This window comes from Caretta caretta, chromosome 3 (assembly GCF_965140235.1).
Source record: "Caretta caretta isolate rCarCar2 chromosome 3, rCarCar1.hap1, whole genome shotgun sequence".
In the NCBI taxonomy this organism is placed as follows: Eukaryota; Metazoa; Chordata; order Testudines; family Cheloniidae; genus Caretta; species Caretta caretta.
This window is the reverse complement of record NC_134208.1, coordinates 106,868,190-107,101,328: the sequence shown is the minus strand read 5'-3', so window position 1 is coordinate 107,101,328 and position 233,139 is coordinate 106,868,190. Positions and strand designations below refer to the sequence as shown.

Genomic DNA, 233,139 nt, shown 5'->3' with positions numbered 1-233,139 from the left:
GTAGCCACACTCAACTTGTTGATGTCCAGCTGAACACTGTTGCTGATGTCCCCCAGGTTGTGCTTGCCAGTTTCTGGACAAGGTTTTTAACCCTTGTCTTCTTCTTGGCAGCTACTTTCTTCATATGGTCATAGAGGTTTAGCATGTGATCCAGCTTCAGTCTGAGATAGGTTGGAGTAGGGTCTGTTGCAGAAGGGTAGGCTGCGTGTTGCTGCAGAAGGTCACTTTCAGGGTGCACTTAGCATTCCTGTTATCAAGATGGAATGCAGTGACTGTTTTTTTGTGAGGATTTGGCTTGAGCCTCCATTTCTGGAAATATTCCTCCATGGTGTTTAGGTCCCCATTCAGGCTGGACTCCGGAGGATGATACGTTCCACGAGTTTGTAGGAGTGATATTGGCCTATAGCTTCCTGGGTTGTCGGTCAGCTTGCCTGATTTGAGTATGGCAATAACTATCGCCTCCCACCATCCATGCATCCGGATTCCATAATTTTGGTGTACAGTTTTGCCAGCCACTGGACTTCCATGGGGCTTAGTTGATGAAGAAATTCTGGAGGTTTACCATTTCCACTGTCCGCCTTCCCTTTATTCATTGCAGCTAAACCTTCTTTCACTTCATCTATACTGATGGCAATGGGGTCTTGTGGAGGGATTGAGATCATGGTCCTATGTAGTTGATGATGGATCTCCCACTTGGTGTTTTTGTCGCGTGGTCCTTTTGTGCTCTCCACCAATATGGAGACTATGAAGTTGAGCCAGACTTTTGAGGTCATACATTTCCCATCTTGTTACAGTTCCTTAACATATTCCAAATCATCCTGTACATTTTTCCTGTCCCTTCATGTTCCAGTTAATTGGCTGCCACCTTTAGTATATTACACTCTTACAAAGGCCGATTACAAAAAGTTTAAAAGGTTTAAAAAAAAAAAGTTTAAAAAGTTTAAAAAAGTTTCTTTGCCCATAGATATCCACATTTTAGATGTTTTAGCTGTTCTGCAGTTTTCAGGGCAGATGGACTCTTCCACCAGTACCTATTTTTCAATAACTTGTGCTATTATTTGCTATCTGGCACTATCTACCTTAGTCCAGAGCTTTGAAACCTCTGAATTACACTCCTTCCTGCCTCTAAGAATTTCACAAAGAAATCACTAGCAGAGCAGAGAAAGTGTGGCCAACTTGAGGGAATAAGGGGAATACCAGGACAGCTAAATCATGATCCAACTGATATCAAGAGCAAACTTCCACTTACTTTAATGAGACCAGGATTTGGCCCCTATGTCTTTTGAGTGATTTCTCAGAACAGTGAAATGAATCTAGTCTGAAAGAAGAGCAAGGGCTGGGAAAAAATCACTGGTACAGACTATAATACATCAGCAAACCAATGCTGCCTAATAAGAGGTTAAGGGACTGATTTTTTTTAACCCACAGAAATGATGAAGTTTCAAGTTAAAGATGCCATTCTGACCTCAGAAATCTGTCCCCAGAAGCATGCTACCCCATTTTGCTTTAATGATGAACTAAGGAAAGAGTGACATGGTAAAGGGCCACTCTGGACACAACAATATAATGGTTTAAATATCACTTTTGCAAACACCCTGCTTTGCAGGCTCAAATCCTGGCAAGCCTTTCATCCTCCTGAGGTAGAAAATGGAGTGCTATTCAGTTTATAGGGTAAGGCTTTTTTGTATCAGATCATAGAAAATGTGTTCCTCACTCCCCTATATGGACACTAAGTAATCCATGGCATTTTTTGTAACCTTAGAGATTTGCCCTGTCATATTGGACAACATTTTCTCTCCCACCACTAGTATGCTGTGTACCAACTGGCTACCCCTCCAGAAATGTCTGCATTTTGGTGGTGTTTGCTAGGATGTAGTTTGTGAAGCACTTCACAAAGACAGGTACTAAATATATGTAAAGCACTATTATTAAGAGTAGATACCCAAGGGATAGGATTAGTTGTTATTTAATGACCTAAGAAGGGATAAATAGTTAAGTAGAAAAATTTGCTGAACATAAAAATTATGTAGGTTAATGAAGAGCAGGGAGGTTGTGAGCACCTCCAGAAGGACTCAACAGAGCGATGTAACTGGCATAATGACATTTGACATAGGTGAATGCACTGGCAGGAACACTTGAAAATATCTCTCTAAACTGATGCATTTTTGAATTAGTGGTAACATCACCAGAAAAAGATCCAAGCATTGTGGTGGACAACTCAGTGAAAAGATCTCAATATTCAAAAAGAAAAAAAATGCCATAGGTAAATGACCAGCACAAATAATGGCCCCACATTGAGCTAATATGTAAAGACAGTAAACAGGATGACTTGGTAATTATAGGCCTATCAGTGGCCAACATGGGACTTGATTAATAAAAAACTAAAGGAGGGTAATATAATTCATGCCAATCAATATAGGTTTATGGAAATAGATCTTGTCAAACTAACTTAATTTTTTTATGAGATTCAAAGTTTGGTTGATAAAGATAATCATTTTGATCTAATATGGTTAGATATCTGTATGGCATTTGACATGGTACTGCACAAAATTTTGATTATAAATTAAGAATGATATAAAATGAACATGGCACACATTAAATGGATTAAAAGCTGGCTAACTGAGGGGTCTCAAAATATAATTGTAAATGGGGAATCATCATCAGGGGGATGTTTCTAATGAGGTCTTGCCAGGATTGGTTCTTGGCCCTTTGCTATTTAACATTTTTTTTTTATTAATAACCTGGAAGAAAACATAAAATTATCACAGATAAAGTTGCAGATGACACAGAAATTGGGTAATGGTAAATAACAAAGAGGACAGGTCCCTGATATAGAGCATTCTGGATTGCCTGGTAAGGTGGGCACAAGCAAACAATATGCATTTGATCATGGCTAAATATAAGTGTATACATCTAGGAACAAAGATTGTAGGCCATACTTAGGTTGGAGGACTCTATCCTGGGAAAGAGTGACTGAAAAAGATTTGTGGGGAGTGTGGATAATCAGCTGAATGTAGGATGCAGACAAGAGCCCTGAGAATGATTAAAGGGTTAGAAAACATGCCTTTTAGAGAGAGACTCAAGGAGCTCAGTCTATCTAGCTTAACAAAGAGAAAGTTAAGGAGTGACTTGATTACAATCTTTAAGTGCACACATGGGATATAATACAATTCAATGGCAAGAAGTTGAAGCTAGACAAATTCAGACTGGAAATAAGGTGTACATTTTTAACAGTGAGAGTAATTAACCATTGGAACAATTTACCAAAGGTTTTGGTGGATTCTCCGTCACTGGCAATTTTAAAATCAATATAGGATGTTTTCTAAAAGATCTCTGCTAGGAATTATTTTGGAGAAGTTCCATAGCCTGTGTTATGTCAGGAGGTCAGACTCACTAGATGATCACAATGGTCCCTTCTGGCCTTGGAATTTATGAATGTATGTATGGAACCCTTGCATATAAGTCTCGGGAGATTTCCTGGTGGCAAGTCACAGCCTTCTATGAAAAGTCAGAGAACTATTGACAAGCTGTCTGTTGATTGGGGAGTAGAAAGCAGGGATTGGTCCCTGTGTTGGGCAGAGAAAAGGTTAATTTGCAGACAAGCCTTAAGCAGGAGAAACGGCTAGCAGCTCAGCTCTCTGTGTCTTTGAAACTGTCAACTTATTTTGCCTAGTTGTCTTTGCCTACTGCCTTTGCCTAACAGCCTTTAGAGACAGAAACACTAACTTCATAATGCTTTTCTCTTGGTATTGGACACGAAGTGTAACACAGAGACACAGCCAGTAGTTTCATACAAACCTCTACTGTAAGCCGCTCAAGACCACGCTGCCCGTGCGCTGCAACTGGATCCAGCCAGTTTACTTTCTTGCATGTACCACTACCAAGCCTCTTAAAGACACAGTCACTACATCCATCCTTTTAAATCAATTAACTATACAATAATAAATCAATTACACATACCTATATAAATTAACTAATAATGCGGGCTGGAGTCAGAGGTGACCAGTGCATGATTCACTGTGGAAAGCGGTCTGGGTCCACAACCCTCTTAAAGCACATACTCCCACTGTCATGATAGCAAACAACAATAGTACCACGGGATGTTGATTGGGTCATCACAGTCTCTGCCTTGAACAGCTCAGTGTCTCCAGTGACCCCTCCCTCAGAGGTTCTTCCTGGGTCCTAGTTTCTTGGTCCGATGTGACACTGGATTGGTCCTGCTCAGGTTCTGCAGGTGTCATTCTGCAAGCCTTCAAGTGGGGCCTGTTCTGGTGGTGGTGATTTCCTGCATGAGCTGGCCTGTTCACAGATTCTCTCCACAATAGCAAACAACCATCCAGCACTTGTCTTTATCTTGACTGGGTCTCCCTGCCTGAACTCTTTAAGCAGTATGACATGTTCAGTCAGTTACGCCTTCCAGTGTTTCACCAAGACCAAATGTGGGTCTGTCCCTAATTTTCTCTGTCTTCTTGAGCAATGACTTCGCAATCCATCTTGCTCATTTGGCCATTTCACTGGACTGGAGATATCACATTTAAAGCATTCCTGCTTTTGCCCAGCTGCTTTTTGTAACATTTTGTATTTCTCCTTCTCCTTTTCTTCTGGGCCATTTAGGTGTCCTCACCTCCTCTTCCCACTTAGAGTCCAATTTATTTCTATTGCATTTCTTTGACATCTTTTCGTATGTTTAGTCTCCCTATTTGTCTTAAAATGTTTACTTCTAACATTTATTTATTTAGTCTACATAGGGCTCAATCCATATCAGAGAACTCAGTTTTCTGGTTGATTTATTTAATGCTGGGAATTCTGAGGGAATTGGCTGATGTGATTGCAGAGCCATTGGCCATTATCTTTGAAAGCTCGTGGCGATCGGGGTAGGTCCTGGACGACTGGAAAAAGGCAAATATAGTGCCCATCTTTAAAAAAGGGAAGAAGGAGAACCCAGGAAACTACAGACTGGTCAACCTCACCTCGGTCCCTGGAAAAATCATGGAGCAGATCCTCAAGGAAACCATTTTGAAGCACTTGGAGGAGAGGAAGGTGATCAGGAACAGTCAACATGGATTCACCCAGGGGAAGTCATGCCTGACCAACCTGATTGCCTTCTATGATGAGAAAACTGGCTCTGTGGATATGGGGAAAGCAGTGGATGTGATATATCTTGACTTTAGCAAAGCTTTTGATATGGTCTCCCACAGTATTCTTGCCAGCAAGTTAAAAAAGTATGGATTGGATGAATGGACTATAAGGTGGATAGAAAGCTGGCTAGATTGTCAGGCTCAACGGGTAGTGATCAACAGCTCAATGTCTAGTTGGCAGCCGGTATCAAGCGGAGTGCCCCAGGGGTCGGTCCTGGAGCCGGTTCTGTTCAACATCTTTATTAATGATCTGCCTGAAGGGGGGTTCCAAAGAGGATAGAGCTTGGCTGTTGTCAGTGGTGGCAGATGACAGAACAAGGAGCAATGGTCTCAAGTTGCAGTGGGGAAGGTCTAGGTTGGATATTAGGAAACACTGTTTCACTAGAAGGGTAGTGAAGCACTGGAATGGGTTACCTAGGGTGGTGGTGGAATCGCCATCCTTAGAGATTTTTAAGGCCCAGCTTGACAAAGCCCTGGCTGGGATGATTTAGTTGGTGTTGGTGTTGGTCCTGCTTTGAGCAGGGGGTTGGACTAGATGACCTCCTGAGGTCTCTTTCAACCCTAACCTTCTATGATTCTAATGAGTACAGGATTTTGGCCTTCTGTCTTCAAAATGAAAATTCCAGGGGAAACGTGCCATTTTTCCTTACCTCTAACACATGGATACCTTTCAGCTGCTGCTGCTGCTACATTTGTCATTGAATATGCAGTAAAAGAGGTCATGACTCACAGGGCATTAGTAGGAACTTGCAAGTTTCCATTTTAAAAGGAAAGTACACTTGCGCAATACCACAAATGTCTGCAAAACTCTTGGCAGTTTTCTTTACATGTAAATGTCAATCATGAGCATGGCACCTCCATCTAAAATAACATTTTCTTTATTCTAAACAATGACTAGTTCATATTAAGTCATTTCTAAAGTTGATTTTAAGAAGCCAAAAATTCTAGTGTACTCTCCCCCCCCCCCCTGTACATAACTTAAAACCCCAGCAGCAAACTCATTCTTAAAGATTACAGCTATCACACATCCATATGCAGGGTAGGTAGGAGCATTCTACTCTCAAATGAGCTATTTAAAAGCTGCATAAGGAGTTAAATTATATGCAGTATTTTTGAAGAAGTCAGTTGGAAGCCCATCTGCCACAAGATTCTTCCCATTTCTTTATACTTTTTTTGATGAGACAGAATTTTTTTTTTATCAGAACTAGACATGTTTACATTATTGATTTCCTGCTTTGATAATTCAAAGAGGAAGAGGTTGGCAAAACAGTTAATCATATGTAACTTGATTTATCTATTCCTCTGCTGCAAATGCTGGTAAATCCTGGAAATATTGTCTAAAAAATTGGATTTGACAGTAGCTGATATAGAATTCCTTTTGTTTGCATTTATTTTTTGTTTGTTTGATTGAACAAGTGTTCCCAAACAATTCACTCCTACTCTGAACCTTTGAAACTGCAAGTTTTAGCCTGAAACTTCAGGTGGGTGGTTTAGAAAATAGCTAGCTATACTGACCAAAAATATTGGTATGTGAACATACTTGAAAGAGAGTCAGTAGCCTTTCTCTAGGTCTACTAACAAGATTTTCTAAGAAGATAAGAAATGTAGTTTGTATTTAAAGATATTGACTCAAATTTGTCCCTCATGGTAAATTATGTAGTTTATTTACATAAACATTAAAACAAAAATCCAGCGTAGTACCTCACAAAAAATACATCCAGGCAGTCAGATGATACAGAAATTCGGGGCACACAATGCTGCCCCAAAGCACAGAGACTAGAAAATCAAAGCAGGGGTGATGTTCTGAAAACATTCTCTGTTTTCAATAAATTAATTAGAACAATGTTATTTTATTTAGAATCTGCTCGCACAGAAAGCAAGGTATGTCCCACACTAAAAGCAGTACTGCTGCAGAGAGTAAGGGAATGCCAAGGAGAGAGCTTGTGAAGCATTTTAGGATCTTCCTGGTTGAAAAACTTTACAAGAATATAAGGCATTATAACTCGTCAATCTAGGTACTTTTATGGCCCTCTTTATCATAATGTCTGAGCACCATGCTGGCTGAAAGTAGGTTTTTGTAGTAGTGTTTCTTTGAGGTGATTTTGGAAGACAGAGAGAATTCAAGATTATAATAAAGTGTAAAGTACAACCTAAAATGACATTGTAGGAGAAATCCCCCAAACCCTACAATTTTATTGGACCACTTGAAAGGCATGGTCAAAGGCCAAGTTCAAGTTGATAAAATTAAAATGTATATATAAATTAAAATAAAATATTCGTCTTTAGGAGCAAAGAAGATTTAACTTGAAAATTCTATTTTATTTAATTCTATTTGCGTCCAGAGCAGCACCGTTACACACAGAGTAGAGTGTAAAATGACAGTCTTGTTCTATAAATGCAAAATATATGCATCTGAGGCATTAGACTAATGAAATTAGCACTAAACCATAGTTACTACTTCTCTCTATCTGTTTTTTATATACTCCCCTCCAGTGTTTCCTCTAATTTTTTACATCCCTGTGTGGAATGAATTTTGTTATGTGCATCAATATAGAGGTGATATGTGACACATCACCTTCATATTGGTGCACATATCAAAATTCATGTGGTGGGGGTGGGGCCAAGGGGTTCAGAGTGTGGGAGGGGGCTCAGGACTGGGGCAGAGGGCTGGTGTGCAGGCTCTGGGGTGGGGCTGGGGATGAGGGGTTTGGGATGCGGGAGGGGGCTCAGGGCTGGGGCAGAGAGTTGGGGTTGGGGAGGATGAGGGCTCTGGCTGAGGGTGTGGGCTCTGGGGTGGGGTTGGGCCTGAGGGGTTTGGGGTGCGGGAGGTGGCCCAGGACTGGGGCAAAAGGTTGGGTGCAGGGGGTGAGGGCTCTGGCTAGGGGTGAAAGCTCTGGGCTTGGGCCGGGAATGCAGGGTTTGGGCTCTGGGGTGGGGCTGGTGATGAGGGGTTTGGGGGTGCAGGCTGCCCCAGGGCTGCAGTGGGGAAAGAGGACTCTCCGCAGCCCTCTCTCACCACAGCAGCTTGGGGCAGTGGGAGAGGTGCCTCTCCCCGGCTGTGGCAGCTCTGGCAGCCCTAGGCCGGGCCGAGGAAGGGGCGCTTCTTCCCCAGCCATGGCAAGTCTGGGACAGGTCCGTGTTGGGGCAGAGGGAAGGGCACCTCTCCCCTAGCCATGGCAGGTCCACTTTGGTCCATTCTATACTGGGGCCGGTAGGGAGAGGCATCTCTCCCCGCTGCAGCCCTGAGCCCCTGCATGGGGCTTAATAGGCAGCTGTGCAGCCATGCAGCTTAGAGGGAATTTAGGGTATTATGTAAGTGCCGTGAGGTGGGAGGGTCTCAGAGCCCAGGCTTCACCCCAAACGCAAACATCTACACTGTAATTAAACAGCATCTTAGCCTGAGCCCTGCAAGCCCTAGACAGTAGAACCGTGCGTGGATATTCGCATCTGATCCGTGATCTGCTGATACCCGCATCCGTGGATGCGGATATCTGCGGATATAAAGCAAATATCTGTGGATTTGCAGGGCTCTACTAGTCAGCTCACGGGCCAGCTATGTGTGTTTAATTGTAGTGTAGACATACTGTTAGTAAACAACTCCGTTGCTGACGCACAAGATGGGTTGGGATCAGCTCACTCCCTCTTAGCTGTGTTGGTTCTGCAGGGCTGACGTAATTTCTTCTAAAAGTGATTTACATAATTTCCTTCCAAAAGTCAGGAAAATAAAAGGTATGTTTCCCACAGCATCCTTAACTGTCCCTTATGTGTATATTTTGCAACAGGATGTTCTGGTATATGATACCACAAAACACTATGGACCAGACTGTAGCCTTCCTTCCTGCCCACATATAAGAGTGAGGGGACATAAGGCAACGCCTTTATCCCCTGCACTGGCTACCCGTACCTTGAGTAGCCATGCTGAAGGGAGAGCAGCTTCCATGGGTTTGCTAAATGCCTCTCCATCCATGTGGGTAGGAAGGGGCAGGAAATGAGCAGAGTCAAAACTCTATCCCAGTCAGGAAATGTATAGAACATTGTGCCAGATATAGGGATGGCACAGGGTACGTCATCATCCACCCTCCTTCCCCCACTCCACCCTTTCAGAACAGGGTATGATCCAGAGCACAGATTGCAAATATGAGTCACAATCTGCTTCCTGGTCTACTTCCAGAGCAGCACAATTATACACAGGGTAGACTGCAAAATGGCAATCTTGCTCTCAGTATGCAAAATATGTGTATCTAAAGTGTTAAATTAGGGCTAATCCATACTATGCCCATTGTTACATGGGTGCACTACAATAACGATATAATTGGCTCTAGATAAACTCCCCTTTTTGTATTCTCTTCCTGGAAATTTCCAAGCCTGGATACACAAATTTTCTCAATACATTTCCTTTTGATAAAACTGTGTGCCAGGAAAGTATCTGGCCATAATTAATGCAATGGTTTATTTCTATAAGTAAGGCCTACTAGATCAGTTTACTGTATTTAGTTGTGTTATGCATTGAATTTGGGATTCCTCCTTATTTTTATGCCTATCAAATTACTTCTGGTACTTCTGGACAGCATTGTTGTCTGTTTTAGAGTAACAGCCGTGTTAGTCTGTATTCGTAGATTTTGTGCAACTTAATAAAAAAAATTAATAGTGGTTAATGGAGTTCAAAATGAAGGTCTGGAGAAGGATACTTTTGTATCAGACAAGAAGTAGTTAGCAATTCTATTATGATTTTCAAACAATAATAAAAAAGAAACTAAATATTTAATCTGTCAGTTGCCACAAATTCTTGAGTCATTTTTTCTTTAATATAGACAATTGGTATAGACAATTAGAGAATTTTCAATTAATTATATTTTTGCAAAGGCCCAAAGTGCTATCTTAACAAGTCTGCTCACAGCCTGTAAGAAGATCTTTTCTTTCTTTATCCTACCTCATCCTCAGGGGCATAGGGCATCCACAGTTTCCACCATTTATTTCAGCCTTGTGCTTGGCTGTTCAGGCTTCTGAGTATCATGTTGATAGATCTGGCTTCTGTCTCTGTTGTTCTGCATAATGTTTCTCTCGGTCACCCTCCTTTTCTCTGTCCAGGTGGTGTCCATACTATCATTTGCCATGGTAGTTGTGTTGGTGACATCCTTAAAGAGTGTCCTAAATATGTCCATCATCTTCTTACTCTATTTGATGCTTTAGATTGATTTGCTCTTAGAATCTCTGACATTGCAAGAAACTCTTTCCAATGGACTAAAGATTTTCCACAGACAATTACGTAGGAATGAATTGATCTTATCAATTTCTGTGGATGTACAATAATTGTTGCATGTAAAGCAATGAAGTGACCTTCATATTACTTTTGGTGAGTTCACTTTTTAAAACTGGATTTAATTTTAAAAGTTCCATTGAAAAAGCACACTCTGTCACTGAAATCCACTTTCTATTGCTGAATGATTTGTGTGCAGGGAATTATTCTTCTGTTATAAATAATTATTATATATGAAGCTCTGGTTTGGTATTTGTTTGTTCAAGCTTCCATTTTTTAAATTAATCCCCGAGAGATGCATAGGTTTTGCTAAAAGAAAAGGAGTACTTGTGGCACCTCAGAGACTAACCAATTTATTTGAGCATAAGCTTTCGTGAGCTACGGCGCTGTAACCAATTGCTATTACTAATTTGAACACTAGCATCAGTTTACACATCTATTGTTGGAGAATTGTAAAAAACTACTTAAAGTTTACGTTAACAAAAAAATAAACAGTCCAGCAAAACAATTGTTGTCCATTATTAATGGTGCCCAAATGAGCTTGAGGAGCAATAATCAGATGTATAATTACACCAATTCACTAAAGTATGGCTTAAATTTCAGCATGTGCATAATTGCTTTGCTGAATCAAGGCCAATCCTCCTCCCAGCCCCCATTGTTACTAAGATGGTAATGATTACAAATTCAGAATCTTGATGATATCTATGATAAACAAAAATGTTTTTGCATAAGATATAGCTGCCACATTATGTAGAAGGATAGCTTCACTCACCTTCATCATTTGCTGTTCTTCCACCTTCCCTTCTTTTACGAACAGATGAGCCTTATGTGCAAATTAGGCTTCTGTTGCTTTAGCTAGCAAAAGCAACCATCAAAATTACTACTGCTGCAGTATCTACATAGATTAATGAGGATTAATGTCTAGTCCTGTGTGCTGGGATATTGATTTGCATTCCCTCATCTAGCTGTTCCCCACTTTTTGATTTATAAGAGCATCTTTTCCCCTTTCTTTTCATAAGACGAGGACTAAAAAGCTTTTGTTAATTGGGAAAAAAAAGTTCATCATCTCTCATTATATTCTTTACTAATCCTTTCAATTTATGCATTATATATTTACTATAGTTATTGCTTAATTTATGCCTTTTCAGAAAAAAAATGCCAGTCTTCTCTGTGGTTGCCCTGTTTATAGTCTCAGACTGTGAGACCGCTGACCAGGTGCAAGGACAATGGCTGTCTATTAATTTCTCCACACCAGTTGTTACCCTCATCATGCACAAAGTCTGGGTCCTGCTGATGAGAGCCCTGTTATGGCTGCTGCTCTGTTGTGAATTTTATTTTAAGAGCAGTTCATTCTGATAGTAAAGTGTATCCATGGGTCAGCATGTATTATAAAAAATCATAGATCAGGCTTCAAATCCATCACAGAGTAACTCATAAGTCTATTCCTACAACAGAAACAGGTCCATATTAAAAAAATATAAAAGCTTACCCATCATTATTATAAACTATTAATCTTATACAACTCTCTGTAGGACTCACTGCTTGTGGGCCCTTGAGACTGCAAGTCTTGAAACAAATAAGCAGGTTTCGTTCAGCTTACACAGAGCTTCCCTTCCATCTTGTAACAAAACAAAGAAAGAAAACGTAAAAAATGAACATCAAACATATAGGAGAAAACAAGATGTTCAGCACTCTGGGGAGATTGCAATTGATTTGCCCTATACTGTATCACATCAGTAGTTCTCTGTGCTGACTTTCAAAAAACCTACTAGGGTCTGCTCATTCTCTCCCAGGGGTTTTCCCTCTATGCGCGGCTAGTGCTGAAGTCTGTCTGGTTTGTGGGTTTTTTTGTGCAGGCGCGGAGATACTTCTATTCGGCAAGGCTAGCTCTTCCAGCAGTTAAGACCATGCTATAGACATCTAGAGCCAAATTTTCCCCTCCTGTGCAGCATGATGGACTTCAGTGCCGTTGCACTGGTGTAACTGGAAGCAGAATGTAGTGCTAGTTTGTAGGGATGATGCAAAGGTTCAGGTTTCTGTGAAGCCTCAGTACGTGTAGCTTGTTGGGCTGATACCGAGGCATAAGTCTCTGTGAACATTACTAGCTCAGCAGCCATCGTGCGAGATCACGAGGTCGACTGCTTTAGAGTGCTGGATGGAATCCAAAGCAGGGTTCAGAGGCCTTTACAAAGTTACTGGCTAAGCATGAGTGATTAAAGATCAATATGAGAAGGGGGGCTCACCAGTTCTGGTGGTTGTGTGTCTCCATGGGGATTGCTGTCATGTGGTAAAGTGACATTGCATCGGCTTGTGTGATGGGATGGGAGGTAGCAATGGGAAGACCGAGAGAAAGAATTGAATGAATCTGAAGAGTCCATCTCCCCAAGCAGGCCCACTGCTAGTCAAACAAAAGTGTGTGTGAGAAAGTGTTTACGTGCACAGGGTTGGGAGCTCTACAAGGTGGTGGCAGTGGGGGCTTTCAGCTGCCAGCTGGGGGGGAGAGAGAATTATTTCCCCTGGGTTTTGGCAAAGGGAGGGGAAGCCACTGACAGTCACCCTTTTCTCTTAGGGGAGGAGGCACCAGATCCTACCTCTTTCCGCTTGGAGGGCAAGGGAAGGGATCTTCCTGACTTTAAAAAAAAAAAAAAGGAAGAAGAAAGACGGGGAGCTTCCATCTTAAAGAATTCTTCTCTTTCCATCAGGTGCCAATGCTTGTACACCTACTCAAGGTAAGGCTGGCAGCACCACCCACTCCCCACAGAGGTCCTAGCTCCTCCCGTTGCTCTCACTTCAGATTCGCCTGCCTGATGATTTAACTGGGAATTGGTCCTGCTTCGAGCAGGGGGTTGGACTAGATGACCTTCTGGGGTCCCTTCCAACCCTTATATTCTATGATTCTATGATACAGCCCCACTTAGAATCACAGAATCACAGAATCTCAGGCTTGGAAGGGACCCCTGGAGGTCGTCCAGTCCAACCCCCTGCTCGAAGCAGGACCAATCCCCAGTTAAATCATCCCAGCCAGGGCTTTGTCAAGCCTGACCTTAAAAACCTCTAAGGAAGGAGATTCTACCACCTCCCTAGGTAATGCATTCCAGTGTTTCACCACCCTCCTAGTGAAAAAGTTTTTCCTAATATCCAACCTAAACCTCCCCCACTGCAACTTGAGTTCACACTTCACTAGTTAGTAAAGAGGCAGGAGGAGGGGGAGCTCTGAGGGACATACTTTAATCCCTGGATGATCATTACTTTTTAATCTACTTCGTATTGCAGCTGGACCTTTTATGAGTGATACACTCTTCTGGTTTGGCCCTGTGCGCGGAAGAGGAAAGAAAGGGTAGTGAAGAGCAGAGAGTGTATATAGTATTGGAGGGCATAAAGTAATGGATGTTTTGTCTGTTTTTTAGCCAAAAAAATGACTAAAGTTTGCTAGTGTAGAGGGAGGTAGAACCTCTAACTCAGCAGTACTCACATTGACTCCACCACATTTTTCGTTCCATGACAGTAAAAGCAGCGAGAAATACCTTTGTATCTGAATATACAAAATAATAAAGTATCCTTTCTGTTCTCATCAAACTGGCTTTTACATCCTCTGGATCCAAATGTAAATCTCTGCCAAACAGAGGAGTTTAAGAGTGTTAATCTTGTGGCTCATTTTACACAGGGTAGAGTGATTTGAAGTCATTGGGGAGCAATAATATTTTCAGAGAAGAGTCCTCGGTTGGGGCTGAAGTTTGCAGCACTGCTAAAAATATATAAACCACTTCTACTACAGCAGAAGGTAGTGATTTGAAAAAATCAGATTTAGGAATGGAAAAGACACATTCTTGAAAAATCCAAACCCACTTGACTGTGTTTGGCCCAATCCTGTAGTCCTCACTGAGGCAAAGCTGTTGCCTGTATTCAACAAACATTGATGGCAGTTTTCCCAAGTACAAAGCCCAGGATTGAGCCCTTTGTATTGGAAAACTTCCAACAAAACTAACCCTCTTAGGATCTGCATATATTTGGAAACACCAAGCCTCATTCTCCACTGGCTTGTACCTTACGTAGCCACTTGCACCTGTGCAATCAATCAGGAGCACTGTCACTCTTTACAGAGCATGGGGTATGCACCGATGAGTTCTTTGATAGCTGCTGAGTCCAGTGTGCAAGTGACAGGCCCATCCACAGCAGATTCTTTCTTCCTCTGACTCCAGTCATCTCAAAGCTTGATGCAGTCCACTTCGCTCCATCTACAAGCTGACCACCAACCAGAGCAGCATTCTGCACTCCTTTCCCAATCATCCACAGAGTCCAAAGGATACTAAGGCATCTTTGCAAGCATCCTGAAATCTATGCAGCAGTCTGACTCTCCTTCTAGACCCTCCGCGAGCTTCAGAGTACAGCACACTCTTTGCTGTGCACCTGTGCAAAGTGGGTGTAAAACATTCTATTTTTGATTTGGTAGCATTGTATATCTTGCATAGGTATAAGTGACTATGTGAAGTGCAAGGCAGTGGAGAGCGAGGGCTGTTTTCTGCAGGGGAAGAGGAGTCTGAAGATCAATTCACTTGCCTCCTTGAGCTTGCCAGCCAACCAGGCTATCTCAAGTACCCAAGGTGGCAGATTGGTTCCCAGGCAGCAGTGGAGTTGGTACAAACTGGAAGTGAGAAAGGAGCCAGCATAGTTGCAGAGGAGTGGTGTGTGTGAGTCTGTGGAGATGTCCTTTTTGAAGAAAATGCCTAGAGAAGCTAGCCTGGATGGTAAAAACGGCCGTCTATCACTTAAATAAAAACCAACCAAAATGAAAAACAAAGAAGCCAGATAGACTTGAACTATCAAAAGATGAAACCTGACTCGGAAGCTGAGTCAACGTTGAGTTTTCCTTAACATGTCTCACCCCTGCACTAGCCTCGTGGAGCTCCACCACGAGTAGCAACAGTGGAGCTTTAGGACAGACAAAACATTGGCATCTTCGCCATCCTGACATCTGGTCCTGCTCAGAGCCTGTCTAGACAAGAGAGTAGAAAAATGCTGCATGCACATTAGCTATGCTAAAGTTACCACTGGTAGTAAGCTACTGGCAGGAAAAATTTAGAAAAAGCTCTCTGTAGAGCCCAGGAATTACTTCTTAGCTTGACTGTCACTAGGTATCTCCCTTAAGTCTGGATCAGACTTCTAGCGCTTGGCCATTCCCCTTTGTACCAGAAGCCGTTTGCTTCAGTCACAGAAAGAAAAACGTGCACAACCATTTCTGAATAATTTTCCCCATCCTTTCCCATGATCTGGGTAAAGACTAAGGCTTAATTGAAAGAGTAAACTGGAAAGAAATAATATGGGAAGCTGGTGATGACTCCTATATTTAGGTTGCCTAATACTTGCTATCATAAAAGATTCTTGCAAAGTTTTGTATTTAGATTTTACTTATTTATTTTATAGGAATTCCAACACCTCCATTATTTGCAGCAGGTCTTTGAAATTTGGCAGGAGAAAAGCCCTGGCAGAAGAGAAGTCCTTTTCTCTGTCCCATGAAATTCCATTCAGGTTTGGATGAATTGAAAATTTGGTTTGAAAATTGTCATTTCCCTTCTGCTATTTGTATCAGCAGCAAAATTTTGGCAGCCTGCCAAAATAAATGAACAGAAACATTCTAAGGAGCTAGACCCAGGTCACTGCTAAGGCGGCAGCAGCAGCAGGCACTGTGCAGGGAATCCCAGGATCAGGCAGACTGGAAGGAAGGAAGAGAGAGCTGGCTGGGCATCTTCCCACAACTCCTCACTCTGGATCCAGCACGAAACCCTAGTGGCCCATTCCCCTCCCTCTGGGGGCACTACAGGGATAGGAGTTCGCTCCCACTTGCCAGGGTTATCTGCATATATCTCACTTAATCATTTCCCTGTCATTGTGGGGGTCTCAAGCACTGGTGTATCTCAGTCCCTCCTGTTTTCTGCCTGTGACACATAATAGTCTGGTCCTGTGAGCTGTAATACTTTGGTCTCATTTTGTTTGTTGGGTTGGTATGTAGGTGCTGGGTGAGGTTGATGGCCTGTGCTATACAGGAGGTCAGACCAGATGATCTAGTGCTGAGGTAGGCAACCTATGGCATGTGAGCTGATTTTCAGTGGCACTCACGCTGCCCGGGTCCTGGCCACCGGACTGGGGGCTCTGCATTTTAATTTAATTTTAAATTAAGCTTCTTAAACATTTTAAAAGCCTTATTTACTTTACATACAACAATAGTTTAGTTTTATATTAAAGACTTATAGAAAGAGACCTTCTAAAAATGTTAAAATGTATTACTGGCACGTGAAACCTTAAATTACAGTGAATAAATGGAGACTCGACACACCACTTCTGAAAGGTTTCCGATCCCTGATCTAGCGGTTCTTCTGGCCTTACATTCTATGATTCTAAATTACATTTATTTCTTCATTTAAAAGGGACATGGTCAGGGTAAAAAATATGTTATCACACTAACTTCCTTACCTACCTTAATAGTAACACCTTAGGTTAGAATAAATCAACAAGAACAAATACAGTCTAATTTACTTTGCACTATTTATACTGTTTCCTTTCAGCCCTTCTTCACTCTGTTTAAAGGAGGTCAGTTTTACTTTCATTTCTAGAGAGTTTTGAGGTCAGTGTCACTCTCTGGATTTCAAGCACCAGCACAATTTGGCAATGCTAGGTTGCAAGCACTATAATGGAATGTTTAAATCCAAATTAAAACCCTGCTTTTACTGACTTTTAAAAAATGGAATGAAAGCATATTGGGTGAAACCCTGGCCCCATTGAAATCAGTGATATTATGGTATTGAAATCCTTTTTAACAATTTGTTTTCCTCACCTGCATACCATTATAACTTTAAAACTAAATTATTATTAGTTTTAGTGGTCTCAACAAAATCATATACTATATCATATACATATAAATCTATATACATAGACTATTGTCTAACCAAAGGTAAAAGAACTTTATTAGGGCACACATCTGTTAATGGAGTCTCAACTGTGTTAAAATATTCTTTTTCATGATGATGCAGTGTATTCTCGCAGTGTTTGACTAATAACCAAACACTGTTTTTCTGCAAACTGTTAAATGTGTTTTATATCTATAACAAAACATTTCTGAGAAGTCCAATTACTGTGGTTTCTGATTATTTATCTAGTTAGTACTGTGCAGTTATAAACAAGTGCTGGTTGGGGTTGTTGAAATGGGAGATAGTCCCTATCAATAAACAGCATGGCACTGGCTGGTGGGATTCCGGGGTTCCATTCTCAGCTTTACCATAATACAGGTTGTGCAAGCCCTTTAACATCTCTGTCTCAATTTTCCCATCTCAAATAGGGGAATACTTACCTACCACACAGAGGTTTAGAGACATAATTGTTTTTATAGTGCTTTCTGTCAGTCCAATTATCAATCTTAAGAACACCAAGTACCATAGTAGCTAGGCACTTTGGGTGAGAGCCATGGAGGAACTGAAGCACCTAAGCCCAACTGGCTCCAAATGGCAGGTTCCCGTTCATGGACTGCAAGCAGAGACAGGCACCTCCCTGCAGCCTGGACTTAGGTGCCTACCATCATGAAAGAGATAGTGCTTAGCATATCCCTCTCATCATCATGACCCATTGGCTAACTTAGGCGGCTTCCCTAGGTTTTGTGGATCACATTCTTAGGTGCCTATCTCTCCCCATTCATTGTATGGGGACCCTAGGCACCTAACTCGGGCTTTGGGGATGGCTGGGGTATTCCTGTGAGTTTCCAGGTGCCTAAAAGTTAGGTGCTGTGACACACCGCATTGCAATACCTACGTCCCTTTGTGGATCCCACCTGTTGGACCTAATTCTGCGAGGTGTTGAATTCCTAAGAGGCACTGAATGCCTTCATCTCTCATTGCCTTCAAAACATCGTCTTTTCAGGCCAAACTAACCTTCCAAGACAAAGTTATAGTGGGGTCTAAAATAAACCTTTGCAAAGGAATCTGTTTGCAGCCTTAGCTATGGAGAGTGGCTGGTGCCTCTCCATAATTCAAATGAAAACACTTTTGAATTTATATAGCACCTTTCATCTAAGCATTGCAAAAGGCCCAACCGTGCAAGAAACTGACTGTGCGCCTCCACCCAACTTGCTTTCAAAAGGCCAGTAAATACTTTCTGTTATATGTGCCTGTTTACATGTGTTCATAACTTACTGAACCTTCTTCCTCTGGGAAGATCTCAAATTAGTTTCACCCTGATGGAAAAAGAAACATGCAGGGTAACAGGATGCCATCACCTGCCAAAAAATGGTAAATCCAATCCAGAATCTTGAAAAAATATGGTGTGTGTGTATATAAATAAAGATACAGGGGAAGAGTCAGTGCTGTGCCTCTCAGGAGGTACAGCACAGAGGCATAAACCAGCATGGGAGGGCAAAGCATGGCTTTAAGACTCCTTTGTGCCACCAGAATCTGGGCAGCTCTGGGTACCTGCACAGACCCTTGACCACATGAGATCAGCGCCAGATGGAGCAGGATCATGAACTTGAGAGTTCTGTATTGTGAAAATGCTGTACTGGGAAGCATTTAGGTCTAATTTTAAGCCTTTCTCTGAAAGGAAGTTTGATACAGATTTGATCTGACAAGACTTCAAGTGTGTGCTTGTAGATCAAGCTCTCCTCTCTCCCCAGGTATAAGCCTGATATTTAACCTCTCAGGTGCTTTGGCAAAGATAAGTATAATTTGTGGTGACATCTAGGCTACACTGTGAGAGAATACTCCCTCAGGAAATATACAGAAAGTACCTGCCAGAAGACAAGATTCAGTGGCTTAAATATGCATTATACTGTGTTAGGTGACTAAAATGATACTCAAAGTGGTGAAACTAAACAGAACTGCCACTATTGGGAATAATTCATTAGAACAGTTTTCCAATGGTAGCTTTAAATAACCAGATCTTAAAGTTCATTGGCTTTCTGAAAATGTTGTCTTTGCAATTATTCAAGGCGAAAGCATATCCCGTTTTTAAAACTAATCTTGCAAATATTCACTCCAAGGATCCTTCAAATTCACTGTTGTAATAGCGCTACTTTTTAACTTGCCTTTAGTTTGATTTTCAGGCCATCCATCCTTAAATAAAAATTCTGGAGACTTCTTGCCTTTGAAATAGAAACCTTCAGAAGATCAAGCTTTGGGAGCAGAGGGGCAATTAGGCCTTGACCAGAATCAGAAATGTTGTGCTTTCAACGTTATCTGTGTTAGCAGCATGTTTGACCTCTAGTGGTGGCACTTCTCATTAATTGTTTTGTCTGCCTCCTTTATGCTAGATGTGATGTCTCTGAACAAACGCCCCACCGGACAGCCTAACATAGGTTTAATGGACAAGTTTCTGACTACAGCTGGACTGGCAATGTCAGGCAGCAGGGGAACCAGAGAGTATTCTTGGCACTCAGTGCCTCGCCTCAGCATTTGATATTTAGCGTCACAACCTTGTGGTACTTCCTTTGAACAAAAATGTCTTCTTAACTACTATATTTCAAAGGTATTCAGGCCTTAGAAGCATTTTGTCGGGATCATCAAATTCATATTCTTTGACCCAGGCCACCCACATACAAGTGTGTTGCAAATGGCTGTCAGAGTTCTGATGACACATTTTCCAGTTCTGGATTGTTCTGTTTCAGCTTACTTTGTTCATTTACTTCTTTCTGTTGCTTGACTGTGACTGAGTGCAAAGTGAATATTGTGATAAAGATCTATTGCAGAACCAACATGTTCCAGACTTGCCTTTCCCCCTGCCCAAAAAAGGACATGACACACTATTCTAGACAAGGAAACGTACAGCTTATTTGCAGTGTCATGCTTCTTATAGTGCTATTTTCAGCCATGGAGTTTTCACTTCCCAGGTGAGACTGCAGCACAGGTAGATATACCCATTCTAACTTTACGCATGCTAGCCATTTCTCTGACCTGTTTTCCATCGCTATGTCTGACACTGTTGTAGCCAAATCCACTACCCAGTGCATTCATTCACAGATCTGATGATATTTACTTGTGGCAAGAGGATCCACAGAATCGGTCTCGCACTTATTAAATATTCTGCCAATATTTGAACCTTCATTCCATGGATGCAGACGGCTACAGTAGATTCAGCTAAGACTCTACACAAACATTGACTGCTGAGATCTTTAGTTATGTTCTGTGGTATGCACTTAAAGCAATATTTTTGGTTATACAGCATTGTCATACCATAAATTCTAAGCTTTCAGGAACAGAGAGTTAAAACGAATCCTCACTTCCCCATCAGTAGATACACTACATGCTCACAGTACTGTCTCAACTGATTGTTATAGACTTGCTCTTGATTTCTGGAGTGAAGTTTCTCAGTGCCCTTGTGGTTAACTGGAACTTTCAAGGTTATTTCCATGCTTCCCATAGCATTGTCTTCCCTATCCTGAAAATGAGGCAACCCTGCATAATATCATTTGAACTTTCTAGGACACCCATGAGATCCACTGGAACAAGTTTTCTTTGTGTATCCACCATGCACAATACTCCCAGAAGCCTTGGATCCTCTTATCAGCATAGAAAAGGTTGAGCTCCATAATATGTGGAAGTGAAAAGAGCACATATGGTATGTGCAATCTAGCATGTGGAACCATAAAATGAAAACACTGCTTTAATTGTGAATATCTGAGTGAACTTCATTTTGTCCTCTTTGGGAAAGTATGCTCCAAATCTACAGGAAGATATGACATCTATGGAACACAACAAAAAATTTCAGCAATTTCAAAACACTTTGATACTATAAATTGTATTGGTATCACGTGGAATAGAGCCACTGAAGTTTGCATATATTAAGGAGTTAGCAATGGAAATGATACTCATTTAAAGCTTTGTAAAGATTCCCTAATGGCTTGTGAATTTCCTGTGCCTAAAATAAAAGTAGCCTCCCACTCTTCAGGCACTTTGTAACCTGGATCAGTTTTCCTTGTATCTGAGTTACTTACCAATCTTTTACAGCTCTCTGAAGATCTGGCTGCAGACAAGGAACAGAATAGTAGACAGTCTTCTGGACTCCCTGTTGCCTGTCCCCCACACCACCACTCCTAGGTATATTAATCCCTTTAAAAATTATTAGTAAGATGGCTGTCTACCTAATAGAAGCTCTCCTTTTTCTCTCCTGCTTGGTCTAAAGTTTACTTTCAGTTACTGATTTGGGACAGGACAAAGGAATAGGAGAAGCTAGTGACTTCTGTGAAAAAGTGTTAGTCACAGACTCAGACTTGGAGTCCTTCCTTTCGTGGATACTCTAATTTTGAACGAAGTGTTTGGGGAACTCAAGTAGATAAGGCTCTTCATCCATTCCCTCCTAGATCTAAAAGTTAAGGTGGGGATGGATGGAGTGAACCTAATGGAACTAAAGGCTTTCTGTAAACAACACATTCATTGAACAAACTATATTTCTTAACACTTTTCAGACAGACTTAAGAACAGACATACAAATTTCTCTCTTCTCTTGAATTCCACCAGAGAAATCAAGACAAAAGTGCAAGTACCACTAAAGCCAAACCCCAGGAAGCGAGTTTGGAAGTAACTCTGGGCCTGTGGGCCGGATTCATACCTTTGCCAGGACTAACTTGCACAGGGACCTAGGGGAAGATGAATACCATTCCCCCCGTTCTCTGCTGGGGATAAAGATGCAGGCTATGAAAGGTAGCTGGGGATACCTTAAATTGTGCTTCCCACTGTCACAACTCTTATGGGGCTAGAAGCAATGGGGAATTGTTGGGCTGTAGGTCCACTTCAGCCGTGCCTCCTCCTACTCAGAGGACGGTAGTGGGTTACAGAGGTGGTGCAGAAGTGGCAGAGTTGGGGAAGGGGTGGATCTGAACTAGGAGGGTTCAGTGTGGTGGGGGAGATGAACTAGTGTGACTGCAACGCAGGGTGAATTATTCCTATTGTGTGCTTTGCTGCTGATGGAGTAAGGACCCAGTCCATTCACACAGACCACTCTGAAGCCAGCCTATATACACATCTGACTCTTTAGAACACTTTTATTTCCACTAAAAAAAACCAAAAAAACTAACTTTGCTTTATTTTTACCTTTCTCACCAGCTAAATTTCCTGTTAAATTCACGGTGATCCATGCTGACAACTTCACTTCTTGTTTTAGTTACACAAAAGGAATCAAATAGCATGAAGATTCCATGAAATTCGTAGACAAGACTGAAGATGAACAAGTTGAACTCCTCTAATGATCAATATTGTTAATCTTTATGATCGGGGAAATCAAGCCCATTTCCTGATTTAAACAAATTCTGCAGTTCGCCTCTCCTGCTCTCGCCTTCTCCCCATGGAATTTGGAAATAAAAGGTGGCATTATAGTGCAAAACTATTTCCATTTCTCTAGCTCACTTTAAGTAACAAGGTTAAATGATTGAACTGAGAGTAATTCTATTTGCTTTCTACAGATGAAAGGAAACAACAACAATTATATAAATTTAGGCATGTTTTATTTTATACTTTCACAGCAGATTTTGGTTTGTAAACACAGATAAGTTACCAGTTCTGTCTCTTCTTTCATGGTGACAATAACTGAGAGATGCATTTTTAAAATGTATTACCTGAGTTAAAAAGAGAGATTTTGTGTCTTTTACCTTACAATCATTTACAGTAATGTTCACAGAAGGAATACAAAAAGAAATATTTTCCAAAATAAGACATCTCCTTTTTGCTATAAAGTTATAGAAAAATACATCAAAACACGCTAGGATGATTTGCCTTGATCTGAAATGTCTGCATATCATTTACCTGAAACAAATTAACTAATGCACAGGAGAAGTGCAAACTGCATTAGTCCTGCAGTAACAAAATATCGACATTGTCATGAACACCTTGTAAAAGTAACTCTCCTGGGTAAGTAACAATCTTCCTTCGTTTTGCAGCCTTAAGAGTGCCCACTAGGGCCTCAAAGAGGTTGGCACATTTTTCATCAGCAAAGAGCACACCAAACTTCACACTCAGCTTTCCATCAGCATCTAAATCAGAGATAGGAGTGTTACAACACATGCAGATTGTCCTTCAGTTGGAGGAATATTTGGAGGTATTGATATGAAATACAGTCAAAACACGACAGGAGACTTGGATTGTATTTCCAGCTCAGTGAATGATCTTTTGTGCGACCTTGGCCAAGCCACTTCACCACTCTGATACTTACCTTTCTTTGTAAAGTGGAGATCTATGGATGAAAAGCACTATAAGACATTATTATTGAAGCTGTAGAAATTGATTTGTTTTAAAATAGTTTCTTATGCTGGTTAACATTTAAAGTCCAAATTGAAAAGCTAATGTGTCCCTCTTTGCCTCACAAAAATAGCTCTCTTGAAGTGGTACAAATTAATTTCAAAACAATCACTCAGTCTACATTCTCTCTAACAAGCAGATAATGTTATGTAATAAACAAAATTTAATTAACAGGTTTTTTTATTAAAATAAATAGAAATAAACAGAGTTACACTTTCATAAAGCTGGAATAACAAATTATTAAACCAGATCCTAGTTCAGAGGTGGGCAAACTTTTTGGACCGAGGGCCACATCGGGGTTGCCAAACTGTATGGAGGGCCAGGTAGGGAAGGCTGTGACTCCCCAAACAGCCTGGCTCCCCTGCCCCCTCCCATTTCCTGCCCCCTGACTGCCCCCCTCAGAATCCCCAACCCATGCAACTCCCCCTGCTCCTTGTCCCCGACCTCTCCCTCCCGGGACTCCCCTCCCTATCCAACCCCCCCACCCCTTGTCCCCTGACTACCCCCTCCCAGGACCCCACCCCCCATCCAACCCCCCCTTCTCCCTGTCCCCGACTGGCCCACAGGACCTCCTGCCCCTTATCCAACACCCCCCCCCATCCCCTTACTGGCCGGAGCCAGCCATGCTCCCCAGCAGGAGCTCGCAGACACGCCGCCCAGAGTGCTGGTGGCGTAGCTACGGGGGAAGGGGGGACAGCAGGGAAGGGGCCTTCCCGGCCGCGAGCTCAAGGGCCGGACAGGACGGGCCCGTAGTTTGCCCACCTCTGTCCTAGTTGCACACATTTCTTATTTTATCATTATAGACACTTTTTTTAAAAGGTAGAGCTCTAAGAATGTTAAATGTGATATATTGTAGTGAAAAGAATAGTCTTTGTTCTAAGCAAGTTCATGGAATTTGGAAATGATTTTCAAAGACGTTGAACAACCACCTACAATAGCACTCTTCCCTTGCACCACAGAATCATAGGACTGGAAGGAACCTTGAGAGGTCATCTAGTCTAGTCCCCTGCATTCGTGGCAGGACTAAGTATTATCTAGACCAGTGGTTCTCAACCAGGAGTCCGGGGCCCCCTAGGGGGCCATGGGCAGGTTTCAAGGGAGCTGCCAAGCAGGGCCAGTGTTAGACTCATTGGGGCCCAGGGCAGAAAGCCAAAGCCCCACCAAATGGGGTGGAAGTCCAGGGCCTGAGCCCCGCCACATAAGAACGACCATAATGGGTCTGACCAAAAGTCCATCCAGCCCAGTATCCTGTCTACCGACAGTGGCCAATGCCAGGTGCCCCAGAGGGAGTGAACCTAACAGGCAATGATCAAGTGATCTCTCTCCTGCCTTCCATTTCCACCCTCTGAAAAACAGAGGCTAGGGACACCATTCCTTACCCATCCTGGCTAATAGCCATTAATGGACTTAACCTCCATGAATTTATCCAGTTTTCTTTCAAACCCTGTTATAGTCCTAGCCTTCACAACCTCCTCAGGCAAGGAGTTCCACAGGTTGACTGTGCACTGTGTGAAGAAGAACTTCCTTTTATTTGTTTTAAACCTGCTACCTATTAATTTCATTTGGTGGCCCCTAGTTCTTATATTATGGGAACAAGTAAATAACTTTTCCTTTTTCACTTCTCCACACCACTCATGATTTTATATACCTCTATCATATCCCCCCTTTGTCTCCTTTTTTCCAAGCTGAAAAGTCCTAGCCTCTTTAATCTCTCCTCTTATGGGACCCGTTCCAAACCTCAAATCATTTTAGTTGCTCTTCTCTGAACCTTTTCTAATGCCAGTATATCTTTTTTGAGATGAAGAGACCACATCTGTACGCAGTATTCAAGATGTGGGCATACCATGGATTTATATAAGGGCAATAAGATAGTCTCCGTCTTATTCTCTATCCCTTTTTTAATGATTTCAAACATCCTGTTCGCTTTTTTGACTGCTGCTGCACACTGCGTGGATGTCTTCAGAGAACTATCCATGATGACTCCAAGATCTCTTTCCTGATTAGTTGTAGCTAAATTAGCCCCCATCATATTGTATGTATAGTTGGGGTTATTTTTTCCAATGTGCATTACTTTACGTTTATCCACATTAAATTTCATTTGCCATTTTGTTACCCAATCACTTAGTTTTGTGGGATCTTTTTGAAGTTCTTCACAGTCTGATTTGGTCTTAACTATCTTGAGCAGTTTAGGATCATCTGCAAACTTTGCCACCTCACTGTTTACCCCTTTCTCCAGATCATTTATGAATAAGTTGAATAGGACTGGTCCTAGAACTGACCCTTGGGGAACACCACTAGTTACCCCTCTCCATTCTGAAAATTTACCATATATTCCTACCCTTTGTTCCCTGTCTTTTAACCAGTTCTCAATCCATGAAAGGATCTTCCCTCTTAGCCCATGACACCTTAATTTACATAAGAGCCTTTGATGAGGGACCTTGTAAAAGGCTTTCTGGAAATCTAAATATACTATGTTCACTGGATCCCCCTTGTCTACATGGTTGTTGGCCCCTTCAAAGAACTCTAATAGATTAGTGAGACATGATTTCCCTTTACAGAAACCATGTTGCCTTTTGCCCAACAATCTAGGTGTCTGACAATTTTATTCTTTACTATTGTTTCAACTAATTTGCCTGGTACGGACATTAGGCTTACCAGTCTGTAACTGCCGGGATCACCTCTAGAGCCCTTTTTAAATATTGGCTTTACATTACCTATCTTCCAGTCATTGGGTACAGAAGGTGGTACATTGGGTACAGTCATTGGGTACAGGTTACAAACCATAGTTAATAGTTCCGCAATTTCACATTTGAGTTCCTTCAGAACTCTTGAGTGAATGCCATCTGGTCCCGCTGACTTGTTACTGTTCAGTTTCTCCATTAATTCCAAAACCTCCTATAGTGACACTTCAATCTGTGACAATTCCTCAGATTTGTCACCTACAAAGGACGGCTCAGGTTTGGGAATCTCCCTAACATACTCAGCCGTGAAGACTGAAGCAAAGAATTCATTTAGTTTCTCCGCAATTATTTTATCGTCTTTAAGTGCTCCTTTTGTATCTCGATTGTCCAGGGGTCCCACTGGTTGTTTAGCAGGCTTCCTGCTTCTGATGTACTTAAAAATATTTTGTTATTACCTTTTGAGTTTTTGGCTAGCTGTTCTTCAAACTCCTTTTTGGCTTTTCTAATTACATCTTTACACTTAATTTGGCAGTGTTTATGCTCCTTTCTATTTATCTCACTAGAATCTGACTTCCACTTTTTAAAAGGTGCCTTTTTATCTCTCACTGCCAAACTTAGCTTCACAGGGGCCCCTGTGGCATGGGGCCCCCCACAATTGTCCTGCTTGCTACCCACTAATACTGGCCCTGGCTTTTATATGCAGAAAATCAGTTGTTGTGGCACAGGTGGGCTGTGGAGTTTTTATAGCATGTTGGTGGGGGCCTCAGAAAGAAAAAGGTTGAGAACCCCTAATCTAGACCACCCCGCTCTTAAAAATCCCCAATGATGGAGATTCCACCACCTCCCTAGGCAATTTATTCCAGTGCTTAACCACCCTCACAGTCAGGAAGTTTTTCCTAATGTCCAACCTAAACCACCGTTGTTGCAATTTAAGGCCATTGCTGCTTGTCCTATCCTCAGAGGTTAACAAGAACAATTTTTCTCCCTTCTCCTTGTGACAACCTTCTATGTACTTGAAAACTGTTATCATGTCCCCTCTCAGTCTCTTCTCCAGACTAAACAAACCCAATTTTTTCCAATCTTCCCTCATAGGTCATGTTTTCTAGACCTTTAATCATTTTTGTTGCTCGTCAAATTTTCTCCAGTTTGTCCACATCTCTCCTGAAATGTGGTGCCCAGACCTGGACACAGTCAGGGGTGAAAGTAAGGGGGTACGGGCCGGTACAGCGTACTGGTAAAAGGTAGCCGCCAGTACCGGCCCGGACCGCTGACTTTAAAGCGCTAGAGCAGCAGTGCTTTAAGAACTCTGCTTAAGGTGATGCCGCAGCAACGCTTTAACGTCGCTGCCCCTTTTGCATCCCCGATCGGCAGCTCTGCCAGGTCCCTACCAGCAGGGCCGCCAACTCGGGGGGGGGCCCGCAAAAGGGGCAGCGACGACCCGGCAGGGCCACCGATGGGGGGCACAAAAACGGCAGCGATGTTAAAAAAAGGGCCGCTGACAGTGGGGGGCAGGGGGGCAAAAGAAGTAGCTGCCCCAGGGCTGCGATTTGAAAGGGCTCGGAGCCCCGGGCCCTTTAAATCGCCGCTGGAGCCCTGGGCGGCGCGGGCCAGGGAGCGCAGATGGAAGGGCTGGGGGACGCTGCCCCCCAGCCCTGCCCCTTCTGCCCGAGGCCATGCCCCTTCTGGGGAGAGAGGAAGGGAGGAGGTAGAGCAGCCCCGTACTGGTAAGAGCTGCATTTTACTTTCACCCCTGGACACAGTACTCCAGTTGAAGCCTAATCAGCGTGGAATAGAGTGGAAGAATTACTTCACGTGTCTTGCTTAAAACACTCCTGCTAACACATCCCAGAATGATGTTTGCGTTTTTTGCAAGTGTTTCACTGTTGGCTCATATTTAGCTTGGGATCTATTATGACCTCCAGATCCCTTTCCGCAGTACTCCTTTCTAGGCAATAATGACCAAGGGTAAAATCCTGGCCCCACTGAAGTCAATGGGAGTTTTGCCATTGATTTTAATGGAGCCAGGATTTCATTCCAAGGCCCCCAACCTGCATTGACTTATGCATGTACTTAACTTCATGCATAAGAGTAGTCCCTGTTATGCAATGTGGGTAGTGCCATTGAAGTCAAAGTTAAACATATATGTAAGTCTTCGTAGAACTGGGACCCAAGCCTTATTGGTTGATGAGTGATGTGAAGTTCACAAGTTGACATAGTAAGGCTAGACCTGTGTGATCAGTGAGATTACAGTACTTACTTTTGGTCCCCAGCCGCCGAATCTCCTCAACTAAGAGGTTAATTTCATGTTCCACATTCATTGTTGTCTACAAATAGAGTAAATGTATATTTAGATAGATATAAGGTATTAAGACCAATCCCTGCAATTTCTTTTAACTCATCTGATCTGATCCTTGTTTATATATCTCCAGTGTTGTCAACTCTCATACTTTTATCATGACTCTGACAATATTGATGTTTCACTCAAAGCCCCAGATTTTGGAGACGTGATTATGTGACAAGCAGGTTTCAATTTTTAAAAGGGTAAGTTTCTAGTCCTCATGGTTTCAGAGGAAAGCTTGAAAATGTGACACAAATGCACTCTGTAGGCTAGAAGCAAACAAAAAAGAACCCCAAATGTATTCATTTTTTAAAATCTCATATTTAGGGAGTGAGTCCTGATTTTTGAACATCTTGGCTTGACAATACTATATATCTTTGTAAGCTGGTGACTATTTCACCAGCCCAGGAAAGAGCCAGTGCCACACCTGAGTCCATTTCAGGCCCTTGCCTCCAGGCACAATTTATTATTCAAACACCAACCACAAAACAAAGCAATTCATCTGACCAACTTCAGTCCCCAGAAGCTTTGCTGTTGCCTGTCTCAGCCAGCAGCCCTTGAAAGAGAACACATCCTTTCCTTAAGTCCCCTGCTAGATCATGTGACAGGCAGGTAGCCCTTAAAACTTTCCTGACTGTTTTTCCCTGTCCGTCTTCCCTGCTTCCTGCCAATCATTCATCTTTCTGCCTGCAATATGGCATCAGTGGGAGTCTCAGCACCTTACTTTGGGCCCACAGTCATGCATTTGTAACCTCTAAGCAGGTATTAGCATGGCATTCTAAAGTGAAATGCATGGCAAAGACTGAATAGCTGTGTCTAAAAGGGGTTCTCCCCCTAAAATTTCCCACGATTACTATAGCTAGTGCAGCTCCACCAGTGGGAGCAACCTTGGGAGCACTCTAGAAAAGGCTCCAGGCAGCCACTGGTGTTTTCAGCACCACAGGCCAGATCCTCAAATAGTATAAATTAGTGTTGTTCCATTGAAGTCAATGGAGCTAAGCCAATTTACTTGAGTTGAGGATCTACCCCAAACTAACCTAATCCTGCTCAGAGCAGGTTTACACAACACAAAAAGGGTTAAAAGGCCAGTGATCACTGATACTTTATTTACACTGGTACTCCCACCTTACTATTGCCAGTGAACTGAACTGGTTTTAGCAGTGCTGGGAAATTTTAGACAAATGCCCTGTCACAATGATGCCAATATTTACTTTCACTCACCGTGATCCCAAAGAACTATTAAAAGACAAAATTTGCCCCTGAATATGTTTTGTAAGACTCTCTTGGCCCACTAAATGCAACTTCCTTTGCCGTGAAATATGGCAACAGTCAATGCTATACAATAGTTTAGGGCAGGAAGTGAAGGAGAACTTATTTGGTAAAAAGACTGTAATTACCCAAATTGTTATTTGGCCAAAATACCAGGGTAAATAACCCTGTGCTTTTGAAAAATGTCATGGGATTTATAATGTGCACAAGTTTTCAGGGTCTCTTGCGCCTCATTTAAAAGGCAGTGGCAATACGACCTTGCACCATGCTGATACATTACTTGATGCTGATGCAGAGGGAAGAGGACCACTTACTAAATTGACATTTCTTGGGGCACCTAGCATTTTCTAGAGGGTTCCCACTGACAAATTAAGCAGGTTTGACCCTGCTTAGTTTGTAAGAGTTGAAAAGATCATAGTGCAGTGTAGTATGATGTACATCAACAAGCAAATACAAAGAAACCTGACTGGGTAAGTGCGATAAGGGTTATTTTGAGATGCAAACTGCACATCTCACTAGAATGTGATGCCTTGAATGGGTCCACTGGACATGGCCAGTTCATGGAAGATAGATTGGGACCATTGACTCTCTGCCAAGAATGGCATTTATATTCTGAAACCCCAGAACTTCTATGAGAAATGCTTAACCCTTTTGACTGGGTTTTATCAAATAGAGGGCAGTGATGGTCAGAATAGGTTTTATTATTTTATTGTTTAACAGATTTGTTCCATGTGTTTATTAAGAGTAAGATCAGCTCTCTTTTGACCTGACAACAGTAAGTTTTTCCTACAGTACTTTTAAACTCCTGTGAGCCCAGCAAAGCAAATTCCACTATGGAAGCATGGGCTGCATTCTTCTCTCTCTCTGTCATGCACCAAAAGAATCTTTAACTTAGTCCCATTTTCAGATCTTTTATTACACATGCAAGAGCCAGGGACAAAATGTGACTTTCTGATCCCAGATTCAGTTTGCAAACTTGGCATCTAGAAAAAATAATCTTTGTTCATGTAAAGTGAGCAAGTCTAGCATGGAGTCATTGAGACAATAAACATGGGAGGCACCCCATTATGCTAGTTTTTCAGTGTTATATAATTCCTTCCTCTTGCGTTAAAAGTTTATTAGAAAAGCCAGCTCCACAAACTTTGTGGCTTTATAGGAAAATAGGCTGCTCACATGTGCATGGTTTAGGGGATTTGGCACACACAACCTCATCGAACCTACATTACCTCCCTAAAGCATGATAACATGATTGATCATGAATATGCAAGTGGATATTAGCAAGTGCTGAACAATATTCCAACAGCAGATGCTGCAGTGCTACCACCTCTTCAAAACGTGTTTAAAACTAAATGGCAACATGATATCAAAGTTCTAATTATATTAGGTGATGGAGCAAATGAATTCTTCAAACTTGAAGTTCCATTTTTTTTTAATTTAAAGTGATGGCAAAGTGCTTTGCATTGTACAAGACACAGAAGACAACCCCAAGTCCTAAGGAGCTTACAGTCTAAGAGCTGATCCTTCAAACACTACCAAGTGTAGTGCTTGCTACTGTAAGTAGTATCATTGACTTATATTTGAAAATGACTGTTTAAAATTAATTTAGAATCCCCCACCACCACCATCAGTTTAGGAAAGAACATCTTGGAGCCTAAGTCTGAACTACTTCTTTATGTAAAATTCCCATGAAAAGTCAAAGGAGATTGTATAAGGCATGCTTAACTGGAAGAATCGACACAAAGATATTATTTTAAGCAATAATACCCTGGTCTACACTGGGGGAGGGGAGCGGGGGGGTGTCGATCTAAGTTACGCAACTTCAGCTACGTAAATAACGTAGCTGAAGTTGACATACTTAGATCAACTTACCATGGTGTCTTCACCACAGTGAGTCGACTGCTGCTGCTCCCCCGTCAACTCTGCCTGCGCCTCTCGCGGCGGTGGAGTACAGGAGTCGACGGGAGAGCGCTCGGGGGTCGATTTATCGCGTCTAGACTAGATGCCATAAATCGACCCCCGCTGGATTGATCACTGCCTGCCAATCCGGCAGGTAGCGTAGACATACCCTTAGATATTATTCACTTTACTTTCGAATAAATCCTTCATGCCAAATGTCAAAGCGAATGTCAACTCTAACATTCATTATACTAGTGCTGTTTGTGGCATCCAACATGATTTTCACCAGGTATTAGGAAAACTAAATTTCACTTTTCATCCTGGAAATTTGCCTGGCAGAAGAGTGTAATATTATTTTGCCTGCATACCTGGAAATATGTTGTCAGTGCCTCTCTGTGCCTCAGTTTTCCCATCTGTAAAATGGGGATAATGATACTTACCTCCTTGTATAGTTCTTTGAGATCTACTGATGAAAAACACTGTAGAAAAACTAGGTTTTTTTATTGTAATAATTTGTACATCATTTTTATCGCCAAAAATATGTCTAAAGTATCTGATGTTACTAGCTACTCAGTGTAATGCTATGCTAGATTAAAAGCCTGAACCTGTTCCCACTGAAGTGGAAATTTCCACTAAACTTTCCATTAACTTTAGCAGAATCAGGATTGGACCTACATGGTCAGACTTTATGATGTTTGTATTGTACTGAGATATGCTGGTGTAAGGTTTATGACTACTGCTTATCTAGTCCTAAAACTATTACAATTCAATGGCAAAAATGTATGTTAATTCAAAGTTAAGATTGCTTAGTGGTAGGTCATCCCCTGGCAGAACGCTCAATTGAGCAAACTCAAATTTCTGAAAACTAGGAAATGCACATTAAGGTTGCCAATGCAACCTTAACCTCTTTCCACACTGCCCCGATATGCCCTGTTAACACCCATACATTTACTCTGCTAACCCCATAGTTGCTGAAATGTTTGCATTTTGTTTAACTCAACATTGTGCAAGAGGACAACTTACCACCAACTGAAGGACAGCTGTGTTACAGTGGAATGGTGTTCCTGGTCGTGTTTCAGATGGTGGGGTTTGTGGTAGGACACATGAGAGAAATCAAAGGCGGAATTTCTGTTCCAAAATACTGACAGTTTTAGGTTTGTGAGAAAGATCCTCTGAACCTTTTCCAACAGATGTACCCCAGAGGTGTCAGAACTTGTATTTTTCATTGCTATACCATACACCTTTTCTGGTCAGCCACAAACCCTCCCATTTCCTATTTAATGTTCTTTCAACACATCTTCCATTATTGTTGCTGTAGCAATTGTTTTCAGAGAAAATTATTACAGCTCCTGGACAGAACTCTTTGATGCAATCCAAATCTGCTCACTTACATTTTATGAGGCGTGCACCAGGAATAAGGCCCAGATCATTTCCACCAGAGTGAATCATCATAATGTCTGGTAGATCACCACCTCTTACGTCACTGGTTAGATGCTGCAGAGTGAGCAAAAGATGATGCCAGTTCAGGACACCTCTCTCCATCTAATCTACCTGTAATCAGCAATCTTCATGTCTTGATGTACTCCTTGCTCTCCCACAAACTTTTGCCACCTCTTTGATCCACCCAGAATCCACATATTGGCAAGCCTGGCAGCACACATGTTTCTATAAATTCTTTTCCCTCAGTAGTCAAGGTACCTGTGGTGTCAGTTCCAAACCTCCACACTATGTATCTTTGAAAACACCATATTAATTTGCCCCAAGATCAGGAAGTAGCCACTTGCCCTTGGGGAGTGTCTGTGTGGGGATGGGTAAGTAAAACAGATTTTCTCAAACAACCAATCCAAAGCTTGTCTACCACCCATCCTCATTTCCTGTCCCCTCCAGAGCCACAACCCCGCTCCCTGTGGCTAATCCCTCATCCCCTCATAGCCCCCCCCAAAGTAGTCTAGCTCTTCCTCACCTGATATAATAAAATTTCTGGTTATTCTGGCTACTGCCTATTCTGCTGTGTTCACAGTAAACTTCCCCATAGAATAAATGCACATTATAAGAAAGAGAACTTGTAGCAAGCAACATGAAGTATTACATCTGATGGTATACATGAGGTGCATACACATATAAAGGATCAGATACTGCCTTGGGTAAACTCGACAGACTGAAACCATTTTGACCCACATCCCATCAATAATTTGACCTCTAGCTCTAAGCAAAGAGACCCCACGTAGAAACTTTTTGAAAAATGGCTATTTTTTCAGGCCTTATATCTTTGCAACCCATAGCTCAAATGACCCCTACCCTGCACCCTACTGAGGCACCAAATGTCAAAGAAATACAGCTAAGCCTGCCACTTTTTAGAGGACTTAGAAAGATCACCTGTTAAACTGAAGTCATGATGCAACCTCAATTAGAGTGGCACTACCGCAGCACTATAATAATGAGAAGTCCCTGCCCCAAAGAGCTTATAGTCAAATGGAATTGGTGGATGTGTGAAGGGTTTGTACATGGGTTGAGGTGCACAGATCTAGCTGTGGGGAGCAGGGGGGGTTGGGATGCATTGGCAGAGCTGTGGGGTGCAGGAAGTTTGGGGTGCATTGGCAGAGCTATGGGGTGCAGGGATGGGGTGCGCAGGCAGAGCTGCGGGGGGCAAGGACTCCCTCACCTCTCTTCCCTCCTCTACCATGCATCCCCCTAAGCCCACTCCTTTTGCTGCAGCCCCAAACCACTCTCCTCATGTTTTTCCAATCCTCCATCCCCTAATACCACTCCCCTCTCCTCTACTTTTCCCCCCAAAATACTTTTATTATATTCCCTCCACCCCCAAATAAAATTGCCACCCATGACTGACAAGTTGCAGCAAACTCCGGCCACTCAGTGCAAAACTCCTTTTGTCTTAGGTAGGGGCTTGTCATTAATTTATGCCTAGTTATATTAATTGAAGGCTGAGTTCACCACTATCAATCTCAATGAGGCATGTCATTCATCCAGTCTTTAGTAGCTCTCAGTTTAACAGTACAAGGCAGCAGAGGGAAACTGGGCTTTTGAGGGGGTGTACAGAGGCCTGTAAGTAAGGAACCCCTCAGTCAAATGACCCCAAATTTGCATCACTAATGCTACCCAGCACCCCCCTGAGGCACACCAAGTTTCCAAGCAAGCTGATTAACCAATCAGATTTTAGAGCATTACTAAGTGTTGAGCTTTAAAGCATATAAAACAACAGGAATGGAAATTGGTCGAGTAATTTTTCTTATTGGTGTAGGCCTACTGTAAAAAATGTACATGACATAACATTCTCAATTTAGGTCCCCCAAAGATTTAGTGGGTGCCGTGCACTACCTTGGGTAAAACTTGACAGACTGAGACCATCTTGACCCACATCACATCAGCAGTTTGATCCCTAGCACTGTGCAAAAGACCAAACAAAAAACCCAAACACACCACCTGGAAACTTTTTGAAACATTGCTATTTATTTCAAGACTTATATCTTTGGAACACCAAGCTCGAATGACCCTAAATTTGGATCATTAGCCCTACCCTGCACCTTCTTGAGACACACCAAATTTCAAAGGAATCTGACTCAGCATGTCAATTATAGAGGACTTAGAAAGATCCATTTTTTTTAACAGAAATCATGATGCAACCTTAACTATAGTACTTGTGGCACCTTAGAGACTAACCAATTTATTTGAGCATGAGCTTTCGTGAGCTACAGCTCACTTCATCAGATGCATACCGTGGAAACTGCAGCAGACTTTATATATACACAGAGAATATGAAACAATACCTCCTCCCATATTCTGTGTATATATAAAGTCTGCTGCAGTTTCCACGGTATGCATCTGATGAAGTGAGCTGTAGCTCACGAAAGCTCATGCTCAAATAAATTGGTTAGTCTCTAAGGTGCCACAAGTACTCCTTTTCTTTTTGCGAATACAGACTAACACAGCTGTTCCTCTGAAACTTAACTATAGTGGCACTGCAGCACCATGATAATGCCCAAGTCCCAATGCTGCTTGAAGATCTGCTAGCATGAACCGTATTTCCTCATTGAATCCTGCTGAAGTCAATAGAAGTCATGAGTGCAGGGACCTTGCTAAAAGATTGTGTTAAGGATCAGAGTGGAAGATGTCCATTTCAAGACACCAGCCCTCTGAGCAAAAATTTTAAACATAACAATTAAAAAGAAGGCATACCGAGTGAGAATGCAGTAAAAAGACTTCTTTTTCTGAGCAACCTGTCTGCTGCCCTTTAAACTCAAGGCTGTGAGATGTGACAACTCGCATGAGGCGGAGATTTCTTTTGAGTGATGTTGTAAATGGTTTATTGAAACAAGCAGAAAAGCTCTTCTCCCAAAGGAGCTGCTTCAAAAACTGCTAGAAACTCTCTCCAAATGAGTAAGACTTGGCAGGGAACTCTCTGATGGTCTTGCAAATTTGTCAATTTAGTTTTAAACAAACCTGCCTTTGGTCCCTGTTTGTGTTTAAAGGGCCGTAAGCACATTCCTTTGCATTAGCTTAGTGCTCAGTAAATAATAGGTCTGCAATTGGAGAATGACTAACTTCCTTCCTGATATATACCACACACCCTATTTGGTCATGGTGCCTCGCTTGGAGTAGCATAGGGCTTATCGAGTATGGGCTCTAACCACACTTCATCCCGTGCGCTTTGCCTTCCTGCTGCCTCCAGATCCCGCTCTGTCCTCCTGTGCATAATTACCAACAACCCGCGTTGCTCTCCCGCCGAGCAAGGCGGCACGTAGCAGAAAGGCGATGCGGCAGCCTGTGGGAGGCCCGTGGGCGCCGGGCGTGGAGAGTGTGAACTGCTGGGGCCGTGGCGAGCCCCTGCAGCAGGAGCAGCGCCCCGAAGTGCAGACCCGGAGGGAGGATCTCCCCACCCGGCGCAGGGGACGCGCCGCACATTCCTTTGCCCCCTTCTGGGCAGAGCCTCGTGGCCTGTGAGCCCCGACGCTGCGGACTGGGTCTGCCCTACACTGCCCCGCTCCTCCATCCACGGCGCGGCGGAGGACTGCGGCCTCCCCGGAGCTGGGACGCAGCGTGCGGCAGGCACAGCAGGGGGCTCCCACCCCAGCCACGTGCAGTGCGGTGTCACATAGGTCCCGGTGCGGAAGCGCTGCCCGCAGGGTGCAGCCAGCAGCCCCTTTCCCTGCCGCGGGCTCCCCCGCTCCAACCCCGGGAACAGAGACCTCCGCCCCTGCCCCGGGAGCGGACTCCCCGGCTGCGGCTCTGCAGTCATTCCGCGGCCGCGTGCGGGGAAGGCTCGGTGTGCAAAGGCCAGCCCCCTTCCCCTCCTCCCCGGGCACGGTGCCCCCCGCGGCTTGGGGAGCCAGCCGGGGCAGGTTCCACTCACCCGCTTATCTGCCCGCCCGGCGGCTTTTCTTGCAGGAATCAGAAGGGAGCCCCCGTGGAGCGGCCAGAGGTGCCGAGTGCAGGAGGAGGAAGTGGCGGCGGGAGGCAGAGAGAGCTGCAACAAGTATATTTCAAACGCTGGGAGAAAGTGCCGCCCACGGGAATGGGGAAGCCTATGAGAATGGGCGGGGGGATTCAACACAGAGTCTGCCTTTGTACAGCCCCAGCTCAAGAGGTCATGCAGGGGCTATTGCTCCCCCCAGCAGCCTCTCTCCCTGATCTTTTTGTTGTCTGCTGCACGAGATCCCCTCCCCCATCTGAAGGTGACTTCCGGGAGGTTTAAGCACAGTGCTGCCTGGAGGCCTGGTCTGGGACTTGTAAGACAAACTAAATCATCCATCCCCATGCCCGTTTAACATCAGACTTTCAAGCAGCAGCTTACAAAACCAAGTGGGGGGGGGGGGGGAGGGATCAGGATACAATGACACAAAAGGGATAGGATGATTTAAATCACTTTTTTTCTTGACCGGCATTTATTCTGTAATATATTTTTCTATGTTGCCTTGGTGCAGGATTGCCTTTACCTCACCACTACACTTGCACCATCACTGGACCCCATAACACACAGTCGTTAGGCTGCCACAGAGCTTTCAGGCAGAGGCTGCTAGGTGAATTAACTCACCCATTGAATGGGACCCCGGAAACATCAACTCTGTGTAGGCAAGTGTAACTGGAGAGTCTCTAAGCTCTCCAATTGTAAAGGGATTTTTTTTTTATGTTAGGATTTTTTATTAACTTGCTATCCACTATTTTTGTGGATGAAGAAGCAATTTTTGACTAGAGCCAGTCAGGAAAATAATGTACTATTTTCTGCACAAACTCAAGGAACTTTGCATTCATCAGCTGATAGATAAGCTCTAACAAAATGAAATATTATTATTTATATAGTACCCAAAAGTGTGCTGTGCTTTACAGACATAAGAACCCAAGTCAATGCCCCCAAAGAATTTACAGTCTACTTAAGCAATCTACAGGCAAAGAAGAAGGGATACAATGCAAGATTTCCTCTCTCTCCCATGATGTGCTATCAAAAATATAACTTTTTTCCCTTTTCTTCATTTTTTTTGGAGAAATAAAGGTTTGTTTTGTGTGTAGTCCTCCAACAGAGAAAAATTTATTGGGTTTGGACCAAAAGCCACAGATGGTTGTCCGTGCCTCTCTTTATCTATCAGTTCTAATGGATATGCTTCATAGATTTTAGGGCCAGTTAGGACCAATATGATCATCTAGTCTGACCTTCTGTATAATGTTGGCCATAGAACCTCACCTAGCAATTTCTGCACGTTTTAATCACGTGTATTTTTAGTAAAAGTCATGGACAGGCCATGGGCAGCATGTGTGCTCTGGGGGGCCTGGGACCCCCGGTGGTGCTTGGGGGGGCAGGCGGGGTGCACATCCCAAGACCCCTGCTGCTGCTCGGTGGAGGGGTTTGGCAGGGCTGGTAAGCTCCCTATCTGATTCCGCATGGCTCTCCAGAAGCGACAACATATCCCTCCCTCAGATCCTAGGCGGAGGAGTGGCCAGGAGGGTTCTGCACGCTGTCCCTGCCCTGAGCACCCAATCCGCAGCTCCCATTGGCTGGGAACTGCAGCCAGCGGGAGCTGCAGGGGCGGTGCCTGCAAGCAGGGGCGGTGCGCAAAGCCACCTGGCCACACCTCTGCCTAGGAGCTGAGAGAGGAACATCTCGCCGCTTCCAGGGAGCCCCCCTAGGTAAGTGCCACCCAGAGGCCTCACTCACCTTAACACTTGAACCCCCTGCCTCAGCCCGGAGCCCCCTCCCACACCCAAAATCCTGCTGCTGCTGGGGCTGGAGGCGTGGTGGCCCGTGGTGCAGCTACCCCAGGAACTGCCCGAGCTGCTCAGGTGGCCCCCGGGCCAGCTGCACCGGCCATTGCAGAAATCACGGAGGTCCCAAAAAGTCACCCAAACCCATGACTTTCCAGGACTTCCATGACAGACTCACAGCCTTAGTCATAATTTCTGTTTGAACTGTAACATCTTTTAAACAGATACCCAGGCTTGCTTTCAAGGCTTCAAGTAACAGACAATCTGCCACATCCCATCCAAGATAGGTCTCTAACATAATGGAAAAGTAGAACATTTCCACAGAGAACAAAGAAGACTTACTGGCTGCAGATCTGAGAAACAGACTGACAGCAAGTCAGTGATGTCTCAGAGATGTGATGGGGGCAAGCAAGAACCTAGAGACTGTTGCAGTTGGAAATAGAGAATTATATTGTTGCTTGGGAGAATAGCATTTATAAATGGGTTTTCAGCTGAGAAATCAGAACAAGAATATTCTGAAGATGTAGTAGCATCTTGAAATAGAAATTTTATATGAGCCTTTAAAGTGATTGCTCCTCTGTCACTGCTACATTAGCCTGGATTGCAACCCCAATAACCTGACCATAGGTTGGGGGTTGGATTTTATCCCACTCTTCTACCATGCTGGAGACTGGCACAAAGCCAATCACTCTGGCTTTATGCTAGTTCCAGAAGGTCATCTTCTTTCTTTTTGCTCCTGCACCCTCAGGCGCATAGGGCATCCAACAATTTCTCGCTTTTATTTCAGTCCTATGATGGTCTGTAAGGCTTCTGATTGTCTTATTGATGGATTTGGCTTCTTTCTCTGTTGTGCTGCATAATGTTGTTCTACGTCACCCTCTTTGTCTCTTTTCAGGTGGTGACCCTATTATCACATGTTGTGGAAGTCATGTTGGTGGCATCCTTAAAGTGTGTCCTAAATATTTCCACTGTCTTCTTACTTACATAAGTTACATAAGAATGGCCATTCTGGGTCAGACCAAAGGTCCATCTAGTCCAGTATCCTGTCTTCCGACGGTGGCCAATGCCAGGCGCTTCAGAGGGAATGAACAGAACAGGTAGTCTCGTCATCAAGTGATCCATCCCCTGTCACCCATTCCCAGTTGCTGGCAAACAGAGGCTAAGGACACCATCCCTGCCCATCCTGGCTAATAGCCATTGATGGACCTATGCTCCATGAATTTATCTAGTTCTTTTTTGAAGATCCTTTTTCTGAAGATGCTTTTTGAAGATTACTGATGCTTTAAGCTTCTTTCCTTGCCTTGGAATTTCTGATGTTTCAAGAAACTCTTTCTAATTAATTCTGCAAAAAGAAAAGCAGTACTTGTGGCACCTTAGAGATTAACCAATGTATTTGAGCATAAGCTTTCGTGAGCTACAGCTCACTTCATCGGATGCATCTCACGAAAGCTTATGCTCAAATACATTGGTTAGTCTCTAAGGTGCCACAAGTACTCCTTTTCTTTTTGTGAATACAGACTAACACGGCTGTTACTCTGAAACCTGTAATTAATTCTGAAGATCTTTCACACGCATTTACTGGACCTCTTCTCTATTATAGGACAAACTGTTTTTTTATTTCAAATGTGGCTTTTTGTTTGTTTGTTTAACTTCAAGGCCCAACATGGATGCTGAATTCTTGATATTTATGGGGTGACTGCTGTACTTTGGGTCCCTCTAAGCACACTTTATAGGACTATTGAAGTGGATAACGAAAGACATGGAGGGAAGAGGCTGACAGTAGTGGCCCCATTTCCTACTTTAAAATCATCATGTAAAGGATAGTGAGCATGGCTGACCAACCTCAGGAAAACAGAGAAACCAGAAATAGAAAAGCTAGTTACTGTCCACCATTGTGGACACTGATTTCTGCCAACATTTACATGAGTAATCCCACTGAGTTACATGGGATCACTCACACAGTTACTCAAGTCACTTGTATGTTTGAAGGATTAGTTTATAAAGTAGGTTTCTCTTTAGGAAGTTGCCCCAGTGCAGCCCTGCCCTTGCCCATATCCACATCCACATCCCATTATATGCTTCTGGGGAATTCATCCCTGCTTCTCCCTAAATTTAGCAGTATAACTCTTTTAACGTTGGATTAGAAAAGAAGGAGGAGTCTTCCTCAGGTACCCCTTAAAATCTGATGTACATTACTAAGGCAACTTGCCTTTGGTCTAACCTAAGCATAAATCTCTCTCAGGAATGAAGAAAGTGTTCCACTTGAGTGCAGACTGCAAGATTGGCCCATAATGTTAGTAATACAGTAGAGAGCTAAAAGAGCTTCAGGATGACCCTAAAGGTATGCTTGGTGGGCGTCACTTGAAATCTATAAAACTGAAATTGAAGCCTGTCTAATTGTGCATGAAAGCAGAGTTGGTAGAGAATGTTTTTGCATGGGTGGTCTTTATATGTAGCAGGGCATGGGGAATTATGTGTTTTTCAGGAAGTGTTGATATTATGGATGCTGATTGTGGAGTAGTGTTTGGGGACAAGAGTGCATGAAGGAAGGGCGTAGTGAGATGTTTCAGTTACTGCCTGTATCTATCTAAGGTACTTATATGACTCTCTCTACTGTAATATCTCAGCATCTCAAATACTTTAATGTATTCATCCTCACATCACCTCTATGAGGTAGAGAAGTGCTATCATTCCCATTTGCAGATGGGGACCTGAGGCACAGAGAGACCAAGTGACTTGCCCAAGGTCATATCACAATTCTGCAGTAGACCAAGGAAGTGAACCATACTCTTTTGAGTCACCAGCTAGCACCCTAACCGCAGGCTGAGACTTCTTCTCTACCTCATACACTCAGCCCTCTTTATTAAGCAAGTGCCTCCTCCACCCAGGTATCACTTGTACTTCTTCAGAAAATTGACAAGTCTTGCTCTGCATACAGTTGTCAACTAATGGTAATAGTGATGACAGTTACATTAATAGTGATGACAGTTACATCACCTCAAATTCTGCTCTGAATTTAATATTTGTATTTATTAGTTTGACATAAATTGCCTTCTTAGTGCTCAAGCATTAATTATGACTCATGACAGAAGTGCCTCAAATCTTTGTCTGAAGGAAATCTTTTTGAAATACAACAGAACTCTGGCTGGGTGTTTGTTAAGACTGATGTATTTAACATGTGAAACCTTGTTATGGCAAAAGTCATTACATTTAATTTTTGTCAGAAAATATCAAGCCCAGCTACTGGCCATGGGAGCATATTTCACAGCCACCCAGCAGACCTATGAGTGGAAGGAGACATGAGAAGATTTCTGTCACTGGATTTATTGGAGTTGGTTGCTGTTCAAGTGCATTGATTTTGAGAAGTGCTAAACACCCACAACTCCCACTGAAGTTGTGATACTGAACACCTCCAGAATCAAGCCTTAATTCAACAAGTGTGTTATAATTGCTGTTTTAACATACATGACACTGCATCATCTCAATCAAACATATCTCTGTGATCCTCTGTGTTCTTTGATCACAGTTGTAAACCAACAAAGATACAACTGGTAGTATCAAGTAACTTAAAGTGATGTTAATACTTAGGTTGAACTGTCTACACTTACCACCCATTCCACTGGTTAACCAATGATTCTTTATGCAAGTAAATTCGTAAACTTCAGTAGTAATGAATCCTCCCAGTGGATTTCCAATCGGTACATTTACAAGCCTTTTGTGGGGGAAGATGCTCTCTTTCCATACTCTGACTGCTCCTCACTTTTTCCATCACAATTGCAAGCAGAGTACCTCACCAAGACAAATACAGCTTCTACTTCATTCATTTGTTACTTAAGGAACACACATGCTTCATTACTCGGAGCTGAAATTCATACAAAAACTAACCGGCACTGACTGTTCTTCCAGCAGGTTGGATGTAAGGAAACAGAACAATTCCACTTCCTTCAAAATCTCTTTATAAAACCGAGAGAAAAATAGGTTTAGACCCATTGTTCTTAGGGCATCCTGGCTCCTTTCTACTATGCCTCATTTGGAAAAGCAAAGCCTTACAACTCTTAATAAGGTTGATTACATGACAAGCACATCTAATTAGGTTAATGTATTTGGATATCTCTTTGTAGAAGTGGCACTAACAGTACAAAGGCTGCATCACAATGAACTTGCATTTGATTGATTGAAAACTATACAATGCTTTAATGTTGCAGACCTCTAACCTGGTCATGTGACAATGCAGTTGCTGCCTCAGTTTCCCTTTCAGATAAAGATGGCTCTCCAACTAAAATGAGCTCCACCCTTTCCAGGGTAATTCTGTCCACAAAAATTCAACAAAATAAACAATCTTCTTGGGGGGTTTCTTCTTCCCAGGTGTTTCTTCCAAGGGAACCAACTCATCCTGGTGGTGGTACAAGGACCAAACATAAACAACAAAACGTTCTGAGCTATGAAAAGTATCTGCCCTGTTTTTGGCTACTTGGGTTTCAGACTTGTTGCCAGTCTTACAACAAACTCCCACCCAAATACAGTGGGGAATGGATACAGGGAGCTTGTACCTTTCCTCTGCTAGAATCTTCAGCTCTGGGCTTCCAAAAAGAAGCAGATGTTCACCCCTGTCTTTCAGCAAGCTCTGCTTTATTGCCCATCCATTCAAAATCCCTCCAAAATAATTGAAATAGCCCTACCCAGGGCTTCCCTTTTCCCATGTCTCAGCTCTGCATAAGACACCTTTAGCAGCAGTCACTGGCCAGACTCCTTCCAAGGCCCATCCTACGGAGACCCACCACCACATCTTTCTCTCTGTGTTGTGACAGGAAAATAGAGGTTTCAGAGGAACAGCCATGTTAGTCTGTATTCGCAAAAAGAAAAGGAGTACTTGTGGCACCTTAGAGACTAACCAATTTATTTGAGCATGAGCTTTCGTGAGCTACAGCTCACTTCATCAGATGTAGTGAGCTGTAGCTCACGAAAGCTCATGCTCAAATAAATTGGTTAGTCTCTAAGGTGCCACAAGTACTCCTTTTCTTTTTTAGGAAAATAGAGGTTTATATAGTCTGATCTCTTTCTCATCATGCCTTTTAGTCACCCACAGTTCCCAGGCTTCCTTTCAAACTGTAAGTCCCACATTTTCTTGCTGCCAAGGCAAGAGTAATGCAGGCCCAGAGGCCTGCTTTAGAATCAATATGCTGCATATGACTTGTGACATATGGCTAGAAAGGGTTAAACATCCTGTAAAATAAATAACCCTCAAAAGACATGTGGGGAGATAATGTTTGTGTTTTTGTAAATTTACATATGTATAAGTAGGGTCCAAAATGTAATCAACAGTCCCTGTCTATGCTGTATTCTGATTATTCAGAGATCAAAAGAACATCCCAGCATTTAAATGACCTTGTAAACATGGGATATCTCTGTATTCATCTCTCTTTGAGATATATAGCAAATAATCTGTGAATGGTGGTGGAACAATCAGATTGTCTTATGTTAATTCTATAGCTAAGTACCAATGATGGACCTCCTTCAAAGTCATGCCAATTACCTTTTGAACTCCCACTTGTCAAAAAGAACATGGAATTGGATAAAAGATCCTTGGGTCCTGATTCTGTTATCTCAGATCTGCTTAAGCTTCATCGAGGGAAGTTTGAGTCACAAGACTGAGGTCCCAGCTATGCTGGTATGCCCTGAATATGATATTGGAACATTGGACTATAACCTATGAACTAGTTCTTAAAGAACTCTTTGCATCGTCAAAGCTCACCATCTCTGCTATGAATCTGAACCTCTAGGAATTGAACTCATGTCTGAATATATATTGATCTTTTAACCATACTCTCTCTCTTTCTTTTGTTTTTTTAAATAAATTTTAGTTTCATTAATAAGAATTGGCTGTAGTGTGCATTTCGGTAAGATCTGGAATATTCAGTAACCTGGGAGGTAATGTGTGCGATCCTTTGGGATTGGTAGAACCTTTTCTTCTATATGATGAAATAAGATTTTCAGAAATCATCATATTTGACTTATTTCAGAGGAACAGCCGTGTTAGTCTGTATTCGCAAAAAGAAAAGGAGTACTTGTGGCACCTTAGAGACTAACCAATTTATTTGAGCATGAGCTTTCGTGAGCTACAGCTCACTTCATCAGACTTAGTTACCTGGATGGAGTCCTGAGGCTGGATCACTTTAAGGGAACTGTGTTGTTAACCAGTAAGGTAATAAAGAAGCTGTTTTATGCTGGCTTGGTAAATCTAAGTATTGCAATATCCACCAGCTTTGTGGGGATTGTCTGCCCCATTCTTTGCAATTCACCCTAATTGAGTGACTACAGCTAACCCGCACTGGGACCCCAGTCACATCAGTGGCATATTAATGCCTAGGCCGACAAGGCCTAGGCCTAGGGAGGCAAATTTGCAGGGGCAGCAAATTTATAATAGCAGCCAGAGGCTGCTTCCCCCGGCGCCGGTTCGCACCCTCCACCCCCGCCCCAACTCCACCCCTTCCCCGCCCCCATTCCCTGCCCCCTCCCAGCCCCTATTGGTCCCCTTCCCCAAATCCCCGCCCGGCCCTGCCTCCTCTCCTGAGCATGCCGCATTCTCCCCTTCCCCCCCCTCCTTCGCGAAGCTGTTTCGTGCACAAGCACTGGCAGGGAGCGGGAAGAAGCAGGACCCGGCGGCACGCTCAGGGGAGGAGGCAGAGCGGAAGTAAGCTGGGGTGGAGGGGACAGCAATTATTTCAGGGCCTAGGGGTGGCAAAATCTTTAATCCGCCGCTAGGTCACATAACTATAATTATTTCACCTATTATTGAATAAATAACAGATACTCATTCCAAAACTACAGCCTTTCCAACCAGTGATGTACATCTGCAGTATAATCACTTATTGAGTCAGTTACTCTACCTCTTTTAGGACTAAACAGTTCCTAGCCTGTAAGCAGGTGAAGTGGAGAGCAGAGAGAAGGGTCTCCCTTCCTCCCATTTTTACACCCTACTCATGGGCAAGGAACACTTGTAGTCCATACACTCAGGGTAGTGCAGGGCTACTCTCTCTGTGTAGTCAGGAGTACAAATTTTTTCAAAGGGCTAGGCTGGAGGTGAGGCCATGTATCCTCCTCATCAGCCCATGAAGTTCATCAAGTGCAGGGAAGGGCACAGGTTGAACCTTTAAAAGGGACGGAACAGTGTGCATAACATCCTGCCAAACTCAAGCCTTTCAGAAATGCAGCAGAGATCTCTACCATTTAACCTAACCTCTTAAGTCCACTTAACTGGGTGTTATCTTCTACTGGGCAAGCCACTGGATGAGCCCTGTGCTAACATGGGTTATGAATGTGCACTTCCACTTTACACAATAGACTAGTGGATGATTGTGCCAGTCCGTCCCAGAGTTCCCCCTGGGAGATGTGCTTCTACGATCTAACTCTTACTCAACAGTTGTTCATGGGTAATTACTTAATAAATATAAATAATTCATGTTAGAACTGATTAAAACAACAAATTTACTGATCAATCAAATAGTAATAATCTCCTGATTAAATATTAGCTTTTCTTATACTGAACTATACATATTTTTCACATATGTTTGAACTTAAAATAAAAGCAAAATTAAAAAACTACAACTTTGAGCAATCCTTTCCAAATGTTTGTTGATTGTGATCTGCATAATGGAAAGAGCATCTACAGATCTAAGGCATTCTAATGGATAATAATTTCAAGTTGTTAAGGAAGCCCATCAGCATTAGAACTGGGCTTGTGTTCGCATTTAAAGTGACAGAAAATTAGTTGGCAAACAAACCCAGTTTAGAGAAATTGTCTGACAACAGCATGTGATGTCATGGTGGGCTTTGTGATTTTGGACTTGAAACACATTAGGAGAACTTCCTGGAAGAAGAAGCATCCAAAAGTCCTACAGATGACACAAGTAGTTTAGTGATACACAAGCTGTCAAAGTTTCACAGTCTTATGTAAATATGCCTCTCTGTGGCCAGCCCCCAGCACCCCTCTGCCAGTTGGTCTCAGTCTAGACCACTGCATAGGCTCAAGCGGAAAAGCAAGCCTACTGGTGGGTGCTTTTGGGAGATGGGAACCCCAAGTTGTGGGCCAACTAGAGAAGATATCTAGGCCAGAAATCCAGCCTCTAGCCTTAGCCGTTGGTTGTTTGGTAGCACCTTCATGGAAACCTGCAAGCCCTCAAAGTATGAAAGAGGCATCTCCTTTAAAAAGCCCATTTTCAGAAATTGTGAAAACCCAGAGAGAAAACATGACTCCTGCACCACGCCCATGAGAACTACAGAGTTCATTATAGCTCCAATGGTAGTTAGGTACCTGCAGAGAGAGCACTACATCAGTGACTATCTCTGAGGAGAAGGAGGAGAGCCCTCTGGCTCAGTCATTTCTGGAGACTCCAGAACCAGACTGGGAGACCCAAGTAATTGTGAGGCCATCTGATGAGCGTGATGCCCACCCATTGTTTGAACACATGGAGGGGGAGGCTTCATACAAGGCTGGGGAGTCTCCTTTGAACAATCAGAACCATGGAGCCAAGTCACAGGCAAATAGGTCATAAAATATTGAGGGGGCTGGCATGCTGAGGTGTAGGAACCAACCAGGGCTGAATAATCTAAAATGAGGGGTTCTTTTCAGAAAGTCTCTCAGCAGCTGAACGAGGCCTTTCTACAGAGCTCAGAGGACTTGGATGGTGTTAGATCAGAGAACAAAGATGAAACAGGCCCAGATTGGTTTTGCTTAATACCGAGACAAAGTGTTCAAGAGACTATCAACGGTGAAGATAAGAATGGCTATTTGGCTTTAAGGAGGGCACTAGGCATAGATCTGTCTAACCCTGCATCGTGACATGAGCACAAAGGAATTATACAGTCTATTCTGTGTTTCTGTGTTTACGGTATCCTTATGCATTGTCAGGGAGAGACTTTTTGAAGATTGTGAAGGTTGTATTACAGATACATCAGGCCAGCAGCATCACAACTGTGCGAATTGAATTTCCAGAGATATAAACTGCAAACTCAGGGCCCTTTCTGTGGATCTATTTTTGGAAAGCTTATTAACTGTTGTTATTGCCTTAGCTTATGTAACATAATGTCTACGTTTAGCCCAAGAAAATTTAGCTCAAGGGGTGGCCTTGGGAAATGCTATGCAAAGTGCTCAGGAATCTGATGGTGTTTTAAACAAAATTACCAAACCAAAGGTGAGCTGCTTTATGGTTTATATTGTCCACCTGCTCTGGACAAGAAATTACAAAACCACACTTAAAAAAAGACCGTTTGTAAGAAAACTAAGAAGGATTAAGTCACAGTATGATGAGGGGAAAAACAGATGATGTAAAATGTAATAAAAACTTGGTATCTAAATAAATATATATTGAAAAGGCCTTTGTGTCTATCTGTGGTTCTGTTACAAGGCCTGATTGGGCTTTAAATAAAATGGAGTAGAGGATGCTGAAGTGACCCCACTGTTACCCACACATTCTACGGCACCCACCTTTACCCAGTTCCCAGGGCACAAGGCATAACCCAATTCATTTAAGTACCCCCTCTTACCCAGTTCCCAGGGCTCAGGGTATACTCTTCTGCAGGTTTGCGTGGGAACTTTTACAGTGAAAGAGATATACAGTTATATCCTTAACCTCTATTTATTAACAATCACCAAGCAGAAAGCACACGCTAAGCATGCAATGCTATGCTCACCAATCCTGATCAGACAGGTGGACTTTGCCTGGCCATGCAAGGTCGGTCTCGTCTAGGTTCTGGTTGCTGCATGTTACGATTGTGCATAGGATTCTAGCAGCTCTGCTCTTGGGCTATGTCTTGGAGGAGAGTTCTTCTTCTTCCAGGTCTTTCCTTCTTGTTTTTCTTTTCCTTTTCCTTTCTCAGCTGGTCTCCTTGGGCTTCAGTTTATATAGTGAAACTTGAGTCCTGCTTAGCTGTACTTGAACCAATCATTTCACTAAAATATTACAAAATAATTCTTTGACCAATCCTAACATATTGTGAAACAATTCCTTACCCAATCATACACCAACACCTTAGTTGAGAGAAACAATCCAAGAATCAGACAGAAACCATACAGATAAACAATAGAGAAGTGGGGACTATAAAGACAAAACAATAAAGAAGTAGAGATTTCGCAACCACAACTGTTGATAAGTGATTCCTTGCCAGACAGAATGCTATCAAACAAAGTTGTTTTTTAACATCTTAAGATCTATTTCTTTATCTGGTGATGGTGGGTTCTATTAGGACATGATCACCGTCTTAACAGCTTGATATTACGTTGTTTTAATGTAATTTAGATGGAATGTGAAAATGTGACTTCCTGTTTCTTGGCTCCTGGCTGCTGCTCTCCAAATATGGCTGCAGAAAAAGGCCTCAGACCTTACACCACTAGCATAGGTGTAGTTTGACTTCTATATTTGAGGGGGAGGGTGGCTCCAGTCAGGCCAACAGGGCCGCACATGGGAGGTGGGGGGAGATGACAAAATCCATGCCTGCACTTTCAAGGGCTTGTATGTGTTTTATATAAAACAGATTGCAAGAACCCTGCTATTGTGTCTTTAAGAAGAGAGACCTATTTCACAGCAAAATGTGGATTGCTTATAGTAGAATCCAATGGAACTTAAAAGCCTTGTGTTTAAAATAAAGCAAAAACTATTATATATCCTTATAAAACCTGCAGGTTTGAGCCATATGTTTGAGAACAATAGTACTTATTCAAAACCATTGATCTGAATTGGGGTCTTTGGTTTAACTAGTTCTGTTGCCTTCAATGATCGTGTAAAAACGATGGAACAGATGTAATCATCCACCCAAGTTTCCTTAACACTCCATCAGGATTAACAATGGTTCTTTTGGGGTTGGAAAAATTATTCATAATTAGATTTGATAAGAGTTCACCCACAGACAGGGGCTGAACCTTGAGTAATAAATAAAAACCTTGAAGAGGATTTAAAACAACATTAGTCAAGCCACCTCTGACCATTCAAAAAGTAATCTACAATTTAAAAATAGTTTGTTTTTAAAATTAAGCATAAATCTAACCCAGCAATACATAAAGAGTGCCCAGTCTTAAAAAGGGCAGAATTCCAAACAAAATGTAAAACACTAAGATAAACACACATACACACACACACACATATGTAAATTAATAAAAGGAAATAAAAAGACACTTATTCCCCAATACCCTTAAATCCACATTCTTACCACTAAATTGTTTTCCCCACAACAGAGAAGTGTAAGGTGGGGGATAAGTGTTGGCTGCTGGAGACAGTCAGGGCTCTTACCTGGAGTCTGGCAGAGGAAATCAGAAGGAGAAACAGACAGAGCTTGAACAACCGGGTTCACTACAGTTTGGATGGGCTGGGTCTAACCAGAAAGGAATATGCTTTAACCTTCATTCCTCTAGTCTAGATTACCCTAAGGACTTCCTAAACTGTATTCCATTAAATGAATAAAGCCTACTGGTCTGACAAAACAAAACAAAACCAGTTGTGCACCCCTGGTCTTACCCCCAACACGAGCCCCTCTCAAACTGTGTGCACAACCCTACTTATATTCAAACCCCTTTTATACCCTTTCCTCTGTGCAGTCTTGACACCCATGCCTAATCACGTTTGTTTAGAACTACAGGTTTTTTCACATTGTTTAAAGCCACATAAATTTTGCCCTCTGAAGATAGAGGGTACAACTCTGGATGAAACTGAAAGCTAAGACAAAAGCATCTATCAAAGCATGGTAATCCTCACAAAGCATCATAATCCTCACAAACAGCTTTAACAAATTTGTCACAATCCCTGAAGAGAGATCATATTTCACCAACAGTATCAGTTCAGAAGAGAACGGCGTTGTGGTGTGGGAACTTTCAATCCTTATTTTTTATTCACAATCCCTAAAGCACATGCTCTGGGTTTGTAAATCTTTGTGGGCATGATGTGATGTCCATCACTGAGGAGCTAGAGCTGTTGTTTTTTTACTGGATTCTTTTGTTTTGTCCTTTGGCTTGATGTATCTGATAGTTGGCCTGTGATGACTTTCTGATTGAGTTCTTCTGTTGCTTTTTCATGGTGTCGTTAGGGGTCTCAGAGTGGATTCCCCATTCTTTGGATGTTCTGGTGTTGGTGGTTTCATTGGAGTTTTGAATATGTCATCATCAGGACAAACAATGAGGAGTCCTTGTGGCACCTTAGAGACTTCATCATCAGGAGAGTTGCTCAGGTCTGATTAGGGAAAAAATGTTCCAATTTATATCAAGTATCTGCTTTACACAATTCACCAAAAGCTTAAATCCATGTCTCTTTCTCACCCACACGCTTATTTTTTTGCTTAGAAACAAAACTGTACAAACAACAAAACAAATAATCAAAACGTAGTTACTAGCATTCAGCTGTCAGTCAGCTGATAATGCTGGATGATTTTCCTCTTCTGATGGCTTTTTTTTTTCTTTTGAGCATATTAGCACTCTGGTCTAAGAATCTCTCTTGGTTTGACAGTACTATGGGTGACAACATTATTATAAAAATATTAAATGGTCTTAACAGATTTTAAAATAAAATAGTAGGGTTTTTGCTGTTTAAAAATCATATAAAAGGCATTGCTTTACCAAATCCATTTCATACACACACACATGTACACATTTTAGGTTATTTCTACAAATAGTATTTGTTTGTCTAATATACAGACAGACCTTTTTAACACCAGCATATATTTCAGCAAGCACCCACCATGAAAAGCATGCAAACAATTCCCCCACACACAATTTTTCCCCACAAAGATAGAAAAATCTCCCTTAGTTTACACTATTATCCCTAAAATTAGATAAAGCTCTAGCGTTTTATACTAGACAAAATACAGTAAAACAAAAACGTAATATCAAAACATTGACCAGCCTATGCAAGACAACACATAAACATATACAATTCCTTTCTGGGAAAAACGCAGACACAGAATAAAGATTAAACATGTAAAACTAAAATATGAATACAAAACTAGGTAATAAACAACTTGTTAATCCTTAAAACAAACAAACAAACAAACAAAAACACCCCCTCACCCTTCCCACACACACGGAGAGCAAGTCTACACTACAGCGCTATATTGGCACAGATGCAGCTACACCGCTTTAGCGCATCTGGTGAAAACGCGCTACGCCCAGTGGTGCTGGAAGAGGCGGGCCCAGAGGGCCTGGCCCGTTCACTTTGCACCAGGGCGGAGTCCAACCCCTTCCCTTCCTCTCCCTCCCCCCAAGCCCCACCCTCTGGCCAGGCTGTTGGAGCCACACAGACCCTCAACCTGCCAGTGGTGCAGGGGACCCGAGAGGAGCCCCCATCATGGCCCAGGGCACATGGAGGTGGAGGGTCCATGACTCTGCTGGAAACCAGAGCTGGGACATGATAAGAGCCATCCAGGGAGCCTGGGCCACTGTGGGGAGCCCTGCACTCTCCACCTCCCTGGGCAGTGCGCCCCAGGAGGCTAGGACATGGGCCGAGGGCTGCAGAGGAAGGCAAAAAAAAACTCCAGGGTCTCTGCTAATCTGACCAAAGGAAAAATTCCTTCCAGAACCCAAATATAGCAATCAGTTAGACCCTGAGCATGTGGGCAAGACCCACCAGCCAGACACCTGGGAAAGAATTCTCTGTAGTATCTCAAAGCTCTCCCCATTTAGTGTCCCATCTCCAGCAGTTGGGGACTTTTGCTACTGGTAGTGGCCTATGCTATCATAGGCAGTCCCATAATACCATCCCCTACATAAACTTGTCAAGCTCAGTCTTGAAGCCAGTTAGCCTTTTTCCCCCCACTGCTCCCCTTGGAAGGCTGAAGCAGAACTTCACTCCCCTGATGGTTAGCAACCTTCGCCTAATTTCGAGCCTAAACTTGTTAATGGCCAGTTTATATACATTTCTTCTGGGATCCACATTGGAGCTTAACTTAAATATCTCCTCTCCCTCTCGAGTATTTATCCCTCTGATGTATTTATAGAGAACAATCATATCTCTCCTCAGCCTTCTTTTGGTTAGGCTAAACAAGCCAAACTCTTTGAGTCTCCTCTCATAAAGTACATTTTCCATTCATCGGATCATCCTAGTAGCCCTTCTCTGCATCTGTTCCAGTTTGAATTCATCTTTCTTAAACATGGTAAACCTGAATTTCACACTGAATTCCAAATGAGGTTTCACCAGTGCCTTGTATAATGGTACTAACACCTCCGTCTCTACTGGAAATACCTCGCCTGATACACTCCAGGACCATTAGCCTTTTTCATGCCGCATGACATTGATAGCTCATAGTCATCCTGTGATCAACCAATTCACCCAGGTCTTTGTCCTCCTCTGTCACTTCAAACTGATAAGTCACCAGTTTACAGCAAAAATTCTTGTTGTTAGTCCCTAAATGCATGACCTTGCATTTTGCACTATTAAATTTCATCCCATTTCTATTACTCCAGTTTACAAGGTCATTCAGTTCTTCTTGTATGATATTTCGGTCCTCTTCTGTATTAGCAATACATCCCAACTTTGTGTCATCTGCAGATTTTATTAGCACACTCTCACTTTTTGTGCCAAGGTCTGTAATAAAAATGTTAAATAAGATTGGTCCCAAAACCAGTCCCTGAAGAACTCCACCAGTAACCTCTCTCCAGCCTGACAGTTCACCTTTCAGTATGACCCGTTGTAGTCACCCCTTTAACCAGTTCCTTATCCACCTTTCAGTTCTTTTTATTAATCCCCATCTTCTCCAATTTAAATAATAATTTCCCATGTGGAACTGTATCAAATGCCTTACTGAAATACAGGTAAATTAGATCCACTGCATTTCCTTTGTCTAAAAAATCAAGTTATTTTCTCAAAGAAGGAGATCAGGTTGGTCTGGCACAATCTACCTTTTGTAAAATCATGTTGTATTCTATCCCAATTACTGTCCACCTCTATGTCCTTAACTACTTTCTCAGGGCTTGGAGCTTCAGCCTTGTGGGAGGTGCCAGGGCTCGGGGCTTTAGCCCCATGGGGCATGCTGGGGCTCAGCACTTCAGCCCCACAGGGAGGCACTGAGGCTCGGGGCTTCAGCCCCATGTGGAGGTGCTGGGGCTCTGGGCTTCTGCCCTATGGAGCGTGCCCGGGATCAGGGCTTTAGCCCCTCCCCTGGGGCCTCCCAGAGCTCAGGGCTTCTGTCCCACGGGAGGCACTGCGGGTCTTGAGAATTTGATTATTTACCGGAGCTCTACTCCGGACATCTCTAGTTGAATTTAAGCCCTGCTAATGTCCAGCCTAAACCACCCTTGCTGCAATTTAAGCCCATTGCTGCTTGTCCTATCCTCAGAGGTTAAAGAGAACAAATATTCTCCCTCCTTGTAACAACTTTTTATGTCCTTAAAAACTGTTATCATGTCCCCTCTCAGTCTTCTCTTCTCCAGACTAAACAAACTCTTTTTTTTTTCAATCTTCCCTCATAGGTCATGTTTTCTAGACCTTTAATCATTTTTGTTGCTCTTCTCTGGACTTTCTCCAATGTGTGCACATCTTTCCTGAAATGTGGAGCCCAGAACTGGACACAGTACTCCAATTGAGGCCTAATCAGCGTGGAGTAGAGCAGAAGAATTACTTCTCGTGTCTTGCTTACAACACTCCTGCTAATACATCCCAGAATGATGTTATACTGTTGACTCATATTTAGATTGTGATCCACTATGACCCCCAGATGCCTTTCTGCAGTGCTCCTTCCTAGGCAGTCATTTCCCATTTTGTATGTGTGCAACTGACTGTTCCTTCCTAAGTGGAGTACTTTGCATTGTCCTGACTGAATTTCATCCTATTTATTTCAGACCATGTCTCCAGTTTGTCCAGATCCTCCAAAACACTTATACCATTATCTAAATCATTGATGAAGATATTGAACAGAACCAGACCCAGGACTGATCCCTGCAGGACCCCACTTAATATGCCTGTCCAATGAACCACTGATAACTACTGTCTGGGAATAGTTTTCCAACCAGTTATGAACCCACCTTATAGTAGCCCCATCTAGGGGCTTGTCTACACTAGAAGCGCTACAGCAGCACAGCTGCATCGGTGCAACTGCGCCACTGCAGTACATCTGGTGAAGATGCTTTATGTCATAGTTGTGTTTATTAACTAGCATTTCCAGTTCTTCCTGCTTATTCCTCACACTTCTCACATTATTATACAGACATCTAAAATATTAATTTGAACGCCCACCCCCATGTTCTCCCTTACCCCTGCTATAATGGCCTGTGCTCCCCCCAGATACCCACCCTTCTCTGAGGTCTCCTCATTTTTTACTTACCTGTCTCCTGTCTTACTTACTTTGTCTCCTGCCCTGATTGAACTGAGTTTAAAGCACTCCTCACGAGGTTAGCCAGTCTGTATCCAAATATGCTCTTCCCCTTCCTTGATAGATGCATCCCATCTCTGCTTAGCAGTCCTTCTTCCCAGAACAACATCCCAGGGTCAAGGATGGTTTGCAGGTTTCTGGGGTGGTGCTATGAAACAGCCAACAGCTAAGTGCTAAAGGTCGGATTTCCGGCCTTGATACCCTCTCAGGTTGGCCTGGAGCTCGGGCGCTCTACTGCTTACAAGGGCTCAGTGATTAGCTCACTCTCCCACTCAGGCCTAGATGGAGGCCTAGACTGAGACCAGTTGGTGGAAGGTGCTGGAGGCTGGATGGTCATGGGGATGACTCACCCCCCAGAAGTAAAAACAAACACATATGGTGCATGCCTTCGTGGGGGAAAGTCTCAGGAGATATCAAGGATAGTGATTTCCGGCTCCACCTCACTGATTGGTCAAGGGGAGAAGCAGCATAATTAGTGGAAGTCCAGCCTGTTCCCCACAGCATATGCTCAAAGGGCAGGACCTATATCATACCCTTTAATGCTGGTTGGTCAGGGGGTAGGACCTATGTCATACCTCTTAGTGCTGAGTGGTCATAAAGTGGTGCTAAGAGGAGTGTGAGCAGGTTTTGGCAGATGGGGTGAGAAAACTTGATGTGTGTGGGATGTGAACAAATTGCATAACAGTGTGAGTTTTTGACAGCTTGTTTATCCCATATCTACTGACACTCTGCACCAAGTAGAGTTGCACCTCCTCATTCTTAATTTGACCTATACTGAGAAGTCATTTTCCTTATTCTGGGATCTGGAGGGAGAGTTTTTGAGAAGGTTAAGGACTGGGTCATGGGTGAACCAGTTTACTCTGCAATAAACTCACCATGGAGAGTCAGAGTAGGAATGGAAGATGTCAAGAGGAGAGCAGTTTCCTCTGGTAGCTATTTAGATCTTGTTAGTGATATACTTACATTTTTATATAAATTCAAGTTTTTATGTCTTCCTCTGTGTGTGTATATCTATCCATCTGTCTTGTGTGTGTGTATATATATTTCTAATATGTTCATCTTACGAAAAATATGAATGATTTTGAGCATTATGAGCTCTGTCCCTTTTCTTAGAAGGCATACAATGTATTGAATCACAGGGCAACAATTATATAGAAGCCTCTTTAATTCAGAGACCCTTGGCACTATGTAGAATTAGCAGTTAAGTCTGTACCCATTGTATTGAATACAATCGCTCTGAACCTCCGCACAATTGGAATAGAACAGGGTGTTTTAAAAAGTGAAGAAATTGAATTTAGAACATTGTATTATATATTTCAGTTCTGATTCAATAGTAATTACATTTAAACAATAACCACTTTACTTTACACTACAAAGACACAATTGTCATTAATTTTTATTATATAGCTCCGGCTTAAGAGGAAGCTCTAATAGTAGGAGTTTTGCGTCCAAAATTATTTACACCATAACAGGAAAATAAGTCCTTTCTCCTCTTAAGTAGCCTAGGGAGTACGAAAGAACATTTAATTTCTGGATATACAGTGTACATCTTACTGTTGTAGTAAGAAAATGGATATGCCTTGAAGAAATAGATCTGGCAGTGCAATGAAGACACTGCTATGTCTTAGTACCAAATTCTGGTCCCAGTTACACGAATGTAGATCAAAATTTACTCCTTTGATTTCAATTAAGTTACTCTAGTTTCACACTGATGTAACTGACAGCAGAATTTGGCCCTTACCTTTCATTGGTCAGATCTCTTGTCAGAATTTTCTTCAGAAGCTTTTAGATATTAGAACTAGAGTATATATTTGAGACTTAACATGTATAACTTCAGTATAACTAAATATTATGGGTCAGACCCACAGCTGGGATAAACTGGCATAGCTCTATTGAAGTCTGAGGAGTCATGCCAGTTTACTCCAGCTGACCGCCTGGCCCATAATGCATAAGAAACCTAAACATTATAACTTGATATTTGTAATTTTTTTCTAGCTTGCTCTTCCTTTGGAGCCTCATGTGGCAATGCCTTTTCACAGATGTTGCAGTAGCTGGAAAAAGTAAATCCCAGCAGCTGAAATATCTACTCTCATAGGTCAAAAGAAACTTTCATACTCTAGGAGCTATATCCTGATGTCTTACTCAGTTGTCATTCAGGCAAAACTCTCATTGTAGCCAATTGAGTAAAACATTCAGGATATGAACATCAAGCTCGATATAAAGATCTACCTTTTTGACAAAACAAATGCTATGTACTGTTTTCAAATCAGCTTTCAACATGCAACGTTTGTTAGGTAATACTAGCCTTTAAGAGTGATTCTGTTCTGAAAATTGACTGTACAAATAGCTCTAGGGGTTCTAGTTGTATGTTGATGACTTCCACATCAAATTTGTGCAATTTACATGTAACATAATATTGTTTTGCTAACACTACTCTATAAACTCAAGCTGAGATACAAAAGTCTAGCTGTTCTTTTCTTTTCTGGCTCATGAATTAGCACTAATAATAAAGATTTTTGTATGCCAAATTTTGCTCACAGTTATACATATACAACCTCACTGTCCCCAAATGACAAATGGGTTGTACAGGTGTAACTGATGGCAGAATTTAGCCCCAGAGTTGGAACTTGTATAACAATTTTGTTAATGATTTGGGAGTCGGAATAGAATCCAGTTCATTCTCACATAACTCTGTTGGCTCTCCAGTACCAACAAGTATAAAAAGTAGTCAATATTTTTTTGTCCATTAATTTAGCTGATATAACTCTGAATGCAAATGAATTCAGGAAATATATCTGTTGAGTAGGAAGGTGCAAGTTTTACACATTTTTCAGAGGAAAAGCACACTTTGCTTTATTGTACTCAGGAACATCCTAAGCACTCTATGCTAAAGACTAAGTCCTGAAAGAAAATCAGGTGACTTACTCCTTCAGCTCTTAAATGTATTTTCTAATCTCCCTTTTTATTTGTTTGCCACCTTAAAGACCTTGAGATGACTCCAGTCATACTATGATTCTTTAAGCTAGTCTAATTTCACAATGGTATTTTCCTAAGAATGTAACTTTTTTCTCTATCTAGGCTGGGGTGGCTATATGGGAGGCTGGAGAGAGTAGGGGGTGGTTGGGACTTGATACTCACATAAACAAGGCCTTCTGAATAGTGAGCTAAAATGAAAGTAGAACCTCCTCTTTCCCTCTCACCTTGATTCAGAGACAGGCAGCCATAGCAACCAAGGCCCTGTCTACACTGGCAAGTTTCTGCGCAGTAAAGCAGCTTTCTGCGCTGTAACTCCCGAGATGTACACACTGCCAAGCCACTTAGTGCACAGAAACTGTGCAGTTATAATGCTTTAAAAAACCACCCCAACAAGAGGCATAGAGATTTCTGCGCCGGGGCTACAGTGCAGTGGTGCCAGTGTAGACATCCTGGTCGATTACGGCACGGTGACTGGCCTCCGGGAGGTGTCCCACAATGCCTGTTCTCACCTCTCTGGACACCGGTTTGAACTCTACTGCCCTGCCCACAGGTGACCAACCGTCATCTCCACCCCGTAAATTCCTTTGCAAATTTGAAAGTCCCCTTCCTGTTTGCTCGGTGATGCGTGCAGTGGTCTCAGCGCATCTTTCCAGGTGACCATGCCTGCTCCCCGCACCAGGCGATCCCACGCTTGGAGCAATGCGGAGCTGCTGGACCACATCAGCATTTGGGGAGAGGAGGCTGTGCAGTCCCAGCTGCGCTCCAGCCATAGGAATTATGATACCTACAGACAGATTTCATGATGCATGAAAGAAAGGGGCCATGACTGGAACACATTGCAATGTAGGGTAAAAGTGAAGGAACTGTGGAACACCTACCACAAGGCGCACGAGTAAAACCACCACTCCGGTGCTCCGCCCACAAGCTGCCAGTTCTACAAAGAGCTGGACGCGATACTCGGTGGTGACTCGACCTCCACTGCGAAGGCCCCTGTGGATACTTCGTTGGCTCGTGTGCCAGTTGAGAGTGGACCGAGCTAGGAGGAGGAAATCTTGGACGAGGCTGTGGAAGGGGAGGGGGACCCAGAGGCAGAGGATGACTCAGAAGTCAGAGATGCATGCAGCCAGGAACTCTTTTCTACCCTGGAGGAGGCTAGCCAGTCACAGCAGTCGGATCCTGGCAAAGCGCGGACAGGAGAGGAGACCCCTCGTAAGTGGATCTGATTTTGGGAATCGCTGAAGCGAGTTGTTGGAGGCAGGAGGGTTGCAGAAGGCAGGGTTGTCTCCCTCCGCATGCCTACTCTGAGCGGCGGTACAGGCTGTTGATTGACTCCCTCACTTCATGGGAATCTCCTTCAGAGATCTCCAGGAAACTCTCGTGGAGATACTGGGCAATCCGCTGCCACAGGTTCTTCGGCAGAGCTGCTTTGTTTCTTGCCCCGTTAATGCTAACTTTCCTGCGCCACTGTGCCATCACGGGGGGTGGGGACCATTGCTGCACACAGGTGAGCTGCATAGGGGCCAGGGCAGAAGCCACAGGCTTGGAGAAGACCCTCCCTTGATTCAGCAGAGAGATATCTTCCATTATGATCACATCCTGTGGAAAGTGTGGGGACAGGAATGATTATCAGGCCCCCCATACAGTGCTGGCTCATGTACAGCAGGGTCCGGGAAGAGTGATTTATCCTGCCACTGCATCTACTCACCATTTTGGGGTCTTGTGGCACATGTGTGCTTGCCTGGGGTCAGCCAGTTAGTGACAGGTGTGTGAGTACTGGCTGTGTTTTAAAGCACTGAATCAATGTTGTCTGTGTTGCAAACAATACTGCTTCTGTAAAATGTTGCATTTAAACTTCACAGAGATGACCTTGGGAGCCCAGCCTCCCTCTTTGTTATCGGCGGCAGAACGGCTGCGCAGAATTAGAAAGCAGCCAAGAAAAATGGAGGACTTTCTGGTTGAGGTTATGATGCTCTCCGCCACTGAGAAACAGGAATTGAAGGAGTGGTGGGACAGCAAGAAGAGGAACTGAAAGGAGAACACGGCACACCAGAAAGAAACCACAGAGTGGCTCTTAAACATTATGGAGCGCCGAGCAGACATGCTCCAGGCGCTACTAGCTCTTCAAATTGAGCAGCTCCATGCCCGCCCTCCCCTGCAGCTGCTGTTGCAAAACTCTTTTCCATGCGCTCCCCACACACCGCCAACACACTCTTAGCAACCTCCTGGCTCCACTCTCTACCCACAGCATTCCACTGTGGACTCCCACTACGCACTGCACTCAACACCCATCACTCTGCAGTTTGGCCCTGTTGAAGTACAGTACCCGCTGCACTGTACTCCAAACGAGAAGGTTGGGTATGATCCCTGGACATATATAAACCTTTAGCTGTCCCGGGACCCCCCTCATTTTGGGACCTTCCCTTCCCCCATCCCCCTCCCTGCTGGTGTATTTTTCCGTTTGACTCTCTCCTCTGGTTGTTGTCTTTTAATAAAAGAATTGTGTTGGTTTGAAGGCAATCTTTATTCTACTAATTGAAAGCAAAAAGAGCACTGCAAAGCAACATACAATTATGTTAAGCCCCCTTCTTGCATCACATGCACCAATCACCCCCTAGCATTACAAGCAGTGCAATCCCAAGCAATAGTGGCTTTCAGCTTCAAATTGCTGCCTCAGGCCATCCCTGATCCTTATGGCCTCGTGCTGTGACCCTCTAATAGCCCTGGTCTCTGGCTGTTCAAACTCAGCCTCCAAGTGCTGAGCCTCTGCGGTCCAGCCCTGAGTGAAGGTTTCACCCTTCCCTTCACAAATATTATGGAGCGTACAGCACATGGCTATAAGCATAGGAATATTGTCATCAGCGAGATCCAGGTTCCCACACAAGCATCACCAGGGGGCTTTTAAACTGCCAAATGCACACTCAACAGTCATTCTGCACTTGCTCAGCCTGTTGTTGAACTGCTCCTTGCTGCTGTCAAGTTGCCTCGTGTATGGCTTCATTAGCCATGGCATTAAGGGGTAGGCAGGGTTTCTCAGGATCACAATGGGCATTTTGACTTCTCCTACGGTGATCTTCTGGTCCGGGAAGAAAGTTCCTGCTTGCAGCATCTAGAACAGGCCAGTGTTCCGAAAGATGCATGCATCATGCACCTTTCCAGACCAGCCTGCTTTAATCATAGAATATCAGGGTTGGAAGGGACCTCAGGAGGTCATCTAGTCCAACCCCCTGCTCAAAGCAGGACCAATCCCCAATTAAATCATCCCAGCCAGGGCTTTGTCAAGCCTGACCTTAAAAACTTCTAAGGAAGGAGATTCCACCACCTCCCTAGGTAACGCATTCCAGTGTTTCACCACCCTCCTAGTGAAAAAGGTTTTCCTAATATCCAACCTAAATGTCCCCCACTGCAACTTGAGACCATTACTCCTTGTTCTGTCATCTGCTACCACTGAGAACAGTCTAGAGCCATCCTCTTTGGAACCCCCTTTCAGGTAGTTGAAAGCAGCTATCAAATCCCCCCTTATTCTTCTCTTCCGTAGACTAAACATCCCCAGTTCCCTCAGCCTCTCCTCATAACTCATGTGTTCCAGTCCCCTAATCATTTTTGTTGCCCTCCGCTGGACTCTTTCCAATTTTTCCACATCCTTCTTGTAGTGTGGGGCCCAAAACTGGACACAGTACTCCAGATGAGGCCTCACCAGTGTCGAATAGAGGGGAATGATCACGTCCTTCGATCTGCTGGCAATACCCCTACTTATACATACCAAAATGTCATTGGCCTTCTTGGAAACAAGGGCACACTGTTGACTCATATCCAGCTTCTCGTCCACTGTAACCCCTAGGTCCTTTTCTGCAGAACTGCTGCCAAGCCATTCGGTCCCTAGGCTGTAGTGGTGCACTGGATTCTTCCATCCTAAGTGCAGGACTCTGCACTTGTCCTTGTTGAACCTCATCAGATTTCTTTTGGCCCAATCCTCCAACTGTCTAGGTCCCTCTGTATCCTATCCCTACCCTCCAGTGTATCTACCTCTCCTCTCAGTTTAGTGTCATCTGCAAACTTGCTGAGGGTGCAATCCACACCATCCTCCAGATCATTTATGAAGATATTGAACAAAACCGGCCCCAGGACCGACCCTTGGGACATTCCACTTGATACCGGCTGCCAACTAGACATGGAGCCATTGATCACTACCCAGTGAGGTAAGGCTATTTTCATGAAGCTTTAGGTAAAAATCCCAATTGTGATAAAGCATTAGGGTGGTAAAAGTTTGATTTTGGATAAACATTGAAGGGTATGGAACCTTGGTGTAGACATCTATCTTAACATTGGGATTCTGTGAAACGCCCACGGTGATCCACTAGCACCTGGAGAACCACTGAGAAATACCCCTTGCTATTAATGTACTCGGTGACTAGGTGGTCTGGTGCCAGAATTGGAATGTGGGTGCCATCTATCGCCCCTCCACAGTTAGGGAAGCCCATTTGTGCAAAGCCATCCACAATGTCACGCATGTTGCCCAGAGTCACGGTCTTCTGGAGCAGGATGCGATTAATGGCCCTGCACACTTCCATCAACACGAGTCCAACGGTCAACTTTCCCACTCTGAAATGGTTAGTGACCGATCGGTAGCAGTCTGGAGTAGCCAGCTTCCACAGTGCAATCGCCACGCACTTCTCCAAAGACAGGGCAGCTCTCATTCTCGTGTCCTTGCGCAGCAGGGCCACGGCGAGCTCATCACACAGTGCCATGAATGTGGCTTTCCTTCTCCAAAAGTTCTGCATCTGCGGCTCGTCATCCCAGACGTGCATGACGATGTGATCCCACCTCTCAGTGCTTGTTTCCCGAGCCCAAAAGTGGCATTCCACTGCAGTCAGCACCTCTGTGAATGTCACAAGCAATCTCGTGTCGTAGCTAGTACGTGTGGCGAGATCAATGTCGCACTCCTCTTGCCGTTGTAGTTTAAGGAATAACTCCACTGTCATTCGTGTTGGTCAGAGCAAGCAGCATACTGGTCAACAGTTCAGGATCCATTCCTGAAGGCTGAAGAGGCAGGGTGCGCAGTACACAAACTGTTGAAAGATGGCGCCAAATGCGAACAGAAGCATAGGGATTGCTGGGACATGAAGCATTGCATCACAGGGCATTGGGACAGGACCCAGGATGCCACGCAACTCCCTCCGCCTTCCCACAAGTCTTAGTGGCAAAAGAGAAAGAGGTACTCTGAGGGATAGCTGACCAGAGTGCACCGCTCCTAATATCATTGCAAGTGCCACAAGTGTAAACACGCTATTGCGCAGGCAGCTGAGAGTGTGAACACACAACAGCGGTTTACCTTCAGTGTTCTCTGAGCGGCACTGTAACTGCCGGCGCTGTAAGTTTACCAGTGTAGACGTGCCCCAAATGTGAAAGACATATTTGGACTTTGATAGAAAAGATCAGTAAAATCACTAGTTCTTGTTTAGAACACCACTTACACAATTATGTTATAACTTTTCTTATTACTTTCTCAATAAATAAACCAATTACCCTTCTTCCAAAATTACACAAGTGTTACAGAAATAACTGTAGTTTACATATTTAGATGCCAAGCTTAAAAAGATGTGCCTAACTTTGACAGTATTCCCATTAACTAAAATTGTAATACTGATGTGTTTAAAATTATGCATGTGCTTCAGAGTTGGTGAGATTAGGGCCTTAGTTACCTAGGGTTTTGGACCCTGGAATATTTTAAGATATAGTGGTCATATATAAAGACCCATTGTGCATCCTGATGTTTTCATTACAGGAATGTAAAATCTTCCCCAATAAATCTATGCATAGAGATCTATTGATTTTTTTCTGCTTTGATTAAAACAGTTACATATGAGGAAAAATTAAGAGTTAAGTGGATATAATTTAGCTAAGTGCCCATGAAGACGGGTCTACAAAGATTTGAAGAATGTAAATATCAAAGATGGAGAGGAATTATATAGGGCAATACATTAATATATAAATGATATATGAAGATTTTACAGATGTAGGGACTGCAAATATATGTAAAGTGACTGCATTTTACCTGAACACTTTTATTTTACACAAATACTTTCGACAGGAGTCCAGGATTTTTTGAAAATTAGAAAAAGGGCTTGTTTGATTCACAAAACTTGACAGCATGATCATAATGACTTTGCATCTGGGAATAAAATATTCTGCCACCTACTGTTCCTTCTTTTTGGAAGGATTAGTCGTAGCAAAAGTCCAGCTCTTCATTCAGAGCTACTGGAATTTTTCTAAACCTTTTCTGCACATCTCTAGTCTTAACCCACTTGTCTTTCCATGGAAGGTCAAGGACAAAAGAAGTTTCTGTAGCCCTGATGAGTTATAGTAGACACTATAGTAGTGCACTTGGCAGAGTTTGAAAAATCTGTTCCACAGTGTTATGTATGCAAAAGGAATTTAGAAAATTAATTATAAATAAACTTTTGGTATATAATATGTCAGTTATATTTTCAGAAATAAGCCTCAACATGTACAACTGGCTTTTTGAAACCCACATTGATTTACCTTTTCACAGCAGTAGGAAGGTACTTGAGACTGCAAGGTTTTAATTGACAATCCCTTTAAATGAATAAAACATTACAACATACTTGTTATATTTGGTTCCAGTGGACAAATGCATTTCTAGTTTCCCAATAAGTTGTCCAATACTCCTTTTCTAACAAAATTATGTTTTATAGATGAATAATTTGTCTGTAGGATCCTAAGAGGTCTGCACACGCCTTCCTTCCATCAGTGGTCCCTAGACTTGGCCCTCCCATAATGATTTTCTGACTTTGATCTTCTGTTTTTTGTTTTAGTTTTGTGCTCAGTGTTGATTAACAGACAAGGGCTCTTCAGGCTGATTTCACGCTCAGCACAAGGTTTAATCAATAGCGGGGTGCTGGAACAATTTGTATAGTGGGGGTGCTGAGAGCCATTCAGCCAAACTGTAAAGCCTGTATATGATGGAAACCACTGCAAGCCAGGGGGTGCAGGAGCACCCCCAGCACCCGTAGTTCCCACACCTGTGATCAATAGTTACCTTGCTTAGTGCTGCTCTGCAAAGGTCTGACTCAGCCCCCACCCCCGCTTACTTATGGGGCAAGTCACTGATATAAGGGACGGTCGGTCCAGGGATGGTTCCTTAAAAACAGGGATGCCTAAAACCGTTGCCTAAAACAGGGGTCACCACCGCGAGCCACACAACTCAGCCGCCGCTCAACGCGCCGGACCCGCCTCCTGCCGTAGGCAGCACCGGGGAGCAGCCCAGGCACCGGGGCGGGCACCAAGCCTCAGCCCGCCACGCAGACGGGGGGCGCTGCAGGCGCCTCGGTCCTGTCACCTTCCGGCACACGAAGGGTGCCGGCCTGACCTCACATCCGGGTCTGGGGGAGGGGCGTGTTTTGCTCAGTAGACTCCTTCTCCCTCCTCCCTCATCTCCGGGGCTCAGTAAATGGCGGCGGCTTCGCTGGGGGAGGAGGAGGAGGAGGAGGCGGGGCCGAGGCCGAGAAACTTTATAGCCACGCCCACCCCGCGGGCCCCGCGCTTCCGGTGCGGCCCCCACAGCGCGAGCGCAGCGGCCGAGCCTCGCAGGGACAGCGGCGCGCGCGCGCGGGGCCCGAGAGGAAGCGGCTCGCGGGATTCGCCCCTCCTCCCCCCCCCCGGCCGGGCGGCGGTTGCCCGGCGGGCGGCGCGCGATGGAGGGCCTGACGCTGAGCGAGGCGGAGCAGCGCTATTACTGCGACCTCTTCTCCTACTGCGACACCGAGAGTACCAAGAAGGTGGCGCCCAACGGGCGGGTGCTGGAGCTGTTCCGCGCCGCGCAGCTGCCCAGCGAGGTGGTGCTCCAGGTACCGGCCGCTACCCTCCCGCACCAGCGGGCCCGCGGGCTGGCACCGCCTCCCCCGGACCGCCGCCCTTTGCCCCCGCTGCGGGCGGGGATCCTCCCCCGGCCCCTCCCGCCTCCGGGCGCTGAGCAGCCCCCCTGGTGCGGGGGGGAGATTCTGCCTCCCGCAACCGCCCTGTCATCCCCGCAACCGGGGGCGCCTGGCCCCGCCCAGTGGCTGCCGCCCTGAAGGCACCGGGGGGCTTCCCTCAAGGGCTCCCCCCGCCGCGCGTGCTGGGCATCCCCCTGCGTCGCCCCGAGCCTGTTCTTCCCCCTGCAGCGGGGGCTCTGCGCTGGGGGCACGTCCTGGGGTTAACGTTACAGGCTGGGGTGGGGGATGTGACCTGCCCGAGGGCAGTCGCCGTGCTCCCGAGATATGATGTGGGCATGGCAATTTCAGCGCCATCGACTCCTGTTGTGCTTGGGCTTGTGCCCGGGCAGTGCTGGGAGCCGGGTAATTAGGCTTATCCAACTCGGCGCGGGGGGTGGGGGGATTTCTGCGCGTGTAGTCTTGGGATCGTACTGTTAGTATGGGGTTAATATATATTTCAGAGGTCTCAACTTGCTGGGTTGGGGAGGTTAAGTTGCTGAGCTCCTGGGGTAACATTGGCCACTGGCGGGGAAGTATGTCACTTGCAAAAGTATGTCACTTTACAGTGGACTTGCTTTACAGTGAAGTCCATCCAAAGCAAGTGCTGGGAAGTACTAGGAAACAGGAAATCTGTATTTTATTCCTGATGATGCTACAGGCTCAGTAACCTTGTTCAAATAATTAAATAACTCTGTGCTTGTTTCCTAATTTGCAAAAATAGAGTACCTGCATATCTTTGTAAAGTGCATTGGCATCTACTCGTAAAAAATGCCATTTTAAAACTATGTAGTACTGGCCAGGTTGTGCTAAGGCAGTAGATTCCCACTAGCAGTGCATGGAAGCAAAATTCCAGCAATACTTCTGTGACCAGTGGGAACTGGGATTCATCTGAGCGCTTGTGGCACCTTAGAGACTAACCAATTTATTTGATTATAAGCTTTCGTGAGCTACAGCTCCCTTCATACATCCGATGAAGTGAGCTGTAGCTCACGAAAGCTTATGCTCAAATAAATTGGTTAATTTCTAAGGTGCCACAAGTACTCCTTTTCTTTTTATGGATACAGACTAACACGGCTGCTTCTCTGAAATCTGAGAGCTGTGTTACACAGTTACAAGTAGTGCTACCAGTGTAGCTAAAGAGATAATTTAGCATAGTTCGCCTAGCATAGTTCCTAGAAAAGAATCCACAGGGGAACTGTAGTTGCAACAGCTGTGTGTCATGACTTGTTGCTAGCATCCACCATAATGCGTTCATGGCCTTGACATTTGTGAAGTTCTTTGAGTTCTTTGAAAGATGTTTTAAGCAGAGCAAAGTATTCTTTCCAGAAAGCCATACCACCTCATAGGCTCATTGTTGCCTCAGCGAAGAGTCAGAGTGCATTACTGTAGCCCAAGACCAACAAGGACATGCATGTCAACTTTCTGCAACTCAAAAGTGGGTTTAATTTCAGAAGCTTGTGCACACTTAATCAGGAGGCATTGGTGTTGCTTTTTAGACACACACAAGCAAGTGGTTAGAGTAGATTAAAGGAGTTTAAAATGAACCAGATCATGTGCTCCAGCTCAGTAGAAGAGGGTGATAAGTTGTGGGTGGTGTAAAAATTGTGGTGAGGATTAAATGCCAAAATTAATTTAAATTACTAGGAAATCTGGTTGTCTGATTATTTATTTATTGATTTGAAGTCCTTATCTTTCTTTCATGATCTACACTTTTTAAATCTCAAAACTAAAAGAAAACTCATTTTAAAAAATATTTTATAATGAGATCTTGAGGGCCACCCACTATTAGTATTTGTATTCTGAATTAGATTTCCACATTCCTTAAACTCATCACAATAACACAATTCGATATGTTTTTATTTTGTTTAGTGTCTCTTCCATGTTGTGTATATATATATATATATATAAAATAGTACAGTGCTAGCACTGTTTACTTGATGCAATAGCTTAGTGGAGTAGTGTTCAGGCTTGACAAAGCCCTGGCTGGGATGATTTAACTGGGAATTGGTCCTGCTTCGAGCAGGGGGTTGGACTAGATGACCTTCAGGGGTCCCTTCCAACCCTGATATTCTATGATTCTAATCTTGTGCTTTCTACAGAAGTGGTCACAGATTCAAATCCTACCTACCCTGTCTCAGAGGAGGTGAATATTCTCTTTCAGAGTAATATTCTCTTTCAGAGCAATGCGTGTTGGGAGAGAGAAATGTAAACTACTTATATATCTTACACGGTTGCAAATGAACTGCATCAACTCATGAAAGGGAACCTGGGTGTCATTGTAGACAGCTCCGTGAAGATGTCTTATCAATTGGCAGCTGCAGTTTTGAACCAAACAAATTTAGGGTTCATAAGGAAAGAGATGATAAATAATACAAAAGATGTAAAATGCCCTTGTAAATCAATAATGTGGCTTCATCTGGAATGCTGTGTGCAGTACTGGTCACCCTGTCTCAAAAATATTGAAGAACTAGGGGAAGTTCAGAAATGAGCAATGAATGATCAAGGACATGGAAAAAACTCTCATATGAAGACTGAAAAGACTAGGGTTTAGTTTAGAAAAGTATATAAAATAAAGAATGGGAACGTCTATTCTCATTTCATAATCCAAGAAGAGAACACTCAAAACCAAAGGTAAATTTGTTCACACCACATTTAACTTAACCGTGGAACTCAATGCCACAGGAAGTGATTGAAGCAAAGAACTTAATGAGATTGAAGAAAAGGGAATAGGCATTTGTATGGATATCAAGAATAATCAGAGCTAACATAACACAAATTTGTGGAAAGGTTGTTGAACCTCATTCTTCAGGGTATAATTCAGTCTGTAGCTATGGGAGGTCAGGATGAGACCTAGTGTGGGTGGCAGATTATCCCACATCTGCCTACTGTGGGGTTCTTCCACTTTCCTCTGAGACACCTGGTGCTGGACACTGAGGAAGGAGACAATAGAATAGATTTGGTGGACCTCAGGCCTGATCCAGTAGGATAATTCCCATGTTCCTATAGAATGTAACATTTAGTACTAAACAACCAAAATGTGAGTATATTTTATAGATTTTGAGTTTATTTAGCCCAGTCAAATAGCCCCAAATTTAAGAGTGCTGGGTCTATGTATACATGTGGATTTCCATTATAACCTTTTCTCTTCACAAGTTCTTAATCAGAGGCACTAGAAATCTTAAGGTGTCTTTTGTTAAAATCAGTACAGGCTTGATTAAAAATCAGAATCTCTGACTTCGTGGGAATTTTTGTTTCGCTTGTCCTTCCTTGGGCCTAAAAGTTATTCATTGTGCCACAAGCCAGATGGTTGGGAGCAAGGCTCTCACAATCTTCTCTGAGAAGCTCCACATTTCTGTTGGATTTTATTCTATAACAGAGAAGGCTAATAATGCGCAGCTGCTGATGCACCCCAAAAAAATTTCACTTCTGCTTCTAAGTCTCACCCCTCAATTATGAATTAAATAAACCAAGATACAAAAATATTTGTAGTGAAGCAGTTACAGTTGCTACACACACATGCTTGACAAACCCTTAAGAGCAAGAAAATGAAAAGATGAGCCACCTAATGGTTTAACCCTTTACTCCTCCACCCACAAAAACACACAGCTTACCATTACCGCAACTGAGAGACCATGCACCACAACCTTAACTCTGCTAATGTAAGCCTTTCATTAATCCATTTAACTGCCATTCTGCAGGCAGTTCTTCTTTACTAAACTAGCATTGGGACAAAAAATAATCTGGTTAAAGGTTGTGCACAGAAGTGCAAATGGGGGAAAGGTGTGACAGCCTCAGCTGTTTCATAATGAAGTCTTTTGTGTATTTTTAAATTAGGATTCAGAGTCAAGCAGTTGAGATTGAGTTGTTGATACCTTTCCAGGCCCATATGCATGTAAATAGTGTTCAAAATGCAGCAGTTCATTGTTTGGGGCACACAGTGGAGAGGCCACACATGTTTAACTTGTGCACTAGTCCACAGAATGGATAACTTGACCATGAACTACTTGTATTGAGGAGTACCAAAACCCAGTCTGCCTTTACTATTGCAGTCCTAGTGACTGTACCAGTTGGAGATAGGATGACCACATGTCCTGATTTTATAGGGACAGTCCCGATATTCTGGACTTTTTCTTATGTAGGCTCCTATTTAGCCCCCACCTTCTGTCCTGGTTTTTCACACTTTCTATCTGATTTCCCTAGTTGGAGACCATGATACCCTTCCCTTCTCTGCAGTGTGCTTTTTGAAATTGAACTCCTTGATTTTGCATGGATGAGGATTTTGCCACTTCTTTAGTCAATCTGCAATTTTAATTAGACAATGCTATATTTGCTTTCATTTGAAAACCTAGTTTGAAACCATAAGAACTAGAAATAATTTTCTATGTTGACAATTTAAACTCTGACTATATTAGATGCCAAAAAATTATGGAGACTCCCTGCATCCATTGATTGTGCAGAAGTTATGGATATTTAATTTCCGTACTCAAACATTCTCAATCACAATTGCCTTTTAAAACAAATATGAATTTTTTCCTTCAAATTAAAGGCTTCAATCTAACAAAGAATCTAAATGTAAAAAAATCAAGTGCAGAAGGAAAACCTGTCCATCAGAATAAATATTTGTATTTTCACTTAGTTTGGATAAATCAGGCTATATTTTAACACCCGTTTAGAATAGTTAGGGTAGTAAATTGGCATTGAATTATCAAGTGAAGTCCTGTTAACAGAAGCGTGACATGCTAATTTTTAGAATAAAAGTACACCGATGAATTAAATTGAAAAAGTACAGAAGCACATGTAAGTTTTAGCCTGTGTAATAAATTAGAACATGAAATAGGAGAATTTTCTCAAAAGTAATTTAAAATCAGTTCTTGGTGAATCTCATTAGTGTAGTATTGAAATTATTCATTAAATTAGGCCTCCAGGATTTTCCCTTTTTCTTTTACTTTGTTAGGCTTATTGGTTACTATTGCATTGGTTTAGGGCTTATATTTGATAGCAGATATTTTTTTTGGACAAAATATCTCATGGATATGGAAGTAAATGTTTAGAAGACTTGAGTACTGGATTTGTATAACTCTTGCTAAAGTTGCATAATCACAGAACATTTTATGCACTTGTGCTGTATTTTGCTCTTATCTGGTATGAGCCTAGAACTTTCTTGTAACAGTTTACTTAACTGCACTGTGAATAATTTCTGTGCTTGACATTCTTCTGAAATTACTATATCATGAAAGCAGGATCCTATGTTGCAAAATAATCTTATGGGGGGGGGGAATTAAATAAGCATTTTCCCTGTCTACTGCTCTTTTCAGAGCACCTGTCATTTAATAAAAATCAGTGCTGATGTTTCAGACTGAAGTTAAATGACTTTTACTTTTGCATTAGAGACTGTATGAAAAATGAGTGGATTATACAGTTACTCCAGGATCTACTTTTTACAACTACAGTTGCACTGGATAACCTTTAAGAAAGTGATTAAAATGCTAGCTGATATTATTTTAAGGTTGTCTCTTGGTGGCCGGAGTGGGGAACCTTTTTTCATTGTCCAGCGAGTCTTATTTATAAGTGACAGTACTCTATTATTATTCTTTTATTCAAGTAATATGGTTAAAAAATAGAGTTGCCAGTCTAATAAACTAATTGTCTCTAGTCTTTCAATTTCCAAAAGCTTTGAAACCCCTTTGTTTTCTATCCTTATTTGCTGTTGGCTATTATGGTAACAGAATAGTTTCCATAATTAAATTACCTTGAAATTAATAGGGGAATTATTGTGCTCCATAGGAGAAACCCATCAGTTCAAATACAGTAGCAATAAGTCAAGTTAAAAATGCAGATCAGCTTTCAGAGTAGATTATAGATTGGACGTGTATGTGGGGAACAAGTTAAGAAAACCAAAATATCAGTAATGTGGTGGTGATCTTAGTTTCACAGTTATTACAGTGTTTTCATTCTCTGCTGCTTTAGGTTTCAATTTAGGTTGGTAGTGAGAACTTGCTGTTAGTTTAAAAATTGGCATTAGCTATTAGTAAAATCTTGTTACACACTTTAAAATCTGACATACTGTCAAAGTTGAGTTCCCAGATCTGTCCTTTTAAAGTCTCATCTATATGGATATAAAATACCCTATTTCAAAAGCAATTAAAAAAATCAGCTAAGCATACATTTTTCTAATGTAGATGAGGACTTACTGTGAAAATCTACTCTTAAAGGTAAATTATCAGCTCATGAAAGCAGAAGCTATAAAAGATGAATTGCAAATGAAAGCTGAGTTAAAATGTAAATTGCCCCAAATAAACAGTGTGGTGAGCGTGCGCTTAAGTACAAACTTATTTTATGTAACTTTTTTAAAGGTTAACCTGAAGATGGGAGACAAGTGGCTGTCTCATTTTAGTGATTGATTTTACAAGAAAACAGGTCTGAACATTTTTTTTAATATTGGGAATGCGCATCTACTAGGCCCTGATCTTACTTCTACTGAAGTCAGTGGGAGCTTTGACATTCTCTTCAGTAAGAGCAGGTTCAGGCTAATAGCTTCCATCATTATAGTATCTGGGCTCTTTACCTGTTTTTTCATTGTTATGTTAGAAGTCTCCTTTCAGAGCTTTCTCTGAGGTAGGAGTGTAGAATCCTTTCTGCCTTCTCCCTGCCACCACTGCGGCGCCCCTTGCCCCCAAAAGCCCAAGCTTTTGCAGCTGTTTGTCAGGATCTTGGGTGTCTTTTTAATGTAGTTAATTCTGTTCTAAATAGTCTGAATAAAGAGAGAGAATGTGCCCTCTGAATTCAACAGGTTTCCCTAGTGTATGTACTGTCACACCCCTACTATTTCTATAAATAAGACTTGAATTTTTAATTAGAGGAATCTTAAACTTTTAGGGTTCCTTTATGCACCTCCTAGTTTAAGAAAAGAGAAACCCATTATTTTTCTTTATAAGCCACCTTTAGATGAAATTGTTTAAACTTTTTCTTCTAAAGATTCACAACAGTGTAGTACATGAGGGCATTCATTCAGTATCCAGATTTGTAGTTCAGTTTTTATTTTTGTTTTTCAATTAACCTTCAGTTATTTAATCTGAAGTTAGGCAACCCAAACCCACAAATCTTTAACCTTGGATACCTTGTACTTGTTTCATAGGCCTACATGAGGCATGTGCTTATGTGCACTTTGTGCTTTACCACTTTCCTTAATAGGAAGTGGCAAGAAATAAATGCATCACAAGCTTATTTGTAAGTACAAAAAATGTGTAGTCACTGTGTATACAGTTAGCAACTCCCAATTTGCAAAAGATATATGCAAAGTTATGAATTTGTCTAAAATGCATTGTTGCAATGGAATATTTTTCTTTTGTTTCCTTTAACTTATCTCCCCTGAGCTGATTGATAGGCTTGTTTCTTTTCTCTGCAACAATAAGGCATTTACACAGTCTCTTTTCTACTAGTACCAAATTGGCTCTTATGGTTTGTAACCTGAGATCTGAGTTCTGACTTTTATATCTGGAACTGTGGCAAACTTACTCAATTACTACTCGTGTTAGCATTGGAAAAATCCTATTGTGGACTGTTCAGTGGTGTTTGAAGCCCAGTCAATTAGATTTACTCTGGACAAGGTCAGAAAACATGTTGATCTAAGATATCAGCAGTGTCTGGTCTACATAAACATTCCCACTGCTTTTAGCAATGGTAGGAAATTTTGGCTAAAATTTTCCTAGTGTAGACAAGGCTTATACTAGACTTGATCTTGTCTGGGCAGCCTACTAGTGTAACATTTGCCAACCCTTAAACCTGATCCAAAATTATCATGCTTTATAATAACTCACATGATGAGCTTCCCCTCATAAAGACTTATGCCAACACAAAACTGAACTAATGTTCACTATCAATCCTCAACCCTATTTGAAAATAGCTTAAAAAAGACATGAAGAGAGGGACAGGGATAATTTAATACCCACCCTAAATACTAGCATCTGGACCAGAATTTTAGAAATGTATCAAATGTTCACATTTTGGTGTTAATCAAAGCTGTCAAAACTTGGACTAAGTATACGAAGTGGTTGATTATGTATTCATTCTAATCTTGTGATTTCTTTGTGTGTGTGTGTAATAGGGTGCATGGATGGCCAGGTAGTTTAGTGGTTGGTGCACTTGACTTCAAGGTCAAGATGCCTCAGTCTTTCAGACAGTGGTGGTAGGAGAACCCGGGATCTCTCACTCCACCAGGTCCCAGCCTAGGGCCCTGTGTGAGTTGACCTCTGAACAGGAGACTCTCCGAGCAGGGAGTCTAAATCCACTGCCCTGGGCTACTACCGACTAGTGTTCCTTCAGTTTGGGACCTGGCACTTATAGTTCAATTTGCTGGGGTGGATTGCTGCCCAGAGCTCCCTCCTGTGGATGTTGGGTGGTACCCTGCTGCAGTCCCAGGCTCCTTCAGGCAGGACAGCAGTAAGTTTGGTGCAGCCAAACCCCACAATGTCTCTGGACTGCAGCCACCCAGTTATGTCATTTGCTGAAGGCTCCTAGGTCTCCTCTGCAGTCTCCCTTGGCTGAAGCCTGGGAGACGGAATGTGTTCCCTAGTGGCTGCCTTGGGTGGCAGTCATCCTTCCTATCAGGTAGGGCAGTAACTAGCTGCAGGTATAATGGGGCGGGGCTAACTGCTTAATCCCTTCCATGCTCATGGGCAGTTTCTCTGCTTTCTCAGTGTGAAAGCACCCTTTTTTCCCCTCTCTAAGCCGGAAAGAGAATTCCTTTCTGTATCCGATATTTAGCGTACCTAACAATAACCCCAACATAAACAGTTATCAGTTTAAAGGTATCTTTTCAGTCTGAAGTCCTAAATAATCTTAGTTTGTTACTATACACTCCTGAACCCTTTGCCAATCTGTTTTACAATCCGATTTTATTAGCTTTTGAAATCTTTCTCTGGATAAAACTTGCATAAACAAGGAAAACAATGAAACTATCTGATACCTAAAACATAGGTGCTATGGAAGGCCATAAAAGTACTTCCCATGTGAATTACTCCTGCATGTAGGGTTCCTATTGGACCTCAGGAAGTCTTCTACTCTTCTTCCTCTGCCTAAATTCAGAGTTAAGCCATAGCACAAAGAACCCCTTCTCCTCTACACAGCCACACATTCACTGTGAACAGCTTACATGTTTCCTCTAATGGGGATCACATCTGGACAGATTTCCCACTCATTCTGCTCATTGCCCCTGAGGGTTAGAGGGATGTCATTACTTGTGAAATCAGCAGTGCTTGTCACACTGTGGCTCACTAGGGATATATCTACTGCCATTTAAAACCCCATGCCAGCTGGCTGAGGCTAAGAGGCTCCTCAATTGTGGTGTAGACATTTGAGCTTGGGCTTCAGCCCAGGCTATCAGGCTCTGCAAGGTGGGAGGATTCCCACCACAGCCTGAGTCTGAGCATCTGTACCTCAGTTAAACAGCCCCTTAGCCCAAGCACTGCAAGCCCAAGTCAGCTTACACAGACCAGCCAGTGTCTAATTGCAGTGTAATGGCTAGTCTACACTGGCAATGCTAAAGCGCTGCTGGGAGACCCTCCCCCCCAGCTGGGTCCTAGAGTCCAGGCTCCAGCCTAAGTCTGACCGTCTGCACCACAGTTAAACTGATTCCTAGCCCAAGCCCTGTGAGCCTGAGTCAGCTGGCAGAGGCCAGCTATGGGTTTTTAGTTGCATTGGAGATAGACATACCCTGAGGTGCCAGACTCCCAGCCTGGCTCCTCAGTAGCTTCCCCTGCCAGTGAACCACTTGCAATTCAGTCTGACAAGTTCCATTCTAATGAAGTAAGGCAGTTTTCAAACCAGCAAGACTGGTTTTCTAAAATGCCTTAATTGTCTAAGAATTAATGTTAATAGCCCTGTCCTGTTCTCCCCCCCTCCCCCCCAAATTAAAATGTAAAATATCTAACTCTGAAAGCTAGTATCCAAGGAGCAGGGATAAGTAAAAATGCAGTTCATCAACAGGTCAGTTAAGCTGTTAGTTATCAAAAATCTGTTAACAAAGTTCCAATAAAGACCAGGTGTGAAGACTTTCAAGCCTTCAAAATCTTAACAGAGGCAGAAAAGCAATACACAGCCAGGTCAGTGACATTATTTAATTCTATATCTTCATTTTGAGTCTGAGAGGAAAATAAATTAAGGCAGGGCACCAGCTTGGAGTAGCAGGCTTATGGGCTTCAACTGATTTCCTCTCTGGGGCTCAAACTGGTCACAATTCTTGGAGTAAACAGTAGCAGCCATGATATTTATAAATGCAGCCAGGGTGCGATCTCTAATTTTTTCACCTACTGTTTTTCTACCTACTTCATTACTTCCTTTTGCAATTACTGTGCGATAGTAATATTACAACATTACTTAATTGCTGTCAGGACTTGTTATCCAAAAATGAATTGGTCAAGCAAGAAAAACACCACACTATTGTATTTTAAAACAAAACCCAAAATTCTTGTGTCAATACTTGTATTAGTACATTAAAATATTTATTGGGATATGTTTAAGTTTGAAAATAGCTAATCACTCAAACACTGGGAGTTTAAGCTTCTTTATGGATATATTTCAGAGTAGCAGCCGTGTTAGTCTGTATCCATAAAAAGAAAAGGAGTACTTGTGGCACCTTAGAGACTAACAAATTTATCTGAGCATAAGCTTTCGTGAGCTACAGCTCACTTCATCGGATGCATGCAGTGGATCTGATGAAGTGAGCAGTAGCTCACAAAAGCTTATGCTCAAATAAATTTGTTAGTCTCTCTAAGGTGCCACAAGTACTCCTTTTCTTTTTATGGGTATAGACTTCCTGGAATTTAAGCCATCAGGCTTCCATTTTTCTGCTAATATGTAGGTAGTACAAGAAGAAAGATCAGGAAGAAATTCAGTTCCTATTGCAATGAACAGAAAGCCTTGGATTTTGAACCGATATTTTAAAACAAATTTAAACTTTTTTAGTTTTGACTTTTCTTTAGGTTGCAAGGCCCAGCACTCCAAAATTAGGAAAAGCCAAATGTGCAACCTCGTACATCCAGTCTGTGCGCTGAATAATATAGAGCCTAAGGGGGAGAGGGGTTATTAGGTGATCATGTAATTGGACTGTCATGCATATGCACTAGAGCGCATGTGCACATGAGATGGGATGGTGGGACAACATGGACTGTTCAGTTGTGGTTGGGGAGCCAAACGTGCCCTTGCCCCCTGCCTCCCTCTGACCAGAGCTGCTTCAGTAGCTCTCAGGGATTTCCAGCGCAGTGTCTGTTGCTGCTGCCTTGGTAGCAATGTGAGCATAGATCTTTAGAATGTTCATGCTCAGCTATTTTGACAGGCTGCCAACATTTTCCAGAGAGAAGCAAGTGAGAAAGGAAATGGTATTTTTTAACCGTTTATAACTCTGCTCAGCGAATGGAATTTCATGGGGCAAAGCCTCAAGGCTAGAGAAGTCTTTTCCCTCCCAAACTCTAAAGGCCTGATGCAAATAAAGGAAGTGTTAAAGCCTCTCACAGAGAATACAAAGAATCTTTTAAAATGGAAACTAAGCAACTTACATGTAGGGGACACTGCCAGCTCCCTCTAAAATTGTTGTCAGTCAGGGCCCACTAACGTCCGTTGCATATGGCTAGCCCCTCTCCTGCATCTTCAACTCAGTACTCTTTAAGGTTGCCCTCCACCCAACTTCTGGAGTGGCTTGATCCTAGGGTATTAATGGCTTGTGTAGAGTGAGTTTTAATCTTTAATACTCAAAGAAGAAAAAGCTGTTGGTATCTCCACTCCCTGGGAGTGCATGCCAACTCAGCATGAGAGCGGATAGGGGAACCAACGCTTTGGAAAGTGGTGGCTCTCAGGGCTGCCTGTATGCTCCTTCAAATTGAATTTTCAGTCATGAGGTTACATAAAGAGCAGTGGTCCTGATCTGGTTCCAGTTCCTTTTGACAGCTGTGCAGAGAGGACTTTGAGATCCAAGGCTCTTTCCTTTCCTTGATGCTGCTTTCTGCATTTCAGCTGGTTAAAGTTATGTGTAGTTTTGTCTGTCTGTCCAGTTACCAGAACATTTCTTTGAAGAAATTCAGATGTCAGTAATCTATATGATCTCACCTTTCAGACAGAATAAGTGTTTTCTTGAAATTAGACTAAAGGCCATCTGAACTTACAAAACTCATCAAACTTGACTTTAAAAAAAATCATCAGAACAACTCTCAGTCCCTACTGACCAGACTTTCAGGGATCACTCCTCCGATCTTACATCTTCCTGGCAAGGGTAACTTGTGTGATTTATAAGTCAGTTAGATAAATGTAATTAATAAAGCTGTCATGATCACAACATTCATTTGCTGACATTATATTCCTGTCCCCAACCCTTGTCTTTTAGATTGAGATCATTCCTGACCCAGATTTACAATGCATATGTGTACAGTGGCTAGCACAGAGGCTATCAAAAAACAAATATTAACAGTTACCTAATATGTTGTGTAAATATATTTATGTAATACATTGCAGTATGATATAAACTTGTCATGAGATTCTGCAATTAATCATGCAATCTATCTGCTCATCTACTCTCTGCCCACTAAGCTGTCTCTTCGATAACTACTGCTAGCACTCAAACCTGCTTAACTTCAAATAGCTGACAAACAAAATAAATAAATAAATAAAACAAAACTGCAGAGAAACATTCCGTTACCTCCAGTTGTGGAATTTTGCTTCCAGAATTATTGTCTCAAGGCCCAGGATGCAAGAGGATTCAGTCCTGCAACAGTGATATTTAAGTTACATCTCATTACCCTGCTGAACTAGAAATGGGAGCTTTGTTAATGAAAATGGGAGACTTCAGGTTTTCGTGAAGGGCGCGGTGTGTGTTTTTATCCATAGAAGGCCCAGAGATACCTGATCTTTCAGTTTGTTGATATTTTATGTAACAAAAGATTAGGCTCTTTTATGGTTCCCTCCTGGTAATGTACAGTTGGGTAGAGGATAACTCAAGAGTTGGAAAGATTGCTTTAGAGAAGAGATTTAAAACATACTCCAGAGAAACCTGTTAATACTTCTTGAAACATTTGTGAACGAACGTTTCTGATGTGACAGTGCGGTCCAAAGTATGTTCAGCCTTTGTTTGTGATAAGGTGGATATCTGTCTTGTGGCTTTCCTGCTCATGAGTCTTGCAGTCCCAAACATATGTTGATAAAACTCTTACGTGGCATCACACAAATATCTATATCCTGTTCTTGGGTTTCTCAGTGCTTTCTGTATACTGGCTGTCTTTATACCATAAGATCGTCAGGGTGGGAGCATGTCTCTCAACCTACCAGTGTCCCAACATGGGGCATACTGTGGATCAAAGACACAAAATGAGAGGATCAGAAATATCATTCTTGACAGAGATTTAAAATGCTGTGAAATTAATTCCCTTTAGTATAAATAACTCTAATCTCCTAATTCTTTATTTCTGAGGTAGATAATTCTAAACATTTAAAGTGAGGGGATGCCACATTTCTTTGGAATGTAGGTAAATTTTAGACTGAAGTGTCTGTGACACTTTCCTCAACCTTTCTCTTTTTCCAGCTATTTCAGAGCTATTTTTGTTCTGGATAGATTGTCAGTACAGATTTCTTTATTTAAAAGAACAAAGAAGAAATTATATCAGTGGGCACAGGTGTCATCTGAACATACCTGGGGTGGGAGTTTCCTCAAGACCAGTTGAAAAAGTCTGGCAATTTGTAAGTTCAGCTTTAGAGATCAACTACTGTAAGTGACTCTGTGCCTGGCATAAGCAGTGTCTTGGCCCCCCGTCCTAACTGTCTGATTGAACCCAGTGCCAAGGTCATAGCAGTGTTGTCACAGCACCGAAATCCTGAAACCCCCTCAAGTCCACCTCATCTAGTGCTGTTAGTGGGTTGTTAATGGGTTACAGATTGTTTGAATAGACACACTGAATTTATGGCCCATTACATATACTTATTGTCTAGCAAAGTTATGAATTTAAGCTCCCAGACTCATCTTTTGAAAGTGTTGTGCAGGTTTCCTTTGAGGATGAGGACTGATAGGTCAGATATAGAGTGATTGTTTTGTGAAAAGTTTCAGAGTAGCAGCTGTGTTAGTCTGTATTCGCAAAAAGAAAAGGAGTACTTGTGGCACCTTAGAGACTAACAGATTTATTTGCGCGTAAGCTTTCATGCATCTGATGAAGTGAGCTGTAGCTCATGAAAGCTTATGCTCAAATAAATGTTAAGTCTCTAAGGTGCCACAAGTACTCCTTTTCTTCATGGGGAAATAGTTTTACTTTGTGTAATGACCCATCCATTCCCAGTCTCTATTGAAGCCTATGTTAATTGTACACAGTTTGCAAATTAATTCCAATTTAGCAGTGTCTCGTTGGAGTTTGTTTTTGAAGTTTTTTTGTTGAAGAATTGCAACTTTTAGGTCTGTAATCAAGTGACCAAAGAGATTGAAGTGTTCTCCAACTGGTTTTTGAATGTAATAATTCTTGAAGTCTGATTTGTGTCATTTATTCTTTAATGTAGAGACTGTCCGGTTTGGCCAATGTACATGGCAGAGGGGCATTGCTGGCACATGATGGCATATATCACATTGGTAGATGTGTAGGTGAACGAGCCTCTGATAATGTGGCTGATGTGATTAGGCCCTATGATGATGTCCCCTGAATAGATGTGGACACAGTTGGCAGTGGGCTTTTTTGCAAGGATAGGTTCCTGAGTTAGTGTTTTTGTTGTGTGGTTGCTGGTGAGTATTTGCTTCAGGTTGGGGGGGCTGTCTGTAAGCAAGGACTGGCCTGTCTCCCAAGATCTGAGAGAGTGATGGGTCGTCCTTCAGGATAGCTTCACATCAGCCACACTATCAGAGGCTCGTTCACCTGCACATCACATGTTGTGAAAGGCATGTGCAGGACCCATAGATCTTGAACGGTGTGTTTGTGGAGAGTGTTGATCATTGTAGTAGTGGAGATATGTCTGCAGGCTTGTGCATCTGTTGTTCTGGCAGGATTTGGTGCTGTTTTGAGTCAATGAGTCGTGTTCTGTGGGGAGCTTGATTCTGATGATGAGGTTGGGGGTTTGTTGAAAGGCGAGAAGAGGGGTTTCAGGAAAGATTTATTTCAGGGTGGGTTCCCTATCAAATATGGGTTGTAGTTGTTTGATACCCTGTATGGGTTCCAGCATGGGGTGGTAGGTGACTACTTGGGTGTGTGTGGTCAGAGGGGTTTTATTTGCGGGGCCTGTTCAATGATGTGATCTACTTCTTTGGAGGAGGATCCTTGCTTTGAAGGCAGTTTTGTGTATGTTATGGTGTATATCTCAGACTTTCTCCTCGGAGCCTATTCTGTGAGATCTAAGTGCCATCCATCTGAGTAGATAACAGATAACCCGCATCTTAGCTGCGTGCTCCCCCTCCCTCCCCAAGCTTGAGTAGTGTTAACAGGCCACTTTGCCTTGAAATATATGCTAGCTACTTATGCTGAATAATCTGTTCCACCTTGTATTTAGCTGTGACACTCTGAGTACATTTCCCAGACCTGAAGACACAGAGCTTGCACAGAGCTCTTTTATCTCACCAATGGAAGTTGGTCCAATAAAAGATATTACCTAACCCACCTTGTCTCAAGGTAATGTATGTTCATCAAGGAATTCCTTTCTCACGTCTTTACAGTAATATTTCCAGATGGTGGTGTGGGAAGTTCACCTCGTTCATCCTTTTCAAGTTCTGTGGACTGTAAGGGATGAAAGCTCCCCAGGAGAGTTCTGGAGCTGAAAGCTTTGTTTAGCCTGCAAGACTTTCTCCCTCTGAGCAAGACCAAAACTCATCTGCCAGAGAAAAAATATGTCCAGACAGATTCATTGAACAGAATTTTTGTACAACACCTAAAATCTGTCTTAGGCCTCAGTGTGGCATTGTGTTATGTAAGGTCCCAACTGAGGCTTAGGTCCCATGAGATTCCCCCATTGTCTCCAGTTCTATTTCTTAGTCAAACAAAATGACACGTTGACAACTCCCATTTCTTGGTCTGGAATCAGGAGTTCCTTTTAAGTTTTCTCTCTGGTTCTGTTGGTTCAGGAGGTCTTCTACAGGTCAGTTGGTATGCAGCCAAGTTGTAACCATTAGTCCTAATTTGGTCCTAGCACCTCTGTTTTAGCACCATTTTCCAGTTTATTGAAGCTTTGTCTTCAGGTTGGGATAAGTATCCACCAAGACTGAATTTTCTTGGCTTATGCATTGCTGAGCTGTTTGAGAACACTTCTCACATATCTAGTGGATCCTGTTGAGAAGCAGGAGCTTCGCCAGTGGGGGGGAATGGTAGGGGGAATAGCTTTTAAAGTTGCTATCTGTTACATTTTGAACATTAAGTTTGTTTGAGACTTACCAGCTATATGGGCTGTGATTTCAGCTTCCACGCTCAGATGCTTAGGGCAACAGCCCTTGCATTATCTAGCTTATGAATGGGCTGTTTGAGGTAGCTTCTTGGTTACATTTTTGGGCCCAAATTGAAGAGTAGTACCCAAGGTGATAGGTTTTTAAATTCAGAAAGGTAATGTTAGAAGAAAAAGTTGGGAGGGGCAACCCTAACTTGTATTTGAAAATTGTACTTGAATCACTTAAATACTCTTGCAAGTGTAGCTTGGGTGAACTACTGTTGACAAATCAGCATGCATTTTTTGTTCTTACAGCTCAGGGGAGCACACCCTGCAGTTTGAAAACCTCTAAGGGGGTGGGGAGGAATGTTCTGAGAGGGGAGCCATGACACCAGGTGGCTTGGGCCAGCTCTGCACCTCCTTCACCCCCTGATTCACCTCAGCAGGCCACCAAGCCTGTGGATCAGTATCAACACTTCTGCGCCCAGAGACTGTCACACATGTCTTCCCCCATCCTGAAAACCAAGGGGGAAGGGGCAAGTATTGCGGGGCACAACTAAACATTGTAACTCGAAGGGGGGGTGGGGTGGAGGGGCGGCCCAGCTCAAAAAGTTTGAAAAATGCTGTTCTATCTTGTTTTTTAATCTCCCTCTGTTGGTTCTGTTCTTGTGAACCAGCAGAGCGTTGAAATTACAAGATGTCTGTGTGCTGAACGCTTACGAAACAGGAAATATAAATTTTAATTCCCTGCTTGCTCACAAGAATGGGGAGTTCACATTAGGTACAAGTTTACATATGAACAACCATACTGGGTCAGACCAAAGGTCCATCTAGCCCAGTATTCTATCTTCTGACAGTGGCCAATGTCAGGCGCTTCACAGGGAATGAACAGATAATCCAGTGATCCATCCCCTGTTGCCCATTCCCAGCTTCTGCTTAACAGAGGCAAGGGACACGATCCCTGCCCATCTTTGCTACTAGCCACTGATAGACCTATCCTCCATTAATTTATCTAGTTCTTTTTTGAACCCTGTTATAGTCGTGGCCTTCACAACATCCTCTGATAAAGATCGCCACAGGTTGTCATGGTTTCTTCCCCACTCTGAGCTCTAGGGTACAGATGTGGGGACCTGAATGAAAACCCCCTTAAGCTTATTTTTACCAGTTTAGGTTAAAACTTCCCCAAGGTACAAACTATTTTACCTTTTGCCCCTGGACTTTATTGTTGCTGCCACCAAGCGTCTAACAAATATATAACAGGGAAAGAGCCCGCTTGGAAACGTCTTTTCCCCCCAAAATCCTCCCAAACCCTACACCCCTTTTCCTGGGGAAGGCTTGATAAAATCCTCACCAATTTGCATAGGTGAACCCTTGGATCTTAAGAACAATGAAAAAGCAATTAGGTTCTTAAAAGAAGAATTTTAATTGAAGAAAAAGTAAAAGAATCACTTTTGTAAAATCAGGATGGTAAATACCTTACAGGGTAATCAGAATCAAAACATAGAGAATCCCTCTAGGCAAAACCTTAAGTTACAAAAAGACACAAAAACAGGAATATACATTCCATTCAGCACAACTTATTTTATCAGCCATTTAAATAAAACAGAATCTAATGCATATCTAACTAGATTGCTTACTGACTTTTTACAGGAGTTCTGACCTGCATTCCTGCTCTGGTCCCGGCAAAAGCAACAACAGACAGAGAGAACCTTTGTTTCTCCCCCCTTCCACTGAATGCATCCGATGAAGTGAGCTGTAGCTCTTGAAAGCTTATGCTCAAATAAATTTGTTAGTCTCTAAAGTGCCACTAGTGCTCCTTTTCTTTTTGCAAATACAGACTAACACGGCTGCTACTCTGAAACCTGACACAGGTTGACTGTGCGTTGTGTGAAGAAATACTTCCTTTTATTTGTTTTAAACCTGCTGCATATTAATTTCATTTGTTGACCCCTAGTTCTTGTGAGAAGGAGTAAATAACACTTCCTTATTTACTTTTTCCACACAAGTCACGATTTTATAAACTGCAGTCATATCCTCCCTTAGTCGTCTCTTTTCCAAGCTGAACAGTCCCAGTCTTATTAATCTCTCCTCCTACGGAAGCTGTTCCATACCCCTAATCATTGTTGTTGCCATTTTCTGTACCTTTTCCCAAAATATCTTTTTTGAGATGGGGAGACCACATCTGCAGGCAGTATTCAAGATGTGGGCATACCATGGATTTATGTAGAGGCAATATGATATTTTCTGTCATCTATCCCTTTCTTAATGATTCCCAACATTGTTAGCTTTTTTGACTGCCGCTCACACATTGAGTGGATGTTTTCAGAGAACTATCCACAATGACTGCAAGATCTTCCTTGCATGGTAACAGCTAATTTAGAACCCATCGTTTTATGTGTGTAGCTGGGATTGTGTTTTCCAGTGTGCATTACTTCGCATTTATCAACCTTAAATTTCATGTGCCATTTTGTTGCCCAGTCACCCAGTTTTATGAGATCCCTTTGTAACTCTTCGCAGTCTGCTTTGGACTTAACTATCTTGAGTAGTTTTGTATCATCTACAAATGTTGCCACCTCACTGTTTACCCCAGATCATTTATGAATATGTTGAATAGGGCTGGTCCCAGTACAGACCCCTGGGGGACACCACTATTTACCTCTCTCCATTCTGAAAACTGATAATTTATTCCTACCCTGTGTTTCCAATCTTTTAACCAGTTACCAGTCCATGAGAGGACCTTCCCTCTTATCCCATGACAGCTTACTTTGCTTAAGAGCCTTTTGGTGAGGGACCTTGTCAAAGGCTTTTGGAAAATCTGAGTACACTATATCCATTATAAGTTTGTCCAAGTATGTCCAGGATGTCTCCAAATAACTTGATTCTACAAGACAAAGTAGCTATCTAGAGTAACTTGTTAATAAGATTAAGATTCTGTCATGGGTATTTTTAGTAAAAGTCACGGGAAATAAACAAAAATTTATGGAAGCCTGCAACCTATCCAGACTTTTACTAAAAATACCCGGGGGTGGGGGCAACTAACAGTTGGATCGCTGCGAGGAGCTGTCCCTCAGCAGCTGCTCCTGCCAGGGGCTGACCACCCTTGCTCCAGACCAAACCCCGGCTGCTGCTTCAACCTGAGGACCAGTGCTCCTGGGGCTGGCTGCTGGCCACTCTGGAAGAAGTCACTGACTTCCCAGAAAGTCATGGAATCTGTGACTAAATTGTATTCTTACTCATCAACTGTCTCCATACATTTGATCTACAATATTGAAAATATGCAGGTTTACAAAAGAAGCATCTGTCCTATTGTGCATTTTATATATAGATGCACTTTAATGCACTGAGAGAATAATTGATTGACAAATGTCTTAATGCTCACTTAGCCATTACTTAAAGCACAAGTATCCAGCCTGTGCCGCTTGAGAGTGATGGTTAAGAAGAAAATGTATTTGATTAAAATTAAAAATCTGTTCCCTGAATCATGCCTTGCGACTTTTAAGCGTTGGAATCGGGCTCTTTGCTGTGTGGGGCGATATTGGGGCATTGCCTCCCACACCTTCCACTAAAACCTGTGAACAACTCTGATTGTGAGCTAGAAGTGCAGCTGCTGTTCCTTCTTTCCTGAAGCTGCTCAGTACTTCCTCCCCTGAAATGCAGCAGTCCAGTGAGGGAAGAGTAGTTCTAACTGTGGGAGTCCCAGGAAGAGCAGGGTAGGAATTTCAGACAGTTCCCAAGCTTAGAGCACCTAGTAAAGGATGGCTCCCCTCTCTCACTCAACCATCTGGAGAAGGAAAAAAAAGCTGGGGAGGGGGAAGAGAAGCTGAGAAGTAACACTGAGTTACAACTTTCTAATTTTCAAACCCTGCCCTGGAGCAGGCCAAAATAACCAAGGGGTCATGCATCAGCTGAATATAGCTTGAGCCCTGCATATTCTTCTTCCATAATAGGTTGAGCCACTCTTTTCCAGTATATGTTCATGGAAATTTCTTGTGTTCTGACTGGACATGTTGTGCATTGGTAGCTAAAATGATAAATTAGAAATGTGCACTTGCTATGTTTGACAATTTATAAAGGGATCTGGCAACGAACTTATCTATTAAGGTTGTCTAACACTCTTTTATAAAAGACTTGACTTTGTTAGAAGCTTTTAACTTCTCAACTGAAATTCAGCAAGGGGAGTGCAGCCAGCGATGTGACTCTAGTTTGTGCCATGGAATTCTGTTTAGGTTTGGCTGAATTACAAGATTTTGAAAATCATAATTTTCCATCTCTGCCTTGCATTTAGCATAAATGGTAGGATGCTAACATCCTTGAACCATTTTAAGGTCGGGCCCCAGCTATTACTACTACAGCAGCACACCTCCATAAGTAGAGACAGCCCAGCTGCTGATGGAACAGCTGTAGCAGCTGGCTGAACTGCTTCATGATTATACCCTGGATCCTGAACATGGTCCCAGCTTTCAGTCTCCCACTGGAGGTACCACATGGCATGAGATGAGAACCCCTGAAGCAGATTTCAAATACAAATAATGAATGGGAACCAGGAAGACCTAAGTTTCAGGCTTGCTTCTTCCACTGGCTAATAACAGTTCTGTACCTTTCACAACTCTTCTTATGAAACAATGTCTCATGACTAGGGTCAGTGTTTTCCAGCAACTAAAACAGTAATTTCAGATTTTCAAATATGTATATTTCAAAAAATTTCAGATATAAGTTATATTAATACTAAAAAAAATACATGTATAGACAAACGTGAGCAATATGTAATCCTTTACAGCACAAAAATGCTGGGCATTGAGGGCTAGAGCCAGCTGTGAATGGGAGGTGGGGGACAGATGCTAGGCACTGAGGGCTAGCTCCAGGCCAGCTGTGTGCTAGGGGGAGACGGCAGGAGCCAACTATGAGTTGGGGAGAGGCGCTGTGGACACTGCTGAGAGCAGATGTGAGTGCTGTTTGCTCTGCAACATGGTGAAGGAGCCAGGTGCCCTGCCCTTCCAGAGGAAGCTCCATGGTGGTTTTGCCAAGCCCAAGCCTGTGTGAGGAGGGGAGAAGTTGGCAGCGAGTCTCATCAGCAGCCAGCCGCCCTGCCCTTCCAGAGGAAGCTCCATGGTGGTTTTGCCAAGCCCAAGCCTGCGTGAGGAGGGGAGAAGTTGGCAGCGAGTCTCATCAGCAGCCAGCCCCCAGCCTCTGCCCTGTAGCCTGTGGAGGAATCGTGTGTCTCCTAGCAGAAATCTGGGGGATGTGACCCTGCATTCCCTACCCACATGTCACCTCTGCCCATGTGCCACCGCCATCCCCCTCCCTCTTTGAATGGTGACTTTGGAAATTAAGTCATTTTGGGGGGAAAAATGTGATAATAGCAGCAATTTCCAGAAAACAGGGACCCTACTCATGACCCACTATTGTCAAAAAATTCCATGCAAAGAAATTAAGACAAGACTAGTTAATGTAAAGCATTGCCATTGACAAATTTACCACCTTAAGAGTTCTGTATTATGTCTGTACTTAAAGGTGGCTGCTGTTTCTGATAGAATATCTGGCATTTTGATTTGCCTCTCATAAATACTAATATTTGTTCTCTTACAGATTATGGAACTTTGTGGTGCAACAAGACTTGGATATTTTGGAAGAAGTCAGTTCTATATTGCTTTGAAACTTGTTGCTGTGGCCCAGTCAGGTCTCCCTCTAAGAGTGGAAAGTTTAAATACAGGTAAATCTAGAAATTAATGCTTAAACACTATTGAGCAGGTTAGTGAAATTTATTGCAGTTGGCTCACAGATTATAATAGATTAATCCGGTGGACTATTGTGTTATGGTCTCAGTTACTCTGGTATATTGTTCACTTATACATACTGAAAAAAGTGTGAAGGGAAGTTTGGGATAAACCAAAATTTAAAGTATCTTTATATAGATACAACTGGATTTTAGCTAGTAAAAGGGATAAAATTAATCTAGGGACATGGAGTCCTCAAAACAGTTCAACTGTGCTAAGTATTAAATTAATTTAAAACAAAGTGTTATTGCAAGGTATGCAGAGTGAAAGAGAACCTTTCTGTGTACGCCAATTCCCACGGTGGTGTAACTGGTCTATTTGTCAGGGTTGAGTGGTGAAAGTAGCAGATAATGTAATGGGATTAAAGTTAAATATACTAGTGTTGACACAGCTAGCTATTCAAAATTATCTGTAGGGGCACTTGCTGGGGATGGCACGTTCAACTTCCAACTCCAAATAGGTAGCTACAGAATTCATTTCCATCAGGTCTCCAGACTCTCCATCTGAACTTGTAAATCATCCAGCAAGAATTCAGCAACTACCCCCAAAGGAATCAAAAGCTTATTCATTTCATAAAGTAAAGTTGCAGTCTCATACTTCAGGAGGATTCATTTCAACTTCCAGGAGACAGGATTCCCTGAAAGCAAAGAGAAGATCTCCCTTCCTGCTACAAAAATGATATAAAAGACCTGACAGAGCTCAAGACTCAGAATTGAGAGTCACTTCAACCTCCTGGTGCTGTCTAAATAAAATTAGATGTGACTGACTAGATGAGACTGCAGTTTGAATCAAGTAGGTGAGAGTGCTGATATAGTGAATCTGCAGACCAAAATCAAGCAGTTGGAATCAGGAGCAAGATGTAATCCTAAAAAATTGGTATGGAGAATCTTGAAAGAAGGAACAATGAGAATGGAGCCCATGAGAACTTGAAGAAAGGTAATCTTGCAGAATATCACTTAGATTTTTTTTTCTAGTTTTCTCAGATTTAAAGTAAGGCTGATCTTTGTTCCCCAACCTCTTTCAGGGATAGGGACAATGCCATATTCCATAGCCACAGAATCAATGAATTCATGGAGTCTTGATTGAGACGAATGAGAGATCGTCTACTCCAGAGCTATTGCATACTCAGCTGGCATCTGACTTGACTCATGTGACTGAGGGTTTTTCAACCAGGGGGACTACAGCAAACTTTCTTATGATGATGTCTTAAGATAAGATTCTGTGGTGAAAACCTGATGGGGTAAGAGGGGTGAAGTGGTGTGAATGGGCACGGTAAGTGCTGTGTATAGCAAGGTCTGGACTCTCCATATGCAGGCATTGCAGTAGATGACTGTCAGGCTGCCTTCTGAGGATCTTCTCACTAGCCCTGGCATAGGTGGTGTGCTGGAAGAGGCATGTTAGGGGTGGGGTCAGAGTGCTGCCACCAGTGATGTGGTGATTTTAAGCAGTGCTGTAGCCCGTACGGCAATCTCTCATGCTGTCCTAACTTAAACATCCCCAGAGCTGTCCTGTACTAACCTGGGGGCTGCAGAATAGCTGAGGTTCTGGGAAGGTGCAGCAGTGGCGTAATGCCACCATAGCTGTATCTCCTTGAGTTGAGAGTTCTGTGTTGATCTTGGACTGGAACACAGTGTTTATAACTGGGGGACTTCCCTGACAAATTCCGTGGCTGTAGGATCCATGTGGCCTTAATAGAATCCATATATGCTCCTAATTAATGGCAGGCAAAATTATTCTTTTTGGTAACGATATACATAAACTTGTTCAGGTGAACCTGAAACCAAAATTTGTTGGGATGAAATATTTGACAAAATAATTGCTATTCTCGTTAAACTCAGATTGGTTTTAACAGTAAATATGTGAATAATAGTGTGCCTGCACAAAAATATATGTACAATTACTGCACATGCTCTTGTATGTAGTGGAAAGGAGCAGTATTAGAAGTAGCAGATGGTAAGTCCATGCACCAGTTTTTCTATGCCTAAGATGCTGGCTTGGTCATTCCACTATTAACTGTAATTTTCCTCCTTTAGCTGTTCCTCTGGTTGTCCCAATTAAGTGGCCTTTCAAGAACATAAATCTCTTGCATTTATTAAGAACACCACTGATGTTGTTAGCAGGGAATTTTGGAAAAATAAACCATTCAACTCTGTTAGTACATGGTAAAATAAAATTTGTTACATGATGCTAATGCTGAGATGAATGTACCAGACTAAAACCTGACAAAGGAGATTAGATACCTGACTTCTTTTTAGTTTTCAGATAACTTGAATTGTTTTGGTTGTTTCTGTGAAATGCTTTTTTAGTATTAAATGAGATGTTGATTGAAAGGAGACTTCCAGTGAAAAAGACACTTACAATAGCAAGAAATAAAGAAGAAATATACAACCTCTCCTTTTTGGGAGAAAACAAACTAAAGATTGTGTCCAAGGGGATTATTTCCAAAACACCCAAAAAAGCTAATGTAAATTAATAAACTGCCTTTGCAGCTCTCGAATAGACTATATTGCACTGGTTCATACATGTCAGAAACACTGTAAATATTTTTAATTGTTTAGGAGTTGTTTGAACCAGTTAGAGAAGGTCTTGAAAAACTTATCCAACCCAATAACTCACCAGTGTGAAAAATAGTTGTGCTGTCAACCATCTCCACACCATGGTTATCTGCTGACCTGTGCTGAGTCTACACGAGAAAATTAAGTTGGCTTAACTATGTCTCTCAGCCCTGGTCTACACTACAGGGTTAGGTCAAATTTAGCCACATTAGGTCAATTTTTAAATGAATGCATCTACACAACCAACCCCTTTCCGTCGACCTAAAGGGTTCATAAAATCGACTTCTGTAGTCTTCCCCGACGAGGGGAGTAGTGCTAAAATCGACCTTGCTGGGTCGAATTTGGGGTAGTGCAGACGCAATTCAGTGGTATTGGCCTCCCGAAGCTATCCCAGAGTGCTCCAATGTGACCACTCTGGACAGCGCTTTGAACTCCGATGCGCTAGCCGGGTACACAGGAAAAGCGCCAGGAAATTTTGAATTTCATTTTCTGTTTGGTCAGAGTGGCGAGCACAGCAGCACAAGTGACCATTCAGTCCCCCCCCCCAGAATCACAAACGAGCTCCAGCATGGACCGAAAGGGAGACCCTGGATCTGATTGCTGTATGGGGAGAAGAATGTGTGCAGGCCGAACTTCAATCAAAAAGAAGAAATGTTAATATATATGCCAAAATCGCACAGGGCATGGCGGAGAGAGGCTACAACAGGGACACACAGCAGTGCTGCATGAAAGTGGAACTCAGGCAAGCCTACCAAAAGACAAAGGAGGCAAACGGTCGCTCTGGGTCAGAGCCCCATAAATGCTGTTTCTATGATCAGCTGCATGGCATTTTAGGGGGGGACCCTACCACTACCCCACCACTGTCCGTGGACACCTGCAAGGGGGAGTCTCATGCAACAGAGAGGGGGATTTTGTGGAGGAGGAAGAGGAGGAGAATGTGCAGCAGGCAAGCGGTGAATCCGTTCTCCCTGGCAGCCAGGACCTTCTTCATCACCCTGGAGCCAATACCCTCCCAAGGTGGGATTCCCGACCCTGAAGTTGGAGAAGGCAGCTCTGGTGAGTGCACACTTGTAACTACAGTACAGGGTTTAAAAGCAATAGTGTTTAATGTTTGATTTGCCCTGAAGAATTGGGATGCATTTGCGGCTAGTACAGCTACTGGAAAAGTCTGTTAACATGTCTGGGGATGGAGCGGGAATCCTCCAGGGACATCTCCATGAAGCTCTCCTGGAGGTACTCTGAAAGTCTTTGCAGAAAGTTTCTGGGGAGGGCTGCCTTATTTCGTCCTCCACAGTAGGAAACTTTACAATGCCAAGCCAGTAGCAAGTGGTCTGGAATCATTGCAGCACAAAGCATGGCAGCGAATGGTCCTGGGTTTTGGTTGCATTCAAGCAATATTTGGTCTTTATCTTTCTGTGATACCATTCATGGTCACCTGGTTGAAATGGGAATTTTTGTAAGGGAAAAGTAAAAGGACCCCATTCATGCTGGGTTGTTTGTGCTTGGCTAAAAGGAATCATCCCAGAGAATAGCTACATGGTGGGGAGGGGGAGATGTGTGCTGCACATCCACCTGAAAACCGCAGCCCCTCCTTCTAAATGTGAAACCCAACCGGCATTGCTTGCTGTGGGAAAGGATGGCGCTGCAGTTTGAAACCATTCCCACATGTTATGAAGGCGTAAGAAGCCAACCCCGCTTACCAAAAGGCTTACCGTGGCTGCCTGGAAACAGAATTCTTTTGCCCAGCCATTTGTGATGTGTCACCATACTGCCAGGCACTCAATATAAAAGGCAAAATACAACCTTGTACCTAAAGCACAAGTACTGTCTGCTGTGAATTGCTTGATTCACTGTGAAAGTCTCCCTTTTGTTCTCAGAAATGTATCATCTTAAATTTTACTCTCCCTTTTTATCTCCCCCAGGTGCAAATGTCTATGCTCCCCCTATCATCTTCGTCCCCTGAGGTTATCGCAGATGAGAGGTGAAAAAAGCGCACTCGCAATGACATGTTTTCTGAGCTCATGCAGACCTCCCGCGCTGATATGACACAGCTTAATGCACGGAGGCATTCAGTGGCAGAGGCCAGGAAAGCATTAAGTGAGCGCGAAGAGCAGAGGCAGGAGGTGATGCTGAGGCTAATGGGGGAGCAAACGGACATGATGAAGCATCTGTTGGAGCTGCAGGAAAGCCAACAAGAGCACAGACCCCCTCTGCATCCATTGTATAACCACCTTCCCTCCTCCAAGTTCCATATCCTCCTCACCCAGATGCCCAAGAACGAGGGGGGGAGGCTCCAGGCACCCAGCCACTCCACTCCAGAGAATGGCCCAAGCAACAGAAGGCTGTCATTCACAGTTTTGATTTGTAGTGTTGCTACAATAAGCAATGTGCCCTTATCCTTCCCTCCTCCCGCACCCCACCCCACCCGAGCTACCTTGTCAGTTATCTCACTTTTTTTAATTAATAAAGAGAGAATGCATGGTTTCAAAACAATAGTGACTTTATTTCCTTTGCCAGCTGTGACCAAAGAGGGGAGGATGGCTGGTTTACAAGGAATTAAAATCAACAAAGGGGGTGGGTTTGCAGCAAGGAGAAACACACACAACTGTCACAGCATAGCCTGACCAGTCATGAAACTGGTTTTCAAAGCCTCTCTGATGCACAGTGCGCCTAGCTGTGCTTTTCTAATCGCCCTAGTTTCTGGCTGCTCAAAATTGGTTGCCAAGCAATTTGCCTCAACTTCCCACCCCACCATAAATATCTCTCCCTTACTCTCTCAGATATTATGGAGCATACAGCAAGCAGCTATAACAATGCGAATGTTGGTTGGGCTGAGGTCTAACCTAGTCAGCAAACAGCGCCAGCAGGCTTTTAAACGTCCAAAGGCACATTCTACCACCATTCTGCACTTTCTCAGCCTATAGTTGAACCGCTCCTTACTACTGTCCAGGCTGCCTGTGTACAGCTTCATGAGCCATGGGAGCAAGGGGTAGGATGGGTCCCCAAAGATAACTATTGGCATTTCAACATCCCCAACAGTAATTTTCTGGTCTGGGAAGTAAGTCCCTTCTTGCAACTGGTCGAACAGCTCGGAGTTCCTAAAGATGTGAGCATCATGCATCTTTCCAAACCATCCCACACTGATGTTGTTGAAATGTCCCTTGTGATCCACCAGTGCTAGCAGCACCATTGAGAAGTACCCCTTGCGGTTTACATACTGGTTGGCAAGGTGGTCCGGTGCCAAGATAGAGATATGTGTTCCGTCTGTCACCCCACCACAGTTAGGAAACCCCATTGCAGAAAAGCCATCCACTATGACCTGCACATTTCCCAGAGTCACTACCTTTGATAGCAGAACCTCAGTGATTGCGTTGGCTACTTGGATCACAGCAGTCCCCATAGTAGACTTGCCCACTCCAAATTGATTCCCAACTGACCAGTAGTCAGGCGTTGCAAGCTTCCACAGGGCTATTGCCACTCATTTCTCAACTGTCAGGGAAGCTCTCATCTTGGTATTCCTGGCTTCAGGGCAGGGGAAAGCAACTCACAAAGTTCAAGGAAAGTGGCCTTACGCATGTGGAAGTTTCGCACCCACAGTGAATCATCCCATACCCGCAACACTTTGCAGTCCCACCAATCTGTGCTTCTTTGCTGGGCTGAGAATCGGCGTTCCACTGTATCAACCAGCCCCACTGCAGCCATGATGTCCCAATTGCCACATCCCGTGCTTTCAGGAATGTCTGTGTCCATGTCCTCATCACAATTGTCCTCGTGCTGGCGTCTCTTAGCCCAGTTCTGCACATACTCCAGGATAATGCGCGAGGTGTTTACAATGCTCACAACAGAGGTGAACTGAGCGGATTCCATGATTGCCGTGGTATGGCACAGGTAACCCAGGAAAAAAGGTGCGAAACGATTGTCTGCCATTGCTTTCACGGATGGAGGGAGGGGCGACTGATGACATGTACCCAAAACCACCCTCGACAATGTTTTTGCCCCATCAGGCACTGGGAGCTTAACCCAGAATTCCAATGGGCAGCAGAGACTGTGGGAACTGTGAGATAGCTACCCACAGTGCACCACTCTGTAAATCGATGCTAGCCACGGTAGTGAGGACACTCCGCCGACTTAATGTGCTTAGTGGGGACATATACAATCGACTATAAAATCAATTTCTAAAAATCGAGTTCTATAAAATTGACCTAATTTTGTAGTGTAGACATACCCTCTGGAGGGTGAAATCCAACCTAACCCCAGTGTAGACAGTGCTAGGTCAATGGGGGAATTCTTCCTTTGCTGTAAATAATGCTTAGCTTCTCAGAAAGGTAGATTCCCGTCACTGACAGAAGAAGCCTTTTCATTGACGTAGATAGTACCTATGCTGAAGTGCTGCAGGTGAGCCACTACAGTGTTTTAAGCATAGACATACACTAAGTGCTGGGACTGATGTTCCCTCAATGTTTTCTCTCTGCAAAACCAATAACTCTTAGAACTTATGTCCTCTGAAGACATTCTCCTCCACTTTTATCTCCTTACTCCCACCCACCTTCTTCATCCTCTTTTACTAACTATCCTTCCTTATTCTCATTTATTTTTTAACATTCTCTTCTTTTCCTCATTTTCCCCCTTTCACTTTCTCTCTCATTCATCTTTCTCTGCTCCTCTATGCAGCCTCTCTCTAGCTGAAGGGAATATTGAGCCCACTCCTCTTCCCCCCACCCCCTTTTACACGAACTGCTGAATGGGAGGAGAGCCCTATTCCACCATCCAGCAGTCCCTTTTCCTTACTTTGCCTGCTGGTCAGCCCCACCTCTGTGTGCTGCACCAGACTATCCTGGTTTGTCCACTTCCTATTTAATACGTCCATTTGGCCTGTGTGAGTGGGTTTTTCAAGTCTTGAGCTACAGTTGATGCAAGTGTGGAGTACTTAGTGTTAGCATCTACCAAGCATAATTCTTGTCTCAGCTGATTGATTAGTTCAGAGAGAGATTGAAAAAGACTTATAGTTAAGCACTTGTGGACATGTAATATATGGCTCTGAAGTATTTGTATAAAATGACAATACTTGTATTGCTTTAATTACTATGCTGGAAATAGCAAAGTAAATTTTGGGTTGCTACTTAATTTGGAAAGACATTTTCATGGATAACTGCCTAATTGGGAATTATAAAATGAGCAGATAGTCACTGTGAATTCATGTCACTTGTTTGTTCTGTTACCGTGGTGTGGGAAACGGTCTCCTGCAAAAATAAAAATTAATTAGGCAGGACAGGATAGAGATTAGTCATTTAGCTATTAGAGGGGCTTCTAGATGAGCATGCAAACCCTAAGTATTGCAACATCAAAGAACAAAGTCATCTTACACTGAATTTCTTTGCTCTTGTGGATGAAGGCAAGGTGAGGGTGGGAGGAAGTTCGAAGAGAAGTATTTGAAGCTTAAAATGGTATTTTTTTTCAGTGTGGGTCACACCCCACCTTAGCACTGAGGTCAACATGTTGTTCTTAGTATGCTGAGTGCACACATAGGTGAGAATGTGAAAGGTTTTGCTTGAACTCTGGTGTCCCTGTTAGCATATTATGCTACTTACTAAACTGTTGGGTTGTTCCTTGGTTATATTTAACAAAATTATTAAAGTATTTTGTATTCAAAGGGTAATATTCAAATATAGATTGAACATTAAACATTCAAAACAAAAATTAGTCTACACAATAACTAACAAATTGTATGAAGAATTTAGTTTACTTTTAATGACAATAGTACCAGTGTATTTAATTTTTATTTAATAAAATAGCTATAAGAACCAGCAAAATTAATCCACATAACGTTAATTCCCTCATATTATTAGTTGTGATTGCAAATGTGTGTAAGTTCTTAAAAGTTTTTTTTTACAAGTATGCTATACAACAAATTGCATAATTTGACTTCACTGGACTAGGAAGACCATTTACACATCAGGATTCAGAGGGATGGCAGAGCTATTTAACAAGATTATTTCTCACTCAGCCTAGTAACAAAATTTATTCCAAGGGGAGACTGAGTAAAGCTGTGTACCTCTTAGCTTGGTAAAGTTGCATGTGTAGACTTCAAAAATGGGTTTATAATGAAATTACTGCTAAATCTGACTGTAACTGAACATCCCTTGGTAGTATCATAGTAAAATAGCTTACTAGCGACTTATGTAGAAAAGATTCATCAAGATTAAAGTGGATGAGTAATAAATGTGTTTATGCAATACTTAGCTAAGTCTTGAGAAATAAAGGCTGAATTATGGTTTCTACTGTGAAGATAAAAAAGGCACCACTTTACTGTCTGTATGCATTGTTGTATCTAAATGCTTTAGTGAAGTTTTTAACTTCTAGATCTATAGATGAAGCACCCTAAGTGCAAAGACTTTTAAGAACTTTTCAGGCATGCCTGGAACTTATAATGGATGAGCTGTAGCTCACGAAAGCTCATGCTCAAATAAATTGGTTAGTCTGTAAGGTGCTACAAGTACTCCTTTTCTTTTTGCGAATACAGACTAACACGGCTGTTACTCTGAAACCTAAATTTGTACAGTAAGCAAAACTGTAATAGAAAGTATAATTAACAAGCCTATATATTTATGGAAGAATGAGCTGAATTCTTTCTTGCATATCAGTAGAATAAACTAAGTCACAACTAAGTCACAGAACCAAACTGTCATCTTGCATGCACGGAACCCTATAGAAAATTGTGTGGTTCCATAGGTGTAACAGGATTTGTGATGTAGAATTTTACAGAATTTAGCAGGAGCCAAAAAAAAGAAATCTCAGGTTGCATTTGCTTGTAAATTGCACCAAACTCAGTATGTAAGTCATGGAGAGACAACAGATATGAAATTCCATGGTATCTTTTAGAATAGAACTACATTTTAAGCTAGTCATTTTTAAGTATTCTTTTTTGTATAATAAAAAATACCCTATACTATTAATATATATCATTGTTTTAACAGTAAAGGACCTCCCTCTGCCCAGATTTGTTGTTCCAAAGAACGAACAGGAATCGAGACACACAGCCTTGTATTCTTCAGATGCAGATAACTCAACCCCATATTCAGGCGTAATTCCTCCCCCACCTGGCCGTGTTCAAGTAAAAAAAGGCTCTGTGAGCCATGATGCAGTCCAGCAACGTACATCAGCAGATCAACAGGTAACTAAAACTTAAGTGAATTTTATTCGTGGTGTGGTGTCAGCATAGTGGTGTGCGTCCCACTAGCGTTACTACACTATTGTTTTGGATTAGCTTCTTTAAAACAAATTCATGCAAGTGTTACTAAATATATGCAAAAAGAAAAGTAGTACTTGTGGCACCTTAGAGACTAACAAACTTATTTGAGCATAAGCTTTCGTGAGCTACAGCTCGTTTCATGGGATGCAACTGAAAGCTTATGCTCAAATAAATTTGTTAGTCTCTAAGGTGCCACAAGTATGCCTTTTCTTTTTGCGAATACAGACTAACACGGCTGCTACTCTGAAACTAAATATATGAAAACTTAATTATTATTTATTTCAGTTACGCAGTGCTTGTAAGTGTTTGTGGTGTGAGACAGGTTTTCTGCTCAGATCTGCTTAAAATCTAAGTTTGGAAATATTACCAATGATAACTGATGAAGTATTGAATGGGAAGGGAGAATGAGGGTTATGGCTTATTGTGAGGGGTCACATGATAGTTTGGTTTGGTTTATGTAGGTTCGTTCTCTAAAAAAAAACAAAACCAATATATAGTGTTTAAGTTCATAATTGATACTACAACTCCTAATCATTTCAAATCAAGCTAAGCTTTTAAAGATTTAAAATCTGTTGCCTGGATCCCAAATGGTGGCATTTAATGTCATTTCACAGGTGTTGCAGGTGCACTTCCAAAATTGCTACACTTCTAGTTAAAGTATATATTTATACACACCCAAGCAATCAGGCTTCACACATGTCCAGTTTTTGACTATGAACAAATTTGTAATGTATTAAACATAAATTATCTAGATATAAATTTATTGTCTCAAAGACAAGTCAGCAGTTCTTTTTGGACGTGGTGGTGGGGATGGTAAAAATTCCCCTCCTCGTTCCCTTAAAAATGCGACACTATTTAAGAAACAGGTGTTCTAACCTTTCCTTGGAACGTATTTATCTGTATCTTACTATTCAGTAGTTTAGCACTCTGCTTTATAGATTAAATCAACAGATGAGAACCAGAACATTGCTAACATCATAAATACTAATCAGATTCTACAGTTAAATGTGTTACTTAATTAATTAATCTTATTTCAACATCAACAGTGTTTTGTTTTTGAGGGAATGAGTGTAAACCTTCAGTGACCTAAGCACTTTATTCCACTTCAGTAAAAGCAAGCATGCGTGAATTCTTGGTGAAGATCACTCTGCAAGAATGTAACTAGAGCTCCTGATTCTTTTGCATAAGAACAAAAAAGACACTGGTGTGCATTAAAGTGAGATTTTTTCATTAGTATGTTGATGATTTTTAGAACACCACCAGTAAACATGACCAACGTTTACTCACTAGTTTCTTTAATTCTCCTACTAAGGGATAAGCTGAGTAAAGAGGAGAAATGACAAGAGAATACACCTATGACTTAATTGTGCTTTCTGACAATTCCTTGTTTAGGGACTTCCTGGCTTGTTGAGTTTTTGGGACTTTATCTCTTCTCCATGCTTAGAAGATAGAATGCACTTCCTAAATAAAAGCCAGGAAGGGTGTCATATGGAGTGCAACTATTGAAAATTGGTTTTAGGCCCATACTCCTGTGCATACGCTAACTCTCCCATTTTTCCCATTTTCCTCCCCATTGTATGCTTTCTCCTGGGCTCCATCAGGGGAGTTGACACCCACAGAAAGTAGGGATGAGACATGCTACCTAGAAACTTGGGGGGTATGTTGGCAATAGAGCAGCTTAGTCTGTGTGCAGCAGTGCGGCTTTCAAAGTGGGAGCAGCGTGTGGTAAAAGGAGCAGGGCAAGCAGCACTGGCATTGCAGAAGATAGTTTGGCCGTTATGATCCTAGCTTTCCTGGAGCTCTGGACAGATAGGTGTGAAGCAGCCCCCTAGAGTGCGTCTCCCATTAAAGAATGAAAAGAATCTCAGATCTTCTCCTGCATGTTGCTCCTGTGGATGGGTATAACATTCTTAATGGACCTAACCTGGCATTTTTCTAGGTTTGGCTGAGATAGCATTTGTGTCCACCACACCGGTTATGGTGTCTGGTTTCTTTATTTCCTCTTTAATGGCAGCTGCAGTTTCTGATCTAAGACTTATCAAGTTGCCAGTTATTTTAAAATCATAAACCCAAGAGTTTTTTGTGCCTTCAAGTCCTAGTGCAAGGAACTTAATGTCTAGTAAAATTATATTTACTGGCTTTCAAAGTATGCCTATCTCTCTTAAAATATGCACGTTAAGTATTGTATTGTCATGACATGTACACATGAACATACCATATGATCAAGAAACTCAACTTGTACAACTCTTAACATATGTGGAAGCTCTGCCGCAGATAAAGGACAATATATGGATTACTGTTGTATGCTCTATGTCCCAAATAATAAAGGATTCTCCTTTGTGAAACTGTTTCTGCAAATCCCTACAACAAATTTGCATTAGAAGACAGTGTAACATTAGGATCTTGCACACCAATTGTGGTTCCAAACAGTGGTTATAAATGAGGCTATTCTTTTCCCAGCACTGCTTTGGAACATCCATTCCAAGTTTCTTCTCTCTTTCTGGTGGTCTAGATAGTTTCTAGTAACTGTGTCACTATATTACCCTAGCTACAAATGTTTTTCTGTTAGTATAGTTGGTGCGTGATTGGGAGATGCATAGGTGCTTCATCTTTAGAAGGTACACCTTTTACATTGTGGTAAAATACTGACAGCTGATTAACATGTTTAGTATCCCTGCTGTTTGTAGAGGAATATCTTTAAAGGGCATTCAGCCTTGTGCAGTATTCACTCAGCTTGAGGAGGGAGTAGAGCCAAATGATAAAAGGTTGTTCTTTTGGTGAAGGCCTCAAGGGCTTGTTCCTAAAAATCCCAGAGGCTGAAACCTATAGATTTTTCTACAGATCTGATCCCTACAGGTTCCCTGCAGTGGATCAGTATGAAGAACTCTCATTAGAATATTAACAGTCCTTTGTTTCATTGATGGACATCCTTATTGAACAAGGAACAAAGCAGGGAGATGATCTGAGGAAGGGGAAAGTGGCTTCTTAGAAGAGAAACAGTCCTAGTACTTAAAGCTGTTTTCAGTGACTTGTTGGGATTCCCTATTTGATTTGCATCTATTTCGGTGTAATCTCTCTAAAATCAGACTAGTAAATGTTGCCCTCAGGTGGATTGGTTTTGAAGGTTCCTGGAGCTTGGTACTGAAGATGCTGTCTGATCTGGTACACCATTGGAAGTTATATGTGGTCTCTGGAGGGCTTTAGGTTTGTAATATGATATTGGACATTCTCTTGATTTAGAGAGAGTCATTCTGGGGTTGGGTGCCCTATTCAAAAGTACTAGTCTTATTTCTATAAAAATCTAGTTGTGCCTTTGAACCTGTTAGTATTGGGATAAGTTGGCTGCTCTGTAAATCTGCATTCCAGATGTGGCTTTTCAAGTTTGAATATCAGGCTGTGATCTGAAGGGCAGATGCATAGCTCTTTGAGACTTCCCTCCTTGGTTCTGATTTCGCCCATTAAGATTTGAGTAGCTGTCTAGGCATTGTCTGGCTGGTTGGAGACAGTTTTTCCTCATGATCCTTTTTATCAATTTAATTTCTGTGGGGCAAGTGACTTATGTGGCCTCAGTATCTTCTTACTCAGTTTTCAGAGTAGCAGCCGTGTTAGTCTGTATTTGCAAAAAGAAAAGGAGTACTTGTGGCACCTTAGAGACTAACCAATTTATTTGAACATAAGCTGTAGCTCACGAAAGCTTATGCTCAGATAGATTTGTTAGTCTCTAAGGTGCCACAAGTACTCCTTTTCTTCTTACTCAGAGTTCTTTTCGTGTCTTGTCAAAGGTACAGGGACATGTTGAGTCACTTAATTTGTCTCCAAAGTCCAGACAGATAGCACAGACTCCTAATCTTCTGGAAGCTAGTCTGCCTCAGTTGATACTTTTGGAGGAGGAAGGGGAGGGATAGGTGACTGGAGAGCTTCATGAAACTTCTGAGCATTCTGTAGATCACTCTCTGGTGTGTTTTCTTCATAATGAGATCATTTCAGGAAATGAAGGAACATCTACTTGGGTTTTGGAGACTAACAATGGCTTTGCTAAGTAATGGAGCTGGTCAAAACTTCTTGGCATTTCAATAAAAACTAATTGCATAACAAAAAAGCACTTTTCTAATAGCTTTAACTAATGAAAGGCTATTGAGTCTACTCTGAAGGTCTGGCCATAGGCACTGATGTTCTAATGTGCTGGGGGGTGCTCCACTCCAGGCCCCGCCCCCACACCACCCCTTCTGCTCAAGGCCCCTCTTCGCCCTGCCTCACCTCTTCCTGCCCCATTTAGTCCCCTCCCCCGAGCACACCCTGCCCTCGCTCCTCCCCAGCGCCTCCTGCATGCTGTGGAACAGCTGATCTGTGGCAGGCGGGAGGTGCTGATCGGCGGGACTACCAGTGGGTGCTAAGCACCCACCATGTTTTTTTCTGTGGGTGCTCCAGCCCTGGAGTCGGCACCTATGGGCAATACCCTATCACTGTTGTGACTGCCTAGAGGTGGATAGATCAGATTCAGCAATCCCAGATAAGGGGGCTGGGGTTAGCTGGCCAGCAGGGGGCTGGGGTTGGTCTCTGCTGCAGGAGAACCAATTCAAGACCTGCGTGCAGGGGGTTAACGGTTAGGGTGGCTTAATGGTAGGATTAATACTTAACAGTTTACTGTTTAATATTTTACATCTCTAGTTCATTCTCATTTGGTTGGTAATAACAATGAAAGCATGTTGATTTTCAGCCAGCCCTGGGTGTTAAATTGAACACTGCTTGTTAGCTGTTTGGATTTATCGATACACATTAATTTAAGCAATTATGTAGCTTAAAGTACTTCTATTTAGATTTTTACTTTTTAAATGTTTTAATGTGATGAATGCCATGCTTTATTTACTAGATTTTTGTATTTGATTTGTGTCAAACTGTATGCAGATGGAAATTTGAAATTCAATTAAAGGTATGAAAGCAGCATTTTAAAATTGTTTATTAGTAGGGCTGTCAATTGCAGTTAACTGAAGCAATTAACACAAAACAAATTAGATTTTAAAAGCGTGATTAATCGCAGTTTTAATTGCACTGTTAATAGAATACCAATTTAAATTGGTATTCTAAATATTTTGGGATGTTTTCCACAGTTTCAAATATATTGATTTCAGTTACAACACAAAATACAAAGTGTACAGTGCTCACTTTATTACTTTTTATTACAAATATTTGCACTGTAAAAAATAGTATTTTTCAATTCACTTCCGTACAAGTACTGTAGTGCAATCTCTTTATTGTGAAAGTGCAACTTACAAATGTAGAATTTTTTTACATAACTGCACTCATAAACAAAACATGTAAAATTTTAGTCTACAAGTCCACTCAGTTCTACTTTTTGTTCAGCTAAGACAAATAAGTATGTTTACATTTACGGGAGATAATGCTACCCACTTATTTACAATGTCACCTGAAAGTGAGAACAGGTGTTCACATGACGCTGTTGTAGCAGGCGTTGCAAGGTATTTTACATGCCGGATATGCTAAACATTTGTATGCCTTCATGCTTTGACCAACATTCCAGAGGACATGCTTCCATGCTGATGATGCTAATTTAAAAAAAAAAAAATGTTAATTAAATTTGTGACTGAACTCCTTGGGGGAGAATTGTATGTCTTCTGCTCTGTGGTTTTACCCACATTCTACCATGTATTTCATGTTATGGCAGTCTCAGATGACGACCAAGCATATGTTAGATTTAAGAACTCTTTCACTGCAGATATGACGAAACCAAGGGAGGTACCAATATGAGATTTCTAAAGACAGCTACAGCACTCGATCCAAGGTTTAAGAAACTGAAGTGCCGTCCACAATCTGAGAGGGACAAGGCATGGAAAACATGCTGTCAAAGTCTTAGAGCAACACTCAGAACTACAGAACCTGAATCACCAAAAAAGAAAATCCACCTTCTGTGGGTGGCGTCTGACTAAGATGATGAAAATGAAGGTGCACAGCTTTGGGTCATTATCAAGTAGAACACAGCTGTTCTCGCTTTCAGGTGACATTGTAAATAAGAAGTGGGCAGCAAACATTATCACCAGTAAATGTAAACAAACTTGTTTGTCGTAGCACAGTGGCTCTCAACCTTTCAAGACTACTGTACCCCTTTCAGGAGTCTGATTTGTCTTGTGTATCCCCAAGTTTTACCTCACTTAAACTACTTGCTTACAAAATCAGACCTAAAAATACAAAGGTGTTACAGCACACTATTACTAAAAAATTGCTTACTTTCTCATTTTTGTCATATAATTATAAAATAAATCAATTGGAATATAAATATTGTACTTGCATTTCAATGTATAGTACATAGAGCAGTATAAAGTCATTGAATGAAATCTTAATTTGTACTATCTTTGCTAGTGCTTTTTATGTAGCATGTTGTAAAACTAGGCAAATAGCTAAATGTACCCCCTGGAAGACCTCTGCATACCCTCTGGGATAGGCGTACCCCTGGTTGAGAACCGTTTTAGCAATTGGCTGAACAAAAGGTAGGACTGAGTGGACTTGTAGGCTCTGAAATTTTAAGTGTTTTGTTTTTGAGTAGTTATTTTTTTAAAAAAATTACATTTATAAGTTGCACTTTCCAGATAGAGATTTCACTGCAATACTTCCATGAAAATGAATTGAAAAATACAATTATCTTTTTTACAGTACAAATATTTGTAATCAAAACTAATATAAAGTGAGCACTGTATACTTTGTATTCTGTGTGGTAATTGAAATATATTTGAAAATGTAGGGGAAAAATCCAAAAATATTTATAATTTTAAATTGGTGGTGGTGTTAAACAGTGCGCTTAAAACTGTGATTAATTGCAATTATTTTTGTAATTGTTTGAGAGCCCGATTTTAGTTAAATAAAATTACCTTAAACATTATGGGTGCATAAGAAAAACAAGTTTATCAAAACAAATTTTGCCTTCAAAACTGATTTATTAAACAAAGGAACTATTAAAGGTAGTGAATTGAGTGATTGTTTCTGGTCACCCTGGGCCAGATTTTCAAAGGCATTTGGGTGCTTAGTAGGATTTTTAAAAGTGCCAAAGCAGGTTAGGTGCCTAACTCCAGTTGAAATCTATGGGAGTACGAACCTAAGCAGGATCGGTGCTTTTGAAAAGCATAATTAAGCATGTATTTGCATCTTTAAGACCCTAAATACCTTTGACAATCTGGCTCCATTCCTTCGGTTTTAGAATTCAATCTCATCCTTTCCCAGGAAAACAAGTTTTCTCGCTTTTTCAACTCCCGGTTGATTTCTTAGCTTTGAATGAAGTAATCCACATGTAGAAAATACTCTGCACTTCCAGCTAAACTGAAACCAAAAGCTTTTCTGTAGAAGAAACTAAAAGTATGTATGTTTGGAAAAGAATAAAGACTAAAAATAATAAGATACTGCAGTGCAGTACATAAGATTGTGATATATTTAAAGCTTGAGGAGGCCTAAGAAGTTACATTCCCCCAAAAATTCTGTAATTAAAAAGGCAGCACCATTTAATTAACTGATACAGCATATTTTTATGTAATTTTCATAATTTATAAGTTTAGGCCTTAATGTAGGTTCTTGTTTGAGCAGTGTCCCTATGGATGCTCCACTTCAGGTGTGCATGTGCCCCGCGCACCCCACCTTTGATTGGAGATTTTTATTATCAGTGTCTCTGTCCCACGAATGTGCTGCTGATCATCGTGCCCAGCAGTAAGACTATATCAGGCTGAATGGGCAACCTGCCCTCAGTTCCTTCTGAACTGCATCGACCTGCCACAGTATTTATCATGTCTGCATGTGCGTTCCTCATGCAGAGTTTGTTCTACTTAGGGCTTGTCTACACGTAGTATTGCGACAATGCAGCTGTGCTGTTGCAGCTCTTAGTGAAGATGCTATCTATGCCAACGGGAGAGCTGCTCCCTTCAGCATAGGTACTCCACCTACCCAAGAGGTGGCACTATGTCAATGGGAGAAGGCTTCCCGTAGACATAACTCCCACTGTAGACAGTGCTATGTTGACATAACTACGTTGTTCGGGGGTGTGGATTTTCCACATCTCTGAGCAACGTAGTTATACTGACATAAGTTTGTAGTGTTGACCAGGGCTTAGTTTGTTAGTTGTAGGTAGTTACTGGTTGCTGAAAAGATTTTTATTTCCTCCACGGAAATCTGCCTGTGACAGGCATTTCCAGTCCACCAAGGTTTAAATATTATCTCGTGTAAAAAGGCTGTCCTAGTCCGTGAAGCGCACTGTGTTTGCTGACTGGGAAAGTCACACATCCCACGGAAGTGTAACTTCTGTTTTGGCCCTCAAATCCAGGGCACGAAATAACCAGGAACTCAAGCTGCAGCTGTTAATAGATTGTTAAATCTAGGGTGCTCCACTACCTGCCCTCCTTCCTCTCTGCTTCAAGGCTTCCTTCTGAGGCTCGGCGTTAGAGAAGGAACTGAGGGTAGTTTGCCCATGTAGCCTCGGTGCAGTGCATGAGGATATCAGCAGTGCATGTGCAGAATGAATGGATACTACTAGTGAAAATCTTCGATCACAGGTGCATGGGGCACATGTGCACCTAAAGTGGAGAACCCAGATAGGGACACATCTTGAAGAACCACAGTTACTGCTTTGTCATAATTTCAAGTTTAATTAACAGGTTTATTTTTAAAAAGAAAAATGGACTTAATATAAATTTTAAAAAAAATCAAATTTAAATTAATCTGATTTTAAAAATTCATCTGTTTTTATCCACTCTACCTAGACCTCACTTAGATGGTGAGGGAGGTTCCATAGTTTATATCTCAAGAGGTCCACAAGTTCTTCTCTGGGCAGGATGAAACCTTATAAGAATTCTGTCATTTGTGGGATTTTGGAGGAGGGGGAAAGGAAGCCCAAAAAGGGGGGTAATCCTTGCCCCAATTATCCAACTAGGAAAAGAGCCTACTGTATATATACATCTGTTACACATCAGGCCAAGAAGCCCACACAAGGTGGATAAGGCCCTAATGGCTAGGGAAATTGTGCTCAACCTTTTTTGACCTGTAACTGAATATCTTTTTGCTGAAAATTTCCATAATTTGTGGTGGGGTTCTTCAGGAGGTGGTCCTTCAGAGATTTACCACCTAAGGCCTCCTTCTGAACTTAACTTTAAAAAACAAACTAATAAAAAACAACAAAATTTCATTGTGTAGAAGGAAGCTCACTTACCAGTAACTGAACTGGAGTTTTCTAAGTACGCTGTCTCTGTAGATTCCCACTGACTATCCTTCCTTCCATGTTTCTTTGGAAGTTTTTTTTTGTAGCTCATAGTGAAGATAAAACTGAGATATTTAAATGTCAGGCCTCCCTTGCAACCAAATTGCAAACCATAACTGCCAAATACACAGGGCCTGCCTGTAACCCAGTGGACATGGAAACCAAAGGAAAAGGGATGAGAAAACAGTTTGTAACAAGCAGTATAGAAATTAATGAATCATGGCCCTAAAGGTTTTGTTTTAGAATCTGTTGTGAAATTATCACGTGTAGATTGAAACCTGTGTTGAGGAATGGGAAGCGTTTGGGATTCTTGCACTATCAATTGTATAACTGTAGAGTATTAAACTCTCACAGCATACTGGTTTATGCATTTTTGGCAAGATGAAAAAGGTAGTGTCTGAGACTAGGATAGTCTAATTCACCCACAAACAATAGGGCTCAGTCTAGTCTAGACATTCAGTCTTGAAGTTGGGCAACCAAACATCAGGTTTAACGGTTGACAAACTATTTCTTAGATGCATGTCCTGTTTTAATTTCTGGGTAAAATTTTCTTGGATATTTTTCTTTCTGAAGCTGACCCCAGCTGCTTTAGCATTATAGCTTATATATCTATTCAACATTAATCTTGCTGCCTTAAGGGTAAACTGTAGAGCAAAAGAAAACTTGTGACTTTTATTGCCCATTTAATATATAAAGTGCCTCAGTGTGCAGTTGTCTTATACTGAAATCAGGTACTGATGTTTTTTAAGCTCTTTGCTCTCTGATTCACCTTTCTTTGATGTCATTATAGTGTTATTTATGTTTATAGATCAAAAAGGAGTAGTGAACAGCACACTCTTTTTTTGTTTACCAGTTCACCTTTAAACTGGCTACATGGGAGGTTGGACCTTGTCTGTAGCTGTATGGGCTAGTTAATATGGAAACACTATTCTTAATTAATAAAAATCTTCCTCGTTTCTTGAAGCATTATTTAAAGGGGCATTTCAGTTTTTTCTGTGCTGTTTTTTAAGATATCAGGGAGTCAATAACTTCTGTCTTATACTGTTCCCTGCAACAGGTTGTGTGCTGTTTTAAACTACTGTAGTCATAAGTACAGGTGACACAATTCGTATACAAGGCACCTGTTGGATTTATTAACAAAGGCCTTTTAGATAGTTTGGTTAGAGTTCTAAGATTTTTTTAATGGAAAGACACAGCTGTAGAGAGCATGTTTTTCAATTTTCTGCATGCTACTTTTTGGAGAAAGGGAGCAACTTGACAATATCTGTTTAGAAAGGCTGACTTCACATAGGGATTACACATGTGACCCTCTGTTCCTGTGTTATACCAATAAAATAAAAACCAGCAGGATCTTATTAAAGGGGAAAAGGCAAAATGCCACATTTGTTGTGAATACAGAAAGAATCATAGTAAGTTAGTTATAGCTATAATATTCCATTCAATTTCATATTTATTCACACATTCATTCATACACACACAGGTTCTGCAAGGTTATCATAGTTACCAGCCTTAGAGTTGCTCATGCCAAGCCACTGGCCGGGTGGCCTGGACATGAGGAGGGAGCAGGGCCTTGTCAGATGCTCATCTGATGCTCCTGGAAGTTGGTTTGCAGAATCAGACCCCAAAGTTCTCACTTTCTAGAGTCCATTTTTATAGGAATTTCTTCCTATGCCAGTCTATGGGAATTGCTTCATCATGCTGTTGCTGAATCAATCAGCAGATGGCACATTCCTGATGGCTCCGTGCTGCTAGATGTTATCTTGTTCTTTGGTTCTCCCATTCTTGAGGCTGTTGGGTGGATTCCAGTCTGCACTCTGGGGGTCCTCTGGTTATTTCCACTTGACCCCTTCTTCAGCCGATGGACACTGGATTCTTAGGCTGGCATCTCCCTGATCATTCAGTTGTCCACACCAAGCATCTATCCACATACATCCTCTGTCTCTGTTTTAATCACAATTGTTAACAAAGCGAGATGAATACAACAGAAGGGCGGGGAGTCTCTGGGTGCTGTTTCTGTTACAGAGTATTGCTTTGAGTCTCTCTCTGTGTGAGTAGTTACAAATAATTGCTTTGAGAACAGACTCTGTCTTAGAATGTACTAACACAATTAGCAGCTTGCAAGTTTCACACATAGAGGGAGAGAAACAGTACCAAAAACCAAGAGACCTCTTAATTAGTAATACCCTGGGATTTAAACTATGGGGAATCAAACTCATTTCTTATTTTAATACAGAACTTCTTTAATATGATCCAACACCTGTCCTTGTTCAGTGGGAACTGAGCTGTGAACACATTTGTGTTCTGGGCAGGATAAAACTCTCCTTCAGAAGCATTCTGATGCCATAGCCACTATATGGGTGTGACCAATAGCGAGCTATGTTTTTGATAGTCACACTTTTCTTTTTGTTTAAAAACATTCAGATGCAATTATTTCAAATAAGTTAAATATCGGTAGCCTACTAATTTAAAATTGTATGTTTACCTCTAACTTGCTTTTGAAATGGAAATAACTGCTTGAATATAACCCATTTGACGTGAGCTAGGTGGGATAGTGGGTTATGCAGTTACTAACCTTTCATCTTTTAACACCTGGGTTTAAATGCAGCTTCTGTCACAAGTGAAAGAGCTTTATGGTCACCTAGTCTTCCATATTCATGTGTTTGCAAAACCAGTGTAATTTGGCCCCATTGTTGTCCGTCAAAAATGTTGTGAGTCCAGATCATGATGGATTTGCACTTCTGGGTGGCGGAAAAATATATCCAGTGTCAATTATACTGTGCCTAACTCCTGCTGTTCTGTCACTGTTATAAATATTTCCTGTTCCAAAAAAGGAATATTTTAAATCTGCTGAACAGTTGTTTTTAGAAATAATGGTTTTTAGATAGGTTTTTATGATTTTAGTGATATAGTACAAAATTTTTAAAAGTTCCTTTGTTTTATTAGGAGTCCACATCTCCAGTTGTTTCACCACAGCAGTCCCCACCAACCTCTCCACATACATGGAGGAAGCACAACCGCCATCCCAGCGGAGGGAATAATGAACGACCTCTTGCTGGACCTGGGCCTTTTTGGGCTCCATTTAGTGAAGCACAACCAGGTATAAATGTCTTATGTTATCCTTCAAGTGTTGCCTGACGTTGTGGAATTTAAAAAAAAAAAGCTTAAAGTTTAGGTCAGCTTAGATTTACATTTTCACTATGGACAGAATAAGTAGCAGAAAAAGGACAGGAATACAAAGTATCACTCTACACAGTTATCAAGCGCACCTCTGTTGCAGTTCTCTGTTAAATTGGTGCCTGCCAAAACTGCATAATCTGCAGCACGGCTGTGACAGGCTCATCACCTAAGTCTGATGTGGAAAATGCCAAAGATTGTGACAGGAGGGAGAGGATGGAACAGTTGCATGTGTCCCTAAACGAAATATATAGCAGTATAAAACTGACGTTTTCTACTCCTGGGGAAATTCTGCACCAAAAAATTAAAAATTTTGTGGACAATATTTTAAAATTCTACATATTTTATTTGTCAAAATAACACAATATAATAATGCCAGTTTCAGTTACTTTGGTCATTTATTTCAAAATACCTGTCAGCAAGTATGTCTGTAACAATACAGACCAAAAAAATAAAAAAAAATTCAAGAAATGTTTTTTTTGACAAATTGATTCCTTACCAGGCATATTAATGCAGAACTTTGAGTAATTCATTTAAACTACAGTACAGAAACTTATTTCCTGCACCCTGCAGAAGCAATGAAAATGCTTGGGAGGAGTCGGGGTAACGGAGGAGCTGACTGAGAGGGAAGGAGCCTGGAGGTGAATTTGTAGGATTGTTGAGTGTGGGTGGGACAAGTAAGAAACAGGAATTTGGGGGAGTAGTATTATTAGGGAGTTGGGAAACCTCCCCAGTGCAGACCCAGGCTGACCCCTAGCCTTTCCCATTGAGACAGGTACATCTGCCTCCCATACCCATTTGGCCCTGCAGCCCTCCTCTCCCCCCCCCCCCCCATTCAGCCCCTGCCTCAAAGCAATCACTAGCTCCTGAGCCTATGCCTCAGTCTGTGGTGTGTCCCCCCCCCGGCCCTTCTGAACCCCAGTCTGTGACACCCCCACCCAGCAGTCCTGTGTGCCCTGCTCTGACTGTCCTGTGCCTCCTCACCTGGCACTGTGAGGAACACAGCCTCCCCCTCCCTCTCTGTTGGCTGGTTGCCCTCTCTTCTGGCACCACAGTAGCCCCTGGTGGGCAAAAGGTGTAATTGCAGCACCTCTCCAGCAGAACTATATTTTGTGAAGGAAAAAAAACATCTGGGGCGAGGAGGGGACATGAATTCTGCATGTGTCCAGTGGTGGAGAATTCCCTCAGGAGTAATGTTCCTGAAACTAGCAGTAATCTTCCCTATCACTGTAAAAATGCAGCTTGAGGGGAAAGCAATGACACTACTATATTGTATGTTTTCAACTATGCTTTTCTTTCTTAGAGTAGGTTAATTAACTTGTCAGATTTTTTTTCAAAACTGAGACCTTAATACTTAGTTTTTACTTTCTCTAGCGCTTCTGTGTATATTTAAGATCCATATTCTTAAAGTCTTGTGGTTTGAGTTATGTTATGGTGGACTAATAGTTTGATACTCTGTGTGCTGGTACATCCAGTAGGCCTGTGTTAATTGTTTCTTTTTGAATAGTAACAAAATATCTTGTCTGATCCCAATGTTTCTACAAGTTCCATTTTCTTTTCTCCTCTCCCCTACTGTTCCCAGGTTTTCTACTTACAAGTGAATCCTAATTCAGGTTACACTTCTGCTTTTAGTATTATTTCTTGTGACAATATATTATCTTTTAAATTAGCATTTGGATTATTTTTTATATTTGAATACTTATGATTAGTAAGGTGTATTATAATTGGACTACTGTTTTTCAGTACATCCTTTATTGACCATACTTTGAGGACCAGGGAACTTCTTATGTGAGAATTGTCTGATGGTATTTTCTTGAGCTGTCAAGTCCTGAGAAAAGACAAAAAATTGTTTTTATTTTCAGGGACATATAGAAAGCCTAGATCAGGGGTTGGCAACCTTTCAGAAATGGTGTGCCGAGTCTTCATTTATTCACTCTGATTTATGGCTTCATGTGCCAGTAATACATTTTAACGTTTTTAGAACATCTCTTTCTATAAGTCTTTAATATAGAACTAAACTATTGTATGTAAAGTAAATAAGGTTTTTCAAATGTCTAAGAAGCTTCATTTAAAATTTAAATTAAAATGCAGAGCCCCCCCGACCAGGGGCCAGGACCCGGGCAGTGTGGGCGCCACTGAAAATCAGCTCGCATGCTGCCTTTGGCACGTGTGCCATAGGTTGCCTACCCCTGGTCTAGATCGTATGCAGAGGGTTGTGCCAATTATGTTGTCTCAACAAGTATCATGCCCTAGTAGTTAGGCATGCTTATAAATTATCTGATATAAAGATCATACAGTTTCTTCATTGTGCACATGTCACACGTTTATTGAGTACCACAGAATAGGTTTAGTCAAACAGTTTTAACAGCCCTAGTTAATTTGCATTTTTTAATGGATAAATTGACTTCCCTCTTCACGCCTGCATATAGTAGAATACTTGAGAACCTAGATTCTTACAAGTTCAAATGCAGATGAGCTATTTCTGGTGGCTGTCTTGTAGTTTTCAAAGCCAGTGGATTCCGTGGATTCCAGGGATTCGTCAGTAACTTGCTCTTTATTCATTTTTCATAACTACAGTAGTTTGCTGCAGAATTCTGTATTAATCAGTCAGTTCTGGCAAAAATATTCCTATTCAGTGCCTATTCAGTGAATGAATTTACTGACTCTAAAATGCTGTCAGAATTTGACCAAAAACTCAACCCTCTTAAATTCTGTTTTTTGTCACTTCCTCCAGATATTTCCTACACTGAAACACTATTTACTGTATTCAAAATTGTTCATTGCAGCAGGATTATATGTATTGCAAATGCTGTCTCCTATCTCTAGTTTCCAGCTAGAATAGGTTTTAATATTCTGTTGTAGCTCATGGCAAACCATGTCCATCCTGATTCACAGTGGAAAGACTTTTCTTAACCCAGCTAGCACCTTGGTATGAATCATAGCTGTGCTTTACACACACACACAAGGGGGGTGGGGGGGGTGAGAGAGAGAGAAGTGGTGATAGTACTCTTATTTAAGTGGGGGTCTAATAGTACAGGCTAGAATGATGGTGTTGGGCGGTGCTCTGCAAAATTCCAAATCCAGCTCTGCCAATGGTCCTAACCTTGGAGATTCCCTTCCTGTTCCAGTCTTGAGTGTCTCTTGAATAATCACCTAACTGTCAAATTGAGCCACTTTTCTGTTATGTTCCAAAAGTTCCAAGAGGTTTTAAAGATGAGACCACAATATTTTCACTTGTAATCCAGACAGGTGATCCAGGTCTCTCTAGCTATAAATCCAGTGTGTCTCATGCTAGGATTTAGAGAAGATTATCCTGATATTTAGGACTAGTTATTAGGGTTACCTTTTTGCAGGGGACAACTCATTGCCTGTGTCCCCTGTACTACCTTCTCCTCAAGTTCTACATTGAATCCCTCAATGTTTAAGAATATTGAACTTCTCACCCAAGAAAAAAACTTCAGCTATTTTAGTTACCCATTTGGCCCCTATTACTATAGTGTCTGAGCACCATATAGTCTTTAGTACATTCATCCTTGCAATACCCCATTGAGGCATGGAAAGGCTGTTACCTCTGTTTTACAGATGGGGAGCTGAGAACCAGAGACAGTCTTCCCCAAGGACATTCAGGAAGTATAGTCGGGCAGGGACCTGAACCCAGGTCTCCATAAGGCTAGTACCTTAATCCTTGAACTATCTTTTCTGCTGGTATTAATCTTCCATTTGTCTTTTCCAGTTTCTAAAGGAATGCCTTAGCCAAGCTTCATGCTTCTTTGATCATTTAATTATTCTGTGTGTTGGCGGCCAAGTCAAAGCATAGACCCAACTAACATCTGGGTGGTGATGTATGGAAATGGTTCTTACCAAACCTTTTATAAAGTACAGAATATTGTTAGAGTTTGGAAAGCTGAAAGGCTTATTAGCCAAAAGATAGTAGTTTAACTATTTCCTGGTGCTAGTAAACTTGCACCTGTTGGATGCCGATAACCAAAGTGTGTGAATTCTTTGTTTAAATATATTGTCACCTGTGTGTGCATTGAAAAACAAATATTTTCTATATGCTTTTTTTGGACCAGTGCCAAAATTGGATTACTAGATCAAGGGGCCAGTGATAATTTTAAGGTCCAGTATTCCTTTTACTGTCAGGATTTGACTAGCATGCCTCATATGTGGGAATGCTGTTTGGAAGCTGTGGTTACTGTTGACAAAACAGTTACTGTTGCCTAGGCAGAGTGAGAGATGGATCTTACAATCAGATCATTCTGATTATCATCTTGCTGCCTGGTACTTCAGTTAGGACACCATTTTAGTGCGATCTTGTAGTTTGCTAGAAGCGAAGGTTTTTGTGTAGTCGTAGAGGATCTTGGATTTGTGCCCTTTTGTTTAAGATATAAAAAGGCCTGAAAAGTGTGTGCAAGCTTTTATTTTCTTTTTTTACCTTAAATTCAGGAATGTAAAGTCTTTTCTTGGTTTTGCAGGAATAGTTTTTGGAGGCCCATGTGGATTCTTACCCCAATTAAGTGGGAGAGTTTATTCTAACAAAAGTCTATTCTCTTGGGTGTTTCTCAGGAATTTGAATTAAACAGATGCTAACAAAAGTTTTAAATAATCTGAATACAAATTGCTTCCCCTCTCAAACTAAGCTTCAGTTATTGATCTGTCACAAACATACTACTACTCCAGTTCTCCAGAGTTTCCCAGGGAAAAAAACAAAACAGATGCTTGAACTTATTATGAAAAGGAAACAGGTTCTCTGCTCCGTCCACAAAAAAAAAAAGTCATGCCTTTATACCTAATCAAGAGAAAAAACAGCACAAACTTTTTTCCTTTTGCATAGCAGTTTAAACTCCAGATCCAGCAGTTAGAAAGTTGGCTGCTAAAAGCTTTTCAGAAATGAAATGGTGGTTGAAGTGTCATGGCAGAATAAGGTGGTAATCAAATGACACCATTTTAAGGTCTGTTACTTCATAATATAATAGGGCTAGAAATAGAATCTTTACCAAAACAGTTTTCTTTGGAACTTTATCAATGTTCCCAGTTAACCCTGGAGTGTGAGTATGTGGGAATGCAGCCCCAAACCACCTCAATTTGTTCTCCATGGTGAAGAGAAGGATTATCTTGTAGTTCAGGAAACCTGCAACCTGAAAATATGGGCAAATTTGGAAGCATTTAACCTTGTGAGTAAAGGGCTTATCCTAGAATCCACCCATATCTCTCTGGTCCTGGACTGTTCGCTATACTTGCATGAGCCTGGCAACTGCATTCCCTTATAGTTATTTCAACAGCTAGAAAGAATTGAGTTACAGGCTTCAGTGGCAGACCCCCACAAAGATAAGGGATCCCTTCATGTGTACCCAAAACTTATCCTAAAGTGGTGACAGACTTCTACATCAACCAGTCTCTGTCTTCCTTCCAAACTTTCACTCCCATCCCAGTGAGCCCATCTTCACTCATTGGATGTGAGGAAAGCTCTCTTGATTTTAAGAGAATTATTGAAGGTCTTAGTCCTAACAGATTATTTGTGGCATATGGGGGTGAGAGGAATTAAAGCCCATTCCCCATAAGCTACTGCTCAGGGTGGATTTGATTTAAATCAAATTATTTGATTTAAATCACTAGTCAGGAAGACTCTCTTTAATCATGGATTTTTTCTCCATAAAAGTGCATTCTTGTTGGTTGTTATAACCTTAAGACATATTCTTCACAACTCAGAGATAGATGTAGGTTTCATTTTTAGAAGGTACACACTATACATTTTTAAGTGATTTATTTTGAAAATTTTTCTGATTAGTTTTACAGATATATCAGAAAATGAATAATTGAAACTATAGAAAATTATGGTGATTTTGAAGGTGGATAGTCTTCAGAATCCTGTATGTTGAGAATGGATTCTCATAAACTAAGTCAATGCAGTTATTTATTACCTGTTTTAGCCCACGAAAGCTTATGCTCAAATAAATTTGTTCATCTCTAAGGTGCCACAAGTACTCTCTGTTCTTTTTGCTCATTTAGTATTACTCATTGCATTCACTGATGGTACTACTTTAAAGATGAAATTATAAAAGGAAGATCTGCCTATTACAGCTATTTATTTTTTATCACAACTGCATCTAAAATGATAGTACCATAGAGTAACAATTATATATTTTGCTCAAACATGAGAATTCAAGAATAGTGCGGAAGGGCGACAGGCAGTCCTTAAGAAGGAAGTATGAAATAAAAAAGTTTACCAACCTGAAGATCCTGCATGTTCAGACATGTTCCTTTCATCTTCAATGCAGTTTCCTTCTGAGAAAACACTTCTTATGATGTTGTTTCATTAAGTCAACCAGGCCTTGCATTTCTTTGTTGTACTGCTTGCATTTTGCACGCATGCCTGTCTTACCCTGAGGTAGAGGAACTTCATTAAAATATTCCCAAACTGGGTCTCTCTTACGGCCTGCTGGCATTATAGATTTTCCCTTCTAGTGAGAGAATGATATGGTAGATCTCAAATCAGTGAAGGCTACATTCAGAAAGACCTCAAGACTTCTGGAATATGCTGCTCAAACAGTTCCACTTTTGTTTCTACTGCCTGTCCCTCCCTTCTCACATTTATCTCCTTGTCCAGATCTGTTCTGCTCCCAACAATCTTCTATTCATTGAACTTTTTGAAACTTTGCACTTTTAGAGAGAGGTAAGGGATTGACATAAATTTGCAGAGGGACAATAATGTTGAGGTCTGTTATTTCTCACCTCTGTATATTTATTTAAAAACATTTTTGGTGTTGTTAAGCATGTTATCTCTGGAGACAAATCCACAGATTGAGAACTACAAAACTAAGCATCTCTGATGGTATCTTCTAGACTGAGCACTGAGTCCCATTGGGTAGATAGAAATATTAACCTAAATAATCTATACAGAAGCCCCTGGAACCCCATAAGATTGGGTCCTTAATCCATGAACTATTGGACCTCATTTACAAAACTTTTCTTAAACATTACATGAATATATTCTCATAAAATAGAATTAGAATTTATAATCCCTATTCCATGATGAGATATCTTAGAGCTATAATGTATTTTAATTAAAACTATATTTAGATAGGTTTTTCCTCAAAAAAGCATTTTATCAAAAAAATCCGATTTAAATAAAAAATCTAATTTTTATTTTTTAAAATCATTGATTTTTATTCACCCTGCTACTGCTGTTTCAGTGACACATTTAAGGACAGATTCCCATAGGAGAAATGTATAGCACAGCCACATGGAGTTCAGTTCATGCTTTTACTAAGCACTGTGCATTAGTCTTATTCTCAGAGTTAGAGGCGAGACTTGAGAGTTCCTTGGCCTTCCATGCATTCCAAGAGGTGTTGCTCTTTACTCTCCCACAAGTGTGCATGCACAGAGGACTTTGAAGGACTGTGCACCAGTGAAGAGATACTTTACTGATAACGTTCTTCAAGAGTCTTCTCAGTAGTTCAGGAGAAGAAGCTGAGGTGGTTAGGGGCTGCACTCAAGCATCATATGTTGATGTCACTAGGGGCACTTGTCCAGCCCAAATGGACGTGGCTTTGGTAGAGTTTCTGTGAACTCAATACCAGGGAGCTCCAACTCACGTGTGCAGGAACAGAGGTGATTCTCGAAAAGTTAAAAGTAAATAACCTTTATTCACTTGTTCACAGACTTCCCCTCCTCCTCCCCAAAAATCCATATACCAACAATAGTGAATGGAAAAGTAACTAGAAGCACAAAACAAGATTGTACTACCTAAAAAGAAAACAATTCTGCTGATACCTTAAGATTACTTAAAAGATGTAGTAATTAATTTGGTGCTACCAGGTTTTTCCCCTAGGGAATTCTAGTGCCACAATTCAAATTGAATATGTAACTGTTTACTGTTTCAGGTGAAACGAGAGTTTTGGAAGTATATGGCAAGTATACTATGACTAGGCTTGGAAGCATAGTTTTCAGTAAAAATCTGATAAATGTGAGTAATTGTCCATTTTTCTCTTCACCTCAAAACCTGTGAAGAATTCAGTCTTAATTGAAATTCAGGAATAAAAGTTAAAGCATATGATGAAAGGTAAAACTTTCATAAGTAACTTAGAAGCCAGAATTTTCAGGAGCCAGTGATTTTCAGAAATCACTTAGGGGCTTAGTCCACTTGAAAGTCAGTGGGACTTTGTCAGTTAGGCACTTCTACAGGGAACATTTTCAGATAAATAGTACATATTTTTGCTGTTTACTTCATCTGGCAGTCAATAAAATGTAAGACTTAATTTCTCAATTTATCCTCTTTGGTAGTAGCTAAACTTTGAATAAACAGATGTGTTTGATAGTATAAAATCATGTTTTAAATACAGTATTTAATTCTTTATTAGTTATCAGCAAAAAAAAATCATATGCATTTAGTTTATCAGTATAAGCCAGGCTCTGGCTGACTGTAATATGTAACACTTTGATCCATCTGTTCACATAAAAGAACTCATCTATAATAAGTTGCTAAACTTGTATTGAAATAAAAGAATAACAGACCATATCTTTTGAGGATTTACATTTCCTGTTTAGTATATTAAAAAAAAAAAAAAAAAAAGACAGGATAAAAATAGAGTACTGGCACTTTTGAAAAAACCAACTACCTGTTCAAATTTATAAAATAAAAACAGAATCCTTCCAAGCCTACCCATGCAAAAGCAATTATTGCAATTAATTCTTTGATACTATAATCCTGCATAGATGGTATAGAAATGCTGAACCATTATTCTGACAGGAATAGAAATACTACAAGTGATAGTCTGATGATCACCACAGAATCAGTTTTAGTGTCATTGTGTGAAATTGAAGTTTGTAAAAACTCATCATGAAGGAAACTGTCTTCTCATTAGCAGATGGCCGACAATGCACAGCAAAAGCAAAGCAAGCAGCCAAGGTTTAGTAAACGTAATACAGGAGCAGTAGAAGTAGAAAGACATTAACTTAAGATGTCCAGGAACCGTAATTCATATAAGCCTTCCATTGACTTTAGCGACTTTTGTTTCAGGTCTGCAGGATCTAAGAGGTAAGCCAGTAGTTGAGGGGGAGGTGACAAGTTCTCTCAGACCTCCATACCCAGTAAGACTAACTTGGAAAGTTCAACTATCCCTCATCCACCATAGTCAAAGTAGGCATCCCTGGCAGACCAACTAAACTAAACCTTGTTTGGTTAAGTTATGTAAAAACTGTCTGTACTATAGTATTTTCAATACATGTTTTTGAATGTATTTTGCATTTGCAGGTATTGTACATCTTTAAAGCTGCTCTTGTAATTCTGCTTCTGTTCAGGCAGGTGAATCCTGCCCTGCAGCTGAACTTCATGTTCAGGATGGGGACTAAGCTCTGCCTCTGTCCAGAACTTTGTCCAGCTGCAGACCTGAGAGAACTTACAGGAATGGGAGCAATTTCAGATCCCACCTATTCCCCCAGTCGTGCTGTAACCACTGTTCAAAGGATCTCAGAGATGAGATGAAGAGCTGAGTGAAGATTTGGCTCACTATCTGTGGGGCCCACCACAGGCACAGAAACAGGAAGAGAAGGTCTTCTGAGATGCATTAGTTGAGCTGCTCCTACTTAATTTTTTGGCTAATTAGGCTAGCTGCTAAGGAAGAGTATGGAAGCATAGAGCAATTTGAGATCACCACCCCCTTTACTCTCAGCACTGTTGGATTAAACACTACTTTAGCTCACTGGCATACAAGGAATGGGTCTGAGGAAGTAGTTGTGTACACAAGAGAACTAAAACAATAGTTCCAGCTAGGAATCCCAAGCACAGGTTAATGTTTAGGGTGTGGATTGTAGCACCTTTTGCCTACTAATATAGCTAAAACTATTAATTACAATGATAGCTAGAAGAAACTAAGTAATCTAACATCTCCCCCTATATTAGACTTCCCCTATTTACAAGTGGGAGAAAGCTCTCCGGAAGAAATCTAAGTAATATCCTGTATTTTTTCTTGCAATGTATGTAAAGTATAATAGACCCCGACAATGTACTATGCACACTAGCAGATAGAGTAACAGGTAAAAGTTTTCTGTACAGTTTGTTTTTCTGAGTAGTTTTTTTTCTGAAAAAAGTGACTTAATATTCTCTAATCAAGTCTCCAGCCTAAAGGGCAACTTCATCACACTTAATCTTAATACATATAAACATGGAGTAATTCTGGAATTACATATAAATAGTCCCAGTAACAATTTTTTCTTAACATTTTAGTTATGTCTCATTACCTTGTTTTTTTTTTGAGGTTTTGCCTATTCTGTTCACTAACAATGATGTGTTCTCTATCCATAATCTCCATGAACCTGGATTTGTTGATAATACTCAAATTCTGTGAAAGAACTGCTTATATATACAAAGTTCTCTCATGGTAACTTACTTATGGACACCCATCCTAAGAACAGCTTAATTGTTCTTGCTGCATAAATTTGGCTCCAAGTTGAAGAGTTAACAGACTATAATGTGGTGAATGTTTTCTCCTTTCTTCGGATGTGCAGTGTAGGCTTCATGATCGTATCATGAGAGTCAAATAGTAAGTTATGAACCCACTTCTTGCATCTTTAGCACTGGATGCATGAGGTAGAAATGTGCTTGTGAGAATTTAACATAACCTCAATATTGCATTTGGTTGTACAAAAGCACTGTACAACCTTCATTCTGTTTAAAATCTTCAAGGGAGCCAATTTCACAACTGCTCCTTGGTCTTCCAGGGGTTTAATATTTTCTACTTGATGTAGGAAACAGACCTGAGTCTTGTGATTCTTCCAAATTTTTAAAATTTTCCTGATTATCCTGTTCCTTCCCAAGACTTCCTTCATTTTTTTATTGAATCACAACTTTGGAGGAGCTTGAGACTTTTATACCCCTGGCATTGGGTGACTCAGATGCCAAAAAAAAAGCTGCTATAGATATTTAAACATCAGTATAATTAAGTTATTAAAGCACTGAACATCCAACACTACATAATCAAAATAAGTTCACTGAACAGAACACATTTATGAAAAACAAGTCTGTACGGCTTTTGGTAAGCCTCTCAACCACCATGTTACATAATTTTACAGACTTGAGATTCGAGTATTGTTGAGTAAGTGTCACACTACCTTAGCAACAGAGTTAAGTTATTAAATTATAGTTATCAAGAAAACGGATGCTCAAAAAAAATGAGCTGTTGCTGGAATTACAAATCAAAACATTAAGAAGGAAAAAAATAGAAATAGCACAAGATATCTGAATTGCAGGAATGCCATATGACAACTTTAAATAAATGAATTAGTTTCTTTGCCTCTCAGTACAATGTTTGGTTTCTCTTCTCAGTTCTCTTTGAAGGGAAAAATATGAAGAAGTTTCATTTTAATTATTCTTGATATAGCACATGTTCACAACCCAGATCTTTTTCTAAAATTTATAAATACCAGTGACAGTAAGCAATCCCATCCTTTTTCTTTACTGTGTATATTTAAAGGAGTATTGTTCAGTATAAAATACTAATATTACAATAAGGCATTGGAGAATAGCCTTCGAATTTTTTTCACATTACTACAGTCTGGTTTCTGATTGTCTTCACAATTTTAATGTGCTTTTCTAGGTAGCACATTTATTTCGGTTTTCCATGGACTTCATCCAGCTAAAGTTTTCTTAAATTTTCCTCAGGTTGTTATATTTTGAAAGGGAAATGTTTCTTCTGCTTTCAGGCTCATCTACTACTGGTGATCCCATATGGTCTGGCCATTCCCCGCCACCACATCAAGAAAACTGGGTCAGTTTTGCAGATACCCCACCAACCAGTACTCTTTTAGCCATGCATCCTGCTTCTGTCCAGGTGTGACATTTTATTGGTATTCATTTGATTTGCTTCATTCAAATTAATGTTGCAATCATCTTTTTCATACTTTCACTGCAGACTCATACTGTGGACCCAAATTTACTATGTTGTGGAGGTCAGAAATCTGTTCTATGCTTATTTACCCAACAGATACTTCTGTATCATTGCGTTGTTAAGTATTATACCTTTTTAATCTAGTAAAGTTTTTCAAAATTAAAAATTTGCTAACATTTGAAAAGCCAAATTTAAAAGTAACTGAGAATATTTGTACTTTGCTTTCTCTGCATACACTCCATACTTTTTTGTTGCTTACATAATTGCAATCACTTCTACACCATTTAATGTGCAGAAATATTTCCTATAGCTTGATAGTCCCAAATATGCAATTTGCTGACAGCTTCCTGCAGCACTTAAACTTCTACAAGAAATAACTAAGCTTTGAAGGCAAGTAGTCTAGAGACAATGGCAGTCCATGTGATTGTTTTAGACAGATAATACTGAGGAAAAAATGTTTCATTGCAGGACCAGACAACAGTACGAACTGTAGCATCAGCTACAACTGCAAATGAAATTCGTAGGCAATCGAGTAGTTATGATGATCCCTGGAAAATAACTGATGAACAAAGGCAGTATTATGTAAATCAGTTTAAAACCATTCAACCTGATCTAAACGGCTTTATTCCAGGTGAGTTCTTTAAACACAGAAGTTACTATAGGTATAGCAATTTTGTATTCTCAAAGACAGCGTGCTGGTGGACGTGGATTTATATATCATTTTGTCAAGTCCTACGTTTACTGAATTATTGGTACAGTACAGCTCCACTCTGATTAAAAAAAACTGAAGCTTTGAAACTAATTTGTCTTTATAATAGGTCAGCTTTGCTAGTCTTACTCTTCTAATTAGCACTATTCCCTTAGACCCTTTGCTAAATTGTTTAATTGTTTTTACCATAAACTTTAAGAGCCTTAGAATGGTAAGCTTGCAATAAATATTAAGCATTATTGTTTTAATATTTCAGGGTCTGCAGCTAAAGAATTTTTTACCAAATCAAAACTACCTATTCTTGAGCTTTCTCACATTTGGTAAGTGTGAAGTGTCAAAGTTTGGGGTAGCTATTTTTGAGAACTGCACTATTTCATATTAGGGCTGTCTGACAATCAGTCAGCACCTTTCATCTTCCTTCCTAGAAAGTGTCGCCTGCACAAAATGCCAGTGCTATTCTAGTGTCAATCCTGTTCCCATTTAAGCCAATATTACATTTTCCACTGGCTTCAGTGGGATCAGGACTGGGCCTCTACTTAACAGGGAGCTAGAGTCCACAATGTCAGGTACTTCACACAACCAAAGTGTGTTGAAATTGCATGGAAAAAGATGCATTTTTGTCATGCGTATTTCATTTAGTCACACATGCTTCTGGGTAAGTTTGTTAAAGTCCCACAATGACTTAAACAAAAAGCTTACTCTTCATTTCAGTGTAGAAAGAGTGCTACAATGCCAGACATGATCATTCAATAACTCGTCCTCAGCAGATTTGGTCTCCTTCATTAGCTGTTCAGATAACTTACATTTTGGATTCTAATTTAAATAAGATTGTTCCCTCATTAAATAAAAGTATGTAAAGTATCAAACTGTAATATCTACATGCTGAAAAACTGCTGTATTATCTGCCACTAATTTAATTTTTGCAGATAGTGCTGAGCAGAACCATCAGTGCTTAAAAATGCAGAAAATAAGGATAGTAAACTAAAGACTTAGAATGTAATATTAAATTAGTTTAAACCCAGTCGTTAATTTTAGAACCCGTCATTAATGAGGACTCATCTCTGTCATTAAAGAACACTCAAAATGCATAGCACTGTAGGTCCTAAGTATTAACATGGGAAATGGAATTATATAAAATACACATCTAACAGTCTTTCAGATAAGGCAACAAAAGAATATAATCTGAAAATAAAATGGTTTAGAGAGGAATTTGATTTTATTTATAGTAAGTTTTCCTTTTAGGGAACTGTCTGATTTTGATAAAGATGGCGCATTGACACTGGATGAGTTCTGTGCTGCTTTTCATCTGGTAGTTGCTAGGAAGAATGGCTATGACTTACCTGAAAAACTACCTGAAAGTTTAATGCCCAAACTGATTGATTTGGAAGACACAACAGGTAAGATGTGTGTTGCTAAAGAACCTTCATTGTATGTCCAGATGACAATCCAGTTAAGGTTACAATCAAATAGCTGATATTTGCAGAATTGCAAATAAACTTAGAAGTTTTAATTTATTTTATGATGGTACGTGAAGTGATCCACTATCCTGAGTCATGTAATATGTGAGGGTAAAACTTTCAAAAGTGTTTGCTTGACTTGAGAGGTTTTAATGCTTAGTACTTAAATGCCAAAGTCACTTTTGAAAATGGAACTTAGGCTCCTAAGTCATATAAATGCTGGTGAAAATGTTACATACAGCCATTGTTACCTATGGGAGAAGAAGGATGGCTTTGTTGTTAAAGCACAGGAGATCTGAATACTATTCCTAGCTCTGCCACAGACTTCTGTGACTTTGGATAAGCCAGTTAATCTTTCTGTGCCTGTTTCCCTACCTGTAGAATGGACTACTTACCTGACAAGGATGTGATGCGTCCTGTTCATTAATATTTGTAAACCACTTTGATTTTCTTGAATGGAAAATGCAAACTACCATTTCCTGTAAATGATATATATAGAAGTAAATTGTTTTGTGCTCATCTTTTGCTTCTTCACAGTGCATAAAGAAGCCCTGAAATTTATATTAAAATTTTACTTCAGAAATACCAAACTTGCTTTGAATGTTAAATCTTTTCTTTTTTTGCGCTGGAGGACTTACAATAATTGGCATTAAAATTAAGTAATACTTAACACACTGAATACATATTTAATACAAAAAAATTTCATATGTCTCAAAATGCTTACTAAGGTGGGAAAATATTAGCCTCATTTTACAGATGAGGAAACTGAGGTGTGCAGAGCCTATGGAAGGGCAGAGAATGGAAACCATTCTGTGCCCTCTCCGTTGGACCATGCTGTTTTTTGCTGTACAAAGGCCAAGGAAATTAGAATGGGAGCTTCCTTGGTCCTTTATATGAAGATGCTGAGTAACTGAAGCTTGAACAGCTATTCGCTATGACAGTTGTAAGGTATTACCAGAAAGTTAGTTAAATTTGGAGGAAGTGGTTTTCAGGTGTCACTTCCTTGTTACTGGTGATTTTTATCATCCTAGTTTACCAGTCATTGATAGCCTTCTAGGGGAAAAAATTAGACAAGATTTAGCAATCAAGAGAAACCAGTTGGGCCATGACACACGTCATAAAGAGGCAAAAAGGATACAAACTGGATTTGTATTTCCTCTTACTTCACTTTTAAGGACAGTAGCAAATTAGTACTACTACTAAATCTTAAATCTTAGTCATTTGACCCAAAAAAATCAGGTGATTTTGTTTTGTTTTTTGTTTTTTGTTAAAATCAGTAGGAACACAACTTCTTTTTCTTCTGCTATGGGTGTGCATGGTATGGTCACCACTGAATAGGGATATCTATTTTTAGTGGTCATTCTTCAGTGTTTTCCTCTCATGAGCTGAAGTATTTGCCAATCTTTGCTAAAATGATTTAGATATTTGATATAGGTACCTCTAAAAGTCAGTCAGACACTCTTCTTCTCTCTACTTCGAAAGTATGAATTTCACTTCTGGCTTTCAGTTGTGCACCAAGTTTCTACTTAAGTGCAATAGCTATCTTTCCTTTTACGTTAACTTCAAAAATTTAGGGGCATTCTTCCAAGGCTTAATTTACTAATGCCCACTTCTAAAGACAGAAGCTGTATTTGAACCTCCAAGTTTGAATCTGAAACTTTCATTTAATCTTTTTCACATATGAAGCAGTTTAAGAGCATTGAACATTGATTTGGGTTGTCTGCACCTAGACAGTTGTACTGCTTTAACTAAGTGGAGCTGCTCCCCGAAGTGTGGAATCTGTTACATCAGTATAAAGGTGCTTTTTACTGGTATACCTACTCTCATATGGGAAGAATAACCATTCTAGTGTAAGTAATCTTTATGCCTGTATAAATTCATCTGCCCTAAGGCTTTTACCTGTATTACTGTTGTAGTAGTAGTAGTGATAATAATCAACTCTAACCAAAATAGTTATACTTTGAAGTGTAGACCAGACCTTAAACCAGAAAGTTTTGCAGCTGGCTGCAGCTTCATCTAAAATTTGAAAATTTCCTGGTCAAAAATGCTACAATGAGCTCTATATATGAGGTGTGAAGTGGCCTTCCAAATCATGGGAAAGCTTTTCCAAAATAAAAATCAATATGGCACTGATCTCCATTATGAAAATGACAACTCTTGTGACATTGCTGTGGGACCCTAGCATGGTAGATAGTCTCTGACCCGCTCCACTAATCCTGGCTGTGCTTGTGAAGGCCTCGTGTCTTGCTTCATCTAGGCAACTCTAGAATATTCTTAGAGCTCACTTGCTATTTTATTTAAACGGGTTGACTTGAGTGCGCTCACAGTAAAATGTTCAGTCTTTAGTGAATTAAGATCTTTTCTTTGAGTAGGATTAAGGGCTTTAGCAAAAGTTACTGGTGGAACTAAATTGTTGTAGCTACACCAGTGCAAGCCCCTAGTTATAGATGCATTTAAACCTGTTAGTCCTCGTTTATATCGATTTAGGTTAAGCTAATACATCTAGTTTAGTTGGCAGATCAAATTACATGGATTCAAATTTTCTACTGCAGACCAGCCTAAAGACATGAATAAATTGATCTTCTGTAATGCTTGTGTGAAAGCCACACTGCAATAAAACTTGTTTCCAACAGCATTCACAAAAATGTAAGAATTTTTTTTTTCAAATTCAATTTATAGTATTTGAGCATATCTTGCCATGTGTACTTTGGGCTGGGCAAAATGGGATGCAGCTTTTCTCAGATAATAAGCTTTCTGGGCAAAGGAGAGTCTTCTACTCTGTACAGAGCATCAACCAAAGTGGAACCCTGATTTTTTTTGAGGCCTCTAGTTGCTGCCAAAATATGACACATAATGGATTGTGAAAATTACTTTAAGAGCAGAATTATTTGAGTAACATCACTGGCTTTTCCCTCTTGTATCAAATTCACGTTTCTCATCCTCTGTTTCAAGGATCTGAAAAATGACACCCTTACCTCTCTGTCCTTTCCTTAACGGATTTTTCCTTTGTCTCCCATGCTGCTGTGCTCTATGCTTGGAACTTGCTGTCCGCTCTTACATGTTTTTGGGCAAATTCCTCCTCTAAACACTGCATAACCATATACTTTTTGTGATCAGAAAGTATGTAACAAATCATATTTAAACTGCTACCTTCAATTCTTGGATTAAACCATTGCCGGATCATGCAGTGTACTATTTAAACAGTGCTTCTACCTTAAACTAGATTGTAGTGTCTCTGGGACAGAGATGACTTCCTTGTCTGTTACTGCATGATGAATTGCAAAAGCTAGTGGAAGAAGATAATCAAATGTCAAGTAAAAGTAAGCTTTTCATGTACTACTACATTTATAGAAAAAATACTGTCTACAATATCTTGGGGCCACTTAGAATTTCACACAAATCATAGTCCTAGAGTTTAAGGCCAGAAAGGACAACCAGATCATCTAAATAGAGGCCGCAGATGTATGTAACAATCCTATAGTATCTTATTCTACATTGCTGTTCTCCGATGTGTTGAATTTGAATGGGGTCACATCAGCAGTTTTCTCCACATACACATCAAAAGCTGGAGGATAACTGTTTGCATTACAGTAGCTCTAAGGAGCTCAGTCAGGGTCAGGACCACACTATGCAAGGGGCTGTGCCAGTATTTAAGACTTTGCCCTAAATAATTTACAAAGTGTCACAGAGCGAAAACAAACAGGAGGAAAGGAAGATGTGAATTAAAAATATCGGAGCATCTGGTCAGACGAGTTGTATGTACACTTAGCATGTTTGAAGTCTCATGCTGTTTATAAGTAAATTATATCAGTATTCTTGTTGACTGGTGGCTTGGATGACATTTTATGGTCTGTTGGCACTGAAATGTGCAGTAATTCACATTTCAATTCCTGTTATGTGAGTAACATTTTTAATATCTTCCACTATCACCTGAGTATAGAGCCTTAAACCATTCACGTAATTCAGAAGTAGTTCCATTTTTTTTTTTCTTGTAAATTTGCATTCGGGCCAGGTTACTGCAGTAATGCCATTTCCTTAAACGAAAAACAAGCTAAATCTGTTCCTTTCTTGGATGACTGTCAAGGTATACCTGTTTGGAAGTAGCAGTTGCCTTACTTATAGCTTATGGATCTGTGGAGACCTGAGGAATGGGTGCTTTTCAGACTTAATTTCTCACTATTTTACAGTGTCAAGTTAGAAAGTGGTAAACTTACAGTACTTTCTAGCTTATTAAACTAAACCCTTGCTCCTGGACCATATTTTGTAGAAAGCCTACCTAATCCTTCAGTCTACCTGTAGGAATAATAATACCTATTATTATTATCATCATCACAACACCAACTGAACCAAAATTCTTTTATTAAATCTAAAGGCCGAATGGTCTTTATACAGCTGCTGCAAATGTGCCTTAAATGCCTAAGCAATCATCATAGTTGGTCATTTACAGACCCGTTTCCTTCAAAATGACTGTTAAGGCTTTGGGGAGGCAGCTCAGGCTTCACTGAGCTGATTCTTATGTTTTCTACATTCATTCCTCAAGGTGGTATACTTTGCCTGCAGAACTGTAGCTGCCAAATACAATTCCTGAAAGCCCGCTGCCTTCAAACTGTGCCTTGTTTGCTTTGTGATTATTTAAGAAAGCTGCAGTTAGTTTTTTTCCCCATAACTTCCCATGGGGTTCTCCTAGTCAATATTTCCATGCAGTCAATGGACCTCTGCTGTACTTTGCCAAAAATGGATATGCATAGGTACTTAATATACCCTCCATTTCCTTTCTTTTCCTGAACTTCCCTGTAAAAGACCCTTATAGTGGCCCTAGAGGATAGGATGCTGTCCCTTCTGTCCAAGGGTCTGGAGCAACCAAAATTATGTCAGTGGGATCCTGGACAAGCCCCCAAAGGGAAGGGGAGTGGTGGTAGTGGTGATGTTTGTTCATTTTTACATACATGGTATCACCACGATACCATTCAACCATAAATTTCTTTATTAAATCTAAAGGCCTAATGGTCTTTATACGGGTGCTCAAAATAGACCTTAAATGTCTGTCTGATCGTCATACCCATATACTAACATGCTCTCATAAGTAAGACTACGATATAATGATGAGTATTTTTAATAAAAGTCAGGAACAGGACATGGGCAAAAAACAAAATCACAGCCCCATGACTTTTACTAAAAATACTCATGATTGAATCTGAGGTCGGGGGAACACTGGGTGGGGAAAGCCAGAGGCCCACTGCTAAGGAAGAACCGCAGGGGGCCCACCACTGCTTAGGTCCCTGCTGAAGGGGGATTTCCAGGGGACCTGTCACCACTCTGGGATCCATGGGGGGAGGTAGAGGTGGCCAGAGGCAATGGGTGGAGAGCTAGGGGAAGCAGTAAGGGCCAAGGGCACCAAAATACAACTGTACGTTATTTTTATTATTGTCTGCAAACAAAAAACCACACAACCACCCTACATAAATAAAACAATGATTTGGACATGTATATATGCATATTTTTGTTTTTCCTGAAGTTAATTAAGTATTTTAGGAAAATTGGTCAGTGCAGCTACCAGGAAGAATTGGTGGCCCCACACAGAGGCCATCAAAAAAATTCTTGGAAGAATCCCTGACCTAGGGTCAGAATTCTTACACCACTTTTCCAAGTATTAAAAGCCCCAGCTTCTGACCAGATCTCCTTCTGCAAGACATAGTGTTCTGTCTTTCAGTGGTCATCTGTTGCATTAAAATCAACTTGCAGCACATAAAAAAATAATCTTTTAAGTCATAATACCCACCCTGTCTGGGTTGCAAAATTACCTATATTTGATATCAAGTATTGTATTTACTTTGCCTCAGTAATAACTCTTTTATACAAAACTTCTGAACACAAACCTTTTAATGATCTTTTTTCCCTAAAATACTCTTAAGGTAACACTTGCATGGTTCAAACTTCTGTATAAAAATCTTCAAGCAAGCAAAGGGAGCAGAAAATCCCAATATTGGCAATATTTGGGAATTTGTCTTGTGACAAATCTTGTGATATAGGGGGTTTTTAAAGCACCAGCTCCTGGAGTTGGGTGATTGCGTTTTTTAAATGAAAGCAGAGATTGTGTTTTTAGCCCATGTGATTTGTATTATGTAGAACAGGGGTGGACAAACCTTTTGGCCTGAGGGCCACATCGGGGTTCCGAAAGGGCTGGGTAGGGCAAGCTGTGCTTCCCCAAACAGCCCGGCCTCCAACCCCTCTCACTTCCCGCCCCCTGACTGCCCCTCTCAGAACTCCCAACCCATCCAATGCCCCCTGCTCCTTGTCCCCTGACTGCCCTGACCCACACCCCTGCCCCCGGACTCCCACTCCTGTCCAACCCCTGCTGTTCCCCATCCCCTGACTGCCCCCCTCCCCAAACCTCTGCCCCATCCAACCGCCCCTTCTGTTTTAAGTCAACCTAACTGAAGTAGATTTAATTTTGTAATGGAGACGTGCCCTAAGATTACATTACCCTGCTGCTGCTTTTTACTAGTCTTTCCTCTTTACTGCTAATTTCCTTGGTAGTACCTCTAAAATAAGCTCTGGAAATGTGTGCAGATTTTAGAGTACTTTGAAGTATTGGCTCTTAAACCAAAATATTTGCTATTAGGGCAAAATTCCAGAAGGAGCTATTGCAGAATTCAGACAGAGCAACACATTCTCATAAAGCTTCTGAGAGCAGGACTCAAACTTTCATTGTATGGGTACTCTGCAGTTCAGTAACCATAGTATGTCACGTGGAACACCCACTTATTCTGACATCAGGTTGCCTGTAAATACTCTGGTCTGCAACATAGCCTCAGTCCTGCAGTATGTGCGTAAATGACTGTCATTGGCCCCATTAATTTTGCTTGAGACACACAGTAGAGCTAACTTTTTACCCTAAATCACACTTTAAATGTTAGGTTTCAGAGTAGCAGCCGTGTTAGTCTGTATTCGCAAAAAGAAAAGGAGTACTTGTGGCACCTTAGAGACTAACCAATTTATTTGAGCATAAGCTTTCGTGAGCTACAGCTCACTTCATCAGATGCATTCGGTGGAAAATACAGTGGGGAGATTTATATACACAGAGAACATGAAACAATGGGTGTTACCATGCATACTATACAAGAGTGATCAAGTAAGGTGAGCCATTACCGCTTACAGTGTGTATGGTAACACCCATTGTTTCATGTTCTCTGTGTATATAAATCTCCCCACTGTATTTTCCACTGAATGCATCCGACGAAGTGAGCCGCAGCCCACAAAAGCCCATGCTCAAACAAATTCGTTAGTCTCTAAGGTTTCAGAGTAGCAGCCATGTTAGTCTGTATTCGCAAAAAGAAAAGGAGTACTTGTGGCACCTTAGAGACTAACCAATCTATTTGAGCACGAGCCTCCGCGAGCCACAGCTCACCCCATCGGATGCACACCGTGGAAACCGCAGCAGACTTTATATATACACAGAGAATATGAAACAATACCTCCTCCCACCCCACTGTCCTGCTGGTAATAGCTTATCTAAAGTGATCATCAGGTGGGCCATTTCCAGCACAAATCCAGGTTTTCTCACCCTCCACCCCCCCACACAAATTCACTCTCCTGCTGGTGCTAGCCCATCCAAAGTGACAACTCTTTACATAATCAAGTCGGGCTATTTCCTGCACAAATCCAGGTTTTCTCACATCCCCCCCACCCCCATACACACACAAACTCACTCTCCTGCTGGTAATAGCTCATCTAAACTGACCACTCTCTAAGTTTAAATCCAAGTTAAACCAGAACATCTGGGGGGGGGGGGTAGGAAAAAACAAGAGGAAACAGGCTACCTTGCATAATGACTTAGCCACTCCCAGTCTCTATTTAAGCCTAAATTAATAGTATCCAATTTGCAAATGAATTCCAATTCAGCAGTTTCTCGCTGGAGTCTGGGTTTGAAGTTTTTTTGTTTTAAGATAGCGACCTTCATGTCTGTGATTGCGTGACCAGAGAGATTGAAGTGTTCTCCGACTGGTTTATGAATGTTATAATTCTTGACATCTGATTTGTGTCCATTTATTCTTTTACGTAGAGACTGTCCAGTTTGACCAATGTACATGGCAGAGGGGCATTGCTGGCACATGATGGCATATATCACATTGGTGGATGTGCAGGTGAACGAGCCTCTGATAGTGTGGCTGATGTTATTAGGCCCTGTGATGGTGTCCCCTGAATAGATATGTGGGCACAATTGGCAACGGGCTTTGTTGCAAGGATAAGTTCCTGGGTTAGTGGTTCTGTTGTGTGGTATGTGGTTGTTGGTGAGTATTTGCTTCAGGTTGCGGGGCTGTCTGTAGGCAAGGACTGGCCTGTCTCCCAAGACTTGTGAGAGTGTTGGGTCATCCTTTAGGATAGGTTGTAGATCCTTAATAATGCGTTGGAGGGGTTTTAGTTGGGGGCTGAAGGTGACCGCTAGTGGCGTTCTGTTATTTTCTTTGTTAGGCCTGTCCTGTAGTAGGTAAGTTCTGGGAACTCTTCTGGCTCTATCAATCTGTTTCTTTACTTCTGCAGGTGGGTATTGTAGTTGTAAGAAAGCTTGACAGAGATCTTGTAGGCGTTTGTCTCTGTCTGAGGGGTTGGAGCAAATGCGGTTGTATCGCAGAGCTTGGCTGTAGACGATGGATCGTGTGGTGTGGTCAGGGTGAAAGCTGGAGGCATGCAGGTAGGAATAGCTGTCAGTAGGTTTCCGGTATAGGGTGGTGTTTATGTGGCCATTGTTTATTAGCACTGTAGTGTCCAGGAAGTGGATCTCTTGTGTGGACTGGACCAGGCTGAGGTTGGTGGTGGGATGGAAATTGTTGAAATCATGGTGGAATTCCTCAAGGGCTTCTTTTCCATGGGTCCAGATGATGAAGATGTCATCAATATAGCGCAAGTAGAGTAGGGGCTTTAGGGGACGAGAGCTGAGGAAGCGTTGTTCTAAATCAGCCATAAAAATGTTGGCATACTGTGGGACCATGCGGGTACCCATAGCAGTGCCGCTGATCTGAAGGTATACATTGTCCCCAAATGTGAAATAGTTATGGGTAAGGACAAAGTCACAAAGTTCAGCCACCAGGTTAGCCGTGACATTATCAGGGATAGTGTTCTTGACGGCTTGTAGTCCATCTTTAAATGTTGCTTCCCCAAAGAGGGAATGGTGCCAGACACTAGTTGAAATTCATTCTGAGCAGATTATGGAGAATCAGTGTTTTAGGGTATGTCTGTACTGCTGTTGGGAGTGAGTCTCTTGGCCTGGGTAACAGACTGCTAGCTTCACTTGAGCTAGCACACTAAAATAGCAGTGTAGACTTCGCAGCTTCAGCGGAGACTCTGACTGGCTGCCTGAGCTTCAACATTCACACTCCTGTTTTTACTATGCTAACTCAAACTAAGATAGCTTGAGTCTGTCTGCTTGGGCTGGGAGGCTTATTCCCAGCTGCAACATAGATATACCCACAGTTTGAGGCCCAGGTGGGCACAAAAAGTTGGAACTTCAAAACTTTGATGTTACATGATTTTTGGGAGTTGGGCAAGGGGAGAGCATACAGTGCTACTGTTCTGTAATATAATATGCTCAGAAGAAAATTGGTGGGGGAGGAATTATGTGCTTCAAAAACTTGTTAGATACCTTAATGCCACAAAGGGGGAGAGATTATTCAGTAGTACTTGGTGAAATGGGGCGAAATTAAGGAAAAAACGGAATAAATAACATCACAAATATGACAATTGTTAGACTGGAATAATCTCCGAAAAGTAGTGAAGGGAAGCCCAATTGCTTGAGTTTTTAAAAGAAGGTTAACTCAAACAGTGAAGAATATATTGCAGGGAACAGTTCTTTGATATCAGAGAGCAGACTAGGTGGTTTAATAGATCTTTTATATGTTCTTCTGTCTTTATATTCAGATTACAATTTGTATTGATGTTTAATCTCTCTATATTGATATCTTTCAAGTAAAGAGGTTGTTTCTGTTCATACTGGAAGTTTGTTTGATATCCAGTATGGTCTTGATTTTAGGTGAAATGCTGTAACTTTTTTCATTTGAAATTTGTCTCATCATGGTGTAATACGCATTCTCTAAACTATCAAATAGATTGCTCATTACGTTATACCACCAGGAAACAGAAGTCCCTAGTTTCAAACTTCTGCCATCACTGTGTTAACATAATACCCAGAAATCGTGACTCTTGAGATTAAATACAGTTAAAACAGCTGATTCATAGATTCATAGATATTTAGGCCAGAAGGGACCATTATGATCATCTAGTCTGACCTCCTGCACAATGCAGGCCACAGAATTTCACCTACCACTCCTAAAAAAGACCTCACATCTATATCTGTGCTATTGAAGTCCCCAAATTGTAGTTTGAAGACCTCAAGGAGCAGAGAATCCTCCAGCAAGTGACCCGTGCCCCATGCTACAGAGGAAGGCGAAAAACCTCCAGGGCCTTCCAATCTGCCCTGGAGGAAAATTCCTTCCCGACCCCAAATATGGCGATCAGCTAAACCCTGAGCATATGGGCAAGATTCATCAGCCAGATACTACAGAAAATTCCTTCCCGGGTAACTTGGATCTTACCCCATCTAAAAACCCATCACAGGCCATTGGGCCTATTTAGCATGAATATTTAATTACGAAAACCATGTTATCCCATCATACCATCTCCTCCATAAACTTATCGAGTTTAATCTTAAAGCAAGATAGATCTTTTGCCCCCACTACTTCCCTCGGAAGGCTATTCCAAAACTTCACTCCTCTGATGGTTAGAAACCTTCGTCTAATTTCTAATCTAAATTTCCTAGTGGCCAGTTTATATCCATTTGTTCTTGTGTCCACATTGGTACTGAGTTTAAATAATTCCTCTCCCTCTCTGGTATTTATCCCTCTGATATATTTATAGAGAGCAATCATATCTCCTCTCAACCTTCTTTTAGTTAGGCTAAACAAGCCAAGCTCCCTGAGTCTCCTTTCATAAGACAAGTTTTCCATTCCTCGGATCATCCTAGTAGCCCTTCTCTGTACCTGTTCCAGTTTGAATTCATCCTTCTTAAACATGGGAGACCAGAACTGCACACAGTATTCCAGGTGAGGTCTCACCAGTGCCTTATATAATGGTACTAAAACCTCCTTATCCCTACTGGAAATACCTCTCCTGATGCATCCCAAGATGACATTAGCTTTTTTCACAGCCATATCACATTGGCAGCTCATAGTCATCCTATGATCAACCAATACTCCAAGGTCCTTTTCCTCCTCCGTTACTTCTAGTTGATGCGTCCCTAGCTTATAACTAAAATTCTTGTTATTAATCCCTAAATGCATGACCTTACACTTCTCACTATTAAATTTCATCCTATTCCTATTACTCCAGTTTACAAGGTCATCCAGATCCTCCTGTAGGGTATCCCTGTCCTTCTCTAAATTAGCAATACCTCCCAGCTTTGTATCATCTGCAAACTTTATTAGCACATTCCCACTTTTTGTGCCCAGGTCAGTAATAAAAAGATTAAATAAGATTGGTCCCAAAACCGATCCTTGAGGAACTCCACTGGTAACCTCCCTCCAACTTGACAGTTCACCTTTCAGTAGGACCCGTTGTAGTCTCCCCTTTAACCAATTCCCTATCCACCTTTCAATTTTCCTATTGATGCCCATCTTATCCAATTTAACTAATAATTCCCCATGTGGCACAGTATCAAACGCCTTACTAAAATCTAAGTAAATTAGATCCACTGCGTTTCCTTTATCTAAAAAATCTGTTACTCTCTCAAAGAAGGAGATCAGGTTGGTTTGGCACGATCTACCTTTTGTAAAACCATGTTGTAATTTGTCCCATTTACCATTGACTTCAATGTCCTTAACTACCTTCTCCTTCAAAATTTTTTCCAAGACCTTGCATACTACAGATGTCAAACTAACAGGCCTATAATTACTTGGATCACTTTTTTCCCCTTTCTTAAAAATAGGAACTATGTTAGCAATTCTCCAATCATACGGTACAACCCCTGAGTTTACAGATTCATTAAAAATTCTTGCTAATGGGCTTGCAATTTCTTGTGCCAATTCTTTTAATATTCTTGGATGAAGATTATCTGGGCCCCCCGATTTAGTCCCATTAAGCTGTTTGAGTTTCGCTTCTACCTCAGATATGGTGATGTCTACCTCCATATCCTCATTCCCATTTATCATGCTACCATTATCCCTAAGATCCTCTTTAGTCTTATTAAAGACTGAGGCAAAGTATTTGTTTAGATATTGGGCCATGCCTAGATTATCCTTGACCTCCACTCCATCCTCAGTTTTTAGCGGTCCCACTTCTTCTTTCTTTGTTTTCTTCCTATTTATATGACTATAGAACCTTTTACTATTGGTTTTAATTCCCTTTGCAAGGTCCAACTCTACTTGACTTTTAGCCTGTCTCACTTTATCTCTACATATTCTGACCTCAATAAGGTAGCTTTCCTTACTGATCCCTCCCTTCTTCCACTCCCTATATGCTTTCTGCTTTTTCTTAATTACCTCTCTAAGATGCTTGCTCATCCAGCTTGGTCTACAACTCCTGCCTATGAATTTTTTCCCCTTTCTTGGGATGCAGGCTTCCGATAGCTTCTGCAGCTTTAATTTAAAATAATCCCAGGCCTCCTCTACCTTTAAACCCATAAATTCTTCAGTCCAATCCACTTCCCTAACTAATTTCCTTAATTTTTGAAAGTCAGCCCTTTTGAAATCAAAAACCCTAGTTGCAGATTTATTTTTGTTAATCCTTCCATTCAGTTTGAACTGAATTAGCTCATGATCACTTGAGCCAAGATTATCCCCTAGAACCATTTCCTCTATGAGGTCCTCATTACTCACCAAGACCAAATCTAAAATGGCATCCCCTCTAGTCGGTTCAGCAACTACTTGCTGAAGGAATCCATCAGCTATCGCATCTAGGAAAATCTGAGCCCTATTATTATTACTAGCACTCGTCCTCCAGTCTATATCTGGGAAGTTAAAGTCTCCCATGATCACACAGTTTCCATTAGTATTTACTTTATTAAAAACATTAAAAAGGGCTCTATCCATATCCAAATTAGATCCCGGCGGTCTATAGCACACCCCAAGCACTATCCCAGGGGAGGCTCTAATAGTTTTCTTCCCCAATTTAATTGTTGCCCAGACAGACTCGGTCATATCCATTTCATCGCTTCTTATTTCTTTACATTCTATCTCATCATTGATATACAGTGCTACTCCACCACCTTTACCTTTATTTCGGTCTTTCCTAAACAGCACATACCCTTCAATACCTGTAGCCCAGTCATGACTACTATTCCACCAGGTCTCTGTTATACCTATAATATCTCATCAAAGACTAGAAAATTGTATAATATATTTTTAATTTCCAAGAATCTGCCCTTACTTTTTGGGATATTAACCGGGGCAGTGGGTGAAGCTTCCCCTTGGGGAGGCTATCCCCCTGCACTGCCTCTTCTGGCCAAGGCCCTGCCTCTACCAGCCATGGTCACATGCCTGCTCACTGTTCCCAGCCCCCCTATGACCTCAGGGTTAGGGAGGCCTGAGAGCTCGACCCCTTCCCCCCATGGCCCCAGTTGGGACAAAGAGGGGGTGAGAGCTCAGTCTGTGCTACGGAGGGAGGCTGAGAGCTCAGCCCCAGGCAGAATCAAGCTCTCATTCCTGGCCAGAATCAAAGCGGTGCTCTCAGCCTGGCCAGAGCTCTGAGCCTAGAGCCCTTCCCCCATTCCACCCCTTCCGTCTGTGGCCCCACCAATGGTCCCACCCCGCTCTGCCTCTTTCCCTGTGGGCCTGTCCACCTCTCGTTCTTCTCCCTCTCACCCTCCCACCCCCATTGCAGCCCTGAGATTGTGGTAGGGAGATTGTGGTAGGGAGCGAGAGCTCCTCAGATCCGCGGCTGTAGCGGGGGGAGATTTTTCCAGCCAATTTGGGGCCCCTGGCCACAGGCGCCATGGGCCTGTGCAGTAATCTGCCATTGTCCTTTTCCCCCTCCCACTTCCCGTGGCGCAAGGTTTGGGGACGCTTAGCCTCCCCCAGTCTCCATTATGTGCAGCCCATGGATATTAAGCAATAAGAGGAGTAAGATACAGAATAATACTTCAAGTTCTAGTTTTTCAAGAGGATCCTGGGAGAGGCAATACTACCTGAAGGTTAGAGTATGGGAATTAAGAGTGGAAACTCTTGAGTTGTCTGTCAGCAACTGTTTGGGCAAATCACTTATTTGTAAAATGGGAGTTATACTTTGCTTCCTCACAAGTGTTGTAAGAATTAGTACTTGTAAAGCATTTTAAGATGTAAAGCACTATTAGATGCTTGTCCTCTCAGTGACAAAACTATTTCTACAAGAACCAATTGAAGAAGCAGATGGAGATGGTTTCATGTAGGTGTCTAAAAGGCAAATAAGGAGTTGTAGGGTGCAGGATAAAAGATAATGGAGGCTTTGTCTACACTAGCACTTTTGTCGGCAAAACTTGTCGATCAGGGGAGTGAAAAAAACCACCAGTGTGGACCAGCGCTAGGTCAGTGGGAGATGCTTTCCCACCAACATAGCTACCGCTGCTCATTGGGGATGGTTTAATTATCAGCGAGAGAGCTCTATCCTGCTGGCATAGAGCAGCTACACAGGAAATGTTACAGTGGTGCAGCTGCAGCGGTACAGCTGTGCTGCTATAAGGTCAGTAGTGTAGACATAACCTATGTTTTCCATGAGGCATCGGCAGCTTTTCAACGACGAGCTCAATTAAATGTTTGTTTTGATTTATAGTGGTTCCTGTCATTTCAGAAGTTGGAGATCAGTCTGGTGAGGTAGGTTACTCCAGCTCTCCAGCAGAAGCACCTCCAAGCAAGTCTCCATCAATGCCATCCCTAAACCAGACCTGGCCAGAACTAAATCAGAGCAGCGAGGTTAGTAAAAGTTTCATCTTATATGAGAAGTATTTAGTGGCCACTAACTAAACTGTGTATAGGTTCATGTTGAATCATATATAGAATGTTACTTCATGAACATGAAACTGCAAGTTAAATGCATTAAACTTTCTATCATTTTTTATATAATCATGCAAGATTTCTGTTTTTTTAAGAAAACCCACTTCAGTAGAAGTACTATAAGCATGTACGCGGGCTCTGAAGAATGTCCTCAACAGAGCAGTTAATCTTTTACTAAAACATAGGAAAATCATAAGCATTTAAAATATCATGTTAAAGGTAATGTTTCCTTTCTCCCAAATAAGTAGGGAGCCCATGATGTATAAAATATCATTAAATTCTGCTTGACCTTAGTACAGTGTTCTTGTAGTGTGCTTGCTGAATAATAAATGGTTAGTATATAACTAACTCCTCCATATCTTGTACTCTGAAGGCTTTTGAGGCTAATGCTAAGTTACAAAATACTCCTATTTTGGCAGTACAGTTATATCCAGGGGGATTTCCAAGTCTCATTAATGATGGAGTTAAGTGAAAGTTTAAACTGAAAACACTATCAGCAGAATAAAGAATCCATTTTTTTTTATTAATTTCGTGATTCAGGATCACAAATTACTTTGAAATCAGAGCTACTGCTGCTAACGTTTTAACTTTTTACTAACTGTAATTTTTATATTATGTATCCTTGGTACTTAACAAAACAGTATCTAAAGAACTTCTGATTAAGCCATGTCAAACAAGTCATTTAGATTTCAGTTTTTGATACATCACTAAAGGTAGCAACTTATTCCACGACTGTGTGCTTCAGTATCATTGTTTTAATGATCTTTTATCAAGATTGGCTTGAAGAGTCAGCCTGCTTCTACAGATCTGACAATATGACCTAAGACACAGGATATAAACCAGCTAATTCTTAGAACTATTTTAATATTTGGTGTTACATTATAAACTCTTTGGGGCAAGGAAAGACATTTTGTTTGTACAGTGCCTAACACAATGGCGTCCATATGATCCAAGACTGGTGTTCCTAGGTGCTACCACAATATAAATAAGATGATATAGGGTTTAATCTATATTCCTTTGGTGCAGAAGAACTAGAAAAGTATTGGAAATACTGGTTATTATGGTAAAGTACAAAAATAATGGGAGCTATAGTATAGCATGTAAAGAGATATTGGCCTAGAAGAATAGCTCTTGCAGTAGAGCCACAAAGCACTGTATATGTTTCATTGAATATAGGCTATTTGCAGTGAAACAATCATGGAGTTCTCCAGGATTGCTTCTGCGCATGTCCAAAGCTGTGGGTGTTTAGGCTCTGGTGCACTTAATTAACTGATTCTCTAGAACTGTTTGCCCCAGATATCTCCTATATTCAGTGTCCATGAGCTGCCCACTGCAGGAAATCTCTTGGATTTCAGTAGGAAATAGCTTTTACAAACTGAATAGGAAGAAGAGTGGGAGAACTCAGTTTGAGCGAGTAGTCAGTTTTGAGACCAGAATTTGTTGTTCACTTATTACCTTCGCTTTCAAAATGTGAAGTGGGAGACTACAGCAGCACAAAATTTGAGACAGATTCTTTTAGTAAATTAGTTGTATAATGGACTGCAATGTATCATCTAATAGAATTGTTGAATCTGACACATGAAAAATCTTAAATGGACAGCCATTTTTAGTGCAGATGCTTTATAATCCTGAAATAAGTAATTCACCAGCAAGATAGCCTCAATCCCACAAAAATGTATGGTGGCACTAGTGGAAGGCATTGCCTGAAAAACTTTGCAAGACCATTCAAAGCTGTAATAAATTAGTGAGCTGATTTCAGTCAAGTAAACTAACAATACCTTTGTGAAATATTAACATGCATCAGTCTTTAAGAGGACATTTGTTCTAAATTTTTGAATTCAGCTACCCAAGTTATCTTTAAATGTTGCTTTCTGTGTGAACATTCCTGCAGCTAGAAGAGTAGGAGAACTACTAAATCTTTTTCTATACTCTGATAACGCTGACTTTACATACACTTGACTAAAATGATACAAGCCAAGATTTTTTTAAATAAGTTGCTCCTAAAGTTATTTTCCATATCCTGATTTAGGCACCTAATAAGTGGCATAAATTTGCAAGTGCGCGTCATCCAGCAGCTCCCATTTGTCCCCAGGTGACTGCAGTGATGTTTAAAAGGATGTGTACTTCCCTGTAGTATTTCAGAGATATCCACAATGGGTGCTCAGCACTCTTGAAAACTAATGATTTAGGTGCCTAGAAATGGATTTGAGACTAAATTTAGGCTCTAATTTCTTGCTCATAAGAATGTTCTAGTTCCATATTGTACCCACAATGGAAACATGCTATGAGAAAAACTGCAAGAACATCACTCTCATCACTTGAACAAGAATACCTTATTTTAAATATAACCTTTTCCTATTTCAGGCCAAGTAATGTCTGAATTCAGTTTTCACCATATGTGAAATTTTGGCTGGAGAAAACAAAGAAAAATGTTTATATTCTCCTGAAATGTCACCTGCTGGGACCCAGCGAATTATTACGTCCAGCTGAAAAAAGGAAATATTGTTCCTACTTTGTAAACATATTACCCGGAGCAATTTTCATAAATAACATTTCACTGTAAGGTGAATGTACCTGTATCTACATACAATGCATCTAGAAGAATGAATTTGTACTTAAATGCTCTCTGGATTTCCTAGCCTGTGTTCAGATAATGCTAAATTATATCTACATGGTGTAAAATGGATTTTGCAGGTATAAACAGTCATAGGGTAAATTCTTTTAAGAATTAGGAGGTCATATGGTCATACCATTATCTGTTGAAAAGCTGTATTCCCAACATATAGTACCTATAGTTACAATAAAGATTTGATTTTAACAGACGTCCCAGTAATTTGGCAATCCATAACATACCTATTTCTTGAATTAGACTGGTGTGGAGAACAAGAAAGAAGAAATAACCTGTAATGGTTTCTGGTAGACAGCCTCACTACACTAGTACAGTTGCTCCACAATCCAAAATCCCTTCTGTCTTAGATAATTTTGTTCACCTGAAGTGGCCTGTGGCTCTTTTCTACTGATGTGGGAGTCTGAGATTTTGTTGTGTCAATTTACAGCCCTACAAGGATTTGGGAAAATACCCAGATTAAGTGATACTAGCAAAGACTAATTGTACAAATATTGCATTTAATTATTTCTTAGGCTGCATAGTTAAAATAAATGATAGTATGATGAACTTAATTTTTTAACATCAAGATTATTATACTTCTTGAAAGATACCATCTGAAGGATTTTCACTCAATTTTTCTTCCCTAGGAATTTGTGCTGAACTCCAAGTTTTTTTAAAGTGTTTAGGGTTGTAAGGACTTCCCTGGTGCTCAGGCACTAACTCTTCCCTTTAACTGTTGCTTTTTTTAATCTTTCTAGTCAGCTCCTCTTTGACCATGCAGAGCGGGGCTCCCTACAGGAGCTATGCGTCTTCAGCTGCTGCTCCAGGTCTTCATTACATTCAGCTTCAACAGTATTTGGGTGTCCTTTATGGTCTACTTCAGTGGTTCTCAAACTTTTTTTTTGCAGACCACTTAATGATCTTTCCAAATGTTGTTTGTTCCATTAGCTAACTATTGTAAAGCATCAGAGGGGTAGCTGTGTTAATCTGGATCTGTAAAAGCGGCAGAGTCCTGTGGCACCTTATAGACTAACAGATGTATTGGAGCATAAGCTTTTGTGAGTGAATACCCACTTTGTCAGATGCATGTAGTAAAGCGCTTTGGATAAAAGCAATATATTTTAAAAAAACTTAATTAACTTTTTTTTGTTTTACAAATAAAAGTGCACAATTCATATTTTAATATGAATAGTCTTACCTTTCTAAGGCGATGGATGTACCCTCTCTCCTGATCTGGGGCTGGGAAGGAGGGGGTCTCTCCCTTTCTCCCCTGCCACAGCAGCCTCCCGAGCTGGGGCTGGGAAGGACAGGGTATCTTCCCCCACCACAGAGCTGAGGCTGGGAAGGAGGACCGTCTCTCTCCCTGGCAGCCGCAGCCCTGCAGCTGAGGAAAGTTGCCTCTTAGGCTGCCACAACCCTGCACATCCTAAATTCCCCCAGCCCCTCTTCTTACCCCACTGCCCACTCCCACATACCCCTTAATCCCCTCAAGGCCACCACCTCACCTTACATGTGAATCATTTCCAGGGTCCAGGCACCTAATTAGTGGAGCCACACCTGCGCAGTTCTACTAATTAGGTGGGTGGCCCTTCATTCTCTTGTGTGCGGCCGCCCAGGGTCCTTAGAGGGAACTATCTGCAGACCACCTGAATGTAGCTTGCAGACCACAGGTGGTCCACGAACCACAGTTTGAGAACTTCTGCTTTACTCCTTCCGGCTTTGTGCTTGGATCCTTGTTTTTATACTTGTTTTGCTGCACTTACCACTGCTAGCTTGGGAATACACATGAGGTACTGGCCTCAGCACATCTCATGAATTTCAGTTCCATGGTCTAACCTTTACTTTGGATATTAAGGACTTTGGCTTCTTCCTTCTTTAACTCAACAGATAAGTTGGTTCCCTCTCACTTGTTGCTTTAAAAGGTCTTTATCCTCTAGCTTGGTGCTCTGGAAAATCCAAAACTTTCCTCCCAGACTGAGCACTTATTCATTCTGAAGTTTTATTTTTTGTGACTTCCTTTTCTGTCTCAAGATTTTGACTGTATACTCAATCCCTTGAGAATTCTGAGGCAATTATTTAATGGATGAGCAGGTTATTGCATCTTCTAACTGGGTGATGGGAATGTTGTTCAGTGGTGTCACATGTGGCTACATATGTACCTTGAGTACAAAGGCATCATGGGGAACAACTCTGGCTTTTCTAGAAACAATCCCTCAGAGCCAAACACTTAAGTATGGCTTGATGCCAGAAGGCAACTACTTAGACCTGTTATGAATGTTGGATCTCCTGGCCACTTAGGTTTTCATAATACCTATGGCATGTTTCATCTGAAGACAACTTAGTAGATTCTGAAATCCCAGCAGAGGTCAGAGACTGTGTCCAGATGACATACCTTCATGTTTGTGTTTGCTTTAGTAGCAGTCTAGGAAGCCCATGCAGAGTGACTCCACACCCAGGAAACTTTCTCTCTCCATGAACAGGAGATATTTTCTAGAAATGAGATCAAAGATGTTTGGAGACCTGTTAATCAAAAGGCGGTTCTGGTTTAAACAATCAAACATGTAGCTTAAAAACGGCCATGGGTCTTCTGACAGTGACCAATGCCAGATGCTTCAGAGGCAACAAACAAACGGGGCAATTTATCAATTGTTCCATCTACTGTCATCTAGTCCCATTTTTCCTCAAGATGTGTGGGAAGGTACTGGGTCACATTTCCTGGGCCACTAAAATGTGGGCAAGAGTGAGTTCTGTCCAATAAGACATTCCTCATTGCCATGTATCAAGTGGCAAAGGAACACTCTTATGGACTGATGGCAATCCTGGTAAATCCTCATTGAGTGGTTTCTAGTTCAGGAAGTGGTGCATCAGATTTTTTTTTAATGGAAAACACAAGAGGTGAAGTTCTTCCTCTCACGTGAGCAAGAAGATAATATTCTTCTGCCTCTGGTATGGAGAAGAGTCCAGTTTGACAGGTCACATTTTTTTCTTTCCATTGGGAAAAGGAGGATCCTCTATGCCCTTCAGTTAGTTCCTGTGGAAACAAGTGTCCTAGCAAAGTTCAGGAGGAACAAAAGTTATCTGAATAACCCCAAACTGACCAGACAAGTATGATTCTTAACTCATTTGCAAGCGGTCAAAGCCCGTTCTGTCAGACTGAGGTTCTCCCCTCAATTATTGCTCCCAGTCAGGACACCTCATTCTATTCCAGTGTAGGAGCCCTTTCCAGAACAGATTGGCTCCTACCCTGTTTAGAGCTCTACAGGCATGGTACATAAGAACAGCCATACTGGGTCAGACCAAAGGTCCATCAAGCCCAGTATCCAGTCCTCTGACAGTGGCCAATGGCAGGTGCCCCAAAGGGAATGGACAGACAGGTTATCAAGTAATCCATGCCCTGTCACCCAATCCCAGCTTCTGGCAAACAGGGGCTAGGGACACCAATCTTGCCCATTCTGGCTAATAGCCATTGATAGACCTAACTTCGAAGAATCTATCTAGCTCCCTTTTGAACCCCGTTATAGTATTGGCCTTCACAACACCCTCAGGCAAGGAGTTCCAGAGGTTGACAGTGCATTGTGTGAAAAAATACTTGTTTGTTTTAAACCTGCTACCTATTAATTTCATTTGGTGGCCCCTTGTTCTTGTATTATGAGAAGGAGTAAATAACACTTCCTTATTTACTTTCTCTGTACTACTCATGATTTTATAGACCTCTATCATATCCCCCCACTTAGTTGCCTCTTTTCCAAGCTGAAAAGTCCCAGACTTATTAGTCTCTCCTCATACAGAAGCTGTTCTATCCTGTAATCACTTTTGTTGCCCTTTTCTGAACCTTTTCCAATTCCAATATATCTTTTTTGAGATGGGGCGACCACTTCTGCGCGCAGTATTCAAGGTGTGGGCATACCATGGAGGCAATATGATATTTTCTGTCTTATTATCTATCCCTTTCTTGATGATTCCCAACGTTCTGTTCGCTTTCTTGACTGCCACTGCACGTTGAGTGGATGATTTCAGAGAACTATCCACAATGACTTCAAGATCTTTCTTGAGTGGTAACAGCTAATTTAAACCTCATGATTGTGTATGTATAGTTAGGATTATGTTTTCCAGTGTGCATTATTTTACATTATGGTGTCTCAAAAGTACCATCTAAAGGCCTCTCGTGGCTTCAGAACCCATCTGTAAGAAGAAATTGCAGTTAAGTGAAAAAACATTTGCAGTGGGGTACAAATGGGCCCACATGAACAACTTCATTTGGCCTATGCAAAATACTTCAACAGTCAAAATGTGATTGTCTGTACTAGGGTACTCAAGAAGTTCAATCCAAATTAACTAAAGGTGTGAATCTAAAGTGGATTAAACTTTACATTTTTGAATAAAGAAACAAAATTAACTAACCTAAATTAAGGCCACTTTAAGTCTGAATGAGCGTTTCAACACAAATTTTATGCAGTTTAATCCACTTTAGATTCACACCTTTAGTTAATTTTGGATTAATTTTCCTCAGTGTCCCAATGTAGACATGGCCTCTGTGCTCTAGCTATGTTCATTTGGCTGCCCTTTCAGCCTTTTATAAACTAGTCTTAAATAGATCATTTGAAAGATCCTTTTGCAACACTTTATTGAGAAGCTGCTGGTGTCAGGATCTTCATATATTCTTGACAAAGCTGACACAGGTTTTCTTTTAAGCCAGTTGGTAGATGTGAACCCAGGTTCCTTATATAAAGGCATTTTCTTGGTGGTAATGACTTCATATTGTAGAGTGAGCTTCAGGCGCTAATGGCCTACCTTCTGGGGTGTTTCATACGGTTGTGGACTCAGCCGTCTCCAAGTTGATGTTGGAATTCCACCTTACTGAGTCTATTGTATTGCCAACATTCTTCCCATGCCTACTGCATTTCCATCTCCTTGAGGTCTTTTTCCATACTCTTGACGTAAAAAGGTTCTTAGAGGTTCTGGTAGGAGTGGACACAATTTGAAGTAGGATCCAACAGCTCTTTATATAGGATCCTATAGTGATGGGATTGCCCATGGAATTTGTGCTTTAAGCAAGGTGTGTTGACTTTGAGCATTATTCCAATGGGGTCGGAATGGCTGAGGCCTTGTCTACACTGCAGGCAAAAGTTGATCTAAGCTACGCAATTTGAGTTGCATGAATAGCGTAACTCAAGTCGAGGTAGCTTAGATCTGCTTACCACGGGATCCACGCTATGCGATGTCAATGGGAGACACTCTCCAATCAATTTCCCTTACTCTTCTCAATCCAGTGGAGTACTGAAGTCGATGGGAGAGCAATCTGCGGTCAGTTTAGCGGATCTTCACTAGCCCCGCTAAATCGACCACCGATGCCTTGATCGCCACACGTGGATCCCCCAGTAAGTGTAGACAGACCCACATTCTTCTGTGCTCAGAGATAAAAACAAAACATTAATACCCTAAGGAGTTCTGCCTGTCTGGCACTTGGGAGCTGAGATCCAAGAATGAGTGTCATGCACTATATCTTTCAAGAAGTATAATTATAAGGTGAGCAATCTAACGTAGGATCTTATGGTTCAGCATACAGGTATATCTGTGCTAATACCCGTATTTGATATGTCGGTATATGTCCATAAGAGATGGAAGAACTAGCATTGCTTTAGGTTGTAACACAGATACTTCGAGTCTTAATTGCTCATAAAATACTGGCGTAATATGTCTCAAATGGATTATTCCTATAAATTGAAAGTTGAAGTTTGGAGTATAAGGGCTTATCTATACATGGAGTTATTAAGGAATAGCTGTCCAAAAACGGCTATTCCTGAATATCTCCATGTTTGGACAGTTATTTCAGAATAAGTGTGTCTTGCTCCTGTTTTGCTTGATTACTTTTAAAGTGGGTTAAGCTACAGAGGAACCTAGCACACTTATTCCGCAATAAATGTTTCTACACTTGGAGTTGTTCCTGAATAGCTCCATTTGCAGACAAATCCCTAAATAATGGCTTGGTGTTAGGCAATGCATGAGTATGGTTGGGCTCAACTCTTTAAATACTATTTTCTTTTCTGTATATTCTGGAAATGTTCCATTTTTGTAGGAATTGGACAATGGAATATATTATTTCAATGTGGATACTAACACCATTTTGTAAAAAATAAATCTTTACTGTATGTTTATCCCAAAAAGCTTCTGATCCGGTGTTTGAAATGAAATTTGACTAATATTTACTCACCATTCTACTAATTACAAGATATGTAACTCATTCAGCATTCTTCTTGCAAAGAGTAATCTTATCTTTGATTCTCAATTGCTCCGGTTGCTGCTGCATTTTTTTTTCCAAGCATGAGGACCTTGTTTGGCAAATATGTATTGTAATATAGCATGGCCCATATGTTGTAGAACTGATCAGAGGTTGACTTGTTGTTGGTTGATAAACTCAAATGTGTTTGAACTCTTTAATTGCTTGCATTGTTTGTTATAATTTAAAAACTTATGCACTTTTGTAAAAAAATAAAAAAAATAAATAAAAGGTGCTCATGCAGAGTAGAATCATTTCTCAGGGGGTTCACTGGCAAGTCAAAGGATTGTTTTAATTAGAATATTCTATGCTCAATTCAGTATGTCAGCTGACTTTTGCGAGAGTGCTAGAAACACTAAATGTTAAACACTTTTTTGGTTTTGCCAGTATATAAACATGAGAAGCCTCTGCATAGGATTTATAGTTATGAATATGTACAAGATGTGGCACCACTTCTGTTTTTACAGAATCTGAATGTTTTAACCATTTCTCTATCTTGTATGTATATCAACAGTTTGCATATTTCTTTCACATAAAAAGCTTCTAAATTGTGTGCATATCTACATTTTCAGTGTGGTGCACACAATTCTGATCAAAACTTTAGAGAAAGGTAATACTTTTGGTTGTATATCAATGTCATATTGAAACTGTGAAATAGTCCCTTAATGTATGTTGTTTGTTCCAAGTCAAGCCAATATGATACACAAACACCCTCCAGTGCAACCTCTGAACTACTATGCTAAATTTCTTCTCCAGTGATCTTTTACTCATCTTTCTCATTATGCTGACTTGTCTCTCCTCTGTCTGTTCAGCAGTGGGAGACATTTAGTGAACGCTCTTCAAGCTCACAAACTCTGACCCAATTTGATTCTAACATTGCACCAGCTGATCCTGTAAGTCAATCACTTAGCTTGCTTGTTTGAAATTAATTTTATTAACACTGAATTTCCATACATTGTGTTTTTAGCTATTATGCATGATTCTTGCTTGGTTGGGACTGGTGGCAGGCTTATTAATTTCGTCTGTGTATGATGGGAAGAGGGATTTCCTTTTTTTCCATTCACTCTTAATAGCTGAGTACAGCCAATGTTTTTCTTGATTTTGATGCAATAAAAGTGCTATCAAATCTGTGTAAGGAAATGATTTGTGACACTGATGGATGTGTACATTTTATTATGCTTTATTTAAGACTTTTTGAATGTAAACAAAATATAATCAATAGAGCCCCAGTGAACCAATAGTCTTATTAAATCTTACAGCTATGTCACCCAAACTTGGATTTCAGCATAGCTCTCTTCTGTTTATGCCTTGTTGATGTTGTGCACATAAAGACTCATAACTGAGTTATACAGTTTATCTGAACATCCATATAAAACTTCATGTTCTTGTTGTATTCCAAAATTGGTGTGGTACTTCATAGTCATACATAATACTGCTATCAAGTTACTCTAGCAATAATACAACTGCACTAATCGCAGCATTAGAAACTCTGCAGAAGTGCAGTGAATAGTGATTAGTAGTTAACACCTTACTAGGTGTAGGGGCCAGTATATATCTTACTGTAGTAAATTTATTTAATTTCATAAAATCTTAGATTATATAAATTATTTTTAAAAATTTAATAACTCTGTAAAGTCTGAGTTAATACCATTGTTGCTGATATATTTGTATTACAGTAGCATCTAGCTTTCCCAGCCACAGTCAGAGCTCCGCTGTGGTAGGCACTGTATAAATAGTTTCTATCCCAAAAAACTTAGTCCAAAAGCTTCCCTCAAATGTGTGATTTAAAAAAATCAAATTAAAACATCTGCCTTACAACTTAATGTAAACACACATGCCTTCTTTGCCTGTATATTTCTTTACACAACGCACAGTCATCCTGTGGAACTCTTTGCTAGAGGATGTTGTGAAGGCCAAGACTGTAACGGGGTTCAAAAAAGAACTAGATAAGTTCATGGAGGATAGGTCCATCAATGGTTATTAGCTAGGATGGGCAGGGATGCAAAACCATGCTCTGAAATATACATAGTCTCTGTTTGCCAGAAGATGGGGATGGGTGACTGGGGATGGATTACTTGATTATTACTTGTTCTGTTCATTCCCTCTGAAACATCTGGCATTGGCCTTTGTCAGAAAATAGGATACTGGGCTAGATGGGCCATTCGTCTAACCGAATATGGCCGTTCTTATGTACTTATCCCTATTGCTCAGGGTAAACATAACTTATCTAAAGCTAATTACTCCTTCATGGAAGAATGTTAAATCACTTTACAACTATTAAATGCCTCCATTTCTTACAGTATACTTATTAGGAAATGCTTAACTAATCAAGAACTGTAGCTATTGCATTGCTTTGTTCAACTTGCATTGTAGTCAGTGACTTATTTTTAGCAATAATTAGCAAAAATGACAAGGAATCAACTGAGATGGGGAATATATTTTTTCTGTCCTGTGGATCATTTAACAGATTGATTTTTCTATATTGTGTGTATTAAATATTGGCTTAATCACCTTCTTAAAGTCTTGACATATACTTGACTTGAAATGTAACAAGCAGTATAAAGCAGTAACACTGCTTGGAAAAGTAGATTGTTATAGAATATTAGGCAGCTATGAAGCTTAGTTTTATTGCTAACATAACTACTTGAATCTTGAGGCAAGATGAAACCAATTTAATTTTGTTCATATATTCTGCTACCAAATACCAGCAAATCCAAGTTAGTGTTCGTATCACAGAGATCTTGGACAATGACACCACAGCACAGCGTTTAAAATACTGAAACTTGATGTGGCTTTCTCCTGCCTTTCAGAACCAGGGAGTCAGTTATCTGGAACATCCCTTAGTGACTGACTAAAGAGCAATCACAAAATTAACTTTCTTCAAAACCCTCTTTGCTGTAGGAGAAAACCGCTTGCTGGGCCAAAACCAAAAAAAAGGGGCCAGGGAGCTTACATATGAGGAATAAGGAAGGGAGGAGTAATACTAAATTTATAGGTTGGGTTTGGGAAAGCTGAAATTGCATTTTCAAATAAATCAGTAAAAAATAAAACTTGCCTTTTGTCACTGACATTCCCTTAACTAAGTTGGGCAACATTATATCAAGCTATTCTAAATTTAAATTACACAAGATTTTTGTAATAGCCATACTTCAGAGTACATATGGAACATTCAGAAGGACGGTTGATAGCTACAATAGAAGACTGATCTGTATATAAAAACTTCCATAGAAAGCATGATATCCTCTCAAACCATGTTCATGCCTAAAGATCTTTTAATGTTCATAGTGGTGGTTGAACTGTGGTAAGGAAGTGTTCTGTTTACATTTGCAGTATACATTTAAACTTTTTATCTTCCCAGTACAGGGCAGGTTAGTTTAAACAATGTAGAAATTACTCATGTTATATACATGTACTCGGCCTTGTGAAAGTGAGCTAACTGAAACACAGTTTAAAGCGTGTTAATTTTCAAGAGCAGTTTTAAATTTAAGACTGTTCTCCTCCCAGATACATATGCATATTTGCCATTGGCTTCAGTGGGAGTTGAGCACTCTTGAGTGCAGAGTTTGGCTTTGGTGGGGATATGAGTGCGAAATCTGGTAGCCCTTTATAGACTTAGCCCATTTCATGTCTTAGCCCATTTCGTCTGACAGTGGCCATAGAAGTATTTCATATAGATAACTGTTGCTGACATTTAGAGCCACTATCTCTGTCTTTTGGTGGCATGTTAGACATCTCTTGAAGGGTATCTTAAAAAAGGCAAAATAGAACACAAGCTTCCATCATGCTTTGTAATATATTAATGGGCTCCTTGAAATAGTGTGAATTTTACTGTACAGTAGAATTTTTAGACTGTCAAGCCGTAAGAGTTTCCAGGATATTCTAATTTTACATTTTTGAAGCATCAGAAGTACATGGAGCACTCTGAAATGTCTACATCTAATGATCCTAATATTAAGCTTAAAAAGAAATTGAGTATTTCATAGCATGGACTACATTTCATGTTTCATGGACATACAACACACCTGTGGCAACCAAGCCATTTGGTTATAGGGAAAGGTAATAATGGAAAGTATTTAAGGTATTTAGCTGTCTTTTGAGGCAGCTTAGCAGCTACAGACACAGCTAGTACAATGTGACCGGCAGATATCTATGAAGTAGAGACCAAAGTTTGGAGACCACTGTAGAGAAGTCTAAATACCTGTACACTTGCACAGAGTTTAAGGATATTTGTTAAGGATAGTGTCCTATCTTTCTCTCCCCGCCCCTCCCCCCCCCCCCCCCCAAAAAAAAAGAAAGAAACCACGAGGAGTCCTTGTGGCACCTTAGAGACTAACAAATTTATTTGGGCATAAGCTTTCGTGGGCTGTAACCCACTTCATCAGATGCTTATGCCCAAATAAATTTGTTAGTCTCTAAGGTGCCACAAGGACTCCTCATTGTTTTTGCTGATACAGACTAACACGCTACCCCTCTGAAACCTGTTCTATCTCAGGGTTTTATATTGCCACCGATCACCATAGTATCAAGTTCATAGGAACTCAGTAAAAATGTTTGCTTATGAATATAAGCTTGGGAACTGCAACAGAATGCAGTCAAAAGCAGCTCTTAACAGAATCATTTTAAAGCAAACATAAAAACTTTTCTTCCTTCTCTGCAGGATACTGCTATTGTTCACCCAGTTCCCATTCGAATGACTCCAAGCAAAATCCACATGCAGGAAATGGAACTTAAAAGAACTGGAAGTGGTAAGCTATAGTCTTGTGCTAATTATGAAAGCAGCTGCTGTGTTCGTGTAACATCTTACTGAATACTTACGTGGTGATGACTTTTAGAGCTCGATTTTCTTGCATAACAATTCTGCCTTGTGTCCTTGCACTTAGACAATAGTATCAGGGGCTGCAACCAGTATAACTATTCCAAGTGGTGGAGAACCTCATGAATTAGAGGAGCATTCTGACACAATGATTTAGAGGGTTTATGGTTGCTGTGAGAATTTCTCCATCTGCTTCTACGATAAGATTGTTTGGAGTAGATTGGAAGCATCAATATGCAGATCTGTGTCAGGAGTGGGAGAACTTTCCCAGATTTGCATGCTCAAGTTCTTGAGGTGCTTGAGGAGCTTTGGACTATGACTTGATACTTAGTCTGGTCGGTTCTATTTAGTAAAATAGAGATTTGGTCTGTTACTGCTGGAGGCTTTCATCTCATCCATTTGAAACCTGCTAGTCTTCCTCAACTTATTTCTATGCCCATTCTCCAACATCTCTTGATTCTGACAATCTTGCCATATTATTGCCCAGTGTCTAATCTTCATTTTTTTTGCTGGGTGAGGCGCATGGGTTCCTATAATGTGCTAACACTGTAAATTCTAGAGATTTCCAGATAGCGTCAGTAGCCAAGAGCATGTTCCTTTTGCATTTGTCAGGGGAGATGAAACATGCCTCTATGGTGCAGGTTTTGCCAGTTTACTCATACCTGTTCACACCCTATTCACACTCTACTTAGGGCTTCATTTGCACACCACTTGGAAACTGCATTTAGTACAGATAGCAATTGCCAGATTGTTTACCAGTACTCTTTATATGGGGTGCACTTCACCAGTGAATCATAAATTGATTGACATCCCATTTGTTTCCAAATGCAGTTCAGGTTATTAAGCTTTAACTGTAAAACCCATTGTGGTTTGGGTCTTGTGTATCTGAGATCACTGCTTTTTGCTGCGCTCTGGGGTTTGTGATCATATGAGGCGCTTGAATTAATAGTCTGTAGGGGAAGACCCTTTAGTCTGGAATTTGCTTCTCCTTTGGGTCTGACATATAATGAATTTATTGACCTCCAGAGCATGTTGCAGAGCCTACTGTCCTATGATTTTCAGAAGAGTGGGGAAGTAAAGTGAGGGTTTTTTTGATGTGCATCAGTGAATATATCAATTTAGATTTTATTTTAGATTCATTTAGAACTTTTGACAAGGGCATTATGTTTGTTTTTTTTGTTTTTTCTTAAAGGCATACTTGTCTGATGTCATGTCTTATACCAATGTACATTATTATGGTAGTACCTAGAGGACATGGCCCCATTTTGCTAGGCACCGCGTAGATATATAACAAATGGCCCCTGCCCCAAAGAGTATATAATCAAGGTAGGCGATCTATTGCAGGGACTTGCTTATGTCATGTTTGTATAGTGCCTAGCACAATGGGACCCATATTGTTAACTTAAAACCTAAAACTGCAATATTTTATAAACTTGACTGTAATTTTACAATATTACATAGAAGGACAAAACAAATGTCTGAAAGCATGTAAGGATGCATACACTCAGGCATTTCACCACTGACTGACATAAGAAATGAATGTTTTATAAGATTATATGTTTGGAAAAATTATTAGATATATGCCTATTAACCGGTGCAATTATATACCAATATTGAAATGTAAAGTTTCAAAGTTTAATTTTTATTTATGAATTTAATAGTTTGTGTTTAAAATTATAATGGTGTGGATAGTATCATTGTAGTTTACCCATCTCTAAAATTCCAGTCAAGTGCAAAATTTTGGTTTAGGGCTGAACTTTCATTAATGAAGACTTGGCCTCTGAGGAGAAGGATAGTTTCAGTGTATTTTGTATATCACTTAATCTTACATAAAAAGAATAGCAATAATTTTTTTTCACCTAGATCTTGCTAATCCCACTAGCCCTCTACTTGTGAAACCACCTGACCTCTCAGAAGAAAATAATATGAGTTCATCAAAATTTGTAGCTGGAAATACAGTTGGTAAGTATCAAAGTATCTTTTAACCCAGTGGTGCCTAACCTATGGCCCACGGGCTGAACAAGACCCACCAGAGCATTTCATAAAACCCATGACCTGCTTCAACACAGTATACTAACGGCTGATTCATTAGTGTTTTGTTATGTTTACATCATTTTAATCTTCACAAAAGTATGTAGAATCTGTTTGGCTCACACAAGGTTGTGCTTAGGTTTATGTGGCTCTCCTGTGTAATTAGGTTGGTTACCACTGTTTTAACCCATTTATCACACTTCAAAGGAATGTCAACCTGAATTATTGTTCTTGATCTCTCCAGCTAATAAGAGCACAAACTGTTTCTGAAAAGCAAGAAACTTAGTAAAACAAATGTCCAGCATAGTATTTTGACTTAGGAAGTATCTTCCCATCTTAAAAAAAGATAAAGAGATAGGTAATAGCAGATAAAAATAGGTATAGCTTCTCTGGCTCCTTCATTGGAAGTATGCCAATTTATGCCATTTGAGGATCTAATCCAAAATCTGGTAAGAAATTAACTATTTTCCTGTTCTCAGCCATAATCCCAGAAATGTAAACTGGCTGCACTATTCTTTATCTCCAGCAGAAATAGCTTTAAGAAAGCTTGATCCCACTCTTGTCTCAAAACCAAATAGCAACATATTTTTTGAAGATTAGAAAACTGTTGTATACCAAAGGGAGTGGAGGCATCTTCTGTCACTGTTTCAGTTCCTTTGAAAAATTGTGAGCCAAATACCACAATTCCTTGTGATTGACTTTTGACATTTTTTCTAGGTACAGTTAATTTGTCAACCCTCTGTTTACCCTGGTTGCAGTAATTTGGTTTTTAATATTCTCTACACAAATATATATATTGTACTGTACAGATTTAATTAGCCTGTTCTATGTAATCACACAGACTAGTCACAAATCAGATCTTAGTCTAAAGTATCTAATCTCTGGTTTTTATTCCTGAAACTGTTTTCCATTCACTTTGTTCATTATATTGTATAATTTCCTTCAGTAGAAATCAATACCTGACATTAGTCCTCTTGGATCCTTTGTCATGAAGTATGGGGGTAGCTTAAAACTATCACATGGCATCAGTTGGCAGAACATTCTGCAGCAGCCGTATAAGGCCGTCAATAGATCCCTTTTTTCAACAGCATTTCCCTTACTCTTGAACTCTATTTCAGTGGTATAGTTTTCTTTCTGGGTCACTTTTTTGGGCCCCTTCTCTCTTTCCCTGTCCCTTTTCCTGGTGCAGAGTGCCCAGACCTTACTCAGAAGTCTTCCAATATGGTGGAGAAAATGTACAATGACATGCTATCTTGTAGTAGGAGACTGCTGCTCCATTCAGGGCCTGAATTCTGAAAGGGCTCTTTCTGGTTCTCACTCCTTGTTAGAGCAGTCTGGCCCTGCAGACAAGTGAGACAAAAGTAATAGTGTGGAAAAGAAGGCAGCAGCCTGCAGCCACTAAACAGGAGAAGGCAAATGCCATGCCTCTTCTAATTCTATAATTCTCATCACGCTAGCCTGTATATATTTTATTTCAGCAATCTGCCAGCAACCCCTCTTGTACTGTTGTGTAGTCTTCTGCCCTACTGGGTAAATGTAGGCAAGTCAAAGGTCATTGAGCAGAGATGTTTTCTCAAGCCATGATATGGACAAGGTGCAGGTGGTGAGGAAATGAAGGCACCTGTTGACTTCTCTTGTCCAGAAGTTTCCAAAAAAAAAAATAAAAAGGAAAGCAAATACGTGAGAAATGGAAGAAGTATTTATGCACCATGATCCCCTATACAAGGAGAATTATCCAACTCCAAAAATCTGACCTAGCATCATATGGAAGGCTGTTAATTTTGCCCTATGGACAGAAAGGTCAGCTTCTTTCTTCAGGCTCAGTTTAGATAAGAGGATATTAATAAGGAAGTAGCTTCTTACCGCTAACCAAAAAGAGACTCCACTTTGCTTCTAAATCCATTTGTGGAGGATATAATTTAATAAATATTGGTATTTCCCAGCCAAAATAGTGCAGTTACGTGAGTTTCAGTAAAGTGAATGCTTAAAAATCTCTTGCGGCCACTTCTAAGTTTAGAGTACTTCCTACCAAGGGTGAATTTCCCTCAGAAATCATGAAATCTGCAAAACAGATATTTCTGAAGTGGAAGTAAGAGTCAAGCCTTTCCTTTTGTCCATGTTCTTAGCTAGTCTATGCTAGCTTGATGGAAGAAATTAAACACTGATTTAATCCAAGTTCAAGATGATAAAATGTCGAAAGTATTGTGAACAAGATCAACTGTCTCTATTTTGTGGCAAACCTGTATGAATGCATTCCATTTTTCCCCTCAAGGGCTTAAAGGCATTGATATCAGTTACAAGGCTGTATCTGTGATTCTGTTTGTGGAAGACCAAAACACAAGCCAAAAGATCGGTATCCTCAGCCCAAATCAGTGGGTGGCTGCCTACTGGACAAATCTGAAAGTGGTGGAAATCATTATGCGGGGAGAGAAATTCTAGCATTCTACAGGGCCTTAATAGAAGTAAAAGGTCTTGCAACTCTGGATATACCAGGAAGAATTCTTTCTGTAACAGAAGAGGGTAGTGGAATAAAAGAAAATAGAGGTCACATTCCTCTTCAGTTAGTGGCCTGATGTTCTGCTGAAGTTGTCTGTCTCAAATCCAAGACCCTTCTCAAACACTGGAAGCCTATGCCTTTCCCAGGAGAAATTGCAAAATGCTATTACAAACAATTACATACAGAAAATAATTTGGAAGGTTATTCTAATCTGTATACCTCAAGAAACCAGTTAATGCCATGGAACGGACTGTCTCGAATACTGTGACACACAAAATGTGAGAGGGTCTCTTTAAGGATTTTTTCCTCATCATGGACTAACAGATGAGGAGGGGAATCAGGTAGTCCAGGAAGGTTACCTTATTCCTTTCTGATAATTTTATACAGCTGCCCATCACCATAGTCTCTGAGCACCTTGCATATGAAATCAATAGCAAGGTCCCTAGTGAACTTGGTGGAGCCAGTAGCTTGTCTCCCTTTTCAGTTTAAAAATTCTTGAGGACTTCATTTTGTTTAGTTTTTGGTTCATTTGTATGGTGGCTTTTTGGGCAGGGAGCGAGGAGGGAGTCATTTGGGTAGAAGGAAGTACTATTCTTGCTGTGGTAGGTAGATTTGTTCTAAGAGGGAAAATTCTGCAGTTTCCTATGGACAATCGGATGGGACTTATCTGTCTTCTGGAAGCTTGTTTCATAGCCAGATCTCCTTGACTGAGAGTGCTTTGCTCTTAGCTCTCAGGTGCTTCCTTCTGGGCTTTGTGGTCTGCATTTCCCTAGAGGGAGTGCAACTGTCTCGGTGATTCACAGATCAGATTCAGTCTTTAATGTATCTGGGGCTTGAACCATAACCACCTTTGAAGATCAGAACCAAGACCTTAAACTAGTATCTGAAAATGACTGGGAGCCTGTGGAGGGACTCAAGCAAGGGTCTGATGTGCTCACGGAAGCCTAGACCATGGAGGTTCTTGTGCATTTTCACATTCAGCTTCAGATACAGTGAATTTCAGTAATCCTGTCTGGAAGTAATAAGTGCTTGGATCACTGTGACCAAGTCCACATTCAAGAGGAAGGGATGAAATTTCCCAACAAATAAGTGAAAAGATCTTTAGACACTACCATTACTTGGTCTTCTCTCTCTGCACAGGTTACTTGATTGTAGAGGGGGAAGAGGATAAACCCTTTCTTTAGAAAGCGGTAGCTGGAGAAGAGGTTGGCTTGCAGTCTGCCTAGCTACTTGAACTCCTCTGGAGCTGGAATTGCAGAGTCACTACATGAGAAGAAGTGAACGCAAGTAATATTTGGAGCAAGGAGAAAATTCTTTTTTCCAGGTTTTATAAAAAAAAAAAAAAGCTAAGCAGTGCTGCATGAGAGAACCTTTCAGTAAGAAATTTTGAATCCATTACTTATTTAAATTAGGTTAAATTCTGGTTAAATCATGTAGGCTTTTGCTATTGGCTTTAAGAAATTCTAGAATCATCAGATGTAGGAGACATAGAAGATTTGCAGACCAGACTGCCATCCCAGGATATGCTGGAATACACTGGGGAATGGGATGGTTGGTTATGAAGAAGCTGGTGATCTGCACCTAGTAAACAGACCTCTAGAACGCAGCTTCTTTCCTCCCTGAACTGGCTGTTACCTACCTGAAAATAAAGTTGTTCTCTCTCTGGGAATACACTCCTGCAGTACTTCCCTTTTAGAAAGTTTTACTCAGACCAGTAGAAAACTAGCATTACTGACAGAATTAGGAAAAAATCTAAGTTCTGAACAATGTGCAAGAGAGGACTTTTGCAGAGTTGTTTCCCCATCCTTGCAGGAGTTACTCACGCTCCTCCAGTGTCATCAAGGGAAGGGAAGTGAAGTACTGTTGCAATTAATTGTATAATGCCCAAATTGCCTTATCCAAACATATTTAGAAGAAACCATCCTATTACAAAAAAGTCCAGTAACTTTCTGTTGGAGTGATAAAGCAAGTTTCTTGCCCAGAGAGGTTTACCATCCTTTACTAAGAGATGGTAAAGCTGACTTCTAGGGTGCTCAGGGCACTCTGCCTCCATATTAGCAGCAACATAAAGGTTTTAATTTTCCTTTCAATGAACATTTTTAAGGGTTCTAGAATATATTACTAGCCAGAGTTTGCCAGGAACTCCTGTTTTTTTGGAGCTATACTGTAACCTTTTGTCCTGAGCTCCAGAGGTCTTGGATATAATGTGGGGCCTAAACATATTCTGTAGAGCCAAAACATTAGGTTTTCTTAAAGTCCTATTGAATCCATCCTGTTACTCAGCCAAGAATGCTTTTTAACTTACTCTTATTCGTGAAAGATACTATAGGAAATCAAGACCCATGCCAATGAGATAGGTGGGATTTTATTCTACATGCTTCCTGATAATTAAAGATGAGGAAACTTCTGTGTGTCATGGATCTCAGGGACCCAAATTGGTTTTTTGGCCAGAGAAATTCTAGATATGCATGAACTCTTCTAAATTAATACTGATGCTTTAAATGGTAGATGGAAAAAGATTTGAGCTATAAACAGGACATTGTGGATCTCTTTACCTGTTCTTCACCAGCTTCTTGACCTATGAGATTAATTTAGACTAACTTCATCCAACTGCATTTGTCAGTTACTTTGGCATCTCATGAACCAGTGTCACTGTATCACCTTCTTTTCAGGTTCTTGTGGGTATTGACTCTTTTTTGGAAGCCCTTTGTGTCATAAGAGATTAATATATTCTGCCAAAGATACTAACTAACTCAAAAGGAGACTTCATTATCTGAGACTCTCAGTTTTCTTAGATGGGCATCCACTTTTCTGACTGCAGTAACCTCAGGTCATAGCGAGTCTCATGCTGTAGTGATTATCGACTAAACCATGCTTCCCCAGAATGAAGCCGTGGTATGGGCTCATCTGAGATTCCCCTCAAGATGGTGATGGAATTCCACCTTAATGAGCCAGTTTTGCCAGTTTGTTCCACCTCCACATTCACATGTGAGAGCCTTTCTGTCTGCTTGAGAAGTTTTTAGTGGTTCTACTCTGAGCTACTTAGATCCTGACAGTCAACCCAACTTGACAAATTCCCAAGGCAGTGCTATCACGTAAGAGGATTGTATCTAAATATTTCTGTGGTTGCATCTCACATGGCTGCAAATTGGCTAGCCTAAAGCTGGAAACCCATGTCAAAGTTCATTCAGTCCAAGACATAGCTGCTGCCCTGCTCAGATACATGTCAGGGCAGTTACATGGTACTGATCTCTATATGTCTTACAAAGGTTTTGATTGATTTGGCCTCTAAGAAGGAATTCTGCTTCAAGGCCTCCATCCTGCAAAAATTGTTCATAAAATAGAGGAATCTCTACTCGTTAACTGCTTGTTTTTGTCTTGTGATGTATTTTAAAAGGTTCTGAAGTGATAAGTCTGATTCTTAGGTCTTACTCAATCTTTTTAAAACAAAATACACCAACTAGTTCACATAGTTGGCATTGTCTTTTTTCTGCCAATGACTGTATTACTGTTAATTTCTTTGGGGACTTTCAGTTACTTTGACTCAGGGTTTAGAATCCTGCCCAGATGGTATCGTACAGGGAAGTACAACAGTAAGGTACATATTTCTTTTTTGGACTTGAAATCTTTTCTATTGCTGCTTAGGTAATATAACCTGTTGCTGTTTTTAGCATAATTAAATTTTGATAAATTAACACTACAAAAATGAAAATGAAATTTTGTACTTTCATTCTACCAGCAGATGGTTACAGCAGTTCAGACTCCTATACTTCAGATCCAGAACAGATTGGAAGCACTGTAACTCGGCAACGGTCAGTAGAGTAGTAACAGAAGAAATATTAAAGGTTATAAAACACACCTTCCCCCTCCCAAATGATCTTTCTGGCTGTTTAATAGCTAGCATTTGAAAGGGCAAATAAAGATTTATGGTGGCCATTATTTTAACAATCAAAAGTGGAGGCAACCTGTTCCCTAGTGTTATATGGGAGAAGTGTATCAGTCTGCCCTTAATATGTGTAAAATTTCTGGTGCAGCAGAACAATACTGCTTGATTAAAGTGGCAAGCCTAGAATTGGCTGGTCAGCTATTACTCCGTGTTCGATCATGAGAACATTCTACTTCATATATAGGGTTCCTTCTGAAAAACAAGAATGCATAAGCAGTTGGTTGTCACCTAGCATACAGCCAGTTTCTTTGGTTTAGAAGTCTGCAGTGGTTATTTATAGATAAGTACTAAATATGGTTCTCTGGTTGCATCTCCAAGTGCTTTTGAGGATAGGAATAAAATTCAAAATGATCTGGACAAACTGGAGAAATGGGTCTGAAGTAAATAGGATGAAATTCAATAAGGACAAATGCAAAATACTCCATTTAGGAAGGAACAGTCAGGTGCACACAAACAAAATGGGAAATGACTGCCTAGGAAATAATACTGCAGAAAGGGATCTGGGGTCATAGTGGATCACAAGCTAAATATGAATCAACAGTGCAATACTGTTGCAAAAAAAGCAAACATCATTATGGGGTGTATTAGCAGGAGTTTTGTAAGCAAGACACGAGAAGTAATTCTTCCTCTCTGCTCTGCACTGATTAGGCCTCAACTGGAGTACTGTGTCCAGTTCTGGGCACCACATTTCAGGAAAGATGTGAACAAATTGGAGGAAGTCCAGATAATAGCAACAACAATTAAAGGTCTAGAAAACATGACCTATGAGAGAAGATTGAAATAATTGGGTTTGTTTAGTCTGAAGAGAAGACTGAGGCGGGACATAAGTTTTCAAGTACATAAAAGGTGGTTACAAGGAGGAGGGAAAAAATTGTTCTCGTTGTCCTATCCTCAGAGGTTAAGCAGCAATGGGCTTAAATTGCAGCAAGAGTGATTTAGGTTGGACATTAGGGAAAACTTCCTAACTGTCAGGGTTGTTAAGCAGTGGAATAAATTACGTAGCAAGGTTTTGGAATCTCGGTCTGAGATTTTTAAGCGCAGGTTAGACAAACCTAGGGATGGTCTATATAATACTTAGTCCTGCCTTGAGTGCAGGGAACTGGATTAGATGATCTTGATAGGTCCCTTCTGGTCCTACTGTTCTATGATTTACGAAATAAGAACATCATATATAAAAGAGGTTTTTAAAAGCCCTGAAAATCTAGGTGAGGGGGGGGGGCAGCGCTTTGTACAGTAGGACTGGAATTCAACGTTGCTGTTTAACAGCATAGGATCAGTTTCAAAGTTATACCTTAAAACTAAAATAATTAGTAACTTCATGTAGTAAACATTATTAAAACTGTTTACAAACCCTTTTTGGTTATTTTATTAACTTGTAGTACAACAGGTGGGAAAGTTTTTTCCAGTGTTACTTAATTGCAAAGCTGATTCTTTGTCTACTTTTATATAAATCTTTACATTACTGAGATGGTGGTTTTTGTTGATGTAGCCATAGTCACTTGAGGAGGTGATGTTGCTACACGGACAGGAAAAACGCCTTCCATCAGTGTAGGCTGCATCTACATTGCAGGGTTATGCTGACATGGCCTCTGTAGTATAGACTCACCCCCAAGTTTCTTTTTTAATTAAATGAGTGCACCAAAAGTACTCTAGACAAAAAATCTCATTCAGCTAGTACTACAGCAACATAGGACTTCATCTCTTTAACCTCATTCTGAGTTTGGGCTTATTTTGTTTTACATCAGATTTCCCCTAAATCAAGGGTTATCAAACTGGGGATTGTGACCTCTCGGGGTTGCGAGACCCCAAGTCTCGCTGTGCCTCCAGCATTTATAAGAGGGTTAAATGTTTAAAAAGTGTTTTTAATTTATAAAGGGAGTCATACTCAGAGGCTTGCTATGTGAAAGATGTCACCAATACAAAAGTTTGAGAAGCACTGCCTAAAAGGTGTAAGTCTTTGCAGGATCTGCATTTGTGTTTGGATCTTGACATTACTAATATGTCTTGCTTCATACAAAATAACAAAACGCCCAAGGATAAGGGCAGTATTTCTCAAGATCCTAAACAAATGCACTAGGTAATAGAAACTTCAGATGGAAGAGCTAGCACTCACATCTGCAAACATACACTGAGACTTCCTCAGCTTGATCATGCTCAAGGCTGACTTGTATATGAGTGAGGCAGAACCACTGGAAATTCCGTTTTCTTTAACACCATCCCACTTAACAGTAGAAAGCAATTCCTATTCAGGCTATTGACAGAAACTTGCATGTTTGACAAAAGTCCTGATCATAATGGCTTCCAGTCTAGGTTGGATATTGCATACCTTCTCCTGAATTAACACTTAGGATGTCTACTGTCAGACACTATAAGCTTCCACAAACGTTACAGTAGGTAATGAGTGCAATAAGGAGGGCTAATATGCATTTTGAAGAGAAAATAAAGGTATAAAAACAAGAAATTCAGTTATCAGAAGCAGGAAACACCAGTTTCTTGCTTTAAAAAGTAAATTTGGCTGGGGAAAAAGGAGCTGATGGCAGCTATTAATCTTGAAACAAGATTTCTTCATATAGATGTTTTGGGTTGCACTTTCCAATTGAATTTCTACGGTTCTGGGCGTCTAAGCCTCTACAGAGGTTTACTTGTTTTGCAGGTCACATTCAGGAACATCTCCAGACAACACGGCACCACCCCCACCTCCTCCTAGGCCTCATCCTTCACATTCTCGATCATCATCTTTAGATATGAACAGATCCTTTACAGTTACTCCAGGTAGGTACATTATATGTCCATGTGTTTGCTACTTTTAGTACATATTTATCTTAACACTTTCTTCAGAGAAATTTTTTTAACTTTATTTTTAAATAGACAGCATTAGGTTTGAAGTGAAAGGCTGAAAGGGTTAAATCTGCTGATTGCTTTTATTAAAATGTAGACTCCCTTTTAAAGGAAAACAGTGGCTCAATCAACAACTTAATTAAAACAGTAAGTTCCTAAATAAAGTGTCAGTACATGAGGCAGTGTAGTCAAGTGGTTAAACGAGCATGGGAGCCATGAACCCCAGTGACCCAAATGAGGACTCCACATTTCAAATTGAAAGTGCTCCAAATTCAAAAGTGCTCAAAAGTAGGAGTTTGTGACAGATGCAGATTCAGATGCAAAAGGATGGTAATAGATTTATAGCCTCAGAAGATTTTTACAGGTAACTTACTGTTTTATTGACAGAGATGCTGTCTTTATAATTTCAGCTCATGATCTTAAAGTACTGTACAAAGGTTTTTCTGCTGGGGAAAAAACTGAGGTGTAGAGAAGTTTACATAACAAACTAATGATGTGAGGAGTAGAACGCAGGTCTGATTCTCAGTCTCTTGCTCTGTGCTTTTGCCAATTTTGTGTTTGACCAAAGAGGCCACAGTATTGTAGCCTTCTCTGTAGTCATGGTTTGATTTAACCAATTGCTCGCCCCAAGATGAGGGCTTACACCTACTTTAATCTGTGAGAGTTCAGCCCACAAGATTGACTATAGCAGAGAAGTTTATCAACAGAAGGGGGACCCCACGGTGCACAACAGAAGCTATCTAGTGCTCTTTCTACAATAATTTCTCTTAATAGTGTGACAGGGTCGGACCAGATGGCTACAGGAGAGTGATAGAAGGCAGATATTTTAGCCCCAGGTTAAGTATGTCCCTTTTCCCTGGGTAAGGTAACAGGGAAGGTTCCAGAACAGTCAGGAACTTTCTGGAAACAATTAAGGCAGACAGGCTGATTAGAACACCTGCAGCCAATCAAGAAGCTGCTAGAATCAATTAAGGCAGGCTAATCAGGGTACCTGGGTTTCAAAAAAGGAGCTCACTTCAGTTTGTGGTGTGTGTGCGAGGAGCTGGGAGCAAGAGGCGCAAGAAGCTGAGAGTGAGAAGGCCTGCTACTGGAAGACTGAGGTGTACAAGCATTATCAGACATCGGGAGGAAGGTCCTGTGGTGAGAATAAAGAAGGTGTTGGGAGGAGGCCATGGCGAAATAGCCCCGGGAGTTGTAGCTGTCACACAGCTGTTACAGGAGCCACTGTAGACAGCTGCAATCCACAGGGCCCTGGGATTTCCCCCCATCCCTTCATCCCCCCAACTCCCTATTTGATACCGGAAGAGTTGAACTGGACTGTGGGTTCCACCAGAGGGGAAAGTCTCTGGCCTGTTCCCCGATCCACCAGGTGGATCATCCACTAGGGGATTGTTGTTCTTCCTTTCCCCATGCTGGCCAGTGATGAGGCTAACTGAGTGAATGGCAGATTTGAGCCACGAAAGTGGCCAAACTGAGGGCTGCTGTGAACCTCTGAGGCGAGAAAATCTGCCAATAAGCGCAGGACCCACCAACGCAGAGTAGGAACTTTGTCACAATAGCCAACCATACAATACACACTGCAGTCTGGTAAAGGAGACACCAATTCAGGACGTGTAATATTTGGATTACTCATATCATGTCTTGGTGAAAAACAAGTGTTAATCACCATCAGTGGTAGTCATACTGATGTCTCTTCTCTCCTCCCCCCTTCTTCCTCCCTCTCCCCCACAAATAGGGGCACAGGCCAGGGTATAGCTTTTATGATGCTTTACACTGACAGCCACTGGACTTCATACATATTTAGGAAGCTTTTTACCCCTTTTCATTATTTGAATTTTCACTCCCCGCTGCTTTTGGGGTGCCTTGTTTTTCATAGGCTAATTAGTTAGTTCTCATACTCATTAACGTTTGTCATCTTATCACCATAGTAACAGCAACATTAAGGAAGTTTCTAACAGTTCACCCCGGCCACCAACAGTTATCTTGTGGTGTCAGCTAATCCCTAGTAGACATTATTATCCAAACTCAGCAATTATTTTTAAAACATCAGGATATCTCAAACAGAAACAAGCTTGGCAGGCTTATCAATTTACTTATACTAACTTACCTTTGTAATATAGCTAACTCATCTTAAGGCCTAATTTGGCTATGCCTGAGACCTGTAGGCTGTATGTTGCGACATTAATTAATACTTATATTTTACCTCTGTATCTTAAATATAGCTGACACCTTTTATCCTTGGCTACAGTATAATTGTGGCATGTCACTCACTGAAAAACAGTCCTGGTTATGTTACCTTATGCGCAGATAACACGGCTTATTTTCATGTTAGCAGAGTGGAAAACTAAATACATGTTCATCATATTTGCAATGAGCATGTCCTAACATATGGAAATAGCCCTGTCATCCAACTGTCATTCAGAACCTATGTCTCTTCACAGGACAGCAACAAGCTGGAGTTGTTGCCTACCCTCCTGCAGTGCCTCCAAGACCACCACCCTCACAGGTGAAGTTGACTTATTCTGTGACAATTTTTTAAAAAATTAAATAGTGTATATAATTCTTTGCCCAAGTACAATCTTTCAGTCTGTTGAATTTTTAACTTTGCTTTAAAATATGTGCAGCAAGTAAGCACATAAGGCTGGTCTTTTGGAAACATTGGGGGGTATGAATGTGTACCAGAGCTTTCAAGCCTAGGCTTCTGCCACCTTGCAGGGCTTCCCCAGAAAGATGAGGACCTGCTCCTAGGGAAGCAATGGACTAAACGGAGACCTGAAGTACTTTTCTCCTGAGGTCAGTGGGAAGTGTCTCTGGTCCAGGAGCCACATGGGAGGTGGGGAGCGGCAGAAACTTACAAACTTTTGGACACCATCCCCAGAATAATTCCTGGGTAGCAGTACAGAAATATGCTATACAACTACTGGGCCGTGAGTTGGGGAGTGGTGAGACAGACACCCCTTGGCAAAGGTCCCCTGTTCTTTGTGAACTCTCACCTGAAACCTGACAAACTCACTGCACCAAACATATGTCTGACAGGATACTTACCTTACATGTTACTCTTCCTGGATATCTACAGAAAGCATGTAACTTGTCAAGACTCAAACTTATTGAGATGTATGTACGGGTAATATCTGTGGAATAATGTATTTATCTAAAGTATGCTTTACGGACTCGGAGTAGAAATTAGTCACCTGAGTGTGTCTCGATGATCCATTCAAGCAAGAGGGAGTTGCTAATCAGTCCCTAGTCAGCTGGCTAGGCATTGCAAGGTTCTATTGTCGATCCTTGCCACATCCCAAAACAGTCAATGGAAAACCATGAGAGACCATGACAAACAATCAAAACCATTTAAAGGTAGAAAAGAAACTCTACAACAAGGCAGGAATTCACCTGGCCTGTTTTCAGTATGACATAGAGCTTGTCTACACTACAGGTTACTTTGGTATACTTTACGTAACTCAGGAGTATGAATAATCCACATGTAAGTTGTATTAACCTAAGCACCGGTATAGACATTGCTATGTTGGCGGGAGAGCTTCTCCCACCAACATAGCTACTGCCTCTCACCGAGGCAGGAGTTAAGCTCTCCCGTCAGCTTAGAGCATTTCCACCACAAGTGCTGCATCAGTGCAGCTGCACTGCTGTAAGTGCTGTAGTATAGAGAAGGGCACTGTGGCTCCATCACTGAGGAAATCCCTTAAGGAGCAGGGAGCTTCCATGAAAGCGTTTATCCTGGTTCTGGTGAAATTCGCCAGCTTTGCAATGGGCTCAACTTTGAGGGGGCAGTCTACTTTATTATATATGAAAGGTAAATTGATAAGTGTAAACTCGGATTTGCATTTAAGGATTCTGTTTCGTGTTGTAAGCAGTTACCATGATCACTTTCTCACTAGTTAAATCGTTATTCTTTCTTCAATAAACCTACTTTTGTTTTATTATAAGTGCTCACAAGTGTTGTATTGACAGTAGTGGTGGTTTAAGGTAAAACTGGTAAATTATGGTACACTGCACCTTTGATTGCAGAGCATCTGAAATTTCTGTGATCAGTCAATATTGGGCTGTATCACAGGGGAATGAGTCAGAGACTCAGGGATTGCAGTGCACATATTGTTAACCTGCCTGGCGAAGGAAGAGCTGGCATCATCAGGGAGCTGTCACCCAGCTACCACAAGAAAAGACTTTCTCATTGGAGGCAAGGGTAACAAAGGTGACTCATAGCTCTGGGTACCCTGAGAACTGTCACAGGTAGCATGTACAGTTTTAAGTGCTATGAAATTTTTGCTCACATTCATGTCCCCAGAACCTTGCTTTGCGGAAATTACTCACTTCCCTCTTCCTATTAGGGGAGTGCCTAAGTAACCATCTTAGGCAAAAGTGTGGGTTGACCCTGACTGGCTAAAACATTTTTTTAAAGCGTGTAGACAAGGGTTTACCACAAGTGCCAAGTGGTGTCTAAAAATGTGTTAAGATGTATTGGCTAACACATTTAAAATATCACCTATTCTTCTAGTGTTCACAGGGTCCCACTTAATACATGGAGTTTTGCAACTACCCCATGAAGTTTCTTGGTGACACAATACAAAGTCCTATTTAGTCAGCTGCAGGGGTTGCCTCATGGTTATAGCTAACATCAGGATCAAATATAACCTAAATATTTAAAATGGGTTCTATGTTAAATTCATGCTAGTTCACATCGGAATTTTTAATCAAAAAAACCCTGCCTTCATGCATAACCTTAATTTTAAAAACACAATTTAAAAACTTTTTGATGTGCACTTTGTCATGTTATTTATTAGCATGTCACAGTAGGAAAAGGTTTTATCTACTTTACTGCCAGCCACCCACCTTACTTTAAATATTAAAGTACATTAACCTTGAGACTGGGATAGAGGATGGAAGAAAAAGGGACTTCTCAGTTTGCCTTCCCCAAAGTGACAAGCTGCTCTTCTAGAAGTAGCAGTTTGTGAGCCTCCAGCCACTTACTATATCAGTAAATATAAACTGGGAATCATTCATTATCCTTAGTTTTTGTTTTTCTTATAGGAATTGAGTTGAAAGTGGTTGTTGCAAACTAATCCTAAAAGAATGCTTAACTTCTTAGAGATGACACAGAAAAGGGGTCAAAAAGTCTTATTAATCCTAAAATAAATTGTTGATAAACATGTATATTCAGAATAGGAGACAATATAAAGGTTATACTTCCCCTAATAATTATCCTTCATATTTCTGCTTCTCAGGGGAGAATGTTGTATAATTCCCAAACTATTTTAAAAACAAAAGGTTAAAATTAACAAGCTGTACGCTAAAAAGCCACAAGGTACATCCAGGAGCGCTTTAAATGATTGGTATGCCACTTTTATGCTTGAAGGTACTCTTCCGTTGGCATCAAACACTACAACACTCCCAAGCAATGGACCAACATTTTGCTCCAGCACACCCTGGTATTGCTGCATGGTTTCTCCTCTCACACTGTTCAATTCTGAATTGTTGTGTAGCCTTTAGGTTCCAATATTCCATCTGCCTTTTTTTGTCTTTCACCTTCCTGCTGTTTCAGTTTTGCTCCAGAAGAGCAGTTTGGAGGAAGGATAGATTTTATCCATTCAAAGAGAAGTACACTTGGAAAAATGGAAAACAAAACAGTTTAGGTGAAAGGAAAGAAGTTTAACTTTACCACTGATCATTTTTGTACCATTGATAATGGGCTACCAAAGTGTTCTGCCCCTTGTTACAAATGTTGTAGTCATTTTGTACTTGTATGGTAAGAAACATGTTTGTTCTAGTGACAGGATAGAAACTTCCAAGCATTATTAAAAGTCTAAACAAAGGCAGTAACTTCTGCAGTAATACATTAAACAATTGTCCTTGGTTAGCATTCTTGCATAAACTCTTGTTTGGACAAGATTTTGCTCCTATATTATGTCAGTTATTTCAAGAACACAGTATTAGTAATTACTGTCATCTTTGTTTTGCTATAGGGTGCAGGTCCTCATGTGCATCGCCCAGTGGATGCTGAAAGCCTAATAGCTCATACCAGTACCTCACCTCAGCAAATACCAGAACAGCCAAATTTTGCAGACTTCAGCCAGTTTGAGGCATTTGCTGCATCAGGTGTAAATGAAGAGGAGGAGGATGAAATTGAAACACATTCAGAAGTCTTGCAGGTCAGTGTAAATGGATATATTGTAGACCACTTAGTGTTATACACTGGTGTACCCTGTTAGTTATACCCAGTAGACCTTGCATAAATCACTTCCTGCGCCTGTTTCCCTGTCCACTGTTTGTCCAGTCTATAAACTCTTTTGGGCAGGTACAGTCTTATTGTGTGTGTTTTTGTATAATGCCTAGCATTATAATGGGGCCCTGATCTTTGTTGCGGGCCTTTGAGTTACTATAGTATAAATAATATGTAACATCTGATTTAGATCAGAAGAGTTTCAAATAAGTTTTTATTATTTGGTCGTCTCTTTATACTGAGGTTAGCTCCGGTAGCAAGAGGTTATAATTTAGGGTCCAGCAATCCTCTCTTGTTGCTGCCTCTCATGAAATGTAACTTTCCTTCATGTCTCTGATGTGATCTTATTGCAGATCAGAAATAGTGAGAGTAGTGTGGCTAGGATGGTGCTGGTAGTCAGCTACAGCCCTGTCTCTCCATCCCTGAGCCTTTAAAGAGGACTTGGTTTCACATAAGAGACTTGACGATGTAAACTCTGTTCGTATAACGGAGAACATACCAGTCTGACATACCTGGCTATCATCCTAATTGTTACAGAATTAAATATTTGCGTAACAATACAGTGTTTCTAAACTGTCTCATTCTCTGTAGGTTGAAAAACCCTCTGATTCTGCAGGCTCCCTTAGAGTCTCCAAAACAGATGCCAGAGTTGAAGAGAAGGCAGCTGGTAGTGTCCCTGTTAATGCGGTACGTAAAATGAAATTTAAGGGGAAAGTGTAGGTTTTAACACATAGAAGAATGTGTATTAGAACAGTTGCCAGTTAGTGACTGCTACACCTGAGTTTGCAGAAGCTTCCATTTGAAAACTCCGTTTTCAAAGGCTCAGAACTTCTTGGAATATTTACATTTTTGGCTAAAATATTACATGCTTGCTGGGCTGTTTGCATCTAAAATTATGACAGTAAAGGCTCACTTTAATGAAGCTAGATTGCTTACATGTAATGATCAGGTTGTTACCAAAATTGATTCTTAAAGGGGTTATTTTTAGGATTTTAGTCCATGGGGAACAGATGGCTGGAGCAGTTACTTAATATATATAAAATTATACCCCAAGGTCAATTACTACTCCCTTGAGATGAGTTATTCTCATGCAGTTTTTCTGATGCTGCCTGAGAGAACTCAAGTAGACCTTGACAATGAGTCAATGTCTCAGAACTTGTACAGTAAATAAATTAGTTTCTCAGAAAGTTTTGCACAGACGGTTGATTTGAGCAGAAATATAATTCACTGAGATGTTTGCTTATGGGCTGCCTTTTGCCTCCCAGGGGAAAGGCACCACCCCTCTTGCTCCACCACCAAAGCCTATTCGCAGAAGGTTAAAATCGGAAGATGAGCTGAGACCTGAAGCTGAGGAGAATACACAGAAAACAGGTGTCATAGCTGCTGTTCTTGCTTCACAGCCATCTATCCCTAGGTAACCCAGGATGAGTATGAATACGTCTAATATTGGGAAGTTCACATTTAAACAGCAAATAAAACTGTTAGCTTACGGAAGAGCTACAAGAGATTTACAATGTGTTGAATAACTGTTTGTGGCTGTAAATCATATATATAAAACTACTGAGGGAGTCAACATAAATGTTAAAGGTTTTTTAATTAGATCCTCCCAAAAAATGTCCCGAGTAGTGTTGAGAGATACCTAATAAGGCACTCCAGTTGTCTGGATGAAAAACTTACTAACGTTTTGCAAAATACATTGACTATCAAAAGTGCTGTGTAAATGTTAATGTTGTATTGTTAATTTTAAATAAAGTTGGTGAGTATGGATGGTCTTGAACTTTACCCTCAAGTCTATGCAAAACACAATCAAATTAAATTAAAGTCAATCTGGCATTGTATCAGTAGTCTGGAAGGTGTAAATTTATTATAGCAATTTAAGAATGTAATTCATTGTATTTGTTCTGTAGGAGACGGGTATGCAAAGCTTTTGTGCAAACAAGGCTAGTGTACTATGTGTTCTAGTCTGTAGAAAGGAAAATAAGTTGGAAGAATCACTAAATTATGTAAAAAAGTGTCCTCTGTACAGCTCTTGCTGAACACTTTAAATAGGGACTAAGGAATTGAATATACTTACCAAAGTTATTTCTTGGAGTGCTTGGCAGTGAAAAGACTTCTAAAAAACACTTTAATATATCCTCAGGTCCGTGGGGAAAGACAAGAAGGCAATTCAGGCATCAATTAGACGCAATAAGGAAACAAACACTGTTTTGGCCAGATTGAATAGTGAATTACAGCAACAGTTAAAGGTAATACCATCATTCTCTTTGTATGTCAGTTTCTGAGAAGTAAGTGTGTGCACATGTGTAGGCTGAGATAGCATAGTGATGGGGCCATTTAAGTACCGAGATAGAGAACTGTGTACATTAACACACACATTGTATATGGGCGAGGGCATAGGAGATAGCTATTTAAAATGTTAAGCTGTTTTTATACGTAAGCGAATAACTGGCTAGGCACTAGTACTGCTGAAGAGGATCTGTGGATAACATAGTGGATCATAAATTAAATATGAGCCAGCAATGTGGTATGGTTGTGAAAAAGGCTAATATTCTGGGGTGTATTAATAGTGTTTTATATAAGACATGGGAGGTAATTGTCTCACTGTACTTGACACTGATGAGGCCTCAGCTGCGGTACGGTGTCCACTTTTGGGCACCACGTTTAACGAAATGTGGCCAAATTGGAGAAAGTCCGGGGGAAAGCAACAAAAATGATAAGTGTAGGAAACCTGACCTATGAGGAAAAGTTAATAAACAAATAAAACAAAAACACCTAAGCATGTTTAGTCTTGAGAAAAGATTTGGTGAGGAGACCTGATAAGTCTTCAAATATGTTATAAAGAGGGCTGTTATAAAGAGGAAGGCGACTGAGTATTTGTTCTCCATGTCCACTGAAGGAAGGATAAGTAGTAATCATCTTAATCTGCAGCAAGAGAGATTTGGGTTTAGTATTAGCAAAAACTATATAAGGATAGTTAAGCACTGGAATAGGCTTCAAAGAGAGGTTATGGAATCCCTGTCATTGGAGGTTTTTAAGAACAAGTTGGACAAACACCTGACCGGGATGGTCTAGGTATACTTTGTCCTGCCTCAATGCAGGAGGCTGGAGTAGATGACCTCTCAAGGTCCCTTTCAGCTTTACATTTCTATGAGTCTGATTACAGGAGATAGCTATTTGCAATGTGCTCTTGTGGAACTCTGAAAATAGAAAGGACAAGAAAATTAGTTTGTGTTGAAGTGTTTCTACAAGATGCCTTCTTGTTTCTAATTATCTTGATATTACTAATTAACATGCTGTTAAGTATAGCAAAAATAAGACTAGAAGAATTATTAACTTGTACACTTAATATCACTGTTCTGAGATGAAGGTACAGTAACTCCTCACTTAGTCGTCCCAGTTAACGTGGTTACGTTGCTGATCAATTAGAGAAGATACTCCTTTAAAGTTGCGCAATGCTCCCTTATAGTGTTTGGCAGCTGCCTGCTTTGTCCACTGCTTGCAGAAAGAGCAGCCCATTGGAGCCAGCTGGTGGGGGCTTGGAACCAGGGTGGACCAGTAGCCCCCCTATCAGCTCCCTGCTCCCCTAAGTTCCCTATGCGGCAGCCTCCCAGCAGGCTATCAATTGCCGGCAGTTCAGCTGTCCCTCCCCCACTGCCATGTGCTGTTCCTGCCCTCTGCCCTGGAGCTCTTCCAGGGAGCCTCCTGCTTGTTGTGTCAGGGCTGGGGGTGAAAAGAGGGGTGCCAATGTCGGGGTGTCCCCGTCCCCCCTGCTCCGGCCCCCGGCTTACCCCATCTCCATAGAGCAGGGGGGAGACGCAACAGGGCTCAGGACAGAGAGAGATTCCTGGCAGCAGCTGCTGTCTCAACTTGGTGATCTACTTAAAAAGGCAGTGTACTTAGAGTGGGGTCAGCGTAGTTAAAGGGGCAGTGCGCATCTCTCTCACACATGCGCACGCACACACACAGTGTCTCTGTCTGCCATGCTGTCTCCCCTCCCTCCATTTTTGCTGCCTTGTAAAGTGTGAGGCTACATTAACAATAATATGTTAATCCTTGAGGGCCCAGCCATTTGCTAGCTCATCATTTAGCAAATAGGCAATCCCTGGGAAATATCCCACCCTCTTCCACCCTCTGACTTCACCACCTCAACCAAGCTTCACGATCATCATTGCTGTGTACAGTATTAAATTGTTGTTTAAAACTTATACTCTGTGTGTGTGTGTGTGTGTATATATATATATAAAAATAAAAAAAAAAATTGGTGAAAAAAAATTTCCTGGAACATAACCCCCCCCATTTACATTAATTCTTATGGGGAAATTGGATTCACTTAACATTGTTTCGCTTAAAGTTGCATTTTTCAGGAACATAACTACAATGTTAAGCAAGGAGTTACTGTATTTGGAAAACTAGCAAAACACTTAGAAGCGCATTTGTGGTTTTTTTCCTCAGCCTTGAAGGGGGAGGAATCAAATCCTGAAACATGTTAATGAAATGTAAAGCACAAAACACTGATTCATTTCATAAGCATATTATTGAAAAAATAAAGAGGCCCAAAATGTCTGAAATGCAAAAATTGCAGTTCAGTAAACAAACACAAGAAAACAGTCTAACCTAACTAGTTAAATTGCTCACTGTTGTCTTGTGCTTTACCTTTTGAATTTCTTTGGATGCCAGTGTACTTTTACCTAATTTATTTTTTCAGCACCTCATCTTAGTTATAAATTTCATACTAAACCAATCCAAATGTGCTAAAATGTTGAATTTATGCTATCCTGGCTAGATAGGAGTGCAGGTCATTTAGAAAACTGACAAGTCTGAATTCAAATCTGTATTATAGTTCTTTAAAGACATTTGGGATGGGTGAAATTCACTGAAAACAAACTTCAAGTTCATGAAACTTTAACCAAGTGAAATTCTGCCTCACTCTTCACCCAATTTTATTTGAAAATTATTTATCATGTGTATAAATTTATGCCTACTTATCCTTGCCTAGTATGTAGGTGGCACAAAAAGGAATGTAGCCTGCTAAATGGCTTTATTTTTGAACAAAGGTCTCATTCAGAGTGTGCAGAATTCACTAGTCGAGGCTCTGATTCAGCTGACGGGAGGGGGTTCTTGTATTCTTTAGAGAACAACTTGAGGTGAGGGCCCAAAGCTGATGCTAACATTTACCTTATTTTGATCACAGTAAGAATTTTTTCACAATGTTCTTTCACTTTGGACTGTAAATTGAAAATCTTTCCTTTCCAGGATGTTCTTGAAGAGAGAATCTCCCTGGAAGTCCAACTGGAACAGCTTCGACCCTTCTCTCACCTATAAGCCAATTGCCGTTAACTGTGAATTTATTAAATTTGGAAAGGGGGATTGGGTTCAAAGCCTATTGAAAGACCCATTCATTCAGCTCAGTGCGCTCTTTTCAACATTACATTTTGTGATTCTGTTTTGTCCAGTTTGTCCATCTGTGCATTTAAAGTATTTTAACTCCAATCCAAAAAATCAGGATAACTTTTTTCCTTGAATGTTATGTATCTTGGCACTGCCTCCCCTGCCATTTCCTTGGGAATGGATGATCTTTCTGCTGGAGTTGAGTTTGCACAGTTTCAGTGCCAAACACTTCAAACTGAAATTAATTACCTAATGGTTTCTATATTTCATGTCAAAGAAAAGGACAGCTCGTCAGTTAACTTTTAACATTAAAGCACACATATACTATAAATGCCTCTTACACTGCAGCATTTGTTTTATTGTATAAAACAGGAAAACTAATCTGGTATGCGAACCAAAATTGATCTCCCAAACCTCCTTTCACAAGTTAGCAAGTGATTCACAATTCCAGAAAGCCTGCCTTTTTTGCAATAAAGTAGCTCCCTCAGGCTGCCACAGAATTTCTTGCAGGCTACCTTGCCATATCATCTAAAATTGGTTATTTCATCTTTGTTTCATATTTTGTGCAGTATGTGACCAGATTGCCAGGTGTTCACATTTTTCCACTCATGATCTTGATTCAGCCGCATGCATATAAATGACCTATGGTACAACTGATACTACACGTAACAGACCTTCCTCGGTCATCCCTTCTGTGAAAAGAATTGGGTGTTAATTCCCAATGTATTGATTGCACATTTCCTGAGCACTACCTGTAAATGCATGCTTCACACATGACCTTTTATTAACAGATCATATCCACCAGTCTTTACTGTAACAGATTGTACTGTCAAGTAATGTGTCAATACTTCTCTGAACTTCTAATTCCCAGCCAAAAAATAAACAGTTTGTTTCTTAGGACTTCTGGGTTACCTTCTGTTACCTTGTCTCCAGGCCTTATTTTTCTGGCATATAGACAGGCTTCACTATTAACAAAAAGTTCCCTGAGTGTATCCTGTTGTTTGGGTTGATGTACTGTATTAGGATTTGTTGAATATTGTATGATACACACCTTTTGATCTCATATGTAAATTTGCATTAATTGCTGACTAACAGCAGATATTCTATTTAATGGCTTCTTCTGGCTGTGGGATCATAGATGTTAAACCGCATGGATGTATCTCAGCAGAATCAGAACTAGCAATTGTGTGATTTTTACACCAATAAAACAGCACAATATTTTAATTTTGTTGATTCATCTTTAACTGGAACTTGTAAAACTCACAAATCTGCAGGAATATATTTTTAAATCTTTTTGATGGCAGTCACAAGGAGCAGTAGATCCCTTCGTTCTTCTAGTTTTCAGCTGTTGGCCATCTTGGATTTTCTTGGTAAAGTGAAGCTAGCCTTCATTTATGTTAATATAGCTGCAAAAACTGTCTCATTTCTAGAGTACAAGCATAAGGGATGCAGTGTGGTGCAGTGGCTAAAGCACTGGACTGGGACTCAGATTGGGTTCCATTCCTGGATCTGCCACTCACCTACTGGAAGACCTTTGGTAAGTCGTGTTACCTCTTTGTGCCTTAGCTTCCTCATCTGTAAAATGGGGATAATGATACTGACCTCCTTTGCAAAGCTCTCTGAGATCTATTGATGAAAAGCACTAAGGTAGAATGGATATTATCTTAAATTTATAAATAAACCTAGGTATCCTGTATAAAAGCAGAATGCTGCTACAGTGTAACTCTTGGGTGAAAGAAGGTACTTTCACAGAAATCTAGATAATGTAATTTATTAAAGTACCTTCTGAATGTAATCAAACTAAATGGATCACAGTTTAGAAGTCGTTGACCTTCCCTGCTTCACTGTTGGTTTTAAATTAGTTTCTTAACCATGTTACCAATTGATTATTGAAAAGCACATTTTAAATCAAATTTTCCACAGTTTATGCTATTTACTTGCAATTCTTACTATTCTTAATATTTACTATGCAATTCTGTTTGGACAGTGAAAATAAATTTGTATGTTTCCCTTTCTGATTACTGTACATTGACAGGATACTTGCAGTTTTCAAAAATACTGTGGGGGAATTTTACTACTCTAACACCTGTTCCAGTTATGTTTTTTGAAAATGTCATGGAAACATTGTTTTCTTTTGTACATATTTTGCAAACTAGCATTCCTTAACATAGAAGTAATGAATTTCACACTGTGAAATGAAAAAAGTGGATCTTTTTATTTGTATGTAGGTGGATTGAGATTTCTATAATGAATAACTTGTTTAAAAAATAACTTGTTTAAAAAATAAACTGCCTATATAGAAATCACACTTGCACAATATGTTGTCAATTAGTAGATTAAGTGTCAGACTAAATTTAGTGAAATCAGGTATAAGCGAAAAGGAGAAATGCAAGGCAACCCAGAAAAGTTAATAGTCTAAGATCACTTCACCGTTGTAACTAATTATCAAGGAGCTGGGTAACACTGAAAGACCGTATGCTGCACTTTCCAGCTGGGTCCTCTGGTACAATCAAGGAAAATGATTTTTTTTTTAAAACTGTATGCATGTAATTGTCCATGCAGTTTTGTTTATAAAAATAGATTTTTTTCAAAAAAAAATCATAAATCAGACATTCAGACCTTTGAATTAAATGTAAAAAAAACTTTTACTCTCAAATCCTGAATGCATGATTGGATCTCAATGTCTCAAATCCTTGCAATGGAATCAACAAAATTGTACATCAAATACATCAAATTAAGAGCTTAATTGCAGTAATGCCACTTTTCTATCTAGGCAGGAGAAATGGGATGACTGTTTTTTTAAAGATTTCTTGTGATTTATTTTGAATGCTCATTATGTGAACTTTAAACCAAATTTTTAATTCAGAAAAAAATCTGAACTATCTAAAGAGCTAGTTTAATTTCTCATCTTCACTACAGTCTTTTGTTTTAAGAACATCATATTACGTGGTGGTCATCAAAAGTTAACTCATCTAAAAAATGTGGGCAGGATTTATTTTCAGTAAAAGGTAATTCTGTCTAATTCCTAGAGGAAATAGGTGGGATGCAAAACATAATTGTTTTAATGTTCCCTCCTCATTCCCTTCTGTCTCCCATTTGTTCTAGCTACCTGTTGCATCTTGTTATAATCCTAGATTGATTCTGAGCTCTTTGGGCCAGAGACTCTCTATTTGTACAGTGCCCAGGAGAATGTGGTTGCAGTCTATGATGCTGCTGCGTGCTACTGCAGTGTGAGTAGTTTAGGGAATAAATAGGGGAGGAAGGATAAATGCCGATACAGTTCATACACAAATACGTGTTTGCACACAGTATTTTTCTTCAAACTGTTTGGAAAAACTTACCTTATTACAAAAAGAAAAGGAGGACTTGTGGCACCTTAGAGACTAACCAATTTATTTGAGCATAAGCTTTCGTGAGCTACAGCTCACTTCATCAGATGCATATTGTGGAAACTTATTACAGGCTGCTATAACAAGCAGCATCAATTTCTTGGTCTGATTTTTCTCTTCCCTCTAGCACCTTCCTCCCCCCCCCCATCTTTTCTCTCTACTAATTTGTCTCTTTTCTTCCACCATTCCAAGTGCTGGAACTGTTGCTTTTTCCCCCTCAATACCCATTCATTGTCCTCTCCCATGTCTGTTTATCTACAAAATAAAATTGAATATGTGAAAAGCCTTTTTTTAAAGGCAGTGCTACTTTAAAAAGACTGTCAGTGTAATAAATTATTCTTCCTGTTTTTTCTTGTCCATTTCAAGGGTCCCTCATTTTCATCCCAAAGGCACCAATTCCGTCTTACATGGACTGGATTTTTATCACTTATTACTGAAAAATACATCTGACATCCAGACTAGAGATTACAAAATGAAGGTTATAAAAAGTTAGTTATACTAAAGGAATGAATCCACAGCATTTTTAAATTTCCTACATGAATAATTTCTGTCCTTCATTGAGTCTGCCAAACATTCTGTTCTTCATTTGGGCCTTGGTAGGTTGAGATACACTTCTCCTCCCACCTCTATTGTGTGCTCATAAGTCTTATTCGCTAAGGGCTTCTATACCTAGCAAGTTCCTCTGTTGCAAGCCAGGGTGTGATCTATAGTGCACCAGCTTACCCCTCCGTAACGTCCTGCGTGGTCACTGCTACAGTGCAATGAAAGTTCTAGAGTGGTACTGCTCTTTGAGGTAGCAGTAGGCTCACCCGCCCTTGGGAGTTTCACAGCACTGTGGTAATGTCCGTATTGGACGTTCCTGAGCAGCAAGCTGGAACGCTGCAGATTCGCACCTTGGCTTGCGGTGCAGTAACTTGCTGTGTAGACAAGCCCTAAAAATAACTTACCAAAATACACTTACAGAAGAATTTGTCTTAATCTGCTTGTTAATAGTAAGCACAAAATCTCATCATTTTACTGAGAAGGAAGTTCTTGAGAAGTAGTGTTCGAAGCATTGTATGTCCTAACCTTTAATGAACACATTTCTATTCCATGAAAACAAATTGCGAGAATTCCTTGACATTAGATTCTTAAATGTAAGAACAGAGCCAGAACAAATAGTAATTCTAGGGGAAAGATAATGAGCTGTTCGTTCATGTAAATTCTAAACGTAACTTACCTATTCTTGTTACTATGGTGCTTAAATACCTTCTACAGCAGTCCTTGCTGGGTGATTTCATTTTCAGCTACAGAGTTACACTTCCAAAAGCTATGCCTTTGTAACATCTAACAACTTATTTTTATTTCCCAGAGCCTGTATACTTTATTATTCATATTGCTGTACTAATTTTTTAGTACAGTTTTCACTCAGTGAGGAATTATGTGAAAATCCAGGACTTTGGTCTTTAATAAAAATTGCAAAAAAGTAAAATGTTTCTATCTCCTTAATGCCCTTTGAAACTATGATATAAGGACTTAATGGGTAGTATACTGAGAATATACCAGTTAAAATGTCTTGTTACCCATAACCGAACTGTAGTGTTGTCCCCTCGTGCAATCAGTGGAGAAAATCTAAAGCCCTTTTCATAGCAGATTCTCGATGAATTAGCAGCTTTCTTCCGGTTTGTCATACAGTGAAGATCTTTATGAAGGCCATTAAGTCATATTGTGCGGATTTTGCGTTAAGTTCTGAAGACTAAATGGATTGTAGTAGTGTGATCTTTTCAAAAAAGGATCAGTCTTACAGGTCGACAATGAGTGCTGATTCTACTGTAAGTTTCTGCAGTCTGAGGCGCACACACACGATGGTACTCTCTGAGCCACTATCAAAAGGAATGCTAACTTCTTGGTAAGGTGCGGAATTTGAGCAAAAGTCCTCAGTAGGAAACTGCACAAAAATCTGTTCACAAATAATCAGTGCGCACTACAGGAGTTGGGCATCTGAAACACTAAGATGAATCTCAATTCTTTTCAATGCTACAGTTGATTGCCCTTTGTAGTGCAGATAGCCATGTAAATTTATCATCTTCATCCTCTATAGAACAAATCCATTGGCGTTTTGGGCCTTGTAAAATAAATGCATTCTTTATATCTGTTAATGTGTAAAAAAGAAAGAGAAAGGCTTTAGTGTATTAACTGCTCTTGACCAATAGGTTATCTAAGGGATAGGTGGTACTTTCATAGAATCTTGCAAATAAGCTTTACTCTTAAATTCTGACTTCCAGTGGTTTAAGGACATAATGAATAGCAAAAAATATTTCTGCTTGTCTGATTTAAGAATATGTAGAGCTGTATCATATGGGAAACCCCTAGAATACAGCCCACAAAGTGAGATCGATATCAGAGGGGAGACACTGGACAGTGTTAAGTCATGTTTTTAGGAATCGTGTTTGCTAAAAGTTTTAAATCTAAGGATATGCTGACTTTCAACCCTACATTCTCCTAAATTGGTGTATAGGCATAGCTCCAGTGACCTGCACTGTGCTCTCTGAGGGAGTTATGCTAACTTAATCTAGCAATGGATCTGGCCTTCTCTGTTTAAGATTTCTTTTTTTACTCTGTTGGTTGCTTAGGCTCTTGGGGATGGGGAGGAGCAGACAGAAGCTACTAAGCATTTCACCATAGGTGGAGATTGGGAGGGGTATGGAGGGGCATTGCCTCCCCAAACTGGATACATTGCAGAGGTGACACATGGTGAGGAGGGTCAGATTTTTCTCTCCCTTCTATTTGGCCCTGCTTCCTCCATGCGGAGCAATGTTTGGGGGCAGAGGGGTGAGCAGTGATACTAGGCGCTGTGTCCAGGTCAGTTTCCCCACATGGGCTGCGTAAGGGGCGGGCAACAGAGCAGTTCCTGATCCTTCAGCTGGGGGCCATTTCAATTTTACTAGCCCATAAAGTAAGACACTTGTCCCAGAACCACAGGTATCTAGACGTTCTAATAAGCACCAGTAAGATTGTAGCAAGTGAACATAAGATCAGAGCAGCTTCCCAAGGGTCTGTGCAGTGTACACTGACTGTGTCAAGCCCAGGTGAGTGACAGAGTGAACAAGGAAGGTTAAATGTGAGTGGAATGTGCTCAAGCAGATGGGCAAAGCCATGGATTTGTTTGATATGTGCATTGCATGAACTACTTCTTAAGAACTAATTCATTATGGTTGAATGGGGAAAGGATCAAACTTGAATATTTTTTTTTCAGGTACAGGAGTAAAATTCAGCCAAAATGTCCAGATATCAGAAACAATTATTGAATAATGAAAGCTTTTAGATTGTGTAACGAGAGCAATCCACCTGCTGAGGAGAGCTCAAGGAGGAACAATGGAAGGGTTAGCTCCAACAGGTGCCCTAATTAGTGCTGTGTGAATAACAGATGTTTTGGTTTGCTGGCAATTCTGAAAAATGGAAGGAAAAAAAATGTTTTGGGTCAAACTAAAATCAATGTTTTAAAAATGTTCAGTGAATCGAAACCTAAAAAGATTGTTTTGGACCGAATGACGTGTTCTGCTTAAGCCGGAAAAAAAAATTAAAATGCTTGAATCTCTTTAATTTTTAAATAAAATGAAGTACATTTTCAAAATCATTTTGAATCAAAAAATGAAAATCTTTCTTTCTGAAAATGTCAACAGAACACATCCGTTTTTTCAGAATTTTTTTAGGCTTTGTCATCCAAAACAGTGCAGTGAAAATGACACAAATTCACAATGTTTTGGTGTCAATCAGTTTGTATTTTTTGCAGAAAAAGTTAGCATTGGAAAAAACTTCACACAGCTATAGTCCTAATGGTGGGTCTGTCTCTGAAATCTAAAGCCTCTGGAGCCTCAAGGAGGGAAGGAGGGAGAGAAGGAAAACACAGCTGCAGGGTGCATTCTCCAAACCCTGTTACTCATACTCTTCTGCCTGCTAAATTACAGGAAGACTTTAGGCAAGCTTGTGTTCTGTTCTATATCTCCTTTGCGTTCAGGGTCCTATGAAAAGTCACCAGTCCCTACTGACTGCTGGCAAATACTAGTAATAGTAATTTGGAAGTTAAAGTAAGCAGCCTGGGAGTTAAGCTGATCTACTGCCTTGCACTGTGACAGTGGCAAAATGCAATATTGCTGTCTCCCATTGACATATGCTGGCTTTTGCTTCAGCTCTTGCCCTGCCATGGGTGGATGATGATGATAGCTTCTGGTGTAAGTGATGTTTAATTGTTTAAAACACTGTGTGCACAAGTGTTTTAATCTATATGGGATGTAGAGGGAGGGAAGAAACCATGCAAGGGTAGGTCTGCACTAGAGTTTTTAACTTATTTGCCAATTAACTGAAATTAGTCTGTTTGTACATGGTAGTTGGAACACTTCACAAATGCTTGTTCCAGGATACGCACACTTTTGGTTTACCCTGCACTCTGTGCTTGTGGCTCTTCCACACAAACATGTACAAACTTGTTAGTTAAGTCATTTGGCAATCAAGTGAAATTTAAAAAAAACAAAAAAAAAAACAAAAAAAACTCCAGTGTAGGCAGACCCTAAGCCAGAACTCTAATGATCAGAACTGCTCAACATGGGTCTGGGTAAGGGGTGATAATTACCTAAAGTGTAGTGTTAGCTGAACTTCTGTATGGTGATTTAGTCCATCTGCTTTTGGGAAACACTGTAAAGAACTGTAGCTTGGTACCTTACAGCCTTACACCTCACCCACATAAATACAAAGGGCCCATCCTCATACTTACATCAGTTCTTATTTAGGCCAAATTCAACTGCAATAAAACAAACTAACAGCAGATTATAGCCCACAGCATAGAACATTCTAAACTGACATTATTGATCACTGGAGGAACATTATAAAACATACATTTTGAATGTGGAATGTCTTCTACAACAAGCCTGTGAAGAGCTACTGATGCCAAGAACTGGTAAGTTGTTTTTGGGGTCCGTTCAAACGGAATATAAGAGATGCTACGGTTTGAAATAACAAGTGCATCATTGAAAAGAAAGAGGCTAAGATCGCTGATGTGTTCATAGAGCCTGTCAAAAGGGAAAAAAAATTACTTGCATGCTTAAAACTTTGAAATATGTGAAAATCTAAAGAGGCTTCTGAGAACTAGGGCTTGTCTACACTACCGCGCGGGGTCGATCTAAGATACGCAAATTCAGCTACATGAATAGTGTAACTGACGTTGACGTACTTAGATCTCCTTACCGCGGTGTCTTCACTGCGGTAAGTCGAAAGCTGACGCTCTCCCGTCAACTCCACTTGCGCTTCTCGATCTGGTGGACTGTACTAGATGCGATAAATCAACTCCCGCTGGATCGATCACTGCCCGTCAGTCCGGCGGGTATTGTAGACAAGCCCCTGGTGTAACTATGTCGGAGTTATTCAATACTGCTACAGTATATTATCAGTATGTTTTTCTTGTCTTTCTAAGTAGTGATAATTGTGAAGGGGCCAATAACACAGGGAAGATGATCTGACATTGGAAACAAAAGTGGGGATGATAGAATCTTTAAGTTCTGTATTATATTAATTTACATTGCAAGTAAAATACATGTAGGGCTACAATTACAACTTCGGGTTCTGGTGATATCGAACATTCACGCTTCATTCTCATAGCTGGTTATAAGAATCCCTTAAGCTGCAGCTAATAGAGTTGGGGAATACATAACTTTTTTGACAATCCACAGAGGCTTCAAATTTTCTACAGTATTGCTTGCTTCATTCAATTCTGGTTTTTAATTTAAGTTCCTAATGACTTTCAGGTGAACTGAGAATCCAATTAGAACTTCCAGCATTTGGGAAGTGGCTGTTCCTTTATACCAAGTTGTTTGGCTGCTCTGTCTTGTTAACCGTGAAGAGTTGGAATTTGAGTTGTCCTTTGCCCTGTTTTCAGTAGAATTGTGGCTTCAGTACAAGTAGCTTTCTCTTCTCATCAAGACTGAGTCCTTCTACCTTCTATTCTTGGCACTGCCAGCCTGTTGCAAGTGTTCAAAACTAGGTTTTGAAAAAGAGCTTCTCTCATATTTATGTGACAACAAACTTGGAAAATTTTAGATCTAATACTACCAGTCTCTTAATTTCAGTACACATTTTTGTGGCTCCTCAGTTCTGGAACTAAGCTATTTAAATTGCATTGTCCCCTCATCCAGGCCAGGTTTTGAACTTTCCTTTAAATGTCTTCTGTTTACATTCTACTCTTAAACATTGTAATTTAGAAGAATTACAAGCAGGAAAATTCTTCTGCAATTCATACATATACAGCTCCAGTCATGTTGCTGTATGATGAAGCAGAAGAAGATTGTTTGTAGGAGACAGGCTCTTACTAAAACACACATCTGAAATAGCAGCAAAAGATGCAGAAAATGACCAGACAAGTGAATTGTTTTTTGTAGACTTTTCTCAGTTTCACACCAGCATGAAAACCTCCTAAATATGGAGCTGATTATTTTTTCTAACTTTTACAGATGATAGAGAGCTGACAGGTTCTGGTTCCTCTGATGGAAATCAAAAATTGAAGCTGGAAACAGTCACATCTAAGTAGTGATATCATCACTCTGGTCAATTAATTTGTCTCCACAGTTGAGACAAAAAAAAGAACCTGTCGGAAGAGATGGGTGCTACCAGATAAAGAAATATGAAGGCAGTTTATTCTTTAGTTACTGTGGCCTTCAGCCATGTAGGCACACTACCTTGGCATGAACCTGATGATTATCCAACTTGAGTATTATCTAATATTTTAATTCAGTGCTGCCTTAGAGCTCATAAAAGGAAAACAAGAAGAATGCAATTTGCTACCCGCTTCCCGCAGGAAGTTGATGGAAGTGGAATATGACCACTTCATGCTAATGACTGATCTCTCCTCAGTGCTCCAGAGGAATATGTAACTCCTCTACTTAATTTCTTTCCACTCCAAAATTTCCTCAGGCACATTGGCAAGGACCTGGGACAGCTTCTTTCCAACTCCAAATTAGCAACCAGTCACCTGTGAGATCTAGTGTTTTATCACTCCCCCTTTGGTATTTTTTAATATATTTGTTTACCTGAATGAAACACAGATTTCCTCAGAACAGCAGCTAAACTGGGATACATCTTGTACTCTAATCAGATGCCTGTTGGCTTCTAATAAATTCTGTGGATTTAATATTACAGGATTAAAAAACATGGAAACCAAACTTTGGTTTTAGAGTTTATCCAGATATGCTAATTACAAGATTAAGTCACAACAGACTGACAATGAGAGAATATGGGGTTATTTTTTTTGTTTGTTTTTTATTAATCACGCCTCCTTTGTGGCCAGAATTTTGATCTGGGTACTGCCTCTAAAATAGATTAATACTGTCAGATATCTTTTGGTTATTTACCAGATACAGAAAAAAAAAATTCTGCAAATTGTGGCTTCTCCTGAAATGCATCTCAGCTGAATTAGACATTGACATGGCTGAGTGAGTCATCACTTGGCTTCCACTTTTTAGCACGTTTAATTAAGCAAATGTTATAGGTAGGACTGGCTAAAAATTTTCTGTCAACTATTTTTCAACAAATTTTGGGGGTTTTTTTTCATGTCTGCTTTCCACAGAAAATCTCAATTTTTCATCAAAAACCCCAAAAACTGAAATACTTTGAGCCCCAAACCAAAATAATTTGGATATCCTGCTGTGGTGCCTCGTGAGACTTGTACTTTGATTTCCTCATATCCCCGTTCTTTTGTATGGGCTGTCCTCCACTGCAGCCTACATCTCCCATGGAATACCTGTGGGACTCCCATGATGTTACCCTCTCCTTACACCCTGAGGGGAGACTATGGTGTATCATGGGAGATATAGTCCGGCCAAGGAACTTGGCCTATATAGGAAATTCTTACATGTAAATTTTCATTCTAGGATTCTCCATGTCAGTCACTTTACAGTAGGACATTCCCCATCTCCACATGAACTAGGGGCCAAGCACTTCTTTGGTCTGAGCCTGGGCTACCCCTTAGGAAGAATTCCCCAGGATGATAGCCACCAACGCTGAAAAATGCTAGCTATACTGAAGTGTAAAAGTGCTGTTCAGCTCAAACCACTTGCAGCAGAACTTCTATGAAATGTAGGTATATCCTGGAGGAAACCCCTCTTCTCTTTCAAAGTACTGAACAAATGAGCAATAGGCAGCGGGGAAAAAAACTAGACATATTGCTGTTCTCCAAACGGGGCATCTGGCTGTCTGGCGTGCAAGATCCTAGAATGAAAATGCACAAGACAGAATTGTCCCTGCCTCAGTCCCCTCTGTCTGTCTTCACAGTGGCATGCAGAAAGCAGCAAGTTATCCCTTGGGAGGAGGAAGGATTCAATTTACCTGTAGAGAAGTGAAAAGGAGCTTAAAGGTTGTTAGAACACCCCATTCAATAATACCAAGCACTGACTCAGCCTGGGTGTGAGGGGATTGACTCTGCAGTGCTTGATAAAGATGGAATATCTTGTAGGAGCTTAACAGACCTCCCTGTTTGATGTGTGACCTCACTGCCCACAAAATTGCAGCTCTTTTCAGAAAATGCATAGTAACTTGAGGAATTGTAGCTGAGGCTTATATGCCTCTGCCATATACACCTTTGTTCCTCTGTAGGTTCTGTTCACAACTTACGTATGTACTTCTACTTCTTTAGGATGTTTGGATTCAACCGGGAGGGCAACAATACCACTCCCTATTATCTGAGGAAGACAGTGGTGACATTGGGGATGGAGGCCTGCTTAGTTCACACAACTACCGTGTTTGATAGAACATGGAACTGAAGTTTCATTGAGAATATACCAGTCTCTGAAACCCTTTTGGAGAAGGTGGTGGTGAGCAGGCAAGAGCCTTTCAGTGAAAAGAGAGGCCTGACAACTGTGACTGAACAGTAGTTTTACTCAGACTTGTAGCACACAGATCAAGATCACAACAGGAATCTGCATGTTTTCAGAGGACTGATAAGAGTGGCCGTTCTCCTGAATCTTACGTAAAGATGAGGCGATGTTCTTCTGGGTTTCTGACAGTGCAATATGCTTCTAGTCTCTCTGACCTACGTTTCCAAAAAATGTTGGCTTAGCGCCCTGTGTGTGAGCCTTCTTGTAAAAACATTACTGTGCTATGCTTCAGCCAACTTTGCCCTGATGTCTTCTAACACCAACATCTACTCCTCAGTCACACACATACATCTTGTGATTTTTTTCTTCAGTATTCTAAGGTGATGATCACCCTCCTAGAATGAGTGATACTAGTTGCAGCCTCTGAGGTTTGCAGCTGATGGATTAGGCAGCACTGGATGTTGGGTCAGGATAGGTCCTCACTGCACTATGTTCTATGTTTTTGAAGTTTAAGAGTACGTTCCAGTTACATCTAAATCAGGTCTGAAAGCCAAGATCTGAGATTAATGAGGTGGTGATTACAATCAGTGTGGTCTGTACCTTTACAATTTTCTTTACCATCTGTACTCGGTGGTTGGAGGGGAGAGGGCGGAGGAATAAAGGCCTTTTAGCCCTTTTGGTGACCACAGACTCCAGTTCCTCATGTACCACCTCTTTTGCTTTTTCCAACTGGACTTGAGGAACCTATTTTCTTTCAAGAGGCTTTCAACCCAGTCTGTGATGCACATAGTGTGCATTCCCTTGATTTTAAGTGTCTTGATGAGCTGGTCAGCCAGGACTTTCCTTTTTTCGTGCAGAATCCTGAGGAATAGAGTGAGAGCTTCTTCCCAGGACATGAACAAGGCTGCTTCTCAAAGCAGCGCTGAAGGTTTTCTGCCTTCTTATCAGTTTTATATGCACACCATGTTTTTGAAGAATCATCTGCTGGAAGTGGACCATCAAGCTCACTCTTCCATGGCATGAGACAGGTTATATTACTCCATGTCTCTTCCTTGGGCCACACCTCCACAACTCATGTAGAAGTCCAGATATGTTTCCCCCTATATGAAGTCTGGTATCTGTGTATCTGGACCTGATATCAACTAGTTGTTAAATAATATTGAGAATGAGTTCACCAAGAGATCTAGTACTGATCTGGATCAAGATCTTCATATACTAATTTGCTTCCAGACAGCAATTGCAACAAAGAAAGAATTGTGCTGGGTATTCATGAGACCAATTAGCTCAGTAGTTGAGTCAGAAACTTTGTTGTCTCTGATTTTTCCAAGCACCTCTCCTATTTTCTCCTGTCTCTCTTCTGAAATAAAGATTGCCTTGGATGATAGCTTAAATGTTGGAGTTTTGTGATGGATGTAATTGGCCTTTCTACTTGTTCACACAGACCTGTTTAGCGATTGCTGCTGGGCCTTGTATAACCTGCTGATGTCGTTGGAGCAGGGTATACATGGAGAGAGATGATATGGCATTTGTGACTGCCTCTGGAGAAGTTACAAGTCCAAAAAGGAAGTACTCTGTATTTATCTCCTTATGGACTTGAGGTTTTAAGTAGACTGCATGCCATTGTTGCTCTTTGTACTACAAAGAATCTTGTACCCACACCAAAATGTTTCCGTGGCACTGGTTCTATCATTCCAATGTATATGGACTATTATGTACTTAATTTTCTGATGCCGCAAGGGATCTTGTTAAGGTTGGTTTATTTTAATTTACTATGGGGAAAGGATAAATTTGTGCCAGGGACAGTGAGTAATTTTTAATGCATAGCCTTCCCTGACTATCTTAAGCACCCATTTTCTGAGGTGGTCCATTCCCAGATGCAGGACTACTCTGAAGTGTACCTCTAGGGTGGTTGGGGTATATGCCCAGACTTGGGAAACGCCAAAAATTAGAAGCTCTTGGGGTTAGATTGTTTTGCAGAGAATCCCAGCCTTGGTCTTCCAAGTCTTAGGAAAGATAACAATGGTCTAATCTTGTAATTTCTACACTGGAACCTGGAGGAGCAGAGGTTTCAAAGAGAACACCTGCTGGTATAAGGTAGTATCATGGTTAAAGGCAGTTACTCCTCTGTCCCCTTCCTGGTGTCTCTGAATTCATTCCCTCAGGTGTCAGGCATTGTGCCTTTACCTACCCTGGAGTGGAATTCCACACTTCTCCGGTTCTTAGGCTGGCCCTGGGGCTACTATATCCTGTGTATCCATTGTTCTTACCCAGCAGGTTCAACTGGGTTCAGCACCTGCAGTTCTTTCCTTTGGTAGTACATGACCAGTAGTATATAGTGACCAAATTCCCCCAACCCCCTTAAAACCAACATATTGTTTGTTGTAAGGGTAGGAACAAGAGGATTTTAAAACTGTCTACAGGTATGTCTCTTAATTATAGGCTTTTTTTTTCTGATAGTAATCTGGGCAGGGCTAACTTCTTGAGACACCTCAGTCATGTTTCCCCCAAACTCCTCCCTCTCTTGAGTCTCATTGTAAACCTGACAGTTCTTTTGATCTTCTGGTTTCCAGGCTTTACCTGTCCTAGCATTGTCTCTTAACAACTATGAAGTGTTTGCTGAGACATGTCTTATCTTGAGTCGTCATTCTTCCCTTCCTGCTTTTTCCCTTACAGACACTATATTAAACTAAACAAATATATTCATACAACAAACACCCCACTAACCGGGTCAATATACTATATTTATAAATCATTACAGAGCAGCTCCAGTTCTCTCACAGGTACTTTGAAGACTGAGCCTAGACCTCCCCAAGGAGAGACTGCAGCCAATACTCTCAAGTCTGAGGCGGCTGTATCTGCGTTCAGTATGAGTGATTATCTTATTCTCTTGTCTGTGGGTTTGGCTGTCTGAGAAAAATCCCTCAGCTGGTATGACTATGCCTTTTACTAAGGAGGCCACAGCAGGCTGAACCTCGGACAAAGTAATGAAGACTTCTAGTCTGTAAATACAAGTAGGTCTTGATAAGGAATTCCCAATCCACCTTAATCACACCCTCATAAACCAAATGAGGAAGAATTACACCGCTTTCCCTCAGCTTTGCAAGGTTTTTTTGGTGGTGGTGGTGCTGCTTCATTTTCTAAAAACACCAAGACCTATGAAGTCAAAGCGCCCTTTGTACTCAATTCTGGGAAGCGTAATTGACTGAGATTTCTTGCTTAAAACCCCAGTTTTAGAGATTTCTTCTCCTCTTTAGAGGATTTAGAGGGGAGACTCTTTCATGAGAGGTTTTAAAAGTTTGTACTGTCCCTTTAAAAACTGATTGTGAGCATTGTCCTTCACCACTCCCTGGCCCAACCCCCTCAGAAAAGGGGGGAGGGGCCTTACTTCCCCGTACCCTTATAAGACCCCTTCCCAGTTTTCTCAGGGATTTGGGCCAGGGAGTGGTAAAGGAAAGTCTGCATGCCTCCCTGCAGAGAATAGTATCCACTTTGACCTCCTGTGGGGATCCCTGGAGGCTTGATGGAGAGAGGAGGTATGCCCATCTGCCAGGGCAGGGGATCTGAATCACTTCACCCATATTCCCTGCAGTTGGGTTTGGACTGAGTGGGGACCGACTGCGTAGAATGATGAGTAAGGCAGAGCCACTGGAGACAAATGACTCATTGATATCAGGTCACAGGAGCATGGCAACTAAGGCCTTATAGGTACAACAGCTTGTGGGAAGGGAGGATGCTTTGCAGCCATCTCAGCGTGGATCTTTGTATTTTGCCAGCTGAGAGCAGGAATTTATTCCTCCAACTTTGCCTTCCCTGGAACTCAGGAGATTCCACTGAACCTTTTCTGCTTGTTCTTCAAGCTTCTATGCCTGGGGAGAGGCAACGTTTGAAAAACCTACTCCTTAAGTCTATGTCACTGATTCTGGCCTGATCTCCATATAGGGAGCTTCCACTCATCCTGCTCAGCTGTCTTGGCCTGGACCTCACCCCCATGTCACCTGGGAGCTGGGTTTTGCTGCAACCTGCTGTCTGTCCCCCCTCTGAGTGTGGAGGAAAGGTGCTATTCTTGAAACCCTCCTTACAAGCCTCAATATCTTTAAGGTTTTTCTCCTCCACACACTGCAAAATTAAAGCCAATGAAGAAACAGACACTTAGGATTTTCTAAACAGTTTTTAGCTGTAAAACGGTACTCCAAAGGGAGTCTTGGAGCCTGCCTTGGGCACTGCTTGGAGAGACAGAATTCTGGGGAGTTCTTCCTGAGGAATGGTCCTAAGCCCAGCCTCAGAACCAAGGTCTGCCTTGGTTTCCAACTGGAGAGGGCCATAAAAAGCCTCAAAATCTCATATTTGCAAATAGATTATGCATGTGGAATTTATATATATATATATATATATAATATATATATATCAGATTAAATTAGAGCCCCATTGACTTAGAATTTTGCCATTGACTTCAATGGGGCCAGAATTTGAGTGCTAAAACAAGGCTAATAATGGAAGGACTACCTAAATTTGAACTCTGTGGGGTAGGTGCTGCTGTAAATCAGAGCTGAAATAAAATGCATTAGTGTTCGAAAGGAAAATGAAGTACTTACAGGACATCCCTGGATGATTCTTTGTGCATTTAGCATTTGCTCATCTTTGCTCATGTTTAGTTTTAGCTGGAAAATAAACTAAGATTAGACCACAAATAACTTCACAAAAGTTGGGAAAGGAGGAGATTGTGTTCTATGTAAGGGTCTTATCCAAATCTCATAGAAGTCAATGGAAAAACTCCCCCTGACTTCAATGGGTTTATAAGAGACCCTAATTTATTCGTGGGCAATTCTAGGTGGTACAGTGATATTTGAGTTAGACAGAAAATTGATTAAACTAAATTTACCTCAATGACTTTTGATCAAGAAAATAACTTATGTAAAATCTCCAAAGAAATTTAAACAAAGAGCTTGACAAAATCCTTCTGCTCTGAACTCCTGTTGGGTGTGTAGAGATTTTGGGGGGGGGGGGGCACTTGCTGATGGAATAAATCTACCAGCTGCTAGGTGTTTCCTCATGCCTGATGAACCAGCTTAGCTTCTATTTCTACAGAAAATAGAGGAGGAGGAGTAAGGCTGTTGATGTAGTTGTTAGTAAGGGCCATCCACCAGGGAAGAACAGCTGCAATGCATAACCCCTCATCCCTATCATGTTCCAGCAGCACCTAACCATCTGAGAAAATCCCTGTTATGTGGGTGGTGGTCAACTGGGGACTCTACCCAGTTTATACTCCCTTTACACTGCTGTGCAAACCTAGGAGAACCACTGGATATAATCAAGAACCACCACTGGACATAATTGGGACTTTAAAAATGTCTTGGCTTCTACAAAGTCCCTCAGAAAGGACTATAAAGAAACTTGGGTCATGAGGAGAGAACAGAGTTCAGGGGACTGCCCTATGTCTCCTCCTGGCTCTGGGACTGGAGAGGGAAGCAGCTCCTCCCAGCAAAGTACCTGAGATGGAAGGCAACTCATGGTCTAATTCTCGCCTAAATCTCCTGGCTCCGTGTGGATGCCTCATAAGACGAAGCAAAAATACCACACTGAAAGGAGAGAATACAGACAATTGGGGTGACAAACCTGATCTATGTATTCCTTGTATTGTTTCATCATCTTGATTGCGGCAGTCAAATCTTCACGGTCAGCGTGTTCTGAAGGAGTGTGCAGTCTCAGAGCATAAAGAAGATTAAGATACTCTTCAAACCTTTTAGAAGGGAATAGCAGCAACTCCTGTAGGCTATATTTTCACATAGATATAATCCATGTGTTAGCTAGGAACCTGAGTAATTCAGCGATACATGTATTGTAAGTTATACAGTGTGACTTCTAGTTGGGAGTGGTTTAGCATGACTCTTACTGATTCACACACTGGAAAGCCCTTTTTTGGCTGACCTGCTAAAGCTGATGCTTATGTACTGAGAGGGTCTTAGATCAAGTATCAGCATGAAGCAATGTGCCACACACACACGATGAGTCTATCTGCTAGTTTGAGAAGTCTGTTAATCAGTTAAGTTTTTTCAAGTGTCTGGCTCTCAACTGCAAGAAATAACACAGCAATTGCTAATGGTCCGCTATGACACGGATTCAAAACCAGAGTCCTTTTCATTAAAAATCTGACCAATCTGATCTGACAAACTTCTTCATAGTTTATGATCATGTCCTTATGCTTTGGTAGAGAGCCCATGTGGAAGGCAAGAGGAACGTGTAGAGCCTGGAAAATGTCATGAATACGGAATCCATTTAGTCCAAGAAGAATAACAACTGTACAAATATGCTATGGGCCAACTCATAATCTCCTATGACTTGTGTATGTATTTGCACTAAGACTTCATTCAAATACGACTTTGTTTACACTGCTTTTAAAATTGAGTTGGGAGGGAAGTGGGTTGGGATACTCACAGTGGACCTGATCCAAAGCCCAGATTCTGATTTTCTGTTATGTCACAGTGTAAATACCATAGACCTTACCTCATCATGTTCGTAACGACAGTTTTATCATGTCTTTTCAGGAAGGCACGGAATAAAGGAATGGTCTCTCTGCACTGTGAAAGGTAGAGGTTTGATCATCAATATAAACTTGATTATCGGAGATCAGCTTACTGGAGATTTTTTTCTTCATACTGTCATTAAAATTATTTTGTATAAAGATTTTTACATTCTCAGCTGTAACAGAATTTAGTCCAAATGTATCCTTTAAAGCGATGTGATCCATCAAGAAGAGTAAATCAAAACTTTTAACATACCTCTCCCCACAAAAGTTTTTTTGTTTTTGGTCTTTTGACCCTCCAGAACAGTAACTGCAACAGTGTTGAAATCCCTGTTCTCAGGCTGGGCGACCTTCTAAACCTTAGAGAGAAAGCGAGCACAAATCTGCCTCGCTTGGCAGGAAGAAGTGAGGATCATGAACTTGATGAGCATGGCTCTCCAGGCTGAAGTTCTCCAACTTGCAAGAATGGATTAAGCAAGGGAACAGTGAGGCACATACTCTGGCATCTATGCTCAAGCAAACTTTGTTCCCTGGGTTTTATCACCAAGCCTAGAGTTGGGGGTTCAAATGGTGAAGTAGTAGTAATTTTGAAGGATAATCTTTTTTACATTTAATGGCACATATTAAAATGAAAAGGGGGCATAAATGGCTGGTTGTTAGTTCTACCAACATTAAGCGTGTCTGTAAACTCTAGCACTCACTCTTGCTGGAATTATGTAACAACTCTAAATGCCTCCATTGAAGATTTAGAGCAGGGCTAAACAAGAAAACTGGTGGCTACCAAGGTTCTATCTCTGTGCATGTGCCATGTGCTTTGAAGGCATGCTGATATTTTTTAATTGGGAGACTGTGTGTGTGTGTAAAAACAATGGTCTTTCAATAAAGCAGACAAACATTTGTACGTACCCAACTTAGACACATAAGGATTAGCACACACATACAGCTATGTTTGCAAGCAAACCCCACCTTGTACGTGCATTAGGGTATATGTTCATACAAGTGACTGCTTCAGCATTTCTAAAATCTTCATCAGGAATGTATGTAAGGGAGCAGTATGACTGCTCAGAGCTCCGGTACGAAACTGCAGAAAAACCTGAGTGTCTCTGGATTAAGTTTAGAAGTGTGTGCAACAAGAGTGATGTAGTGGTGGGAGTCTGCTATAGACCACCGGACCAGGGGGATGAGGTAGATGAGGCTTTCTTCCGGCAGCTCATGGAAGCTACTGGATCGCATGCCCTGATTCTCATGGGTGACTTTAATTTTCCTGATATCTGCTGGGAGAGCAATACAGCGGTGCATAGACAATCCAGGAAGTTTTTGGAAAGCGTAGGGGACAATTTCCTGGCACAAGTGCTAGAGGAGCCAACTAGGGGGGGCGCTTTTCTTGACCTGCTGCTCACAAACCGGGTAGAATTAGTGGGGGAAGCAAAAGTGGATGGGAATCTGGGAGGCAGTGACCATGAGTTGGTTGAGTTCAGGATCCTGACACAGGGAAGAAAGGTAAGCAGCACGATACGGACCCTGGACTTCAGGAAAGCAGACTTCGACTCCCTCAGGGAACGGATGGCCAGGATCCCCTGGGGGACTAACTTGAAGGGGAAAGGAGTCCAGGAGAGCTGGCTGTATTTCAAGGAATCCCTGTTGAGGTTACAGGGACAAACCATCCCGATGAGTCGAAAGAATAGTAAATATGGCAGGCGACCAGCTTGGCTTAATGGTGAAATCTTAGCGGATCTTAAACATAAAAAAGAAGCTTACAAGAAGTGGAAAGTTGGACATATGACCAGGGAAGAGTATAAAAATATTGCTCGGGCATGTAGGAATGTTATCAGGAGGGCCAAATCGCACCTGGAGCTGCAGCTAGCCAGAGATGTCAAGAGTAACAAGAAGGGTTTCTTCAGGTATGTTGACAACAAGAAGAAAGCCAAGGAATGTGTGGGCCCCTTACTGAATGAGGGAGGCAAACTAGTGACAGAGGATGTGGAAAAAGCTAATGTACTCAATGCTTTTTTTGCCTCTGTTTTCACTAACAAGGTTAGCTCCCAGGCTGCTACGCTGGGCATCACAAAATGGGGAAGAGATGGACAGCCCTCTGTGGAGATAGAGGTGGTTAGGGACTATTTAGAAAAGCTGGACGTGCACAAGTCCATGGGGCCGGACGAGTTGCATCCGAGAGTGCTGAAGGAACTGGCGGCTGTGATTGCAGAGCCATTGGCCATTATCTTTGAAAACTCGTGGCGAACCGGGGAAGTCCCGGATGACTGGAAAAAGGCTAATGTAGTGCCAATCTTTAAAAAAGGGAAGAAGGAGGATCCTGGGAACTACAGGCCAGTCAGCCTCACTTCAGTCCCTGGAAAAATCATGGAGCAGGTCCTCAAAGAATCAATCCTGAAGCACTTGCATGAGAGGAAAGTGATCAGGAACAGCCAGCATGGATTCACCAAGGGAAGGTCATGCCTGACTAATCTAATCGCCTTCTATGATGAGATTACTGGTTCTGTGGATGAAGGGAAAGCAGTGGATGTATTGTTTCTTGACTTTAGCAAAGCTTTTGACACGGTCTCCCACAGTATTCTTGTCAGCAAGTTAAGGAAGTATGGGATGGATGAATGCACTACAAGGTGGGTAGAAAGCTGGCTAGATTGTCGGGCTCAACGGGTAGTGATCAATGGCTCCATGTCTAGTTGGCAGCCGGTATCAAGTGGAGTGCCCCAAGGGTCGGTCCTGGGGCCGGTTTTGTTCAATATCTTCATAAATGATCTGGAGGATGGTGTGGATTGCACTCTCAGCAAATTTGCGGATGATACTAAACTGGGAGGAGTGGTAGATACGCTGGAGGGGAGGGATAGGATACAGAAGGACCTAGACAAATTGGAGGATTGGGCCAAAAGAAATCTGATGAGGTTCAATAAGGATAAGTGCAGGGTCCTGCACTTAGGACGGAAGAACCCAATGCACAGCTACAGACTAGGGACCGAATGGCTAGGCAGCAGTTCTGCGGAAAAGGACCTAGGGGTGACAGTGGACGAGAAGCTGGATATGAGTCAGCAGCGTGCCCTTGTTGCCAAGAAGGCCAATGGCATTTTGGGATGTATAAGTAGGGGCATAGCGAGCAGATCGAGGGACGTGATCGTTCCCCTCTATTCAACATTGGTGAGGCCTCATCTGGAGTACTGTGTCCAGTTTTGGGCCCCACACTTCAAGAAGGATGTGGATAAATTGGAGAGAGTCCAGCGAAGGGCAACAAAAATGATTAGGGGTCTGGAACACATGAGTTATGAGGAGAGGCTGAGGGAGCTGGGATTGTTTAGCCTCCAGAAGAGAAGAATGAGGGGGGATTTGATAGCTGCTTTCAACTACCTGAAAGGGGGTTCCAAAGAGGATGGCTCTAGACTGTTCTCAATGGTATCAGATGACAGAACGAGGAGTAATGGTCTCAAGCTGCAGTGGGGGAGGTTTAGATTGGATATTAGGAAAAACTTTTTCACTAAGAGGGTGGTGAAACACTGGAATGCGTTACCTAGGGAGGTGGTAGAATCTCCTTCCTTAGAGGTTTTTAAGGTCAGGCTTGACAAAGCCCTGGCTGGGATGATTTAACTGGGAATTGGTCCTGCTTCGAGCAGGGGGTTGGACTAGATGACCTTCTGGGGTCCCTTCCAACCCTTATATTCTATGATTCTATGATTCTAATGTACATCCACTACAGGTGTTAAATGGCAGATTTATTAAGGCAAATTTAACCCTATAAAGACTTCAAAGAAGCAGAGGCTAATTGACTATCATCCCTTTGATTTTCATGCAACTTCTGTATTAGGATTGGTATTTTCCTGGGTTTTAGAATTTTGGCATAACAAGAATATCAATATTGGAATGGATTCCATAGAAAGAAACATAATTCATTAAAACAAATTCTTCTTCTACCAAATTAAGTGTGAATATTAGCTTGCATTTCCGACAAAATAAATGTGAGCATTAGACTGGTGTACGATGTATTTTCACAGTCATATAGTACTTACCATATCAATGGTTTTCAGAATGACACTGTAGTTGTTGAAGAAGTTTGTGTATGTTTGAAGCTGCCAGCCAAATTGAGTGAATATTTCACCCAAGCACTGGGATGGACTCCATTCTTGAAGTCTTTCTGTCAGCTCATTTAAAAACTGCCTGCATTTGAAATAAATAGAGAGAGGTGTTTGTCATTCCACAGTTTCCTGGCCAAATTACTGTTTGGATAACTACATTCTTCCTAGTGTTAAAAATAAATAAATCCTGCTCTAGTTTTAATTGGATAGAGTTTTCTCATTCTTGTCCTAGCGTGCTGTTTAGAGTTTATGTACGCTGTTAAACAATTGCCATGTTTTCATCCCAGAGCTGGCAGTTAAGTGATTTCTGTATATCTTATAAAGTGCTTTGGGATCTGTCTGGATGATAGTTATGATATAAATAGAAGTTCTTTATCATTTAAACCTTAAAAATGTGGGTAGCTTATAAAATCAGCCCTTTTTTACTGCCTTGAAAGATTTACAACGCTCCCCTCTTTTAGGCTATCCAAAGTTTTGCATAAGGAAATGCATATATTTTTTCACTGATAGGATATCTGTTTCTCAACTACTGATGCCCCAGTTCCAAGTAGCTACCATAGGACCAATGAATGTGAGACTGTTGTGTAATGTTGACCTGGTATCTATTTTTAATCATCTGAATTGCAACTAATTTTTTTTTAAACTGCAGGAATGGGAAATGTACACATAGAGCTTGCAAGGAAAATAAAAACATGATTATGTGGATTTTTCTTGGTAAGATTAATCGTATCTCAATTCATGGCATATATTATAAAATCATTGTTAAAATCTGTACCTCTTGCATCAGTCTGAACACTCTGAATCTAGATTAATGGAACTTTCTTTGGTACTTTTCCTTTGTTTGCTTAATGCCGACATCTTCTCAGATGTTTGACAGATGTGTTCCAATGGGAGGGTGGGGTATTTTAGTTTGTTTTTTACATTACCTCAGCTTTGAGCTCTTACAGATTTTATTTATCCAAAGTTTAAAATAACTTTTCATCTTTTAACTATGTCAGTAACCAGATCTCCAGCTTACGTTCTTGTGATGTCTTCCTTTTATTATGTAACCATGTTTTACTAAGCTCAGTTTTCCTTGCAGTCTGTTCCAAATCATGTTGCTTGTTTAATTCACTATTTATCCTAGTCTCTTCCTTTCTGTTTGTAGACTTGCAATAGTTGCCACTGAAACGGATTTTTTTAAACGTTACGAGAGTTGGGCATGAAGCAAAAACATGGAACTTATTCTGATCTGACCTTCATATTTCTATTGTGGGCAGAACCAAAACTACGGTAAAGAAAATTCTTGAACTTCAGGATTCAGAATCCAGATCCAAAGTGTGGGGTGTCCAACTCTGACCCACTAGAGAGAGGTTTGAGCTATGAACTTTGACTGAGAACTACAGTTCTGGAGTTTCGTTTGAGCCTCTCTCTAGCCCATGATTCTGCAATCAGATTTATGCAGAGAACTCCTGTGCCAGTGCAGAGCCTCGCTGACGTCAGTGGGGCTCTGGGCAGATGCAGGATATGCCCATTCACGCATGATTCCAGGATCAGAACTCTCATTATTACTGCCATATCAAGCATCTTAAAACTTCAAAGGGATAGTTGTAGAATAAGAGTCCAGTTTCTTTCATCCTGTACATTACCATCACTCTCAGACTGATAAATACCTAGCACTTACAGGGCATGATTTATTTATAGTTCTCAAAAGCCCTTTCAAATGTGGTAAGTATAAGATGATTAATTTAAGAAATATGGGGAAACTGAGGCAGAGATTGAGTAGCCCAAGATCACACCATGAGTCAGTGACAGAGCGGGGAATGCCCCCTAGACTCCTGACTCTTAATCAAGTATCCTGTTCTCTGGACTATGCTGCCTCCACAATATATAACCCTTTTTTATCTTAATACTGTGCTTTCTCATCGGATTCAGCATTTTCTCAACTAGTTCTAGCCAGGCAGGATTTTATACTTTTGTATCATTCAGGGTGTAAAATCTACAGTAATTTCACCAAAACGGAAACAAGATTTTAATTTTTCATGTTGATGGTCTGGTCATATTCTGCAAAGCCCCGCATTGTGTGCCACCGTTCACAGGTAAGGTCAGTAAGTAACGATACCGTTGCTTTCCAAAAGCATCTGCCTGAAAAGTCAACCAAGATTGGAGGGATGGCTGCTAATTAAGTCCTATGCCTCAGTCAGGAGCGTAGTGTCCTATTCTGGCCAGTCTTTCTCTTTGTCACGGAACATTAACAGATGTTGATAACCCGTGCAGCAACGGCACTGTTTCGGCTTTTGTCTAACCCAAAATATTTAAAACTCTTAGTAAATTTAAAATGCAGCATATAGAATTATACCTATTGAGTTGTAAGGCATCCAAGATATCAGAGAAGATGATTTGAACATTAGCATGACTTAGGATGGCTCGATTTGATGCTAATGCTGCTTTCAGTGGTGTAACATAAACATCTCTCACAGTTTTCAGTATGCGTACATAGTTCTTCTCACTTGTCAGCAGCTCCCTGGCAAATTTAGTTCGTCCGTCTGTGGTGTCCTTCTCAAGTTTTTTATCCTACAATCAGAACAAGGAGAGTAAGTTAGAAGAGGTTATCTTTACAATAAAAGGCCTGGGGCTGGAGGAGGACCAGAAAACAATGAAAAAGGGACAGAACATAATTCCTGCTTGCACCATTGCAATACGACCTACTGGTTTTGATACACCCAAGAAGAAAAACTATTGATGTTTATCAGTAATTTTTCTCTGTACCTCTTCCTTGCCCAAATGCACATATGTGCAAGTCCAACACACACAACAGAGTCCCCCAAACAGTTACAATGTCTCTCCCTCCCCCACCCCAGGAGAGAGGGCGGGAAATACCCTTGTCAACACATTAATCTATATCCTAAACTACAAGAACTCCGGTTTCATACATTTAATATTTTAAGGTCAGCAGCGATCACTGTGATCATCCACAGATCCCTCCATGGATAAAAATTTGTATCTGCGGATATAAATTGGTATCCGTGGAACCGCAGGACTCTCCCAGAAACTGCACCGGCGAAAGTAGTAGAACGTGGGGCTGCTGCTCCTCGGAGCCCGCGCCGACAGCTCCTCCGGTGCATCTGTACTGCCCCCCCAACCCCGCCCACTGGGGTGGACACCAGGCTCAGCAGCAGCTGTCCCTGGTCACGCTCTTGTGTTCAAGCAGCGCACACACTCCCAGACAGGAGATGCAGACAGCTGCGTGGAAGGGTTGGGCAGAGCTGGGAGCGGGCCTGCAGGTGGTACAGCCATGCCGGAGGAGCTGCCAGTGTGGATCTCTGGCTCCTGGGAATGGTGGCCCCATGTTCTGCTCCTTTCACCGCTGCAGTTCCCGAGAGAGTCCTGTGGCCTGCAGATACTGATTTCTATCCACGGATATCTGCATCTAGTCTCACCTCCTGTGTAACACAGGCCGTGGAAATTTCCCAGAATAATTCCTAGAGCAGATCTCTTAGAAAAACTTCCAGTCTAAGTTTGAAACCCTGCTGATAATCCTGTCTGTCCCCACTGCGGAATCAACGTGTTTATTTAAAAAAAAAAATTCAAAGGTGGTTCAGGGGAAACCTATGTTTGAACAGAGAAGGCTAGGCAGCACTGCTTGAGCAAAAGCGATTTTTCCCCTTCCCCATTTTCCTGGCAGCTCAGTATGTCACTTGCATAGGCATTCTTTTTTCATTCAAACTGAGATTAAGGGTGAAATCCTGGTCCCATGACATCAACAGGAGTTTTGCAATTGACTTCTGTGGAGCTAGGATTTCACCCGAAGTGTCTGATTTTGGGATTCAAACCCAGATCTCACCCTTGGTAGAGCATAATACCACTTTAAGGTTCTCAGAGAGAACAAAGATTCTTGTTTATCTAGAAGCATGATAATTCCCTTGATTACAGAACATAAACAAGACTAAGCTTTAACTCCAAAGAGGCAGAGGATGAACTATGTGTAAGGTACATCTGTAGTCACAACAAAAATATGAAGTATTGCATCCCTTTCTAAGGTCTGCTTGCAAACGAAATTCCAACAGAATTATGATTTTTGGACATTCACATAAGGGGTAACAATTTAAAAAAAATACTAGATACATTTGTGCATCTGAAGAAGTGGGGTTTTTACCCACGAAAGCTTATGCCCAAATAAATTTGTTCGTCTTTAAGGTGCCACCGGCCTCCTCGTTGTTTTTGTGGATACAGACTAATGTGGCTACCCCTCTGATAACTTGACTAGATACATTGTCAGTATCTACTTTGCTGGAGTTTTTTCACTTTTCTCAATATTTTCCTGTAGGAAAGAAACTACAGGTCCAACATGTACATCACAGAAGACAATAAGGTATTACGAATCATTGATTTCCTTACCAACTGAGCCACTGCCTCAAATGTTGGCTCATTTGCTCTGATGCTGCAGTTAGGCTTTTGGCTCAGGGTGGCAGCCTCTTTTGCATCCTCCTGAGGATTAAACAGAAGCTTTTTTTCATACATCATTTCATAGCTTACTAGGATTAGTATTCTATAGATAATTGGTACTATAGCATCTATATAAGAAACATTAACTAGTGATGCTATTTACTGTGTTTATTGTTGAGTGTTTATGCTGTAACTCAGTCATCGTAATTTACATGAGCTTGACTTCACCTTGGGATCTCAGCTCAGGAGGGGGATATATTTTCAATTCCCCAAACAAAAAGCAGTCCCATTCTTGCAGACTTACATGTGTGTGTAACTTTCAGCACATGAGTATGCATGGTGACTTCCACAGGACTCCTCACATGCTTTAAATTAAGCATGTGTGCAAGTCATTATAGGGTCAGTGCCACAGTGGGACCATTATCACAAGAGTGCCCACAAAGCCTTTTTACAAAGCCAGCCTGTAATTGGTGTGTGGTCAGAACCCCTGTGCCCAGGTGGACCTCAGTGGTGTGGCTCCACAGGGCCCAGAGGTTTGCTCATGTGCAATGAATTGCAGGGCTGGGGCCTTAGCTTGCTGTTTGCTGTTCTATGAAAGTTGTGTACTTTGCTTTGCTATTCCCTGAGAGCTAACCAGATCCTTCCTGTTGGCTATAAGTTTTAAAAAATCACATGTGGTTTTCTGTGTATGTATTCTTGTGTTGCTCAAATGCTTTCAGTCCATACATTAAATGTTGGTGTTAGCAGTAATTTTTTTAAAATAGGAAATATAGTGGTATTTAAAATATTTATTCTCATGTCAGGTTTTTATATATATATAGGTGACTGCTGTTTAGTATTTGAAAAATCCACTGTTGAACTTGAGCAGTATAGTTTATGCACAAATGAAAAATCTAACTTCATAATGGCCAACTTCATGGGCTAACAGAAAGCTAAATATGTATTTACGTGATTGGTCATAACAACTGATGGCTCATTGGGAAATGTTATTAACTTTGGAAATCTTAGTGCACTAAGACTATTCCTCTGGGTAACAATCCCTTGAGATAACATACTTAAAGCTCTGCAGCTCTATCATTAACATTAGATGTCTTTGTTTATCATAACTTTGACAGGTAGTGTTTATTCTAGCTATGAAAATCAAATTTAGCTTCCAGTGCTCAGACCCCCTTTTCTCCAAGCAGTTTCTTGAGGATCTACATTCCTCTTACTTCGTTTATAAGCAGATTAAGCACTAGTTCAACCGGAGCAGTGGATTTATGATGCAGACTAATGTTCCATTGGGACGAAAGTGAGGTCACCAAATGTATATTATTTTGTGACCTAAAACAGGAACTGACGCTAGACCTCAAGAATGGAAAGGTAAGCGCATTAACCCACTGCAGCTGCTAGCCCCTGGCTAGTGAGCTGCACTGAAAGAGGTCACTCTTCCTTAAAGAATGCACCAAGATTTGTCTTCTAGTCACCATATGTCAAGCTCTGTCTGCTAAGCTCTCTGTATTATACTTCCTCAGCAGGAAAAAATGTTGGAAATTCCAAAGGATTTTCCTAAGTAACCAAAAATAAAATTAAGATAAACATTATTCAAGGTCAAAATGGGTAAATTTCACACTAAAATGGGTTATCATGAGGTGCTAGTGGGATAGTGTGTTAATGGCTGCGTCTTTATAAGCAACAGTGTGTATTTATATGGGGATGACACGCCCCAAAGTCAAGACAGGTTGAAATTTGGGGAGGAGATTCAGAATTTCAATCCCTGTGCCAATGGTGGCTGAAGATCTTGTAAATTCAAGTCTGGGTGGGCTGAAGGAGAGAGAGGAGGAGACTGGGGTTCATGCTGACTGATCCAGTGGATTTGACTTGTTAACACTTATTGCATCCATACGGGATGAAGATAACTGGGCCCACAAATTTACCTTAATTGTGAGCTCAGCTGTAAAAAGTGAGTGAAGGTTCATAAAGTGTCACAATAACCTACAACCAAAAATGCTGATAGGAAAATCGAGACAGACTAAATTAGTTCAAATCAAAAGGCCCACTGATATAACTCAGACTGTGTTAAGATCACACCTGGTAAACAAGGAGTAAAGGACTGGAAATCAATGGACCAAAGTTGATGCTTGGGAAAATAGGCCTAATTGCTGGACAAAATAATGAAGGGATGGGATATTCCACATATCACTCCCTTTGGGGGTTCTTAAAGAGATCTTAGGGAGAAAAAATTACTACTGAAGCGAGCTTCACCATCTCCTGGGACTCTGGGCCTTTGTCATCCTGATCCTGAGAGATGTCCTGTCCTGACCTGACCAGACCAAGTGACACTGCTACTTTCCACTGGCTCTATTCCAACCCCACTTGGATGTAAGACTTCATCCCCCAGCCCCTCATGTGTCTTTTTCCTTCCCTACCTTATTTCTTCTCTTTCCTATTCCTCTCCTTTTTCCTTCTAGTTAGAGTCTGGCTTAGCTGACCAAGACTGTATATTTTGCAACACTGCTATAAACCTGTGACCAGAAAGAGGCAGATAAAAGCAATCCCCTAAACAGCCCAATCTGGTACAAGTTTGACGGTTTTTGAAGTGGCTGATTAGACAAAGGGCTAAGCCTATTTTTTTCCAGCAGTGAGGTTGCAAATGAAAATCAACACCAGAGAGAGAAGCTTCAGTTTCTATTTTTGCTATTCTATTCTTTTCTCTCCCCTTAAATGTGATCCGTCTGTATAAAATTTCTTTAGGTTTAAGAACATGTGTTGGAGACCCTCAAAAGCCATCTGAAAAGGATCATTAAGAGCATTTAGCTTAAATCTTATTTTCTTTATGTCCTGCAATACTGCCAGTATTCACTCTACCATGACAACCAACTCCCTCCTGGAATATGCCGCTGGTGGGAGGGGTAATGCATTTCTGACTGTATGGCACAGTTTGGCAAAGGTTTTAATATTACCCTATTCAAATTGGAATGAAAAATAGTATTTAAACCCAACAACAGAATTTTTCAACACCCTGTACCTCTGCTCCATTTTACAGGAGTGCAGGAAAAATTATTTAATAAATTCCAACATTTTTTCCATTGGTGGCATGCTGTGCTGCAAAGCAGTACTCTGGCATGCCCAGATTTACCATGGTGATATAATTATGATAGGTTTTGTACAAAGTATGCCTTGTGAGGTATCATTTTAAAAGTCTTGATCTGTTGAACATTAATATCCTGTTGGAGTGTATGTGCTATCATTGTATGTGAAGTTATGAAGTTTTACTATGTGTGTGTTACTGAAATGTTGTGCGGTTGGGAACACCCACAACCAGCCTTACAGGTGCAACAATGGAGCAACCAGATGCTGCTGATGGCCCATTAAAGTAATCCACCTCACAACAACTATCCTAGGGACTATTGTATACAATAGAGACTTCTCAGAGAGAGCACCTAGACAATGGAGACTGCTTGACCCATAGAAAACTATAAAAGAGGGGAAGTGACATCACTTGGCCTCTCTCCCCCCACAACTCAACACCTGGAAACACATCTGGAGAACAAAGACTGAACTGGGGAGATAGTACCAGATTGGAAAGGAGAATCCCAGCTTGTGTCTGAAGGAACTATATTATCCAGGTGAGACACTGCTTGATTCAAATCCTGCCTAGTTTTATAAAACAGATTGCAATTTTACTTTTATTTCTTACGTAACCAACTTTGATCTGTATGCTTACTACTTATAATCACTTAAAATGTTTCTATAGTTAATAAATCTGTTTTATATTTTATCTTAACAGTGTGTAGACATGCCTGGAAAATCTGCTCAGTGTACAAAAGCTGGTGCATGCCCTCTCCACATTGAGGGAGGGGTGGACTGGGTAATAAACTTATGCTGCTCAGGCTTCTGACCAAGACAGGATGGTACATCCTGGGGTCCTAGGCTAGGGAGCTGGGAGAATTGGCTGGAGCCTCTCTTGTTAGTTCATGAATGGCTAGGGGACACATTCATGTAACTCAGCTGGGTGCATCCCTGCCTGTGGATGGCTGTATAAGTGCAGTACTTGGAGAGGTTTGCAGTTTTTCACAGCATCACAGTGCAAGGGATCCCAGGTTGGTAAGCCACAGGGCTCAGTGGTACCCCAGTTCCAGGTTGCACTCCAGGGAATCCATCACACCACCATGACCTCCATTCACCCAGAACAGTGCTCAGAATTGTCCTCAGTCAAAATCCCACTCCTCTTCTCCATGCTGTGTTCTCTCTCCAGTGCAGGATGGCTTCTTTTAGTATTGGGAGATACGGGCTCTAATGTCACTCCTTCCAGGATTTTGATTCTCATGCTTAATTGGAGTGGCTGATTGACTAGGAAAGTCTGAAGCACTGTGCAATCTGTGCCAGCATCCCATTCAGCATCCACTCTTAAAGGACCCGTTGCTAATTTGGACTCCAAACCAGGAAAAAGCAAGTGTGTCCATGCGACTACCCTATTCAGAGCTATGGATCGTCACCTACCTATGTATTTGTGGGTTGATCCAGCATGTCAATAGGTATCTGAACTTATTAAAAAAAAAACAAAGCCTCAAATATTCATCAAGCCTAGTACAACAGTCACTGAAATGGGAAGAGGTCTGCAAATAACCTTAAATACCACATCATTCGACTATTAAAAACCTTGCAATTTTACTTACATAGCTTCTTTTTGACAGTTCAGCTAATCCATCAGTGAAAGTCTGGGCTGTTTCTCTATTAGTATGTACTTTAGCTCTGCTCATGGCATCAAACATAAACTGACCTGAAAATACAAGATCATTAATTGTAAGTTACTCCTTTAAACAGATATGATAAGCTTGCCTGATAGCCATTAACAATAGTCACTATATTCTAGTCAGGGAAATAGGCAACCGCACATGCAGGCTGACATTTTGTTGGGCATTCAAACAAAAGGGAACTGGTCTACACTGGGGTTTTTAGCCACTAGACTACCTACAATGATGTAGCTGCACCAATGCCTTAGACACTGCAAATATAAATCCGGTGTAGGCAAGGTCAAAGTGTGTGTCTGCTCTGCAAAAGCACTCTAGACATGGCATTGCCAGGTCCCACAATTTTGTCTCAATCACATGGTAGCAAATGCGCTCACTTTCTGGATTTAAAAATATATATTTTTACCTACCACTGCTAGCCCTGCAAACTCAGCCTGAGATCTGAGTCAAACAGAGTCATTTCTTTGGCATTATGCCAGTATAGGGACATCTCAGACCTGTGGCAGCAGGCCTGCTGACAGCAATTCTGGGCTCCAGGGCAGAACAGTCAATGGGTTGCCGCTGCACATCGTGCAGGGCAGGCTGCAGCTGAGCCCTACGCGGCTGCTGGTCCGGCATGGCGTCACCACATGGGTGCGGAGCTGGACCATATGTGGCAGCTGGTGCACACTCACACAAGCTGGGCCCGCGGTCCACCTGATATTTGAGTGGTGCTGCACCTGCACTGGTTGGTGCCCAGCAAGCTGCTACCGCCCAGCGAGCTGCTGGGCATGCTCTTCTGAGATGGCCAGGGCTTCCACATGCCCACCCGGCTGCCTTGGCTGCTGCCAGTACCAACCCGCACGCGCCCAGGAGCCCTGTGGCCTGCCTGGCCAATTTAAAAGCAATTGCCCCCTTTGCCCCTTCCCTCCCTCCCCTTGTTGGCGGGCCTGTATGACAGCTTTAAAGGATATTGTCTAAACACAGACATTGGGGTCAGAAAACAACTTTGAGAGAGGTTTCCTAGACCCATTTAATGTAACCTTACCCTCTTCATGGAGACAGTTTACTGCTTGATACTCTGAATGTAGTGTGTGCTGAAAGACATCTCTTTAGGAGAAAAGTAGATTGCCCTATCAGTAACTGGAGTTCTTCCAATATAACATCTACAGATCTCCACAATGCTCTTGTTTTTGAGCATTCGTTCTGACAAGGCTTTTCTTGGGCATAGATAGTCTTGGTGTCATAGTACACATGCATTGATGCAGAAGGGGCCTAAGCTAAGTAAACTGCAAGCAATGGTTTCTGGTCTGAGCATCTTAATGCAAGTTCAGATGCCATATATTTGGGCAGTCACACTTATTACCGAATGACCTAGTTTGCTGAAGGATATAATACTTTATTAAAAACAACTGAATAACTTTTTAGCACTCTTTGTTTTGATCATGCAGATAACTCTCCCATTCATTTGCCCCTTTGTGTTAGCTGACACATGCACTGGAAGTATTCATTCTGTAGTAGGTTATTTTTAATACTTGTCATGTACAATGTGCATCACAGACACAGAAGACAATGTTTGCTCATCAAAATAGACACAGGAGAAAAGGGGAAAGGAAGAGACAAGTTCTAAAGTTGTGATATTTCCATGAAAGTTTGGGGGGCGAGGGGAGAGATTTCAAGTCTTTTTTTCTTACCCTTTTTGAGGAAGTATTTGTTTTAGAAGTGTTTAAAAAAGGAAAAACGACAAATCTTACCAATAATCCGGCCACTAATACTCTTCTGCAGCTCACTTAAATATGGTTGCATCTGCTTCCGGACGGATTTCAGTGCCTCCTCCAGGAGCTCTGTCAGTCTGAGCCACGTCTGTAGTTTTACTTCAGTGAAGTAGGTGGAGGTGGGAGGTCCATCCTTCTGTTTTCCCAGCCATTCACTAAGGACTGATATTTTTATGCTGGGTGTTAGGCAAAAACCTCACTGAAACTGGTAGCTGTAACCATTGCCCTTCATTCAGCATAAGTGTAAGAAATAAGCTCCTTTATGGAACATTTAGCTGAAACAATAGAACCCACAACCCAAAATACAGGCACCCAGCGAGGCTTGAGTAGAAGTTGAACCATGTAGCCTTAGGTGTTTCCCTGGAGACTGATATAGCAATGCAGGAGCTGGTGTACTGATTTGGTAGAGCTGTGTGTCTGCAGCAGAAGCACACAGAGAGAATTAAGAAGCCTGGATAGCATTAGACTGAGAACAAAATCTGAAAGTATGAGCTTTTGAGCAGAGAACTGCCTGAAAGAGATTTGGAACTCTGACCAAAGAAACTATCTCCTGTTTGATTCCTACTATGTTGAGGGAAACAGGACTTTGTACATTCTTAGTAAACAAACAGGACTGAATCAAAGAAATACCTGACTCCACCATCAATTTCTCCTCCCATCAGAAACAATATGCAAGTCCCCAAATGTTGGCTAACCACTCTGGTCAAAAAGTGGTTACAGTATCATGACAAATTAATTGTTTCCTGGTTTACTCTGCTGTAAATTTCAGATCGTTCTGGAGAATTCTGACTTTTATTAGTATGGCAATAAAATGTAATTGACACTAAAGTAGAGTTTGATGCCCTTTCAACAGGAGACTGACTGAGTTTCTGATACCATGATTATACCTAGGGCTTTCCACAACTACAAGATGTTGGTAGTGGACTTTCTGATGCTGAATCAGAAGATCGCACCAAGCATAGATTTTTAGTGATCTGTGACAGAATGTCAAACACATCCCCTTTTGAAAGCATAATGGATTTTGCAAATTCAAGTTTATTCAGGACCTGAAACCTCTGCTAATTACACTTTTACATGCATTGCATGGTCCATACAAAACAGGGACCTTGAAGCATCTGAATATAGATGTGGCTGTACCAGACGATCCTCTCTTCCCACCCATTCACTGTGCTCAATGTATACTTTGAGACACCTACCCTTTAACCCCTCTGTCCTTCATTATGCTAACCTGACAGGCAGATAGTATTACATCAAACAGTACTTAGTTGTTCCTGAAATGGAATTTTTAAAATATGGCAGAATAGTGTAGCCAAAGTTATAAACCTGTAGAATTATAGTTTAGAAGAAACCATAAGGGTAATCTAACCCCATGCCAAGATGCAAGAGTTGTTGCATCTAAACCATCCAATACAGATGGTTATCCAGCCTCCTTTTGAAAACCTCCAGTGAAGGAGGTTCCACAACCTCTCTAGGCAGTCTGTTCCATTGTCCTATTGGTTTTACAGTTAGGAAGTTTTTCCTGAGATTTAGTCTAAATCAGCTATTCTGGAGTGTGAACCCATTGCGTCTTGAACCTCAGTGGCAAAAGAACACCTTTTCTCCATCTTTTTTATGGCAGCCTTTCAAGTATTTGAAGATCACTATCATGTAAATCTGTGATTTGATTTTAGAGTATGACACTGGGTCTTCAGTAAATAATACTAGCCATCTAAAATTAATCAACTGCCAACATCCTTCCTCTATACACCTACTTCTACCTGTCATTTTCCAAAAGCAGGTTGAGAATAATTTTCTCTTGCTTTTATCTAATAATTCTTACTTTGCTTATGGGCCAAGCCATGTAAAATGTGGCCAAATACCAGATGTGCCACATAGCTCCCTTTATAAATGTGTATAACAGCTTTCTGTACTTACTGTGCTGATAAGATCCAGTTGCAATTCCTGTAGGGGTTCTGAAGAGCACACCAGTTAGCTGAGTCAGCTGGGAAAGGACTTCCATCCCTGCCTCTGAAAAGATGCATTCTTTTTTCTAGTTCATAAAATTCTGTATTATTTACATCACTAACATCATATAGCCACTACAGTACACTAGCCAATTCTTTTTCTCCATGCTGCTATTGTTCATCTGAAACCAAAAGAGATCTAAACTTTTTTTCAAGGCTAGATGAAAATGTCACAGAAAAACAGTACTTTTTATGCTTTTTATCGTATTATTCTGAAAACTCTACTATATTTACCAATGGCATGAAAGATGTCCTGTGTATCTTAACAAAATGACGCTGTGAAGGAACAATCACATCCATTAACATGGACAAAAAACTAGAAAAGTTGTTTTTGGCGTGAGATCCCTAATGAAGAAAAATAACTCCAGTTTCGTTCTAATGTCAATGAAAAGACACACATTGTGAGATTGTGGGGTCCCTGAGAAGAATAGAGCTTTGAGGTGCATTTTATTCCTTCCAAGACAAGAAAAATAACAAAATAGGAGTGGATACTATTCTTTAGTTCTTGTAATGACCTGCCTTGATGCCAGCTAAGGGGGTGACTCTGCAAGGCTGAGCAAATGACAGATTCTGGTGCTTGCTCAGCACCTTGCAAGATCAGCCTTTAATATCTCCCAAACAGACTGAGGTAATTGAAGAGAATGAGAGAAATAGAATATATCTGTCTCTTTACTAAGCTCAGCAGCTGTGTGAAACTATTCTGCTTTCTAATGGACTCTGTACCCTCATCATTTGTATTATAGCACCCATGAGTTCTAGTCATGGAGCAGGACCCCTTTGTGCTAGGTACTGTACAAACACAGAACAAAAAGATTCTCCCTGCCCTAGCCCCAGCCCCAAATAGAGCTGGTTGAAAGAGACTCTTCTCCCCCCCCCCCCCCCCTCACCCAGTGGAAAATTTTGACTTTTCTGCAAAGAGCAAAAACTTTCAGACAAAGTCAAAAATTTCTATTCTGAAAAATGTGATTTGTGGAACCAAATTGAAAAGCAATGTTTTAGTTTGGTTTGACGTTAAACTGTCCCCCTCTCAGCTACCACTGTGTCTAATGTGAGCTGTTTGGATGCCCTATGTCCCCCTTTTCCTCTGTAAGCCGGGCTTCTTGGCTGGACTATATGTCCCACGACGCATCACAGTCATTCCTCTGTGCATAACAGAAGCCTCATACCTGTGGTGGATCATAAGAGATGTTGTCTAGCTCTGGGGGTTGACCCACAGAGGAGAATGGGGACAAGAGGCACCCAAACTACAACTCCCACAAAATTATTCCGGTATTCAGATTTTTTTCAATGAAAAGTCAAAATTCTCCACAGAAAGAACCCAATTTTCTACCAGCCTCAATTGCAACAAGCCCTACTCAGTAGTGAACACATACGCAATGGAGTGGGAGATTCTCCCTCATGGCAGAAGTTCAAACAAAACTGACCTGATGCTGCCAGGGGAACAAAGATGTCCACATGACCACCTTCCTCTGGAGACATGACACAACCTAGCTTCTCCCAAAATTCTCTCACTTCAGGGCTCAGAATGTTCTCAATACTGATTCTGCAGCCTGGAAAATCATTTAAATAAAAGTCAATGAAATAAATAAAATGTCCATGAGGGTTTTCATTCTGCTCAAAATTCTTCCCTCCTGTACTCATACCATTACTTCCCTTCCCATGACTTACACAGTCTTCCCTCAAATCTTTTTTTTTAGGGCAATATGCTAACTTTCAAACCTGAGCGATTTCTTGTCCTCCATTTCTTTAGTAACTTCTTTCTCTCTCTCTGTTCCCTATTCTCTGTACCATGTATTCTCTCTCTTCCGGTTATTACTTTTTTCTTTGCGCCTCTGTGCCGGCTTGTTTCTCTTTCTTGTCTTCCTTTTATTCCTTATTTAACCTCATGGTCAGTCCTTTAGTTACTTTGGACTAGCATCATGTGTCTAATCTCCTTTTTTATGACAGCAGAGATGGCTCTACCATGGCATCTTTTTGTCATATTTTCTCTGGCTTTTAACTAATTACCAACCCTTGATCCTACAAGCTTTTACATCCAGGCAGCCCCTGCTCCTGGGGTGAGTCCTATTGATTACAATGGAAGGTACAGAGGTCCACCTGCCAGAAACACATTTCAGTTGGATCAGTGACCAATTTGCTAGTTTGATTAACTTTTCATTTTCATGCTGTTTCCCCTTTTGGAATACCTAAGCATGATATGGCATTGACATGTTCCCAGTTAGTTTCTCTGCCCCTACCTTGAAGTAAATTGATCTCTCTGGAGTCTCCATCGCTAAAAATCCCTATACTCTTTGCTTTTCGGCCATCCAGAGCCTTTTCTATGTAAAAAAGGAGGCTTTCCAATGTCATTCCGCAATGTTCATACAACACAGGAATCACCCCAGGTTTGATGCTGTCCAGCACCATCTACAGAAATAAATCAGTTCATATCTTCAATAAATAAATCCTGCTTTTCTCAACCTGTAATTCCCTGAGAAAAATATCATTCTTAATTCAATATTCATTTGTAGGATGCAACACATATTATTATTTTACACATTAGTAATTAATTACATAGAGAAATTCTTTATTCAGCTTTGTCCTGTGGCCCCATAATGCCAATGGATATGAGATAATCTCTCCAACAACCTTTATGAAAGGAAAATATCAGCTAGGCCACCCCTGCAATTCGTTGTGCATGAGCAGCCTGGCATGCCTTGTGAACCCCCAATGAAGTTAATTGTGTTCTCTACAGATACAGCTGTCCGTCCACACACTGTGATTTTTAGAATCAGGGCCATAATCTTTACCATGAAACAACAAAACACTGCTTGGGTGGTCAGCTTAGCTTCCTACTTATTTTCCACTGATGGTTTGCTGAAACTCAGATTTTATTCAACTTTTTAAATATACAGGATGGGCTGTTTTTGGAGTGTGCATCCTGGACTTGTCTTTGATTAGCTATAACACTGAACATCTTACACAAATTAGTACTTAAACCATATGATTTGGGTTTTTTTACTTCAAATCACATAGTGTCAGTGTATTAAAACCTGTGCAGCCCACACACGTGCACAGACAGCATTTTTTATTCAGTGTCCTATTAAACTCTGAATTTCTGTATTAGAGATTCATTAAGGCCCGTGGTGCTCAAACTTTTCCAGTCACCCCCTGCCCCTTACCAGTAATGGAATCTGTCTGTGCCCCTCCCCCCACTACTGAACAGTCAAGGTTTCTTCAGCACAGAGCTTGGACTGAAGGCAGAGCTAGTGGCAGAATGGGGGACGGATGAGGAGCAGCTGGGGCTAGAGGCAGAGCTGGTTTGGGGGCGGAGAGGGAATGAGGGCAGAGCTGGGCCTGGAGGCAGAGCAGAACTGGGGCTGAATGGGGTTGGAGGTGGAGCTGATCTGGGGGCGGAGTGGGGCTGGAAGTGTGGTGCGCTCTCCCCGCCCCCTGTGGGGGCTAGCTCCAGTCCCACCATAAAGACCCCCAACATTCCTCTGCACCCTCCCTATTGAGAACCACTGATTTAGACCCATTGTATTACTTTACTGACATTTTAATCTTATGCTTTCCTTTGTTTTTTTTTTATGGTGCACTTTTGCTGAGACCCTAATCCTGTAAACACTTAATGGGACTATGCATGTAAGCAAAATATTTGTAGGACTGAGGCTATAGTAGACTCCAGGAAGGACGCTTTCTTTGCAGGGGAAGGATGAACAGATTGCTGTCTCAGGTACTTCCCCCGTTTGTACTCTAACTATTCAAAAAAGAGAGAAGACTTAGAAGAAATTCATACCTCATATGCAGGAATCCTGGATGATATCAAAACCAGATATGGCTCAAGTGGATATGCAAAATTGCTGTGTTTTTGGTAGACACACTGACAGTGTTTGTAAGGTAACACAGGGTAGGATCTTCTTCCAGTCACATTCTTTCTACAGAAGGAAAAGCAAAAACTCAGGCACCATATCCTTTAAAGATTATCTTTCTTTTTTTACTTTAATGCAGAAATAAACCATTAGGGTATGCAAATACCTGTCTAAACCTCAGTTACACTAAATAGACATGCAGTGTTGTGTGTTGTAAATACATTTACAGCAATTTGTATTATTATTCTATTCCATGCCTCCTGAATGCCACCACTTCTGTGAGACAATTAACCTTAATCACCTACTGCCTATTGAGATCACTGAGTTCCAAACACCTACAGATCAGCCATTTGCACTCTTTTTTGTGTTTATTTTTACACTATGTCTTAGCAGTGCTGGTGATAGGGAAAATACTCCTCAGTGCCCTCATTTGCTCTGTGGTGAAAAGATTTTTAAACTTACAATCTCAATACACATAAAGAACAAATCAATGTGTTCTTTGTAAATCCACAAAAGAAAATGAATTTTTAGGATCTTCTCCCTAAGTAGATTTAGCCAATGAAAAGTACAACTCTAGACTTCAGAGTTTTGTCATTAGTCCACTATCCAGGCTTAGCATGAAATGGCTCTACAAGGTTCCCATTTTATGGCTGGACCAGCAACAGGGTTGAGGGTGGTATGCTGCATCATGGGAAAGCCTCTCTACTCTCTTGTTTTCCATATCTTTGAACTTCAGGGTGGTGGTTTAAGACCAGATCAGCTGATGGTTGCTCCAGGATGGTTGCTTCAGGCCAATCTGTGCCCAAGAATCTAGAGTGGGAATCTAGTATTTCTGGTCACACCCCCACACAGAACACCAAGTTTTTACCCAACCTCAAGTTTCAGTTCCCTCCCCAGGATTACGCCCCAGTGGTGTCAGTTAAATGGAGGACTTTGCATGGGCCAGACCTATCATCTGCAAGCCAGTTCGTGGACTTGCTCCTCCCAGCCCGGAGGAAGAGCAGCACAGCTTTGAGAGGGAACCTATGTGGTAATTATTTAGAACCAATGGACAAAGTTGAGCTCCATCAAGGTGTTCGTGTGTTAAAAGCCACCTGACGTGACCACAAACATCTGCAGTTTTGTGTGCTGTTTCCTACAATGTATTCTGTCACCCTTATTAATCACTGCATTTTGGGTACCATTTTCTGTGTGGTTTGGGGATTATGGCCAGCATTTTGAAAATCTTGAGTCCTGCTTACCTCTTGGGCAAAGTTTTTAGGGAGGCCAAAACAAGCTGTTTCTCTGCTGCTAGATTAAAGTTTGCTACAGGTTTCATTTCTTCAGAAAGCAGCATTGAAAGAGTATGATTCGAAAGAGCACTCTTTTCCTGAAAGCATTTAAACAAAAATGCTGAGAGAAATATGTAAGATGCAGTGTAATAACATATGGTTCAGTGATTACATAATGCAGCTGTTAAGAAATGCTGTCTTGCGTTTACCAGTAAAAAATACCTTAAACTTATTTTACCAATGATAGTACATTATTATTGACAGACACAAAGTAAGATGTATTTAACTGAGTTCCTCAGAAGAACAATACTTGACTACAACTAACAGTGACTCAGACACAATCTTGTAAATTGAGTAATATGGATACAAACTAAGGCACTAATCCTATACAGAGCTTCACAAGGATGAGGGGGTTCATCAGTATTTATAGTGGAGGGTGAGAAGAAGATTGTCCAGTAGCATATTTCTTGGGCTCACATACCAGCTACATCTAAACACTTTTACTTTCTGCCAATGCTTCACTTTGAACCTTAGCATGTATATTTCAAGGCACAAAGAAATGTTAATTGTACTCAACTGCTTTACAAATTGGATTACAGACTGAATCTAGCTGTAATCAGAGTACAGTTTAGTCAAGCATGAAATTAACTGTATTAAGAATAAGTCTGCACGTTTGTCACTTCTGATTTCCATGGCAAAGATCATGACCTTTAGGGGACTCTAATTTTTTTTAAATAATTGTTTTACAAGTCTCTTCCTTCCATTTTAACAGCCCTTTTTGATGTGTTTTTTGTGTGTGTTTTGAAGTCTTAATGCATTTTAAAATAACTGATGGCTATAAATGCTTTTTCCAGTAGAAAATAAGCTTACTGGGAAGTAAAATATTCTGTGCCATGACTTTTCAGACTTTACTGACACCCAATCAATCTTATTTATGAGATATGAGACACACAGTAGACACAAAAACCAATCCTCCAAAGACAAAGATATGAGTAACTGACTTGGGCTCACAGGGCTTGCACTAGAGGGCTGAAAATAGCAGTGTAGAAGTTCCTGCTAAGGCTGAAGCCTAGGCTCTGAGTCCCAGGGAGGGGGAGGGTCTCCGAGGCTGGGATCCAGCCTTAGCAGGAACTTCTACACTGCTTTTTTTAGCCTCGTAGCAAAAGTCCTGTGAGCCTGAGTCCGGTGACTTGTGCTCTAAGACTTGTACCATGGGGTTGGGTTTTTTTGTAGTGTAGACGTACCCTCAGTTGCTCATGAGCCTAAGTCTTTGCAGGAGTGGCTCCCTCACATCAGTCTCCTAGTTGATCAGCCACTTACACCTGCCAGTATTTACTATAACAAAGCCTGTCATGTATTGTCACTGTGCACCATTCTGAACTAATAATTATACAAGTATAACAGGATCTCTATGCTTTATCATACATATTTCAGACAAAAACATTATACACATATTACTTAAGGTCATGCTGTCCCAACCTTACTCATGGTACACAGTATCTTACGCCACAAAGTTCTCGTTGGAGGTCAAAAGGCAGTAAGCAGTGAGTAGGGCACTTCTCAGCATGACTAAGGGTGGCAGAATGAGGTCCACAATAAACCGTGAACCATAGTCTGTGCTGACTTCAGTGGGATTACATGAAGCATAAATCAATTAAGAGTTTTAATTGTTTTTAATTAAGTGGAATGTATTTCAAGTAGTTCTGATTTAAACAGGATCTATGTGTTAGCACCGCCAACCAATCTCAGGATTCAGCACTTAATGCTTGCACAAAAAAAGAACAATTTGCAAAGGATAAAATGCAAGTAGATTTTGGGGGAAATTACCCTAATTAGTTGCAAAGCTGCCTGTAGTCTAGCTCGGTCCTGGATCGTCTGGGCCTGACTTGGCAGGAATCGCGATTTTAAAAATCTCGAGCTCCAAGTACCACTCATCCAAGGCGGTCGAGCTTTGAATAACTCCTCTGAAAAATAAACATCACCAGACACTGCTGTTCAATCCCATGCATTTCCACTGCTGGGTAAGTACACACTAACAGGAGAAACAATGCAGTAACTAGGGAAATAATCCATATGAAAATTAGCATGTTAGTTTTACAGGGCAGTCTTTAGATTTTTATCTAAACTGAACATCCTGCCTGAAAAGTCCTCCTCATTTTTGGCTAGGAATTGGTCATTCTACTAAAATGAAGTTGTCTTATATTAATACCTGAAATGAAAGTAGTGTTGACAACCTGAATAGTTCAAAAAATAATGAGTTTAGTTTAAAAAAATCATAAGAATGTTTTAACAGCCATGAGATTAAAACCATGGGGACTGTTTTCATTTGCCTTCTGATTTTTGAGGACTTGGGATTCATATTTTCAAGTTTTTCTCTCTAACCGGAAAGACTAGAAGCCTACTGTTTAAAAAAGGAAAACTGAGATTCTCACATAATCACATGACTCCAGGTGCTGCAGTTTAGGAACAATGCCAAATATGAGACTTGAGAGAGAACTTGGGGATTTGACATCACTGAAGGTGTGCTCTCCATGAAAACTATCTGAATAGTGACATCCTTTCAAACGAATATTAATGAAGGGGGGAGAACCATGTTGCCCAAACAAAATATCACAATCTATATCTAATATAAAATACACAGATTATTAGACTTGTAGACATAAATCTCAATATGCTGAGCACTGTTTAATAAAAGTCTGATATATCCTAGAATTCCATGGAAATATTTCTTTTAGTCTTAGGTTTTATTTAAATAATTTTATACAAAACCTACATTTTGACCTAAACTTGACCAAGGATTCCTTTAATGCATTGGCTGTATTTGTAGATATAATTAAAATTTCTACAGGACATCCTGGTATTGGGTCTTTTCCTTTCAAATCTTCGTTTTCATAAATTGGAAAGCAATTTGTGCCAGACTGGAAAGAAATTAAGTCAGCAACCACACACTGACAGTTTAAGGTTTCTATTATTTCCACAGTTGAGATGTACTAGAAACCCCACTGGACACTATTAAGCCTGAATATTTTTATCCCTTTCCTACAGGCATATCAAATATGTCTAAACAACCACATGGAAGAAACAAAATCTATTGTTATATTTACCATTTTCAGCTCTTACTCTTTTGATATTAAAAATTAATTTAAAAAAAATCTGCGAAGCTAAGTTTTCCTAAAGAAAAGGTCTTTGACTGCTTGAATACTTTAGGCTGCTTTATCACTTTCAGAAGACAGTGTTTGTTATTTTAACGTTAATCTCACAAGAAAGAGGTCGTTATTTTAATACCACTGACTCTTGTGTAACGCTAATCTCCCTCGAATCATTTTCCGTAGCCATTTTTCTCTTAGCCTTTCTTCCTGCTCCTCATGTTCAGCTTTTGCTTCATTGAGGGTCCCATAGATTTCAGTGGCCTCTCTTGGGGTGAAGTAATCCAAGCTGGTGGCACAGGCAATATAATGTCGCTTCCACGCGCTATATTCGCAGTCTGCTGGAGTGTAGGGCAGGAACCATCCGAACTTAACACACTTTGGCACCCACAAACAGTCCTTAAGACAAGAAGGAGGTAAGAGAGAGACAATAAGACGTGAGTGAGGACAAAAAGCTTTCTATTTAATCTTGGGGCTTCATACTGCCACTGATCACCGTAGTATCTGAGTACAAATCAAACATGCCAGCGCCATAAATATGTTCGAGAGATTTCTTTTTTTTTATGAAGTGCCTAGTGCTTTTACAGAAACAAATAAAAATACACGATCCCGCTGTCTCAACTTGTTGCAACTTTTTCTTATGTGAAGAGGCTGGCACTGTTCCTGAGGATGAATAATCAGACAATGTCAATGAATTCAAGTGGGAGAGGTGCATTTGCTTTTCTTCTGTTTTTTTTAAAGGGATAGCGGAGGGATGTTTCATTTTAAAATTCTTCGTTATCTGGAAATCTGCAAATAAAGGAAAAGGAGTACTTGTGGCACCTTAGAGACTAACCAATTTATTTGAGCATAAGCTTTCGTGAGCTACAGCTCACTTCATCGGATGCATACTGTGGAAACTGCAGAAGACATTATCTACACAGAGACCATGAAACAATACCTCCTCCCACCCCACTCTCCTGCTGGTAATAGCTTATCTAAAGTGATCACTCTCCTTACAATGTGTATGAAAATCAAGGTGGGCCATTTCCAGCACAAATCCAGGTTTTCTCACCCCCCCCCCCAAAAAAAAAACCCCACACACACACAAACTCACTCTCCTGCTGGTAATAGCTTATCCAAAGTGACCACTCTCCCTACAATGTGCATGATAATCAAGGTGGGCCATTTCCAGCATAAATCCAAGTTTAACCAGGACGTGGGGGGCGGGGGGGGGGAGGGGTAGGAAAAAACAAGGGGAAATAGGCTACCTTGCATAATGACTTAGCCACTCCCAGTCTCTATTTAAGCCTAAATTAATAGTATCCAATTTGCAAATGAATTCCAATTCAGCAGTTTCTTGCTGGAGTCTGGATTTGAAGTTTTTTTGTTTTAAGATAGCAACCTTCATGTCTGTAATTGCGTGACCAGAGAGATTGAAGTGTTCTCCGACTGGTTTATGAATGTTATAATTCTTGACATCTGATTTGTGTCCATTTATTCTTTTACGTAGAGACTGTCCAGTTTGACCAATGTACATGGCAGAGGGGCATTGCTGGCACATGATGGCATATATCACATTGGTGGATGTGCAGGTGAATGAGCCTCTGATAGTGTGGCTGATGTTATTAGGCCCTGTGATGGTGTCCCCTGAATAGATATGTGGGCACAGTTGGCAACGGGCTTTGTTGCAAGGATAGGTTCCTGGGTTAGTGGTTCTGTTGTGTGGTATGTGGTTGTTGGTGAGTATTTGCTTCAGGTTGGGGGGCTGTCTGTAGGCAAGGACTGGCCTGTCTCCCAAGATTTGTGAGAGTGTTGGGTCATCCTTCAGGATAGGTTGTAGATCCTTAATAATGCGTTGGAGGGGTTTTAGTTGGGGGCTGAAGGTGACGGCTAGTGGCGTTCTGTTATTTTCTTTGTTAGGCCTGTCCTGTAGTAGGTGACTTCTGGGTACTCTTCTGGCTCTATCAGTCTATTTCTTCACTTCTGCAGGTGGGTATTGTAGTTGTAAGAATGCTTGATAGAGATCTTATAGGTGTTTGTCTCTGTCTGAGGGGTTGGAGCAAATGCGGTTGTATCGCAGAGCTTGGCTGTAGACGATGGCTCATGTGGTGTGGTCAGGGTGAAAGCTGGAGGCATGTAGGTAGGAATAGCGGTCAGTAGGTTTCCGGTATAGGGCGGTGTTTATGTGACCATCGTTTATTAGCACGATTATTATTAATTATTATTATTATTATTGTAGTGTCCAGGAAGTGGATCTCTTGTGTGGACTGGACCAGGCTGAGGTTGATGGTGGGATGGAAATTGTTGAAATCATGGTGGAATTCCTCAAGGGCTTCTTTTCCATGGGTCCAGATGACGAAGATGTCATCAATATAGCGCAAGTAGAGTAGGGGCGTTAGGGGACGAGAGCTGAGGAAGCGTTGTTCTAAATCAGCCATAAAAATGTTGGCATACTGTGGGGCCATGCGGGTACCCATAGCAGTGCCGCTGATCTGAAGGTATACATTGGCCCCAAATGTAAAATAGTTATGGGTAAGGACAAAGTCACAAAGTTCAGCCACGACATTATCGGGGATAGTGTTCTTGACGGCTTGTAGTCCATCTTTGTGTGGAATGTTGGTGTAGAGGGCTTCTACATCCATAGTGGCCAGGATGGTGTTATCAGGAAGATCACCTACTACAGGACAGGCCTAACAAAGAAAATAACAGAACGCCACTAGCCGTCACCTTCAGCCCCCAACTAAAACCCCTCCAACGCATTATTAAGGATCTACAACCTATCCTGAAGGATGACCCAACACTCTCACAAATCTTGGGAGACAGGCCAGTCCTTGCCTACAGACAGCCCCCCAACCTGAAGCAAATACTCACCAACAACCACATACCACACAACAGAACCACTAACCCAGGAACCTATCCTTGCAACAAAGCCCGTTGCCAACTGTGCCCACATATCTATTCAGAGGACACCATCACAGGGCCTAATAACATCAGCCACACTATCAGAGGTATTTTTCAATTCACGTAACACCTTGATTTACATACACATTGTAAGGAGAGTGGTCACTTTGGATAAGCTATTACCAGCAGGAGAGTGAGTTTGTGTGTGTGTTTTTTGGAGGGGGGTGAGGGGGTGAGAGAACCTGGATTTGTGCAGGAAATGGCCCACCTTGATTATCATGCACATTGTGTAGAGAGTTGTCACTTTGGATGGGCTATTACCAGCAGGAGAATGAGTTTGTGTGGGGGGAGCCGGAGGGTGAGAAAACCTGGATTTGTGCTGGAAATGGCCCAACTTGATTATCATATGCATTGTAAGGAGAGTGATCACTTTAGATAAGCTATTACCAGCAGGAGAGTGGGGTGGGAGGAGGTATTGTTTCATGGTCTCTGTGTATATAAAGTCTTCTGCAGTTTCCACAGCATGCATCCGATGAAGTGAGCTGTAGCTCACGAAAGCTTATGCTCAAATAAATTGGTTAGTCTCTAAGGTGCCACAAGTACTCCTTTTCTTTTTGCGAATACAGACTAACACGGCTGTTACTCTGAAACCTGCAAATAAAGGCGTTTTTGTGTTCCTTTGATTGTCATATTTGGCCTAAGAGGACTGGAGTAGAGAAAGAGTAGGCTAATTGTTATACCACTGTGAGCAGCTTCTGAAGATCAATATTTATTTTATTTTAATTTCTATAAATAGCATTGCTATACACTATGCATTTAGACAGACCATAACAAACAGTAGCATTGTGGATATTCCAAAATGCTAAGCCCTGGTATTATCAGTATCCATATGGTCCACAGCAATCTCTATAAATTACGGAGTTTTAGGATATCCAGCTAACTACATAGCTCTAAATTATGTATTTTGTTCTGTTGCTTGATGTGTGTATTTAAAGACCAACGCCAAAGCAGGGTTAAGTATAGAAGCAAAGCAGCAGAATGAAATGTAGAATGAGAATTAGCTTCTGACAAGAGAAAATATAAATGCCTTTATGTGTAATATACTCTTAGAGATTGAGATGTTCTTGCTAGGGTTGGATGAAGCTGGTTCCAACAATTTAATCTGTTATAGTGAATTAAATAAAGCAAAGTTTAAAAGATTATTTTGTCAAGTGCGTGAAAGAGTTGAAAATTCTGGTACAGAAGATCTTTCCAATTATTATTAAGTGTGCTAGACAGATACATGGAATGCTTCAGAAGGTTGAGCATTTATCTGAGTGCTGTACAAGATACGAAATTGCTTTGCAAATTATGCTATTTACAACATGCTGTTCCAGATTTCCCATTTCATGTATGCAGTGCGCCTTAAAAGTGCTGTAAATGTCCAGTTACCGGTCCTATTCCTATCAACATCAATAAGAAAATTCTTCTTGATTGCCATGGGAGTGGGACCAGGCCTACAATGAACACACCTGTTCAGTTATAAACTTCCAGTGCCAGTTGACTTGGGCAGCTGCACACAACTCCCTGGGGCTGAGAAAGGAGAAGATGTACAGAGATATGAAACGTGGCAGCACTTTGGTGAAATCCACTTTGGTCACTGGAATCCTCTCTGCAAACCAGTTTTGGGTAAACCTGTGAAGAGACAGATATTCACCATAGTTAAAATCCTGTTGAGATTCTATTCTGTCACCCAGTTGGTCTTCCCTTTCAGAAAACCTGAGATCTCTTTGAAGAATATTGTCAGGAGTGAAGTGATTCCTATGACGGCATAATTTGCAAAGTGCTTTGGGACCCACTGGGAAGGGATTAAAGATGTATTTAAGTCAATTACTTGACCATTTCTCTACTGATAGCATCGCAACTCAGTGACATAATGCAACATTTTGAGGGCAAATCTAGACTTTTATGTAAAGAGGAGCATTGCATTGTTGTAACTAGTGAACTGTATGTCTTGCAAACCAAACAAAACTATGCCAAGAGTGTGGTCATTTCATCAGAACCACTTATGTTTATATCACTGGCCCTTATATCACTAGATTGGTTTTATTGCTCTCCAGAAGACTGGAAAGAGTTGAACCTTTGTATTTGTAGTAGCCATTTTCTATTATTAGTAATCTAGTAGGTCAGGAGTTTGAGAGATGACTCTTGTCAATAAAGAAACTATTAGGTCCTGGATAATAGGCAAATTATCTATGTGAAGAACACTGACACATTCTATATGATTTTATAAAAATATGCTAATGAGTGTGAATATAATGTAATTAGAATATGCTTCTTGCAAAAGGTCTCTTGTAAGGTATCATTACAAAGCTTATAATCTACTGAGTGTGATCATCCTATTTGTATAAATGTATCACTCTTGTATCAAACTAGAAATATAAAATATAACTCTGAGGGCCTACTGTAATTATGCAAAGTGTGGGCCATTAATGGTGGTTTGGAATCTTGATGGCTTCCATTAACCAGGACAATTGTCTGTAGATGGCTCTGTTTTACTTGTAAGTCTTCCTGTATACGTGTGTGCTGGCAAGTGAATAATGAAGTCTTACAGTGACATGTGATCATGTCAGCTGAACTGGACTCCATCTTTAAGCTGGTACTTTTCCTTTGAGAAGGAGGCGGTGGGAACCCAGAGAGGGACAAAGGATTCCCGCCTTATGCAAAAGATATATAAGTGGGTGGAAGAGAACAAACGGAGGCAGCCATCCTGAGAAATCCCCTAGCTACCACCTGAGCTGGAACAAGGGCTGTACCAGGGGAAAGGACTGTGCCCAGACTAGGAAGGCATCCAGTCTGTGAAAGAAACATATTGAAACATCTCGGAGAGTGAGATTTTATCTGTATTCAGTTTTATTACTGTATTAGGCTTAGATTTGCGTGTTTTATTTTATTTTGCTTGGTAATTTACTTTGTTCTGTCTGTTACTACTTGGAACCATTTAAATCCTACTTTCTGTATTTAATAAAATCACTTTTTATTTATTAATTAACCCAGAGTATGTATTAATACCTGGGGGGAGGGAACAAACAGCTGTGCATATCTCTCTGTCATTGTTATAGAGGGCAAACAATTTGAGTTTACCCTGTATACGCTTTATACAGGGTAAAATGGATTTATTTCAGGTTTGGACCCCATTGGGAGCGGGGCATCTGAGTGTTAAAGAAAGGTACACTTCTGTAAGCTGCTTTCAGTTAAACCTACAGCTGTTAGGGGACATGGTTCAGACCTGGGTCTGGGTTTGCAGCAGGCTAGCGGGTCTGGTTCAAACCAGGCAGGGCACTGAAGTCCTAAGCTGACAGGGCAGGAAAGCAGGGGCAGAAGTAACCTGGGTACATCAGGTGGCAGTCCCAAGGGGGCTTCTGTGATCCAATGGGTCACAAACACACAAATCAATCCAGATGTTTGGATGGGAAAGGATCAAGACGTCCAGGGAAAGAGTGAAAGATCTCTCTCATTTTTAATAATCACAAGTGGCCAGGAAACAACTCTGTAAACCCTTACCCACACACAGACCAATAGAAGTCAGTGTATAAAGGATATCATGATTAGGCCCTTTGTTTATAAGAGCTGACTAAAACCTGGTCCTGTGAGGTACAGAGCTCCCTCTGCTCCCATTAGGAGCCAGTGGGAACTCTTTGTGTTCAGTACCTTGCAAAGCTGAATCTTTGGGATCTGATTATGCAATATAACATGGAGCAGGCTGTTGTGCCCACATGGAACCACACTGACTCCAGTGAGTCTCTGCACAAGCAAAGCAAAGCAGTCTGCCCACCCACCTATAAACTGCAACATTCATTGTGAGCTCTATGGAAAAGGAACCTTGTCTGCTCCATGTTCTGCACAGCATTGATCACACGGACAGTGCTCACCCGATAATATATAATACTAGATGGAAAGGCGATAGAGATTTTTTTTCTTATTTCCCTACTGATGCAATGAAAAGGGGAAAAGATGGAGAATCTGGAGCCTCAGGCCTGCACTAGACAAATATCTACACGCTTTCTCTCAGTTTTGGTACAATGTTAATTTTTAGGTCTTATGAATCTGACAGTGTCCTTTTTAAACCAAACTGACAGGGCCCTCTTTAAAAAGATAGGTACAATTTCAGGTCCCAATCAGATCCATCTGGGTGACACCTGCACGAGTGTTAAACCCTCAATGACTTCACCTGGATACCACAAGGTTACAGGGATCCCCCTGGGCAAATCTCATTACAGAATTGGTTTGCTGTGTGTTTTATGTAACATCCATATTCATACATACCTGCTTGTTTGGAAAGACAACACTAAGCTAGTCCTTGTATCAAACTTACTTCAGTTGTGATTTACTGCATCTCATCAACATTGTGTGGAGGAATTGTTTGCGCTGCTTGTCTGTCCACAGATCAAACCAATGGCTTATGAGACTAACTCTTTCCTGAAAGAGCTGCAAGGAAACAGAGTATTTCCGTATCTCATTCAGTATGTTATGCAGCCCTGTACAAGTCTGATGCATGTATAATGATGCTTAGGGAGGCAGTGTGACCCTAGTAGATAGAAATTAAACTGGACAGGGGTGCTGACAGCCACTGAACCAAACTGTAACCCTGTATATGATGGAAAACACTTCAAGCCAGGGGGTGCTGCAGCGCCCCCCCCCCCCAGACCCATAGTTCATGTACCTATGAATTGGAGGCTTGTCTATATGACAAGTCACGGCAAGGCAAGCCACAGTATGAATCTACAGCATACCAGCTTGCACCACAGTCATGTCCTGCACAGACACTGTAACAAGAGATTTTGCTTTTAGCTGTTTTGAAAAACCTTGCAGCACTTTGACAGAGATGAGCAGAGAAAAACTGAAAAAGGGGTTTAAATATTGTAAAAATTTCACCTCTTCCCCATAGATATAATTAAGGTGGCAATAGCATCATGACACTTTGGCTTGCATAAAACAGTAGTTAGTTTTAAGATTAAGGCTTTAGATAAATAGTAATTTGTGATCATTTAAAGTTAGAAATCCAAAATGGCAGACGCAATATTCCTCTATGAAAGACACCGGGTCAGGGTATGGTTCCAGCAACTAATAGGGAATGACACAGCATTTCTCCCAAGACCTCAAGAGGAGGAGCTTTACCTGATGGTATCAGAGGGAGGAGCTTAGCTGTCTAAAAATAAGTATGACATAATGGGGAGGAGCTAGAAAAAAAATAGCAATTATGCTAATATCTGGAAGCTGATTGGCTGAGCCAGGCTCATAAATAATGTTAATGATCAGACCTTGAGAGAGAAACCAGCATATAAGGCCCACAGCGAGCAGGCTGAGTGTAGTGGGGTTGAGGCTTTGTGGAAGAACAGAAGCTACCTGAGAAAAAGAACAGAAAAGTGGCCACCTGGAAAAACAGCAGCAGCAGCACTCTAAAGGTCACCACGGCAATGGCTTTCTTAGCAGCGCAATTAGCAGTCCCTGCCGGCAGCAACAGCCAGCAGCGACTTCTGCTACGCCTGCAGCCTGAAGCAGCAGCAGCAGTTAGGAAAATTGTGGCCTTGACAATCACCATCCTTAACATCATTACGGACAGATCAGAAGGACCATTAAGACGAAACAGAGGGAATTTTCCTTCTCCTTGGCCTTGGGTTCTGTGGGAATGACTCTCTCCCTTAGTTCAAAACCCCTGTACAAGAGGGAGATCAAACTACGCTGTTCTAAGAGGATAGAGTCCACTTCCCCTCACTCTATCTACTCCAATTGCTACTCAGCAAGGTCTTTTATTCTTTTACACTTTCCTCTGCAGGTAAAATGAGCAATTTTTGAGTATATCAGCCTAGTGCCAGGCCACAGCAATGCCTGTTGGATGAGGCCTTTGGGGAATATAGTCCCATTTAGTTAAGAGCAGCATCAGATTTGATTAAAGGAAAAAGAAAATTTGTTAAAAAAACATTGAAACAATGTATAAATCTGTAATTTAAAAAAAATTAAAGATGTGTAATGCCATTGTACCTGAATATTGTTATAGAGCCAATCATGTGCTTGCTAATGGCCACAGTGCTTATTGCTATGAATAGTCCTTGGTCCTCACAGGCGTAATTCCTGTCAGACATCATGGCAGTAAATACTTTGCCTCGAGGAAGCAGTTTATTGTCGTTTTATTTTTAGTAGTTATTTGTATTGTAGTAGCTCCTAGAAGCCACGGCCCCGCTGTGTCAGTAACAGTACAGAGATATAACAGACAGTCCCTGCCCCATTTCTGTTAAATGACCAAAGAAAATGAAGATTCAGCAGTTAAAAGACAAGGAGATGTTGATGTAATATTTTTAAAATGTGAGGTTGGTTTCTGATCTAATTTACATGAACATGCATCAGTGCATATTTTATGAGATGTTTCCTTGTCATTGCTTGTGCAAGTGCAGATTGGAGGTGTTTCAAGATATGTGGCAATGTGCACCAGTGCATTTCATGATAGTTGAGCCTATGAAACTTGGTTAGTCTCTAAGGTGCCACAAGTACTCCTTTTCTTTTTGCGAATACAGACTAACACGTCTGCTACTCTGAATTCTACCAGACTGTAACTTACCTGCTTGTTGAATGATTTGTTTGCGATAGGTGTCCAAGTGCTGAACCTTGTGTTCAAGCTCCCAGTGGTCTGGATTTTACTGGAAGACACTTTGCTGGACTTCACTGTGTTTTCTCCAAGGAGTCCTAAACTCTCTAGTTGCCATTGTTTAACAGTGTGAGGACTTGGTGTTAAATAAGCTGTGGTCATCATTGCAGCAACGATACTTGGTTACACCAGCTGTGTTAGAGCCACCTAGAAATTCAGTGAATTAAAGAGGTATGTGAAGTGATCTAATTAATTCTTAGTAGAGATGGATGCAAACTGTAAAATTCAAACTTGGATTCAGATCTGAAACCCACTCCCAACTCCCCCTATGCTCAGTGGGGTATTTAGATCCAGAAGCCTGATTCCAGGCCCATTTTATATATAGTTCGTGTCTTAAAAATACCTTGCTGTCAATCTTATATCTTGCAATCTTACCTATGTTTAGATGAGGCAGCTGGGTAAAGGCCATCCTCAGTATGTACATAAGCAGGCCCAATGCTTGAGCTGTGATTTCATCAGATCGCATAACTGACATTGGGACTGGTCAGTAAGAACCTAGATGGGAGACTTCCCAGGCTACCAAAGGAAGTTCTGTTGCCTCAACAGGTGGCAATCTGCCCTCTGTCGTATGAACCAATGACTACACCACAACTAAAGGGGGGCAGAATTTGTCTGGGCTTACCCAAAGAAGGGCAGCTCCGCTTTGTGGTTGGCAGGGGGAGAGGAAAAAGGTCAGAAACTGCTGTAAAAGGTGCTCGGTGGTCAGCTTGCAGCAATGACTCCCCCCCCACCCCACCCCAACCAGGAATGTGCATAAAGGTACGAAACCTGGATGGAGCAAGTCTCTATGTCCAAGCAGCGAGGAAGCCAGCACCTACCCTCCCTCCCCTAGTGGAGGCGAATGGCAGGCTGGATTAGGACCTGCTGTGGGTATTATGCTAGTTCCCCCTTTTAAAGGGGGGCTGGGAAGGAATTTTTCCTGCACCACCAGATTTGGCTTTGGTGGAATGTGGTTTTTTTCACCTTCCTCATAGCAGGTATGAAGGAGGATCTTTTCTGGTGAATAGAAAAGGTGGTAGGCCATATGTCGCAACTTATTTTGTAATATTGGGCTGATGTTCAGTGACCAGATAGATGGCCTTAAGTAAGTTACTTAAAAGGAGGTACTGGATAAAGGAACAGAATGGGAGAGGGGGTTGAGGGACACCTATGATTGGTATGGCAGGGAGCCAACACCACCCCTTCTCACCTTCCCGTTCTCATAGCCCTCCTTAACCCTCTTATGAGGCTGGTGAATGTTAAGGTCCAAGCCATGGATGGAACCTGGGGAACCTGGATGGAAACAAAGAGGGGGGCTGGTGGAAGCCCCGGAAAATTGATTTGAATAAGCATGGATTAAACAAAGGGGGGCTGGTGGAAGCCCCGGAGAATTGATTTGAATAAGCATGGATTTGCCTGCACTGTACACTTTATCTGCCGTGTAGTCCCAGACATCTATACCATAAAGTTGCGGCCTGATTAAAACCCATAACAAGTGTCTTGTCCTCCTTGTGGTTTACCCAATGTTCTGGTGTGATTCTTATAGCTCCTATTCTTGTGTGGGTGCCTTCTTCTAGTCATTACAAATTCCATGGGTTTTTTTGTATAGAGAGGGGTAGCTGCCCTATTGTTGGGCCAAATTTATAAATTGAGTAGTCTACTTATGTACAATTCTTTTGTCACCATTCCCTTTTACTACCTTTAAATTAACGTTGGACTCATGAAAACTGCAAGAACTGTAATCCTGGAGACCAATGAATTTTATTTTCAAAATAAATATTTACCTTGTATTTATTAGGTACAGGTTGGGTTGTGGTGCTGCATACTTCCCCCCCACCTCTGCCCACCATTGTATCTCAACCATAAGCTAGAAAGCTGCCATTTCTGTGTGTGAGTAGTTTATTCTCCATACCCATTCAATGCTTGGTCCCTCTCTGATAACAAGGGGACCTACTGTGGTGAGGATACCAGATTTCCTCTAGTTTATGGACCTAGTACTGCTGTATCTAATGCTAGGTCTGTTTATGTTCCCCATCCCCTCTCCCTTTATGGAATCCGTGTCCGGTCTTTACTGAATAGCCACTGATGAGATGGCGCTTTGTCCCCATTTTAAATTGTGCTATAAAAGCTATGCTGAAATGTCTTGTCCCGCCATGCTGCTTGCCTGCAAATTACATTTGCATTTTCATATCTGCACCAGTTTTCATTTTAAAAAAATACCTCAATTCCTCTGGCAGAGGAATGTAACCTTCTTACTCTCTTAAAGTTCTGATCTCTAGCCTCTGTTACAATCAGTCATGCACATAGTACCTAGCAATTATGAAAAACCTAGAATGTTCATTTTGGATTTAGTTTTGAAATCTTTACACCTGTTGCTCTGCAGTCTGTATGAGTCAGGCCTGCAGGACATTACTCCCTGCCCTTTCTATTAACATTAATATACTAAAACTAAAATACAAAGCAACCCACTTTTCCCACAGAACAGGGATTTCATAGTCATTTGAATGCTTTACCTCTAGGAGAGGATACTTCTTGCTTTTCCTTCTGAGAAAGCCGCTGGAGAACTGCAGTGGAAGCTGGAATTATTGCTGCGCTGGATGAGGGTCAGTACTCCCCCATCTCCATAGGAACTGCACAACAAGCTATACCTTGGGCTCCCAGCCAGAGCCTGACTCAGGCTACAGTTGCCTTGTGTGCCCCTCCCGAAAAGGGGAAGGACCTGCGGCACAGCTTCAAATCTCAGTGTGGGCTCACTCCCACTAGACTGGCAACTTGCAGCTGCCCATACACCGTGTAGCGACATGCGCATAGACCCATCTATTGCATTCCCACTGTAACAGGCCCTTTACCCCACATGTGACAGTGGCACAGCAGAATCGGGCTGAAGCAATCCTGAACAGAAGGCAATGGCACTGGTATGTCCCAGTGTAGGGCAGGCCAAATGGAGAGCAGCACAGTTCTACCAAACTACAGCACAGCACCATCCAAACTAGTGTACAATGGGACAACCTACCATTATTGCAAGTGAGTCAGGACTAAAGGCCAGCGTCTCTTAGCTAGGGAGATCATTCTGAGTGGGGACTGTTGTGGGCTTAGGATAATCTTACCTAGTTCTACAAAAGCTAATTGTAAAGGTTGAGAAACTGGAACACAAGTTA

General features: G+C 41.2%; 3 protein-coding genes across 19 annotated transcripts; 1 reads left to right on the top strand and 2 right to left on the bottom strand.

The window, feature by feature from the left end:
* Window positions 1–22,848: 22,848 nt before the first annotated feature.
* Window positions 22,849–37,547, bottom strand: ABRACL (ABRA C-terminal like). 3 transcript variants are annotated; one of them, XM_048844411.2, is made up of 4 exons: window positions 37,213–37,547; window positions 33,236–33,338; window positions 28,599–28,665; window positions 22,849–23,395 (listed from the first exon to the last, which is right to left on the bottom strand). In XM_048844411.2, exons 3-4 carry the CDS (start codon window positions 28,657–28,659, stop codon window positions 23,211–23,213), a joined length of 246 nt encoding a protein of 81 aa, XP_048700368.1. In that variant the 5' UTR covers window positions 28,660–28,665; window positions 33,236–33,338; window positions 37,213–37,547; the 3' UTR covers window positions 22,849–23,210. The 3 variants fall into 3 exon arrangements, with proteins under 3 accessions (XP_048700368.1, XP_048700367.1, XP_048700369.1); XM_048844410.2 differs by lacking the exon at window positions 33,236–33,338 and having other exon boundaries at window positions 37,213–37,545; XM_048844412.2 differs by lacking the exons at window positions 33,236–33,338; window positions 37,213–37,547 and adding an exon at window positions 32,868–32,946.
* A 28,302-nt stretch (window positions 37,548–65,849) lies between these two features.
* On the top strand, window positions 65,850–177,650 carry REPS1 (RALBP1 associated Eps domain containing 1). Of its 9 annotated transcripts, none has more exons than XM_048844399.2 (20): window positions 65,850–66,241; window positions 88,319–88,442; window positions 98,036–98,232; window positions 110,501–110,654; window positions 122,432–122,559; window positions 123,085–123,247; window positions 123,582–123,645; window positions 124,568–124,722; window positions 139,576–139,715; window positions 149,494–149,574; window positions 153,339–153,426; window positions 155,358–155,456; window positions 161,762–161,834; window positions 164,622–164,740; window positions 167,248–167,312; window positions 170,782–170,967; window positions 171,630–171,725; window positions 172,304–172,409; window positions 173,179–173,284; window positions 176,292–177,650. In XM_048844399.2, the coding sequence occupies exons 1-19, from the start codon at window positions 66,089–66,091 to the stop codon at window positions 173,256–173,258; spliced, it is 2,271 nt and encodes a 756-aa protein (XP_048700356.1). In that variant the 5' UTR covers window positions 65,850–66,088; the 3' UTR covers window positions 173,259–173,284; window positions 176,292–177,650. The 9 variants fall into 9 exon arrangements, with proteins under 9 accessions (XP_048700356.1, XP_048700349.1, XP_048700353.1 ...); XM_048844392.2 differs by having other exon boundaries at window positions 65,852–66,241; window positions 161,765–161,834; window positions 172,304–172,452; XM_048844396.2 differs by having other exon boundaries at window positions 65,853–66,241; window positions 122,432–122,496; window positions 172,304–172,452.
* A 3,205-nt stretch (window positions 177,651–180,855) lies between these two features.
* ECT2L (epithelial cell transforming 2 like) lies at window positions 180,856–232,920 on the bottom strand. Of its 7 annotated transcripts, none has more exons than XM_048844385.2 (22): window positions 232,495–232,916; window positions 229,916–230,149; window positions 227,675–227,787; window positions 224,832–224,994; window positions 220,584–220,836; window positions 219,119–219,255; window positions 217,262–217,389; window positions 215,948–216,086; window positions 214,407–214,575; window positions 213,594–213,719; window positions 212,081–212,173; window positions 210,146–210,328; window positions 208,338–208,441; window positions 203,632–203,721; window positions 201,593–201,807; window positions 199,189–199,336; window positions 195,154–195,227; window positions 194,266–194,422; window positions 193,245–193,310; window positions 186,871–186,959; window positions 184,688–184,860; window positions 180,856–181,946 (listed from the first exon to the last, which is right to left on the bottom strand). In XM_048844385.2, the coding sequence occupies exons 2-22, from the start codon at window positions 230,105–230,107 to the stop codon at window positions 181,816–181,818; spliced, it is 2,943 nt and encodes a 980-aa protein (XP_048700342.2). In that variant the 5' UTR covers window positions 230,108–230,149; window positions 232,495–232,916; the 3' UTR covers window positions 180,856–181,815. The 7 variants fall into 7 exon arrangements, 6 of the variants coding, with proteins under 6 accessions (XP_048700342.2, XP_048700343.2, XP_048700345.2 ...); XM_048844386.2 differs by lacking the exon at window positions 232,495–232,916 and adding an exon at window positions 231,192–231,656; XR_012667679.1 differs by lacking the exon at window positions 180,856–181,946 and adding an exon at window positions 185,022–185,303 and having other exon boundaries at window positions 184,748–184,860; window positions 232,495–232,920.
* Between the last annotated feature and the right edge of the window lie 219 nt (window positions 232,921–233,139).

Coding starts and splice junctions, on each gene's coding strand:
- REPS1 (XM_048844391.2), top strand. CDS start 66,089: ATGGAGGGCCTGACGCTGAGCGAGGCGGAGCAGCGCTATTACTGCGAC. Junction 124,723..139,575: donor TGATTTGGAAGACACAACAG/GTAAGATGTGTG, acceptor TTTGATTTATAG/TGGTTCCTGTCATTTCAGAA. Junction 155,457..161,761: donor TGTAGCTGGAAATACAGTTG/GTAAGTATCAAA, acceptor TCATTCTACCAG/CAGATGGTTACAGCAGTTCA.
- ABRACL (XM_048844411.2), bottom strand. CDS start 28,659: ATGAATGTGGAACATGAAATTAACCTCTTAGTTGAGGAGATTCGGCGG. Junction 23,396..28,598: donor TCGGCGGCTGGGGACCAAAA/GTAAGTACTGTA, acceptor TCTCTGATTTAG/ATGCTGATGGAAAGCTGAGT.
- ECT2L (XM_048844385.2), bottom strand. CDS start 230,107: ATGATGACCACAGCTTATTTAACACCAAGTCCTCACACTGTTAAACAA. Junction 224,995..227,674: donor TGCAGTAAATCACAACTGAA/GTAAGTTTGATA, acceptor GTCTCTTCACAG/GTTTACCCAAAACTGGTTTG. Junction 214,576..215,947: donor CCAGGATTCCTGCATATGAG/GTATGAATTTCT, acceptor TTATTTCTGTAG/ATGGTGCTGGACAGCATCAA.